The sequence below is a fragment of the Podarcis raffonei genome, chromosome 2 (genome assembly GCF_027172205.1).
Source record: "Podarcis raffonei isolate rPodRaf1 chromosome 2, rPodRaf1.pri, whole genome shotgun sequence".
In the NCBI taxonomy this organism is placed as follows: Eukaryota; Metazoa; Chordata; class Lepidosauria; order Squamata; family Lacertidae; genus Podarcis; species Podarcis raffonei.
In genome coordinates, this window is record NC_070603.1 from 72,506,490 (window position 1) to 72,789,659 (window position 283,170).

The 283,170-nt window shown below is 44.9% G+C and overlaps 14 protein-coding genes, 1 long non-coding RNA gene and 2 pseudogenes across 27 annotated transcripts in view; 4 read left to right on the forward strand and 13 right to left on the reverse strand.

The window, feature by feature from the left end:
- The first annotated feature begins 5,688 nt into the window (after positions 1-5,688).
- Positions 5,689-21,032, forward strand: APEH (acylaminoacyl-peptide hydrolase). The gene is made up of 22 exons (XM_053377421.1): positions 5,689-5,805; positions 8,405-8,534; positions 9,470-9,596; positions 10,508-10,598; positions 10,960-11,035; positions 11,300-11,460; positions 11,869-12,006; positions 12,506-12,597; positions 13,178-13,218; positions 13,319-13,440; positions 14,498-14,558; positions 15,560-15,657; positions 16,036-16,087; positions 17,006-17,094; positions 17,779-17,917; positions 18,291-18,374; positions 18,474-18,554; positions 19,115-19,203; positions 19,328-19,518; positions 20,024-20,126; positions 20,254-20,360; positions 20,570-21,032. The coding sequence occupies exons 1-22, from the start codon at positions 5,794-5,796 to the stop codon at positions 20,670-20,672; spliced, it is 2,187 nt and encodes a 728-aa protein (XP_053233396.1). The 5' UTR covers positions 5,689-5,793; the 3' UTR covers positions 20,673-21,032.
- Positions 21,033-23,926: 2,894 nt separating this feature from the next.
- LOC128408143 (acylamino-acid-releasing enzyme-like) lies at positions 23,927-72,648 on the forward strand. 4 transcript variants are annotated; one of them, XM_053377418.1, is made up of 22 exons: positions 23,927-24,080; positions 24,182-24,314; positions 26,862-26,988; positions 27,867-27,954; positions 28,804-28,882; positions 30,024-30,160; positions 31,059-31,196; positions 32,150-32,241; positions 32,861-32,901; positions 33,959-34,080; positions 34,461-34,521; positions 34,818-34,912; positions 36,406-36,457; positions 37,889-37,977; positions 39,263-39,398; positions 40,177-40,263; positions 40,584-40,664; positions 42,249-42,337; positions 43,118-43,308; positions 43,579-43,681; positions 44,209-44,315; positions 70,920-72,648. In XM_053377418.1, the coding sequence occupies exons 1-22, from the start codon at positions 24,048-24,050 to the stop codon at positions 70,978-70,980; spliced, it is 2,142 nt and encodes a 713-aa protein (XP_053233393.1). In that variant the 5' UTR covers positions 23,927-24,047; the 3' UTR covers positions 70,981-72,648. The 4 variants fall into 4 exon arrangements, with proteins under 4 accessions (XP_053233393.1, XP_053233395.1, XP_053233391.1 ...); XM_053377420.1 differs by lacking the exon at positions 70,920-72,648 and adding an exon at positions 65,347-65,493 and having other exon boundaries at positions 23,928-24,080; positions 44,209-44,302; XM_053377416.1 differs by lacking the exon at positions 70,920-72,648 and adding an exon at positions 65,347-65,641 and having other exon boundaries at positions 23,930-24,080.
- Positions 51,687-52,669, reverse strand: LOC128408156 (taste receptor type 2 member 7-like). Its single transcript, XM_053377443.1, has one exon. The coding sequence runs from the start codon at positions 52,596-52,598 to the stop codon at positions 51,687-51,689; it is 912 nt and encodes a 303-aa protein (XP_053233418.1). The 5' UTR covers positions 52,599-52,669.
- LOC128408157 (taste receptor type 2 member 39-like) lies at positions 62,316-63,215 on the reverse strand. The gene has a single exon (XM_053377444.1). The coding sequence runs from the start codon at positions 63,213-63,215 to the stop codon at positions 62,316-62,318; it is 900 nt and encodes a 299-aa protein (XP_053233419.1).
- On the reverse strand, positions 71,526-72,531 carry LOC128408158 (taste receptor type 2 member 8-like). The gene has a single exon (XM_053377445.1). It carries the CDS (start codon positions 72,483-72,485, stop codon positions 71,589-71,591), a length of 897 nt encoding a protein of 298 aa, XP_053233420.1. The 5' UTR covers positions 72,486-72,531; the 3' UTR covers positions 71,526-71,588.
- A 1,176-nt stretch (positions 72,649-73,824) lies between the features above and the next one.
- On the forward strand, positions 73,825-82,007 carry LOC128408163 (uncharacterized). Its single transcript, XR_008328986.1, has 3 exons — positions 73,825-74,140; positions 76,866-76,980; positions 81,926-82,007. It is a non-coding gene; the product is annotated as an uncharacterized LOC128408163 (long non-coding RNA).
- LOC128408155 (taste receptor type 2 member 1-like) lies at positions 76,987-80,272 on the reverse strand (annotated as a pseudogene).
- On the reverse strand, positions 80,642-102,624 carry MST1 (macrophage stimulating 1). 3 transcript variants are annotated; one of them, XM_053377422.1, is made up of 19 exons: positions 101,029-102,624; positions 99,158-99,290; positions 98,717-98,829; positions 98,133-98,247; positions 97,155-97,291; positions 95,265-95,385; positions 94,444-94,562; positions 92,173-92,335; positions 91,895-92,025; positions 90,876-90,978; positions 89,868-90,004; positions 89,030-89,065; positions 88,736-88,847; positions 88,338-88,415; positions 86,979-87,125; positions 84,415-84,521; positions 82,044-82,183; positions 81,902-81,946; positions 80,642-81,654 (listed from the first exon to the last, which is right to left on the reverse strand). In XM_053377422.1, exons 1-19 carry the CDS (start codon positions 101,078-101,080, stop codon positions 81,493-81,495), a joined length of 2,151 nt encoding a protein of 716 aa, XP_053233397.1. In that variant the 5' UTR covers positions 101,081-102,624; the 3' UTR covers positions 80,642-81,492. The 3 variants fall into 3 exon arrangements, with proteins under 3 accessions (XP_053233397.1, XP_053233399.1, XP_053233398.1); XM_053377424.1 differs by lacking the exon at positions 81,902-81,946 and having other exon boundaries at positions 92,173-92,332; positions 101,029-102,622; XM_053377423.1 differs by lacking the exon at positions 81,902-81,946 and having other exon boundaries at positions 101,029-102,622.
- A 3,302-nt stretch (positions 102,625-105,926) lies between these two features.
- IFRD2 (interferon related developmental regulator 2) lies at positions 105,927-126,839 on the forward strand. Its single transcript, XM_053377436.1, has 12 exons — positions 105,927-106,170; positions 116,790-116,906; positions 117,879-117,963; positions 119,552-119,676; positions 120,733-120,890; positions 121,047-121,097; positions 122,276-122,457; positions 122,656-122,761; positions 123,887-124,024; positions 124,625-124,753; positions 124,881-124,976; positions 125,497-126,839. Exons 1-12 carry the CDS (start codon positions 106,125-106,127, stop codon positions 125,575-125,577), a joined length of 1,314 nt encoding a protein of 437 aa, XP_053233411.1. The 5' UTR covers positions 105,927-106,124; the 3' UTR covers positions 125,578-126,839.
- Positions 126,840-128,389: 1,550 nt separating this feature from the next.
- LSMEM2 (leucine rich single-pass membrane protein 2) lies at positions 128,390-131,406 on the reverse strand. The gene is made up of 3 exons (XM_053377449.1): positions 131,051-131,406; positions 130,237-130,476; positions 128,390-128,925 (listed from the first exon to the last, which is right to left on the reverse strand). The coding sequence occupies exons 1-3, from the start codon at positions 131,175-131,177 to the stop codon at positions 128,792-128,794; spliced, it is 501 nt and encodes a 166-aa protein (XP_053233424.1). The 5' UTR covers positions 131,178-131,406; the 3' UTR covers positions 128,390-128,791.
- A 3,242-nt stretch (positions 131,407-134,648) lies between these two features.
- On the reverse strand, positions 134,649-134,761 carry LOC128409672 (uncharacterized; annotated as a pseudogene).
- A 5,010-nt stretch (positions 134,762-139,771) lies between these two features.
- On the reverse strand, positions 139,772-163,929 carry HYAL3 (hyaluronidase 3). 2 transcript variants are annotated; one of them, XM_053377425.1, is made up of 4 exons: positions 163,843-163,929; positions 143,243-144,226; positions 141,271-141,360; positions 139,772-140,474 (listed from the first exon to the last, which is right to left on the reverse strand). In XM_053377425.1, exons 2-4 carry the CDS (start codon positions 144,161-144,163, stop codon positions 140,046-140,048), a joined length of 1,440 nt encoding a protein of 479 aa, XP_053233400.1. In that variant the 5' UTR covers positions 144,164-144,226; positions 163,843-163,929; the 3' UTR covers positions 139,772-140,045. The 2 variants fall into 2 exon arrangements, with proteins under 2 accessions (XP_053233400.1, XP_053233401.1); XM_053377426.1 differs by lacking the exon at positions 163,843-163,929 and adding an exon at positions 158,183-160,473.
- Positions 151,286-163,948, reverse strand: NAA80 (N-alpha-acetyltransferase 80, NatH catalytic subunit). The gene is made up of 2 exons (XM_053377437.1): positions 163,843-163,948; positions 151,286-152,747 (listed from the first exon to the last, which is right to left on the reverse strand). The coding sequence occupies exon 2, from the start codon at positions 152,680-152,682 to the stop codon at positions 151,666-151,668; it is 1,017 nt and encodes a 338-aa protein (XP_053233412.1). The 5' UTR covers positions 152,683-152,747; positions 163,843-163,948; the 3' UTR covers positions 151,286-151,665.
- Positions 163,949-166,919: 2,971 nt separating this feature from the next.
- On the reverse strand, positions 166,920-182,931 carry HYAL1 (hyaluronidase 1). 3 transcript variants are annotated; one of them, XM_053377435.1, is made up of 4 exons: positions 182,727-182,931; positions 171,309-172,805; positions 168,840-168,929; positions 166,920-167,755 (listed from the first exon to the last, which is right to left on the reverse strand). In XM_053377435.1, the coding sequence occupies exons 2-4, from the start codon at positions 172,230-172,232 to the stop codon at positions 167,441-167,443; spliced, it is 1,329 nt and encodes a 442-aa protein (XP_053233410.1). In that variant the 5' UTR covers positions 172,233-172,805; positions 182,727-182,931; the 3' UTR covers positions 166,920-167,440. The 3 variants fall into 3 exon arrangements, with proteins under 3 accessions (XP_053233410.1, XP_053233409.1, XP_053233408.1); XM_053377434.1 differs by lacking the exon at positions 182,727-182,931 and adding an exon at positions 182,312-182,713; XM_053377433.1 differs by lacking the exon at positions 182,727-182,931 and adding an exon at positions 182,210-182,303.
- A 10,330-nt stretch (positions 182,932-193,261) lies between these two features.
- Positions 193,262-205,254, reverse strand: HYAL2 (hyaluronidase 2). 4 transcript variants are annotated; one of them, XM_053377427.1, is made up of 4 exons: positions 205,116-205,254; positions 202,054-203,035; positions 197,704-197,793; positions 193,262-194,594 (listed from the first exon to the last, which is right to left on the reverse strand). In XM_053377427.1, exons 2-4 carry the CDS (start codon positions 202,978-202,980, stop codon positions 194,190-194,192), a joined length of 1,422 nt encoding a protein of 473 aa, XP_053233402.1. In that variant the 5' UTR covers positions 202,981-203,035; positions 205,116-205,254; the 3' UTR covers positions 193,262-194,189. The 4 variants fall into 4 exon arrangements, with proteins under 4 accessions (XP_053233402.1, XP_053233404.1, XP_053233405.1 ...); XM_053377429.1 differs by having other exon boundaries at positions 204,956-205,254; XM_053377430.1 differs by having other exon boundaries at positions 204,950-205,254.
- Positions 205,255-243,828: 38,574 nt separating this feature from the next.
- On the reverse strand, positions 243,829-252,111 carry TUSC2 (tumor suppressor 2, mitochondrial calcium regulator). The gene is made up of 3 exons (XM_053377450.1): positions 251,824-252,111; positions 249,382-249,502; positions 243,829-245,049 (listed from the first exon to the last, which is right to left on the reverse strand). The coding sequence occupies exons 1-3, from the start codon at positions 251,967-251,969 to the stop codon at positions 244,984-244,986; spliced, it is 333 nt and encodes a 110-aa protein (XP_053233425.1). The 5' UTR covers positions 251,970-252,111; the 3' UTR covers positions 243,829-244,983.
- A 2,770-nt stretch (positions 252,112-254,881) lies between these two features.
- The window catches only part of RASSF1 (Ras association domain family member 1), a 28,392-nt gene continuing 103 nt past the window's right edge, over positions 254,882-283,170 (reverse strand). Inside the window, exons 1-6 of one of the 2 annotated variants that reach the window (XM_053377439.1) lie at positions 282,432-283,170; positions 274,715-274,839; positions 259,165-259,269; positions 258,253-258,550; positions 257,362-257,477; positions 254,882-256,543 (exon numbers count right to left, since the gene is read on the reverse strand). The exon at positions 282,432-283,170 is cut by the window's right edge and continues 103 nt beyond it. In XM_053377439.1, coding sequence (XP_053233414.1) covers positions 256,397-256,543; positions 257,362-257,477; positions 258,253-258,550; positions 259,165-259,269; positions 274,715-274,839; positions 282,432-282,762 — 1,122 coding nt within the window. In that variant the 5' untranslated portion in view covers positions 282,763-283,170 and the 3' untranslated portion in view covers positions 254,882-256,396. Of the gene's footprint in view, positions 256,544-257,361; positions 257,478-258,252; positions 258,551-259,164; positions 259,270-270,159; positions 270,742-274,714; positions 274,840-282,431 lie in introns of those variants that run through there. The other variant, XM_053377440.1, reaches the window with a different exon arrangement.

The window sequence follows — 283,170 nt, forward strand, 5'->3', positions numbered from 1 at the left end:
CTGTATAAAAATTAATTTTAAAAAATACCAACCACCACCCATCAAACAAAAGAAGAAGTTTACAGTTGTAAGTGCAATGACCTAAATCCTTTATCTGAACATTGTAAATGATGTGTGTGTCCTGCTGTGCTCTGTGAGAACTTGTAGTATTTCAGTGTACCATCTCATGTATTGTGATTCCGTATGGGAAGTTGCCCTACAAGGTATTTCTGTGGAAAACAGAATAAAAGGACTTAATATGATTCACAAGGCTGAGTCCCTACCTGCTGGGGGCACATAAAGTTAGGGTGGTCCCCCCCGGGGGGGTTACCTAGATTTGAAAGCGGTGTAAACTTTCCTTGCTTCTCCATACACTTCCTTCTAGAGCCTAGTTTTCAGATTGGTGGTACAGCCAGTGCTATTTTTTCTAGAAAAGGAGGTGCTGGAACTCTCTTACAGTGGTAATGGTGCCCACCTCAGAGGTGCCGGAACAGAGTTCCGCTTAGTTCCGGTTGTGGGAGGGGAAAAGCCCTGGGTACAGCCATATCTGGACAGCACTCCTTCAGACTATGGAAGACAATTCCCGTAGCTGAATGTAACTGAAAATGGCCTGGACACACAGAAAACCACCACTCTGATAACGAAGCCAGAACTGATGAGCATCAGTCGCTGCCTTATAGATTGCAGCTGTCACAGACCTAGTCAGCACATGAAGCTGCCATGGTCAAATTAGTCTGGGTCTTTCCCAATTCTAAAAGGAGAGCTGTACCAGCTGGAAAGGGCCATCTATGCACCAGCCATCCTGACCACAGTGTACCAGAATGGAGGTACTTTTACGTGCCACAGAAAGGTGCACACACACCCATGGCTCCAGGTGTCTCAAGAGTCCTTTCACACACACTCATCCGGCAAGAGATCCAATACACGCAGTAGAGGATTTGCTCCTCACCCTGACTGTATTCAAAGGAACATGTGACACAAGTATTACAATATCAGCCATCTAGCTGTATGTCCACAGGGTCAATTTGTGTGACCAGTCCCCCTCAGGAGGAAAAAAGGGGGAGGGAAGAGCACCCAGAATGGTTCTTTGTGTGTACAATGTGCTTCTCCCTTTGCACTAAATAACATACCTGCATTAATGAAAAATCCCAGAGAGAAGCCAGGCTTTAATTGGGAATGGGGGCTGCGGCTGGTGTCTCTTTCTTTTACTGCATCCATAAGCATAATGTTGCAGTGCCAGGCCAACCCAACAAACAGTATAGATGGATGTGCCTCAAGCATCAGCAGTCAGCTCTAGGGGTGGGCAGGAGTTACACAGAGAGAGATATATCCAGTGGAGTCCTGACTGATGAAAGCAGACAGCTTATACCTGCTGTAGCTGCAGCTGTCACAGATCTAGTCACACCATGAGTGCCCAAAGCCTGCTCCCATAATTCCCAGATTCCCTGCTACATCACTTATTCCCAGGGCCCTGATAAGCATCAATGACTTTCTGAGGATCCTGATTGGACTGACTTGCATCTTCATAACAGGTGAGCTCATGAAGTTGCTTCACACTGTCAGACACTGACCCCTGGTCCCACTAGTCCAATACTGTTTACTCTGGCAGACAGCAGCACCCCCACCTGAGCCTCGGGCAAAGGTTTTTGCCAGCTCTGCTAGCAGAGTTCTCTTAACTGGTGATGCCAGGGATTGAAACTGGGATTTCTGCACTTCCATGGAGTGACAGCCCTTCCCGTAAATCCAGACTTGCTCTGCCTAGATTTGCTACTAATCCATTAATCACATCACCCTGCCGCATTCAATAGACAGAGTTCCAGGTCTTTCAGACAAATCCTTTAGGACAGGTAGCTGAGATCTGTGCTCTGCCAGAAAGGTACCTGGTCTAGCCCCTGCAGATGTCATCTGGGTAGTCATCATTAGCAGACCCAGATAGAACATGTTGCAGTAGTCTAGCCGTGAGGTCACAAAAGCATATTTGCTAGGTTTGGGTAGCATTAAAAAAGGTATCCCAAAATGTAGCCAGATGCATTATAAGGCTATGAACCAGAAAAGCTAGAGGAGTCGCAGTCCCCCTTCCCCAAGATCTGCTTCCTTCATTGCCGTCTTGCCAAGAGCAATCTTCAGCAGTCTCACATGGATGCAGCCCTTCATTGAAGAATCAAAGTTAAGATGTAAAGGGCTATATCCTAGCAGACTGGTGACACACACTGAACACTTCACAATCTCATTTAGTGGCTTCATGTTTATTTTCAAAAGGTGAGATACTTGGTTGGAACCTAATAAGATTCTAGAGCAGGACTTGCCAACACAGTGCCTGCAAAATGTTGGACTATTACTCCCATCAGCCTCAGCGAGCTTGGCCAGTGATCAGGGATGAGGGGAATCGTGATTCAACAACACAGCTATCCTACAGGGGAAATGCCATGAGCAGATAGATCTATGCCCTACAAACCAGCAGTGAGTGAGACCACTCTAAAGGATACAAATGGCGGCAAGGGGCATCATCAAGTCACTCAAACAATATGAATTATTTGAAGAACAATGTGGAAGCCTGCAGAAAGGTTTCATGAGCTCAACAGGTGGAAATGATTTGTTTCCACCTCAAGGTCAAGATCACTAACAAGGACCACAAATGATATGGTCAAGTTTGGGGGAGGAAAAGGGAAACATTTTTAAAGAGTCTAGAAAAATAAATGGTATTGGGAAACACAGAAGAAACAGAATCAAGTAGCCTTCCTTGGGGAAGGTTTAAAACTAATTCATCACTGGTTAGTAGCTAACACACTACCTACCTACAGATGATGTTGGGCTATACAGTTCCCATCTCTAACCACTGGCCATGCTGCCTGGCAGTGTTGGGAGCTCAAAGTTCAACAATTTTCGGAAGGCACCACTTTGGTTCTTGCTAAGGTGGGGAGCCTGGACCCAATACTGATTCTCTCTCTCTTTTAACCAGGGACTGAATTACTGTGGGTTTAAGGCTGTCCAGCACTTTCCCAAAATAATTCCTGTGTTTTTGTTGTTTTAAAAAAAACCACAGCCAAAGGACCCAATTTCTCCCCATTTCTATGTCTTTGTATTATTTTAGGCGGGGTTGTGTTATCAAAAAGAACGGCGTCTTTTACTTCTCAGAATTGCTTCTGCTGCTTTTTCAGCGCGCGCACACAGAGCTCAAATCGACTTCAGGTACAGACATAGTTCATATCACATCCAAGGCTTTAAACAAGCACATTATATGTCAGGAATAGCATGGAAGAGGATGCCCACCTGCTGCTGTCTCCAACCCTGAGGCTGCAAGGGCTTAAAGCATCAAGGCCTTTCAAAGACATTGCTTCTCTCAGAAAGCCAATTACCCTGCCCCCCTCTTCTTCTTTTAACTGTTTATCCCTCTCCCGTCATGTTACCATACCTGGGTCTCTCTCAGCCCACCCACCGCATATGGATGCAGCTCCCACTCAGTGCCTGCAGAGCCATCTGCCACCGAGTGCTTCCTGTTGCAGTTCAGCTGATTAGCAGCACACAGGAAGCGCCAATCTGGAAGGTGTGATTTGTCATTCCACTCCAGTCACCCTGCCGTGGGGGCAGCTTCCCACTCGGCTTTGCAGGGCGAGGTTTTCTCCTGACCCTGAGATATTGGCTGGCTGGATTAGCAGGGAAGCTGCTCCCATAGACCTTAAGCCATTATAAACAAACTGGAAAGGGTTGGTGCCTGCCTCCGACAGACACTGCCTCCTGCTAGGAGCCCCATCCATTCACATTTTCAAGCGGCTGCCTGCAGACCCAGGAGCTGCACAGCTTTCCTGTGGGAGTCACATGGCATGTGCTATTCCCCGTTCAAGTACTGGCGCAGGAACATTTAGTCCCACGCAGCCAGAGTTGGCAAGAGCTTGTGCGAGGCACCCCTTGTTTGCCAAGAGAGGTGTCTGCATTGATTCCATGGAGTCATGAAAGCGACGTGTGTGCCCTTCTGAGATGAAAGTACAGTGCATGAAGTGACAGCCAAAACCAAGCAAATCACTCTTCCTTTCCAAAGCTGCAGGTGCCGGGCACCCAAGCGGGTTAGATGGATGGCTAGATCTGTTGCAAAAGCAAGACGAGAGGAACTGCTCATGACAATCTTCCACAGTTGAATTATAAATACTTAACGAGGGGGGGCTGTGAGGAATTATGGGATGCAGGAGTATCCATAGTTCAAGTGCCATACACACAAGAACCAATGGTCTCACTCTACAAACTTTTGGACCTATTCCATTTTCTATAACCCCTCCTTCCCTCCGCTGACTGCCAGCAGCCTGCTTTTTTCTCAAAGGACACCCCTTCTGTCACCTTCCACTTCATGTGGTAAAATCAGCTTATCATAGCACCACAAATAACACAGTGGACCACAGAGCAGCTAGGGCCTTCCCTCTCCTCCTTGACTGCTGTCTAGCAGCATCACTAAGAACAGGATCCAGATGCTCAGTCCTTGGTAGGGCACTGGAGAACCCAGTGACCTTGCCCTCTTCCCAGTGGCCATGTCCCTTTATGAAAACAGCAGAGCTAAGCAATGCTTCACCATCTGCTAGGCATCACAAGAACAGACACAGCTGAAACAGGCACAACTTTCATTGAGCAACATCAGTGATGGTAAAGGAGCATCCAAGCTGTGTTTTTTAAAAAAAACTCTCTCACAGAAACAATTGGAAATGCTGAAGCAGCCCAGGGATTCATACCAGCACACAGTGCAGAAAACAGTGGTTGCAAGACAAACTGCAGCTCCATAATTGCTAAAACACAACCTAAGGGTGAAGGAATTACAAGTGACTTTCACATGCAATGGACACAAATTGGAAGAGGCTTTGATAATTGGCTTGCCACCCTGCCTGTGGAGCTGCTAAAATTGTAAATAAGATCCAAAAACAGTTACACAGGCAAGAGATTTGGTGTCCAATTCTATTTTTCCTGAATGCCTAGTGTGAGTCCCACACTGAATGGCATGTGGGTCTTTACTCAGCTGGACTTTACTCAAAGATGCCTGAATGTCACTGTGACTGAACTGGAGGTATCAACCACACCAAACCTATGTCACTACTTTTAAAAACAAACCTGTTTTCATTTCCATTAGGGCTGGTGTTTTTTTAAAAAAAGTACATTCACAATTCAAGCTAGTTGCAGCAGAATCGCTGAACTTCATTTGACTTTTGCAAAGATAAAATTCAGATTGGAAGTAGTAGGTGGTTGAACAACCCTCATAAAAACGTAGGCTTTTCGTTCCAAGTTCCTGGCAGCCAGATGATTGCAGAAACGATTTTAAATTTGCTGCCTCTCCCCGCCACCTACACAGAAAATATGAGTCAAATTCATAATAAACACAAGCACGACATTTATTTAGGAAAGTAAAGAAACAATTTAGGATGAGAGGAGAATAAGGAGAAGTATGGGGCTAACGTTGTGGGGTGGCCTATTTTAAGGCACTGTCCTTGAAACCCCCGCCACGAGGATCTTCGCCTGCAACACATTTTTAAGTGATTGCAAATTCACATTAGAGTGGGGGAAAGGGTCGGTTTAGAAAGAAAAGAGCACCAACGGGCCGGGTAGTCAGAGACGTCCATGCCAAACCGAGGCTTTGCCTTGCAACACAGGAAGTCCTGTCTCCAGATAAAAGGACTGACCAGGCTTCCCACTGAGCAGCGCGCGCTGATTTTGACGGGCAGGTCCACAGCCAATGAAAATAGGCGGGATCGAAAAGGCACAGTCCCACCCACCCTGGAGGTACCGAGCGGAAGGTGACCGAACTTCGAACCTCCGGGACTGGGCGCAGCGGCAAAGGAGATGGAACCACCGGTGAGAAACGCGGGGGGGGAGGGGGGTTCCCCGGGTCCGCCTCCCCCAAGAGGATGCGGAGGGTGGGCTTTGCCCGCGTGAAGCAGCTCCTGCTGCTCGTTGGGCAGACCTTCCCACAATGCTCCGCGGGCGGGTGTGTTTGTGTGTTGGGGCTCCCAGCATCCCCTTCGGAGGGGCACGAACGTGTGAATGGACTCCCTTCTACTGCTGCTACGCTAGCTGTCCGCATAGGATTGTTCCTGGGGGCGGGATACGGGCCGCGCTCCAAGGCTGCTGGCTCCCTTTCTCTCCCCCAGCCCCCGCTTTTCAGAGCTGCGAGATGAGCACAACTGCAACATGTGAAACAACTCTTCTCCACAGGCACACCCGGCCAATATGGAGATGTAATTGGGGGTGGGTGGCAACTCTTCTTTATATCTCCAGTCAAAAGAAAAAAAAAGTTCCTTTCGCAGTACTTCAGCATCCCTCTACTCTTCCCCCTCCCAAAAAAAAAATCACGTGCACACAAGGCGGGAACCGTCACAGCTCTGAAACATTTGTTTTTTAGCGTGTTGACCTGGCATGGTTTAAGAACCCTGAGCGCATGGGTGACTGGATGTGACACGAATTTAGGTTGCTACAGGGGGGAGTCTTAAGGTGGTGGTGGAGAGGGGGGTGGTTATCTTTATTCTTTGTCACCACACTGTTGTTCCCATATATCAAGTGGATTATTAGGGTAAGGTTCCTCACTTGCTTCGGAGAAGGGAGGACTGAGTGTATGAAGTAGCTGTTGTAGCAGAGAGAACGGGACTTTGAACTCTTGCACTAAAGGAGACCTGTTGCTTTAGGGCAGGAGTGGCTGACCTTTGGCTCTTGGACACAGTGTGGCAGGTAGATTGGGTGGAGGTGTCCCTCTGCTCAGCTCTGCTGGCCTCCACCTGCACAGTGGCATCATTCTGCCAGTATGGACCCCCCTGTTCTGCCTGCTGAGCCTGCAAGTGTATGCAAGTGCCACTGGCAGGATCCCCGTCAGCAGTGCCCCACACAAAGCCCCAAAATCGGGTGACATGAAGGCAGGGAAGGGCTGAACCAGCCTGAGATCCATTGCATTGCAAGTCAGCCTCACTGCTGATGGTACTGGACCCTGTCTCCATTCTACTGCTGCACCAGCTCCAGGCATCCCCACACCTTTCACCCTGGCCAGCCGAAACAGCATGGGTGTAGCCAAGGGGGGGCAGCTGCCCCCCCAATCAATAAAAACCAGCAAGAATGCATAGCTAACTGAGGTTCTGCCCTCCCTAACAAAAGTCCTGCCCCCCTAACAAAAATCCTGACTGCGCCCATGGCAGCCATGGCAATCTGATAAACAGCACTTCTGTCTGCTCAGGGTTTGAATTTTGCAACCTAAATGATGTTGGACTCTCAACTCCTACCATCTCTGACCACTGGTCATGTTAGCTGAGGTGGAGTCCAACAACATCTGGAGGGCCACAGCTTCCCTATCCTTGCTTTAGAAAAAAAAAACACAAAGGGGAAGGGGGAGCTGGGGGAGCAGGAAGGATATAGGAAGAGTTCTTCCTGGACACCTTTCCAAACAAAATTCTGTAGTTGTCAGTGGCCCAAGGTTATTCCCTGATGGCACAAATGAAATGTTAATGAGCAAGGGAGGCAGGGAATGTTTTTACCCTCCTCCTATTTAGCTTCAATGACAATTGATGTCTCTCTTTTGCATGGAAGTTGCTGATTTGGGATCCTCACATGCTTGTGAACTTTTCAGATAGAAGGAGTGATAACTGGCCTTTAATTACCATGTGATTGCCTGCCCTGCCTTTCCAAAGTAGTGTGCCAAATGTAGCTATTGAAATTTTGTCCTTCCACAAACCATGTTTCAATTGCTGCAGGCCTAGAGTGTCACACATTAACTTGGGCTGCTGGTTGATGAATGTATTGGTAGTTGAAAAAGCACCTTTGCTGCAGCACCTGCAACTTGGTACAGAACAGACTTCCTGGTTTTGTCTGTTTCAAAAACAAGTAGACAAGAAACATCCAGCTCTTGTCTGTTTTGGATTTCAAACTTGGGACAAAACAAGACTTGTGTGTCACCTTAAAGATTAACTAAGGACCCAAAATGTTCCATGAGAAAGGACTTATAAGTAATATAGATTGTGTATTGGTTGTGGTGGGGAATGAAAAAGGAAAACTGAGCAGGAGACGGGGAGAAACATACACCCTGTATCAGTGTGGCAACTTAATTTGCTCAGAAGCAGGTGATGAGCTTCTCTCTCCTATCTACAGCAGTGATGTGATTTTTCCTGTATGCACATCAGTACATCTGCTTAGGTAAGAAAAGAAGTTAGAAGCAGCTGCTACAGCCAATCTTCCTCTAACCTGCAGAAGGCGCAAAGCCAGGACTGCTTTGTCTCCAGCTATCTGTGTGCTCTAACCTTCAACTCACCAAAGTGGCCCCACCTTACATGCTTCCTGCCCTCTGTTCCAGCTTCTCACCCGGAAGCAGTTGTTACTAGCCATGAGCAAAGGGCTAATTGCAAGCATGTTCGTGTTGCTTTTACCTGGAGTTGGTCCCAACTAATTATGCTGCTGCTTTCTTTTTATTGTGCAGTTGTTGAATGACGCAGAGGAGATAGCTGCTTTGTATCGTGAGCTTAGCCAGTTCCCATCTCTTTCCAGTGCCTCTATTGGGCCAGAGGTAACAACTCAGTATGGTGGGAAATACTGCAACGTTTACACAGGTAAACCCTCTCCCTCGTAGTTGCCAACATTAGTTGGGACCCATGTTTATATTGCGATTCACTTTGGGATGCCTCATGAAAAGCAATGAGTACATTTTTCTTTGCCTTGCCTTGAACCATCAGTCCTGACAAGATAAACCAGGAAACTAGCTGTCAGCACCAGGGATTCTGTGGCTTTGACTGGCTGCTTCCTGTGCTTCAGCATCAAACCAACTTTCATCTTCCTCTGATGATCATAAGAAATAAAGCCCAAAGATAGAGCTGTTGGCATTCTTGACCCTGAACCAGGAATGGGCATGTTGGGCCTTTATACATACATTCAATGTATAGGTGACCCTATAGCTGAAGTTCTCTGGGCAGCTTAATGGGATTTAAAACACACACACAGAGACCAAAATTAACAGTAAAACAAACTACAATCCGCATCATTACATAGTCACAAATCACATTAAAACAGGTTCCTGGGTATGGTCTGAATGCACATGAGGTCACTGCTTTGCTGAAGCTAAGCAGGCCTGAGTATGGTCAGTGTCTGGATGGGAGACCACCTGCCAACCACGTTGCGAGCCATGACAGAAGAAGGGTGGGATATAAATGTAGGAAAGTAAATAAAATATTTTTTGCAGCAACAAATCAATGTAAAATGGGGGGGGGGGCAATGGAATAAAATATGTGGAAGTCAAACTAGGATGAAATCATAACTTTAGACATGGGGAAATAAAGTTATTTGACTGGTGTTGGAAATATATTAAGGTAGGTTGACAGGCAAGTCTCTTTTGTGGGGAGACTCTTCTTGTCTGCTCCTGGTCTTGCCTGAAATAGTTGGGGGAAGAGGAGGATGGGACAGTGATGTTGGGATTTTTTTGTGGTAGAGGAAGATTGGTTCTTTCTGTGGTAGGCTGGACAGAAACTGAGTTCTCTCCCTCCCTTTACAGAGTGGTCTCAGCGAGACTTGGAAAGAGCTGAAAATATAAAATTCTGCCATCAGTACCTCATCTTCCATGACAGCCACTCCATCGTGTACTCAAGCCCCTCTGGCAATTGCACGGAAATCAAGGGAGAGTAAGTTTCTTGTTTGTTGTGTTTCACCACGCTTTCTGCAGAAACAGCAGATCACTACCCAAAGCCTTGTGCTGAAGGGGGTCTCCCAGGGATCAGCACAGCCTTGAACCTCCAGTGCCAGGGATACATGTTCTGCACCAAAACAATCCAAACCCTTTAATGAGATCAGACTGCTTTACTTTCAAAATTATTTGAGAGTCCATAATTTTGGACCGAAGGGGCCTCTAAGGCAGCTGACTGAAAATCAGAACACTAAAACAATGGTTAAGTGCCCTAATCTGCAATATCTAGCACTGTCAGAAGCCACAGGGAAAGACAAAACTGCAAACCTGCCCAGCAGCATATACTTACTGAGCAGGAACTTCTGGAAAGTCCCAGTTTTTACTGCTTACTAAAGATAAGCAGGCCTTGGTTGGCAGGGGTGTTCCACAGCTGTGGCACCACACTTAAAAAGGCTCTCTCTTGTGTCATCCTGCCCTGGGGAAACGTGAGGTGAGGTAGTTCTTCTAATACATTATATGTATTGCCATACGTTTACTTTATTGCCAAATGACAATGGAGATGATCCACACGACCCATCCATCCCTTGCAATATCCTAGCTTGGTGTGCTTCCAAAGCCTCTTGTGTGTGGTGTTTGTTTGTTGCCCTTTGCAGCAGAAGGACCCCTTCCTTGGTGTCAGCACTGGCTGTTTCTCCCAGGACAGAGGGGCTGCTCCCCTCAGGCATAGCCAGCATGGACATTGATGGGGAGTGGGGAGCCCAACAACACCTGGAGGGCCACATGTCCCCTGCTTGTCCTAGAAGGATGGGCACAGTCTGAGCTGCCTTCCTTTCTGGTACCTTCTTCGTCCTGGCCTGTGCCTGACCAAAGCCATCTTTCCTAGGCTAACCATGCTGTTTTCCTTCTTAGGCTGCTCAGTCGGGACTCTCCCAGTGGAGCACAGAAAGCCGTTCTACGAAAGACTAGCAACACCAAAGGCGAAGAGAAACAGTTCCTAGAGGTATATATAGCTGGCTTGAAGAAAGCTGAGAGAAGAGACATATACCCTGGCTCTCTAATATGTTTCTCCTGCGTAAGGCAGACCTTCCAGAGATGCTCTGCCCCTTCATTCCCAGAGCAACGTGGCTTCATATTTGGCCTGTTTGCTCAGTGATTCTCAAACTATCCGTCACGCTTCCAACCCGGGAGGCAGTTGTATGGCACTCTGACTTGAGTGGCTTTTGCTTCTTTTTGTTTGAAAGGAAAGGGGTCAGTTTGTGGCTCTTTCATGTGGCTCAGAATAGGTCCAGTCTCTGAGAAGACACTGGGTACATAAGCAAAGGGGTTCAGTGACTAAATCTGCCATGTGTCTGCTCCCACAGGTGTGGGAAAAGAACCGCAAGGTGAAGAGCATCGAATTGACAGCCCTGGAGAAGCATGGCCAAGTGTACGAGGATGGTGAGCTTTCCTTGCAGCTCTGTTTCCATTTGTAAGAGACAAGAGAAGAGGATAGCTAGGCCCCAACATTCATCCTTTCCTTGCAGATCGGGAGTGCTGGTGGTGGTAGGGTGTTCTCCGATATCCCTGATATGCACTGATAAGGGAAGTCATTTTTGTCCTGTTTGAAAAGGGGACTTGGGAAACCTAGGAATGCTTCTGGTCATTGCATTTTTGATTGAGGTCAGTCAGTGAAATCTATTGTCATCTTGTTCCCTGCCCCAGACCAATTTGGCTGCTTGGCCTGGTCACACTCCGAGACGCACCTTCTCTACGTGGCGGAGAAGAAGCGCCCCAAGGCTGAGTCGTTCTTTAAGCCAAAAGCCCCTGAGCTGAGCAGTGAAGAGGAACTGGCCAAGACAGAGCGACGAGATAAAGCCATTAAGGTAGAATGAACTTCTGCTTTGCCTTGTGTCCTGCGAGCCATTATTTCAGTTTCTCTTCATAATCACCATATGCCATTTTTTTTCCATATTCAAAGCAGCTCTGTTCATAAGGCGATGCACTACCAATTACACTTATACCTGAAATGCAGTAAAGCTAATGCTTGCATCTTGAACAGTTGGCTCTGAGGGAGCAGTTGCCTCCAAAGGTGATGTCCCTGTAGTGGGACTGCAGAGTTTGTAAGCAAATGTGTGTGTGGGCTTCTCACTCTTCAGGAAGTGGGAAGCACTTGACTGACGCCAAGTTGAAAACCAGTGATGCAGGCCCTGGCAATCTCCCAGGCAGGTGAGACTCCCTTTGCTGTCACTCGAGCTGCCTCTGCATCAGAGATCTCTCTTTGCTTTTCCTAGGGAGAGCAGTTTGTGTTCTACGAAGACTGGGGGGAGACCCTGGTGGCTAAAAGCACTCCTGTGCTGTGTGTATTGGACATTGAGAGCAACAACGTTTCGGTCCTGGAGAGCGTTCCAGAGCACATCTCCCCTGGGCAGGTCAGTATAGGATAAACTGAGGGAGAAGGTTGGCACCCAGTTAGATAAGGGTATTTTTATTTATTTTAAATACTTGCAATCTTCCTTCTAGCTCCAAGGAGGGTCTCTAAAAGCAACTTACAGAAGATTTCCACATGTTTGGTATCTGGAACAGAAACAATGTGGAGTCATCCTCGGTGTTGCCTGTTACCCCCACCCCCAAAAGTGTTATTTGCCAACTCCAATACTATAATAGCTGTGCCAAAATGGTTAGGATATAGTGGGAAGGACTCTGTGCTTGTCAGCCAAGATGCTGTCTTCCTGGAAAGATAATTTCAAAATTATCTTCCAAGACAAGAGCCAGGGAGTGTTCCCCATCCATTTAATTCCAGGTTTCCATGGTATATATTAGTTGGGTCTGCTCTTGTCTTCCAACCTGTCTTAACCCTGCATGCTGGAGATGTGCTAGAGTCACCCGCCTGCCTCTCCACACCTGACATGGCATTCCCTTCTCCCCCAGGCCTTCTGGGCTCCAGGCGACACTGGGGTGGTGTTCACAGGCTGGTGGCACGAGCCCTTCCGCCTAGGGTTGAGGTACTGCACCAATCGCAGGTAAGTTTCCTACCAGGGCAAGTAAGAATCCAAGTGGGATTGACTATATTAGATAGATGAGGGACCAATTTTTTGGGGGGGGAGAGTGGGCCTACGAACATTCTGGGGTCTTTGGGGTTGGAGGTGCTTTGTATGCCTGCAAACAAAACACACCTGTAGCCAGGGAGGATGTGGTCTTGTGGCTATGGAGGAGCTTGTGTGGCTTCATGCAGGTGAAGTAGGCACCCAGATTGGACTTGGGCCCTTTTAGATTTTGGAACTTGCCCATTTTCTGTTTGGGAACCACCCTGCTGCCTCATCAGGGTTCTTCACCCTGTCCTTTTAAACAGGGGGGGAATTGTTTTTGTTTGTTACTATGTTATATATTTTTGTGATTTTATATTGTAAACCACCCTGTGATCCTCAGATGAAGGTCGGTATAAAAATGTAATTAATAATAATATTCCTGTTATGTTCCTGTCTGGGTGATGAATGAGACACTAGCTTGCAGGGAGAAGAGAGATGTCCCCACCCCCTTAGCCAGTCTCACATGGTGCTCTCCCATGTAAGCCCCACTTCTGTTTTGTGGTTTTCCTTCCAGATCAGCTATCTTCTATGTGGACCTGACAGGTGGTCGTTGTGGTGAGACATGTTTTCCTGTTTTATCATCGTCATCATCATCATCAGCCAGGCAGTGACTTCTCAGTCCTCTTTTAATTCACTGTATCCCTCCCCATTGCAGAGCTGTTATCAGACGACAACAAAGCCATTTGGTCTCCACGCCTGAGCCCAGACCAATGTCGCATTGTGTACCTGGAGAACCCGGCTTCTGGGCCTCACCAACAGTGCAGCCGTCTCTGCATGGTGAGTATTGCTTTTAAGCCTTGAGTCTTTGCATGAGAGACAAATAAGCTCCTGCCCTCTATATAGACTCCGGAGGTGAAGGCACAAGGAATACTTCTGAACTGGGCCCAGAGGTAGCAGGGGACCCAGACTCTTGAGTTTTCATTTTGGAAAATGTAAATATCTAGCCCTTTCCAGAAAGAAGGTTGTTACGAAGCAAAATGCGGAGGCATCAGTCTAACCCACTGCTTTGTAAGAAATGAGCCGGCTCCTGTCTTTCTGTGCTGCAGCTGAAGGAGTACAGTCACAGTTGTGAATGACTGATGAGCGCCGTAGAGAAATATTAGTCACATACACACCAGGGAAAAGCAAATTACAGCTTCACAATGTGTTACAGCTCATGAAAATTGAGGTTTTTGCCTGGTTTGGAGTTGGCACTGGGGGAGAGTAGTGTCAGGTAGAAATTCAACAGGTCACATATTTTCTAGGACAGAAACACAATTATGGGGAAAGTTCCAGCTTTTGGCCTTCTGCCTGCCAGACATCTTATTACTTGCATGTGGCCCCTGATTTATTGTTGGGTCCTCCTCCCTGCCTGTGGAAGAGAATGTAAATTGGTATGTATTTGCATATGGCCCAAATTGTATGCAAATTGGAGGCCTCTTCTGCAGATAGGGAAGTGGGCCCAGTCCCCATGCAGAAAGTCCTGTTGGCAGCTTTGTGAACAAGTCCTTGAGCTCTTTGGCCTTTGCCAAACTGATGTGTGAGAGATCAGGCAAATCTCTGGATGAGCCTGAGTTAATTCTGCCTTGTTGGCAACTATAGTGGGGAATCCATATTTGCTAGCAGGGGTTATGAGGGTTGCTTCTTGGAGAGCTTGGTCAGAGGAATTGAGGCAGAGCTCCTCAGTGAGAGCATAAGGAGAACCAAGGCCTGTCATTGTCCACCCAGAACTATCACATCAGGCCACTTCAGCACCTCCGTGAAGCATGTCTTGATGCTATAAAATATTTGTGGGGCAGGAAGCTGTGCACTGCCACATCCTTTTTTGATGCCTTTTTATCTCTTTTCCCCTCAGTATGACTGGTACACAAAGCTCACTTCCGTCGTGGTGGAGATTGTGCCTCGGCAGAGCCAAGGTGTGTATTACAACCGTGCTGGAGCTCCCAGGGGTGTTTGATGGGGTCTGATGGAACCCTGTGGGTGCACCAAGCATTCCATGTGCAACAACAAGCGAAGCCAAATGTTAGGACCACTGCATATCACACACAGTCACATATCTTGTTCAGAATGGCCAACATTTAACACTGCGTTAACTACAGGAGTGTGGAATGTGAAATCTGCCTATAGGGCTGTGGATGGTTTGGGAGAAACAAGGTGGTGTTAAGGAGGAACGAAAAGAGGAGATTCTGGGGCAGTAGGGAAAAGACCTGAGCATTGGGAAAACATGAAAACCAACCACAGGCTGCTCATGGCACCTTCTCTGTTAGGGTGTCTCTGGAAGCACCCCTTGGAATCTTTCTATATGTGTTGGAAGCCGCCCAGGGTGGCTGGAGCAACCCAGCCAGTGGAGCATAAATAATAAAATTATTATTATTATTATTAGCAGCAGCAGCAGCAGCTTCTTTGCCTGCCTCAAGTTTGGAATCAGCAATGGCAATTAGGTTCTGTGTCTTCAGCAAGTATTTTTCTGTAGAATCTTTTGCCAGTTTTTTTCAGGAATTCAGAATCCACATCCAGTCGGCAGATCCTGGCTGTGGAATATCACGGGGACTGGCTGCAAAGAGGGATTGGGGGGCCTTGGAATATATATGAAGAGAGACAGCATCACGGCTAACCTTCTCATTAGGCAGGGTGAAGTCACTTGTTATAGGTGGCAGATTATTATCATTTTTGTTACCCTGAAAGGGCAGGAAATTGACAAGAATTTAATTTATTTTTTATCATTTTTACCACTCTGGGGAATGCCAGTTGGGGGTTTTTTGTTGTCTTTTTGCCGTGGTGTCAGAATTTCATGGGCTATTTCTGGCTGGCATCCATGAAAGGGGCTTATCATGTGGCTTCCTGGCCCAGGGGCATCCCTGTGTTTTCCACCAGAAGGGCAGCTGTTGTTTCAGTGAAGGCGCTTTGTCTCTTACAGGTGAATTCACTGGGATCTATAGCACAGCACTGTCAGAGCACTGCTGGGCAGCAGACAGCCAGAGGGTTGTGCTGGACACAATTCAACGTAGCAGGCAGGTAAGAACGAAGCGTAGAGTACCTTGAGCTTCAGACTGAAGCCAGGGGTAGTTCGGGCAAACTAAGCACAAAGGGCACCTCCAATCGAAGGCTTTATTTGGCAACGGGCAAATTGAATCAGCACATCTAATATCTTTAAACTTCATGGGGATCTCACATTGATCCATATAACAAAGCAAAGGATTATAGCACTATCTGAACATTTGGCTCTTTCCAAATAGTGCGGTGGAGAAGTGATTGTTGTGCAAATCTTGCAGAACCTTGCTCGTGTGTGTGTGTGTCTCCCCACTGATGAATTGCAGGACAGCTTGTTGTGTGAGAAGGTGCTTTCTGGATGCAACTGAGAGTAGATCTCTCTCATGCTGTCTTTTCCTCTAGGAGCTGATTGTAGTTGATACAGTGTCCGGCAGTGTGTGCTCTCTGACCAAGGGTAAGTAGCAAACTCCATAACTTGGCCCTCCATAATTAGTTCCTTCCAGTAACAGCAGTCTATGCTGTGTCCTGCCACTGCAATCCTCTGATCTTCTGGCAGAAGTGAGTCCTAATTTGTTTAATCCGTTTGGGGCAAAGCTATTCCAAGAGAACAGACAAGCCATCTTGCAGTTCAGGGAGTTCTTCAGACCTTTGTCATCAGCCAGCACAGTTGGAGATAATTGTATCTGGTGTCCTCACTTGCTTATCTTTTGCTTTTTCTCCACCCTTTTTAGTATCGCGCTAAACTGCCTTTGTAAGCATTTGGGTGAAAGATGCATCCCAAGCCAATATATTTATCCTAGTTTCTTAATGCCCACTGATCATCCAATGTGAACACCCCCATTGTTCTACTGACCTTTGCTTCACATGCACTGCCCCCTTCTCCAACCCCCTCCAAATTCTGCCAACGCTGCGTTCTTAATTTTAGTTCAGGTTCCAACCGTCAGCAGTTGGAATTTGGGATGCATCCAACAAAGCCATAACACTCGCAGAATGACTTACGTTTGCACAACAGACCTTTCCCTATCTCCTTACCCCATGACGACAACCCCCTCCCAAATCTATTCTGGGAGTTTCCCCAAGCCCTGGAGCCGATGGGGGGAGGAGAGTGAGGTGAACCTCCATTGCACAAGCAGGAGGACTTCTCTGGATACAACCCATTTTGTTGCATATTCCATCCATTTTTATATATTTTTCCGCATATCAAGTCAGTTTTTCTCTGCCCCAAAGCTTTGCTCGTATCAGGCCAGCTTGCCCAGGCCTTCAGTGATCAAATGCTAACATACCAGGTCAGAAACAAAGCGGTGAGGGCTGCACACTCCACCTGAGCACAGAATATGGGGGAAGAGAAAACTTGATTCTTTTACTAACCTAGGTTCCCGTCTTGGAAGCTGGGCCCTGCTCACTGTCGACCGAGATCTGATGGTGGCCAGATTCTCCACTCCAAACTGCCCTCCCGTGCTTGTAAGTGTCCAGTGGCCAAAGGTTTGGTAGAGGGACCTGGGCTTCACACTCCTCAGAATTGCTTGTTGCAGTAATTCTAAAATAATACTTCCTGTGCTTTCTGTCACTTTACATTTTGCTTAGGACTATCCAAATATTAAATAGACCAAGCCTGTAGACTTTGACTTAGGAACTGGTCTGTATCAAATTAATCATTCGGGGCCCCTTTATCCTCAACTTGGAAAGTTATTTTTTCATCTTATGTCAAAAACTTGTTTGGCTGTGATTGCACAAACTTTGTGGCTGGGATGCAACATCCTGTTAATTATATGCTTAACTGATTCTTTTTTGGGGGAGGGAGGGAATTCTGATGAGGGCAAAATATGAGGCATTGGGCATCATGTTTTGTTGCCCATAGTACAGATTTTTACAGCCAAAGCTGAAACAGCACAGAGGCTGTAGGGTCAAGGATTGTCGGCAGTGCAATGTGTGATGATTAAGAGTCCAGGGACAGAACACAACGTCGACCCCCCCCCCCCCGGTATTTCCATTGGGCTTGCCTCTTCTTCTTTTTTTCAAATATCTGACGTGTGCTGCTATTTAGGGGACATGCTCTGCTCCTTATGTTCTGGGTGACCTGGTGCGGTCCGAGTAAGAGAGATCTGCTCCAGTGGTGGTGGATTTCTCTATGTCCTCTTGCTGCAGATGGTGGCCTTCCTGCCTCCTGCTGGCAAGGAAGCTGAAGTTAACTGGGTGTGCCTGGAAGAAGCCAGCCCAATTCAAGAAATCTCTTGGGATGTCCGTACCCTGCAGCCTCCTCCAGAACAGGACAACCCCCAGTATGGTGAGGGCCCAGAGAAAAAGAATTGGATAGACATTGCCAGAGATCAAGGAATTTAATTCCCTGCTTTGAGCCGGGGAAGAAATTGGGGCATTGAGGTTGTGATATGCAGATTGTGGGAGGAAATTGACACCACTCACTTACGCTAGATCTGCCATTGCAGGGAGATGGAATTATTCTCCTCTCCTTCCCCTGTGTATTGTTCTGGGAAGTTCTCCTGACCCTCCACAGCAGATTGGAGGGAAGCACGGGGGGAAAGGCCTGTTGCTCTAGTGGGAGCCCTTGCGTTGACTTCTGTGAGTGCACTGGGTTAGTTGAATCTAGGCCTTTGTGCCTGACTTTCACCAGATCTGCAAACTGTGGTCTTTCCTCACAGCGGGCCTCAGTTTTGAAGCCATCCTACTCCGGCCCACTCAGGAGCCAAAGAAGGCCAAGTTTCCATTAGTGGTGTCACCCCATGGTAAGTGCTTTGTCTTCATCGCTCCCTTCGCCTCATTCAAGGCACAGGGTGATTCCTTCGCCCTTCATCTCACTGGCACTCCCGTCTTCTCCTTTGCAGGAGGCCCACACTCGGCGTTCACCACCAGCTGGATGCTGTACCCAGCACTGCTCTGCCGGATGGGGTTTGCTGTGCTGCTGGGTAAGTGGTGGCCCAGAGCATTCTCAGTCACCCAGTGGGCTGCCAGGGTCTCAGTTTATCTTTGAATAGGGCATCACAATTAGGAGACTGGACTGTCAATGGATCCTCTCCCATGACAGTGGCAATGACTGCAGCGTGGTCTCTTGGCCTTTCCCTGTCTAGTCCAGTCTGTCTCAGTTGCTCAACAGGTGTGCTAGGGGAGTGACACTGGAGGAGGAATGACAGTAGTCAAGTTCAGGTAGCAGGTAGGGAGAGCTGGAGATTCCTGCCATGGTATCATCCTTCCATTAGAGGAAGCTATGACGATAGACTGCTCTGCCTCCTTTCTTTTAGCAAATGCTTTGTGCCACTGGGGAAGTGGTAATTCTGCATTGATTTGTTTTGGATGTTTGTATGTGATGCCAATAAAAGGTTTGATGATGATGATTAGAGGAAGCATCCTCCTGCCCAGTGATTCTGCAGCCTGGTTGAGCAGAGTGACATCTCCTTGGAGAGCAGGAGGCTCAGCTCTAGCAAAGAACTGGAGATCTCAATGAGCCTGTTTTTCTCCCTTCCCTAAGTGAATTACCGAGGATCACTAGGCTTTGGCCAGGACAGTGTGGACTCCCTTCCAGGGAAAGTGGGCAGTCAGGATGTCAAGGATGTGCAGGTAAGAGGGTTGCAATCCCCCTTTCCAGGGCAAGCGAGGTGGGGGTGGAGCTGTAGATTTTTTCACTGGTGGGAAGATGCTGCAGTTCTGTTTTCCCCCCTTGCACCCACTGCCTTCTTTGCAGTTCTGTGTGGAACAGGTGCTACAGGAGGAACTGACAGATCCACAGAGAGTGGCCGTGTTTGGTGGCTCCCATGGAGGCTTCCTATCCTGCCATCTCATCGGCCAATACCCTGGCACCTACAAGGCTTGCGTGGCCAGGAATCCCGTGGTCAACGTGGCCTCCATGGTCGGAAGCACTGACATCCCTGACTGGTGCGTACCAAAGGCAGCCTGAGCAGCTGCAGTTTCTCCTTCATGCCTGTGGCTGCTGTAATGAGGACACAAGAAGGCCCATACACTCCCACATTCTGTTCTCCCAATGACTGACCAGATGTTGATGGGAAGCCTGCAAGCATGACCCAAGGGCAAGAGCACTCTCCCAACACTTCCCAGCAATTGGTATTCAGAGACGTACCACCTCACGATGAACACACCCATCGTGGCTAGTAGCTATTGATAGTCTTAACACACACATACCATGAATTAATTGAATTGTCCTTTGAAACCATCCAAGTTGGTGACCATCACTATATTCCATAGTTTTAATTTATTTATTTATTTACCCATTTATAATCTGCACTTTCATAAAATGCACTGGTCCCAATGTACAGGGTTTACCCCACTTTCTGCACCTGTCAGCTGGAAGAACTTTCCATTTATTCCTGCTCTCTGCTTCCCGTTCCCTCTGTTTTGATACCTGCTGTGCTGCTACTCCTAGGTGCCTGACGGAGGCTGGCTTACCGTATGACCAGACTGCCCTCCCAGATCCCAAGCAAGGGGCAGAGATGCTTCTTTGTTCACCTATGCAATACGTTGACAAGGTACAATATACACTGACTTTCCCTCTCCACATCCATTGGTCCAAGAACTCCATGATTTCGCTACTTCGTTTTCAGAGCTTTGCTTTTTCCACCTGCCTTGATATCTTTGCCCTTTTTCCCTCCTTAGGTTCGGACACCTGTTCTTTTAATGATAGGAGATGAAGATAGACGTGTACCCCCCAAGCAAGGCTTGGAGTATTACCGTGCTCTCAAGGCCAAGGGTGTCCCAACCCGGTAAGCGTAATAGGCAAACTTGGCAAATAATGCAAAGGAGTTGGCTGAGAGTAGGCTCTATAGGGACAAAGGGGTGGTGGTCAAGAGGCTAGAAATATATGCGACTGGGTCAGGAGGGGAGAATTCTGTGCGGGCAGAAGGTCTGGCAAGAGAGAGTGGTGTGAAAAATAACCGCATTACACCTAATATTTGTGTGTGTCTCTTTCTAGAATGCTGCTTTATCCGGGCAATAACCATTCGCTCTCTGGTGTGGAGGCCGAGGCAGATGGTTTCATGAATATTGCACTCTGGCTGATCCAGCACCTGAAATGATGACTACAGAAGCTGGCCTACTCCTTTTGTAACCCGCTTCCATACTAATAAGCAGCGTGGCCAGCCGACATAATCCAAGGCACTTCAATTCCAAACAGCCACCATAGGGACTGGTTACTCTGGTATTCATGTCGTCCAGAACTTGAATAAGTACATGGCAGAGGTCACCTTCATCTCACGCTTTGTCAGATCTTGCCCTCTGATAAGTAGTTCCACCATAGCAGGTGGCTTATTTGGAGGTGTCAGGTGCTGGGTACTGATTTTTGAATCTCTGTCTTTAGCCTTAGTCTTTGGGGACAACAGGTGAACTACAAAGACTCCTGCTGCAAAAGTAAATAAAACACACCTGATTGTCTAAGACTGCTCGCTCCTGACTTTTGAGAGGCTGACTTGCAAAGTGTAATTCTTTATAGAGATTGGGAACAACTGGGGCTTGTCAACTACTGAGATACAAACTTTATTGGAGAGTACTGGATATTTTTTTGAAGAAGAGATAACAGGACTAGCAATTTTTTGACTCAAAGGAAAAAGAGGTAATTCACAAAGAGGATTTGTGGAATGTAATGCTCAACTATTGCATTTGCTCTTCAGAACTCCTCCCATCCAGCTCATAGCTACAGATAATAATAATAATAATAATAATAATAATAATAATAATAATAATAATAATTTATTATTTATACCCCGCCCATCTGGCTGGGCCTCCCCAGCCACTCTGGGCGGCTTCCATAGAAACCAAAAATACAGTAAAATATCACACGTTAAAAACTTCCCTGAACAGGGCTGCCTTAAGATGTCTTCTGAATGTCAGGTAGTTGTTTATCGCTTTGACATCTGCTGGAAGGGCGTTCCACAAGGCGGGCGCCACTACCGAGAAGGCCCTCTGCCTGGTTCCCTGTAGCTTTGCTTCTCGCAATGAGGGAACCGCCAGAAGGCCCTCGGCGCTGGACCTCAGCGTCCGGGCAGAATGATGGGGGTGGAGACGCTCCTTCAGGTATACTGGACCGAGGCCGTTTAGGGCTTTAAAGGTCAGCACCAACACTTTGAATTGTGCTCGGAAACGTACTGGGAGCCAGGAATGTCAGATGTGCAGATGTCACCAGGAAGTAAATCCCAAACTGATCATAGTGCATATGAACCTCTCATGCTGTGTTGTCTCAGGACAAATTCCTGCTTGACACTCTGGTGTATCATTTTTCTCTTGTATATACAGGCACTTTTTTCTCTGGTGCTTCCTGATACATTATCATGGAAGTAGACTCTACAGTTGGTCTTTCTCTTGAGTAGAGGGGGAATTCAGAGACCCATTGCCCTATCTGCTGCTGGTTTCTGTTGGGAACTGAGAGGTAGACTATCAATAGCCAACTTAACATTCTTGTTATTTTCATTGGCTTTGTCCCATCCCTTGTCAATTTCCCCTATTATTATTATTATTATTAAAATGTCTATACTACCCGTCATCCAAGAAACACAGTGCAGTTTACAGTATAAAAACCCAAAACATAGTAACGAACAAAACACACCCCAGTTTAAAAGGCCATAGAATGTCTAATTAGCCTTGAATTCTTGAAAATACAAGTATTTTTTCTTTATTTATCTATCCATTTAAGAAACCTTAAATGGAACAGGAGGACATCTGATATTAATGTACTTGAGTGTATCACTAATTACCACCATTCTTTTTAAATACATCCCGTTAAAGTTCCTGTTCACCTGTTCCTTCAGTTCTGCTTTACATAATCCCCAAAGTAGCCAAAAGCCTTCAAGACAGATTAGTTGGGTATTGTTAATACTTCCTGGGCTTTGAAGATGCTCAAACTCACGACAAAAGGGAGAAACGTACTAAGAGGAAGGCATGTTTGGCAAACCCTCACCATGATCAACTCCCACCCGGAAACCTATGTCCCTGCTGTGGAAGGACATGTGGATCCAGAATTGGCCTCCACAGTCACGTACGGACTCACTGTTAAACCATGTTTATGGAAGACCATCCTACTTGACTACGAGTGATTGCCAAAGAAGAAGAAGAGCTCCATTTGTAAGACAACCACTTTTGTCATGGGTTGGGAGCCTGTGGCTCTCCCATTGTTGAACTCCAGCTCTCCTCATCCCCATCTATCATGGCCAATAGGTAGGGTGTCCCTGTAGGGGGCAAAGGTTCCTCATTCCTTTGTTAAAATAGCTGCTTTGCATTTGTGCTGGGAGCCAAGTAACCAGATTTTGAATTCCTACTAAATAGAAGATAGTGTAGGATTAATCACGCCACAATTTCCCAGTATTTTTGCCATTTTCATTCCGAGGGCTTGGGTCAGATTAAAATGTATTTTGATTCTCATGCTGTGATCCATTGGTTAAATTGTCCACTTAGGCCAGTGAACAGAGCTACAATTTAACTTGAATCTCCTATATTCACAGTCTGCCTCCTGTATCCCACTGCTTTTTCAGCAGTGCTGCATAAGAGTAATTGGTTGCATCCTTTGCGTTCTCCATAGGCTGTAAATGAAAGTGTTGTAACAAATGAAACGTTGCCAAGAGACCGCTGCTGAAAGCACCACCCTGATCCCATCACCTTCCTTTAGTTCTGCTGCTGCTTCCAGGGGATTGACCTTCCGTTGAGAAAATGTCTTGAGGGAGATGCACACACCAGTATGACTTGTTAAATTGTGCGCAGTTGTGGGTGAGACAGCATGAGCTTATCTGATATATATAACACCAGGTTCACAGCGGGGGACTATAGAATGGAGATTGGGGTCTGAGGCTAGAAGCGAGTTTTATTCACAGTAGCTGGTGTTCGAGCGTCTGTGTAATTGCGTTCTCGTCACCTGTGCGGTTTCCCTTCCTTCATCACATTGTTTTACTCTCGCCCTTCCAAGCTGCTTGCGGCAGGGCAGCGTGCAAGCGTGGTTCTCACGTACCCAGCAACCCTGCAGGTCAGCTGAAGTGAGTGAATGGTTATGAGAAAAAGGAAGAAGCAAAACTTTGTTGTTGTGGTTGCCTTTATTATGGGCAGGGAGGGAGACCCCGATACAGTCAGTTCTCAGTGGGATCCTGCGCGTCTCACAGGGATCAGAAACAGCGCCGTCGATCCCTCAGCTGTGACGAACACAAGCCTCCCCTTCGCGTGTATCTTTAAGTTTAGTTGCCTGCCTGGAAAAAAAAGGAGCGGCAGGATCGGGGGCAAGAAAGGCCGCCACTCCTTCGGCTGGGCCTTCCCAGCAGGGATTTCCAGGGGGAACCGCCTGGCTCTGTCCCCGCCCCCTCTCCCCGCCCGGCCAATGGCTGTCGGCACCGCCCGCTTCCCGCCCGTGCGCTGTGGCCGCCCTGCTGTCCCGGGACAAGCGCCTCTCGGGCTGCTTCGGGGAAACTTCCAGGGCGATGGCTTCTAGAGCGGAGCGGGCGCAAGAGGCGGTGAGGCTGCGGAGCAGGGGAGGAGGGCGCTGGGGAAGCAGGTGCCGCCGGGCAAGCGCCTCCATTTGCCCTGAATAACGCCGCCTCTTCTCTCCTTCTAGTCTCCAGCGGGGTCGGGTCCTCTGGGCGCCCTGTACCGGGAGCTGAGCCGGTTTCCCCGCGTGACTTATGCCAGTGTAGGAGTCGGGTTTGCTGCCTGTGGCGGCGCCGCTGAGTGCCTGCCCCTCTACACGGGTGAGCCAGTTGCGCGGGTTAGGCGCTCTCCTCTCCCGGACCCCGCTTCAGAAAAGCCGAGGTTGTGTGGACAAGCCCAGTGGGAGGTCGGGCTGAGCTGTTGATGGGCGGGCAGTTTCCCTCCCTGTTCTCTTTTCGACGGGCATCAGCACTGCTCCATTAAAAACACTGTCACATGGAATTAAAGTAGTGAATAGCATGTTGCAAGTGACTCAAGCCCACGCTGGGGAATAGACTATGTTTATAAACCCAGAGAGTCTTCTGCTGGTTTCCTCACTTCCAGAAGTGAAGTTACACAGGGACTTTTCTGTAGTGGCTCTGTCCCAGTGGGAACACCTTCCCTTCAGGTGTCAAGGAAACAAACAACTATTTGACTTTTGGTGCTTTTTGAGTCTGGTTATATATATACCTGGTCCTTTGCTGTTAATCAATTGTTTTAAAAGCAAATATTAATATGCAGTGCCGTCCGCTTTGGGCATCTCAGACCCCGAGCCAGTTAAACATGGAGTTGCAGTGGTGTTCCATTTGAACTATGTCACAGAGAGAGGTTGACATAAGACAGCCAGGACACTCTTACTTGGTAGCAGATGAGAAAAATATTGGATCCCCCCCCCCCGTCTCTTGCCTGTTACACCTCTGGGATTAGAAGTATCATGGCATGGAGGTCAGAAAACTAAGTTGCCTTTTCAACAACCTGCCTCCATTGGGGCCTTGTCTTAGGTCCGGAGGAGAGGAGTTGGCCCAGTCTTTTAGAAACTCTCAGGTGTGTTGTAATCATATGCACTGCAAAAAGCTGACTTCACTGTGTAAGAATAACACCATCCCAGCCCATACATCTCAAGTTTGCAGTTACTTCCAAGTTAAAAAATGATGTGTAATTTATAAAAAGGAAAAAAAATTATCACATATGCTGAATGCAAGGGGGGTGGGGAGTGGCTGCCCCCTTTTTATATGGTAAAGTAAGAGACTTGTGTATAATGTCAAATTAGGAGCCAAATATTATAAGTAACATGATTTGAGACTGTGGTTAAAAAAGCTATGTGCTGTCAGGCCTTGCAGCATCTCATGGCAACTGACAGTTTTCCTGCAGTGAAAGAGATGTTTAGGATGGGTTGTCACTGCCCACTTGCTCTACTGGCAGGAAGTAGAATCCTCCAGGAGGGGTTACCTGAGTGGGCTGGGCAACCTCTTTCAATATGCTAATATTCAAGCCTGAATAAACTCTTGAGAACTATGATCAGTAATGTGGCAACCAAGAGCTGTAAGGGAGGAAAGCTTAATGGGCTGGATTGTAACAGTAGGTGAGAAATGAAGATAAGAGAGATGGCCATATAGATAGGGAAATGAGAGAGGGAAACCCCTCTCCAGAGTACAGGATAAGGACCCCTGTTTTAAGTATGCTGACGGTACTCATCTTTATACACCTGGCTATGGCTAATCCTAGTACCTGCAGTAGCAAAATATTACAACAGAGCAGGCCAACACCCCTTCTCATTGCAGAAAAAGAGCTTAACACAAAGTCCAACATTCTCTTTTCCCTCAGTGGAGGAGGGGAGTCTAGGATGAGTTTGGGTGCAAACTATGTCCCTGTGACCTGAAGGAAGCCTTTGCTGACACATATTTGCCCAGAGGCAGCTCTGGTAGAGGTGGCAGCTTTGCAAATCTGCCCTAGGACAGCCTTGGTCCCAAATGTGGCAGGTGCTGCTGCACTTCTGGTGAAGTGTGCTATGATGCTCTGGTGTCCTTGCCTTGAACAGAGCCCTCCAAACCCTCCAAAAATATTGAAAAAGTTGCTATCTTAATATTTCCCATTAGTTTCCTCTGTCACACAGAAAAATAAGTATATTTCCACTTTTGCTGCTCTGCCTGGTGTTGGTGAGAGTGGAAAGCCAGGCAGTTGGGTCTTGAGCATATGTAGAAGTTAGGTCCCAGTCCCACTCAGTGAGGCTGTTAAGATGAAGCTGCAAAGTTGGCCAAGAATCTCACAGCCTAATTTGTATCTAATGCTAATGATTTCCAGCTATCTGTAGAATGTCAAGTGTCTGTTCTCAATTAGAAAAATGTCACTTATGCTGAATTTGCAGCATGAAAGAGGATGATAACTGTATTATGTGTGACCTCTAAACAATGATAAGCAAAAATGTCTCTTGAAATTACCAATTCCAGAAGTCTTTAGTGAGACCCGTTACTCATGCTGTTTACTTGCAATTTCAGTTCTGATGAGCTGCACTTTCCCTAAATGTCTCTAAACACAGTTAACTGTCATCTCTCACAAGATTAATTCTGGTATAACACATTCTCAACTCCTTTATTGCTGGATGAGGTGCTCTTTCTCCCCGTAGCTCTACGATCAGTTCTCCATTTCTGAACTCTAGTTATCTTAATCATGGTGTCTTGGAGCAGAATCGGTGTCTCTGTCTTGCTGGCTTTCTGGACTTTGTGCTTCCCACAGATTTCCACATAGAATTCAGAAACAGCAGTACTACACACTGGGATGGGAGATTCCAAGGCTCAGATACCCGGTCTTACCTTCCTCCTTTCCTGCAGAGTGGTGCCAGCCTGACCTGGGGCGCCGTCAGAAGCTGCATTTCAGCCGTCAGTATATCCTACACCACAATAGCAGAGCAATTGTCTCCGTTACTCCTGTTGGCGTTCCAGCTGAGATCCGGGACCAGTACGTAGAGCATCCAGTTGCCCTTAGCATACCTAACCATGCTTTAGAAATTCAATCCAGACTTGGATTGGGATAACCTGGCACAAGATAAAATATAAACCCGAGTAAGGATAATCAACTTTTCCCAAGGAACCGAGATAGGTTAAAATGGCTTGTTTTCAAGGGGGTGCTTTAAGAGAACATAACTTTTTTTGCCTTGGTGACAAATTGTGCTAACCTATTACTGCCAACTATAACTGGCATCAGTTTCCGCAAGTCATAGGCCAAAATCCTTCTTTGTGCAACCTGAAAGTCTTCTACTGGGAGTGATGGGAATCATAGGACTGCATATAAACTATTTAGCTCCTTTCCAGCTTGGAGGGTTTTCTGTAAAGAAGATGGAAATAAATGGGCTTTAACCAAATGACCTATCTGTTGGTTTACTTGCACAGACTTTATGCTTTGTTTTGGGGAAAGTTATGCAACAATGAGTGCTCACCCTGAGTTGACTTTACTGTATTTTAATATTGTGTTGGAAGCCGCCCAGAATGGCTGGGGAAACCCAGCCAGATGGGCGGGGTATAAATAATAAATTATTATTATTATTATTGACTTTGGGTTGTTTATATATCATCCTGTCAATTTGCTCATCCCATACTTTGTGATGTTAGGAAAGTGACAGGGAAATGAATTTCAAAGTTCTTTAAAAATTTGTTGCACTAAGGTAACAAAGTGCTTTAACCTACTTGAATTGTGCAAACTTAAAGTTTTGGCATGTGCTTGAATCCCTCCTGAAAAACACTGATGGCCTTTGGGGAGGGAGTATGGTGTCCTTTGGTTTAAAATGCCTCTCAGAGCTGGCTCTGCTGCTCATGTTGTCCCTATCTCCTGTGCCACAGACTGCTGATCAGAATGTCACCTACTGGGATGCATAAGGCTGTTTTCACCCATCACTTGGAAATGGGGCAGAAGCAGGAAGTGATAGAGGTAAAATGGTGTGTGTGACAGTAAAGTGCATGCTAGCTAGGCAATACCCGTCACAAATACAGAGCAAGGATGGTGCTGCAAAGACTTATTAAATGCTTTGTGTAGAAATAGTAGGAATAGTGTTGCTGCACCCAGGTATGTGTATTTGGAATTTTGTAGGAATATACTTTTACAATACTGTATACAGCCATCCACTTGTGGCCTGTTATTATCTGCATTATAAAATATTGTGGTTTTAAAATAAAAATAATAATTTTGGTTTGGAGAATTTGGTGGGCTGAGTGGGTTGTTTTATAATTGCTGGTTCACTTGGGGGTGTTTTGTAGAAATAACCTTGTATTTTACATTTTAAAATTGATGCTGTTGTATTATTTATTTATATTTTATAATGTAAACTGCTTTGAAAGAGTTATTCTCAGGAAGGCAATCTATAAATATTTTAAATAGAAATAAATAGTCAAAGCTGGTTACTACAGGCCTCTGGATATAACAGAATAACTTGATAATTGCCTTTTTGTTAACATGAAATCTGAGATTCAGACACGGATGAGAAGGAAGGAAGTCTGCAGTATTGTGTGTGAAACATCTAGGGAATCTGCCTTTATGGGGTTACATAACAGACCAAAGGTGAGGGATTACATACACAGTCCCTTTAGACTGGTATCACAGGGCAAATGTCTCTTAAAATCTGGCACTGCCCTCCCTCACCTCTTCAGCTTTCCCATCTTTTTCAGTCCTAGCAGTAGAGTCAAGGGGAAAAGTGGTTATGGTGCTTGAGGAAATGTAGCAGGCCTGTTGATATTGCATGGTAGTGGTGGGCATTGGCCTGTTCTGATTTCTGTTTCTCAGCAGGTCTGGAACAAGAGTGGAAGGGTGAGAAGCATTAATCTCACAGCACTGGATAAACATGGCAGAGTATACGCAGATGGTAAGGGCAAAAGTAGTGGGCTTGGCTGTATGCTGCTACTCTGCAGGCAAAGCAAGTGATGTTCCCTCAGTCCTGTGTGCCCTGCTCTGTCCCAGCACAACACTTGCTCATGCTTCTTCTATTAACATCCTCTCTCTAACGCCAAAGGAGAATTTGGTTATCCTACGCTATATTCTTTCCTCTTTCACTGCCCTTTCAGGCATCTCTGGGTGGTGTTCTTAAAAGGTCCTCCCTAACTCTCACTGGAACCAGGTTTTCTGATCATAGTGACAAGGCTAGGCTGAACTGCTTTGGTGAATGTCACACTAGCCATGCACCTAGGTCACAAAGCACACATGCCTTTACATGTTTCTGTCTGTGAAAACAGGCTGAGGTAGAATTCTGGTGAGGCCACATTCGTATTTAAATATGCAGCACAATTTGAGACCCAGTCTATGCTACTTGATATTTTACTGTCTGCCCTACTTGCTTTGCTTGGCCTTTAGATAGCAAATCCTGAGCTCTTTGCATCTTAAGCATCAAATGTCCACCCAAAGGGGGAGCTTGCTTTTTAGGCACAGTGAACAATTATAACCCCACAAGTAGAGTAGGACTAGCTTTGGCTGATATTTACCACTGTTTAGTAACTTGTGGCTTTTCTCTGGGACAGACTCAACCAAATAGTTGCATCAGCAATGCAACAAGTCCTACCAATACAATGGGGCTTCCTCCTCCCCATGCCCCCCATCAGCTCTGAGGGGTCAGGATAACCCCAAAATAGTGTGCAAGGGGGAGAGAGGGGTAATTGTTCCATCAGCACAAGCAGAAATGCTTGCTGTGGCAGAGCAAATGCCTTAGCACGATGTTGGATTCCACCCTCAGTCTTCACTAACCATTGATTAGGACCTCAGGAGAACACACTCTCTTTTTTATATAATAGCAGGAGCTGCTGCCTCATACTAGGAGTGCTAATTCCCCTGCAATGGCTTTGGGGAAATATCAGATCAGTCAGTCAACCAACCTGTTACCCATAGTTGTGTGCTCAGCATTATGCGCTGCTTCTTTTCCCACTTGCGTTCTGCTTTAGTGAGCGGGGTCAGCCTTTACCCTTGCCTTTAAGGAAGATCATTGCTTATTTTCCTATCTGACCTTATGCCACCAGAGCAGTTTGGGTGTGTTGCCTGGTCCAGTTCAGAAACACAAATCCTTTATGTTGCTGAGAGAAGACGCCCCAAAAGGCAACCACTTTTCCCTCAAAGCAGGTCCCCCCAAGGAGAGGAGCCAGGTGAAGCAAGAAAGGTATCTACTTTTTATTATTCGGCATTGAGATGCTTATACTATGCCACATGCTTTACCATCTTTATTCTGTCATAGAATCAGAATTGTAGAGCTAGAAGGGGCCCCAAGGGTCATCTTGTCCACCCCCTGCAATGCAGTAATATCAACTACAGCATCCATAACAGATGGCCATCCAACCTCTGCTTAAAAACCTCCAAGGAAGGAGAGTCCAACACCTCTCAATGGAGTTGAAGAGCTCTTACTGTCAGAAAGTTCTTTCTGATGTTTAGTTGGAATCTCCTTTCTTGTGACTTGAGTCCATTGGGCTGGCTGCTACCCTTTGGAGCAGGAGAAAAGAAGCTTGCTCCATGTTCATGTGACAGCCCTTTAGACATTTGAAGTTGGCTATCATATCTCCTGTCAGTCTCCTCTTATTCAGGCTAAGCACACCCAACTCCCTTAACTGTTGAGGCCTATATGTCTTTCTCATGGGAAACTCTATACCTGTATTCCTGAAGGAGCGTCTCCACCCCCAGTGTTCAGCCCAGACACTGAGATCCAGCACCAAGGGCCTTCTGGCTGTTCCCTTACTGTGAGAAGTGAGGCTACAGGGAACCAGGCAGAGGGCCTTCTCGTTAGTGGCACCCACCCTGTGGAATGCCCTCCCATCAAATGTCAAGGAAATAAACAACGATCTGACTTTTAGAGGACATATGTAGGCAGCCCTGTTTAGGGAAGTTTTTAATATTTGATGTTTTTTCACATTATTATTATTATTACTCTGTTGGGAGCCATACAGAGTGGCTGGGGAAACCCAGCCAGATGGGCGGGGTATAAATAATAAATTACTGTTGTTGTTGTTGATTATTATTTGGATCAGGAATCTTCACAAGACCTTCCCCTCTGCTTTTTTTTCTAGGAGGAGCACTTTGTATACTATGACAATTGGGGAGAGGCACTGAGTGATAAAAGCTTCCCTGTCTTGTGCGTGGTGAATGTTGAAACCAGTGAAGTTTCAGTGCTAGAGGGCATCCCAGGGCATATCTCACCTGGACAGGTTAGTGCAATGCAGCATGGGAATTTAATGGGACACTCCTCAAGCCACTATGGATTGCAAGCATTTCAGAATAATGAAGCAAGATTTAAATTAATAAAATGGGAGGAGGAAGTCTCTGACCCATTTGCTTTATTTGGCTTGCAGAAGAATGCATGAAGTGGTCATACTAGGTGTCCTGGGTCATAGAGGTGGTTCTGAGCTCACAAATTGTATTTCTCTTTATGCTTCTTGCACTTTTTGCACCCTTAGCTTTTGAATAGTGTTGAACTGACCAAGGGAATCCGACAGTGGCTTTCCATATCCTCCTAGAAGGTGCTTTTTCAGAGCCAACTTTCCCTCAGCCCAGAAAGAGGCTTCCACGTACAGGCAAAAACAGGCAAACCATCTCCCAACCCATCCTGTTGCCTATTGCATTGCCTGTTGCAGTTGACAATCTGTTTGGTACAGGATGCTGTCACATTCGCTCCCCACTTAAATGTAGAAGTTCACATCTTCTCTGTTTCATGCAAAAAGCACCTTTGCAATGGGTGGAACCATGCATACTGCTAAAATTTTAAAGGTAGAAAGTTGCTGTTTAAATAAATTGGTGCTGGAGTACAGAGGTTTATTCATTTGTGCAACATCAGTTCAAGCACTAGAGGCTGGAGCTCAGCAGAAGCCTGCTGGAGAAAATGCTGCTTTCTCAGATCCATCACCTGACCCTTCATCATATCCAGAGGCAGATACATACCTCCCATGCTTTCTGCTTCCAAACACTTGTAACAGTAAAGTAGTCTGCTGCCTGCAGAGCCCTGGAGATTGGAACATCTCCCAGTAAACAGCCTTGTTGCATTTCAGCCGCTGCAGCAACATTCTGCAAATCTTATGGGGAGACAATGGAGACGTAGCTTGGCCCATGGTGCAGCACACCCAGATGTGAATGGCTAATATTTTGGTTTTGCTTCCCTGACCAGGCCCTGTGGTCCCCGGACGACAAAGGTATACTGTTCGTTGGCTGGTGGCACGAGCCCTTCAGACTGGGTTTGAATGCTTGCTCCAACAGAAGGTAGGCAAGGTCTCAGTCACTCTTAAGTGTGAAACCATGGATTCAGCTCTCCAGTTGGCCTTCCCAGGACCAGCCACTGCCTCAGGGGAAATTATGAGGGCAACATTTTGCTCAGTTTAGAGGGAAAAAATAAAACAAAAGGGGGGGAGGGACCATGACCTGAACAATGATGAGATCTTAGTCAGTGATCTCGGTGATCATTTCTAAAAAAGTAGAATCGGCAGAAGTGATATTCTTGGGTTTGGAAGGAGCCAAATGGGTTATTTGTTAGTCCAGCTGCACCCCTGTCCTTCCTAAAATAGTATAGACTATATCTAAATGATTCCTGATGGGTGCCAGCCCATATTTTCCTTGGTGAAAACCTCCAAGGAAATGCATTCTGCTTCTCTAAAGTAGTCTGTTCCATGAAAAATATATAAACAAATAACCTTGAAGGTTTTCCTAAATCAATGGAAGGTGGAAGGGAAAGCTTCAAGATCCTCAGCTTCACTATATTTTAAGTGCAGAGTGTGAAAATTTAATCCTACAGGGATTAGCATTTAATTCATCATGGGGTGGGTGGGTGAAAAACCTGGTCCCTGTTGGAGACGTCTCACCCATTCCCCTCTCCCTGCCATAGGTCAGCCCTTTTTCTCTTCGATCTCTCTGAAAGTAGCTGTGGTAAGTCATCTTGGAGGCAGCTTATCTCTTGTCTCTCCTTGCAGCATCTTTCCTTCCCATATTTCTCCAACAATGGTGGTGGTGGGGTGTACCTGTAGCTTCTCAGTCACTTGGAGCCCCGGGTGGATTTCCTGACAGTGACAAATGTTTGTACAGTTGGTCAGGGCTATCAAATTCAAATATGTCAAGGATTCTTTGTTGTAACTTCACAAATGGAAGCATTTCAGCAAAAACATTTCCTGCCTTAGTACTGCAAAGAAAGAACAACAGTGACTGCCAAATTTACAATCAGTGTGTATGTGCAAGCCAGAAGAGTCCAGTCTTCCATGGAATTCGGCAGCCCAGCAGAATCTCAGTTTTGCAGCTTAGTTTGCCTTTTGTAAAGGAACTTAAAAATGTCCAGAGATATGGCCTTCTAATGTTTCAGCAATCAGACATGTGGTTTGCATGGCCGGATTTAGGTTTGATGAGGCCCTAAGCTACTGAAGGTAATGGTGCCCTTTATATGTCCAGCTGTCCTTTGTCAACAACAAATTGTCACTGTTTTTTGTGTTGAATATATGCTATATGGTAATTTATGGACCTAATAGGTCCATACACAGCACAAAACACTGTTGCTGTATGTAGGTTTTATTTTATTTGTTTTTTTATCTTATATTTTGGAAATGTACATCCAGATTTTTTTTCTTTAAATTTTTTTTGGGGGGGGGCCCAAGAGAGTGGGGCCCTAAGCTATAGCTTGGTTACCTTATACATAAATCTGGCACTGCCTTTACAGGTTACTAGTTTCAAACTTACTTTGCTTTCCAAAGATGTCTATAGTTTCTTCAGTCACTATTTTTGTCCTTTCTTATATGTTTTATTTTTTTCAAAATGTGAGTAAAGAAGCGTTGTCAGAAGAAACCTCAGAGGTAAATTTACAGGGACTTTTCAGAAAAGGAATTCAGATCGTCCACTGTTAATGTTTTTCTAATTTCATCACCTGGGGACTTCTGGCCAATTGCCTTTATGAGATGGGTCTGTATGTCTTGATACTGCATTGTGTCTGTGGTTGCAGAGTTGCTGTCCTCAGATTCCGAGGCTGTTTCCTCTCCCCAGCTCAGCCCTGACGGAACTCGCCTGCTTTACCTTGAGTGCCCTGTATTTGGGCCTCATCGCCAGTGTCTGAAGCTACAGATGGTAAGTGTGGCACGTCAGGTAGGTAGTTTATTGGAAGAGAAGGGACTGTGGGTGCAGGCAGGTCATAATAGCAAAGGAACTGTGGAATTTGAAATGAGTATGCAACAACAACAAAAAACATTTAGAGAGTAGAAAAGCTGAGTTCAACATAGCCTTCTTATAAAACGTTAAAATAATAGAGTTCTTAAATGCAACTAATTCTGATTGCAGAATTAAAACATTGTAGAATTTAGCATTTATTGAAAGATGCTGAAAGGGAAATTAGCTTGGAATCGACTACTGAAAAGATGCAGAGCAACTGGTCTGTGGGATGCAGTGGAGGAGGAGTGTGAAGTTTGCTGCTTTGTATTCATTACCTGATTTTTTCCCCTCCTGCTTAGCTCAATTGGCAAACTAAGCTCACATCTACAGTGGTGGACGTAGTCAGGACTGCCACATCTGGTAAGTCTCAATTTCAGAGACTGAGCATGCAAAATTAGAGTTGCTTTTTTATCACCTTGCCTCTTTAGTTCATACATGTCCTACCACCCAGCTCCTGCTATCACATATAAAAAGAATGCTAAGGCTTGCTTTTGTTACCCAAAAATGGAGAGTCCTACAGTCAGCCATATATCTCCATATACACAGTATTCCACGCAGTGTCTTTTTATAATATCTGTTTGATGCTGTTCTCCAACATTTCTCCAAAGCTCCAGATTTCAGCCATGTTTTACTTTAACTATTTTCTCCATTTTCAGGGTTTTTTGGGATTTACTCAGGGGCACTGCCTCTGCTTTGTTGGGCTGCTGACAACCATAGAGTCCTGCTTAGCACTCCTCAAAGGAGTAGAAAGGTATGTTGAGACCAGTAGGGAAGACTTTGGGGTGTGAAGATGGTGTGCCAACGAAAGTTTGCAAATCAGTTAATGCTTTCCACCATTCCTGAGAATTTGTAGGATGTATAGGAAGATGTTCAGGTTTATGTAGTGTGAATGCAAAACAATTGGCTTTAGAGAAAGTGTGTGTGTGTGTGTGTGCGCGCGCGTGTGTTTTCATACGTTTGTCTTCCACCAATAACCTCAGAACAGAGCTTTAAGACTCACAACAATCCCTATGATGTAGGTTAGGTTTAAATATTGTCGTGACCTGCTCAGTGAGCTTTGTATTTAAACAGGGATTCGATCTTGGCTTCTCCATGTCCTAATAAAGCACTTTTGCCACTCTGATACACATTTCAGAAATGTAAGAGCCAAGCTTTAATTACAGCTGGGGAACGTGAAGCATGTGTACTGAACCTGAAAAGGCTCACGAGGGTGTAAAAAGTATCTGTTGGAAATCAGAAATGAAGAAACTGTGATTGAGAAGCTGGCTGGCATACAGGAGGCCTCAAGGCAGCAGTGGCTTTAGTTCCCTCACTGCCTTAGACAGACAGGAGCATGGGATCAAACTTGGAACTAATTTGCCAGTTTCTACCCCAGTTTCTTCCCTGCCTTGCCTAGGAACTGAGCCCGTAGTCTTTCTCTAGTCTTGGATTACTTCAGAGGCAGCAAAGGTTGTGTCCTCCAGATGCTGCTGGACTCTCATCATCCCTGAATACAGTCACACCTTGGTTCTCAAATGGCTTAGTTGACGAGCAAATCGGCTCCCAGACGCCGAAAACCCGGAAGTATGTGTTCCGGTTTTTTAACGTTTTTCAGAAGCTGAACGTCCGACGCAAATTCCACTTGAGTGCAGGAAGCTCCTGCAGCCAATCGGAAGCTACGCCTTGGTTTTCAAACGGTTTCAGGAGTCAAATGAACTTCCAGAACGGATTAAGTTCGAGAACCAAGTGTCCACTGTATTGGCCATGCTGGCTGGGGCTGATGGAAGTTGGAGTTAACACTATTTGGAGTGTTACATTTCTTCAAGTGGCTACAGCACATTTCTCCCCGGGATTACACAATAGATTTTGGATATACTGTGGTTCCAATCTGTGTCGTTCCTGCCTCAGAAGGATGTTCTCTGTCTTTCTTGTTCTCTGTGCTTTGACTCTCCATCGGGATACAGAACTGGGGAGGGGCCTCAGGACCTTGCTAGTTAGTGCAAAGTTTGATCACATATCCCTGACTTTGGTGACTGGGTTAACACATTGTTATTTGGGGGGTTCTTGCACACCCACTGACAGGAGCCTGCGTGGTAGGTGACCAGTGTTCCAAAAATGGGGAACACTGTATCTTCTCTCAGATGATGTATGTAGGGGGGAGGAAAGTGAGAAAAAACTTTTCCCGTTATTAAGTTTGCATGGGCTCTTGTAACAGAGCAGTCGCTTTCCCAGCCCTCACTTTCCTTCCTTTATTATCTCTTGCAGGAGCTGCTGGTTGTGGATACTGAGCTGGGGAGTGTGAAGGCTGTTACAGAAGGTACAATCAAATCTTAGCTTGCAAAGTCCAGGGGCCGTATTGTGTTTGCTGAGATCTGTCCCAAAGACCAGGCACATTAATTGAGAAGTCTCCCATATCCTGTGTTTCTGCCCATTTCCGAGATCTCAGGGAAAAGGAAGGGGCTAGAAGGCTACAGCCAAGCTCTTCCACTTCCTGTATGCTGGCTTACATTCTCAACAAGAGGCAGCCACCACTAATCCGTGCCAGATCTAGTTCCCTTGCTTTATAAGGGGTCTTTTTTTTTTTTGAGGCAAATGACGCTAGAATATTGGTGCTAGGCTACTACTTCTGTTCACTATGTACATATTTTCTATATGTGTATAGAACTGGCCTCAGCTACATTTCACATCCTTCCTTGCTGGGGCCAAAAAGCCTCCTGAGTGTTGCTTGCTTGCTTGCTTGTTCTCCTATGAGGCAACCAGCATTGCGTTACATCTGTAGTTGTAACCCATTAATTGTGTGGCACCTAGATGTTTTCCATTGAGATTATGATCCCACTGTGGGGTCCCACTGAGATTGGATACGAATGTGGCCCTGAGATACATCAGTAAAAAGCTCTGGCAGATCCTTCTATGCTGTTCAGAATGAGAAGGAATTCTGTGATCCTATGACTAGGCTTCTTTGCTTATGCTTCAGCTCCCAGGAGACTCTTTCGGAGAGTTGGGCCTTTCATCACTTGTTCCATTCAGAACATGGTTCCTGTTAGATGTTAGTAGCTGCTCCTTGCTCCCCAGTATTACTTGGGTATGCAACTGCTCATCTAATCTCATCAATAAAACCAGTTCTCCTCTTTCCACCTTCCCTATGTGAACATTTGCATTTTAATATCTTAATTTTATTTCATTTTTGAGGATTATGCCCACCCCCTCTCCAGGGAAAGAGCACCGTCCTCCTTTTCTTCTTCTTCTTTGGCGATCACTCGTAGCCGAGTAAGATTGTTTTCAATTAACATTGTTTTAACAGTGAGTCCGTAAGTGATTGTGGAGCCTAATTCTGGATCCACACATCCTACCGCAGTGGGACATAGGTTTCCGGGCAGGAGTTGATCATGGTGAGAGTTTGCCAAACATGCCTTCCTCTTAGCATGTTTCTCCCTTTCGTCCTGAGTTCAAGTGTCTTCAAAGCCCATGACACCTTTGGTAAAGGCTGTTCTTCAAATGGAGCACTCACAGGCCACTGTTCACCAGTTGTCGGTGTTTATACTACAGTTTTTTAGATTTGCCTACCTACCTACCCACTCTATTCTCTTTCTCCCCCTTAAAGAGCAGTGTAGCAGAGAGACGTTTTCTCTCAAAGCCAGGTGCTTTCTTTCCCCCCTCCTTCTCCCCTCCTTCCCAAGTCATAGCTGATCTGTTGAGTCACTGACAGCCCCAATAACTCCTAAGCAGTATTCTCTGTAACCCGTCCCAGGCACTCCAGAAGGTAGCTGGACCCTGCTAGGAATTCAGCAGGACCTCCTGGTGGTGAGCTGCTCATCTCCCAATTGCCCTCCAAGCCTGGTAAGAAACTTACCTTGCAGGTTAAGGTGTGGGTTGCTTCACCCTCCAATCCTCTCCCCATTATTTCTAGGGAAACTGATAAAATTGACAGGGGCCAGAGTGAGCTTTCATGCTGTGCTCTTTTCATAATGCTTGTATGTGAATTTTTAGCAAGGCTGTAGCCAAAAAACCCAATGTGAATGTTTCTTTAGTGTGACTATTTAGCTTTGTTCAAACCACAGATATGCCTCTGTAGCCCTCCAGATCTTGTTGGACTCCAACTCCAGCCAGCATGGCCAGTTATCAGGGATGCTGGGATTTGCACTCCAACAACATATGGAGGGTCATAGGTTTCCCATTCCTGATTTTCACTGGCCTAGTTCACACTGAGCCATGGTTTGTTTGCTAGCAGCAAATCACAATGTGAAACCAAGGTTTATTTCTGGCTTATGAGTAATGGTTTGTTTTATCTGTGGTTGGTGCTATGTCCAAATTCAGCAGCCTTACTTAACTATGGTTTATTTGGCCACTTCACCCATATGCTCAACAGGCTACAGAGGAATTGAGAGAAGAACAGCCGGAAAACAAACCAAGCTTTAAAAAGCTGTGGATTGTTTGCTCGTATGTGAGATGATATGTGAGTTGTTGAACAAATTGTGGCTAATACAAATTATGGTTTAGCATTACATTTTAATGTGGTCACTGTATATAGCAACACAGAAACAGTAAGCAATGTCATCTTGGGAATACCTTCAGAAAGAAATCTCAGCCTAAGCCCTGGAGCCCATCAACCTTGTACTTGGAATAAAAGCTCATCCATGGTTTGTGCTAATTGTAGTTAAGACACCATAGGCAAACCATGGGTTTGAGTTGCTTGTTTGCTTTAGTTTTCCTTTTGCTCAGCACTCATTTCTCCTTGAAACAATTGACTCCAGAGGTACAGTAGAGCAACATCCATAATTGAAGTTTATGAATTCTGACATAACACAGCAAACTACGGTTTGATATCTTGGTTTGGCAGCCTATCACAAACACTGACTTTTGAAATAATATAAGTTCAGCCATAAAGCAAGCCATGATTTGCACTTACAAACCATGGTTTGGCATGCTAGTTGAATACATCCTTAGTGAAACAAACAGTTGTGTAAATTCCCTTGTGGATTGCAACAAATGCATACTCCATCAAAGATAGATATTTGAGGACAAAGCTAGTGCTATATAGGCTACTTGCAACGCTAAGAGATCTTGTGCAGCACACTGTTTGGTCCTTCAGGTAAAGTAATGAACTATTATACCTGCTTCACAGAAGGTGGGAGTGCTTCCCCCTGCAGGACGTGAGCTGGAACTGCAGTGGACGAGTGTGGAGGAAGCCTCTGTACTGCCAGATATGGAATGGAAGATTCTCACAGTACATCCTCCCATGACTGAGGACAACCAGTACAGTAAGGATGCAGGAACAGGGAGCCTCAGGCCAGGCACTTGACTCACTCTCTCACACACTGTTGGTTCTGCTTTACTCTGTACTATGCAGTAAGTTTGTCTTAAGTGGGACTAAGTTTGGCTGTCTGGCATAAGTACAGTTTGTAGGGGGACAGCCTGGCTTATGGGAATGGTCAGGGCTCCTGCATAGGTGAGGTGCATTCTTCATTAATTCATTTGTGTGTGCTTTGTTTTTTGAAAAAATCTAATTAAAGAGGAATCTGAGCTTGGTGTAGAAATGGGGGATAGATTCATCACCTTGCCCTGAGTGCTGGGACAGCCCAAATAGAGTTAAATAGGAAGAATGGAATGAAAGAGTTCAGCATTGGGTAGCCTGGATTCTTCATCGATAATGTCACTGTAATGTTTGAGCTGCAGAGGAAAATTGGGAAGGACATTGCACTGATGGTCCTTCATATCATAAGTTAAAGTCTTAAGGCAAGCACCCCCAAACTCGGCCCTCCAGATGTTTTGGGACTACAGTTCCCATCATCCCTGACCACTGGTCCTGTTAGCTAGGGATGATGGGAGTTGTTGTTCCAAAACATCTGGAGGGCCGAGTTTGGGGATGCCTGTCTTAAGGGCTTCTTTTGCATTTGGGGCCCTGAGCAGGAGGAGGTGCTAGGTGGAGGAGGAGGGGTGCCTGTCAAGCCCTGGGGTTGCAGGTTGACTCCTCCAGGGTAGTGAAGTTTGAAAAATGGCACTCAGCAGCAAACAGCTAACGTGTGACCTTTTTTGCAGCTGGCCAGGCATTTGAAGCCCTGTTGCTGACTCCTCGGGGGAACAAACGAGGAGAAAAGACATTTCCCCTTATTGTTTCTCCACATGGTAAGTCACCACAGCTCTTTTCTGCTGCCTGCCCGGACAGCTGGCCCCATCCTTCTTTGCTTCCTTCTCGTCGTTCTGTTAGGACCCTATCTAAGGTGATCATTTTACATTTTTACCTATGAGAACAGAAATCTTAAGACTGAATTCTGAAATGTAAAGAGGGCATTTCCAACCTGTTGCCTATTTTCTTATTTCCTAAACATAAACTTCTCAGCTGCTGATTGTGAAGGGGGTATAAGACAGATCGGTGGTGCCTTGACTTCTCTGAACTCTTTCCCCAAATTGGGAGATGTCCTTTAAAGCTGACATTCTGTTTCCAGGTGGCCCACATGCTGTCTTTGATGCTTGTTGGCATCCTAAAATGGCAAGTCTCTGCCAGTTGGGTTTTGCTGTGCTCATGGGTGAGTGTCAGAAGACCCCTGTCTCCCAAACCCACATACACTCCTTGCTGCTACTCCTGAGGGCTTGGCGAGAGTCAGCACATGCATTTTACTGTGTGTCTAACAATCCAGTGTACAGTTTTGTATTGGATGGGAGAAGGACGCCTTGCTGAAAAAGAGTAGCCATTGACTTCTTGAAGGATGTCCTCAGATTTCCAATTTCCTCTCAGCCCTCCCACCTGCCCCCCTTGAGAAAAAAAATGCCATGAACAAGCCAGGAAGTTATTTCCAGTTCTGCAGAGCTGGGTTAAACAAGCCCTTTTCTGATTCATTCTTACTCCTTGAGAAATGACTCTGCTGAGAAATACCTCAGCAAGTTTAGTATGCATTGTGACAAAAAGAGGGTGAGATTGTCTTGGTGTGTCCTAGCAGAAGTTGGGAAACAGAACAAGAAATTCCCTGTCAAATGGCCCTGAAGGGGTTTTATGTGTGCGAGAAGACAATGGAGCCTCATTTGACCTAAAGCTAAGGGTATGCAGAGGCAGAAATTTCTGTACTCTGCAACCCAGGCAGTGGCTTGCAGTTCAGTTTCTAGGCAGCACTTAAGCCAGTTTCCTGGTTCAAATTTTGTGGTGAACTGTGATTTGCCTGGAAAACAGGAAATCCGCTCTCAAGCCAGACATGTGCCAGGAGTAGAGAAGCACTCAAGCCGAGTGCTTGTTTCCATTCCAACAAATCAGTTTATTGTAATGGCAACATTATTATTTATTTATTTTTAATATTTTTTATTAAGGATTTTCTTGTTTTACAGAAGTGTAGTGCCTCGTATTTTTTTCTTCTTCTTCCATGTAACATTTTTACAAATCCGTTTCATTTGTTGAGGCATTAGGGGGAGAAGAAAAAAGAAAGAAAAAAGAAAGGGGGGGTGGAGAGAGGGAAGATGGATGGGGGTGGGGTTGGGTGGCGGTGTTTCTATTATGTTTAATGTATGTAGAGTTTGGTGTCAGCGTTGCTTGTGTTGTTCACTTGTGTTCCTTTGGTGGTGAGAGAGGTTGGGGTTGGCCTAGGGTGTGATTGTTTGCTTGTGATTGGCTGTGGTGATCTTTGTTTTCGTGTGTGAGTGAGGTGTGTGTGTGTTTTGGATCAGGTTAGCCATATTGATTTGTATGCTGTTGGTGGATTATTGTCATTGTCCTGTTGGGCTGTGTATGTGATAAAGGGGAGCCATACCGGGGTGAAGGCGTCTTCTTCTGTTTGTCCCCGTGTCAGTTTCAGTTTATTAGTTAATTTTTCTAGTAGGGCTGTTTCCCATACTATTTGGTACCATTGGTCCATGCTTACTCCTGACAGGTCTCTCCAGTGTGTAATGGCAACATTATGTGTAAACTGGACCAACATGACAACAATATCCAGTAAGTGTGCCATAGGAAATTGAAAGCAGGATATTGTCTTGCATGTGGTTTGTAATAGTTTCATGTTCAGACATAATTGTTCCCTGCGCTGCATGTTCACTGTGCCAAGCACACCTCAGGGGAGCAGGAAAGCCCTGAATGTCCCTTGATGCCACAACCACTCACACTTTGCTTTGCCTTTTTTTCTGGGCAGTGAATTACAGGGGTTCCCTGGGCTTTGGGCAAGCCAGCATCGAGTCTCTAATCTCCCATGTGGGAGTGCAAGATGTGGAGGACACACAGGTCAGCCCCTTTCCTTTCTTTCCCCATTCCCTGGGGTAAGGCCAAGCTTTGATGATAGAAGAACAAAGGATGATAATGGCACTGAGTATCAGTTTGCCCTGCTTATAATAGCAGGCAACCCATTTCCGCTTTAGCAGCTGGTGGGGCTGCATGGGTGGGGCTCTGTCCCTGTCCTGGCTTCCCAACACCATGGGCTGCTACAGCTTACTGAAGGCTGAGGGGTAAGGAGTTCAGCGCATAGTGGCAGAGTCATTGAATGGGCTCACAGTGCACCATGCTACGGGGTGGGAAGGAGAGGTAATCACAAAGCCCACCTAAAATTATCTATAGGCTCTGCACACATGAAGACTGTTCTGTTCAACCCCTTTTCATCTCAGCAGCTTGTGAGAGGTCATGGCAAAGCCATACCTGCCAGCTTGACTGATGGCATAGATCTTCTTGGTCAAGTGTGAGATATGTTTTTGAACAGCAGAAAACCCCTGGACCTTGAGCCCAGGGGCGCTAATGGGACAGCTCCATGCAGAGAAATCTGTAGACATTTCTCTGCCAGCATCCCTCAAGAAGACACCCTTTGCCTTGTGCAGTCAGTTGATGTTCACTGAGCTTTGGGGGATGAGGTCAGCTGGGGCCGGGGAATCACATGTGAGAGTAGATATGATAGGCTACAGGCTCAGGATTGAGGGCTGCCTTCCCCACCCCTGTTGGTTGAGCCTTTTTGGAAAGAGGATTGCACCAGTCCCTGCAAACATACCTGACTTTGACTTATTTCGGCTCTGGCAGCTGGCAGTGAAATTGGCATTACGGATGGAACCTCTGGACCCAGATAGAATTGCTTTGCTGGGAGGGTCTCATGGTGGCTTTGTCTGCTGCCATTTGATTGCTCGATACCCAGAGATGTACAAAGCCTGTGTAGTCAGAAGCCCTGTCATCAACATGGCCACTCTACTGGGGACCTCTGACATCCCTGACTGGTAAGGAACTTAACTTCGTCATTTTTTTCTGCCTTGCCCAAGCCATTTTCATTCACCCATCTCTCTGCCATGTCCCCTTCCTGTGTCAGTTTGAGCCAATCTCACTAATCCTCACTATTCAGGTTGCATTCACCCTCTCGTCTTCTCTGACCCCATTGCCCCACTCAGCAAGGCCACTTCTACAGCTAAATGAAAATAGTTTTTTGTTTGGCTCTTTGGTAGAGCTCAGGATTGAGGGCATGATGCTAACGGACTGCATTGTTTCTATAGGAGGTATGCAGTGCTAGGTCTGCCATACTGCTTTGAGAGGATTCCTACTGAGGAAGACCTGACTGCCATGCTGCTCTGCTCCCCTATAATTCATGCTGCAAAGGTAGGAGACAGTTAGTGGAACTGTTCATTGGATGTAGCATGTGTCCCTCTAGGAGGTGCCGTTTTTTGTTGGGTCATCCCCCAGCCCACCCTTTGTGCCATATGTAGGGCTCTGTGTATTGCCCCAGTTTGGCACCAAAACTGTACTGCTGCTTAATTTGCATTTGCAGTATAGAATTCAGCATCCTGAGAACCCTTATGGCTAAAGACAGACTTGCCTGTACGTGAAAAATGCTTCCTGATATTTGAGCAGCCAGAAGAAAAGCGAAATAGGATTTCTGGAGTGTGTCCTTTCATTGTCCTTAATGGCAACAGGGATGCCCTTGACTATATCTATAAATAGCAGAAGCCAAATAGGCATCTAGGTTCCGCTGGCTTCATTTGCATGGTCTATATAGTTGCAGGGTTCTAATTTTCTTGGCACAGCATTTTTATTTTTTACTTTAGTGAAAAGGCAGATTTTGGTACTTGGCTCCAGGCAAGAAGCAGGGCCTTGTTTTTGTTAGTCACACACTCCTTCTCCTACAGGTGCACACGCCATTATTGATGTATGTGGGTGCCAGGGACCGGCGAGTGTCTCCATACCAAGCTCTGGAATATTACCGTGTGCTGCGAGCCAGAGGTATCCCTGTGCAGTGAGTTCTCATCCTTTGCCTTCTACATATTTGGGTTAGCAATCTTCACACTTTTGCTTGAACGGAATCCCATGCCTGGTAGCTGAGCTATTCTCTCTTCCAGAATGTATTGAAACAATCAGTGTTTGTAGAACACAAGTCTCTCGCAAAACTAATCCAAATCTGAGAGCATGCATACTTTGACGAGTGTGTGTGTTCCTTGTGCAATCCTTCTGTTCCCAAAACACGCTAGGACCCTTCTTCCAAGCTTTTCACATTGTATCTGCATAACTGCTCTGGTTTCTCCTCAGTGTTGTTCCTTATTCTCATTTGACCTAAAGCTAAAGGTATACAGAGGCCTTCTCTTAAATATGGAGAGTGAACACACCAGGGAATTAAGGTTTCTCTATATTTGACTACCGTACACTTGGAATCACTGGCTTGGTTGCTGTTGGTGGAATAGCACCCTCAGTCACTTCCACTTGATGTTCATGAAGCTTCCTCGGTTTGCTGCCCCATTCATCTTGAGGTGGTGAGAATGATTACCTTTGCACCCTTCTGGAAAAGTGCATGGAATTGAATGGGGAAGCTAGAAGAGTACAGTGGTACCTCGGGTTAAGTACTTAATTTGTTCCGGAGGTCTGTTCTTAACCTGAAACTGTTCTTAACCTGAAGCACCACTTTAGCTAATGGGGCCTCCTGCTGCTGCCGTGCCGCTGGAACACGATTTCTGTTCTTATCCTGAAGCAAAGTTCTTAACCCGAGGTACTATTTCTGGGTTAGCGGAGTCTGTAACCTGAAGCGTATGTAACCCGAGGTACCACTGTAATGCTTCTCACTTTCTCCTTCAGCTGTATATGCTTAGACTCAGGTCAGTACCTGAGCAGCTGAATGGTAAGCAGAATAACTAAGAGGATAGGAGAGGAAGGAAAGCAATTTGGGAGTCTAGGAGGAGGACAGTGGAGCAACTGGTGGCAGGTGGAGGGAGGAGGCAGAGAGGTGAAAATTGGGTGCTGCAGGAGTCAATAGAGAAAGAGAATTAAGTGCCAGAGAGCAAAGACACACACGTGTATTTGCAAGTTGGATACAGTAAAATTGACCCTCTTGAAATGACATAATTTATTCTTAAGCATCACCAGCATCATTGTGTATGTCTGCATTGACTGAACCATGAAAACGACAGCTCTGGAACTTTCCAGTCCTTCCATGGCACAAAACCATGGATCCAAGGCACAGATCATCCTTGGAATTCTAGAGGATCAGCTTTAATTCTTCTGGATCTGATTTTTACCCGGACCCCATAGGAAAGCGAAGTCTCTGTGTGTGTGTGTCTGCGCATCTGTTGTGAGGGGAAATGATTTGAGAAGGTGACAAAGAGAAAAGAACAACTGGAGGGGGTGGTGCTGATGGCATTCTCTCATAATTCCAAATGTTCCCAGAGGACCAAAAAGGTTGGTGACTCCTGAGCTATGCCATCCTTGCCTCCTTTTGCCCATTGTGTCCTGCCTAAATGAGGTTTCTTATCAGGAGAAGCAGCAAGCTAACCAGTAGATGGTGCTGGTGCTTCAGTATCTACCCTTTCAGTCAAAGGGGAGAAATTCCCTTTATGCAAAGCGTACTAGGTACACTATATTATTGCTGCTTTGATCAGTTTTCACTCAGTTAAGCAACTGTCCACACTTTGGATACTCCTTAAGATCATTTTTTGCATGTCTGTGTGGCATAGTTTCTTTTAAAATTGTAGTATCAGGAAAATGATGCAATATGTAACAGATCTAAAGTTGAACAACTCTGTATCTGGAAAGACTAGCTTCAGCATCTAACTTGCATTACAAAAGAGGCTAAATGGACAGGTACAAGATAATCTGTTAGTGCTAGAAGCACATTATGGAGGACTTCAGCAATAAATATCTGTGGCTGGGTTGCAAGGCATCAATACCAAAGGGGGAAGTAAGGATTGAACTGAGAGAAGATATGGAAGGATAAAAGAAAACATTTCAGGGTTACTTTTCTATGTGGACATTTTGGTCATAAATAACAGTATAAGGCAGGGGTGGGACTTGGATGAAACTACATTTTATAATCTGTTCTGTTTTTGCTAACCTGTAAAAAAGGCCATGTACAGCTAAAGGAATTGATTTCATATAGTGGTGTTGCCAGCCCAATGCCCACAGGAACCATGGTGTCTGCAAAGACTGTAACTGGTGCTTACAACCAAGGTCCCCAGACTCTGAGCTGCTTCTTTTTTAAAAAATGAATGTCTCTAACCCTCCTAGAAAGAAGTTATGGAGCCAGTGTGGTGTAGTGGTTAAGAGCAGTAGTCTCGTAATCTGGGGAACCGGGTTCGCGTCTCCGCTCCTCCACATGCAGCTGCTGGGTGACCTTGGGCCAGTCACACTTCTGTGAAGTCTCTCAGCCCCACTCACCTCACAGAGTGTTTGTTGTGGGGGAGGAAGGGAAAGGAGAATGCTAGCCGCTTTGAGACTCCTTCGAGTAGTGATAAAGCGGGATATCAAATCCAAACCTCCTCCTCCTCCTCCTCCTCCTTCAACTGGGGAGGTACCCTTCTAAATGATTTCTGTAAAATGAGTGAGGCTGGCTTCTCCTGCCTGTCATTGTTTCTAATTATTGAAGTTAGAGCTGTGATTGATAACTGAGTTGTTTGAGCACCAGGCAGCAGGAATTGCTGGGGTTCTAAAGAGCTGTTGTGTCCCTCACCCTTTTAGTGTACCTTTCCTGCTCTGTTTTTCTAGGAGTCCTTGGAGTGCCTGGAATCTCCACTCTTTTTCCCTATCAACCAGGATGCATTTTTCCTGTGTTGATTTTGTCTAAGATCAGGTTATTTTCTGCAAATATTACTACACAGTAGGCGAAGCTAGGTGTTAAAGAATCCCCTCCTCAAATAGCAAATGCAAAACATTGCAATGAACCGTAAGACATTTCTGTAGGTGCGGGAACTGTTGTCCAGGCACTCATTTAGAATTAATTGTATAGTTAGCTTAAAGTGCAATGGTGTACATGTCTTATTCAGAAGTATTTCTCCTTGTGTTTAATGGGGCTAACTCCCAGGTAAGTAGGTGCAGGATGGCAGCCTAGGCTTTGGTTTAGGATTGGCATAGAATAAAACAGGGTTCTTGATCTGTAACTCCACACTGACTTCCCGTTATAAATTTGAGGTATTCTGGTAGACAGGGGAGCAGCAATGGGAGCAGTACACACTAATTTTGTGTTACATTTGTGGCAGCCATTTTGTGACAGGCACCCTCAGCACTCTCAAAATTCAAAATGTGCTCAACTTGTCCAAAGAGGTCGGCAACCCCTGTCTTATATGCTAATTTACTACAAAATCATGGTATGCAAAATATTGGGGAAAGGCTCAGATACCAAACATGACTGAGTGGGAATTGACAATTTATTAATAGGAAGTATTGGGGAAGCTTACAAGTTATATAGGGGTTAATGAAGGGAAGGAAATGATTAAGAGACTTGTTCAGAACTGGAAAAAGATGTATGTTTTTTATTGGTATAATAAGGCACATACTTCAGGAACTTTACATTTTTTTACTTGACATGCTGTAACAAGAAACAGGTAGTGAAGGGCAAAATCAAAGTATGGATGTACTATATAGTGTGGAAGTGTTGCGTAGCCTAGTTATGTTATTAAACTTGAAATGCATATGTATTGCATTCCTAAGTAAATTCCAAATGGCGGCTGCAGTACACAGCGGAAACCATAGTTCGTTTTTGGTTGCACTATTATGCCTACAAAGTAGGTTGCAAACTTTCAAATCTTGTATGTTCTTTCTCAGACATAGCTGTTTAAAGGAAATATTTTTTTAAAGACTGTGTTCCGTTTTATAGCAGAAGAGCCGAAGGGAAACAGAAGGGCGATGGAAAGGGTGGCACAAAGACCACCCCTGTTAGTACAATCAGTTTCCTATATCCACAGGCATCAGAATATAGTACAGTGGTACCTCGGGTTACATATGCTTCAGGGTACAGATGCTTCAGGTTACAGACTCCTCTAAGCCAGCAATAGTACCTCGGGTTAAGAACTTTGCTTCAGGATGAGAACAGAAATCGTGTGGCGGCAGCGGGAGGCCCCATTAGCTAAAGTGGTGCTTCAGGTTAAGAACAGTTTCAGGTTAAGAATGGACCTCCAGAATGAATTAAGTTCTTAACCAGAGGTACCACTGTACATGGTCCACAGATAATATAACTGGTGTCCCAGAATATCTATTAACATCTCATCCTGCAGAGCAATATGGTTCGTTCTTACAAAGCCAAGTAGGTTGTGGAACACCCATGATTTAGCAGACCTATTTTCCCATGCCTAGGCTAGGCTGTAGGATCACCTGGAGTAGCCAGAAGATGAAGTGATGTCTGAGCTTTGCCCCAAAGGGGCAGTTCAGACATCATTAGAATTGCTAACAGAAAGCCACACAAATGCCTTGTGCTTCTACTTTTTCATGTTTTCCAAACATCTCAATATAACAAACCTTTGGCTATCACAGCCTACGACTTACGTCAACCGCAACTAATGGTTTTCTAACTTTCTTTCTGATTTTGCATGTTATTTTAATAATTATTGCTATAAAATCCAAATCCTAAATAAACTCCTTCTTAGTCCTTTTTCGCAATAATTCATATAATTCTCCTTACAAAACTTTTTGCAACCCTACAAGCGATGTCAATTGATTGCAATTGTCTTCCAAATATATCATAAATTTCTTCCAATCTTTCAGGAAAGTCTGGTCTTGCTAGTTCTGAATTTTCCCAGTTAATTTCGCCAACTTGGCATAGTCCATCAGTTTCATCTGCCACCCCTCTTTTGTTGGTAGTTCTTGCTTCCATCGCTGGACTAATAGTATTCTTGCTTCAGTTGTTGCATATAAAAACAATTTTTTATCATGCTTGTAAATCTCTGTACGTCATTTTCATTATATTTTCCCTTAAAGCACTGCTGGCAGTGAAATTTATTCCTCTTTCCATAATTTCCCTTAATCTTCTAATTGTATATTATGACCAATATCTTTAGCCCAGTGTATCATAACTGATTTAACTTCTTCATCTTTCAAATGCCACTCCAGTAATAATTTATACATTTTGGATAATATTTTAACTTTGTTATTTAACAGTTCTAATTCAAATCTCGATTTTGTATATCCAAATCCATTTTTCTTTTTATCATCTTTAAACATTTCATTAATTTGCTGATAAAGCGACCAATTATTCACAAAACCTTCAACTTCCCCATAAGGTTTTAATTTCCATTGGTTATCCATCTCCACTATTTGTTCATAGGTGGCCCAATTTTTACTCATATTTATTTTTTCACACTCATTGCCTCAAAATGCATCTATATTCTTAAAGGTAAAGATAAAGGGACCCCTGACCATTAGGTCCAGTCATGGACGACTCTGGGGTTGTGGCGCTCATTTCACTTTACTGGCCAAGGGAGCCAGCGTACAGCTTCCGGGTTATGTGGCCAGCAAGACTAAGCCGCTTCTGGCAAACCAGAGCAGCGCATGGAAATGCCGTTTACCTTCCCAGAGCGGTACCTATTTATCTACTTGCACTTTGATGTGCTTTTGAATTGCTAGGTTGGCAGGAGCAGGGACCGAGCAATGGGAACTCACCCCATCGCGGGGATTTGAACCACTGACCTTCTGATCGGCAAGTCCTGGTTTAGACCACAGCGCCACCCGCGTACTCTTAAGAGGACTCAATTCCATGGAAGGTCCTGAATGTAGAGCCTGAGAAGAACCAACTTAATCTCTCTCTCTCTCTCTCTCTCTCTCACACACACACACACACACACACACACACTCCAAAAGCAAAAAGTTAGTACTATCTAAAAGGTCCAGTCCCTGCTCAACCATACTGATTGTTCAGAATTGTAGATAACAGCAAAGGCTATCCCCAAGTATACAACATGCTTACATATATGTTGACAGGATTTTTTTAAAGCTGAACATGATGTAGTGTCACATGTAGCAGTATGCCACTGTTGCTGAAATGTAATTGGAGCATGATGGAACAGAAGCGTATTGTCTGAGAACGGGGGGCATTATATGGAGGAGCAACTGCTAGCAGCAGAAGGCAGATAAAAAGTTAAGGACTGTGGCGATCACACAGGGTCCCCGGACGTTTAACGGTCTATTGATCCCTGTGCCACCACTGTGCTCGCTTCCCCACTGCCACCAACCCGTTACTCTCGGGTAAAACACTGAGTCCAGACAGTTGTTAAAATTGAATCAAATAAACAAGTTTATTTTATAAACATTAACAAGTTTATGGTTTCTCAGATAATATTCCTGTCAGTATCTTAACTTTAGTTATCTTTACTGGCCTATACCTTCCTAATACCTTCTGACTGATTATCTCAGCTGTTTGACTGACTCCTCTTAACAAATTCTCTCACTCTCTCACATCAGACTAGCCCAACCCACAGACTTATCCTCTCTGCCTCTTCTAACTCCAGACTGTCTTCTCAACCACCCTAACTCTAACTAACTCACTTCCCTTGTGTTCCCATTGGTTAGTCATTTTACAATTAGTTAACCCTTTCCTTATGAACCCAGTATGATGTCACACACCTGGGAGGGCAAACGCCACAAGGACGCAGTAGGTGGGCACAGCATTTGCTAAAGAAATGATTTTTAAAAGTCCAAAGCAATACATAGAATTATCACGACTGTACAAGCATTTCATTTGTTTCTTCTTTTCATATGTGTCAATTGCTGCAATGCCTATATTTCAAAAACAATTTGTAGATATCCTAATAGTCTGAAAACCTAAAGGTCTACAGTTGTGAGTTTGCATTAACCACAGTTTGAAAACAGTGCCCCAGTGTTGTTACCTATGCATCATTTCAAAGATAGAGTATTATATGTTTAAAATGCCGTTACAAAGTGATCAAGATTCTCAGGATGATGGGGGGGCACTATTGGATTGTTGTTTTTATTTTTATTAGGTACTTTGTGGTTTTATATCTTGATTTTATTCTGTGAACCGCCCTGAGACCCCCAGATATAGGGTGGTATATAAATTCTAATAATAATAATAATAATAATAATAATAATAATAATAATAATAATAATAGAATCATTCAGTCAACCAGTGCTAGGATAAAGTTCTCTTTAAGGTGGATGAGCTGTTGAGGATCAGATTAAATTTGAGGTTTGCTTGCTTGCTGACTGGAAACTGTGGGAAGCAAAAGATTGAAGCCACCATAGTCCCAGTCCAGCTTCCCCATGCCCTTCAGTGTCAGCTCTGTACCTTAAAAACACACACACACACACACACACACACACACACACACACACCAAAAAAAGCAACCTAGGGCAAACTACATCACAATTGTGACATTTAAAATACCTGTGATATTTTTTAAGGCTTTGCTCCTGAAAGAATCTGGGTAGCTGCCTGCTTGAGTTTGGGATTAACAAACACCAGGAGGATACCGTGAGCAGAGGGGCACATTACCTGCACCACTGAACACATTATTGAACCAAATCTCTGTTCTGATTTTTCAAAGTATTGAAATACAATCAATAGGTGTGCAATGTAAAAAGCGACATAAATGATCAGGAAGGAGAGCACTGTCCCAGCTGCCTTGATATGAGCTTCTGTTTGGCGGCTCCTGAAACTGGCTCCTTTACCTGTCATATTGCAGATATGTCTGCAGAGCGAGGCTACAACCATGATGGAGCAAAGTAAAGTCACAAGAAGGGGACAGCTTGAACCAGTAATTAAAAAGAAGAGTTGTAAAGAGCTGCCGGTTTCTATCCATGAGTATCCTTGAGTCATGTTTGTTACATTGGCTGTTGTGGTGTTCTGATGTTGCACTGAAATATTATGAAATGCATAGGCAGAAAAGAGCAAGGAGGCAGCTAGAGATACTGCAAGAAGCCAGGACACCAGGTGTGATATCCTCAGCTTGCACCAAAGGAAGAGGGAGTGGGTGCCGTTCACTATCTTGATGCAATAGAAGACGCAGAACCAGGCAAGGAGCCAGTATCGGAAGAATATGACAGAGCTTGCAAAGACATTAATCATTCTCATCATTATGTGGTTGATCTCCAACTTTAAGTAGTAAGTGGTTAATGCTGGAATCATCAAAACTGTGACACAGATACTGGACGTTCCCATGGACAGAAGAAGTTGTTCCTTGGCATCGAGGGTCCTGCATTTAGCCCATTCAACAACCATCACTGCAGTTATAAAGCTATTGGAGATGAACCCACAGAGGGCCATGTCGATTACAACCACCAGAAAGGCAATGATTTGGGAAGAAGGCATATTTCCGGATTCTTGCAGATTGCTGTATAGGTAGTCGTTTGCCAGCCAAAATTGTTGAGTTCAAATGGAGAGTGCAAATGTGGTAGCAGATCAGCGACATGCTTTTTAATGCATTGGGAACTATGCAAATGAACTGTGTGTCAAACTACCAATTTCCATAATTCTTTTATCTGGGGTAGTGGTGTTGATACTAACTATATAGAAGGGCTTCCTGTCACACAACTTTGTATGTATCAGGATTGCTGCTTCAATTTGGTGTTTATGTGAATAAGAAAGTTAGCCATAGGCAACCCCTTTGTGTCCCAGATTTTACTGCTCACTTAAAGAATAACAGGAGCTGGAAATACCGCTGTTGAAACAAGGAATAATCCGCCTCTGTAAACCACATTTAGAAGATGTTAGCTGGCTTGCTTGCCCTCAGGTCCCCCTCATTTTGGTTTCCAGGAACTTCACAGCCAATTCTTATATTTGCTCCCAGATCATAAGCAAATTCTCAGGCCCCAAACCATAAGCTTGTACAGCCCTTGTCAGTGCACTTTACCTTCCTAGTTCCTAGCTGCTCATCTCCTCACATGCTCCCCCAAAATATTGCTTCTTCTTCATGAAAAGATGCACAATGGACGAGGCAAGCTAGAAACCAGCATGGGACGGTCATAGTAGCAGGGTTAGCTCAGAGGCCGGTGTTAAAACACTCTTTTACTTTTTTAAGCTTTACCAGAAGCATTTCTACTTATTTGGAGTAGTGTATAGTTGAACTACGGAAGCATAAATTTTGGTGACCAGTTCTCAGCTGACTTACTATGCTGAATGCCTATTGATGCTTATCAACCTCAACCCTGCATTGTGTCATAGGACACACAAAATGTGAAACAAGCTTTTAATTCTGTCAGGTACTTTCATTTCTTCTTTTTAGTTTTCCCCAAAGGGCCTCAATACTTGTCATCCTGAGTAAAGAAATTTACAGTGCTCAAGGATGCTGTCCATGCCAAGATCTTATACTTATACTGAGTCAACAGACACAGTCCAACTCAGTTTATTTATTGGCAGTTTTTATCACCCACCATTCACTGAATATGTCTACTTGAAAGTTAGTCCTATTACGTTATATGGGCTTATTCTTAGGTGGGCGTACATAGACATCTAGGTAATTGATGTGTTTATCTTTCAGATTACGATAGGCTTTTTTTATTCTTTTGTGCAGGAAGGAGAAACCTATAGCCTCCAGATGTTTCTGAGCTACAGATCCCATCAACTAGCTTTGCTCAGGGGTGATGGGAGGTGTAATTCAGCAATATCTGGAGGTCCACCACACCTGCTTAAAAAGCACTTAGGTTTGTTTACAACTATTTACCGAAAGTAAAATGTAAATATGGGTCCCTGATGAAGCACAGTGGTATCTATATCCATTCTTTATTTGCATTCCTGTAATTGCCGCTGAGGATTAAGTAGACTTAAGGTGACAGCAGATCATCTATTAACTATGAAAATATTGTTAGGGAAATGTAATGGATATAATATCCCTATTTACAATGGATTCATCTATTTCAAAAAAGAGAGCCTTCAATACAGTCGAAACCTGGGCTATACAGTGGGTGATACAAAACTGCAGATTTGACAGCATATATAACCAGTTATTGCAAGAAAATAGGAAATAAGGCAACAGCAACATATCATCTCCATGTAAAGACCCACCCAGTACCTTTAAAAAGAGGCATAAGGCAAGAAGTTAGCTTTTCACCTAAACTACACTCACCTAAGCTATTTACATTCACCTTGGAAGGTGTATTAAAAGCTGGAGTGGTAAAAAAAAAGGAATATGTGTTAACAGAAGATATTTAAATTTTCTATGATATGCAGGTGTTGTAATAATAAAAAGTCGACAAGAACTACAAGAAATGCTGGAATAACTGAACGAAGAATCAAATGAAAAATAAAAATATTTCTTTAGACTCAAAAGCTAAAGTGTTCAATACAGTGGTACCTCAGATTAAGAATTTAATTCGTTCTGGAGGTCCATTCTTAACGTGAAACTGTTCTTAACCTGAGGTACCACTTTAGCTAATGGGGCCTCCCACTGCCGCCGCGCCACCATGATTTCTGTTCTCATCCTGAAGCAAAGTTCTTAACCTGAGGTACTATTTCTGGGTTAGCGGAGTCTGTAATCTGAAGCGTCTGTAACCCGAGGTACCACTGTATGTGCATATTAGCTGTGATGTGTTATGAAGAATTGGACACACAAAGAAACATGTAAATTTAAAGAATAGTACAACATGCCACGGGACTCACAATGTTAGGAATATCATTAAAAGATAGAAAAACTAATAATTGGGTACAAGAAAGACTGAAAGTTGTGGTTGTAATGGAAAAGGCCATGAAGCTAAAGTGGGCAGGCCATGTGGCCGGAGACGATTCAGGCCAATGGAATAAAGCAGTGTTAGTATGGTGACTCTACAGTTTTAAAAGGCCACCTATGTTCTCTAAGAAACCAGAACTATTTATTTTAGGCATAATGACATCTGATATTACAAACAAAATAAGACCGCAGTTCATGTATGCAGTCACCACCGCCAGGAATCTAATAGCCAGAAATTGGAAAAGGGAAACACCACCAACCAAGATAGAATGGCAAACTAAACTGGTAGAATATCTAATGTTAGCGAAAAAAAATGGAACCAGTGAGAGGAGCCTCAGAAAAGGAGGTAGACAAGGAATGGAAAATGGTGAGAGAATATCTCCAAGGATACTGCAATAGTAGAGGCTTTCTGACGTTAGAAGAATGAGTAACAACATATGGTATTAATACAAAAAAAATAATGACGAAATTAAATAATGGATATAGGCAGGAAGACGATGTTTGGATCTAATGGTTACAGCAGGAAGAGTATTATGGACTTAATCAGAAGTATTCACATTTCTTTTAATTTCTGTTTGTTCCACTGTATATAGGCATGTTAAATTATATGTAGGTAGCTACGATTAATTGAACTGGAACATAGATTTGAGCAGTTTGTAAACTTAAATGCTACCTTTTTCCTTTATGGGAAATCCTTTGCTATTTGTATTTTCTTTCTGATTATTATTTTCTTTGTTTATAAACTCAATAAAGATTTTTTTTTTTTAAAAAAAAAGATCACCTATGTTATGGTTGGACCATCCAAAACTAACAGCACAGCTTATGTGGATGCAGGAAGCAAACAACAGAAAGTGATGGAGAGAACTTGAAGAGGGGTATATCCAAAGATCAGTGGAGGTGAGGAACAGGTTTAAGGATTAAAATTCTACAAGACAGGCTTAAGCAGTATGTGGACTGAGAACACCCAGAAGTGCAAGCTGGATTTCGAAGGGGCAGAGGAACCAGAGACCAAATTGCAAACATGTGCTGGATTATGGAGAAAGCTAGAGAGTTCCAGAAAAACATCTACTTTTGCTTCATTGACTATGCAAAAGCATTTGACTGTGTCAACCACAGCAAACTATGGCAAGTTCTTAAAGAAATGGGAGTGCCTGATCAGCTCATCTGTGTCCTGAGAAATCTCTGTGTGGGACAAAAAGCTACTGGATATGGAATACCGGTAACTGATTGGTTCAAAATTGGGAAAAGAGCACGACAAGGCTGTATTTTGTCTCCCTCCTTATTTAAGTTAAATGCGAAAGGCTGGACTGGATGAATCCCAAGCCGGAATTAAGACTGCCAGAAGAAATATCAACAACCTCAGATATGCTGATGACACAACCTTGATGGCAGAAAGTGAGGAGGAATTAAAGAACCTTTTAATGAGGGTGAAAGAGAAGAGCGCAAAATATGGTCTGAAGCTCAACATCAAAAAAACGAAGATCATGGCCACTGGTCCCATCACCTCCTGGCAAATAGAAGGGGAAGAAATGGAGGCAGTGAGAGATTTTACTTTCTTGGGTTCCATGATCACTGCAGATGGTGACCACAGTCACGAGATTAAAAGATGCCTGCTTTTTGGGAGAAAAGCAATGACAAACCTAGACAGCATCTTAAAAAGCAGAGACATCACCTTGCCAACAAAGGTCTGTATAGTAAAAGCTATGGTTTTCCCAGTAGTGATGTATGGAAGTGAGAGCTGGACCATAAAGAAAGCTGATCACCGAAGAATTGATGCCTTTGAATTATGGTGCTGGAGGAGACTCTTGAGAGTCCCATGGACTGCAAGAAGATCAAACTTCTCCATTCTTAAGGAAATCAGCCCTGAGTGCTCACTGGAAGGACAGATCGTGAAGCTGAGGCTCCAATACTTTGGCCACCTCATGAGAAGAGAAGACTCCCTGGAAGAGACCCTGATGTTGGGAAAGATGGAGGGCACAAGGAGAAGGGGACGACAGAAGACGAGATGGTTGGACAGTGTTCTCGAAGCTACCAACACGAGTCTGACCAAACTCTGGGAGGCAGTGGAAGACAGGAGTGCCTGGCGTGCTCTGGTCCATGGGGTCACGAAGAGTCGGACACGACTAAACAACAACATATTCAAAGATGGATGTGAAATGCTGTAGAAGAAGAAAGAAAGATGGCAGTATCTTTATCTAGATGCCTGAAAAGTCTAATTCTTGCATTACCTCTGTGCTTCAGTTGTCCCTTGGGATTTGGATAACAACTTTCATATAAGGCAGGAGAAAATGCACACTAATGTTGAAGAAAGAATGTGTGATTTGAGCACACAGAAAATGCAATTTTACACAATGTTGAGGGAGAGACATTTGGTGTACAATGAAGGAGAAACAATATGCAAAGAACTGATCATACAGAAACATCAGAGCAGGGGGGAAAACCGTATGCATGTTTACTGAGAAGTAAGCCCTACTGTGGTCATTTTCTTCTGGGTAAGCAGGCATAGGATTGGGCATTGTTCACTTATCTTGATACAACAGAAGATGCAGAGCTAGGCAGAGCCAAAATGGGGAGAATATGACAGGCTGCAAATAGAAAATGCTGTGAATTCTCCAAGTGGTTCCTAAACACTTTATACAGTAGTTAATGAAAACTGCAGTCAGTAAAACTGTCTCGCACATATTGGGTTTGGTTTGGGACAGAAGATGTTAACTAGTTGTGAGGCTCCCATGTTTAGCCCATTCAGTGATTATAACTATAAAGTCATTGCAAAAGAGCCCGCAAAGGACCAAGTCAGCTGCAGTTCTCCAAAAGCCAACGTTGCAAACATTGCCCAAGGAAATACATGGGTTGAACCCTCTTCTTTTCAGTCACTGGTTCTGGCTGTCCCTTTCATGAACCCCCTCCCCCCAAAGCTAAGCACTATTAGTCATATTGGTTAAGTGTCATGCCACGGGGCTGAAGCTCAGCTGTGAGGACATCACCATCCCAGAAATCTCATCCTCACAAGGTGTTTTTGCCTTTGCTGAAAATAGGGATGAGCTTGAAACTCCCATGAAATGCAAGGAGGCACTTGGTTATGCTCCTAGGCCCCAGGCAATAATCAGTGGTACAGTAGTAGTAGTGTAAGCATTGCTTGCATTAGACGTGACACTAGGTTTTTAGAAGATCAGCAACAACAACAAACTACAAGCCTCTGGTTGAAAAGTGCTGAAACCAAGACTGGCTTATACCATAGAGCAGGCATTTCCAACTCCCAAGAGACTGTGATCTACTCCCAGTACAAAAAAAACTGGCAGTGATCTACCCATTGTCATTGGAGGGAGGAGGAGCGTGCGTGGGGTGGGTGGGTGAATTCCCCAGAGTTGTTAAGCTTTTTTTGGAGGGAATTGCTTCCCCCCCCCCGTGACTTTTTGTACACGATAAGGATCCCGCGATCTACCAGGATCAGCCGGGGATCTATCAGTAGATCACTATCTACTGGTTGGACATCCCTGCCATAGAGGTTTTTCCTGACTTACCACAGGGACACCCTCATTCCTCAGAACAAGTTCCAGCTGAACTGAGGTACAGTGGTACCTCAGGTTACATGCGCTTCAGGTTACAGACTCAGCTAACCCAGAAATAGTGCTTCAGGTTAAGAACTTTGCTTCAGGATGAGAACCGAAATCGGGCTCCGGTGGCGCGGTGGCAGCAGGAGGCCCCATTAGCTAAAGGGTAAGAACAGTTTCAGGTTAAGTACGGACCTCTGGAACAAATTAAGTACTTAAACCTGAGGTACCACTGTACTTGGTAACAATAAACTTACGAGTTGTAGAGTTGGAAGGGACCCAGAGGGTTGTTTAATCCAACCCCCTGCAATGCAGGATTGATTGCTGCTTTAATTGATATGTTGTATCTGTCAAATTAGGATAGGTTTTTCTTTCATCAGTATCTTTAAAGACATAAATTTGTTTGCAGCTGTTTACAGAAAGGAAAATGCAAAGATGTGTGCCAGAGATAGCAGAGTGGTAAATATATCCCTTCTGTATTTGCATCCCTGTGATTGCTGGTGAGGATTAAACAGGCTTGAGACAGTGCCTTTGTTTAGATTTATGAAACTTCTAATTCTTTCATTTCCTCTCTGCTTCAGTTGCCCATTGGGATGTAGATAACAACAGAACAGAAGGAAATGCAGACAATTCGTTTGACCAATATGGTTCTACATGTCTATACTTTTGAATAGCTGCTCTTTTTTGTATAGGTGAATATGGAAGGTCAATATCCAATCAAATGGCTCTGAACTAAAGCTCATACATCAGTCATAAGGATAATCCCACTGCCCTGCAGATGAATAGATAGGATTCCTAATTTCTTTCTAGTCATTCATATTACTTACTCATTCCGACTAGGCATAAACATTGCCAGCAAGGTACTCAAAAGGGCTGTTGAGATGCCTATAGCAACAAATCGTTCATTTGAAGTTACCCAGCAGTTCCTAGTTTTTCTGCTGAAATAGACATCTCAGTAGCCCTTCTGTATTTTGTGCAGTGCAATTTTGGGGAAGATAGCTGCGGAGTTGGAAGGTTCTCGTGGTGACTTTGCTACCACTTATTTGGTTGATTCCCAGAGATGCCCAAAGCCTATGCAGAAAGCTGCCCTGTCATCAACATGGCCACTTTACTGGGGAACTCCGCCCGCCCCTAACTGGTAAGGAACTTACCTAGTACAATAGTTGTGCCTTATTAATTGTAGAGTTGGAATGTTTAGTCAGAGTCTTATTTCTTGTTATATGAATCCATTGGTTCAAGTCCTGCCCTCTGGAGCAGGAGTGGGGGGGGGGAGCTTGCTTCATCTTTCATATGACAGCTGTTGAGATATTTGAAGATGGCTAGCATATCACCTCTCAGTCTCCTCTTTTCTAGGCTAAACATACACAGCTCCCTCAACTGTTCCCAAGAAGGCTTAGTTTCCAGACCCCCTAATCATCTTGGTTGCCCTCCTCTGCACACGTTCCAGCTTTTCAACATCAGGTGTGATCTGACCAAATCATAATAGAGCAGTACTCTTGACTTCCCTTGCTCTGGACACCATACTTCTGTTGATGCAGCCTAGAAGAGCATTAGCCTTTTTTGCTGCTGCATCACACTCTTGACTCATGTTACACTTGTGGTCTACTAAGACCCCTGGATCCTTTTCACATGTACTACTGGCAAGCCAGGTGTTCCTCATCTTATATTTGTGCAGCTAGTATTCCTGCCTAATTGCAGAACCTTATATTTGTCCCTACTGAAATTCATTGTGTTAGTTTGAGCCCAGTTCTTCAATGAGTTATGGTCATACTGAATCCCAATTTTGCCTTTTGTGGCATTAGCTATCCCTCCCAGCTTGATGTCACCTGTAAATTTGATGAGCATCCCCTCAATTCCTTCATCCAGATCTTTTATAAAGACATTGAACAACAGCGGACCTAGGACAGAACCTTGTGGCACCCCACTTCTCACTTCTTTTTTGGATGATGAGGTACCATTAGTGAGCATTCTGGGTTCAGTAAGCCTGAGACCTGTGGGTATAGAGTGGTATATAAATCCAATAAATGAAATAAAAATCAACCCAAGAGTTACCTTGTCCAGCCTACATTTTACTGCTTCTATACAGGAAATAATAACCAATAATAGCATAATTGATGCAACTCATCAATGCAGTTATCTATGCTAAATATGGAGATGTGTGATAGTAATGTGTTTGGGTTTGATTCAGCTGTTTTTCAGAAGCAGGGCTAATTTGCACGGTTTACCTTGGAAAAAATGTTGGGCGATATTTCAGAGTACATTTGGTTTGTCAGGAGACAGATCAACCCTAATGGTAGACACACTGCTATGATTAGTACTAGATGATCATTTCTTTCCATGTCTGTTGTGATAACTGTCTTCGTATGCAGGGAAAGTCCCTAACTCACTGAGGGTTTGAGACCCATCAACTTCCCTCACCTGGTTTAGCCAACTATTCGAAGCCATTACCAGGGTGTGGCCACAGTTGCATGCTGACAGCTTCCAGAAGCCACAAGTGAGAGCTGAGTGCAGGGTGGGGCCCAGACATGGACAAACTACACTAGAAGGAGCACAATGTATTCCCCATCAGAGGTACTACCCCTTCCAGCAATTCCTGAAGCCAAGCTGGTGCCAAACGTATTGCTCTGCATTCCTTTAGACTACATCAGCAAGGCTGAGAGAGGGTCTTGTTGTCTGGGCAACCCAGGACCTCCCTACACACTGCTCAGGCTTGCACTTTGGAGAGGTCACTTTGGTGCTGCTAACACAGCGGTTTGTCTTCATCCCAGAGGCATACTCCATTGCCTCTTGGCACTGACGGAATGCCAACAACAATGTCATAGCTGACAACACAGCTACAGATAATGAAAGGTCAGCTTCTATATCTAACTTGTATGACAGGAGATGCAAAATGGCCAGGCACAAGACAACCAGTTAGTGCCTTGGGTATACCAGGAAGGAGCTCATTGTTAGGGTTGAGCAGAAGTGTTAGGAACTTAGGAACATTTAATAGTAGGCAAAGTGGTCTAAACCACTGAGCCTCTTGGGCTTGCCGTTCAGAAGGTCGGTGGTTCGAATCCCCGCGAAGGGGTGAGCTCCCTTTGCTCAGTCCCTGCTCCTGCCAACCTAGCAGTACGAAAGCACATCAAAGTGCAAGTAGATTAATAGGTACCACTCCGGCGGAAAGGTAAACGCCGTTTCCGTGCGCTGCTCTGGTTTCGCCAGAAGCGGCTTAGTCATGCTGGCCACATGACCCGGAAAAACTGCGGACAAACGCCGGCTCCCTCGGCCTGTAAAGCAAGATGAGCGCAGCAACCCCAGAGTCATTCATAACTAGACTTAACTGTCAGGGGTCCCTTTACCTTTACCTAAAGGGGAATTAAGCAAAAGCTTCTGTACTTGAGTAAGGATTAATTTAGAGAAGGAAGGGAAGAGTCAAAGAAAACATTCAAAGTTATGTTCTCATATGGTATCTGTGTAATGAAGCAAAGAGGTTTTGGTCATCGATATAGAATATAACAGACAAAAATGACACTGCGACAATTTGGATTTTAGAATCCATTATATTTATACTAACTTGTACAAATGAGTCCATGGTCTTAATGCCATGTATCATTGTAGCTGCGAGATTGTGTTATGCAGAATAGGTAGGGAAAGGTTTGTGGCAAAGTGGGCGACATAAATGTAGGAATATACTGTAATAAGAAGCTTAGGCATTGCATAAGGGTGAAAGGAGGAGGCAAAAAATTAACAGATTTGTTCAGCATTGGAAAATGTTTCTTGATTAGTAGCCAACCCCCCCCCACCTTCTAGTTTTTCCTTGTGAATTTAAGGCTATGTTTTCAGAAGCATCTGCCTTGCTGCCTGCTTGAGCTTGGGATTAGCCAACAGCAGGATGGCACCCTGTGCAGGGGAGTACATTAGGATCACTGATAGACACACTGAATAAACAGAGGTGATTCTTTCAATATTTTCAAGTACAATTATGGAATGTGCCACGTAAAAAAAAATGTAAACGATCAGGAGGGAGAGCACTGTCCCAGCTGCCCTGACATGAGCTTTTGTTTGGAGGCTTCGAAGACTGGCTCCTTTACCTGTCATCTTGCAGACATGTGTGTAGAGTGAGGCTACAATCACAATGGAGCACAATAAAACCACAAGAAGGGGACAGCCAGAAGCAGTCATTAAAAAAAAGGCTTGCAGAGAACGAGAAAGTTGGGTTGCTTTCTTTCCTTGAGTCACATTTGAAGTGTTGGTTGCTATGTTGCTCTGGAGCTGAAAAGAAATATGTGGGATTGTAATCAAGGAAACAAAAACCGAAAAGACTTGGGATCCCACAAGAAGCCAGGGCAGCAGCTGCGATATCCTCAGCTTGCACCAAAGGAAGAGGGTCTGGGTGCTGTTCACTATCTTGATGCAATAGAAGACGCAGAGCCAGGCAGTGAAACAAAATCGGGTGTATGAGACGAAGGTTGCAAAGAAGTAGAATGTTTGAAACACTAAGCCATTGCTTGAGTTGGTTATTAAGAAATTAGTAATGACTGCAATCTCACAGGCAGTGGCAAAGATATTGGACGTACCCAGAGAGAGAAGTAGTTGTTCACAAGTTGCAAGACTCTTGCTTTGAGCCCATTCAGTGACCATCACTGCAACTATAAAACCGTTGGAGATGAGCCCACCTAGAACCCAGTCACTTGCAGCCACCAGAAATGCAATGATTTTGGAAGAAAGCATATTTCCAGATCCTTGCAGACTGCTGTATAGGTGGACTGACCAAAGTTCTTGAGTTCATGCAGCGCACAGGTGTGATGGTAGCAGATCAGCAGCATACTTTTTAATCCATTGGGAACTATGCAAATGAACTGAGCATCAAACTATGTAAATCAATGTGCTACCAAGTTCCACAAGGCTCTTATTTGGGAGAGTGGTGTTGATACAGACTGTATAGAAGGGCTTCCTGTCACACAACCTTTTGTGAATCAGGGATGTTGCTCCATTTTGGGAGTTATATGAATAAGAAAGCTTGCCACTGGCATCCACTGCAGTGGCCCAGATTTTTCTCTGCAGGGAAAAAGTGTTAGGAGTTGGGGAAATGGCCCTTGAAGCAAGGAAGGAACATCAAGAAATGGCGTTGGAAGATACTCGTCGTTTTGCTTACACTCAGACCCTCTTAGTTTTGGTTCTCATGACTTTTTAGCCTATTATCCCACTTCATAAAAAATATTATTTCCACCACAGGAAGCTATCTCATGCCCCAAGCTTAAAAGCTTCATAAAGTCTTCACCGGTACAGTTTACTATTTTTGGGTGGCTGCTTATTTCTCTGACCCCAATACAGCTGTTGACATCAATCTGTCGTTCCCCCCCCCCTTTATGAACAGATACACAATTGAATGACGCAGTATCAAACTTCAGCAAGTGACAGCAATGGAGTTAGCTCACAGATCATTTTTCCAGTGCACATGCTGCAATTGCTGCTCTGCTTAAATCAGCTCCAGCTCTCCACTGACACACAGTATACTCATAATGTAGAGCCAGTTTTTAATACTGTCAAATGCTACTGTTTCTTCTATTTAGTGTAGCCAAAAGACTTCATTGCCTGTACCATTCAAAGTAATGTTTTTGATTGTACTCAAGGGTGTTGTTGCCATGCTAAACCTCTGAACTTTTAAAGTATATATATGCATTAAGGGACATAAACAGCCCAAGCTATACATCCTTGAAATTTAATCATACTATATTCAATAGGCTTACTCTATGTACAGTGTGCATATGATTACAGCCTTAAATGATAGGTTTATCTGTCAAATAATTATAGGTTTCTGTTTCCTTAGTGTATTAAAAGCACACAGATTTGTTCACTGCTGTTTTCCAGGATGGAAAAAGATTTAGTGTCTTTTACTAAGTCTAGTGGTAACTATTTCTCTTTTCTTGCAACATTATACAGTGGTACCTCAGGTTACAGACGCTTCAGGTTACAGACGCTTCAAGTTACAGACTCCACTAACCCAGAAATAGTACCTCGGGTTAAGAACTTTGCTTCAGGATGAGAACAGAAATTGTGCAGCAGCGTCACGGAGGCAGCAGGAGGCCCCATTAGCTAAAGTGGTACCTCAGGTTAAGAACAGTTTCAGGTTAAGAATTGACCTCCAGAACGAATTAAGTTCTTAACCCGAGGTACCACTGTAATTGCAGCTGAGGATCAAATAGGCATAGGACAGAATCTTTTATTAGAGTCATGATATATCTAATTCTTGCATTTCTTCTTTGCTTCATTTGCCCCTTGGGATGTGGATAACAAAAGGGTAGGTGGGGGAGCAAAAAATGCAAACTAGCATGTAATAAATGTGTTGTGCTTAGAACACACGGGAAATGCAATAGCACCATGTCGTCGTGAGACCTTGTTGTACATAAATCGAACTATTCAAAGTAGATAAGAGCACACTATGATCAGAAATGTCTGACTCCAATAAATAACAACCAACCACATGTTCCTACGAGTCAACAGAGAGCACATAAAAGTGATCGCCTACCCATTCTTTCCACCTGCAGCATGCTGAGTCTGTTTCTTTTCACGTGAAGGCTCCATTTAGCTATTCGGATGAATAGCCATTGATAGACCTGACCTTCATGGTACATCTAATCCTCTCCTAAGATCCAAGGGGGACAGCAGGTGGCTTTGAGGATGGAGCAGCTCATGGCAAGACTTCAGAGGGAGGTGTGGCTGTGATGGAGACAGGCCTCAGTGTCCTTACAAAGAAGGAGATGGGACTGAAGGGAGTACACAGAAGCTATATATGAGAGTCTTTGCTCATCGTAGTCCACAGGAACTTCTAAAATATAATTTTTTGTTGTTCCCTTTGCAGGCTGTTGTGGTACCCAGAAGAGAATCATGCTGTAAGTGGAATGGAGGCTGAAGCAGATGTCTTTATGAACAGTGCACAGTGGATTATGCATTACCTTTCTAAGGAAGCAGACCCTGAAAGTCAGCAGCCAGCTGAGAAATAAAGGATCTCAAATATTAAAAAGCAGCCAGCCTGTGGAGATACACATCATGCCACATGAAGATTGCCAGATAGAATAGATCAGGGGTCAGCAAACTTTTTCAGCAGGGGGCCAGTCCACTGTCCCTTAGACCTTGTGGGGGGGGGGCAGACTATATTTTGAAAAAAAGGCGGGGAAACGAATTCCTATGCCCCACAAATAGCCCAGAGATGCATTTTAAATAAAAGGACACATTCTACTCATGTAAAAACATGCTGATTCCGAGACCATCCGTGGGCCGGATTTAGAAGGCGATTGGGCCGGATCCGGGCCCCGGGCCTTAGCTTGCCTACCCATGGAATAGATCTAGCCTTTGTATCCCTTTCCTCTTTCAGCATATTCTTAAAAGATGTGCTGCTGGTGCCCTGGAAGCAGCCTTGTACAGAGTCAAACCTTTGACCCCTGCAGCCCAGTACTGTCTATGTTGACAGAGAGCTGCTCCCCAGGATGTCAGATTGCGGGCGTTTCTAGCCCTATCTGAAGATGCTGAGGATTCAGGTTGGGACCTTCTGCCTGGGCAGATGTTCCAACACTGTGCCACGATGCAGGTCCTTTTCAGAAAATCTGCAGCAAACAGTCAACTGTCTAATTGAACTTAACTCTCGTAGCAAAGCTGACGTCTTAAGAATTTGTATTGCTGCTTATAACTACAAGGCTTTGTGGATAGTTCTTTCTTATTTATTTACAGGACACCAGATCTTGGAATAATAGGTGCTAAAATAAAATAAAACCTCAACCTTCTTGTTTTTATTGTTATATCTACTAAGCTATACATTACCAAACTGGTCCCTGAGGGAATTAAATGTCATATAAGATTATAGCTTCAAGACTGTGGTATGCAAAATATGTGGGAAACACTGATATACCAACAACAACTATGTCACAGTGAGAACCCTAAATGTAGGAATATACAACAATGGCAAAGCTTATGAGTTTTATAAGGATGAAAGAAGGAAGGGCAAAAATTAACAGGTTTTTCCCCTAAGATTGGAAAATGTTTGTTGATTATTGGCATAATAAAGCACATACTTCAGGAGTTAACACTTTTATTTGCCAAGATAAAAGAACAACAAATAGGTTTAAAAGCTAACACATTTAAGTATGTTATGTTATCCTGAGTGGCAAGTACATATATAAATATTTTGGGTGTGGAGATTGTAAAATGTGAGGTTAGAGGGAAATGAAATGTGCAAAACCTCCGACAATGAGAATTACGTATTCAGCAGGTGTAGTTCACAAAACAGTTTTTGATGTCACAGATATTGTTGCATTGGTAAATAAATACAATGTACTAAGAATTTTATTTTCCTGTTCCGTCAACAAATATAGCAGTGAAAACTCTTGATGTGTATTGTAATTTAGTGGATTCACATTGCAGTGTACAGTATACAGTGTACAAGACAGTTAAAATGCGTATTGCCATTTCTGATGTCCGATTTTTGTCCATTTCTTATTTTGCATAGAGACTGCCCTGTGTAAAATGCAGAAGGGCATAACTGGCAGATGGCATATATCACATGAAGAGGAGAATCAATCCCTTATGTTGCTGATGGCATTATCAGGTCCGGGAAAGGTATTACACTCTAGTTTGGCCCTAAGAATTTTCTTAAATAATCCTTGTTATTGGTATTTTTCAGCACAGGAATAAGAAACCTGTGTGCCTAACAGAACAACACGGGCAGGGGGACCTCAAACCAATAACTTAAACACAAGGCTCTCTGTGTGGCCAATGTCAATGTCCTTAAGAATTGTTAAGTCTCTGTTTTTGGAAACATCCTGGCAGCTGCCTGCTTGAATTTAGTATACTTTCTCAATAGGTTGGGAACTATGGAAATGAACTATGCATCAAACTATGTAAATTCATGGGACTCTTGGCCTGCCCATTTCCATGATGCTTCTAGATAGTATTGTGGTGTTGATGACAAACTATATTGAATGGCTTTGTATAAATTGAGTTGGTGCTTCATCTTGGTGGTTATATGGAACAAGAAATTTTGCCCAAGAGAACCCTGTTGGTGGTCTAGATTTTACTGCTCAGGTAAAGAATAGGAGGAACTGGAAATACTGCTGTTGAAACATGGAAGGACCACCCCTGGTGGTTACAATATGAGGTATCATAGGGCACTATTCTATCCCCATTGCTGGGAGCAGCCATTAGGACTTTGGGGGCCAGGTGTGATTTGTATGCTGATCCTCAGCTCTCTTTGTCCAGAAGTTCTGAATCAGGAGAAGCCATGTGGGCCCTCGGCTGATTCCTTGATACAGACTTTGGATGGATGAGGGGGAATAAGCTTGTTTGTATCCTGGCAAGATGGCTTTGATCTGTGGAACTGTCATGGTTACACAAGCCACATAATATCTGTTCAGTAGCTGTAAGAAATTGATCTTTTAATGTGGTAGCACCTAAACTGGAACTCCCTGCCTATTGATATCAGACATATGCCTTTGCTGTGCTCTTTCTGGTGCCTGCTTAAAACGTTCTGTATGTTCTGTGCAGACATACAGAAGTTACAGTCGTTTACATAACCCCTGGTTACATAAACTTTGGGATGAGCGCGCGGCAAACCTGGAAGTATTTTACCGGGTTTCACTGCATGTGCATGCACAGAAGCGGTCCTCAGGTTGCGGAAACCTCAGGATCTGACCGGACCTCTGGAACAGATCCTGCCCACAACCGGAGGTAACACTGTACATGTGTTTTTCTCTTTTTCGCTACTGTCGATTTTAATTAGTATATTTTGACTGCTTTTAAATACATACAGTCGTACCTTGGTTGTCAAATGTAATCCGTTCTGGAAGTCCATTCGACTTCGAAAAACGTTAGACAACCAAGGCGCGGCTTCCGATTGGCAGCAGGAGCTTCCTGCACTCAATTGGAAGCTGCAGAAGCCGCGTCGGATGTTCAGGTTCCAAAGGACGTTCGCAAACCAGAACAGTCACTTCCGGGTTTGTGGCATTCAGGAGCCAAAACATTTGACTCCAAGGCATTCCAGAACCAAGGTACGACTGTACTTGTTCTTAAACTTTTTATTGAGAATTTTTTTGTTTATATTTTTGTAACCAGTTAGAAGGGCTGTGGGGTTTTTTTACAGTCAAGGGCACATAAATTTTGTTAAATAAAATAAACAGTATCTCCGGCTCTCCACTGACCCACAGTATATTCATAACATAGAAAAAGCTGTAATACTGCAAAATGCTTTAGTTACTTCTGTTAGTTTAGCCAAAAGACCTCATTGCCCGTGTCATTCAAAGTAACATTTATCACTTTGCTCAAGATTGTTGTTAATTTCTGAAGTATGTTTTTAAATTAAGGGACACAGACAGCCCAATCCTATGCAACCATGGAATTTAATCCTACTGTATTTAGTGGACTTACTCTAAAGTAAGCGTGCACAGATTGTAGCCCTAATTGATCAGTTTACCTGTCAAAACATGATAGGTTTGGGTTTCTTCAGTGTCTTAAAAAGCATAGAGATTTGCTTGGTGCTGTTTTCCAGAACAGAAAATGGAAATATATGTATTTTATTAAGCAAAGCAGTAACTAATTCCATTCTATATTTGCATCACTGTATTTGCAACTGAAGATCAAATAGGCAAAGGACAGTACTTTTTATTAGATTTCTGAAACAGCTGGTTCTTGCACTGCCTCTGTGCTTCTGTTGGCCCATGAGATGTGCATAACAACCTTCATAAAGGGCAGGGAGAGAGAGAGAGAGAAATCAAACTAAGGTGTAAGAAATATGTTGTGTTCTGAGCATGCAAGAGCTGCAATCACACAAAATGTCGAGGGGAGACATTTGATGCACAAAAAAGAGCCACAAAAGCTTCTGGTAGTTGGTGTTTAACAACATCTGCAAGTAGTGGGTGGTAGGGTAGCTTTCCAGGCGTCCAAATTGCCTAGCAAAGTTTGAAACGCTTGTGGAAAAAGGAAATTATAAAGGTCTAGCCTTCCTATAGACATGCAATATTCTACTGTTGGTCATCTGTCCCAGATGAGGGCATCGTGGAGAAGGGGCCCAGTTGCCAAGGGGAAATGGGAAGAAATCGGAGAACTCCAGGGAGGGAGAAGCTAAATCCATTTCATAGGACACTCTGGATATAGGGAAGGGAAAGTGTGGGACAGAAGTAGATGAAGAAGAAGACAAGGGGGAATTGAAGGAGGTACAATAGGGCTTCATGATCCACATTAAGCCAATGTATGGATGGTGTGCCTATTGAACTTGATCTTGCTGGCAAGGTTGACGAATAAGAATTTGATTGCAACTTACAATTTCTGCCATTATCTTCAGCCAAAACAGATTAAATAGTGCTTGCTTGATCGCTTGCTTATTTCTTTCTTTCTTTCTTTCTTTCTTTCTTTCTTTCTTTCTTTCTTTCTTTGTTTTTCTTTACAGGGTACCTGATTTTGGTATAACAATTTCTAAAGTCAAAATCTGACCTTTGTCATATTACCCTTGTTATATTTTATTAACATATAAACACACACACACACACGGTCCAAGTATAACAGAGGGAATTTAAATTTTATGTGAGTAGAGTTTCAAGGCTGGTATGCAAAATGTTTGGAAAAGGCAAAAACCATGACATAGTGAGAATTCAAAACGCAGGAATATGCAGTAATGGCAAAACTTATGAGTTTATACAAATGAAACAAGGGAGGCAAAAAGTAAGAGGCTTATTATTCAAGATAAGAAATTGCTTATGGATTGTTGGCATAATAAAGCACATCAGTAAATAATAAGACTTTTATTTGACATGCTGTAACAAACAAGAACAGTGAAAAGCCGTAAGGCAGAAAATAAAAATAGTAATAATAGTAGTAGTAGTAGTAGTAGTAGTAGTAGTAATAATAATAATAATAATAATAATAATAATAATAATAATAATAATTTCTACCCCGCCCATCTGGCTGGGTTTCCCCAGCCACTCTGGGTGGCTTCCAACAAAACCTGAAGATACAATAGTTCATAAAATATTAAAAGCTTCCCTAAACATTTTTCCCTATAGAAAAAATGTATATACAATTATTCTGAGTTGCAAGGGTATGTTGGGGTGGTGACCGTAAAAAGTAAGATCAGAGGAAATAAAATATATAAAACTTTGGACAGTGATAATTACATGGTTAACAGTGGTAATTTCCAAAACAATTTTTTATGAGGCAGATACCATGGCACCATTAAGTACAAGGCAAATGGACAAGAAATTATTTGGCACAAATGATAGCACTGAAACTCTTGATATATTGTGATTCAATGGTTACACGTTGCAGTGTCCCTTTGAAGTTCCTTTGCTGTAGGACGGCAACTTTAAGGTTATAGAAGCATTCTGCCAAAGGCTTTTTGAATATTGCAATCTCTGATGTCAGACTTCTGTCCATTTCTTATTTTGCATATAGGCTGGCGTGTTTGTCCTGTGTAGAATGCAGAAAGGAGTTTCTGATGGTGGATATCATGTAAGAAGATCGCAGATATCACATTGGAAGATGAGGAGGTGAACAAACTCCTGTTGTTGTGAACAGCATTCTAAGGCTGTGTAATAGTATTGCCAGAGTGAATTTGTGGACAGAGATGGCATCTGCGTCTGCCACAGGGGCTGCTGGTATACAGATGCCTGGTGTAGGTATGTTGTTTCTTGGGAAGGGCTGTTCAAGAGCAGGAGGTGCCTGTAAACATCACGTTCCTTTGCTTTTGTTTTGCTGTTTTCTAATCTCGGTCTCTCCTATGGCAATTCTTAGATGTCTTGACCAATGAGCCTGAAGGGATGTTAATGTTTCATTTTAAGAAAGGAAGTAGCTGACTTAGGGGGAGGAAGCAAGGCTGCTTGTGACTGGGGCAAGGTGGGGCAGGAGTCTTTAACCACTCATCACCCCCCCTCCCAATCAGAACCACAATGGGAGGAAATCTGCTGTTGGCATCAATAGGCCCTTTCTTCCCATGGCAAATGGCAGGCATGATAGGAGGGGTCAATTCCAGTTTGTGTGCTGGAGAAAACATGCACACTCTACTCCTGGCCAGGCTTGGGCCCCCTGAGCTAGCTCTTCACAAAAGGCAACACCTAAGAATGGTTAAGGCTTTCTTCTTGGAAGCATCCTGGCAGCTGCCTGCTTCAGCTTGGGATTCACCAACACCAGGAGGGCAGCCTGCACAGGGGAGTACATTAGTATCATTGTTATACACACTGAAATGGCAACTATATCTTTGTTAATACAGCCAGTTATAAATAAGATCTTTGCCACGTAAAAAGAAATGGAAAGCACCAGCAGGAGGAGGACTGTCCCAGCTGCCTTCGTGTGAGCATCTGTTTGAAGGCTCCTAATATTGGATTCTTTCCCAGTCAGTTTGTAGACGTGTCTGTAGAGTGAGGCTACAACCATGATTGAGCAAGGAAAAACTATCAGGAACGGGCAGCCAGCACCAGTAATCAAAAAGAAGATTTTGAAATTAGTAGCAAAATCAACCTCTGTCTGGTCTTGCGTCATGTTTGTAATGCTTCCCTGGGGTTTAATATACGCACTCTGCAGTGCAAAGAAGGAAACAAGCAAGGAGATGGCTTGAGATCCCCCAAGAAGCCAAGGTGTTATCCGTGATATCCTCAGCTTGCACCAAAGAAAAAGGGAGCAGTTGTTGTTAATGATCTTGAGATAATAGAAGAGGCAGAGCCAGGCAGTAAGCCAGAATCGGGAGAATGTGAGAAAGGTTCCAATGAAGTAGCATATTTGTAATATTAAGGGGCTGCTAAAGTCAGAGATTAAGTAGTACTTAATTAAATATGGAGACAGAACACCTGAGAAGCCGATATTGGACATACCTAGAGACAGAAGAAGTTGTTCTCTAGCATCAAGTTTCCTGCTTTTAGCCCACTCAGTGACTATCACTGCAACAATAAAGCCATTGGAGATGAGCCCACCGATAGCCAGGACAGCTAGAGACGCCAGAAAGGCAATAAGTTGAGGAGAAGGCATCTCTCTGTATCCTTGCAGATTACTGTACCAGGTGGCCTCTCACCGATCCAAAGTTGCTGCACTGAGATGCAGTGTGCAAGTGAGACAGAACATCTGCAGCATCCTTATGAATGACCGGGGAACTATGCAAATGAACTATGAACCAAATTATAAATTAATGAGACTCTCCAGCTGCTCATTTCCATAATTTCCATATGCCTCTATCTGGCATAGTAGTGTGGACAGAAACTGTATCATGGGCTGCCTGTCACTCCACTTTGTATAAATGGGGGGGGGGGATTGCTCCATTTTGCTGGCCCCGTGAATAAGAAATCTTGCCACAGGCAACCACTTTGCAGTGGTCCAGAGTTTATGTAAAGAATAGGAGGAGCTGGAAATTCCAGCTGACTTGTTTGTCCTCAGACCCTCCTGCTTCTGGTTCCCAGGCCTCTGCAGCCTTTTCTTTTATTTGATCCCAGATTATAGGCAAATGCTTCTTCCTCAACAGCATGCCCCAAAGTAAAATCTATCTGCAGTTATTTCCAATGAAGTTTTCCTTTCCTTTGCCTGCTGCTAATTTCTTTATTTTTTTTATATATAAATTTTTATTAATTTTTCAACACATATTAAAAGACAATACAAAACAATACATAAACAAACAAACATATAAACACGTATAATTTCTTAACCTTTTTTTCCTTAAACCTTCTTTCAGCGACTTCCCCATACCTCCTTTTTCTGCATCCCTGTTTTAAATCTTTCCAGCAACCCCTAATTTCAATTACTTATAACACTTCCTTTAAATCCTTTTTCTCATATCCAATTGTTTGTCACTGCAATTCTATTTTGCATTACCCAAGACATTTTAACACTCATTAATTTTACAACAGTTCTTAAGATAAACTTTAAATTTCTTCCAGTCTTCTTCCACTGTCTCTTTCCCTTGGTCGCGGATTCTGCCGGTCATCTCAGCCAGTCCCATATAGTCAATCACCTTCGTCTGCCATTCTTCCAGTGTGGGTGGTTCTTGTGTCTTCCAATACTTTGCTAAAAGTACTCTTGCTGCTGTTGTCGCATACATAAAAAACGTCCTGTCTTTCTTTGACACCAATTGGCCTACTATGCCCAGGAGAAAGGCCTCTGGTTTCTTCACAAAAGTGCATTTAAGCACCTTTTTCATTTCATTATAAATCATTTCCCAGAAGACCTTAATCCTTGGGCACGTCCACCAAAGGTGATAGAAAGTACCTTCAGTTTCATTACATTTCCAGCATTTATTATTGGGCAAATGATAAATGCCTGCTGCTAATTTCTTTAACCGCAGTACAGTATTTATTCTTTTAAAAACAGATCAATGCAAGCTCAAATTGCAGTGTGTAACAATCACAATAGCAGACTTAGCTGCACTCATTTTTCTATTGCACATTCTGCACTGCTGCACATTCTCCACTCCAGTTCTGCACGAACCCAGTATATTTATAATGTAGAACCTATTTTTAATACTACCCAGTAGTTTTGTTTCTTCTGCCTAGTTTTTCCAAAAGACCTCACTGTGTGTGTGATTCACTTACCATTTTGACTGCACTGTTGCCATGCCAAAGATCTAAACTTTTGGATCTTTAAACAGAGGGACATGTCCAGCCCAATCCTACTATATTCAGTGGCCTTTCTCTAAGGTTAGTGCACCTGCGATTGCATTCCTGATTGGTAGGTTTACTTGCAAATCATGATAGGCTTGTGGGTTTTTTAGTGTCTTAAAAAGCACAGATTTGCTTGTTGCTGTTTTCCAGAGTGGGATATGCAAAGATGTGTATTTAATTTAGCACACTGGTAACTGGATCTGTTTGCCTATTTGATCCTCAGCTGTAATTATAGCAATGCAAATAGCAAAGGACAGCATCTTTTATTAGGGTCTGTAAAATGTCTAATTCTTGCACTGCATTTGTGCTTCCATCACACTTTGAGCTGTGGATCTCAATCTTCATAAAGGGCAGAGAGAGGAAGAGAAATGCCACGTAACACATTAAGAGAAATGTGGTGCTTTGAGTGATCAAAGTTGGTTCCAGTAATATTTTCAGGCAGGAGCTGACAATATGGCGGGGTAAGACAGCACTGCCTCTCAGGGTCCCTCTAGGTTGCTGCAAGAGAGGGAAGCAAGGTAGCAGAGATCTCAGTGTAGTCCTCCGGGTGGCTTGAGTGCACCAACCTCCTCACCCGAATTGCCTTACTCATATCTCCTCCCTCTCAGTAATAAGCATGGACCTCGGACTTGGGAAGTGAGGAAAGCAAGACTGCCCAATCCCACCAACAGCTGCTGTCTGCAGGACATTAGGTTACCACATGGGTGGCGCTGTGGGTTAAACCACAGAGCCTAGGGCTTGCCGATCAGAAGGTCGGCGGTTTGAAATCCCCACAGTGGGGTGAGCTCCTGTTGCTCAGTTCCTGCTCCTGCCAACCTAGCAGTTCGAAAGCACGTCAAAGTGCAAGTAGATAAATAGGTACCACTCCAGCGGGAAGGTAAACGGTGTTTCCGTGCACTGCTCTGGTTTGCCAGAAGTGGCTTAGTCATGCTGGCCACATGACCCGGAAGCTGTATGCCGGCTCCCTCGGCCAATCAAGCGAGATGAGCGCCGCAACCCCAGAGTCGGCCACGACTGGACCTAATGGTCAGGGGTCCCTTTACCTTTACATTAACTTATTTCATTATTACAGGGATGGGGAACCTGTGGCTGTTCAGATGTTGTTGGACCACAACTCCCATCATCCCTCACTAGGAGGACCAATGGTCAGGGATGATGGGAATTGTAGTTCAAAAACAGTTGGAGACCCAGGTTCGGGAAACTCTGATCAACCCCCTGCCATGCAGGAATCTTTCACCCAATGAGGGGCTTGAACCCATGATCCTGAGATTAAGAGCCTTATGCTCTAAGGAAATTTATGGACCTATGAAATGAACAGGTATAAGAAAACAGGACCTACGTTCTGTCCTGTTTACAGTGTGGGCAGGCAGGCATGATACAAAGGCAAAACAACCCCAAGACAGGCAAGTGGGCTTCAAATCCTATAGAAATGTATGATAAAAGTGACTAACAAATTTAGTAGTAGTAGTAGTAGTAGTAGTAGTAGTAGTAATATCATCCTTGGGAGAAAGTAACTTACAGAGATGATACCTTTGATTTCTGAAACATCTAATTCTGACATTGCCTCTGTGCATCAATTGCCCCTCAAGATCAGGCAATAAGCTTCATAAAGGACAGGGAGGGGGGAAGCAAACTAACGTAATAAATACAGTATGTTGTGTTTCGGGCACACAGGAAACGCTATCATACACAATATTGTGGGGAGACATAGATGCACAGAGGCTGATCCATCCCAAGAATATAAGTGTGCCGTATGATCAAAAATTTCTGACTCCATCAAGTAGCAGCCAAGCAGCTGTTCCTAGCAGCCACAGACAGTGCACAAAAATGATAGCCAACCCATTCTGTCCAGTTAATAGCCATTGGTAGACCTGTCCTTCACTGAAGCATTGATCTCCTTCTGAGATCCAGAGGGAGAGCAGGTGGCTCTGAGGAAGGAGCAGGTCATGGTAGGAACTCAGAGGGAGGTGAAGCTGTGATGGAGACAGACTTTAGTGTCCTTACAAAGAAGAAGATGAGACTGAATGGAGTTCAAGGAAGGAAGGAAGGAAGGAAGGAAGGAAGGAAGGAAGGAAGGAAGGAAGGGTATATGGGAGTCTTAACTCATCATAGTCCACTGGTATTGAAAATGTATGAATATGTTGTTTCATAAGGGTGAAAGAAGGGAGGCAATAAAGTAACAGGGTTTTTTTTCAGGATCAGAAAATGTTTATTGCCTCCTGACATAATAAGGTACATACTACAAGATATAATTAGGCTTTTATTTTACATCATGTAAAAACAAATAAGAATGGTGAAGAGACTCAAGGCTAGCACATTTATGCATGTTGTCCTGGAGTTGCCAGTACAAATATACGTCTGGGTGTGGGCAATCGTAAAAAAAAACAAGGTCAGAGGGAAATGAAAAGTGTAAAACTTCAGCCAGTGATAATTACATAGTTAACAGTGGTAATTTCCAAAACCCTTTTTTAAATGTGGATATCATGGCACCGTTAAGCACATGGAATGTGCAAGGAGTTCTTTGTGTCAGTTCAGTTCACAAATGATATTGGTGAAAACTCCTGATGTATTGAAATTCAGTGGTTTCATGTCTCTTTTGAAGTTCCTTTGCTGCAGGATAGCTATTTTCAGGTTACGGTATTTACACAGTGTCCTAGGACCTAGAAGGTTTCAGTGTTCCACCACTTCCTTTTGAATATTGAGATTTCTGACATCAGATTTTTGTCCATTTTGTATTTTGTGGCTCATTCCTCCTCTATAGAAAGCAAAAGGGCAGTGCTGGCAGATGATGGCAGACATCATGTTGGAAGGTGAGCAGGTGAACAATCCCCTGAGGTTTGGGATGGCATCATTAATCCTGAAACAGTTTTCCCAGAGTAAGTCTGTGGACAGCGTCTGCATTCCCCATCTCCATAGCCCTGTCATGGGCATGTTGTTCCTTGGGAAGAGCTGTTTTGGATCAGGAGGTGTCTGTAAGGATGTATAAGTCAACAGCCAAGGCGTGTGAGAGGGAAGTGTCATTCTCCAGACTTGGGTGTCGATAACTGATGAAATGTGTGAGTGGTTTCATTTGGGGGCTGTAAGTGGCATCTGCTTTGTTTTGCTGTATTAGATGAGCCTTATACTTTGAGGAATGCCTGGTGTGAGTTGTTCAGCAGTGAGTCCTTATCCCGTGATCCTGAAGAGATGTAGCAGGCTTCATTTTAAGAAAGTAGCTGCCCTGCGGAGGGGGTGGGGAGAGAAGGCTGGTTGTGACTGTGGCAAGGAGGGCAAGGGACTTTAACCATTAATCCTTCCTTTTCCCGATCAGAATCGCAGTGGCAGGAGAGCACTGACTGGAACCAAGAGGGGCTTTCCCAGCATTGCAAATAGCAGCCATGATAGGAGCAGGACAATGCTGATTGAAAACATGAGAGCAAACAAAGTGTTACAGTCCTTTCTCCACTTCACACCCTACACTTGACCAGGCTTGGGGCCCCTGAGCCAGCTCTTTTTACAAAATGCAACATCTAAGAATTATGAAGGCTTTGGTCTTGGAAGCATCCTGGCAGCTGCCTGCTTGAGCTTAGGATTCACCAACACCAGGATGGCAGCCTGCACAGGGGAATACGATATTATAACTGTTATACACACTGAAGTAGCAAATATGCTTTTTCCACCTTGTCCAGTTATAAACAAGGTCTCTGCCACATAAAAAAAAATGGAAAGAATCAGGAGGAAGAGCACTGTTCCAGCTGCCTTGACATGGGCTTCTGTTTGAGGGCTCCTAAATTTGGATTCTTTACCTGTCATCTGGCAGACATGCCTACAGAGCGAGGTTACAACCAGGATGGAGCAAAGGAAAAGTATAAGAAAGGGACAGATAGTATGACCAATTAGAAGCAAGCCTTCAAGAAAGCAGTCAAGCTTATTTTCTGTCTTCCCTTGTGTCATGTTTGCATTGTTGACTGTTGCATTGCTCATGAGAGAATTGCATTGCTCATTTTGAATTGCAATGAAGGACGCAAGAAACGTGATGACAAGAGAGCCCCCAAGAAGCCAGGGCACCAGGCGTGATATCCTCAGCTAGCACCACAGGAAGAGGCAGTGTGTGCTGTTCACTATCTTGACGCAATAGAAGACACAGAGCCAGGCAATGACCCAGAGTCGGGAGAATAGGCCAAAGGCTAAAAAGTAGTAATATACGCCAAATATTATGCCGTCGCTGGTTTCAGGCTTTAACCTGTATCTAATTAAAAATGCAGTCAGAGTAAGTGTGAAGAAGATATTGCACGTACCCATGGATAGAAGTAGTTGCTCCCTAGCCGCGAGGGTCTTGCATTTAGCCCATTCAATGACTATCACTGCAACTATAAAGCCATTGGAGACAAGCCCACCGAGGGCCAAGTCAATTAAAGCCACCAGAAAGGTAATGATCTGGGAAGAAGGCATCTCTCCGGATCCTTTCAGACTGCTGTACAGGTAAGACTTTCAGCAACCAAAATTGTTGAGCTAAAGTGGAGAGTGTGAGTGAGTTAGCAGGGCTGCGGCATACTTTTAAATAGGCTGGGGACCATGCAAACGAACCATGTGCCGGACTATGTAAATGAATGGGATTTTCAGGCTCCTCCTTTCCTTACTGCTGCTATCTCACATAGTGGTGTTGATACACTATACCAAAGGGCCTCCTGCCAAAGGTGTCTTGAGTGAGGGTGGTACTCCTTTTGGGTGGTTTTGAGAATAAGAAAGTTAGTGGCCCAGACTCTACTACTCAGGCAGTAAATAGCAGTAGCTGGAAATTCTGCTGTTGGCACCTGGAAGAAACCACCTTGCCTTCAGACTCTCTTCAGCCCCCACTTTTTATTGGTTCCACTTTAAAAGCAAGTTCTATTTCCTTAACAGTAAGTTACCGTAGTTTGCGTCTCCAAACTAAAAGCCTTATGCAGTCCTTTTAGTTGGTCATTCCTTTTGTAGCTGCTCATTTCTCCACCCCAACACACTATTTCTTCTTTAAAAATAGATGCAAGATTCTTAATACAAGACCAAAATCCAGCATGTGACAATCAAAATAGAAGTTAGTTCAGAGATCCACCACCGCTCATTTACTCATTGCACAGGATGCCTTTCTGCTGCTGCTTAAATCCACACCAGCACTACACCCATCCAAAGCTTATTCATAATGGAGTTTCTAATACTGTCAAATATCTTTGTTTTATTTTGCAAAAAGACCTCATTACCTGTGTCATTCAGATTAACATTTTTGACTGTGCTCAAGGTTGTTGCTGCTATGCCAAAGATCTGAACTTTTGAGGAGGTGGAAATCAGTGCTGTTCACAATCTTGATACAATGGAAGACACACAAAGCCAGGCAATTACCCAGAGATGGCAGACATGTATATATATTTGATGAAACACACATGTATACTGCCCAATCCTATTCATGCTTGGAATTTAATCCTAGTATATTCAATGGGCTTTTTCTAAGGCAAGGGCAGATAAGATTGATCAGTTTACCAGTCAAATCATGATAGGGTTTTGTTTCTTTGGTGTATTAAAAAAGCACACAGATTTGCTTGTTGCTATTTTCCAAAACAGGAAATGCAAAGATGTGTCTTTTATTTAGCACAGTGGTAACAATATCTGTTCTCCATCTCCAAAGGTTCCTCATCCTCCTGGGGAAAAAGTGACAAATGAGGTGCCACAGGGTTCTGTCCTGGGCCGATTATTGTTGTTCAATGTCTTTATGAATGACTTGGAGAAAGGCATTGAGGGGGTGCTCATCAAATCTGCAGATGACACCAAACTGGGAGGGGAAACTAAAAGACAGAATTTGGATTCAAAATGACCCTAACGTATTGGAGAACTGAGCCCAAACTAATACAATGAATTTCAATAGGGACAAATGTAAGGTTCTGCCCTTAGGCAAGAAGAGCCAGCTGCACAAATATAAAATGGGGGTTGTGGGCTTGAGCCCTACATTGGACAAAAGATTCCTTCATTGCAGGAGGTTGGACTAGATGACCCACGTAGTCCCTTCCAACTCTACAATTCTATGAATATACAGTATGTGTAAGTAACCATATATCATAAAGACACCACAGTCTCCACTGTGCCTCATTAACAAAAGGAAACATGAATCCTGAGTAAGTGCCTGGAACCCTGGTAATCTCGCATCACTTGGAGATTAGGGTGGCATGCAACAATATTATTACTATAGTATAGTATAGTATAGTATAGTATAGTATAGTATAGTATAGTATAGTATACTTTTCCATTGGAAAAGTAAGTTACTTTGTGAGTTCCCAGGCACTGATAAGGTCAGCCATGCACTGAGCTTCAACAATGTTAGAGCATCATGCTTTGCATTAAGTATTGCCTGTACTCTGTTATTAATAGTTTCAGAGGAACTTTGAACTGTTTGTTCAACTTCGCACTGTTTGTTGCCCTTCGGAATCAGGACTTAAAAAGAGGATTTCATTAATGGTTAAAAAAAATTAGGTTACACAAAGCCTGAATAATGAAGCTTTCTTTCAGCCAATGAATTTTGACAAAAAGGAATGAATTATTACTATTAATTTATTACAAAGTTCTTTTTTAATGACATAATAATAATACCAACAATATGGAAACTTATTTTGTAACAAGAAAGACAGACAGATGGAAGTTCTTAGGAAACCCGGTGTCTTGCTTAGTGGGATGCAGTGACATGGAGCCTGCGGTGTGGCCTCAGCCTATATGACAGTCCCTGGGAGGGAGAGAGGGAACCTTCCTTCAAAGAGATGGGAAAGTGTGTAAAAGAGCTACTGCAATGGGGTTGTTGCTGGAGAGAGCATGACACCAATATTATTTGTTCAAACCTTCTGAAAGTCTGTGTTTCTGTATGGAAGGTACATAACCAATGTAGAAGCCTGACTCGAAATGATTTTTAAATTAAATACACCTGGGATAGCTCAGGTTGTAGAGCATGAGACTCTGAATCTCAGGGTTGTGTGTTTGAGCCCCACATTGGGCAAAAAGATTCCTGCTTTGCAGGGGTTGGACTAGATGATCCTTGTAGTCCCTTCTGACTCTACAATTCTGTGATACATGGGATTGTGCTGCATTCAAACAAATTACTACTGTATAGGTTTGGTGGTGTTTTGTTCTATTGATATACCTGTGATTCCATGATGACAGCTATTCCTGTAGAAGGAGAAGAAAAGTGTGTCTGGGTTATGGCAGCATTTGTTTCAAAAGCATCGCCTGTGTGTTCCAAAAGGGCAGGCTCAGGACAATGTTCCCCCAAAGTTCACAGCCTGGCTTGGAAAATGTCCTCCCATTTGGCAACACTGATCCTTATTAAAGGACCTCAAGGATGGTGATTGTGGAGGAAGGAAGGCTTCATGATGAGTTGGTTCCAGCCACACAGCTCAGCTCAACTTCATTACTTTGTTGATCCAGTCAACGTAAAGGGAGACACGGATGAAGGTGGCAGGCTTCTCTTTGTGAGCACAAACGCGGTTGGGGGTGATCACACCTTCCAACACCCAGCAGTCATGAGTCAAGCAAGCCAAGGGGCCTCCAAAGTCACGCTGCAGGTGTGAAGCGGAGAACAAAAGACAAATTCAGTTCAAACAAAACATGGCTCAGTGCCTGCAGGGCAGAGCAACACCATCAAGGCACAAGAGGTGGTTTTTCTTCTTCCTAGAATTTGTTCAAGTATTTATGTCTCCCCTTTCCCTGTCATGAGTTCCTTTATTTGTGGATCCCCTCATCCACTTCTTCCCTCAGAGGACTGTTTCCTGGTACTGATCTTAACCTTTATAGCCTTTTCCTAACCCTGTCTTCCTTCCCTCTCTGCAGGTCCTTCCTCCTCTTGGGAATCTACATGAGAAGCAGGAGGAGGAGATGTGTCTCACCTCACATATCAGGGCACTCAAAGCAGGTCAGGTCAGCCCCTCACATACCCTGCCTTGCTTACCTCACAGGCCCCCACAGGTACGTTCAAGGGTGCTGTGCACAATTCACTCTCCTTCACACGGCCTCGAAGAGCCACATTGCAGTCTTGGTTGCTCATGATTGGCAGCTTGGCCACATTGAGGACATTTTCATTACCAGTGCCTGCATGGGGAGCAGAATCAGAGGCTTAGCATCAATGGTTGGGGGTCACCCTGAGGGTGAGGGCAGTACCCCCCAAAAAAATTTTTGTTTATGGCTTGAAACCTGGATGGGTGGGGAAGTGTGGAAGGGAAATTAGTGTGGAAGGAAAATTATTGGCTGCCTGTTTGGCTTCAGACCTATGATAATGGTGGGTATAAGGCTCCTGTTGGTGAGAGCTAGTCTAGGAGTGTCTGAACTACCCCAAGTGAGAGATGGGGGTGGGATCCCTAGATGCTTGAAGAGAGTCTCAGAACCACGCTATGGGATGCAGGTATATTATACAATACTTTTTGTTTCTGTGTTTGGCAATAGTCTAATTTTAATGTGTTGGCCTAATTTTAACTTTTGTATTGTTTTATACTGGGACGTGGGTGGCGCTGTGGGTTAAAGAGCCTAGGACTTGCCGATCAGAAGGTTGGCGGTTCAAATCCCCGCAACAGGGTGAGCTCCCTGTTGCTCAGTCCCAGCTCCTGCCAACCTAGCAGTTCGAAAGCACGTCAAAGTGCAAGTAGATAAATAGGTACCGCTCCGGCGGGAAGGTAAACGGCGTTTCCGTGCACTGCTCTGGTTCGCCAGAAGCGGCTTAGTCATGCTGGCCACATGACCCGGAAGCTGTATGCCGGCTCCCTCGGCCAATAAAGTGAGATGAGTGCCGCAACCCCAGAGTCGTTCACAACTGGACCTAATGGTCAGGGGTCCCTTTACCTTTACCTTATTGTTTTATACAATGTTGACTTTTTGTACTTATTTATTGATATTATGGTTGTTTCTAATAATATTCTTAGAACTGTTATCCTTATTGCTCATTTGATATGCTGTGAGCCACTCTGGGCACAATCTCCTGGAAAAATGGCATACAAATCAACAAATGGTGGTGAGGAGGAACTGGCTTAGGCAACCTCCTGTATAGCTGGACCATGTCATAAGGGGCACACACTGTGAGGCAGGGCCAGTGAGTGGGTCCAGCATGCATCAAAGCTTTTTATTCGACTGGGGAACATAAGCTCTGCAGCTGATGTGGCAGAAGGAAGGAAAGTGAGAATAGACTGAAGAGTAGCCACTAAAGAAGTTCCTGGCAAATTGGAAGGGTGAGTGGCTGCCAGACCATGATTCTGTTCAGAGAATTGAAATGTGTGGTGTGTGGGGTTGCCTTTCAGAAAAGTTCAGAAACTGCAGTTGGCCCAATAGTAAAGGTAAAGGTACCCCTGCCCGTACGGGCCAGTCGTGTCCAACTCTAGGGTTGTGCGCCCATCTTACTTAAGAGGCCGGGGGCCAGCGCTGTCTGCAGACACTTCCGGGTCATGTGGCCAGCGTGACGAAGCTGCTCTGGCGAGCCAGCACCAGCACAGCACACGGAAACGCCGTTTACCTTCCCGCTAGAAAGCGGTACCTATTTATCTACTTGCACTTGGACGTGCTTTCGAACTGCTAGGTGGGCAGGAGCTGGGACCGAAAGACGGGAGCTCACCCCGCCGCGGGGATTCGAACCGCCGACCATGCGATCGGCAAGCGCTAGGCGCTGAGGTTTTACCCACAGCACCACCCGCGTCCCTGCTAGTTGGCCCAATACAAGACTACAATATTGCTAACTGGGACTGAGTGATTCAGTCATATTACTCCAGAATTTTATTAGCTGCGCTAGTTCTCAGTCCATTTCCAGTCCCAATTCAAAGTGCCAGTATTAACCTTCAAAGTGCTTAATGTCTTAGGACCAGGTCAGATCAAAGATGGCCTCCTTCCACATTTACATACCTGGACCTTGAATGTTCTTCAGTGGCCTTTCTTCAGGTGCCCCCACCAAGTGAAGCAAGATGGTAGACTGCCTGGGGGAGGGGACTCCACAATGGTAGCACTCGGTTGTGAAGTGCCCTTCTTAAAGAGACTCACCTGGTACCTTTGATACGATAAGTTAAGCACCAGATAAACACTTAAAACAAATTCCCAAATCTGAGGTTTTAGTGTCCTGAACCACTATTTATGTGCTGTGTATTGTAATTATCTGCTTCTATTATTATTTTAATATTGTTATGCTGCACACTCTTGTTTCAATGATACAAAATAAAAAATAAAAATAAAAAACAGAGTCACCCAGATAACAATCTTACTGAGTGGCCTTGTATAAATATAGTAAAAAAATAAAAAAATAATCTACCCACCAATTGTTCCCCAATGCCCTTTTTCTGAGACTGTACCTCTGGTGTCTCCCCATCCTGCAATCTCACATACGGTGTTCGCAGGCACAATGTAACGCTCAGGGGGGAGACAGATCAGTGCCACACGCTGATTCAGAATTGCTGGCCTTCAGAAAGAAAGAAAGAGGCTATAAAACCACCAATATTCAAATAAGAGAGCCAAGATAATACCACTGCAAGTTGCTGGCTGTGCCAGCGTCATTCCTGTGGCCGGCTGCTCATGCAACTGCAACGCTTACTGAACTTTTCCATGTATAAGCTAGGTTTTTTAACTTTAAAATAAGGTTAAAAATCTGGGGGCGTCTTATACACAGATAGTGCATATGCCCATTTTCTAAATTTGGGGTCCCCAAAAGTAGGGGGAGTCTTATACATGGGGGCGTCTTATACACGGAAAAATACGGTCATTCTGTGTGTGTGGTAATAGCTTCTACACATAGCTATGAGCAGGGAGCAGATCCTGTAGGAGATGTCGTTGGGCTCCAGTTCCCATTAGCCACAGCTAGCATGACCAATGGTTCCCAGGGATGCTGGGAACTACAGTCTGACCACTTCTGGAGGGCCATTCCTGGGTCAGGTCCATTCCTGATTTAGGTTGGTTCAGTTTCTGAGATAGGAGGATATTCAAAAGTTATCAGTAGAGGCAAAGTAGGGTTGGCTAGCCTTTCAAGAAGGGTGATGTAAGTAAGATTCCTACTTCTGGCAAGGGCTGTTGATGACCAGTGAAGTTCCTTCTGTTATGCTTCCATTATTCCATGGCATAAGAGCTTTGAGATATGGAGACAACCACACAACTCACTGAAATCCACTACAGGTGAGAATTACAATCCCATTTCCCTGGAACTCCCCAGGGAAGAGGAGTCTCAGAATTTGGCTTCCAGGAGAACGTCACCGTTGCTAGTTCCAGGAAAGGGAGGTGCCTGTCAATCAGGCAGAGGAGAAACAACATCCTCAAAACCTAAAACTGCTGCTGAATTTAGCCTTGTCTTGGATATCCTGTCCCACCTGTTAAACACTCCTGTTGAAATCCATCCATCACATCACATCACTTTATCTTTCTCATCTGCCAACTCCCTCTTGCACATATCACTGCCCTCACAGACTGCTCCCCTGAAAGCTATAGTTCTCCACAGAATGAACCACAGGAGTAGAATTCTAGCTGAAGAACAGAAGATGGTGTCCCAACTTCCAAGGTGGTAGGAGGCACTCTACACTTGAGCCATTGACGGAAATCCAGCCGTCATGAGATGGCTTAGCATAGAAAAATGACACAGAGAGCCAGTTATATTTTCATGATGGATAAGAGCAGCTCCTCTGTCTGCCCTTCTCCGATTTATTCTCCTTTGTTCTCTCCAGCCGCATGGCCGTTTGCCAATGTCTCACGTTACCTCATCCGGTCATGGCTTTTGCTACGCCCATCGCCATATAAGGCCAATACATTCCAATACATTGTAAGGCACAGAGTGTGAGTCAGCGGAGGTCAGGGGGCACCCTACAGTATTACAAGCCTCTGCCATGGCTTTATGACTCCCCCAAGCCATCATTTAGTGTTATGCACCTAGGCCAAGAGGCAAGCCAAACAAAAAAATATATTGGCGTCTACTAGAATAATAATAGTGTGTGTGTATATATCTTTTGATGTAATAATAAAAAATTATCTGTTTTCTGTTAACCTAACACAAAAAGGAGCATAGGAAGCTGCCTTATACTGAACCAGACCTTTGGCCTATGTAGCTCAGTTCTGTCTGCTTCAACTGGCAATGGGGTTCCAGACTGGAGTCATCCCAGCCCTATAGGGAGATGCCTGGGATTGAACCATGCATGCAGAACACATGGCCCATCACTAAGCTATGGCCCTGCCCCTGCCCCTATTTAAAATAAAGGTTAAATGCCAAGGCCCCAAGATAAGAACAACTAGGCTGGCTGGTCCCCCAACTCCAGATTGGGCTGTGGAATTGCACTGGCAGGTATGGAACACCCTCAGTCTTCCATGCACTGCTCAGTCCCACCTCACTGTGCTGAATGTGTGCATTTATGGGGGGTGACGGTCATCATTCCCTTTCCAAGACTTGAAGGTTTCACAGCATCCAGTGTCTCCAATGTCAATGAGGGTGGTCTTCTCAAGAACCAATGTACACATATTCAAGAATGTGCAAGTGCAATGGGTAAATAGGATCCATCCACATCTTCAGACAGATCTGGGGAACCTCAGGCCCTGGAATGATATCTAGGCCTCTCTATCTGGCCTCTCTGCAGTTCACACACACTCATTGGCCCTGCATCACACCACAGGTGTTTTTGCCTGCCTAGAATGTGTCATTGAATTATGAGGGTGCCTTTTGCTTGTTTGGATAGATGTGTGTAGAAAGTAGCCGGCTGTACAAAGATAGAATTTACATTTGTTGCTCTGCCCACTTTTGCCTCTGGAACTGTTTACCATTGGCACATTGCCAGGAAAGGGATGCAGGCTGAAAAACATTCCCCGCCCCTGTTTTAGGATGCAAAACATGGAAGCCACAACCATTCTGTAGTAGACACAGAGCCCATCTCCAAAAGGCACTCACCTCTCCAGTTTCAGCATCACCAGAAGAGACTCGGAGGGGCCACACACAATCTTGGAGATGGGAATGGCCTGTTTGTCAGGGTCGTTGGGACCAGGGTTCCTAAAGAGTGTCCCAAGCCAGACTTGGTAACCAGACAAGTCAGCTTCACTGCCAATAAGAGGAACACAGTTGTCATAGGTGTCCAAAGACTGCAATCCTAAGTGGCAGCTTCCCTACTTGAGCTCCTTTATAAGTGTGTTATGACTGCACAAAGGGGATGGCTTCTTTGGTGTTAGCATCCCAACTCTGGGACATCCTCCTCAGATAGGCTTGAGTGGCTTCGACATTACAGTCGTACTTTGGCTCCCGAACGCCCTAGGAGTCGAACATTCTGGCTCCCGAATGACTGAGAACCAGAAGTGAGTGTTATGGTTTTCGAACTTTTTTTGGAAGCCAAACGTCCGCTGCAGCTTCCACTATTGTTTCCGACATGCCTGAGCAATCAGGAACCAATCGGAAGCCACACCTTAGTTTCCGAACTTTTCAGTAGTTGAATGAACTTGCAGAACAGATGCTCTTGTCTTTCCAGACATTTTACATTTGTTTATAGTTTACTTTTTGGTTTTAGCTGTTGCTAACACAGGTCACAGCAAAAGCATATTAAGACAAGCCATACTTTTTTTAAAAAAATGCAGTTTGCAGCTTCCTCCTTTGAAAGCAAACGTGAAATGGATTTACATTTCCTGAATGCAACTCTGGGACAGGAACTGAAGCTGCTGTTGACTGAGTGTTTAAATGAGCTGTGCTAGCTCAGCTTCTGCAAACCACGTGCCCTTTGGATATTTTGGACTACAACTCCCCTCAGCCCTAGCCAGCATGGCTGACCAGAGTTGTAGTCTGAATCATCATGAGTTGGGGAAAGCTCGGCTAGGGTATTTTTTTACCCATGGCATTCCTCCCACCCCCACCCCCTTTGCAGAGGCTATTTCCATCTAGAATAAATGACTGGCCAACAGTCAATTGTTTCAGCAAGGCAGCCCCTCAGCAGTTTCCTGTGCAGTATCAGGAATTAGGCTCTGCCACAAAACAACAGTACAGTGGTACCTCGGGTTAAGAACTTAATTCGTTCCGGAGGTCCGTTCTGAACCTGAAACTGTTCTTAACCTGAGGTACCACTTTAATGGGGCCTCCCGCCACCGCCGCGTGATTTCTGTTCTCATCCTGAAACAAAGTTCTTAACCTGAGGTACTATTTCTGGGTTAGTGGAGTCTGTAACCTGAAGCGTCTGTAACCTGAGGTACCACTGTATTGCCTTTCCCAAGGGGCACCAGAAGGAGATAGCGCAGGAAACCTCAGAGGAAAGCCAGATAAAATGCTTACCAGGAAGAGAAGCACTGGCGTGTGCTAATGACCCACTGCTCATTCACCAATGATCCTCCACAGAAGTGGACTAATTCCCTGTAAGACATATAATACAAAAAAACCGATCAGCTTGCCAGCCTGTTGCTGAGAACTTTCCCTTTTGCAGTGCTTTCATTGCTTGGAACACACAGTGAGAGCTGAATAACGAAGACGAAGGATAAATGAAATGAGGCGGTATCACAGGGCTGAAATCTCCCCTTGAAGCCATTGGATTACTGAGGTGGCTCTTTTCCCATCAGCGCTTCCTGCTGGACAGATTCACTCTGATTTCTTCCCCATAGCAGAGGTGTCCAGACCATTGAAAACTTTTCATCTTCCTTATGGAACTCCACCACCAGCATTCGTATATTTCTCACCGATTGCGGATGCTGACCGTCCAAGGCGAATTCCCAGGTCGCCCGCCCACAATACGAGCCCGAAGCTGCACTCGTTCGTCCCTCCTGCCACATTGGTCAAAGACCACGTTATCTGCAACCAGGAATGTGAGAGCGAAGTCAGGCACAATGCTCTCGGTGGTGAAAAGCAAAACAAGAGACTTCAGCTTCCAAAGCTTGTTGGCAAACTCCAGGTTCCCCAGCCCAGCTGCACTCCCTTCTCATCAGAACTGCCTCCTTCCCAACTGTCACAGGCATCAGGCACAGGAGACTTACCTGGGTTCAGCAAGTTGGACAGCTTATTGTCACCGGCTAAAAAGAGGAAACATAGGGCTGGTTTACATGTGCAAACACAACACTTGCTTTTTGTACACCATTTGATTACTATATACTTCAGGGCTGGTGAACCTGCAGGCCAAATCTATCCTGCCAAGTCTCTGCAGGTGGCTGCCAGCCCTCAGTAAAACTGGATGCCCCATCTCAACTCTATGCAAGAAAAGGGCAATTTTAATCTCCGCATACTCAGGAACAGACTGAGAGAAGAAGTTTAATTTCTCTTTGCTGCTGTTTGTTGCAATGGGATGATTTGTCCAGCACAGCACTAAGCTGTGGGAAGAGGTTTAATGGTGATCAACTCCATAATGGAGAAATTGTCCTGCTTCAATGCTAAACTGAGAAGAATGGTGTAACTCTCTCCTCTCAGCCCAGTGCTGTTAACAGGGTGATTTTAATCTCCAACCACATGCAATCTTCTATCACATGTGATCATTTTTGCATGTTTTGGAATGCTGAAACAGAGCAACAGTGTGCTTTACAGGCCTTCTTCAAAACAGGTGTAGGGGGTCAAGCTGGGGTTTAAAACCTGAAATACAGAATGTGTGTGTCAAATGTTATTCCAATATCAAAATGCCCAAGGGGGTTGCTGTGTTGCAGACAAACCTACAAACTAACCAATACAGAACAGGCAAGGTAAGCCAAAGGCTTCACTCCATAGAGTGCACAAAACAGCTGGCAGGGGTCGCAAGTTGCCCACTATTGGTAGAACTGACCAGGACAGGGGGGTCATGTTCATCATGACATTGGCCTAACTCTCAACATTGGCTCAGAGACTCACCACATGGCTTAATAGCACAGTAATCAAACTGAGTTTTCTGATCCATGGTGTAGCACCAGGGGCCATGGCTGTCATTGTCAGGGTTGCGGCAATAATTTTCTTCAAGATGCACAGTGGGGAACATGACAGGGAAGACCCTAGGAGAAAGAAAGGACAACCATCCCTTCAGCACATGAACACTTGACTGCCTCTTGTTCCCTAAATCCCCAAGGCCTATCTGAAAGAATTCCTTGTCATGCAACAGATACCCCACTTTCAGTTATTTGTTGTGGTTGATTCAGACATTTGGGAGCACCTGCATTGAGCAGGTATTTGCATTTCCCAGCATACAAATGACAATATTTATATTGTCGGGGGCTGTGCAATTCTTTCCCCACAGCTAGTGATATCATCTCAAATGTAATTGCACAAGCAACATAACATAATGTGCACTAGGCAGAAGGGGATAATTTTTGTATGTTTTCTTCTTTTCTTTAGAATAAAAGCCAAGCTAAGCCACTCATATGTGGAAGCACCGACTCAGGTAGTTATCCGCAATTTTTAAAGTGATAAACACTGGCAAGGCTACAACATCCCGCTCCAATATCCCATTTTGTGGAGCTTCTCATTTTATTTTATTTTTCAAATTTAGTTCTTTGAGGGCTGTGTGCTCCTTTCTCCAGTGCTAGTACAGATTCCCCCCACAATAAGACAATCCCTCTTCCTCACTGTTGCTACACAGGGATGTGGTACGCTGCCGAGTGTACTGATTCTGTACCAATACAGTGCTGGCAGGTTCAGGTAACCTGAAACATTAAAAATGACAAAGAAGTGCACTTTATTTTACTCTATTCTATTCCCCCCCCCCATTTATTTTGGGAATGTACAGCTTTTGGGAAAGGATTTGATGGCTAGGCCCCAAAATCCAGGGGGGGGGCAGGCTATTTACTTTCAGAACTCATATGGATGGGGGCAGAAATTTTCATTAGGATTGCATCCCTGCTGTTAGACAGACCATCAGATACTCACTGTGGTTTGTGAGGTGACTGCTCTTTCCACTTCTGGCAAGTGATTCCCTTCCGGGTTTTACTAACGGTGCCTCGATATTCGACTCCATTTCCATGGTAACAGTCTGTGAGGACAAAGGACCCACCTGAGTGCCATGGCCTACTATACACTTCAATATCAACTCTAACACAGCAGACCATAAGGATATAAAAACAGCCTGGTGGATCAGGGCAATTATCCAACTAGACCAGCCTCCTGTTCTCACAGGAGGCAACCAGATGCCTATCAGGAGCCAAGGAAGCCATCCCTGTTATTGTTGTTGTTGAACCACCCTGAACAATTAATCAGCAAACCTGGCAACCTCACTGTTTACCTGCTAACTCAGTCTAGGTCATTTATGAACAAGATAAAAAGCACAGGTCTGGATACTGATCTTGGAGGGACTCCACTTTCTCCACTGGAAGAACTTTTCAATAATTCCTACTCACTGCTTCCTGTTTCTGAACCAGTTATTGATCCACAAGAAGACATCTAAAAAGGAGACTCAGTGTCACGGGCCCCGGTGCCGTTGCTTTGCGAAAGTCAATTGCTACTGAGAGTCAAGTGTCAGCTGGACCACTTCTATCTGTTTGCTTCTTGGCATTTCCAAAGAACTCGAAAAGGTTCGTGAGACAGGACGTAGCCTTACAGAGGCCGTGTTGGTTTGACTTCAGCAAGACTTGCTCTTTTATATAGTTAAGTGATTCTATGCTTGGTAGCTGTAAACTTGGAAACCTCCATTGCAGCTCTGTCAAACCCTCCAATACCAAATCACATACAAAAGCTTTTTTATGGTGCTATAATATAATATAATATAATATAATATAATATAATATAATAATATAATATAATATAATATAATATAATATAATAATTATAATTATAATATTTTATATTATATTGACACTACCCAGACTTGAATAGAAAGAGAAAAGAAAGAATCGCTGTTGAAAGGATCCCACTCGATCCCAGCTCATCATACCAGTCCATCCAGCTCTCACCTTCTGTCTGCACATCCTCAGCACAGCGTTTGATTTGCAAGCAAAAGGCTGTCCTCATGTTGGGGAGGCTAGTGAAACACCAAGGGGCCTCTGAGCCATCCGGATTCCGGCAATAATTCTCCTTAAGGCCCCTAGAGATTGCAAGACAGAATATCAGCAGCTTCCTCACCTGCCCACAGAAGCACCAAAAGACTCCTATCTGGGCTCAACTTGCACCTGGAACTTCTGGGAACTGGGCAAATTCAAGAATCCCTCCATGTTGCTGAATAAGGACCTACTTGCACTCATATTTCTCAGGCAGGAAATGGTGACGGTGAGGCATCTGAGAGTCCCAGCGTTGGCAGGGGATTCCCGTTGCAGTGATGTTCACTTTGCCTCGATAGTCTTCTCCTTTCATTCTGAAGCAGCTGGTTGTAGACGGGAGGTGTCGGCGCTTCTCTGCTTCCAGGGGTGGAAAAAGGAAATCAAAGCCACAATTATTTCAAAAACCAATTTTACCACACCAATATAGTAGCATACATCATAAATAAGACAGAAAAAAACATAGCTACAAAACTAATTCTAAACACACTTCAAAGGTCTTGTGAGAAAAAATTTCAAGTTACTCATTGGGGGGAGGGTTGCAGCTGAAGGTTCAAAACTGATATTTTATGTATGTGCTTACATTCTGGGTGTTTTTTAAATTAATGATGATCAGTTTCAGAATTGCTTTTTAGACTTTCAAGACAGCATTATACAGACTTCACAGCAAAATGCAGATTTGTGTGCATCACTAGTTTTGGGAGTGGAAGTTTTGGGGTCAGAGGTTGCGTGCATCAGGTAGATGCTGAGGTGAAGATAAATGGGAATTTTTCACCTTGGGCACCTATGCATATTTAACCACCTATAGGTGAGTCCCTGCTAAGTGAATTTAGGATTGTTCAGTGTTGTCAGCGCTGCCCAAGGTCCCAGCTCACACAAGACCAACGCTGCTTCTTCCTCAAGTAAAAAAGTCTTTATTGAAGTTCAGTTTCATTTCCAGACGCGCAGCCCGCAACGCTACGTCTATACCTTAGACCGTCGAAGTTCCATCTGAATCTCCTCCCCCCTGACACCAGTTTAAGATTCTAGCCTTACTCCACCTCTTCCTCTGTTCCTTCCTTCTCTGGGCCCTCCTGCTAGTCGGAGTCTCAGCCCTCCTAGACTCCTCTGACGCTGAGTCCCCTGACTCTTCCCCCTCCCTCCTTCGGGCTTTAGGACCTGGCTCCCAATCCGGGTTTTCTGCTGTCCCGCGCTCCTCCACATTTGAACTTGGCGCGCGCGCGCAGCCTCCCACTTTCCTTCTGACCGTTACACTTGTGTCACTGCTCCCTCTTTCGGGGAGGCTAGCTGGACCTGGCCTTCCCTCCGTTTCCCCACTTCCCGATGGGGGCGTGGTTACCCCTGACTCATCTTCTCTCCCCGCTGGAGGAGAAGCTGGTCCTGACTCATGTGACTCTTTCCCCCCACTGTGCTCTGGTGGGGGAACTGGTCCTGATCCTCCGTTGCTCCCTTGGGAGTCCCCTCTGGTCCCTTGTTTATGGAGCGTCCCCCCTGGGACCCCCCTCGCCCTTACCATAGGCGCCCCCTTCTGGGAATCTTCTGATTCGCTGGAGAAGCTCATGGAATCTCTCGGGTCACTGCCATATTCCCCTACGCTCCCCTCTGATTCCTCTCCTCCGCTCTCTATTTGCTCTTTCCCCTGCTCTTCTGCTCCTGAGCCTCTGACAAGTGTGAACATTTGCACACTCCCCTTGAGAACAAACATATCATTGCCAAAGCTCATTGTCACTGGTTCTTGTGTGGACCTTGGGTTAAAGTGGGGCCAATCTTCTCTATCAAACTGTAAGGGAAAGAGGTGTCTGTTGCTAAATGGCTGCTCTGCCTGTTCCCCCCTTTTCATTCCATAAGAACATGTTGTACTCCCCGTCCTCTCACATCAGCAGGTGAAACAAGCCCAAAATTTCTTGGCTCTCAAGTCACTAATAACAGTAGTGGGCACAATGCCACCTCAAAGGGTGAGCAGAAGAGGGAAACCCAGCAGGCAGGGGTCAACCTGCTGAATTTTTCTTAGGAACAGATTTCACTCAGTAGCATACCCTTCAAGACAATACTCTCCCTATTGTTGCTATCAGGTGGACCCTGAAATCAGAGGTGGAAGAAGGGGGGTACGGTGGGGGCGGGTTGCCCTGGGTGTCACCACTGAGAGGGGTGACAAAATGCCAGGCGGCACTCACCGCTGGGCCTGCAGCGCGCCCGAGCCACGCGTCTCTCCTGGGAATGACAGGGTGGCTTGGGCGCCCACAGGCTCCACGCTACCCCAAGCAGTCCGCCTGCCGCCTCCCCCTCAGCTGTAGGGCGGCTGAGTGGGAGGAGGCAGGCAGACTCCTTGGAGGCCCCACAGAGCATCCTGGCCTGGCTTGCCCTGCCCCGTGGACAGCTGACCCTGCTCCTGGGTGCTGGGCACACGCATCGCCCCAGGCGCCCAATCGGCCTGCTCTGCCACTGCCTGAAATCTCAGGAGGACTTACTGCATTTCCGAATGTGGCAATATTCTCGCTCCTTAGTTGGATCTGTTGTGTAACACCAAGGACGCTCGGAACTGTCAGGATTACGGCAGTAATTGTCATCTAGGTCTTTATCGGGGTATCTTTAAGCAGCAGGAGAGAGAAGAAGGATGTGTGTGAAACCATGTGCACATCGTTTCTATTTTCACTTGCTCCTACAGCAAGCCTCGATTTGCACTTCCTGCATGAAGAGAAGAGGGCAGCTCCTGCTTCTGTCTCAGTCTGTCCTATTTGAATATGTCCCATCCAATATGTGCACATTTCACTGGATGTCAGGACTGGATATCGCCCACTATGAACAAAGGAGAGATGCAAATAGCTTCTCTTTCTCAACAAGCACCACGGAGGCTGGTATAGGCACATTTTTCCATTGTTGGGGCGGGGCATGCCCACACCTTTTCCTCTGCTCTTTTAAATGTGGGAACTATTTTGTGCTATGCAGATACTCTACAAAGCAGCCATTTTGTGACCAACAATATTTTCTCAAAATTCCAAATGTGCCCACTAGCCAATTTCTGTTACGGGCAATAATAGCCTAGTAGTTCACTGTGAGGCACCAACGTAGCTTGGGGCAGATTCATAGCTGTCAACATTTCCCTTTTTTAAAGGGAAATTCCCTTATTCTGAATAGGATTCCTCGCAAGAAAAGGGAAAAGTTGACAGCTATGCGCAGATTCCCACGTCTGCCAAAAAGCTCCATAATGAGGAGCTCCCCAGTCACTTTATGATGTGAAATGTCCCTACCCTGCCCTTTAATATGTTTCCCAAGGACTGGAACTTAGTACTTGTTTGGCTGGTATGGGTGCCTGTGAGGGTGCTGCAGGTCCCAGCGTTGGCACTCTCTGCCAGACTCTGTGTGATCCACGAAGCCACGATAGTCCTCCCCGTTACATGACAGACATGCAGCTGCAATTTAAAGACAGACAGAGAGAGTCACTGCAGAATGAAGCTGCTCAAGCCTCACCTGACACCTCAGCTGGAAAGGTGAGGAGAGGACACATTCTGTAAAAGTTACTGGCATGAGCAAACCCCAAAAGACATGAGCAGATGAGCAAAACCTGAGCAAGCAAAGTTCGCCCCAGGCAGCTGGTTTGAGGTGTTCTGAAAGGGCAGTGAAATATACTCGGAGTCACGTAGTGATTTCAAGCTCCTTATTGCAGCTCGTAAACAGTGAATGAATTTCCACCCAAAACCTCAGGCTTTATATACATTATTTACTCAATGGGTCGCCTGTGATTGGCTGACTCTGCTTCCCTCCTGGAGCCTGATTGGGCTGCTCCTGCAGACCTATCAGTGGTTGCATTCTAGAATCCTACCGAACTAATTGGCTGATTAACTTCCTCCTGAGGCCTGATTGGGCTGCTCCTGCAGGCCAATCAGGTTGTTGCGTTCTAGGGTCCCACCTGCCTATTGTTCTAGGATCCAAGCTCAGTACAAAACAGGCAGCAAAAGTGATTTGTAAGTTCTTTAATTTACTACAGCTGTATTTTTATTTTTAGTTTAGTTTCAGGGAAAGGGAAAAGCACTTGTGGGGTTTTCTGCCTCAAGTGCCACAATCACTTGGCCACCCATGGCTCTTAGGCATGTTGACTTGATCTGTTGCTCCACTTTAGGCAGCAAAATGTCTTGGGCTAGCCTTGTCAGCAAGCACTGATACCAATGCAAGACAATGTGAACGTACACATAGAGAAGACACCAGGCAACTTGAGCAGACGCCAAACAAGCAAGATCAGACGGAGAGAAGAGATGAGACGCCTGAGACCTAAGCAGATATCAGACAACACAAGCAAAGCAAGCTGACAAGAGCCAGCATGCAGTGAGATGAGAGAGGACACCAGACTGGACGTAGGTTGATAACCATCAGCGCCATCTCACATAAATAAACACGCAGAGACACCACGCACTGCCAGACATCAGACAGAAGCAGGTCTCAGTATCATTGCACCATATTTAACCTTGATGCTTCTTGCATGTTGCTTCAAAATCTGTAGCAGATACCGTACAACTGGTAAGACTAAATTTCAAAGAGGGAATTCATGGTCATCTTCAGTTATAGACTATCAAATTAAAATAACTGGGTAGTGTCCAACTAAGGTTTATGCAGAACAGGCCCATTAAAATTAATGGACCTAGCTTAGTCATGATCATTGATTTCAGGAGGTCCACTCTTGAGTAAAATACCACCCATCATTTGCACAATCACAGCAAGCTGGCGCTGGCCCAGAAAATATGTCCTCCTAATCCACGATATTGTGTTCCCATATGGCAATCATGGGGCTCAGAATAAAGGGGGAACAAAAGTCCAGACTAGCTGTTTTCATTACTGACTCTGAGGAATTCTACCTACCGCTGGGTGAGTGCTAGTCAGAGACAAGATATTGGGAATTAATTAAAAATGACGTTGGAAGAGGCATCACTTGATTTGAGAATTCCACTGGCTTCTTTCACCTGAAAGGCTACAATATTGGGTCTATTTTTCCAAAATTATTGAAGCATTGAACCTGGCAATACCAGTGCTTCAAATGACATTTTTGTCCTTAAGATGTTGGAAACTGAAACCTCAGTAGTGCAAATGCATATTTGCCAATAATTGTAACTTTGTGAATAATCATGTGAGATTAGTCAGTGGCTCAGCAAGTGAGTGGTATGCAGGTTTCTCAAGCCAATCTACATACCATTTTCACATTTCTTGATCCCACAGCTTTGGTGCCGGGTTGTAGGGTCAGTTGTGTAGCACCAAGGGCCATGCTCATCATCATCAGGATTCCGGCAAAAGTTTTCTTCCAACCCATTATATCGTGATGGGGAAAACCTTATAGAACAGAGGCAGAACTGTCAGGCTCAGGCAAATGCTCGAAACCAAAAGGATCCTTTCAGCAATGAATCTAGAACTCTCTGCAAAAATCAACTCTCTGTTTTATTCAAACAGAAACCTCAATTTTGAAGCCACAATTAATTAAAACAAAAGTTAAAATACAGTTGAACAAGTAATTAAAATACAGTTTGCCCTGACAACAGTCCAGCAATCAGCACAGTCAATCCATTCACTTTCAAAGGCTTGTTTGAATATGAAGGTCTTAGCCTGCTGACGGAAGGATAACAAACAACTCCCATCATCCTTGATCATCATGCTGGCTAGGACTGATGGGAGATGGAGTCCAACAACATCTGGAGGGCCACAAGTTCCCTACTCCTGCTCCTGGTCCTGCAGTGTTCAACAATGGACATTTCTTTACTCATCTAACGCACACACAAGCCCTGGGAAATAATAATAATAATAATAATAATAATAATAATAATAATAATAATAATGTATTTTTATACCCCACCCATCTGGCTGGATTTCCCCAGCCACTCTGGGTGGCTCCCAACAGAATAATAATAATAATAATAATAATAATAATAATAATAATAATGCGACAAAACATCAAATGTTAAAAACTTCCCTAAACAGGGCTGCCTTCAGATGTCTTCTAAAAGTCAGATAGTTGTTTATTTCCTTGACATTTGATGGGAGGGCATTCCCACAGGGCGGGCACCACTACCAAAGGGTAAAGTGGGACCATGTTCTCACTATTTACACTGCACCTGTATTATGTTGTTGTTTTAGGGATTTATATTTCACTCTTACTTCATCCCTCATAAAGATTTACCTGTGGTCGTGCGGAGTCTTTTTGCCCCAATGTTGACAGGTTTTCCCCTTCTCAGTCACCGACTGGTTCCCTCTGTAGCTTGTCCCATTTCCCATGATGCAGCGCCTTATGTAACCTGTGGAAGGGAGAGATGACAAGTGATGGAGATACTCATAAAGCTCATACACAAAGGCACAGGACATCTGAGCACAGCAGGGCAGTGTAAGTGGACTTCTGTCCTTTGATAAATTCCAAGGTGGCATGACACAAGCGGATTAGCATAGAGCAAACATTGCCCCTCCCTTACTCCACAAAAACAAGTGGGGGGTTCTTAATAGGTATTTTAACTCTCAGCCCCCTCCCTGGCCTGCTCCTTGCTGCCCACAGTTGTCTCCCTCTTGACCTGCTTAAGTCAGTGCTCTCACTTACAGCTCACCCAATCATTGAACAACTTTTATTCTCCAAATTGCAGCAGAGTCATTTCTCTGTCTCAAAATAAATACATCTGTTGACTGAGGGTCCCTCCAGAACATATTCCCATTGCACATTTGTGATGATTCCTCACATTCCCCTTCCTTGCAAAGTTCAAGTCTGCGCCATCCTACCTTTTTTCTGGTAGAGGTCATAGTGGACATTCCTCTGCAACTGAGTGTGGGGTGTATTCTGGGTGAAATTCAGCAGCTGGCATCGATTACTGTGCAAGTTGTAGTGGAAGGCTCTGGAGGAGCAACACAACAGCAGAATATTCATTGGCCCAGAAAAGCAATCAGAGTATCCCATGTCCTATTTTAATTTTGTTACATTTCTATCCTGCCTCCCCACCCCGACCACCATGGAACCTAAGGCAGTCTACCTGTGATTCTCAAGTGGCCTCCCCATGCAGGCACTGACCACCAGACCCAGACCTGCTTAGCTTTAGCAAGGTGATGGCCTTGCGTGCCTTCAGACCATCTCCTGGGACCAAAGGCAGGTCCTTCTGTTCATCCCGGTATGATTCTGTAGCTCCTGTGCCCTTGTGCACCCAGTGTTCTGGCTTTGCCTCTTACCTGCAGTCAAGCCACAAGACACAACCCCGTGCACACTCTTCTAAGGCCTTGGGCTGCTCCGCCCTCTGGTAGGACAAATGGATTAGCTTAGTCGCTTTTAGTTTCTGGAAGTCATTCAGAGGAGAACGCTGGCCTGGAAAGACATTTTTAAAATGCACATTGCTCTGGCTCCTTGAAAAGAATCGAGAATCCAACCAGCTTCAGAAGATGCAGGGCACAATCCAGAGAAACAAGCAAGCAAGCAGGGCTCCTAACACTTAAGATGTGATCTTCTAGCAGTTTGTGAAGCCAAGGAGTAAGGGACAGTTTTGGAGCTGGGGATGGAGAAATCTGTCAGTTTTGGTTTCTTTCCATTTCTCATTTTTTCCCAGTCTTAAATTCTGTTCTCCTCATTTACACATTGCTTTGCAAATTTTTTTTAAAAAAGAAAAATCATCTGCAAATTTCTCATAATATACACAGTTTTGGAAAGCAATTTCTCCTGATGTAATATTAATGTTATTTTTCATTAATATGTGGGGGGTTTTGCACATTTTAGTTGAGTACATTTTTTTTGCATGCATTAGCTATAGAACTGCATTGCCAAATTCAGACCCACTGAATGTTGGTGATGAATCTGTCAAAGGCTCTTGAGCCCTGCCAGGGGAGAGAGGGAGGCAGAGACACTGCCTAGAAGTTGGGCCAGATTCAACTCAGTTGTTGCTCTAGCCGGAACCAGTGCAACAAGTCCCACCAGCACTATGGGGCTGTTCCCCTCTCTCCTCCCTCCATGTGCCTCCACGCCCCCTCCAAATCAGCTCTGGGAGGTGAGGGAGTCTGGAGAAGCCCCAAAGCAGGGCATGGAGGGAGGAGAGGAGAGATTGTTCTATCTAGCAAACAGAAATACCTGCACAGATGAAACAACCACCTTAGCACAATTTTGAGTTCCACCCATTGTGTTTGCTCTTAGCAATTGCTTCTTGCTTGCTTATCTAGAGCTCTGAGGGGACATGAGAGATTGGGATAGCAAGAGTTGGGAGGAAGACAAGCCAGTTCTCTTCCTCACTCTGCTCAGATTGTGTGCTTCAACAGGACTAGAGGCTCTTCCAGACAGCCTGCTTATTGAACATCCATTCCAATTCACATGCACAAAGCTTACACTGTGGTTAATGTTTACTGCGCATTTGTTTTTGATTTGCTCATGGGGAATTATACAACCACACACGCAGAATTCACCATTTGCTTGCAGTGTTTATAAGTCTTCCTGTTAATCAAGTGTTTGTTCCACACTTTTCAGCCTGTTTCCCCATCACTTTCCAAACCACAAGGGATTTGTCACACTAGAGCACTTTAATCCACTGTAATCATAAAAAGGTAAGGTAAAGGTACCCCTGCCCGTACGGGCCAGTCTTGACAGACTCTAGGGTTGTGCACCCATCTCACTCAAGAGGCCGGGGGCCAGCGCTGTCCGGAGACACTTCCGCGTCACGTGGCCAGCGTGACATCGCTGCTCTGGCGAGCCAGAGCCGCACACGGAAACGCTGTTTACCTTCCTGCTAGTAAGCGGTCCCTATTTATCTACTTGCACCTGGGAGTGCTTTCGAACTGCTAGGTTGGCAGGCGCTGGGACCGAACAACGGGAGCGCACCCCGCCGCGGGGATTCAAACCGCCGACCTTTCGATCGGCAAGCCCTAGGCGCTGAGGCTTTTACCCACAGCACCACCCGCGTCCCATATATATAATCATGCAAACCTAAATTTTCAGTATACAACTGAATCTGTCCCATAAAATACTGACAGTTCAGAGGCGGCCCAGAGTGGAAGCCCCTCACCAGGAATTCTTACCCACCTCTAGTCAGCATATACTCAGAAATGGGAGAGAAGTTTCTTACCTGTGCTGAAGGTACAGCCCAACAGAAGGAGCAGAGCACCCACAGCCTGCATGATTCCCACCGGCAGGACCAGCCTTTGCAGCTTGGCTAAATGGATCTGCCAGCTGGGCTGTGCACACAGGAATATCCCAGCAGGAAGCAAAGGCACAGAGCCCCCCTGACCCCACTGGCCAAATATTTACCCAGAGCTCACGTGTCAGGAATAATTCTGGAGGAGGGAGAAGTTTAGAGGGCCTGGGGTACAGTTGCTCATGGGAGACTTATCTGAGTGGACCTCCTTAAGTACCTCTTTCTTTTCCAGCTCCTTCAACTAGTGGGTTGGCCCCTTCCCCAGGTCCCAGCTGACACAAAACACTCAGAATATTTTGTTTTTAAAAAATCAGTATGATGCAATGTCAAGTTAGGAAATTGCTCCCACCCAGTCCGAGCTGGCCCTGACTCAGGAGCCTTCCCCTTCCTGTAAATGGCCTGATGGGTGCTACGCCCCACATTCTCAGAAACCCTCCCCAGTGAACAAGCCCCAAGGGAGGAAAAAGCTAAAAGAAAGAAAGAAGAAACAGCCAGCGCAGAGTGCAAGAGAGCAAGAGCCTATGGAGACTGTTTGCAGGGTTATAACTGGAACTTCAAGCCGAGGTCAGCCACATCCACAAAGGGATAAAAGAAGGCACTTCAGAAGAGCAGAATCCCTAAAGGTGTGGGCAACAGAGCAAAAGAGAGACTTACAAGGAAGTGCACAGCCTGGGGGCACAGAATGAGGATGCACACCTTAAATGGATCAAAGCTCTATGTTCTTTAGGCCGCATCTGAAGAAAAGCAGTACCTGCTGCTTTCTGCCTACTTTGCAGCTTTAAAGGCATGTGGCCAGGAAACCAAGGTCCACTGGGAAACTGCTGTTTACACACCCACATCATGCCAAAGTGGAGACCAACTTGGTCCCGTCCCTTGGCCAGAGAGAGAGCAGCTGCAGGGAGCTTGCTTCAACCTTACGTGCTAGAAGAAAGCTCTTACTCAAACTTATTTGAAATAACACTTATAAGAAATAGTGTCTGAATTTAGTTTTTTTCCTTGTCCTGCCCAATCCCTTTTCCTTTTGGGCTGCGTCTTTTAGACTGAAAGTTCAAGGGTGTGGACTGTCTTCTTATGATTGTTGTAAGCTGCTCTAAGAGCCCTTTAAAAAAGAAGAAGAGCAAAGTAAAAATACTTTTTAAAACAAGCAAGCGAATGGGGGCGCTGCCAAGAAAATGTCTGGCTATTTACACAGTCTAGGAACAGAGAAGTTATTGCTGAGAATATGTTGATTTGGAAAATAGATATCCCAACCAATTTTGTTTCCTTGAATGTATTTGCATACACGTTAATCAAAACAAGGGCAATTCCAAGTTAGATTTAAGCCACCTTTCCTCCTGACAAGAAGAAATTCAATAGGTAACACTTTCTCCAACAGTAACAGGGCATGCACCTGTTCAGTTTCTTTCCATTATGCAGCAGTACAACGTTGAAAGGCACTGTCAATGTCACACCTGAGGTACACCCTGACAGAGTGTTCCTAAGCGTATTTGCTTACAAGTTCTACTGAGTTCAATGAGACACTCTAGTTAGGGTGTAACCCCAAACACATTTACTAACAGCTAGATCTTATCATGCACACATGGGATACTTCCAGAAAGGGCTTTATACAGATTTCTGGGAATATGGGAACACCATTTAGGTTGCCAACTATTTAGTTCATTTTTATATGTTTACCATCATGACAGACACTGGATGCTATGCATCTGGCACTGAACTCTGTTGAATTGTCTAAACAATCAGGCCTGGTTTTTCTCAGTGTGTGATTGGCACACTAGCCTTCATGCACTTCTGACCCCAGGGATGGACACTGCTTGCCATTCATACCAAGGGGCAGAGCTTCACACAGAATGCACATGGGCTGCGGTTTTTGTCTCTCCCCTCCGAAAGCCCTGCCCTTTATTTCTGTATCTTTAAATATGCAATTCACCAGAAATACACAATAGCAAATGTTACCAGCCCTTAGTTATCATGCTTCACAATAGGCTTGTACTTTCAAGGGATGCGGGGGGGGGCAATATCCATTTATTTTTTAAAAAAACAATAACAACACTGAGGTTTTGTGAAAGAGTGGCATTTACCTATATCAATCTGGAATTTGATTTGGTGGAGTTGAAGTTGGAGGTGGAAACGCACAACTGCAATGAAATATTGAAATCATTATCGCACTCACACCATTCATTTAAAGCACATGGCTTCCCCCAAAGAATCTTGAGAATTGTAGTTTATCCCTTGTAGAACTACAATTCCCAGCAACCTTAACAAACCAGAGTTTCCAGGGGGAAGCAGTGTGCTTTAAAAGTTTAAATGTATTGTGGGATTGTGACCTATCATAATGAGGTCTTGTGCAAGATCACTGGATTGTTGTACGTCTGGTGTATGTACTGTGATGACAGACTCCAAGGTAATCTTGCACATTGTGAAGGTCTTGAGAGGATAGCTCCTCCGAACCAGGTTGTTTGAATCAAGCATGCTTTCAGCATGTGGCAATAGGTGGATACAAGCGTCTTTTGTTTGTCATTGGAAACAAACCCTGTACCCAGGTAAGGAGCAAAACAGAAGTGTAGACCACCTGCCAGAAACATCACCATACTTGTGACAAACCACCCACCATGAAACAAAATAAATGGATGACTTTTCACACCAGCGGTGACTGTGGATGTGCAACAGGTGATAAATATTTATTGGATATTCCATGGTAAAGGGAACCCCAGATTTGTTCACATATTTATTGAAGTACAGGCTGCTGTTTTGATGACACCGGACACTGCAAATATGTTCGTGTGCCAGTTCCACAACAAATTCTTGTCTGGAAGCACCCAAACTTTAAAAGACCCACTAAATTCAACAGATCGCCCTTTCATGTAAGATGGCAGCTGAAAAGAAATCCCCCGGGGGTTGTCAGTATGGGCGGAGGAGGGGCAGACTTGAGAATGGTGCTTACCAGTGGTGAATAAAAAGGGAAGAATTCTGCAACAGTTTTAGTCAATCCGGAGGAGAGCTGCTGCTCGACGTGGGGGCATCGGAAGAGAGGCCACGGAGCAGGCTGGAACAGGCACAGAAATATAATTAAGCACAGACATATTCGGAAAGGCTGAAGAGTGCGGTGGACCTGAAATGACAGCAGCCTTCTAGTAGCAACTTTACTAAAAGGTGTGGCAGGAAGGGAAGGTGCTGAAATTTTCAGAAAGGAAACGAAGTGGCGCCACCCACCAGAAGGCGACCACGACGAGAACTACAGTGGTGCCTCGCAAGACGAACGCCTCGCAAAACGAAAAAGAAAGCCCATAGGGAAATCTCCGGGGACCTCTTTTAAATGCTGGCGGTGGGGAGCAAAGCCTTTCGCCCCCCTCCGGCCTTCAGAAGAGGTCCAGGAAGGCCGGCGGGGGCCGAAAGGCTTTGCTCCCCACCGCCAGCATTTTAAAAGCGGTCCGGGATAGCAGGGAGCTTTCCCCCGGAGCTGCGCTTTCCCGCTATCCCGGACCGCTTTTAAAATGCTGGCCGTCGGGAGCAAAGACTTTCGCCCACCGCCGGCCTTCAGAAGAGGTCCTGGACCTCTTCTGAAGGCCGGCGGGGGTCAAAAGTCTTTGCTTCCCCCCTGCCTGCCTTCCCGGGATAGCGGAGAAGCGCAGCGCGTTTCTCCGCTATCCCGGACGGCTTTTGAAGGCAGGCGGGGGGGAGCAAAGACTTTTGCCCACCGCCTGCCTTCAGAAGACCTCCGCTGTCCCGGGCGGGCTTTTAAAATGCTGGCGGTTGGCAGCGAAGGCTTCGCTGCCGACCGCCAGCATTTTAAAATCGCCCCCGGGACAGCGGAGAAGTCTCCGCTGTCCCGGGGGCTTTTAAAATGCTGGCGGTCGGCAGCAAAGCCCTCCTGTCCCCGGAGCTTGCGGGGCGGGAGGTGGGGAGAAGGGCTTTTCTTCCCACCGCCAGCCTTCAGAACAGCCTTCTGAAGGCTGGCGGTGGGAAGAAAAGCCCTTGTCCCCCCCCCCCCCAGCCTTCAGAAGAGGTCGGGGGACAGACTGTCCCCGGACCTGGTCTGAAGGCGGTTTCCATAGGAACGCATTGATTGATTTTCAATGCATTCCTATGGGAAACCGTGCTTCGCAAGACGAAAAACTCGCAAGAAGAAAAAACTTGCGGAACGAATTAATTTCGTATTGCGAGGCACCGCTGTATTGCCATTAATGGGCGCGCGACTCCTGCCGCAGGAAGATCCAAGCGGACATCGCTCTTTCGGGTGGAGCAACGCAAATGCTTGCAGCTCCTCCACGCCGAGGCTGTGCTCCGATTTCTGCAGCCAGCCTGCTCTGTAATGCCACTGCATCCTCCTGCGGGGAGGACAAACGCTCCTCCTTAGCAATGCCGGTCCTTTGAGTTAATGAACTAAAGGTACGGTGACAAAATGGGACTTGAGAGAAATCCACGCCTCGGTCGCCAAGTCGCCGGGTTGGAAAGAAATCCGTCCTGAACTTCTGCATAATAAAGTTGTGGAATTTAATCCGCCTCCGCCCTCGCGCCATTTCCCCGCTAGAGAGCGCGAGCGCCAACACATTCCAGCGCCTAACTCTGCACGAGCCGCGCGGGCGACGCCGAAGCCACAGGTCCAGCCCAGGCGCCGAAACGTAGACCGCAGGCTTCTGGGAGTTGTAGTATGTTTGGGCCCTGCCAAGCGTTGCTAGTGCGCGCCTTGATCCGTGTGACTACGCTTCCCAGCAAGCCCCTGTGGTCAAGCCGCGCAGAGCATCATGGGGCTCGTAGTCCAGCCGTAGCGCTGTCACAAAGCTCGCTGGCTCAGCAAGGCGGGCCTGCCAGGACTCCAGCTCCCAGAGGACACGGCGGCGGCGGCACCGGCACCCGCTTGGAGGGAGGAGGAGGAGCGGGAAGAGGGCGAGTGATCTATCCAGAGAAGGAAGATGGTGGAGCAAGCGGCGTGGTTCCCTCGTCAGGCAGCAACCGGCCCCGTCAACCCGCAGCAGCGCAGAGATTCCTCCGGGCCCCGAGTCGCCTCCTGATAACCGCCCAGCCCGGCCATGCCCCGCTCACGCCGGGGCGACGGAGCCCGCCGGGGCGGCCGAGGTGAGCGCGGGGAGTCGGGGGCTGCTTCTCGCCCTCCCTCCGGCCGGGTTTGGCCGGGAGGTGGGGTGGCGGGCGCCGGAGTCACTCTGCTTAGGAGAAATAGAAATCCGGATCAGGTGCTTGGTCCGCGCGCGCTTCTGCTTCGCCCGGGGATCCCGGACAGCTGTTGCGCCGCGTGTCCGGACGAGGTTGGCGCGCGTTCGCCTGCGGGGCAGATCTCCACCTCCTCCGCCCAGACCAGTCTCTCCGCTGCCCATCTCTCTCTTCCGCAGGGCGGAGGGGCCCGGGTGTTGATGTGGGAACGGGGTACGAGGAGGGCTCAGTAGGCAGCTGCCCAGGCAGCCTCCGCGCCTCGACTAGAGAAGCGGGAGCCGCCCGAGCGGAGCTTCTCCAATGAAGGCATTTCAAAGGGTGCGGGGGGCTCTCGGCCCCACTGAGGAGTACGGGTGGTCTCCGGGCTCGTTGGGAGCACGGCTGTCCCCAACCCCTCACCACGTGGCATTTGAGAGAAGCCGCCCGGCTTCTCTGTTTCCTCGTTCTCCAGTTGCACATCCCGTCCCAAGGCGCCTTTCCCTTTCTCACTTCCTGCTGCCGCGCTTCACTGCAGAGCGGAGTGTCAAAAGGGCTTTAGTCCGACGCGTAAAACCATGGCGGTGTTTCCGAAAGTGACACGTGTATCTCTGTCTCATGTGCATGCATCCCCCTGCGTGCGAGGCGAAGCACATGCGTTCAGGCTTCCTGTTTTGCCCTGCTGTGGAAGTGCTTCTGAAACTCCCGAAGTGGCTTTGGCCTTTGCTGCTGGGCTTCACGGAGGCATCTGGTTGTCCGGTCTGGGTAGCATGAGATTGTCCTTTATGGGACTTTGGTATGATCCAGCAGGGCTGCCTATAACAGTTGAGCAATGGAAAACAATAAGCCACAAATTAAGCCTTCCAGATAAGAGGAAGGTGGAAAGAAACACAACTTGACAGAAGTAATTGCATGTTCCTATAGCATACATTTGTTCTGAAATGCTTATTCCATATCTTCTGGTTGCCACTTTCTAACCCCGGAGCAGTTCCTGGGGCAGATAGGGATGCATCTGATTAATCCATATGATAAACTGATTGCAGTTTGCTGATTTCTTTGGCCAGTTAGTAAGAAAGAATGCCCTTTCTTAGGACTTGTTGCTTTTATATAGCATAGCTTGGCTACTTGTAAGCAATAGTTCAGGCATGTGGGCTCACCCTTCTCTCTATTTGCATGCTCATCTAGCTTGTCTTACAGTTGGATGCTGGGCTTTTCCTGTTTGTTCTGCTGTTGCAGTCTTAGTTCTTACTGAGGTCGTAAACCTGTTTTGTGGTCCATACCACTTCAGGTGGGTGAGATCCCATAATTTACCACCATCCCCATCAGGGGTTGCCAGCATGGTGCCTACCTATCCTGGCAATGGTGCTCTTGAGGTCTTCCCCTGGTGCACCTCTCTCTCATAGCCCCATGGATGGGTCATGAGATGGATGAAGCTGCTGCCAGTGTAGATCAGGCATAGGCAAACTCGGCCCTCCAGATGTTTTGGGACTACAACTCCCACCATCCCTAGCTAACAGGACCAGTGGTCAGGGATGTTGAGAATTGTCGTCTCAAAACATCTGGAGGGCCGAGTTTGCCTATGCCTGGTGTAGATAATATTGAGCTAGATGGATAGCTGGCCTGACGCAGTATATAAGGCAGCTTCCTATGTACCTACTTCCAAGCTTGTGTCTTTTCAAGGCTCAGATTAATTCTACTCAATCTGATATTTATCCTTGTAAAAGCAAAGTGTGTGTTTGCACTCTTTTTGTCTGGGGGGAGGGAAGCAGAGAGGAGGCTGATCTGAAGGAGATCAGAGAAGTGACTTTAGGGGTGGTGCCTATTACATGTGCTCAAAAATCCAAATGTGCCCAAGGGCTTTAAAAAGTTAGTGACCCCAGACATGTAAGACAGTTCTCTGTACATAGAAAATAAGGGAGAAAAAATGTAAATTGCTCTGCATAGAGGGGCCTTCAGTCTGGTGGCAGCATGAAATAGTAGAGTCCTGGCATTGTTTTCGTATCTCGGAAACATCTAGGCTACAGAGAGTGATGGTTAAACTTTCTAGCTTCCAAGTCCATAAAGAAGCTAACCATATGTTATATACCTTGGTGTAAATCTCTTATCAGATGCTTTGCTTTCTTATAACAACCATTTGGTGACTGTGTTCTTTGAAGTGTTTATTTAAAGCAAATAATAGGCTCAAACTCAGGGTCAAATTCTCCCAAAGCAGCTTCCGGCATAAAAAATTCCAATGTGTAGTCAATAATCTGTTACCTAGATGCAATAACATTACCAAATTAGTGTTACTGTTGGTCATTCAAATCACAAACATTTCCAGAAAAATTATAAAATCAGATAAGCAGCTTAAAATTAATTCCTCTGTTTGAGAGATAGAGAGAAGGCAGTTTTAAACAAATGGCTCTTAAGGGCCTCCAGTGATGGAACCTTACATTGCTCAACTAGAAAATAATTTTACAGCTATGGGCCGCCACTGAGTAGTTCCTATTTATTGCTAACACATGAAACTGGAACAACCTTGAGAAGTGAAGCTCTGCTTTAAGCAATCTAAGCTGTTTGTGTCCAGACATCTTCAAGTTATAAGGTGTAATAGAGCAAATACGGGAGAGTGTGCAATTATAGAAGGTAAGCATTACGGTAGCTTTATTATCCTGTGTTTAATTCTTCAAAGTCTGTAGACACCTGGATTGACTGTATCTCACGCTGGTCAACCCCTGTGTAAAATTATAATCCTTGGCTGGAATTACCCGCTGTGTGACTTCTGTGTACCTTCTGGTATAGCTCAGGCCAGGCCAGTGTATGGCTCAGTGGGCCAAGCAGCATTGCTAGCCATCTAGGAAAAAATTCTGTTGTGGATGGCACAATAAAGTGAAATTATCTGGAAGGTTGGAAACAATTACCGTACATTTGTGGAAGGGTGGCTTTGCATTGTGCTTTTTTCTGTGCTGCTTTAAAAATTGCCTACAATGCGGTGGGTGGGTGGGGGAGGGAGAAAGAAACATAGCACTTTGTGACCTTTACAGGTGTACTAAACAAATTTGTTTGCCCCTAAGAACACACAGCTGTAAGTGTCCCAGTCCTTTTATGTTTACTTTTTGACATCAGCAGCGGGAGAAGCACCTGCTTCTTACCTGTGTGCTGTGGAACTCTCTGGGAATCAGCATCTGTCTTTCAGCTTGACTGTGGTGTCATCTGGAAAGTGTGCAATACTCTCTCTACAGATAGAAGCTGATGCTGCTTATGTAACAGTCTGGAAGCATGTGTATCCTGGGTGCTGCAATCCTCAAGTAGGTCTTTTTAGAATGTTATTGTGGAGGCAGTGCTGGAAGCATGTGTTGTGGTTCTAGAAACCTTTTGGAAATTGAAGCCTTTTTGTACTGTGGCAGTCAACAATAGCCTGGCCACAGTTATCCATGCTTGAGTAGCATCTTTGGCTTGGCTACTGCCTTGCATTGTTTGTGGGGTGAAAGGACTCTCAGAAGGCTGATTTGGTTTAAAATACAGCAGATAGGCTGCTGTCTGGCATGGACTACGTGAAACAGATCTCAGGCTTCCTTACGTTTTCAGCCATAATTGAAACTGTTCTTTTCTCCCATTGTTTCTGAGAGGACAGGCCTTTTCTGTGGTGGCTGCCTGCCTGTGGGCTGCCTTTCCTACGTCTGTATGCCCAACACCCAGTGTTGTGTTTTAAGCACCAGGTAAAAACATTTTTATGCACCTAAGTCTTTTAGTTCAGTGTGTGGATAGTGCTCTTTATTTCTTTGAATTACAGTATTTTAGTTGGGCGGGCTGTATGGTGAGATGTACTCTATGCTTTCTATTTAAGAGGTCTGTGACAGTATCCTAAAAAGAAAGCCTTACAGAAATGTCCTTATTTAGAAACCACCATTTTGTCTCTTCTTGCATTTTGTCAAGTACGCCTTTTACACTGGAGCTGCCTCCCAAACTCATCTCAGTAAGTTTCCCTCCCACTCTCCAAATGTTGTTGTGACTTTTCCTCACAGGCTTCCTTGCCGGTTCTAATCCATTTTTTAGCCTCCCTCTCTCTGCCTCTAGAGATGCTGGATTCCCATCAGCTCCATTCTGCATTGCCAGTAGCCAGGAATGGTTGGGAGTTGCAGTCCAGCAATACCTGAAGGCCTTCAGTCCCTCAACCCTGCTCTATCTAACTCCCATGTATTGCTTTACAGAAGACATTTGCTGTAGGCAAGAGCAAGGCACACTGGGTGCTAAGCATTTTTACATCCTGTTGATTTCAGTGGGAGTGTTAAACATATGCTGGATTCTGTTCTGTGAGTCTTAGCCTGTTCTATTTGCATAGTCTATCTTTATCTCCTGAGCTTGTAAGTCTTTGCCACCTAAGAATCCTGGCCTTTTGCTTTCCAATGGGCTGCTCTTGACAGGAATATCAGAGGCCTAGCAAGGCAAATACCACATGCCGAAGAGTGCCGTGAAAGAAAAGAGTGCTAGACATGATCTACACTAGAACCTAACTACACGCCATGTTATGCATGTGATTAGTAACCACGGGGTTTGTGTTTAAAAATTAAATAGTAGGAAGAGGTAGGTACCAGGATCAGCACAAAGCAAAGGGAAATGCAAGCTCTTCTTCCCCAGCCAACAGTCTCTGTGAAATTCCCAACCCCAGTGCAGCAATTAGCATTGGGAAAGCTGAGGCAGCAGTGAAAAATCTGCAAACCAGTAAGAAGACAATTACTTTATTAGGACTCACAAAATAGTGAGGTGGCTTTTAGGTGATGCAGAACTCCTCATCAGGCTGGGTGTTAAGCAAAGCAGATGGGGATGGGTGGAAAGGAGGGAGGGAGGGAGGGAAAGCTGGCTTGATGTCTGAAGCCACAGCTGCCTTTAATCACACTCCTGAAGGCGGAAGTCCTGTGCTGTAGTAGATTTGAGGCATAATTGGATTAGGCTGCACTAGGTGGCATGAAGGTGTTGGTGACATGCCTTCAGGAGCCACCCCAAGCCCCAAATGGTGCAAAGCCACTTTCTCCTTGCAGCTGGGCAGAACTCAATGTACTGTTCTTTTGGCATCTGCGGAGCAAAGCGTTTGCAGTCTCTCTGAATAAACACAACCTCAGCTGGATGAGTATGTTAAAGTTTGCACATGCATCTCTCCCCCACCCTTGGTAGTTTTGCTGGTAAATTATTGTTCTTGCGAGGGACACCGTGTGAGACGAAACCCTTTGCCCTGTTGTCTGTTTTGGGGCTGGAGTGCCTGCGTTCCTTATTGGCAGCTAGCAACCCCTGGAGTTGGCGGTGCAGAATGCTTGCTCCAGCCTCCCTTGCTGGGTGCCACGTGCTGCCCTGTTCATTGTGGGGCCCAGCTGTGTACTCAGCAATCTGCTTTCATCTGGCTGCTGTCACCAGTGCAGCCCTCTCCTTGTATGGGGCTTTGAGCCAGAAGCCTCTTAACCCTTGAGTGGCTTCTCCCTTGATGTCACGCCTGCTCAGCAAGCAACGCCTGCTGCTTTGGGTGATGATTCAGTAGCTTTTAGCATCCCAGCTATTTTGCAGTCTAGCTGGCTCCTAGGGGGGCAGGAATCAAATTCCCTTTCCTCTCCTCTCTCTCTCTCTCTCTCTCTCTCTCTCTCTCTCTCTCTCTCTCTCTCTGCTCCATTCTGCCATAGCCCTAAAACAGGGGTCAGCAAACTTTTTCAGCAGGGGGCCGGTCCATTGTCCCTCAGACCTTGTGAGGGGGCCGGACTATATGTTGCCATGATTATAACCCGCATTTTTGGCAAAAACCCTTATTGGGACCAACCCCAACGTTGCCCAAATGTGACTTTGGGAGGGTTCCCTCATACACCCACGCTGCTTCCTTTGTGTTTTATGCGTTGACAGTTATTATTTCTCTCGTAAGGTGGGGTGGGGAGCTGAGGTAAGCGTGCCATTCCTGTCAGCCCTGGAGAGTGTTTGCGCATGTGTGGGTGAAGGGAAAAGCCGTTTGCCACGCTAAGTCAGGCTGGTGCCACTCAAGCAAAAACGCTCTTTTCCCCACGTGAAGGAAGACGAGGCGGTGACTATTTACCTTTCAATGGCTCGCACCATGTAGCTAATGAGCAGCCTCCCCAGCAGAGTGCAGAACTGCTTTGGAGTGCAGCCGCCCAGGTGCTCCCTGCTTCCTTTGGTGGGGAGCACCGCCACCACAGACTGAGGGTCCTCCGAGCCCCTGCCGCTGCAACGGCCCTTCCTGAGGTCAGTCGTTGGCAGCTCCATGGTGGAAATCCGAACTGTGGCTCCTTTTCCCTCTTCCCCACCCCAGAAGAAAATATTGCTGCGTGCAACGGACGGAGAAGGGGCTTGTCTCAAGCAGCCACCCACCTCACTTTTGACCCCCAAACCTGGCTGCGTTGCAAAAACCATTGTGCACACATGCTGTGCCGGCTGCCTGGATTCCTGGACCGTCCGCGGGCCAGATCTAGAAGGCAGTTGGGCCTGATCTGGCCCGCGGACCTTAGTTTGCCAACCCATGCCCTAAAGCCTCAGTCCTTGTCCTTTTCTAGCCTTGTCTTTTTCAGTCTTTGGCATTTCCACGACTGCTGTTTTTAATAGGAGATAGCAAACAGATTCAGTCTCTTGTGCAACCCAAAAGCCAGGATGTCCTAACACATTTCATCAGGCACAGCAGTGCTTTTCTACAAACGTGACGTCTGAAACAATGCTGTCGAATTGTTCTGAGCTGTTTGACTGAGCCATTGTCTGCCAGTTGTAACAATAGCCTTGCTTTTCTGTACAGTTCTGCTTTGGGTTTGCTTTCTGTGCTTTAAAAATAAATAAATTAAAAGCTTGTCTATGGTAGCTCATTTGACACTATCATGGCAGCATCTTTGTTGTTCCATGCTAATCCCCACCAACACATTTGGGCTGCATTCAGCCTAATGGATCACAGTTTCTGCGAGCGTAGCAGGGGAAGGACGGGTGGCCCAGCGTAGCAGCTTGGCTGCCTTCCAAGGCTGCTTCCTCCTTGGCTTCTGCTTGGGGCTAGTTGAGGTGACAGAGCTCTCTCAGGCGGCTCAGCTGCTCCAGGGTGCCCTGCCTAGGATCCTTTGCACCTGTCCGTCAGGGTAAGGCAACTGCTGCGATCTGTGGGCAGACGCGGCCCTTGAAGTCATTCTACTGCAGCAGGAATGAAATTAACGCAGTTGTTGGTCCAGTCCGGTGTGATTTTGATTAGCTGCTGATACAGTTCAACAGTTGGGAGTGTGAACTTGGACCTGTGAAGCATCTGCTGGAATCCAAGTTTATTCAAGGCCACACTCTGTGGCACTGAGTCGTCATTCCCTATGCCATGAGTGTTGACTGACTGTGATGAAGATGGTGGGTGGACAGGAAGTTTAGAAGCATAATAAAGTAATTTGCACACAAATGATAAATAGCAACGACGATAGTGTAGACCACCTTTCCCCAATCTGGTGCCCTCTTGAGGTTTTGGACTACAACTCCCATCATTCCTAGCCAAGATGGCCTGTGGTCAGAATAATGGGAATTGTAGTTGGCAACAGCTAGAGAGTACCAGGTTGGAAAATGCTGGTGTAGACATTGAGTTTTCAGCATGTTTCCCCTCCCCCTTGGAACTGAGGTGGTTTGATAGTGGATTTTGGCATATGTAACTATCACCTCAAGCATAGGAAGCTATGTATTTCTGTCTGCAAATCTGGAGTCCCCAGTTGGTTACCCAATGCCTTCCCCAATTTAAGACTAGACAGAATCCTAGAGTTGGAAGGAACCACAAGGGTCATCTAGTCCAGCCCCCTGCAATGCAGGAATCATTTGCCTAACGGGGTTCAAACTCATGATCCTGAGATTAAGAGTCTCATGATCTACCGATTGAGCAATCCCAGCTAATAGCTGACTGAGACTATTCTGTGCCATTTCTTTACCTGCCTACTATCGTTGGGGTGGTGGTGGGGAGGGATGTTCCTCCTCCAGTTATTGAAGAATTGAGATCCCTGGTTAAACTTGCAGAAGAGATGAGGATTAATTTTATTTGCAGATTACAAGAAGGTCATGCCAAACCCTGGCTGAAATGAGCCCCCGGTATTAACCCCTCTATGCTTCTAAGTCATTTGGATCAATCTGAATTTAATCATGCATTTTATGAAGTTGTGCTCTGTGTGTATTGATTGTGGCAGTGCTAGGTTGTTTTGGTTTTGCAATTTTATCATAGCCTATGGATGAAACAAATAAACTAACAAACTGAAGCCGTCCTATTATGTTTTTGCCTTCACCACGATACTCCATTTTCTTAACCACTTGCTTCTCAACTTGGCTACTTCTGTTTATATCTCTTTGAAAACAATCATAACTATGAATTTACCTAAGCATCTTTTCCTGGTAGCTTTAAATAGTTCTAGAATGGATCCAACTCACCTTATTTCTTTGGGTGCTGAAAAATCATTTGACAAAATATATTGGCAGTTTTTATTTGTCACTTTGTAAAAATTTGGATTTCCTCAGGAATTTATGAAGTGAATTAGAATTTTATACACCTCTCCTAAATTGTATGAACAAATGGTTCCTACAGATCCAGATTTTAACCATATGGGGATTAATGGCTGAATAACAAAAGTGGACTTTGAGTCCTTATGGTGGCTAAGAAACTTATCCTTTTTTGCTATCCACCATCTATTACACAATGGTTTAGAGACCTTACTTCCTTGGTTACATATTTGATATAGGCGCCAATCTCATGCAGATACCTATCTGGACATGTCGAACGCTTATATTAACTTGCATGTCTATTTTAAAATCCATGTACTGATGGGCATTGTATTTGCAATGGGAACATATGGCAGTTTGTTAATAGTATATTATTATTTTCCTTTTTTTCAGTAGTTTGCTTATTTTTTTCTTCCTCTTTTCTGTTCCTTGTTAAAGCTGCAAGCAAATAAAATAATTTTTTTAAAGCTCTGGTCCCTTAAAGTCAAAAAGGGTTAAAAGGGGGCCCCCTTCATCCCCTTCCATGTGGTTCTGATTATCTCCTGGTCCAGGCCTTGAACATTTATCAGTAGGGTGTGTCGAAGCTGACAGTGCTGACTTTAACCAAAGGCAGTAGCCGGCTAATAGCTATCCAGGGATGTCAAGGGATTGGGCAACTCGTCTTGCTTTAGGTGAGTGGGAAAACAGGGTTGTCCACCCTTCCTTTCCTGACAGGTGACTGCAGTTTTTCTGCAGCAGAACTGCCCTAGCTTACTTTACCATTAAGGCTTATGCAGTATAGTCTTGGACAGTATCATTGTTCACTGGAGCTTGTGAGATTGAGGTTTCATAGAAGCATCTTAGACTTGTTCTTTACAACAAAAAGAAGCATAGTTGGTTAAAATGAAGGTGCCATTTTGGTTGTTGTTTAGAAGGGAAATGCAGACACAGTTAACAAGTCAGGGTGCATACAGATAATCACTTACTAGGCAACAGCACATCACAGTCTTCATGGAACTACTTGATAGGGCATATGAGCCCATATAAACAAACCATTCTGCAGTTGCTTGTTTGTCTGTACAGTCATACCTCGGAAGTCGAACGGAATCCGTTCCAGAAGTCTCTTCGACTTCCGAAACGTTCAGAAATGCAGGCGCGCTGGAAACAATAGCGGAAGCTGTGCCAAACGTTTGGCTTAAAAAAAAAACACGTTTGGAAACCAGAACACTCACTTCTGGTTTTCGATCGTTCGGGAGCTGGAACATTCGACTCCTAAGGCATTGTTCAGGAGCCGAGGTATGACTTTGTTATCCTGGCACATGGTTAGAAAGTTGTTTCTGCACAAGTACAAAGTAAATGAAATGGTTATCTATATGGGTTCCATGGCATTGTCCTGCCAAATGGTGAAGATTAGACAAGGGCCATAACTTAATGGTAAAATATATGTCTCAGGTTCAATCCTTGGCATCTAATCATCATCATCATCATCATCATCATCTGGGCGGCTCACAACAGAACATTAAAAACAATAAAACATCAAACATTAAAAACTTCCATAATCAGGGCTGCCTTCAGGTGTCTTCTAAAAGTCTGTTGTTCCTGGGCATCTGATGGGAGGGCGTTCCACAGGGCAGGCACTACTACTGAGAAGTCCCTCTGCCTGGTTCTCTGTAACCTCACTTCTCACTGTGAGGGAACCTCCAGAAAGCCCTCAGAGCTGGACCTCAGTGTCCAGCTGGGAAAGATTTCTGTCTGAAACCCTGGAGGGCAGCTGCCAATCAGTCCAGACAACACTGAGCTAGATAGGACAATGGTCTGAGTGCTCCTGCTTTCCCAGATTTCTGATTAGGTGCAGAAGTGTGGCAAATATCTCGTCTACTTTGAGTGGGCACTTAGCTTGTTAAGTGGCGGATTTCATACCATGGTAAATTCCTTTTTTGCAAATAGTCATCTGTAATCCCCCTTGGTCACAGGTAGGGAAAAGGAAGACCCTGTCTCATGCTCCACATTCTTCAGGCAGGGTGCATTCTAGGGAAACACAGCATGCATCCTGTAAATCATGCAGGTGAACGTCTCACTTGTTCTGACCCTTTCTCCTCTCTTCCGCTTAGGAGCTCACCGGATTGCAAAGATGGAGTCTCAGGCCAGTGATGATGAGGCAGCCAGTGATGTGCTGAGTCACTATAGCAGCGCCAGTGAGACGACCAGTGTGACTGAAGAAGTGACAGGTGAGGGTGGGCAGAAGTTAGGGACGGAAACCCTGGCCTTCTGTGTATTGAGCAAAACTTTAGATTTTGTAAGCACTACTTTCAAACCTCAGGAAGCTCCGCACAATAGTGTTTTTTCTTCCTGGAATTTTTTTTCACCCATTAGAATTTAGAGGGATGTGTGTGATAATTTTGGGGGTACAGGGTGGGGAGTCATTGAGAAGGAAGACTTGCTGCTCTACAAAAAAGATTGGGGACAGGAGAATACGTGAGCTTTTTAGCAAAACTTCCACCACATGTTCAGGTTTGTTAGAATCTCCTCCAGGTCATAAGACAGGGAAAGGTGACAAAATTTGGTTATTTTGGGTTGCAAATTACATTAGCAGATAACATCTGCAGACTAATTCACAAGCTTGCAAAAAAAAAGAAAAGAGAAGAAAAACCACCTCACACAACAAACTGGTATGTGGAGTGTCTTAGAATAAAAATAAAGAGTTTTAGGATGCTGTAATGGATGTGATATACCCCGCCATGTGACCACATAATAGGCACACTTCCAGAGACACCGCTTTGTAAGCATTGTATGAAATTTTTCCACCGAGTCAGTACTCAAAGTGGCTTTCAACAAAGCAATTAAAAGCATGGATGGCTTAAAAAAATGGTTGTGGGTGGTTTTTTTTTTTTGTTTTTTGTTTTGCTGTTACTAAACCTTCATTAATTACAGTATAATTCCATTTGAGCTGATACAGTTAAATGTCACATCAGTTGCCAGGACAGTTCATAACTCAAGACTGGTCAAAAGCCTGTTGAACAAGCGTCTCGAACATAAAACCTGTTGAAATGCTACGATAAAGAATCCACTGGCATTTCTGCCAGCACTTTCAACCCTTGCTCCCCTTTCTTTAGGGGTACAAGATCTGCAGGCTGTGGGTCTGGGTGTTCCAATCTTTGACGCTTTCCTCCCCTGCTCCCATTTTTTCTCTTTTTCCACAGGAGGTGAAGCAGTGGATGAGCAGGCGCAGCAAGAGGAGGTGGAAGATAAACTGAAGGAGTGCATTGACAATGTGATGGACAAGAGGTGAGGCTCATCGGCTGTTTTTAAGCTAAATTCAGATGTTGTGCCAAACCATGGCTCTGGAAGCTTATTCCATGCCCCCTGAGGATCATAGAATCATAGAGTTGGAAGAGACCACAAGGGCCATCGAGTCCAACCCCCTGCCAAGCAGGAAACACCATCAGAGCACTCCTGACATATGGTTGTCAAGCCTCTGCTTAAAGACCTCCAAAGAAGGAGACTCCACCACACTCCTTGGCAGCAAATTCCACTGTCGAACAGCTCTTACTGTCAGGAAGTTCTTCCTAATGTTTAGGTGGAATCTTCTTTCTTGTAGTTTGGATCCATTGCTCCGTGTCCGCTTCTCTGGAGCAGCAGAAAACAACCTTTCTCCCTCCTCTATGTGACATCCTTTTATATATTTGAACATGGCTATCAAATCACCCCTTAACCTCCTCTTCTCCAGGCTAAACATGCCCAGCTCCCTTAGCCGTTCCTCATAAGGCATCGTTTCCAGGCCTTTGACCATTTTGGTTGCCCTCCTCTGGACACGTTCCAGTTTGTCAGTGTCTTTCTTGAACTGTGGTGCCCAGAACTGGAGTACTGTGTCCAGTTCTGGGCACCACAGTTCAAGAAAGACACTGACAAACTGGAACGTGTCCAGAGGAGGGCAACCAAAATGGTCAAAGGCCTGGAAACGATGCCTTATGAGGAACGGCTAAGGGAGCTGGGCATGTTTAGCCTGGAGAAGAGGAGGTTAAGGGGTGATATGATAGCCATGTTCAAATATATAAAAGGATGTCACATAGACATCCTTTTATGCTCAGTCCTCCCTGGATTGCTGTTGTTTTTTCCTCACTCCTTTAAAGTTTTCCCTCCCAAAAGTTACTTTTAATTCTGGAAAGTAGTTTTGATTCCTCCAAGCCTGCTCTTACGTACAGAAACATAACACTCATCACTTGGGCTGCCTAAGAGGCGGTGGTCAGAGAACTGTGTTCCCTGTTAGCGTATAGACTGCTTCAGTGGTAAACAGCCAACCGGGATAGGCTGGGTGCAGCTCCATTGAGAAGAACTTGGCAGAAGTGCACACAGCGCTTGGCACTTCTCCTCACTACAACGGTATGAATTACTGCTGCCCTTCTGGCCATGCAGCCTTGATTATTCAGAGTGAACGTCTGAACTGGGGTGGTGGTCTGCACAGTCCGCAGAACATCATTGACTTAGCGTATGTTCTGATCTCTGTCACACCATGGAATTATTAGGAGGTACACACTGGTATATATCATGTATACTTCTGGTGTAGTTCCTGATACGCAGAAGCGGTTGGTTCTGAACCTCAGAACTATACACTGCCCTCCCCCAGTCACAAAAGGTATGCTTCTTGTGCAGTTCAGAGCGCATGCCATGTACCCGTTAACTTCACACTGAATCAGTATGGGTTTTGTAGCAGGTGAAGAATTTGCTGAACTGGTCAGAAAGATGAAGTAAACCTGCAGAATCGTTCAGAGTGAGCTGACTTTATTTGGCACTGAACTTGGATTCTTGTGAGGAGGGCTGCACATTCATGGCTCTTGTTATGACTCCCATCCCTCTCTTTCTGACATCTTTCCAGTGCCAAGACACGGCAGGTTGCTCTAGAGAGCCTGCGACTGGCCTTCTCCTCCAAGACGCTCTTTGACTTCCTGTTGGAACGCAGGCTCACCGTCACGGACTCCTTAGAGAAGTGCCTGAAGAAAGGTGGGTCTCTGCAACCTTTAGTACAGCACCATGATGTAATACTGACGGACTTGATCCAGCCTAACCAAAGCACTTCCAAGTCCCATTTGGTTTTAGCAGGAGAAATGAGCACCTGCTTTAATTAAATCTCTCCCACTGAAAACAACTGGGCATGAAAGTGGTGTGGGTGGATTGTGTTGGCAGTTTCATACTTTTCTAAATAAGGTAACTTCTGGTCATTTTTATTGTCCTTTTGTAATTTGGTACTTCTGTTAAGCATAAAGATTGTTAAGTTACCATATCTGATGCATAATAATAATAATAATTTATTATTTATACCCCTCCCATCTGGCTGGATTTCCCCAGCCACTCTGGGCGGCTAATGTAAACATTTCCACATAAGTTGTCATCCATCGTTAACAACCACCATATAAGATAGGCTAGTGCGATTATCCCCTTGTTACAAGTGGGAGCAGAGGGCGACTGCAACTCGCCCCAGGTTTACTGTGAATTTTGAACCAAGGCTTCCTGGCTCTCTCACAAAATGAGGCATGTTAGTGCTGCTGTTCTCCCATCTGTGAAGGACTAGTAGGTTTCTGTGACATCTCCATTGTTATATGGCAAAGGGATAGAGCTTTACTTCTCTATGTTCATTTTAACACCTTGCGTGCTTCTTGCCTGCCCTCTTGATGTTGCCTTTGAAATACCCTCTGCATCAGAGATGGTGAGTCTTTGCAACCCTCCCAGATATTGGGCTACAACTCCCATCAGCCTCAGCCAACATGGCCGATGGTCAGGGATGATGGGAGTTGTAGTCAGACAACATCTGGAGGGCCACAGCATCTTTGTCCCAGTTCTACATCCTGTAGGCAACCTTTTGCCTTTAAAACTGCTTTGGAATATTGTGAGACAGTACTGCGCCAGCGGCTGAAAAGATGCCGCTTTTGGTGCTCTGTGCCCCCACAATTCATAAGTTTCATAACTGTCCCGTGTTCCCTGTTTTCTTGCACATGACTAGCGCTGTTTTGAATATTTTGCATGAGGGGGAAAGACAGCTTATTCTCTTCCTCCTCTCAGGTAAAGGGGAGGAGCAGTCCCTTGCTGCTACTGTCCTTACACTACTGTGCCTTCAGATGGGCTCGGGGCCCGAGGGGGAGGAGGTGTTCCGCAGCCTGAAGCCCCTCCTCACCACCATCCTCACAGACTCCTCGGCCAGCCCAGTTGCTCGGCAAAGTGTGAGTAGCACCTCTTTTCTTCTGCCTCGGAGCAAACCTTGTGGGAGGGAGATGTTACTGGGCACTCTGGGAAATGGTTTCTTAAAATGGCTACTCGGAATGGCTTTGACATTGCCTTATCCTGTCTTCCTTTTTCTCTTCCGTCTCCCCCGGTAGTGTGCCACTGCTCTTGGGATGTGCTGCTACATCGCTGCTGCAGACATGGAGGTAACTTACACTAACGCTTTAACTTGACAGGCGGTAGCTAGTGAAGCAAGAACCTAGATCTCCCTCCCCTCCTGTATGGGGTGGTGTAGTAGTAGGGGTCAGCAAACTTTTTCAGCAGGGGGCCGGTCCACTGTCCCTCAGATCTTGTGGAGGGCCAGACTATATTTTTTTTTGGGGGGTGAACGAATTCCCATGCCCCACAAACCCAGAGATGCATTTTAAATAAAAGGACACATTCTACTCATGTAAAAACATGCTGATTCCCTGACCGTCCACGGGCCAGATTTAGGCGATTGGGCCCGATCCAGCCCCCGGGCCTTTTTGTCTACTCATGACTAGAGTGTCAACACCCTGTCTTTGAATACTAATCCTTGGAGTTTGTCAGGTCTAGATTAGTTGTAAGAGTGCCCGACTCCACCATGCTCTCAAATTGTTTCAGAGAGTATTTGTTACTTTCTGAAAAGTGGTTAGCCAAGTATTGAGCCCCTTAAGTGTTTTAGGGAAGCCATTCATTTTGCATTGAGAAACAGCCCCTTGACTAGAGATTCCTTGCATAACTCAGTCTATTGAGACTCTTCCATAGTCCCTTCTGATTAAATAGCTCCTGGTTTTTCCACCCACAGTTTTTATCCTATGCTGCTTCTCTGGTATACCGCTTAGCTATTGCTTTTGTAGCTACACAGAGGACTGGCTACCTCACTACTGGTAGAGCCAATTCCTTTTGGATCAGCCCAGAGAGGTGGGACTAAGATGAGCTGCTCTCTGCATTAGGTCATGGTCATAGCTGGACTTATCTATTCAGGTTGAAACTGTTTAAGGCTTCATTCACCAAAATGGACTCATTCTTCATGCGCAGGAATACTTAACAGATTTACAAGGGGAAAGCACATACTGTTAAGTGCTTTGGGGTGTGCGTTTCATTTCTAGAATTTAAGAGAACTAGAAAAAGCACTTAGGGTATCATAGAACTTTAGGGGGTGCAGTCTACCCAACTTTCCTGCATTGGCAAACCTGGCTCCCTCAGAGTTGATTGCCAGCAATGAGCCCAGATTGTGTGCCACCCTGAAGCCCCAGCGTAGTTCACCAGAAACTTAGACACTCTTCTGGTTTATTGTATCCTTTTTAGTTTCTCTTATTGTTTCTGTGAGAACTGACTGATCACTTCCCACCCCCTTCAGGACTTGGTTTCCTGTCTTGCCTGCCTAGAAGGCATCTTTGGCAGTTCCTGCAGCACGGATGCCAGCTTGGTGCCCTCTCATCACAGTCCTCTGCTCCAGACCTTGCATTGCAATGCACTCCAGTCATGGTCTCTGCTCCTCACCATCTGCCCAAGCACCCAGATCAAGAAGATCCTGGACAAGTGAGTGTTGAGATTGAGTGTAGGGAAAGAAGTGGGGAAGTAGCTTCCCCACACCGTGGGCTTGATGATCAGAATGGGGAAGGGGCTTCCCATGGGCATCTGGTTGGCCACTAAGACCAGGATGCTGGACTAGATGGGCCACTTGCCTGATTGAGCAGGGCTGTTCTTACATTCTTACCTTGTGCTCTCCTTCTACAGTCACTTACCCAAGTTGCCTCTGATGCTGTCCAGTGATAACGTCAACCTTCGGATTGTGGCAGGGGAAACGATTGCACTGCTCTTTGAACTGGCTCGAGACATGGAGGTAGGATATAGCACTTCCTGATATTTGCACGCACACATGTGAGGTCCCTCTTCTGCTTGTGACCATTCTCTATTGGAGGCAATATTGCACTGAACACCAGCTTCTAGGGAGCAGAAACGTCTGCTGCCTTTGTATCACAGAGCCCTGTGATTGCCCATTGTGAGAAACAGGTTGCCGGACTAGATAGGCCTTTGGTCTGGTGCAGCAAGGCTCATCTTGGCTTCTTGTGGCCCCAAGGCCTTTGCCAATAAGCTGGGGGGGGGGGCGACTTAAGAAGATCCCTTCTGGATCAGGTCAATGGCTGATCTACTCCAGCCTCCTGTTCCCACTGTAACCAACCAGATGCATATGGGAAGCCTGCAAGCTGGTTGGAAGACCCAGTGAAGAAAATAATAATCACAGTAATTCCAAATCTATCAACTTCCAAGTTTCATTCCCTGTGTGCACACGAACACACACACGCTCTCTTAGTGTCTTAGGATATGATAATCATTTGAGGCAAACCCTGCAATCTCCTTTGGCTTTGTGTTGATAAAAGACTGCCTTAGAAAATTTAATCTTGAGTAAAATGCTGTCCCTCTCAAAATTTGTGAGTCTATACGAGGAAGGGGTGGATTGGTCTACTTTTTTGTCTTTGTCCATTTTGTACATATTCATGAGTTGTTTCGTATGCAGCCATCTTTTTATTGCAAAACACTCCTTTTATCCTAAAATATACATTTTCTAAATGTATGTCAGCACATTGTTGCTGTTTTTTTGAACTGAGCATTGAATTGCAAAATTCATAAGTGTGAAATCCAAATGGTAAACTAATTTCCAATCTACACATTAGTCCAGGAGGTTGGGTTGCAGTGGAATTCACATGAATTGAATTCCTCAGATCCCTAGATCGGAGGCATAGGATCCCATTCCTTAAGTGGATGTGGACTGATAAAAGACTGATAAAAGTACATGCCTGGACAGCAGGTGCCGGGAGCCCCATTTCAGGCCACAGAGAGTTTCCCGAAGGAGTTGTGAGATACAGATACAAAAAGTAAAACCTTTGCACCTCTCGCTGCCTTTTGAGTGGCCTGCAAGTTGAAGCTTCTGCTTGACGCCGTTCATCTTTTTTTTTTTTTGTCCTAGGAGGATTTCTTTTATGAAGACACTGACCTGCTCTGCACAAAACTGAAAGCCCTGGCCACAGACAGCAACAAGTACAGAGCCAAGACCGACCGGCGCAAGCAGCGCTCCATCTTCCGCGATGTGCTGCATTTCATTGAGGTGCCTTGCCTGGCTCATGCCGCCCTTGCCTAGTTCAGAAGAGGGCTCCTCCCTCCGCATTGCTTCAACCATTAGATTTCCCAGAAGAACAAGGTGCAGGGACTTGAGGGCCTTTATAGAATTGCACTCCTTTAACTCCAGCTTTGTGATGCACAGACTGCGACTATTCTGAGGAAAAATGCACTCTGTGCATGTTTCAGAGCCATTCTCCTCTTTTTTTGCCCTCATAATGTTTCATGTGTTCCAAGCTTATGACCTGGTCTTCAAAATCTGTCTCACGTGGGCTTACCCTCACGTTCCTGGAAAGGGAGGAAGGGAGCCTGCCAGTAGAGGGTTTTCTCTGTGAGCACTTAGGGCTGCTCTCTTGTCCTGCTTTCCAGGGCATAGTATCCCTGGGGTAGGCACTGAGGTAGTGCTGGTACTTGCATGAAATGCCTGTGAGTAGCTTTCTTCTGCTGTGAGGTAGTGTCCATAAAGCCGCCACTCTTAAGAAGCATTCAGAGAGACAACATGGTGCTGAGCTTTGCTTGTGAGATGTGGGGTGGGATGAACTTCTCTTTCTCTACGGAGTCTCCAGCTGCCTTTTCTTCCCTGCTCCAGAATGGGGAGTGCCATGAGGAGACTATCAAGTTTGGACTGGAGTGTATGTATGTGGACAGCTGGGCAAGGAGGAGAACATACAATGCCTTCAAAGAGGCTCTTGGCTCTGGGGTCAGGCACCACCTTCAGGTAAGGGCAGAAGAGTCCACGTGGCGCTCCTAAGGTTTATTCCTTGCCTTTGTGCTGGTCTACCTGGGCTGCTGTTCCCTCAGCTCCAAGATTTTCCACCTAATGGGTGTTGTCGTCTTGCCCACAGAACAACGAGCTCCTGCGTGAGATATTTGAGCTGGGCCCCCCGCTAGTGCTGGATGCTGCGGCTATTAAAGCCAGCAAGATATCACGTTTTGAGAAGGTACGTCAGCGGTGCTCCTAATATTTCTGCTACCATTAGCTCCCTTGCTTTGCTTTGTTAAGGTTCGATGTTTTTTACTTCTCTACAACACCAGCAAACCTGTGTGCATCTTTCCCCACCAATGGCAGCTTGCCATAGATAGCCTATTTCCTAGTAACAACCTTTAGGTTATGTGACCACTCTGGCCCTCTAGAGAAATGTGCAGTGGCAAAGCCAGATTATGGCTGAAATGCAAGCCTTCAGATGGTGTGGAGGTGACATGTAGAAACAAGTAAATGTGTGTGTTTTAGGCAGGGGGTGAGGGGTGTGTGTGAATGTAATATAATAAAACCAGGTGCTGGGGGGAGAGGAGAGGGGGTTCTTGCCATGCCTGTGAATGCCCCTGAGGCATAGCCAGCAACTTCTGCAGACGCAATGTTGTACTACATGTCTCTTTTGGTCTGATTTGGCAGAATTTTTCTGATGTTCCCTCAGCTAATTTCCTCCTCTGTCTCTCTTTCTCTTTCTGCCTCCCCACCAGCACCTCTACAACTCGGCTGCTTTCAAGGCCCGGACGAAAGCAAGGAGCCGTGTTCGAGATAAGCGAGCCGACGTCCTTTGAGGGAGGCTTGTTTCCTCCTCCTCCTCTTGCTGCTGCTGCTGCCGCCTTCCATTCAAGCCAATGCGCTACAGACCTGGAACACTGTGAACCTTGTGGGTGGAGGGAGAGCCTGTGGCAAAGGAGCCCTCTTGCCTTCGCTCTTTACGAAAGCTGGGCTTGTGCCATGCCCCCCTCTGCTCCCCCACCATTGTCTGGGGGCTTTTATATATGTACAGAATAATATTTAAATGTCTCGAATGTTTGAATCGTGGCGGGGTGGCAATGGGCAGGTGCCATTTTTATTTTTTTAACCAAAAAAAAAAAAATCTAAGCGAGGTTGGGAAGTGGGGAGGCTTGTTTTTCCTCCCCTCTGCTTTTTTAAGCCAGTGATTCTTTTTTTAAAAAGCCCCATCTTTCCCCCTGTCTCTGATGCTGAACACATCCTGCAGTTGCCGTTGCAGTGTGCGCAGTGAAATCAAGCACTAGATCTTCCCACCCCCTTCCGCGGTGAGAACTTCCAGTGAGATACCCAGTGCAGGAGGCTGGCTTAGTTGTAAGGCTAAAGACTGCAGTTGTCCAGGATGGAGGGTGGCGAAAGTACTGGCTTGAGGTTTGGTGCCTTGGGTTCTTCCCCTCCGGTGTTGAAGATACTTTGCCTTTGGGTTGAATGAAATGTACACTAGAAATCAGTGTGGTTGTTTATTAAAGGCTGGGCTGACAGCACCATGAAAGGGGCTGTACCTCTTCTCTGCTCATGCAGCTGCTATTTTCCGCAGCCTCTCTCTGACACCCTGCCCATCACTGTCTTTAACTCTGTTCTCTCACGTGATTATAACGCTCAGTTTTGCTCCGCACTTGCATGGCTGCTGCTTCTCTTTTCTTCTTCTTTGATGGCAGAATGAAAAGCCTCAGGGCAAAGAAAGGGCCCGTCCTCTGGCCATCCTGGCAAAGCTCCTCCTCATAGTGGGGCATGTTCCCCTGTTGTAGGAGAAGGGTCCTGTGGCTTATTTGGCTGGTGTAAAGTTGGTGTGCGGTGCTTTGCTCTGCTCAGTGGGCCCTCCTGTCTTCAGAAAGCTGGATTCTGTAAGCATATATTGCATAATTTATTTTAAGGCTGCTATGTGGTGGTGGTGGTGAGCTATACAGGGGTCCCATTACTTTGACAGCTGCAATTCTTGCTATCCCTCATCATTTTTTGCAAAGCATGGTCTACGTGCTTCCTCTTTTGTGCAGCTGTAAAGACTGATATCCAGATTAATATATAAGAGGAGTGATCTGGACCAGCTAGTTGTATTATGTTTCCATTGATTTCAGCGCGGCTTAGGTGAAACTAACTTAGTTTGGATCAGATCCTGTATAAATATATACTATGCTTGTGCTCTCTCTTTCATTCACATACAACTACATATTCTTAGGAGGTTGGATTCTGTGCCTAAAGTTAGTCTGTGTTTGTGCAGTGCTCACTTGCACAGAAACCTAGCCTTGCACTTGAGTACCAAGAAATCAGTAAATGGAGGAATCTGGCAGTATGAAGAACTGCCGCTCACCATTTTGCTTCCCTCATTTGGCTTCTCTGTAATGTATTTTTGGGGATTTTGTCATCACAAATAGGATAAGGGTGTGTGTGTGTATATATATATATATAAAGCTTCAAACCTTTGCTGTCCAGACTGGAGACATAGCACATCATCGTCACAGAGCAAAGTTAATGGAAAGTACGCTTTTTCTCCTGGTACCTTGCTCTATTGATCTCTGAAACACATTGCCTCACTTTCATAGTGTTGTCAGCAGAAAATGCCCACGTTGGCCTATTTGGCTTTAAATCGAGAGAAAATATTAAACATAAAGTGGTAGGTAAAAAGCCATATTCCTATCGAAATGACCTCATCAGCAGTGGTGTATGGGCATAGAACTTATGTCTGGGGGTTCAAGAGTTGCAAGCTTCATAGATATTTGCAGAATTAATCGGGGTGTCCTGTTGTGCGTCCTGCAGCTCAGGAGCTGTGCCGTGCCTTTCCTTCCCATACACACTCCAACTCCAGCTGAGTTGTGTAGATCTGTACAATGAATGCATGCATTCTTATTATTATTTATTAAGTTTGTTAGTCGCTTGCGATCTTAAGGTCTCCAAGCGACTTACAGTACTTACCATGTGATATGTACCCCCATATCGCAAGACATATTGAGTAGTTGTTCTCAGAAAGCAATTGCTCAAGAGGATTTGCCCTTGCCTAGTGCCAAACTGAAGGGTTGTCCTAACTCTTGTGGTTGGGCCACCTGGGATTCTGCTGCTGGCTTCCTGCCATTCTTTTTACTCCGGGTTCAGTTGTGAACTTTGGGGCTGGTGCATCAAAGCAGGGAGTCTACTTGTCTGCATTGCTATGACTGTAGTTAGAATCAGAGTGTAGAATTCGGATAATTTCAGCTATCCCTTTTTGTTTTGAAATAAAATCTAGCTGCCTTGAAGAACAGATTGGGACCATACACCCGATTTTTCCCTTCAGAAACGGTCTTGAAAAACGAGTATCAGGAATCCTGTGCACTGTCGAGTGGGGGGGGCAGGAATTAGGCGCAAATTAAGGAAAGGACAGGCTCATATGTCACATTTACATGTGATTGTTCAACAAAAGCAAGGTATTGTGGCTGCAGAGAGGTTTGACACAGGTAGTTCGAGCTGCTTCCATTTTAGCAGCCTGAGAGAACACAAGGGTTCCTTCTGCTCTGCTCCAAGCCTAGATTGTAGGCCGATGGTCCCTCTTCACCAGGTAGAGCCAGGGCAGATTTTAGTGCTGATCAGCTGAAGAGAGAAGCACAGCTTGGCCAAGGAATCCTGTGAGTTTCATCGTCATTTATTAAAACATCTCTGCAAAGGTGCCCCATGGGCAACGATTAAAAGGTGGGTATAAAGTAGAGCAACATAGTGCAAATACGGTGCTGAAAATAGTGCTCAAATAAAAGCAAAAGTGTATCTGAGGCGCTGAGGAAAGGCCCTCTGCATCAGTATCTTCCTGTCTGTCCTTCCTCTCTTCAGGCAGATTCCAGTCCTGCAGCCAGTGCTCCCCATAGGGCACATCAACCTCAGCAGCACCCCACCAGTGAGTTGGGGGAGGTTGCTTAAAGGTTTGCATAGTCCAGACCAACACATGTCCGTCTTCAACGTGCCAAGCAGTGAGTCAATTTTCCCATCCGGCTCCCCAAAGAAAATGTTTGCGGGGGGTTGAAAGGTAGGACTCTCTCAGGTTTGAAATCCTGAATCGCTGGCATTTAGCTGCCTCCATAGCTGTAGGCTCACAGCTCTCATTTCTCGGATGGCCTCCTCCTGGGACTCCAGCCACTGGGCAAGGACACGAAGTGACTCACGCTGCAAGACTGCAGAGAGGAGAAGCAGAAACCACGTGACTAAACAGCCTCTCCATTTTATTTTTTGAAGAAATGTATCGTAGGCACTAATTTTCACCATTTTGACACTCATTCTCAAAAGCAGTTTACCACCAGGCACATCAGACTCGTACGTTGCCTTGCTAAGAGCAAACTGAGAAGTTCTTCTGCCAATATAGATCGTCTGAAATATTTTACAGACAGAATGTTGATGAAGCAGCACTATGGGAGCCGTCACCAGAACGGTGAGGGAGCAAACCTGTTCTCTGGTGGAGTTTGAGGGACCCCATTACATAGAGAGGATACCCCCAAATCCAGAGGCCACAGAGGACAATCCTAATGCTGGAGATTAGATACCTTGGCTTATATTATTCTTGGATCTCAATAACTCAATACCATACTTCCCGTTCAGGCGATCTGTAAACGGCCCTAATATCCTCAGATGAAGGGCGGTATATAAATTTAATAATAAATAATTCTGGTGACAGACTCCATCAAAGCAAGGGCCGAACAGCCACTTCATAGGGATGCTGTAGTGGTTTTCCTGTGTAAGCCGAGGGTTGGACTACATGGTCTTTTGAGGTGCCGTTAAGGGACCCCAAGAGTCCTCTCGTCCAACCCCCTGCAAATGCTAAGGCCTACTCGCTGAGGGGCAGCTGTCCTCTGGTAACTAAAGGGTGGTTTGGAAAAACTTCCTATTGCATTGGTCAGGAGTACTTTACATTGGACTTTGGCATAATCCGTTTCAGTCTGGGGATACTGATTTTAGCATGTCCTTAGGTCACGTCTGAGGCAGCTCTTTGCAAAATGTAAGCTGAGGTATAACTTCCTGGAAAACTGGATGTGAGGACAATAAGTTTACAACAGTTGCATCCTTAGAAGTGGATGGGTGGGAATTCAAGTGCTCAAGGGGAACAGGCTGGATTCTGTACCCCACAAAGTAATGGCTCAGGATCTGTGGTGTATATATGCATTTGGAAATTTGACAGAAAGTGCTGTGGATTCCACAGAATGGGGTGCTGTTTGAGCTACTGTTTTAAGCCTATGTTTCTCAGTGGATGCCCAAATAACTTACCTGTTTTATGGTACTTTCTCCTGCATTGCCCAGAAGAACCACTATGGGGCATCAGTTTCCTACCACCCACATTTCATCTTGCATACGGCCTGTTACCTGGGACTGGCCAGATGGAAGTACATGGGTCCCACAGAGCCACCCTCATCCCTGGCCCCCATGGTGGTAGGTACCAATTCCCACCAGGAGCTCCTTCATGTCAAGAACGGCCCACCAGACCCCAAACCTACCACTCAGATACACGGCCAGTGTGGCTAGGCCGAGGCTGGCCACTACGAGGACCCCGAGGAGAGCAAAGAAGCCTGCAGGGCAACATGTTGGACCAAAGCAAGGGCAGCAGGTGAAAGCAGGGAGGAGATGGAGATTCTGGACTGGTAGAAAGGACGTGTCCTCTTCATTTGGGAAAGTGAAATGTTTGGAGGACGTGCTGTGAGGAGTCCATGGGCTGTTGGGCTGAGATGGGCTGCCCCCTGGAAAAGAAGGGGGGAGAGAGAGAGGAATGAGCAGGAGTGGGGAAGCAGCCACTGTTGATTTATATTAGGCTGGGGCGGGGGCTCATGTCCAGGGCCTCAAACTGCCCCCTTAGGCCTCTGCCTGACAATTGGGGCTTTCCCTAGGCCACAGACCTCATGGGTTCCTCCAGTTCTTTTATCTTGTGTCCTTGAACTGTTGTCAATGCCTTGCTTACCTGGATCAAAGGACTGAGGTGTGTGTGAGAGAGGAGGTGTCAAAACCTCTGACTTCTGCAAGACTGGAATATAGCCTGCTTTACACAGGTAAGAGTTGCATCCACTGCTCTGCCTCTGCCACTCTCACGCCTGCTGGTGGCCCATGAGGAAATGTGGCCTTTGGGCTGAAAAAGTTTTCCCACCCATGTTAGCCCATGTAATAGCCCAGCGCCAGCTCAGCTCACAGTGTCCTGTTTTCATGGGGAAAGCTCATTACTGGTCTGGGGTCTTCTTCCTACTGCTGAACTCCTGTTTAGTTACTCTGGGCACTCATGAGGTTGCTTGAGTTCAACTCAGGGTGCTGGGTACTACATACCTTCTGAGACCCTGGCGCTCTCACGTCCGCCGGATGCATAATGCAGGTCACTGATGGACTCTACCGCGTGCAAGTTTATTTCTGCCATGCCATTTTCAATGAGTTCCCTATCAGAGGAAGCAGGCATCCTTCACCATGGTGTCTGCACAGGAAAGAGTGGTTTGGCGTATGAGAGGTGGAAGTGCGTCACTGCTATTTTCTTCAGTAAGGAAGAAGGCTTTCCTAGAAGAGACCTGATGCTCTGCTAGTGCAGGAGGATAAGAGCCTCCCTTCCCTCAGTCTCCATTCACTCTCTCCACCATCCCACCAAGTCTTTTGGTAGATACCAAAGAAGCCCCTGCCCGTAATCTGTTCTCTTAACAATTGTCATTTTTCTAGAGCTGCTCCAGTCATTTTTCTAGAGCTGCTCTAGTCATTTTTCTAGAGCTGCTCTAGTCATTTTTCTAGAGCTCCCGTGTGCCTTCTGTTGTTACACTTGCTGGTATGTTTGATGCGACGGCTCTGCCTTTACCCATTTTGTGTGAGATGAGGCCCTCAGAGACAGTAACTAGCAAAGATTTACATCCCCCAGCCACTCGGGTTCTTGTGAACCTGAGACCATCTTCCATTACCAATTGGCTGAGGCAGCTGAAGCCCCCCGACTTTAATACTTCAGATTCTGCCACTTAAGAGAATATGCACCACTTACCCTTGCTGTGTTTCTGCCCTTTCCCCATTTAAACTGCTTAGCAGCACATCCAGGGACAGGATTTCCAGTGCCTCTTTAGCAGGGATGGAATCCTGGACAGTCTCCGCTGTCCTGTGTAATAAGCCCCTGTACCTTAATATAACCACTGGCCTCTTCCCATGGCCTGATTGTACACATACCATATGACCCAGAGGCTCATTTGTCAAGCTGCAGAAACTGCAAGCCTGAGCTGTATACGTTGATGCTACTGCTACCTGGCTGTCATTCCTTGCCTTTTGAACAGCAGATTTATGCTTTTGCATATAGATCTTCCAAGTTACTGACTTTTTATTTATTTGCTTGTGTTTCTTTCTTTGTGCTTTCCCAAACTCTTTAATGGTGACACAGGTAAACATTCAGCAGGTGAAGCCTATCAGAGAATTGTAGACTTGGAAGGGACTATAAAGATAATCTTTCGTCCAGCCCATTGCAACAGCAGAAACCTTTTGCCCAACGTGGGGCTTGAATCCACAACCTTGAGATTAAGAGTCTCCTGCTCTACCAACTGGAGATATAGACAACTTTGCCTGGGGAACAACTGCCTGTTAAATAGTAGCTGAAAGAACAACACCCTGCCAGGGTGGGGAGAGGACTAAGCTGGCAACCTTATCCTTAGCAGGAATGCTTCCCTGATTACAGAAGTGTTGCCAGCTAGGTCTTGGCTCAAATTTACAGGCACTTTGGGATCTATCTTTCAAGGACACAAAGGACATGACGACCTAATTACACTTAGCACAGCAGTGTCACCTTTTCCCAGACAGGGAAAATACCTTTAATTACAGGATAAGACAGAAACTCAACATGTGACGTTCTCTCTAATTCTCTGCTGGAATAAAAAGGCCACAGTTGTGGAATTTCTGTTTGCTGACCATCTGTTAAAGGCACAGTAGCAGCACTGGAAAAGTTCTTACACTTCCACATGTTTACCCAAAATTAGTTGTGCTGAGATTACATGTCTGAAATTAGTTTTGTGGGGTTTTTTTTGCCATTTTTAAGCACGTTTTATAGGTGAAATAGGTGGGCTGTACACTACACAAGTGCCTAGACAAAGAAAATGCCATATCAATTAATCAAAATAAAAGGTTAATTGTAGAATTGTAAAAGGCTACCATAAAAATGCTTTGGTTGAGTGGAGAAGAATGGTCCTTGAAATAAAAACATTGTGTGTGGGCCAAATTGCTACTGTGATAGGAATTTTATGGTCTTAGATCAGGGGTGTCAAACTCAAATTCATCGGGGGCCGCATCAGCAGTTTGGTCACCCTCAAAGGGCCGGTTGTATCTGCATGCGCTCAATATAAAAACAAGTGGAGGTTTCCTGAATGCATGTAAAGTGGAGGTTTCCTGTGTAGAACGGCCGGCGCCGCTAGAGGGCAGATGTTCTCTGGCTTGTAGGGTGCCGCGCATGCGCTCAAGAGGCGGCTTTCTTGTGTCAAAAAAAAAAAGCGAGAATAAAAGGTGAAGGCTGGCGGCCGGCGGCGGCTACACGGGCCACATGATGAGGTCTGGTGGGCCGGATTCGGCCCGCGGGCCTTGTGTTTGACACCCGTGTCTTAGATATATGGTAATGTTCATAACTGCACATACATAGATCAACACAGGAAGACCAACCTGGAACCATTTTGATTCCTAAACTGACCAAATGTTTTCTCTGCAAAGTCAAACTGGAAAAGTCTCCCCATTGTCTCTTTCCTCACAAATCCTGTCTTAAGGACACATTTAAGATATGAATAAGGTGTGAGCCTGTGACCTGGCCCAGGAAATAAGTATTTTACCACTACAAAAGAATGGCCAGGCTCCCCAGGAAATCCAATCAAGTAACTTGCCAGACAGGAGATAAACTGTGACAGGAGAAAAACAACATTTAAATTTCTGTGATGTAGGTGGGATGTATCTGAGGGGTGGTCTTAGGTTACACCCCTTCTGTGATGTATGTGTAATGTTTCTGGGGGTGGTCTTGATCTAGAGGATGGGAATTTCAAAACTCTTTATAAGCCCTTGCACAGCATTTTTGTGGGTCCTCTTCCTCTCCTGCGTGTGAGGGGAGTACCCTGTTGCAACAGATCAATAAAGATCAAGCTTACTAGCTGCTTTGCTTCTCAATATTCTCTGGTTGGCCTCTGTTATTTTCTCCTACCAATAGGGAACCTATGTAAGGACTCTATATGGGCTCTTGGATACCCCATAAGGGAAAAGGGCATATTTTTATTTACAACACTACATGATGTTAATTGCTATAACACGGCCCTTAGATTGTGTTAGGGAGCAAACAACCATGTTAATTGATAATATGAATACGGTTGTAAAATGGAGTGGTTATTATAATCAGGGTGAATGACTATAAGAACTGAACTGAGGATTGAAATGGGAGGCATTCCTATGAAAGTTGGAAGCCTATTACACGTAGACATAATTGCATGGCAGGAGAAGCCTGGCTACATTGCCTGATCTTGCCTGTAATATCTCACATCCCACCAACCCAGATCCCTATGTCCATGAGTTGAAAGCAGACATCTGCAGAGGGATGCCTAGTCACACACAGTTGAACATTTATTTATTTAATAGCATTTATGTACTACTTGGCTGTAAACAGAGCCTCTAGTCTAAGTGGTTTACAAAAAATAGAATTCTAAGGTTGTCAATAAAAGACAAGTTAAAAACTGGTATTTTGAAAATTCAAAATGTAATTTTGGACTACAACTCCCATCATTCCTAGTTAGCAGGACCAGTAGTCAGAGTTGGGTGTGTGATGGCAAGAGGGACAGTTCATCCCTATATGTGGAGATTTTCTGAATAGTGCTTTGGTTGTGTCAGAATCAAAGAGTATTAAGCATTTAGCTGTGGATTATACCTCAATGTGACTTGGATTGTGATATATATTTTCCAAGTTGTCATGACAGGGTTTTGGGAAAAGTTGGCAATAATTAGCAATAATCGTGCCTCGGATTAACCTCATTGGCTACGATACTGCCACTGTGCAAAGCTAATGGGACTTGGATTTACCTCAGCAATAAAAAACTAGTGCCTATGTCTGGGCTGTACCACTTCTGAATGCAAGGGGCATAGAATCATAGAACCGTAGAGATGGAAGGTACCCTGAGGGTCATCTAGCCCAACCCCTTGCAATGCAGGAATCTCAGCAAAAGCATTTGTGATATGATGCACATCCTCAGTGTGTGCATGTATGCATCATATGTGTGCTTGTTCCCTTCCATACAGAAAGACTCCCTGAAAAAGGTAAAACTAGATGTGAGGGAGGAGGGCTCCTTTTCACTGACATAGCTAGCTTTCTGTGTGGAGGAAGGCTTGCCCCCTCCCCACCACAGATGTGTCTTCTGCCGTGTGAGCTGAAACGGTAACAGTCCAGGCAGTGCTCTTTGAGTTAAAACTGGGCCCACTTGCTGCTATATTTGCTAGACTGTGCAGAAAGATTCTGGTGGGATGTTGCAAATTCCTCTTTTTATGCAGTTAACTTACATCTCAGCCTCCGGAAGTATTTTTCTCTTTGAACATCAATTCCTTTGCTTGTAAAAGTAGTTTGTAACAAGTTTATTTGACTGATGTTCAAATGTTCATCTGGTTCCCATTGAACTTAGAGGATGTTTCTGATTCCGACAAGGAGACACATCCACATCTGAGAGCGATGTTCTCATACAATCAAGCTCAGCTAGAGCTGGATGGGGTCCATTAACTATCCAGCGACATTTTGAGGGCCCATCATATTTCCTGCAGCAATCGAGTTAAATAGGATCTTAAAATGTAACTTTGGCCTTTCTCCAATGTTCCCTTCAGTTGCCAGTTCCATATTACCCATGTATCATTTTCACAGCGCGGAATGCAAGGAATACCAAGAAGCAGAACAAAGCTTTTGTTCCTAACTACAGTTTAGGGCAGTCTTGCTTTCAACATTTCAATCATCATGCAACAATGTGTTTGAATAGGCACGCAAAGAACTATTTTAGGGCGACATCTGTCTTCCCTGTAGCTGAGTGAGCAGGAAGCAACTTTTAATTGCTTTAATTTGCATTGCATTGAGAATGAATTGTCTGTGTGAATCAGGTCCTATTGTCCTCTATTGGCAACTCAAGGGCAGGTCGTCTTGTAAAACACCACAATTGTATTATTTTGAAACCCTATGTGGTCTGTATATTCTGCTGCGTGGGCAGAGTTCTACAACTGAAGCAGATTTTATTGCTGTAGCAACAGAGGCAACATGCCACAAGGGTGACTCCTACCCCTAGGTTATAGTAGTAAATAGGCCCACATGGTTGGGTAAAAGTGGAATCTTTCCTGAAGCAGCAAATGGGACTGCGGTGAGTAAATGGTGTGAGGGAGGCTTAGTGTTGGGGCTTGCACCGGGCTCTTCAATAAGCAGCCACTGCCTCTGAGTCAGGGGCCGGTCACTCTGACTGGACGGCACATGACAGGCTTCCATGACTTGGACCGAAGGCAGCAGGAGTGACTCAGCCATGTCTGAAGAAGTGTGCATGCACACAAAAACTCATACCAGTAACAAATTTAGTTGGTCTCTAAGGTGCTACTGGAAGGATTTTTTTTAAATTTTGTTTCAGCCATGTCTGAGAGAGTTAGCAAGTGTGGGGAGAGCTGTAGCTTAAATCTCAACCAAATAGGCTTGCACCTAGATAATTTTCGTCCCTCTTGCCTGCGCCAGGATCAGGCTCTTATGGACAATATGTTTCATTATTTTGAACCTGTTCAGCTACAGCAATATGCTCTCAAACCTCTGCTTTGAATTTCTCAGACTTGCACCTACTACAGCCACCAGCCAGGATAAGCTCAGGTCCTTTGACAAGAATTCCCCCACAACCCCTACATAAAGTTGAGAGCAGCCAGAATTCTCTCTCATTTCCAGCTGCCACCCTCATTGCTCACTGGGCCGGCGGCAGTGACAGACAAGCTGTCCTCTGTCCTTTGAACATCACGACATGGCTTGAGACCCAGGCCTCCTGTCGCCAGGAAGGCAAGCGAATCAGATCTCCTGGTCGAGTTTTGCAGCCTGGCCCTCCAAAGAGGTGCTAGAGTCACGTCTCAATGACTAGAAGATTAACCCTACTTCAACACGCTCTCTACAACTCTCTCCCCCCCTCCCCAAAACCCCCAGACCATACCTTCTCCAGTGTCACTGGACATCCCTAGAACCAGAGTCCTCTGTGTGTGGCTGTTGCAGAAGCTGTGAGGGGCCTGTGTGCAGATCCCCCTGGGACCTGATGGGGAAGTAAACACAGGCTTCTGCCTGTCATATCAGCTGCTCAAGCTTAAAATAGGAATAAGTGGAGCCCAAGGAGGAGCTATAGATAGAGACCAAACAGAGGGGCTGGAGAGGATACAGTGGGGGCTTATGTTAAGTGAGTGCTGGGAAAAGAAAGAGCAGGCTGGCAGAATGCAGAAAGGCTACTGTGTTGGGGAGAGAGAGACAACTGTGGCAGGAAGGCAACAGTTTCCTAAGAACAGCAAAGGTAGGATGAAGGAGTCAGTATGGAGGAAGGGGAAAGCACGGAACCCTTATTTTATTTATTTAGTTACTGGCTCTCCCTGTCTCCATATTATTAGATCAGGCTGAGAGTGAGTGACTGGCCCAAGGTCACTCACTCAGCTTCATGGCCAAGTGAGGATTTGAACTCGGGTCCTAGCCCAATATTCCAACCACGGCTCTTAGGTTAGCAAAATGGAAAATCAGTTTATTCTCCTTCCTGAACAGAGATTCCTCCTCCCCCCAAATTGGTAACAGAAAGCAACTAAGCGGCATCATTGCAAATGTTTTATCCAATTTTAAAACGCCTGAACTAATACACTTCAGTTTGAGTCAGTGAACGGTGCAAGACTGAGATTTTTGCCCAGGGAGCCAAACTTGTATATTTCCATATGTAATTTTGTATAGATTCTACCTACTTAGAACCAGAAGAAACATCTTCAGGTAACTTTTCTCCTTGTTTAAAAAAAAAAAAAGTGTGAAAACAAATGTACCCAACAAATATATCAAAAACCCCACTGTCATGCATTCACAGTTTGCCCTTTGATATTTGAATCCGTATTTGTTGTCTCGCCATTTATCTGATACTTAAAATTTGCTGGCTGACACTATATAGTGGATGATATTCAATAATTATGCAAAACACTACAAAAGCCTTGAACAATTCCAGTTCTGAAAAGGAGAACACCCAGTCCTAGAGCAAAAACAAGAAGAGTGGTATGACTTGATCTCGCTGTACAGTAGCCAGCCATTTTCCCAGTTAATGATTAACCCTACACCATCCAGATAAGCCCATTCAGTCATATGGAAACATATTGTGTAGCCTTTCAGGCACAACCAACCAGAAAATGCTCTTTTAAACTAATGACTGTTCCTATCAAGTTGGGCTTGCCCCCAAAACAAGCACGGTTGAATGCTGATATCATTTAACATTTCACAGACAGAATTTAGATTTAAAAATACAAAGCTCCTAAACTAAGAATCCTGGAAGGAGATAAAGCAGAAAACGAAACTTACATTGCTTTTATGGTTATTTAAAGAACCACAAAGAATTGCTTTGAAGATGGTTTTATTGAAGTTATGTTTAATCCATTTTTAGCCCATTAAATCTTCATACCATTATTCTAACACCATCCTTTACTTTCTCCTTTAGCTACTTGAAGATTAGAAGGGAAGGGACAACAATCAGTGTGGCCTGTCTTGTGAAGAAATGCATTAATGGAGATGGGATGCTGGTATCTATAATTATTCTTGGAAGCTGTTGGATGTATTGTTTTGGACGAAGCACTGAAACCCTTCTCTCTTGATGCAATGCCAGCCTGGGCTGAGATGTGATCTTACTGGGTTCTTTTTAACTCGTGGAATTAGCCATAATAGCTGAATTGAACTCAGCATTGAAACCTACCATGTTCCGGGGTAGTGTGCTTGTGAATATCTCATGATAGCAAAAGTACAAGCAACTGGGTTGGTGGGTTGATGTCTTGCTCTGTTTGTGGGATTATTGGAAGGATGTTTGGCAAAGGATGCTGGACTCCACTGAGTCTTCTAACCTTCATTTTTTATGAACTTAAGATTTAGTGACACCAATACTTGGAATTGCTGAGACAGAAAAAAAGAAACATGTGGTTTATTTAAGGAGCCAAAAACCCAGCACAGATGCATTCAAAAGCTAGGCAACTGGACCAGAGCCTCCCAGGAAATTCTGGGAGAATTCACAAAGTCAAGGGGAAGAATTCAACATAGTACCATGGCAATCATTCTACCAGTGCAAGCATTGCAGCTTGGCCAACACAGCAATTTCCCTCTCCTCCCCCACTCCCTGCATGGTTCTGGGTTCTCATCACCCCCCAAAGCCAATTGGGGGAGGGGAGGGGAGGGGAGTGGGGTAAGCCCCAAAGCACCTGCTAGCAGGTCTCATTAGGTGAATCTGGTGCAGGATGTTTTGGTCTCACGTAGGGTAGACTAACATACCGGCAGACACACACTTCAGCATATAAACATATGTAGCTGCCTTATATTGGTCCATCTTGCCCCACACTTTAATTGGCAGTAGCTCCCCTTGGTCTCTGGCAGATGTCATTTCCAGCCCTGATAGCACCTTAAAAGGCAGTTAGCTCACCCAAGTATTGCAGTTTCATCTGGGAAAGCACAATATCCTTGTAGCAGTAGCACAGGTGAGAGGAAATGAACCCAAATCTTGCATAATAGTTCTTCAGCTAAGTGTGCTAAAAAAACAGACTGAGGGAGAAAAGTGAATGAGAGAAGCCTTCTAACTCACTTGCTTTCTCATAGCTTTTACTGAAAGAGACAGAGTGGTTACGAAAAGGTAGTTATGACACCAAATTCCAGACATCTGTCTCCTTTAAGTTGTAGTGCTAACAAGTGTAGGAAGGGTGTGCAAGGATGACTTTCATGGTGGTAGTGAATGCTTCCATTTCCCAGGATTCCACCTGCCAGATCACATACGAACTCGGAAGGTGTAAGGTGCTCTCATGCTACAGCTCTTTAGGGTTTCCAAGTGTGTCTTTATTTTACTAGATGTGTTTGGCTACAGTTTCAAAACCCAACAATGCCTAAGCACTTACTTTAGGCTTACACCTGAGATCATTTTTAAATTATAGTGCACCATCAAAGAAGGAAAAAGTGTGTGTCTGCTATTTGTCTACATCCAGACCCTGCTCTGTTTGAAAAACGGAAGAGTCACCCATTCGAGAAATGTCTAGAACAGATATCATCAAAACTGCCCTTGGAGTAAAGTGCTGGATCTGCAAAGATGTGTTATTGGAATTCTGTCTTTTCATTGTAAATGGAAGGAGGACAGATGTTTGACTTCACAACAACATTGCTGACATACCCTGCATGAAATATATTGTAATACTGTTGAGCTCGACTACAATCCGGTCCTAGGACAGGCTCCAGCCACAGCGGTGTCTCACACGAGGCTCCAGTCCACTGTGGATAGCAGTGACACTGAAATTGTTCCCATGCGAACATGTCTTGATCTGGAAAATCTGTCATTGAGGACTCCTCTTCCCACTGTTGTGGGTCCAGGTGGAGGAAGGCTTCCAGTTCGCCAGGGTCCTGTCTCACGCAACGTCCATGCCCGTGGCACAGCTCACGGCTGCACATGCGCGCTGCCGTGGTTACGTTGACGATGTATGGGCCCAGCGTCGTGGTGATGTAATGCTTGAGGCTCCTGCAGCTCTCCTAGAAGATGGAAAGCTAGGATTACAGCTCAGTACATTCTAGGGATTGGACCCATCGGCACTGAGGATGGGAGCTTCTAGACATTTCTGTTTAGGCAGAACCAACCACATGGGCAGGTGAGCATGGTCATTAGTCAAGGTATCAAGAAAATTGGGAGAGGAATGGGAGAAACAAGTTATCCTATCCCCACCAAAGCTGGAAAGTAAGGGAATAGCTGCTGGGCTACCGATGAGGTGGGCAAAGAGGGTATCTGTTTTCTCTCTCAGGCTGATTCTCAACTTAGGAAGTACAGTGGTACCTCGGGTTAAGAACTTAATTCGTTCTGGAGGTCCATTCTTAACCTGAAACTGTTCTTAACCTGAAGCACCACTTTAGCTAATGGGGCCTCCTGCTGCCGCTGCGCCGCCGGAGCACGATTTCTGCCCTCATCCTGAAGCAAAGTTCTTAACCTGAGGTACTATTTCTGGGTTAGCGGAGTCTGTAACCTGAAGCGTATGTAACCTGAGGTACCACTGTATATCCTAGGAAGAGGGCCTTCTTGGCCATGGCATCCCACCGATCAAATGCTTTCCCCATGGATGCTGGCACCTGTTTTGGTGCCAGGTAAATAGCTTTTTATTTCCGTTAAATAGTAAAAGTTTTAATATAATTGTTTAAATCTGCTGCATGATTGTTTCACGGTATGGCTGTATTTGAATACATTATAGGTATTCTCAGGAAATGTTGTAATTGCGAAGCATATAAAGGTGGTTCATGAATTAATAGATGGATAGGACATTGTTTCAGAGATACTCACCGGTGACTGGGAATAGGAGAGGTCACCCCAGAGCACAACCCCAGCGGCCCCAAGTGCTGCACTCTCTCCAATTGTATACACCAGGTCAGCCTGAATGGAGAAAAGGAGAGAACTGTTAGCACTGGGCAGCTTTCTACATGAGAAGTGCAACGTATCACTTTGGTGATATTAGCACATTGCATTAGGCAGGTTTTCTGGCTAGTTACAATGGATAGATTTTCACTGAATTTTTCTGGCCCAATTAAGTTCTCAGGTCAAACATGAGTTGTAGTTTCTGTAATGCTTCAAAAGTCTGACCAATTTGCTTAACCAGACACCACAGGAATGTGGATTGTGAACCCCTTTTTGTACATCATTTTATTCTATGTTTATGCAGCATTTTCCTCTAGCTATTGCTCACCCACACTTTCTCCTCCCTAAATCCAGAAATTCCAGTTAATCAGCAGCTTCTAGCCCATTGGCCAAATTTGGTCCAGGATGGATGGACCCCCATTTGGCCTGCAAGGCTAATTCCCCCACACCTGACATGGGGCTGGATAACCTGTGTGACTGAGTGCCTTACAGGGTTTGTGATCATACAGCCAATTCCTGTGGAAAGCAAGGTTGAAGTCATCACCCATCAGTGATGGGCAGTGAGCTCAGGCCTACCAGACTGTCTGTTACCAAGTTCCCCATGAGGAACATAGTTATGAGATGATTGACAAATGGGTTGCTCCACCCACCTATCAAAGTTGGCGCACAGAATTGTGGAAAGATGAGGGTGTCGCCAGCCGGGCCAAAAGGATTCCCCATCCCTGACAACACCTTTCTATTAAAGCAGTTAATTAGTTGCTTCCTGTTCACGCCTAGCTGGCTGCAGCATTAATGAAGTGCCTCAATTAATTAGTTACTGTGACTGTGAGTGTGCGTGTGTGCACACACACATACACACACACACACACACATATATATAAGTGAGAGCTGGACCATAAAGAAGGCTGATCACTGAAGAATTGATGCTTTTGAATTATGGTGCTGGAGGAGACTCTTGAGAGTCCCATGGACTGCAAGAAGATCAAACCTATCCATTCTTAAGGAAATCAGCCCTGAGTACTCACTGGAAGGACAGATCGTGAAGCTGAGGCTCCAATACTTTGGCCACCTCATGAGAAGAGAAGACTCCCTGGAAAAGACCCTAATGTTGGGAAAGATGGAGGGCACAAGGAGGAGGGGACGACAGAGGACAAGATGGTTGGATAGTGTTCTCAAAGCTAACAGCATGAATTTGACTAAACTGCGGGAAGCAGTGGAAGACAGAAGTGCCTGGCGTGCTCTGGTCCATGGGGTCACGAAGAGTCGGACACGACTAAACAACAATAACAACAACAACAAATATATATATATATATATATATATATATATATATATATATATATGGTGCAACATTCCATCTGAAGCATTAAATTGACTGAATGGCCTTGGGCCAATAATTTTCTCTCTGCCTAACTAGCCTACCTCACAGGGTTGTTATGACAACAGTGTAATGAAATACCCCTTCTGTGACACTCCAGGCTCCTTGGAAGGACAGGATAAAAATATAATAAATGAATAATGTACAGTGAGGGTGGAAAGTATTTGATCCCCTGCTAAATTTGGCCGTTTGCCCTTTGATGAAGAAATGACCAGTCCATAATTTTAATGGTAGGTTTATTGCAGCTGTGAGAGACAAAACAACAACAGGGGATCAAATACTTTCCCCCCTCACTGTATGGTGGCAGCTAATATTCCCCACAGAAGGAAGTTTCCAGCTAGGTAAGAGATCTGCACCTCAGTCCTGGCTGTGTTTACTCAGAGGTAAGTCCTACTGAATTCAGTGGGGCTTACTCCCAGGTTAAGTGGGTTTAGGATTGCAGCCTTAACCTTTATTCACTTGCTACCATTGATGAAAAGTGCCTGGGCCTATCGTACGCAGTTGGCACCTCTCAATTCTTACCTCAGTCAGATACCGTGGAGAATGTCTGTAGGAGACTCTGGAATATGCGATTACAGGGAGAGGCTGCTTCACGCCAAACTGTGCCACGCGAAATGCTTCTTTGAGGCGGTGGTGAACATAACTCTGGTGGTAAGATGTTGGGAGTTTTGGTGGGAGGTAGATACTGGGATAGAGGGCAGATGAAACCTTCCAGAGCCACATGAGATGATCATTCCACTGGACCTCTGTGGGGTTGCAATGACCGGTGTAGTTCTCTTCGTTCTCCCAGTTGTAATTGAAACAGTCAGGGAACCCATAGAAGCCCCAGAACCCCTGTGGCCTCAGAGACTTCCCCATTTCTAGAGTTCTCTCCATGAAGGCCCGAGCTGCCTGTTCAAACTCTATCTCCGCAACATAGGATTGTTCCGTGAGGGGTTCATCAGGCCTTCTGTTCCTTGCCCATTTTTCAGAGGCCACCCTATACACGATCTTGGGACCCCAGTTCCGCCTCCAGAGAGGCCGCCACTCCTCCCAGTCCACCACGGCCAGTCCCTGGAAATCAGGCTTCAGGCTTTCCAAAACATCTCTTGAGACAGTCTCCAGGTGCTTCTTCAGATCGACCTTCTGAGGTATCCCTCCATTGTGCCATTTGCCATCTGGGGAGATGTAGGGATAGAGCCCAAACTTGTTCTTGTAAAAAATGGTTATGTTCTGGCCACGAAAAGCATTGTCCTTGTTCTCCACAATGCCATAGGCTTCCAGAGGCAGGGTGATCCCAAATTGCTCTCGACACTTAGCTGTGGGCAAGTTCCACACCACCACAAATGGCTCCTGCTGGAAAACAGAGCTGGCTGTTGTCTGCTCCCAGCTATACCCTCTCAGGCACTGGATGACCCCAAGGAGGAAGATGATGCGGACTGAAATGGTTCTGTCCAGGATCATGGTGGGTGTAAGAAGCCAATGTCTCTTCTGGGGCCCCTCCTGCTTTGTTTACAAATGTGCACCCTGGCAGGGAGAGGGGAAAGACAGAGTAAGATCTTCCCCCGAATTTCAATATCTGACACACAGGGCCAGGGTAGTGTAGCAGTTAGGCTCAGATTATGGCTAGGGACAGCCAGGTTCAAATCGGCTTACCAAGGTGACATGATGTGCCAAGGTAAGCAAGGCAGTTTTGAATCCATGCTCCCCATAAATCACTGGGTGGCTTTGGAAATCATTCTTCCCCTGCCCAGGGAGGTGGGGTAGGCGGGTCTGGCCCCCTCAGGTTGGATCCAGAACTGGCCCACCCTCCATAGGCCGCTCTGACAGGTGTACAAGAATGCTATTCAGCAATTACCTGGAACCATATTATGTGAAGTGATTAAAATTTAAACCTGCAGCTGCAAACTTAAGATTGCGCTCTTCATTTTTCCTTCTGAATTGGGCCCTGGGGCTGCACCTGCTATCATGTGACAGGTGACCATGGTTTGGCCCAAACCACCATACAAGGAGGCCTAACAAGGTCTCATGGATTTTACAGGGAAGAGGCAACCATGCCAGTCACCTGGAGCTCCTTCAGAAAATGCGGAACATAAATATAATTAATTCAACTAGCCTCACAATATTTAAAATTGTATTTTAAACCTGGATATCTGGGCTTGACATGGATTCCAAATGGGATTGCTTACCTTGAATATCAAGGTATCTTGGGGTAAGTGTCTTATGTGTCTAAGTTTTAAGGAAGATAAATTCATGAGGTAAACCCAAGGAGAGGGAAAGGCTGAACACCAGGAAGCGGAGAGCTGGCTGTACTGGCTGATGTGTAAACTTACCTAAAGTCACCTTACTTGGGAACAGAAGCTGTTTGGATTACACAGGCATCTATGCTGCCAGGTATTTTTCCACAATGGAGAAGCCCAAAACACCAACTGGGCTGCTTCCACTTGTTGGTTCTGTTTTGTTTGCTCTGTGTCATCCCCTCTGGCTTCATTTCCCACTCTAACACTGCACTACGGAGGATTAGAATAATACCTAAGAAACTGCATGCAAGGATCCTTCCCTAGTTGAACTACTGACTAGCTAGCTAGCCTCTGAACTAGAGACAAGCTAATGAATTAATAGGGCATATTGTCTGAGCCAGCCTGTCCATTGAATCAGGTGTGGCTTAGGATCAGAACCACATGGCCACTCTGAAGCCAACAGGTCATCATACACAAACCCCCAGGCCACCCCATCCCTGCAAAGGAACACCAGGGTTCAAACTCAAACTTTATTAGACAGGCCAATTCATTGACTGGTTTTGCAATCATCTTGGGACTAGATAAGCTTACTGCCATGCCATCATCTTGGGATCATTCTGCTTCCTGAGCCAGCATGGAAAACCCCAGCCATCATCTCTCTGCATTGCAATATTTCCTTTTAGTGGAACAGGTGTGACAAAATGTCCTTTCTCTTAGCCTCTTTCCTGCTATGATGTGCACTCTGATCTTCATGTTTATGGTAATGCATAGAAATCATAGCATTATTTTCCTTTCTCCATCTTTTCTTCTAACCACAGTTTGGTGTAAAGCTACTGCTAGATGTCTCAAGAGTTTTGAATTTACTAAGGATATTTGGCTTCACTTAAGTGTGTAAAGTGTTCCTTATTGCAGAAAAGATCTATGCAAATCTACTCACAAATTGAAGTGCCCAGTGCACAGAAGGGGTGAAACAAAAAAGGGTCTCTTGCGCCCTTGGCAAGGAGCTGTATTGATGCACTCCCCCTGAAAAACCCACTTTACCGCAATAGCCGCATTATTTGTCTAAAATCACCCCCTCTACTCCAGTATCTCAATTTTTTCTGAGGTGATTCTGTCATCCAGGCAATCTGCCTCTTGCGACTTTTGACCCACACAACTAACTCTCTTGGTCAGAGCAATCTGGGGAGATTTTTGCAGGGGCCAGTTTCACCATCCCATAGGTGCACCCCTGGGCATACAAGCTAAGAATTATCGTATTAAGTGAGCTGTTAGAAATAGCCTCACATGCTCAGAGATGGGACTTGACAACCAGGAATTGGACATTGCTGTACAGCAAAATCACACTCCCAGGCTTGAAAAAGCCTCTTTGCATAATTAAAACATTAATATGTAAAATGGGAAGTGCTGGAGTCGAATCCTTACCCTTACAACTCTTAAATCACTAAGGTATAGATGCTGGTTTTGGTTACTCAGTACTGTAATGTGAGAACAAGACTCTCACATGCTTATTTCATGTTATTTCAAAGCTCAGCTCTCATGCTGAAAACAGATTTTTGGGCTTTGTGTAGTTCAAAAGAACTCATTTGTCATTTCCACCATTTCCTTCTCAGAAGGCATGCTGATTTGCATAATTCACCAGCTTTTATAACCTCGACTCAGGAGTGATGTATTAATGAACCAGGTGTGTACAGCAATATGGATTAATGAATATATGAAGGTAATGTTAGCCTAGGAGTAGAAGCAAGAGTCGCCATTCATGGGGAAGAAGATTTGAAGATTAGTATGTTACAACTGCAACAATTTGATCAAGGCTAGGGCGTGCATTATTCTGGTTTTTTAAAATTACATATTGGTGAATTTGGTGAATATAAAAGCACCAATCATAGCCCAGCCAACTTCCCACCAGAAAAATCTGTTTATCGAGGAATTTTGTATGGGAGAGTTGGATAGGAAAAGTAGAAATGAACCAAATTATAGTCTCACCATCCCTAACAATACCGAAACATTTTGATGTGCTAATCTACATGCAGGAAAACATCCTGCTTCCCTCTACTATGAAGTCTTAAGAGCAGACAGCTGGCAACAGGGATCACTTTATTGAATCCTCCCTCCCATTATTTGTAGGCTGAGTTTCCTGCACACTGAAAAGTGGAATAAATTGCAACAATGGACTTACAAATAGCACAAATAACATAAGAATAATATTTGTCACCTTGAGCTCCTTCAGGCGGAAGAGAGGGAAGTAAATTGAATAAATAATTGCGCTTACTCCACAAGCTTGCAGTCCGCTCTTCTCATTCCACAGGACATCTGAGCCAGAAGTGCTGATGTGACCAGCCCAGCTGCATTGTTAGTACCCAAATTGATGACATCATCACCTACTGCACCCCATTTCTATGTGGGGCGGCTATATCATGGCAGAACGAGTTACTCAGTAGAACTGAGCCAGACTCAAAACAATTGCTACCTGTATGGTTGCCTCAGGGCAGCCACCTCATGGCAGCATGGTCAGAAAGCTGATTCTGCTCTTATGGTAAAAGATCCCTAATCAAGTGTCATGGTTAACTAAATCATGTTTTGTTGACTTACGTTGCACCAGAAAGTAAAAAAAAAATATATATATATATAACAAAAATTCATTTTTCCTTGCCTGATTGTTCAGACAACTTGGTAGGTTTAAATCTACAGGTTTTTGTAGAAGTAAACAAGAACTCAAAATGGTTTGCAGTTTGCCAAGTTCATTGTGGAAGGCAGCAAGTGTGGGAGGAAGAAGAACATGTAATAGCTGCTAATGTGTAGTTACACAGGCCAATTCACATGCTTCAGAGTCTGATGACTTGGACTGACCTTTTAAAATGCAGCTTGTTGTGTTGTGACTTATTTAACTTGTTTTTCACCTGAAACCAATCGGTCCCAACAATAATAAAACAATAAACTGAAATAATTCAGAAGCATAACACACACAACCCCCAAACCAATCCCTAAAAAGAAAACAATAATAACATTATTTACAACTAAAAAGCAACCCCAAACATATAAGCCTAATTATATTCCATCAAATATTTCTCATATTCTGGGATGTAGGCGATGGTTTTAACCTGGCACCAAAGACGTGAGTTAGTACCAGGAGGGTTTCAATGGGGAGAGCATTACATAGATAGGCGTGCCCTCTCCCTAATTGCCACCTTCTCAACCTGTCTTTAGGGGACACTCAGAGAAGAGCCTCAGATGATGCTCGCAGGGTCTGGATATGTTAGTTTTTGGAGCAATCTCCTTATCAGTCTTCTGTGTATGGTGCTTAAAGCATGAGGCTTTCCCAGCTACATCAGTGATGTGTACTTTTGCAGGAGATGGGTTCGAAAGAGCAAAGGTGTGAAGCCAAGAAAGACTCTGGTCTGTAATCTGGACTGACCTTTTTAAAATGCAGCTTGTTGTGTTGTGACTTTTTAAAAAATCCCACACTTATTTAACTTGTTAAAGCTATATAGTCCATGTTGCTATATAGTCCATGTTGCTATTTCAGCCTGTGCTCAAGTCTCATACAATCAGATCAGCACACACAAACTGGACTGAATTCAGACAGATCAACCATGTTTTGGCCAGATGTGAACTGAACTAGCTGAACTAGCTACGTGGCCAATTCTGTGCATGTGCAACAGCCATCATAGTGAACGGTTCATGTGAACAGGCCCAGCAAAGGGTTTAAGAAGCAGAGCTGAAGCTGCTCTGTCTGTCAGGCAATCAAGGGTATCCCTTCCCCTTAGGAATGTAAGAAGCTGCTTTAAATTAGAATCAGACAATTGGTCTATGAAGCTCAGTGTTGTCCATCTCTAGACTGGCAGTGGCTCTCCTGGATCTGCATGCAAATAATGAACCCTACTATTGACTTGCTGTCCATTTCCATTGCTTCATGCCACATAAATCACCTATAATGTGCAGAGAAGGATGAAACATTGAAGGCGTAATACTTGTGGCATGGTCAATTTCTTTGGCAGAAAGTGTCAGATTCCACAACACCTTCACAGAAGAGGAACAATCCCTACATACAAAAGAGAGGTGTCCAGAGCATACATTCGTGATTTTATTTGTATGATCAGAGGAACTTTGTATAAGGGGTTTTTTTTGGGGGGGGGACTTCATTTTCCTTTGAGGAACTAGAACTCTGAACTGCCCTGAGACCTGCAGGTATAGGGCAGTATATAAATTCAATTAGTAGTAGTAGTAGTAGTAGTAGTAGTAGTAGTAGTAGTAGGTACAGAGGAAAACAACCCAAGGTGACCAGACTTTTGGAAATAAAATGTGGGAATCCTGCAAACCACACAGATCTATTGTCTCTTCCAAGAAACAAGGGACAAAGCTACTGGTGTGGTTTCAAGCATTATTACTGGAAAAATATAAGCAGGCTTCTTCACATGTACTTAACATGGCTTCTTCACATGTACTTAAATGAAAATGCTTCATAGGAAAATGTATTGAACAATGTAGATGGTAATACACAAGCTGGCAGCTGTGTTGCATTGTACCTGCAATGCCATTTGTACAGTTTCGGGTGAGGGATTGCAAGAGTCAATACTTGGTATGAGTTGGAGATTTTTTTCAGTTAATGGAAACCTCAGCACACAATGCACAATGCAGAAATGAAAGCATCTGTGATCAAGCACCCAATAGCCTGCATGTGGAATTGTTGTTTGATAACGGACACATAAAAGTTGCACTCTCTCCTACAGCAGCCTTTTCTCAGCTGCATCCACAGGACTGCTGTTCCAAGGCTGGAAAGGAGGAAATTCCAAATGGGCTTGGGCTCTGCATTCTTAAGAAGGAATTGTCAAGATTTTGAAGTCGTAAATGTAATGATATAATAATAATAATAATAATAATAATAATAATAATAATAATAATAATTGTTTATATATAGAAGTTCGAAGTTGCACCAGACTGAGACTTATTAAATTTCTGTGATAAAATAGTTTCATGGTTGTACAAAGTCTTTAATTACTCTTACTGTATTATGCTATTGTGACTATAGGACATGGGATGTAATTCTCCACAAAATTGTGGCATTTATTTTCTAGCTTTGGGCTCCATGGAACAGACGTCAAACTTTTGACTGTCCCCCTCAATGGAGAATGTATTTTATAATAGCAAGAGCTGAGCCAGCCTAGTTTAGAAAAAACAGCAAGTATGCTTCCTACAAGCACACTGAAGGCGAAAGAGTATTAGGGCCATCGCACGCACTACAGTTTTAACATGTGTCTGCAAATGATTTCAACCTTACCTGCAAAAAATGTGGCATCTGCACATGACCAACACGTGTCTGCAAAGGCACACAATTAATATATAGAGGGATGTTCCTAACATGTAAAGCGTGAAACTGCCTTAGAAGTGGGATACTGCCTTGAGCAAAATTTAACTATGGCAAGATGGCATACAAATAATTGATGATGATAAATTACTGAAATGAAATGAAACCACAGGCTTAAGAACAAATAGTCACAGAAGGAACAGTGAGCACCTTCACTTAAACACACACAATTGGGTGGCGGGGTGGAGAGAGACTTGACTTTCCTAGAAGTTTTTAACACGTGTCCTTCACTGTAGGAACCCGATCCTGTAATTCCAAATTGTTGGGCCTCATAGTGGTTGCTCAAGAGTGAAAGTACTACACATTGATTGGCATTCAATGTATTGCTAAAGAAATTGTTCCATCAGGCAAACATAAATGCCCTGACAGAGCAATCTCCCTTCTCCCCCCGCCCCTGTATGCTGTGCTGTGGTTATCCTGCCCCCCCCATTGATTTAAGAACATGGCTTAAGGAAGGAGAACCCCATTATGCTAGCAGGTCTAATTGAGCTGGCTTCCAATAGCACAGCTATTTAGCAGAATCCAGCCCACCATCAGGGACACTCATTTCACCGGGCTCCTTTTAACTGTGATCATTACCTCATCTATTAAGAGGATAGCATCACGACAGTTAAATTAGGCTATGAAGTTGATCTCTGCCTCAGACCATGTCATTAACCTGACCATTAAAAAACACCTTTGCAATCAAGCAAGCATTCTATTACAAACATATTTCTGGAATGCAGGCTTCCCAGAACAGACCAAGAGGCCAAAGAATGATACAGGTTTCAAATTAGAATCGTGTGCGTTTGTGAAGGTCCAGCCTGTTCTGACATTATCCTACCAAAATACGTCTTTCTCTCGGTTTTATCTAATCATTGTGCGGACACTGTTGCCTCCAACAGGTGCCTAGTCCTACTGCACTGACTTCTGTTAGCATTAATTCCATGGGCTCTGAAATACACCTATCTGTGCATCCGCTGCAGAGTCAGAGGAGACGGTTCAGATATTTCAGAGGTGCTTTATTGATAAAATGACATCAAACTTGAAGGCAAGGCAGCCTCAGCACAGGCCCACCCACTCAGCTATGGCAACCACCACTGGAAGACAATGGGGGACAGTGGATGGCCTTGAAAGTATATCCAAAATAGATCATTGTCTAAGCGAATTTCACATTTTTATGGCATGAAAATGGGCTCTTGTCTGAAAAGAATTCTGGGGAAAACAACCATGGAAGATAGAATCTATTGGCTTTGTTTGTGTTAGAATAGTTCTCTCACAGCCCATCTCACTGGATCCGAAGCTGAGCTTTTCTTCTCAGCATCTCTGCTCCTTCAGCCGTCATTTCATCTTCATCACACTCACACAGGCACATGGTGAAAGGGTCAGATGTCCTTCTCCATCCAGAATATGGGCCGCCCTTTCAGGTCACGATATGGCGTTTCTAGAAACAGCTGGTTCTGGGCTTTGTCCCCCGATGGCTCAGAAGAGGCAGATTTGCAGGAATCGGGATGGCCTGCCGAAAGGGCCATGGGCAGAGGTGGAGGAAGAGGAGGCGGGGGAGGGGGAGGAAGGTTTGCAGCAAAAAGAGGCACGGTGGCTGATTGCGAGGGCAGAACAGAAGCATTCATGGCCTGGGAAGAGGAACTGTGGGAAGCTACAGAAGCTGGCAGGCGGGGAGGGGGAGAAATGGTGGCGGCTGCTGGCAGATAAGAATGAACAGGAAGCAATGGGGGTGGTGGGGGAGGAGAAGCCGCTGAGCAAACCGTGAATGTGGAAAGGTGTGCTGAAGGTGGCAATGGAGGAAGGCTTGCTCCGCATCTCCTGCTGCAAGATGCACTTGGCTCACGCTTCCCAGGCCCTGTGGGAAGTTCCTTGTCCTGCTGAAGGGGAGAGAAGCTCTCCAGAAACTCCATAGGTACAAGGGAACTCGCGAATCCCGCACACTGAACTGGCTTGGACAAGCTGTAACCCAGGTGGGCGTAGAATTGCTGCTTGTCGTGGGTGGTGAGGTGCAGGCGCCTATAGCTGCGGGACTTGGCGTACTGCTCAACAGCTTCCATCAGCTTCCTGCCATAGCCCTTTCCCCGGAGGGCCTTGGCAACAACCACCGTCTCCACAAACAAGCTCTTGGGCTGGCCAACCACACGGGACAGCCTGGCATGCCCCAGGAGTTGGCACTGACTCTTGGCCGTCTTCCCTTCCGCGGTGTCTTCCACTGACCTCTGGGTCCTAATCAGCACCAGGCACATGGGGAAGCTGTTGCTGGATCTCTGCAGGGAGTGGATGCGGGAGGTCCTGCTCCTTTTCCACTCTTCATTGATGAGGTCGGCACAGGCCTCTAGGAGATCGGGCCTCTGGTGAAGGGGCACCGCTGTGAGTATCTCTGAAACAGACCCCATTCTTCTCACCACCAGAGGACCAAGCGGCGAAACGTTACATGGGACACAGGGAGCTTGACTCACTCCTGAAAGCACAAACACAATGAAGTGTGTTTGCAGTGCACAATCAGTTCCAAGAGACCTACTAACCCTTTCGCAGGGAAACCTCACCTTGCCAGGATCAAACCCAAGCGGAAGGATGATTACATCCTCTGTAATCATCCCATAAAGCAAAGGGCTGCAGATGCCAAGACAGCCTTAGCTCTTGGTCTTACAAAGGCACAGATAGCCAAGGCAGTGTGATTCTAATGTTGTAGCCCATGACTCCCAACATCCCTATTGGCTATGCTGGCTGCAGCTGATGAAAAGTTGTAGTCCAACAACATTAGGAGGGCATTGCATTGGCTATCCTTCCACTTGGTCTTTTACCAAGTGCCGGTTTGGGGTATGCGTAACAAGACATCTAGTCTGCATCCTCTGCTACAGTGCTGGAGAAACTGTGGCTCTCCAACTCCCACAGTTCCTGAAGACTGGCCATGCTGGCTTTGGCTGATCAGAGTTGGGAGTCCAGCAACATTTGGAAGGCCACAAGTTTCCCAATCCAGTTCTACTATAAAAACATCTGGGAATCAGTGTAGACTATAAGCCAATTCCTATAAATGCTTGTTTGAAACTCGGCTTTTATTTTTCCCTTGGGGACTGAAAAGGATTCAGTCATACAGAAATATGGTGTACACCCTCCCAAGGAACAGAAGTACATAACATGGTTCACTTACTATATTCATGTAAGTGCAGTCTGGCTGAATGCAACTCATCCCTTGTCCATTGGAAGGCCCACTCAAGCTCTAGGAGTTTCTAAACTGCCAACATGTTCCCACATTTAATTCACAATTATGGGAGTATGTTCTGTACTCTATGAGATGACGATGGCCATGGAGATTCCTGGGCAGCCAGACTGCAGACAGATACGACTATGTGCGAAGCTATGTGTGAAGAGCAATCCACCTTAGAAGAAAACTCAGGTTCTGTTTGGCTTCTTTACCCTTCTTACAACAGTCTAGTTGGGACCTTGATTCAAGAGTGGTTTAAAATTGAAGGTACTCTGATATAGCTTAGGTACTAGGTGGCTTCTTTCAGGACAGTCACGCCTCCTCTCAAGAGATGGCACCTAAATATGCAACATAGGTTGTCTTCTTTTTGCATCTGCCTACACTGCAGATCATTCAAGTGAATATTTGCATAGAATGTGCATCGACCAATAACATGCCCAAACTGTGAAAGGCTGTTTACTTTTTTTTTAAAAAAATCCAGCAGAATCTTCCACACAAAATGGAAGCAATGATTCCAAGGACCACCTTACATCACCACTTTTGTCTCATCTGGAGCACGTGGGAACTGGCCAAGCAAGTGTTTCCACATGTCTCCATAATGCAATGTGCCACTTCCTCCAAAATCTCCCAGAAGGGGACTCAGCTATAGGTTTGGCAAATTGCAAGCAGGTGGTATGTTGAAACGTTCCCCTAACCAGTCCAGAATGTCACAGATGAGCCTCAAATGGTTTAAAGAATCAGCCCACAGTGAGAGTTCAAACACTGTATGAATCTCATTGTCCTTTGGTTGGCTCATGAATTTGCAGAGAGGCAGCTGTGTTGAGCAGGACCCCGACCCCCAGTGAATGTTAGCAAGTCTAGCCACAACTCTATCCTTCTCTATATATTTTTGGAGGTGGTGGTGGGGTATATACAAGTGCAAGGGGTATAGTAAGTCAGTGACAGAGCACACACTTTGCATAAAATAGTTCCCAAGTTCAACTCAGGAATCTTCATAGATGGGGCTGGTAAAGACCATTGCCTGAAACCCTGGAAAGTTGAGAATATAGAAAATACTGAGTCAGACAGCAATGATATGAAGGTATCTTCGTGTGTTCATGTGACAGAGGGAAGGTGGGCTTCCATTTACACAGTTTTGTCCCCTTAACTCTTCATCTCTCCGATGTTTCAGACAGCACAGAGAATTCTCTCCAGACTGCCTGGGAGGAAATGGAGGAGACTGCGGAGAGAAAAATGTTCTCATTCATTCTTTTCCCCCTCGCTCTTTCTTCTTTGGCTCTCCATACTTTCCATATGGTGAGACTCAACGTTATCATATAGACTCTCACTAAACCCGTGAGGCAGCCTCCAAATGGAAGCCACACTGGAAGGTGAAAAAAACACCCAAGAGACAACAATAAAATTCATCCTTTCACAACCCTTTATGAAGTAGCTTATGAAACTACACTCAGGTTGTGAAATAGGAACAGAACATGCCCTCCGAAAGGTGGGCTGAGGAGATTCTCATGACGGGGACATTAGCTGAGGGCAAATCCTAGAGCCACGTAAACAGAGGGAACTCTAGGGTATTGCTTTAGAGCCTTAGCATCATCCAGTTACTGCAGCATTGAGTTTAGAGAATGCTATTTTGACAATACTGCGTTGCATCTGCAGACATGCACAGTTAAGTCCTCACGATTGCTTATGTCTGCTCTCATTTACCCACAAACAGCAGATGACTCAGTCCCATCTCAGAGGCTAGATGTAGCCCCCTCACACAAGTTTTCAACACAGCCCGTGCTACCTTTAATGCAAAGGTGCTCTGTGACATTACTGGAAAAGCCGTATGTTTGGGGAAGGAAGTGTCTCGTACCAAGAGTTTTCTCAATAAAGGCTAAGAACACCACAACTTGTGCCTCCAGTTACCGGCAAGGACTGCTCCTCAAGACAAAATTTGGTTGTGCACCAAAAAGAATTAATGTACATCTTTCCAAAGTTGTTGCATTAGCAGCCCACTCAAGTCACAGGAGTACATTCCCACCAGGGCAGAGAATCAGTCCAACGGTCTAAAACTATTTTGATCAACTCTCACAAACATCAATTACTCATGCTTATTACTAATTATGCATACTAAGTACGTAGGCACTTTTCCAGGTGCTTCACATGAATTCCACTGAAGTAACCCTTACAACAGCCTTGTAAGGTAGACCAGTTTTATTAACCCAGCATCACAGATTGGGGGCGTATGGGGGGCGGCTGAGGCTGAGAAAGCAATGGCCTGCCTAAGGCCACCAAACAAGTACATGATTGACATAAAGATGGATGTAAAATTACTGCTGAACTCTTTTGATAGGCTGATACTAACATTTTGCTATGCACCGCTGTCTTCATTATTTTCTTCTGTATCTTAAGCCATTTGGGGAAGCTCTTGAGAGAAAGGGACATACAAATAAACTGACAGAGGTGATGATTGGTAAGGCGAGGTTTTCACTGGTTTGCCAACCACAGCTCGTTCTCTAACCATGCACTATGCCAGCTTCCACCGCCTTTGCCATCCTGTTGACCTCCAGATGTTTTAGGCTGTGATTCCCATCAGCCCCACGCAGCATGGCCCCATTGGCTGGAGCTAGCAGGTGTTGCGATCAAAAACATCTGCAGGGCACTAGGTTAGTGAAGGCAGCGGTGGAGCATATGCCTGCGCTGCCTAGGGCGGGCCCGCTCCCAAGGGGGGCGGGAGTGCCCTTCCAGGCATGGGATAGCTGCTTGGGTGCAGGGAGTGACGTGTGCGCCCTGCAGTCGGGGTCGGAGCGAGCCACTCGGAGGGGTGGAGCAAGCTGCCCATGGCAGACATTCAGCACGCTGCCCACCCACGACTCCCAAGCCTCCCCCAAGCTGTCAGAACAAAGGGGGAAGGGGGGAATACCACCAGCAAAGTGGCACAGCTCCCCCCCCCCCCGCTGATGGCTCGGGGTAGGCTTAGGCGTTGCAGGTTTGTGGAGCACCAAATGTCACCCCCCTCAGCGAAGACACCCGGGGCGGTCCACCCCCACCACATCCCCCTTCCTCCGCCCCTGGGTGAAGGCTGCCTTCAAGCAACAGATATGCACACACAAAAACTAAGTTTGCTCTGGACTACCTTTGTCACCTGTGAGCATTGCCAACGTGGGGATAGACTGCTAAAGGGAACCTGAATTTACATTCTCGGCCATGTAGGTTCTGCATCCACATTACAAAATGATTTAAGCACCAGGTGTTCAACTGCTTTGGGAGCTTGCTCAGCATCAGGTGTCCAAGAATACACAGAAAAGGCACTTGTCATAAGCCCCCCTGGAGGGAAGAGCCCCGAGGTATGGCGTGAAGGCACATGAGCCTATCACCTTGCTGGAGCTAAACAGGCTGCCACGTTGCCTGGATGAGTGACTGCCTGTGAACCATGCACATACAGTGGTACCTCAGGTTAAGTACTTAATTCGTTCCGGAGGTCTGTTCTTAACCTGAAACTATTCTTAACCTGAAGCACCACTTTTGCTAATGGGGCGTCCTGCTACTGCCTCGCCGCCGGAGAACGATTTCTGTTCTCATCCTGAAGCAAAGTTCTTAACCCGAGGTACTATTTCTGGGTTAGCGGAGTCTGTAACCTGAAGCGTATGTAACCCGAGGTACCACTGTACTGCCTTGAATTCCATGACTAAATTAATGACACAGAGGTCAGAATATAAATAAAAATCATACAACCTCCCTTGTGTGCACTATACAAGACTCCCTTGAAGAAGAGATGAGAAAATTAACGCACCATACGTGAATGACCTCTGTTGCATCACTCACAGACCGTTTTGGAAAGCACTCTAGCAGAGAACAGGGCAATCAGAAAATAGAATACCCCTAGGTAGACTGAGAAGCCCTACTTGCACTAAATTCCAAGTTACCAGGCAGGCCTGCAAGTTCTGGTCCAAGTAGCTTTTCTGACAAAAACCTCTATATCCAAGGCATGCACTGCTACAGGGGATTTCTTGTTTTCAAGGATCCTGGCTCTGGAAATGAGCCGGCAGTGTCATCACAACACTTCACTAGCAATACCACCCAAAAATGTCACACAGTGTTTCCTTTTTCCATTTCTAAGCATCCTGCTGCCAACTTGGGCACTAGGATTCCCTACCCCTCCTGCTAAAATCAACAACACACTCTACACATACTGGAGGAAGAGAAGAAGAGGCTGAACTAATTCCATTCATCCACACCTACTAGAGAAGCACTAGATGAGAATCGCTCCTTGTGTGAGGTGAAGATTCTATCCATCTTAACAACAGCCAGCAGAGCATCCCTCATTCCTCAATTTCTACCATTGCCTCTCAGAACCAGGCCCACATGACAGCCTGACCCATATGATACCCTGGTCCCAAACTTTCAAAATTCTGAACAGGCACCAAACCTACACACTTTATATCCCGTCCATCCCAGTTTTATATTGCCTGTTCCTCTAGTACAGCTGTCTGAGCACAGTATACATGTTTGCTACAGGATCCCTTCATAACAGGATGAGAAACCCATGGCTCTCCAGGCATTGTTCGACTTCATCTCCCATCAGCCCCAGCCCGCATTGCCAGTGGTTAGGATTGATGGGAGCTGTAGTCCAGCTAGACTTGAAGAGTCACAGGCTCCCCTCCCCTGCTCCACAATAAGACCACCGGCAGAAGAAAAGAAGTGTCAAATACCTGTGGCAAATGGGAGCTGCCTGAAGTGCCGCTTCCCTCCTTTGGAGATTCTGCTTGCAATGCTAAGGCTCAAGGGAAACCGTCTACTTTCGCAAGAGCACGACAGGAAGCTACACATGCGCCTACAGCTCATTTCTTCTTTTAAAGAGTGAGCTGTCTGTTTACTTGACACCCAGGTTTTGGAATGTAAATTGTGTGCTGAGTAGCCCAGCCCAGCCCTGACAGGAGCCAAAGGCTGGCACCCATCCAAACAACAACAACAAAGCAGCAGACACAGACTTCGTCTATGGGGTTCCCAAACAGATGCCTTCAACCACTACAGCTCCTAGGTCCAAGTGTAGGCTGAAGTATCAAAGAACTCTATTTTTGGGTGGTGGTGGTGGGGAGAAATGAACCCATTTAGATTCTGAGAATCCAGCCCCGAATAAGCATCCAGCCAACTCACTTTGGTAACAGAATTCTATCATGAGTAGAAAGGAAAGGGAGCAGGGCTAGCAACCACCCAACAGCAAATAAAGCAGGTGGGCAAGGAAAGCAAACTAGACTTGCTGCTTGCCATGCCTTAACTCCTCCCCAATACTTCCATCTCCACACATCACAAAATGAGGCTGCTGAAGCAAAAGGCTGGTAGTAACCCAGACTAGCCTTTGCACAGTAGTACCTCGGGTTACAGATGCTTCAGGTTACAGACTCCGCTAACCCAGAAATAGTACCTCGGGTTAAGAACTTTGCTTCAGGATGAGAACAGAAATTGTGTTCCGGCAGCGCGGCGGCAGCAGGAGGCCCCATTAGCTAAAGTGGTGCTTCAGGTTAAGAACAGTTTCAGGTTAAGAATGGACCTCCGGAATGAATTAAGTTCTTAACCTGAGGTACCACTGTATTAGTCTACAACAGGGGTGGAGTGGGAGGGGCTTGAGGCCCTCCAGATGTTGGACTCCAACTCCCATCAGCCCTTGCCAGTATGGCCAATGGTCAGGGATGAAGGGAGTCGGAGTCCAGCAATATCTAGAGGACCACAAATTCCCCACCTCTGATTTTCAGTTCTCTATGCCTTCTTGCCACAGCACAAAACCCCTTTTGCTAGTACAGGTACTTTACCTTCTTGATTAGAGGCATGTTTCCAAGCTGTTATACCTACACACCAGTTCTATGAACATATAAATTTTGGCTTATTCAATGTCAACAGTGGATTGATCTACAGAGCCAAACAGAGCTTATGTTACTAGAGTAATAGATGGAAACCAGGCCTACTGGGGTGGGGTGAGGAGGCCAGGGAATCCACTGGGCAGAACTAGGACATTGCCATGAAGACATTCATCCTGCCCGGTCTCCAGAAAGGACAGGAAGGATGTTGTTTACAAGGTCTCAAAGCACAGAGCCTTGTTCTCCTGTGCTGTCTTCCAGTGTCAACACATAGTGCAACACAAGGAGGAAACAAACCTGCTCTGTGTCTCAGGTAATTTTGGGACGCACCTGCTACCAACAAACACTCCTTGGTAAAAGGTCACAAAACTCATGAAACTGGGGACAAGACAAGGTGGTTAGACTGTCCACAGGCAATGCGGTGGTCTGTTTCCTACCACTATTAATGTACCCAACACAGCTTTTCCTGCAATGGAATTAAAAATACCAATTAAGTTTCAATTCCCTTCCAGATCCTGACTTCTGGGAAACAGTCATATTCCTTTTGGGGACACAGAAAACATTCATATATTCATAGAGCTCTGAATAACTGGAACTGCTGTTTACCCATTGTCGGACGGGAAACATAACCAAGCAAAAGGGAATCGTGACTATGCCTCAATGGACAAAAGGCACTGACAGCACAATCCTATACATGCCTACTCAGAAGTAAATTCATTGAGCAACGGGGTTTACTCCCAAGAAATTGGGTACAAGAATGTAGTCTTAAAGTCAGTCATAATGAAGCCCCCTTTCAGTGCTTTCTATGGGGCTGAGTTACAACGAACTTCTGCCATCCAAGTTGGTGGCTATCACTATATCTAGGGGGCTCAAATTCCATAGTTTAAAGATGCGTGTCCAGTGTTCAAAATTCACATGCGACCAAGTGAAGATGTCCAGCCCCCAGGATGGCGCCTGATGTCTCCACCATCTGGAGGTGCATGCCTGGGGATCTTTGGGTCTTGCCTGTTTTCACACAATAGCAACACATCCTATAGAATTATACCCATTATATTTTATCTGCACAATCAGAATGAATTTCAGGAACCAAAAAGTCATGGTGAAAGATATGTCTTTCAAGCCAATGTGGCCCAAAAATGGCAACTAGGCATTCCGTTTTGGCAACTGTAACCCTGGTTTTTACATTTGGCACATAGCTTTTTATATCTGATTTTCTAATACAGTACTGGAGCATGTGTTATGTGAAGAAGTACTTTCTTTTATCTGCCCTAAACCTTCCAGTATTAAACTTCATTGACAGTCCCAAGTTCTAGTATTACGAAAGAGAGAAGAGCTTCTCTTAGTTTACCTCTACCCCATACATAATTTTATACACTTCTATCACATCTGTCCTTTACTCTATGCTAAAAAAAAAAGCCCCACATGTTATACCTTTTCCTTGTAGAGCAGTTTTGGCTTCCATTTTCTTAACTTTTTCCAGCTCTACAATACTCTTTTTGAGGTGAAGGAACTGTACATGGTATTATTTAAACTGTAGCTGCACCACAGATTTGTATAACAACATTACAATATTGGCAGTTTTATTTCCCTTTCCTAACCCAGCATGCAATTCACCTTTTTCATAGCTGCTGCAGGCTGGCTCAACATCTTAGCTGAGCTAACAGCAATGACCCCAAAATCTTGCTTCTGCTCAGTCAACCCCACTTCAGATCCCATGAGCATGTATGTGAAGTTAAGATTTATTTACAGTGATACCTTGGTTTACAACCATAATCCCTTCCGGAGGTCCGGTTGTAAACCAAAACAGGTTGTAACCCAAGACGTGCTTTCGCCAATGGGGCCTCAAAAAAAATAAAAAATGGTTGTAATAAAAAAGGAGGGAAAAAAGGTTGTAATCCAAAAAAAGGGACACACACTTCAGGGTTTGACGTGGTTGTAATCCAAAACGGTTGCAAACCAAGGTACCACTGTATTTGCCCCACTTTACATTTGCTTTCACTGAACTGCAATTACCCTTTTTTTGCAAGGGAGAATCTTACAAAAGCATAAAATGAAATGTTCATCCTATTTTGGAGCACTCACAAACCCCTTTTCAAATGGACCTCAATTTGTGTGCCTGCAACCCACTCACTAGGATACAGCCCACTAAGGATGTGGGGGATAGTGGCTGTGTAGCTTCAACAGACAGGCTATTTGGCCATACCTTCCCTAGTTAGTGTCCATTGGCCTCACTGGTATCACAGTAGGCTACCCTCTTCTACAAGAGAGGCTCGCCTGGCGCCTTCATTACATAGGCAAAAAAGTTTCTCTTCAACCAGGCATTCAGCTGATTAACATTCTATGGCTTTTTATAAGTGTTGTGGAAGGTGAGGAGTTCATTGGTTTGTTATGATTTGGTATTTTCATTTTGTCTTTTATTGTTGTGAACCACCCTTGGATCTTTAGATGGAAGGGTGGTATACAAATTTAATACATAATAATCATACAATCATATAAATGTAGTGTTGGAAGGGACCTAATAAAACAAAGCTTTAGTACTGGTGCACTTATGAGTCCCTTTCACATATTATTATTTTTTCCTGATTATGCAAGCAGTTCACATGCACTTCATCCAAAGCACTGGGCAGTGGAGAATCAGAACTAGGTCTCCGCAAGAGAGAAACAGTTCAAGTCCTGGATGCCTGTACCTGTGGCTGGGTTAGTCTCAAGAGATGGCTTGGCCCTCTTTAGTAAAATTGGGATCTGCCAGCCAACAACACATCCTTTCCCATGGGTGAACGGATGTATCAGTGTTCTTTATGGGATTTCCATCCCCAACCCTCTCTACTAGTTATTCTGCCCAAGAGTCATGCTGCAAAAACCACTGTCTAGACCCAAAAGAGAGGACAGTCAATAGATCACAGTTAAAATTACCAAAGCGCAGGGAAACCCTAATAAAACATTTTCAGCCACAGGAAGAGTCGAGACCAAAGGTCACTTCTATAAACAAATTAATGCTGAGGAAAGGTGAGTTCATGCCAGTGCTTCTCACATCCCACTTATTTCCAAATGAATGCCTGGTCCTCCTCAAGGCCTTAGCATGCACTGCCTTTAAATTTTTTTTAAAATGAACTACATGAACTAAACCCAGATTCATTCACACATGCACTTGAATCCTATGCATGCTTAGTCAGAATATTGCCGAGTAAGTATATAGGATTGCTGCCTCTCAGGTGTACATCTATAAAGAGAACTGAATTGCACACTGGTTCTCAATCTCCTCCTAGTGAAAGGAACACAAAAACTCCAATAAAAAGCCACCTACACATTGCAGGGTTTAGGGATGGGTTCACTGCTGAGAGGCAGAGGTACTGGTTAATAAACGGCTGATGCCCAAAGCAATATCCTCCAGCCCTGCCTAAGGCAAATCCAAGGATGATAGAGGAGGCAGTGTGCCTTGCACTGGCAACACACATGGTACTCCTCTCTCCTGAGACTCATTATTATAATTCAAGGATGCTACAGCCCCTCTGGCGCAATATGGATAGATTACAAGAGCGACCCATTTCAGTAATGGGGTGGGTGGGTTAGATATTAGGGAGGAAGCACTTCAGTTGCCTTGTCCCGTGTGCACCTGCGGGAATATTCTGTTTCAGTTCCCTGGGGAATCCACCTTTGAACTCTGAGCGGATGTTAGTCATTGTGCAGTGGCTCAGCTGAGGTCGATGGTCAGCCCTGCTGCATCCCTTCCCTTTCGCTCTTTCTGCTCCAAGCAACTGCCAGCAGCCCCTTCTCTGGCTCCTAGACCGGTGGATTGGCGTCCCTCGTCCGCCTCCCCTAGGGCAGAATCGCAGCTCGAAAGAGCTTTCCACGAAGCGACGCGAGGTGTCAGCAAAGCTCCTGCCAGCGCGCTAGAAACCCGCCGCCTCCACCGATCTAAGGGGCGGCCAGCCGGGGAAGGCGCTCCCTTCCTTAACGGCAGGCCTTTCCTCTCCGGGGGCCGCTCTCCAGGAGGCACCCCCTAAGGAGAAGCGGGCATCTAATATTATTTCCCCCTTTCCTTTCTTTTTCGCTCACTCGTGCCTGCGCGCAAATACAGTACTGGACTAAGAAACTCTTGCAAGTCTTTAACTTGAGTCACTAAGCTGGATCCCAGGAGGGAGGGAGGGACGGGTGTCCTCGCCCGCTTCCCGCAGAAGCCTCTCCTCCTTGCCAGAAGAGGTCCAAGCCCTTTTATGGACACAGCCTCCTGCTTCCTCCGAGATGCCACAGGACAGACGCCGCCGGGCCGGTCCCCCACCCCCCGCTCGTAGGGGCCACCCTAAAATCGGGCACGCGATTCTGCCCCCCCCACGCCCCGAGAGAATGGGGGGTGTCGCCCCGTGGAGAGCCCTGCTTCCCGCTGGAGGGGATTTCAACTAGGCGTAACCTCCCCGGCACCACCTCTTCCGACCCGGGCGCATCCCCGGCTGTGCAATGATGGTGAGCCCGGCTCCGCGAGCGCTTTAAGCGGGGACGGGGCGGGAAGAGATACTGACATGCTAGCGAACGGCAGGGGCTCTCAGCCGCGCGCTCAGCTCTCCCCGCTTCCTCCGGCTGCGCAGAGCAGAACTACCCCGCTTTCGCCCTCGCTCCTCCCTTTACGCACAAGTCGAGGAGAGGCGGGAAAGAAAGACGCCCAGCTTCTTCTTCTGGAGGCCACAGCGCCGTGTAGCGGCTAGGAAATTTCTTCCTCAGGAGAGCCTCCCGCTCCCCCCCCCCCCCCCATCGCGTCTTGGCTTTTTCAACCGCGCGTCTAGAAGCATGTGTGCACTCGGAAGACGCGCGTGCTTCGTGAAGGGGAGATTAATGCATATTGTGCGCGTTGAATCCCCAGAAGAGATGAAATTCGACTGTCCGCTATGCAGTTGGAGACACCCTTTGAAACCCTTGTTTTGCTTGGAAGAGGCATCTGTTCAATTTAACATGGACATAATAGATTTAGTAAGCATACGTTAGTAAAATTAGGTACAACATAAATATTATTACTTAGTTTTTAGTTTTTCTTACAGAATAAGAAAACCCTGGCAGGATGTGAAGAACATTTCCTGAAGGATCAGTTACACCATTTCTGTTTTCCTTCATGATACAGGCTTCAATCCTATGCAAACTCACCTGGTAGTAAGCCCCACTTAACTCAAGAGAGCAGACATTTACAGCATTGCATTGTTTTTCAGCTACATACTGGAAGTACTCATATTAGCATATGATTTTATGTGGCAGACAGTAGGTAGTTTAGTTTATTATATGTCCTTTCCCAAACTCAGTTCTTAAGAAGGATGGAAAGAACTGTTGTCATTGGTTCCCGGGGTAGTGTAGACGTGCATGCTTTTACTCAGATCTCCAGGATTTCAGAAGAATTTCAGAAGAATTTGCACTTCCACAGTAGGACATCCGGGAAGGGCCTGCTGTCACTCTACCTCCAGTAATGAATGCCTGGTACTTCACTTCGTACAAGAGGTACATTTTCAGAAGAACAAACACTTCCGGGAACTTTCCCATCACAAGTCATTTGAGAATGGGCTGCCCATATAAGTAATGCAAGAATGGCTAATCCTAGTTTGGGGGCCTGATCTACTTCTACAAGCAAATGTTTCTGACTCCCCATGACCATACTGATTTTTGGCATAGCAGCAAAAATAGACACAACACTGGGATGGGGAAAACCAATAGCATAACCTTGATGGGAGTGCAGGTTGCTCCTTCCCAGGTAATTAGATCTTTCGATGAGCAGAGAGGGGGCCATTACCCCTCCTCTCAGCTGATCTGCATGGATTAGCTAAGGAGGGGAGGCTGCTGGTGTGTCTTGTGGGTGCACGCATGCAAGAGTGGCCACACTCACCACTGGTATGTGGCCTGTGGAAGGTTGGCCAAGGGTGAATGTGGCCCTCGTATCCAAAAAGTGTTGGGAGGGGTGAGGAAGGTCCAGCATGGAACAGAAGTGCCCATTTGCAGGTGTATTTATGTACAACAGGTTCTAATAGATAATGTCAGATGCAAACAGAGACAGTAGTTTAGACATGTAGTATACCACTTTTAATAAAGATCTAGCCTCTACCTCTACATGCAGGGAAGCATGAAGAGTGGCTTCTTCTGACTAATGGCCTAAGAATTACTACCCAAAACCCCCAGTTAGAGTCATATACTACTGTGCCTGCTCAGTTTCATAAATATGATATTGCTACATCTAACAATATCATAGAGGCTCTAGCTGAAGTTCCTCTCAACTTGGGGAGGAAGCAGGATCATACATCAAAAACTATATGCTGGGATACCACATTCAATCTGCTGTCCTAATTCGGCCTTCCCCAACCTGATGCCCCCTAGATGTTTTGAACTACAACTCCCATCATCCCCAGCCAGCCCATGAATCTAAAACATCTGGAGAGCACCAGCTTGAGGAAGGTTGTCCTTATTCAATTGCAACACAACAGCCTTGCTGTGTTGCCAGTGGGTCTTATTCTCTGGTAGCTGCCTGCCACCCCCCCTCCCACTTACTCTTGTAGCCCAAATGGGTAGTAACCTGAGATGCACCAAAGCAATTGCTTTTCAAAAGGTCCCGAGCCACTGCACCTGGCATTCCTTGGTTCACAAACTGCTAGGGAAATCAGGACTAGCTTCCAGCTGCCTTACCCTGGTCCAAGCTCAAAGCAACTTGATTGTTTCCCTGGCAAACCACCCCTAACTTCCTCAAACCCAAGAACTCTGAGACCAAGGGCACTGTGCATATCCCAGACAGTTCCCTTGTAAGTTACTCAGAGTGTAAAGACAGCCCACACTCCCTGAGCCCTTCCCAGATCTCGGAAGAGCATGCTGGTCTCTTATACACTGATCTTAAACTTTCAGTAGCATAAATTCCAAGCATCTCTAGGCACATGGTTACGGTGGAACCCAGGTAGGCAAAATAACCTTCCACCTCCACTCCTTCATGGTCTCCTGAGAAAGTCAGATGCCAATATAAGACACGTGGGGATTCTAAAACTCTGAGGCTGGGAATAACACACACTTCAGTGGTCAGCTTAGGAAACTTTATTAAATCTTTATAAAAGGTAAAGGAAAAGCAGGCAGAAGGTCAAAACAGAAAACAAAATAAACCAGGACACTGTGGCTCTAAAACTGGTCTAGCCATTACAATATGATTCTAATTTACTTATGAATAGACAACAAAGATGATCAGCTTTGCATAAAGTCCAGTCTGAATCCCGGATGGTGGGAGGGAACGCAGAGGCAGCTAAGCTTTCTTAAAGGTTCTCTCTCCCTTGTCTTCTTGAGGGAGTGACTTCTGACAACTGCTGACCAAGGGGGCCAGTGTTGAGGCTGCTGTAGTCTCTCAGGTAGGCGTCTTAGGTACCCTCCTTAAAACTGAAGAGAATTGGCAGGAGATACTTGACAACCTGGCTTAGAGAAATGGTGGGGCAAATCAGGGCCTTTCTCCACAGTCCTAACAACTAACAAGTCTGAGAATAATTTCAGATCTCCTGCTTGAAACACAAAGTCTACTCCTGAAGACAGCCAGGAGGCCTCTTGGAGAGCAGAAGTCATATGTGAGATAGAACAGAGTGTTGTGAAATATATTTCAGGAGAAAGCCAAGTATGTGCTTCTGGGGAAAGTATGTATAAGCACATGTTGACCAGAAGGTACATGTGGAGATCCTCTCATAAGTGTGTAGTGGTGAGGGAAGAGAGAGAGAGAGAAGAGATTTTTATATCCCTAAGGAGTACAGGCTGGTGCAATGTGCCTTTCCTGCAGCTTTCCTTGCCAATTACCATATTTTTCGCTCCATAAGACGCACTTTTTTCCTCCTAAAAAGTAAGGGGAGTGAATGCCTATGGACGGCGGCGGGATCCCGCTGCAGTTGCGAGCGGAGGATCCATGGCTCTCCTTCCTTCCCTCCTCTGAGGCTCGCTTTAAAGCAGCAAAGCGGACAGGAGCTGCCCGCTTTGCTGCTTTAAATAGTTTAGTACAACATTTGATTCAGAATATTTTTCTCCGTGTTTTCCTCCTCTAAAAACTAGGTGCGTCTTATGGTCAGGTGCATCTTATGGAGCGAAAAATACGGTAAGTGCCTGTGCAAACAGATAAGGTGCCTCTCTCTCTTAAGTTGACTTTTTCTCACACTGCGAGCCTTCCCAGCCACTGTAACATTGGCATGCAAATTCTTTGGCCATCTGGACTTGCTCCTTGGCTGACATCTGACCCCTGACAACAAAGTGTGGCTCTTCTGAATGCCTCTGAATAGAGAAGCTGGCAGGAGTGAGGTGCAGAAAAGCATCGAGGTGCCCGTCCTGCCGCACACAGCGGCCGTTCTTTGAACACAAAATCTGGCTACACAGCCTGGTGCTGCTGGTCACGTTTACAATGTACGGACCAAGGACAGTGTCCACGTACTTCTTCACATCGAGGCAGGCTTCCTGAAAGGGGCAAAACCAAGTCCAGGGGAAGAAAGTTAGCATTTTCCCATTCCAAGTGGGCAACAGCCAAGTTCCTTCAACACATCCTTGCTGTTGTAGGACCAAACCTTTAAGAGCATGAATGGGAGGATTCCTCCTGCCACTGCCTGATCTCCAAGCCCCATATTTAGTCCCCCATGAGTTACTCACAAAGTGAGACCAACATCAACACACACCTAATCGCAGAACTAACAAAATTAGCCATTCGCCTTCATGACCTTAATCTGTATTTTCATTTTTTAACGGTGTCTTATGTTTTTAACCTTGTATACCACCCTGATAATTTGTGATGTGGCAGTGCAGACTTTTATAAATATAAATAAAGAAGCCTGGCTGGCTAGCTGACTTGATGATGCAAAAGGACTACCACTAACCCCATCCAAGCTAATAACGGCATCCTATCCCAGAGGTTCTCCTTCAACCTATACATTTGTGAATATAAAAAGTTTTGCTAAGAGGCAATAAGGTTCCAAGGCACATTCAGGACTGTCCCCTTCAACGTAGACTCGCCAGTCTAAACTGGGGCTTCCCATCATTTGGTAAAGGAGGAGAAAAGCAAGTCAAAAAATAAGGATGCTTCACCTCTCTCTTAAGGGACTTGCAAATCTGAGCACCTCATAGTCACAGATTTATTCACAACCACAAGGCTGCTACCGTAACACACAGGTTAATGTACAAAAGCAGAGAGAAATTTATGTACTGCTTGGTTGTAAGAAAACAAAACTAAACAAAACTGTGCTCCATAGCTACAGGATCCTGCTGCTGTCCCCTGACTGGTTCACTTTTTTGGCCTCATTTTTATCCCACGCTTCCTCAAGGAGCCCAGAGTAACACATAAAGTTCTTCCGCCCTCCCCCAATTTATCCTCACAAGAACCCTGCAAGGTACGTTGGGCCAAGATACTGTGACTGGCTCCAAGACCCCCCAGCAACTTCCATGGCTGAATGAGGATCTGAACCTGGGACTCAACAGTCAGGCTCCCGACACTCCAACCACTGAACCACACTGGCTCCCACTCCCAATCCTGCTCCTCTGCGTCACTCACCTCAGAGTTACTGTCATTTGTGCTCCCCCACAAGATGACCCCAGCAGCACCTTGAGAAGCACTCTCACCAATGGTGTGGACCAGGTCCTCCTGCAGAACAAGCAGAGCAAAAACAGTGAGTTCACCAGTAGTCTCTTCTCTGACATCTGGATTTGCATGCCCATCATTGGGTCCTTCTTGGTCCATTAAAACCAGAGGTGATGAACCAGTGACTTCTTGAACTCTAGCTCCCATTAGCCCTGGCCAGCATGGCAATGGCCAGGGGTGATGGGGAGCTATAGTTGAGCAACATCTGGATGGCCACATGTTCCCCACCCCTCCTTAAGACACTATGGGTTATGGACAGAAGCAGCAACACTCTGGGTATCTTGGCCATACTTAGGATTATGTATTAGGAAAGGAATCAGGAAATGATCAGTGATTAAACATTTAGCCTGTTGCCTTTAACAAAGTGTTTAAAAAATAAACCTTTTTTTTGGAGATCTAACTCCTTCTCCTCAGTGGCTCCTTTGTTAATTCACCTTTGTGTGGATGACCTTCAAATCTATCTGCTTCTATCGAATCACTTGTCTCAAGATATCTTTCTGATCTGACACTTCCTTGTGGACATGCCAGCATTATTATTACATGCCCCTGTCTCCCAGGCATGCAATGCTTTTCTGAGTCATCTTCAAATTCCTCCACAGTCAAGTCATCGCCCAGTGCTGATGCTCCTTCCTCTTCAACATTCTTAGAAACCACCTGATTCCTCCTCTCATCCATGCTCTGGTCACATCCTGCCTTCGCTGCTACAAATCCTGCTGCTCATCACTCTCTTGTCCTCTCTCCATTTCAGCAAATTCAGAAAGCCTCAGCTAAAACGATCCCTCTGTCTAAAGATCCTGTAGTAAAATTATTTGGATATGTAAAGTATAGTGTACTAGAAAATGATTTAGAGATAGTGATTACTTTGCTAACAGCAGCCAGGCTTACAATATGACAGAGCCATCCACTGGCACATTGAGTTAATTGGATAGGCAACGAGAACACAAATTCATTGAGAAGGGAAGTTTGTTCGTCTCTTATCAGAACAACAAAATTCAGGATTCAGCAAAAACCTATATTTGCCACTAGTTTAATCTCTTGGAATATGTTATTTATTATTATTTATTTAATAAATGTAAACACCTCTTGATTATTAAAAAAAACCTCAAAGCACTTTACAAAATTGGAAGTACAGATCAGGAAATTTAAATACGAGAAGCATTGTACAGCAATATGCTTAGTATGCTCAGCAGGAAGAGGGAATCATATGTTTTTAATTACGTGAATATTTCTTAGTATACGATATTTATACTGGCCTGTTTTCACACTGACTTTGTTCTGTGCAGCCATGGGGAGGGGGAGCAGAAGTGTTTTTCAGAGCCTGCTTGCGAGGAGATGCTCGCTATGTGGAAATAGCGTGAGAGGAGCCTGGGTTTTGCAGTCACCACCCACCCCAAACCTTCCCTATGAAAGGGGCACAAGGTGAGAAAAGGGTAGAAGAAGCAGTGGGAGGGGGAGGAATGGTGTCTTGAAAAAGCCTGATCTGAAATAAAGCTCTGGCTCATTTCCCTGCTGCTCCCTACTAAGTATATGGAAGAACCTCTCCCCCTCTCTTGTGTCACCATGGCAGTGTTTCATCTCTTCCTTTAAATTCATTCTTAAAATAGCTTCCCTCTGCAAAGGCTCTCCTGGGCTCCCCTAGATTCACTTGTTCCATGCCTATCACTAGCTAACTCCTCTACAGCCTTCCTTCCAAAACATCCTCACCCCACCTCCCTACACCCCAAATCAAAGCTTATCTTCTCCTTAGTCCTGCCCATTACTGACAAACTAAAGTCTGCTGGGCAGGGACTGTGCTAGTTTGAGGTTTTGCAGTACATTTTCATTACTGACACAACATCAACATTTATAATTTTTTTTTAAAAAACCCGATTTTCTTAAAAGAAATCTGAAATAGGAATAGTTTGATATTTTTCTTTCATAATATTTACTTATAAAATGGGGGGAAATTAAAATACATAACAACATTCGAAAACACAAGAATTTTCAACATTGGCTTATTGAAAAACAAGAGCCTTCATAATACTTCTCACCAAAAATAAAAGTGTGACATATACCAGAAACAGTTGCAAAAGGGAGAACAACAACAGCTTTTTTGCTTAACCAGGAGAAATGTTATGAACATCTACATGTTGGGGTAAGTGTTTTTCTCAAAATGAAATATTAGAATATTAATATTAATATTAGAAATATTTGACATGGCTACCGCTCATTCCCAGGAAAATCACTGTAGCAGATTCTTAATGGCAGCTGCACACACTGAAGCCAAGATTCTCCAAGCATCCCGACAGAGAAGTATCTCCCACTTCCATGTTGTGTTTTCAGGTTAAGTACTTATTGGCAAAGATTGATCGTATTCTCATTGGGACATCTGGGAAAGCTTACCTGTGACAGGAAGCTCTGTGTCTGTGTGGGCTGATATTCAATGGAAGCATAAGGCAAGACTGGGATGCTTCCATTCCCCGTCTGGTTCACTATCCTGAATGCCTCTTGGACTCGATGACGGACAAACTCAAGAGTCTTGTTGAGGAATCTGAGCTCTTTGGGAAGATAAATGCTGGGATAGAGAACTCGGCTTTGGTTCCACAGCCACTGCAATTCGTCATTCCTCTGCTTCTCAATCTCTGGACATTCTCCGGTGTAATCGGTGCTTTTGTATTCATTGTTATAGCAGTCAGGGAAGCCATAGAAGCCCCAGAAACCCTCTGGCCTCAGGCTTCGGCCAAGCGCCAAAGTCAGCTCCATGAACGCCCGACTCATTTGCTCGAATTCTCGCTTAGCTTCCCTAGCCACCTTATCAGCAGGCCAGTCGGGGTGCTGCTCCTTCACCAGCTCTATGGATTTATTCCGGTAGATCTGCATGGAGTTCCAGTTGCGAACCCACAAGGGACGCCAGCTCTCCCAGTCCACGACCGCCAGACCTTTGAAACCTGCCTCCGAAATTGTTTTTTCAATATCTTGCCAAGTCTTCCAAAGATGACTATTGAGGCTGGCATTTTGGGGGGTGCCCCCATTGACTGCTGTGCCGTTCTCAGTGTAGTATGGATAATATCCTAACCTGTGGCTGTAGAAAAGGGTAATGTCGCTCCCTGTGAATGATTCGTTCTGGTTGGCAACCACATCAAAAATCCCCAAGTCCAGGGATACTCTGTATTTCTCTTCACATTCTCGACTGGGAGCATTCCAGACAGTGATGAATGGGTGATCCAGTATTACAGGGCCTCCACCAGCCATTCGACGGCTCCAAGCCACTGAGAAAACATCCAGCAAGCAGACCCACAGTGTCAAGTATGCTGTAATAACTGCCATTTTGAAGCCGATTTCCTAAGATACCTTTGGAAATTGCTCTAGGCTTTCACCTCCTTTTCAGCACCACCTGCTTCTGGCAGAATAATGTCCCTTCCAGCAAATGGGGAAGTAACCTCAGCAGAGAGGCAGCAGGGAGAGAATTTATCAGAGTCAGCAGTTTGCTCTTCTTACCCCATCTCTCAAGAGGAAGAAGCTATAACAGAGGAGAGCTTGTTGGTCTTCATAATTTTCCTCCTCTGTTTCCAGATTCTTCCAGAAGCAAACCAAGCAGAAAATACATGTCAGAGCCCTACAATGGAAATGTTGCTGGGACTGACCTTTGGTCTTTGCTTATCCAGTGACTTTGACAAACATTTTGATAGTGTCGGCCGAGTGGGCAAAGGGATCCTTATCCCTTGGACTGCCAGTCCTTTGGTTAACAGGTTTGGCTAATGTCTCTGTTTCCATCCTCAAGCAGAATCACGTTCTTCCTCTTCTGGATCATTGCAGGGTCATTCTACAGAGGCGGCCCTCACAATGAGGAGGCTGGATGTGTGCAAATAGACAGGACCCTCTGAATGCAGGTTAAATCTCCTATGGTGAAAAAGGGAAGCATCAAGGCAAAACAGGGATCAAATAATAGTACTGATGTAGCACATTTCAAGTGTTCAGAGCATTTCAACAAAACATTACCTCAGAAATCCTTACAGCAGCCCTGAAAGGTACCAGTATTACTTTCTCAGTTCCCTTAACAAATTAGTTTCCAGGATCTTTTGTGGGAAACCATTAATGTTTGAAGTGGCATGAGAGTGCTTTAAATGTATGGAGCGAGAGATCGTGGTCTTGTTTCAGTATCAGCAATGGGAGAGCTTCCTCCAGCACACCTGGGGACAGCAGCATAGTTACAGGAATGCAAAACAAGTCACATGGCATAGGTCAGGGGTGCCCAAAATTTTTTCAAAGAGGGCCAGATTTGATGAAGTGAACATGCGGTGTGAGGGCCGACCAAAGTTGTTGAGCTTTTCAAAGGATTTGACCCCAAGAAATAAACTGCCACAGGGGCCGAATTAGGCCCCCAAAACAGACTTTGGACATGTCTAGCATAGGTAACTGTCCCCCAGCGGAAGGGCACAGCCAGAGGGCATGAGAGAAAGGGCTGTGGACCTGTCACCATTGTCCCCTCTTCCTTGCATGTGTCTAAGAAAGCCGACTTCATAAAACTTAGGGAAGTGCTGGGTGAGATCCCATGGACAGTAATACTAAAAGGAAAGGGAGTTCATGATGGCTGGGAGTTTGTTAAGAGGGAGATAGTAAAAGCACAACTTCAGGCAATACCAATGAGACGGAAACATGGAAGGTACCTAAAGAAGCCAGGGTGGCTATCTAAAGAACTTTTAACTGAGTTAAGATTAAAAAAGGATGTGTACAAAAAATGGAAAAGGGGGGAAACCACCAAAGAGGAATTCAAACAAATAGCCAGCACGTGTAGACACAAAGTCAGAAAAGCTAAAGCACAGATTGAACTCAGGCTTGCTAGAGAGGTTAAAAGCAACAAAAAAGGCTTTTATGGGTATGTTCGTAGCAAAAGGAAGAACAAAGAAACAGTGGGGTCACTCAGAGGAGAAGATGGTGAAATGCAAACAGGGGACACAGAAAGGGCTGAACTCCTCAATGCCTTCTTTGCCTCAGTCTTCTCCGATAAAGAAAACAATGCCCGACCTGAAGAATTTGGAGCAAATGATTCAGCAGAGGAAACACAGCCCAGAATAACTAAGGAGATAGTACAAGAATACTTGGCTAGTTTAGATGTATTCAAGTCTCCAGGGCCAGATGAACTGCATCCAAGAGTATTAAAAGAACTGGCAGATGTGATCTCAGAACCACTGGCAGTCATCTTTGAGAATTCCTGGAGAACAGGCGAAGTCCCGGCAGACTGGAGGAGGGCAAATGTTGTCCCTATTTTCAAAAAGGGGAAAAGAGAGGACCCAAATAATTACCGCCCAGTGAGTCTGACATCAATACCAGGGAAGATTCTGGAGCAGATCATTAAGCAAACAGTCTGTGAGCACCTAGAAAGGAATGCTGTGATCACCAATAGTCAGCATGGATTTCTGAAAAATAAGTCATGTCAGACTAACCTGATCTCGTTTTTTGACAGAATTACAAGCCTGGTAGATGAAGGCAACGCAGTGGATGTAGCCTACCTTGATTTCAGCAAGGCATTTGACAAGGTGCCCCATGATATTCTTGTAAAGAAGCTGGTAAAATGCGGTCTTGACTATGCTACCACTCAGTGGATTTGTAACTGGCTGACTGACCGAACCCAAAGGGTGCTCATCAGTGGTTCCTCTTCATCCTGGAGAAGAGTGACTAGTGGGGTGCCACAGGGTTCTGTCTTGGGCCCGGTCTTATTCAACATCTTTATCAATGACTTGGATGATGGACTCAAGGGCATCCTGATCAAATTTGCAGATGACACCAAACTGGGAGGGGTGGCTAACACCCCAGAGGACAGGATCACACTTCAAAACGACCTTGACAGATTAGAGAACTGGGCCAAAACAAACAAGATGAATTTTAACAGGGAGAAATGTAAAGTATTGCACTTGGGCAAAAAAAATGAGAGGCACAAATACAAGATGGGTGACACCTGGCTTGAGAGCACTACATGTGAAAAGGATCTAGGAGTCTTGGTTGACCACAAACTTGACATGAGCCAACAGTGTGACGCGGCAGCTAAAAAAGCCAATGCAATTCTGGGCTGCATCAATAGGAGTATAGCATCTAGATCAAGGGAAGTAATAGTGCCACTGTATTCTGCTCTGGTCAGACCTCACCTGGAGTACTGTGTCCAGTTCTGGGCACCACAGTTCAAGAAGGACATTGACAAACTGGAACGTGTCCAGAGGAGGGCAACCAAAATGGTCAAAGGCCTGGAAACGATGCGGGTCCCGTAGCTCACGGCGGAGCAAGGACCCTCAAAAGTCACAGGCGCGTAGCCTGTGAACCGGAGACTCGGCGGGCACCTTTGCCCCCCCCCCCGACGTTGTGAAATAGCCTTTTTAAAGGCTATAGATCAGCGGAGGGTGCGTGGAGCGGTGCTGAGAGTCGCTTTCACCCAGCCTGCGAAGCGAAGCCGCGTCGCCATTAGCGGAGAGCGCTGACTTCTTCCGAAGATTTTGGATTAAAAAAGAGCAACTTTCCGTGAGTAGGATTGAGCTTGCATTAAAAATTGGACACTAAAATTAAGGAATTTGGGCACCGAGACGGATAAGCATTAAAAAGGAAGTCTGCTTTCCGTCCTGCAGCAAGATTAAAGCGAAAGACAGCTAAGCTGTAACTTTTGACAGGAGAGTTTATGAGCCAAGAAACCCAACACCAAGTAAAGAACTCCCCCCCCAGAAGGCAGGAGAGGGGGGGAAGAAGATTTTAAAGGGATTCCCTGCCTGTTTTAAAGGAGATTGAACTGTTTACCGCTGCTTATCTACCTGGGGGTCGGACTGCCGGAGGAAAGGAACCGGCTAAGGACGGTCGTTACAAAAAAGGTTAGAAAGTAACTGATATATAGACTTTGGTTACTCTCAACTTGAAACATCGTATTTGGCTACATAGTAAGTTACTTGCAGGACACTATTGATTTGGATCTTTTACAAAGAAAGGGACTTGGAGGGCTTTTGCTTTTTGGAAGTGTGGGAACAATTTAAAGTTTAGGAACTGACTTTACGCCCTCTAGAGGATTTGGACAGTTTCAGCAACCAAGTGGAATTTAAAACCTGAGAACTTTTCTCTATTGACAGCTTTAGAGTGTGGGAATGACCTTGAACGAAAGACTTTGTTATGGCAGATGGTAAACAGAAAGAAGATTCACAAGAAACAACTTTGAGATCTGGTAGACAATACAAAGTGGACTCTTCTATGCAAAGAAGGGCCTCTGTATCAGGGGCCTCGGGAACTGCAGCTGTCACAAAGGCAAGAGTGAAAACAATGTCTTCGGAAGAAGCGTTTACAAAGGCCTTGGGAAAAATAAGTGATTCTTTAGAGGAATTAAAGAAGCAAGGTGCTGAAACAAATAAGAAAATTGAAGAAATTTCTGGGAAAATTGATTTAAATACTAAAAGTATAACTGACCTCGGGAATAAAGTGAACTCTAACGCAGAAGCAATTGGGAAACTACTGGAAGATTCATCTACAACGCGAAAGATAGCTGAAGAAGCCAAGGAAATTGCTACTGCTGTTGAAGGGAAACTTCCACCGGTGTACAGGAAACTGGATGAGTATGAACTGACACTTTCTATGCAGGATATGCAACGCAAGGAGAAAAACCTAAGGATTAGACTTGTGCCGGAAAAGGAAGGAGACAACTTGGTGGATTATTTGACAAAAGAGTTTTCTGACTTTTGGAAGCAAGATTTGAAAGAAGAAGAGTTCAAAATAGAGAGTGCATTCAGGTTGGGAATAAGGCAGAGGAAGAATAGACCCAGAGATTGCTTGATAACTCTAAGATCCAAAGAAGAGAGAGATAAAATATTGAACCTGCACTACCAAACAACCCTTCGAATTGAGGATTTCCATATTGAGATCTTTAAAGATATCCCTAAAAGTATCTTGGATGCAAGAGGTCCTTACAAGGATCTGGTGACACTACTGAAGAGGAACTACATACTATTCAGGTGGGAGTTTCCCCAAGGCCTGTCTTTTAAATACAAGGGGAAGAAAAGAAGAATAAAAACAGTGAGTGATAAAGACAAGTTCCTGGGAGAACACGAAGAAGACCTACAGAAAGAGACCTATCCAGGAGAAGGACATCCTTCAAGACTAGATACGGACACAGAACCACCGACAAAGGACGAACAACAATTGGGAGCTGTAGGAGGAACTAAATAACCCCATCATGGCTTTGCAACTTCTAACTTGGAATTGTAATGGTCTAAACAATCCCCGAAAAAGGAAAAATATATTTCATGCTTTAAAGAAAGACCAATTGGACTTGATTTGTTTACAAGAGACCCACGTGACAAGAGCACATAGAAAACTGTTAATAAATAAGAGATTGGGACAAGAATTTATATCTTCAGACAAAGTAAAAAAAAGAGGAGTGGTGATCTACGTAAAGGAAAATTTGCAGCCGAAACAAATTTTTAAAGATGACCAAGGAAGATATCTGGCAATTGAAATTCAATCTCAAGGAGAAAAATTTTTGATAATGGGGATATATGCACCAAATGAAGGGAAAGCAGAATTTTTTAAGAAGTTGCATGAGACTTTAATGGACTATATGGATTATAAACTGATTATGATGGGAGACATGAATGGAGTAGTTTCAACAAATATGGATAAAGCACAAAGACAGGTAGTTACAAAAGATGGAAGACTACCAAAAACTTTTTTTGAAATGACTGACAATATGGATTTGATAGACATCTGGAGAACAAAACACCCATTAGAGAGAGAGGGAACCTTCTTTTCTGAAGCCAAAATGACATGGACTCGGATTGACCAAATTTGGGTGACTAGCAACATGGCGTCGAACATAAGGAAAGTGGAAATCTGCCCCAAAACTCTCTCCGACCATAATGCAGTAAAGATGGTGATGAAGCAAACAACAACTGGTTCCTTCAGGGAAATAGAAGATGCCATTCAAAACATGACGTTGGGCAAATCACCTGGACCGGATGGATTGACTTCCAAATACTACAAAGTTTTGAAGGAAGGGCTTATACAACCTTTGAAGGAAGTCTGCAACGAGATCATGGAGGGGAGAAGGGCACCAGATACGTGGAGAGAGGCCTACATTACACTTATACCAAAGACAGAGACTGAAAAGACCCAACTTAAGAACTACCGACCCATCTCCTTACTAAATGTGGATTACAAAATCTTTGCTGATGTTTTAGCAAAGAGACTGAAAAGAGTTTTGATGGAGGAGATCCATGGAGACCAGGCGGGCTTTCTCCCGAAAAGGCATTTGTCGGACAATGTAAGGAATATAATTGACATTTTGGAGAAGTTGGAAGTGAACATAAACACTAAGGCTGTTTTGATATTTGTGGACGCCGAGAAAGCCTTTGACAATATTTCTTGGAGCTTCATGTTGAAGAACCTCCGGGGGATGGGGGTAGGCCAAGGGTTTGAAAATGGTATAGGTGCAATATATTCTGAACAGAAAGCAAAATTAATTGTAAATAATGTGGTAACAGAAGAGTTTAAGATTGAAAAAGGGACACGACAGGGGTGCCCTATCTCCCCATTACTTTTTATATCGGTCCTGGAGGTTTTGCTTAATATGATCAGGAGGGACCAGTTGGTTAAAGGGATTCAGGTCGGAGCTAAACAATACAAACTGAGAGCATTTGCAGATGACCTAGTACTTACATTGCAAGAGCCAGAAGCTAGCACGAAAAGAGTTTTGGAAATAATTCAAGAGTTTGGTCAATTGGCAGGATTTAAATTGAATAAGTTAAAGACTAAGGTATTGGAGAAAAATTTAACACAGATTGAAAAAGAAAGGTTTCAGAATGAGACGGGGTTGACTGTGGTTAAAAAAGTGAAATATCTGGGTGTGAATATGACAGCTAAGAATGTGAACCTATTCAAAGATAATTATGAAAAAACTTGGACAGAAGTGAATAAAGATCTGGAGATCTGGTCAAATCTGAAGCTTTCCTTATTAGGTCGAATTGCAGTTATAAAAATGAATGTATTGCCAAGAATGTTGTTTCTGTTTCAAGCATTACAAATTATGGACAAAATGGATTGTTTCAAGAAGTGGCAGAAAGATATATCTAAATTTGTCTGGCAGGGCAAGAAGCCCAGAATAAAATTTAAGATATTAACGGATTCAAAGGAAAGAGGGGGGTTTGCCCTGCCAGACTTTAAATTGTACTATGAAGCGGCAGCTTTCTGCTGGCTAAAAGAATGGCTGCTTCTTGAAAACACAGACATTTTGGATTTGGAAGGATTTAACAATATTTTTGGGTGGCATGCATATTTGTGGTATGACAAGGTTAAAGCGCATAAAAGTTTCAAAAATCATATTGTCAGGAAAGCACTATTAAATGTCTGGGTTAGATATAAGGACTTGCTGGAAAATAAGACTCCAAGATGGCTATCACCAATGGAAGCTAAGGCAGTTAAAAAGCTAAATATGGAGTCGAAATGGCCAAGATATTGGGAAATCTTGGAAAAGGAAGGGGACAAATTGAGATTGCAGAGTTTTGAAAAACTAAAAGGGAAGGTGAGAGATTGGTTACATTATCATCAAATAAATGAAGTGTTTAAATTAGACAGTAAAATAGGCTTCCAGGTGGAAAAATCAAAATTAGAGACTGAACTGTTAGAATCCAGTACTAAGAATTTGTCAAAAATGTATGATCTGCTGCTGAAATGGAATACACAAGATGAAATGGTAAAATCAAGTATGATTAAATGGGCTCAGGACATTGGTCATAACATCATGTTTGCTGATTGGGAAAAGTTGTGGACCACCGGGTTGAAGTTTACGGCGTGTAACGCCTTAAGAGAAAACATAATGAAAATGATTTATAGGTGGTACATAACCCCAGTCAAGCTTGCAAAGATCTACCACTTGCCTGATAATAAATGTTGGAAATGTAAAGAAAAGGAAGGTACATTCTTTCACCTCTGGTGGACGTGCCCGAAGATTAAGGCATTCTGGGAAATGATTTACAATGAACTGAAAAAGGTATTTAAATATACTTTCCCCAAGAAACCAGAGGCCTTTCTCTTGGGTATTGTCGGCCAGGGGGTGTTAAAGACAGATACAATTTTTTTTATGTATGCTACAACAGCAGCTAGAATACTTATTGCAAAGTACTGGAAGACACAGGATCTACCCACACTGGAAGAATGGCAGATGAAGGTGATGGACTACATGGGTTTGGCAGAAATGACGAGCAGAATCCGAAACCAGGGAAGAGAAGCGGCGGAAGAGGAATGGAAGAAGTTTAAGGACTACTTAAAGAAATACTATAAAATTAATGACAACTAGAATGATGTTGGGTTTAAAATAAATGGTTACTATTAGTAATGGTTAAGACAAAGAGAATAAGGATGATTAACATAAATTTATAGTAAAATAAGGGAAGATTCGCTGAATAATTGTAAGAACTTGGAATACAGAAACGGGAAGCAAGAGGAAGTCGAGGAAGTAAGGTCTAAGAAATTAGGACATGAAATGGTACTTGTTTTTTGTTCTGTTATTGTTTGTTGCTTGTTTATGTATGTTTTGTTTGTGTTAATATAAAAATTGTTTAATAAAAAATATTATAAAAAAAAAAAAGGCCTGGAAACGATGCCTTATGAGGAACGGCTAAGGGAGCTGGGCATGTTTAGCCTGGAGAAGAGGAGGTTAAGGGGTGATATGATAGCCATGTTCAAATATATAAAAGGATGTCACATAGAGGAGGGAGAAAGGTTGTTTTCTGCTGCTCCAGAGAAGCGGACACGGAGCAATGGATCCAAACTACAAGAAAGAAGATTCCACCTAAACATTAGGAAGAACTTCCTGACAGTAAGAGCTGTTCGACAGTGGAATTTGCTGCCAAGGAGTGTGGTGGAGTCTCCTTCTTTGGAGGTCTTTAAGCAGAGGCTTGACAACCATATGTCAGGAGTGCTCTGATGGTGTTTCCTGCTTGGCAGGGGGTTGGACTCGATGGCCCTTGTGGTCTCTTCCAACTCTATGATTCTATGATTCTATGATTCTATTGAGGCAATCAGCTCTCTCTGCCTAAAAATACAGTCAGCTCTGTAGTGAAGCTTTGAGCCGTTAGTTGCATTGTAAGAGTCAATAATGTTGCCACAGACTCTATAATCAAACAGTTCTGAAACCCACCCTCCCGCTCCCAACAGCAATCTGAGATAAACATGGGGGGTGGAAAATCACATCATTTTCTACAGATGCTAGGTGGACATCTTGCTGCTTGTTTGCATAAAGTACAGCACTGACAGGAAAAGTAAGTACAGGTGACTGAGAAAGAATAGGTTATGTAGGAATGGATAATTAAGAATGTATTTCACCTTAATATTGCACCCCCAGCTGCCATTCTTTGAAAACATTTTCCCTCCTTGGTACTTAGGAGGCTGTTCAAGCACTTAATCCCATTCACTATAGCAAGACCAAGTCATGTGAGCCTGCCAGTCATTAGCAATCACTGACCACCAGTGACAGAGCTGGATCACAGGGGGAAGAGAGTAGGAAGGAAGAAAACAAGCTCCCAGGACAATACCACTACAATATGAAGACACTCACAGGCATAAGAGCAGGGAGATAGTCTACGAACTGTTGGTCCTGGCGATCATGACAATGAAACATTCATAGAGTAATAAATTCTGGAAGAGCTGCAGCAAAAATGAGTGTCTTGTGGAACTTTATGAGATGTAATCAAGCAAAGCATTGACACTCCCTCCACTCCCTGCCCATATCACTGCAGACAGATGGTATGGTGGCCTTTTTCTATGCACTCTAATTCTGAGCTTAAGGAATCTAATTTAGATGCCAATTAGATCAAAGTGATGCATCAGCAATTTCCTTATTTTTATTTATAGATGTGCAGGGGGGCTTTGCAAAGTATTTCAGGCTTTCAGCAACAAGGCTCAAATGTAAACTTTGACAGAGAATAAAGGCTGAGGAATGGAAACTCATTTATGTTGCATAACTCTTAAAATCTAAGTACCATGAATAATCTAGCCCTGAACTGTGTAATCAGACAGTTATTCCCAAGTTTGATCAGAAATCTTTCCCACCCTTGTTAGCTGAAGAAACTGGTGACTGAAGCCAGAATTAAAAGTGCGGTTTTTTAAATTAAAAAAAAATTAAAGCAGATTTTTAAAAATGATTGCTAAACCATTCCCATCTTGAATTATGAAACAACTCATATTGTTTCATGCAGTGCAGGACAAGAGGTCTTGCAGAATTCAGAATTCGCTGGCAGACGCTTGGAGCAACCGGCCAGAAATTTTGGGTGGGAGTGTTTCATTACCGTGAAGGCGGTCGGCTCCCGCGAAGAAGAGGGGATGGGAATTAATCGCCAGGAAACGTGCGAGGAAAAAATACCGCACATTAAAAAAAGAGAGAGACTTACCGGCTCCTGGGGAAGCGGAATATTCCCCAACCCCGCCCCTTTCCCAAACTTTCGGCCAATGGGGATGGAGAGGGGGGACGTCACTTCCAATACAGGACGGAGGGGGCGCGTGGGTGCTCACTAGCTTCATACGCGTTCATGGGTGGGATTTAAAGGCGCGTTTTTGCGGGAGGGGAAGGGAAAGTTGGCGGGGACAGGCGGGGTGGATGAGGAAGAAAGGGTAGGAGACCCGGCGTAGGGCGGGGGTGTTGCTCCAAGCGTTTCTCGTGATGCCCTTGTTGTAAATCTAGCAGGCAGATCCGACTATTATGCTGCACCCCCATGGAGACCGGAGCTCTGCCGCCTTCACCGTGAAAGTGAAGGATTCAGAATTCCGACGCAACCACTGTACACGTGTAAAGTTATATTGCCGTACGAGTCTTCCGCGCCGCCCGTTTCTGTTTTCCAGGAAGAGGGTCGAGAGGGAAATCGTTCTCTTTCTCTCCCGGGTGCGCTGTTTTGGAGGTCGGGGCCATGTGGGGGGCGCTGATCGGCAGAGGGCAGCAGCGATCCCACGCCTGCAACCCGGGAGGGCGAGGCGCAAGGCGGGGGAACAAATCCCTCTTTCCTTCGGAGTCTGGTTTCTATTATGCAGCCTGTCCCGCTTGCTTGGGCTCCGAGGAGGGGGCGGAAGGGGTTTCGGCGAAAGGAAACAATTAAGCTCTGCAGCTTCTGGAGGCAAAAGTCCGGGCTGTGCAGCTGTGGATCGTGGAGGCTTAACTCTTCCCTCTCCAGGACGGGCGACGCAGCAGCAGAAGAATGGCCGGCTGGGGTTTAGCCTCGCCAAACTAGGTCTTTAGGAAAAAATACTACGCACAGGAGCATCACGGGGTATTCAAAAGATCCAAGCCCAGATATTTATTTTTTTTAAAAAATCCGTGTGTTAATTTATAAGCAATTACTGTATATGCAAACCTAGAAATTACTAGAATTTTAAATTTCACAAAGGCAAGCCAATGACTTTCCCGTTCAGATCTCTCACCTGCACCGATAGCTGCTCGACGGGAGCTTGGATGGGGCAGAGCAATCGAAAGTGAGCAATTCAAAGAGGCAGCATTTTAAAAGTGATAAAAGACGCAGGCAATCAATGGGGAGAGTGACCTGATGGGTACTGTGCTGTGTTTGAAGCCACAAATATTAGACTGACTTCAGTTCACACACCTAGGGTTAACTATATATATTTTCTAATCCCCGAGAAACTTCTGCTCTACTCTAAAAAGCTGTATGATAGGCAGGAGTTCAACAGGCACAGCTTCATCCTGCATTGTGATAAATGATGGGAGTTGGGGGAAAGCGGCACCTGTTCTTTTCCTTTTTCTAATGTAGCTGTTAGTTACAAGAGCGTGGGGTGGAGAAGTAGCAACTTGAGTCTAAGCTTTGAGATGGTCTTTCCTGCCACTGGAGGCTTAATTTGAGGCAGACTCTGCCCTGGAAATTTTTCAACAGCTGGACTCAGCCTTCAATTACACAAAATGAATGCAGTACCTTTCGACATATACAGAACGTTCCCTTGTTGCTACAATCCACCAATTTCATCTGGGCTATCAAAGGACAGGTCCTCCCAAAGCAATAATTTAGGTACAGTCTCTCGCAGCTTTTAAACAAAAGGGTTGTTCTGTGCACAACTGAAAGGCACTCTGCATATGCTCAGAGCCACTTTGCCATAATCCTTTAAAAGAGTGTTCCCAAAAGAAAGACAAGAGTTTTTGAACACTAAATATAGTAAAGGTAAAGGGACCCCTGACTATTAGGTCCAGTCATGACTGACTCATCTCGCTTTATTGGCCGAGGGAGCCGGTGTACAGTTTCCGGCTCATGTGGCCAGCATGACTAAGCCGCTTCTGGCGAACCAGAGCAGTGCACGGAAACGCTGTTTACCTTCCCGCAGGAGTGGTACCTATATCTACTTGCACTTTGATGTGCTTTCGAACTGCTAGGTTGGCAGGAGCAGGGACTGAACAACGGGAGCTCACCCCAACGCGGGGATTTGAACCGCCAACCTTCTGATCGGCTAGTCCTAGGCTCTGTGGTTTAACCCACATCACCACCCGCATCCCTCACTAATTCAACCTTCCTCAGCCTGGCACCCTCCAAATATTTTGGACGCCAGTTGCCCATCACCCCTGACCATTTACCATATTGGGTGGCATGGATGAGAGTTGGAGGCCACTGAGTTCCCCACCCCGGCTTTAGACACTGCCTGTTTCTCAGCATCAGCTTCTAATTATTAGCAAAGTGGAACAACTGATTCAATCCAGCTAATTATTGTCCAGTTGGCTCAGTTATGCTGTGAAGAGCTGACCTCAATTACCAGAACTAATTCAGTCTTGCAAAGTGGCTTTCTTTCCTTTGTCCAGCTCCCTAAAACATGTCAGTTTAAATTAGAATATGCCATCCTAACTGGAAGATGAAGCAGTCCTGTAAACAACTACTCACCCCAGTAAAATGTGACACAAGTTATACAATAGAGAAAGATAGCTTCCCCAAAGCCTCCTGGTAACCTACTCTGGGAACTGTAGTTCTGTGGGGGAAATCACAACCCCCTGAACAAGCTACCCTTCTTCTCAGGAAGATTTGGGCAAAAGTCCTGGGAACTGTAGGTTGCTCAGGGCACCTGATCATCACTCTCCTTTCAGGGCACTGGAATAGACTGGCACCGCATCACACAGATCACCGCATCGCACAGATACTATCTGTTCCACCTTGTGCGATGGGCGGGACTGAAAAATCATTTGGACAAAAATAGGAATAGGAGCCCGGTCACCCCCAGCCACCTCAGGCCCCAGGCTAAAGTGAAGCAAGCAATAAGCTGTTTGATTTCCTTTTGGCCTAAGTCCCAGCTGCAGCCACCTGAGTACCAACATCTGGGTGCTGCTCTGTTACCAACATTCCCTGGCAGCATGATGGCACTTTCCATGCACAGTCTTGAGTCTCTGATGAGTTGTGGGGTGGGTGAGGGGGGCATTTAAAACTTCCAATATTTTTATGTAAAGGGTCATAGCATTTTCATCTGATCCATTTGGGCTTGCAGTACATGTGTCCGTGGCATAACTGTGGTAATAGAAGGGACTGAACAATCATAACAGAATTCGGTGGGGGAAACGTGTCCACACAACAGCAGTGTATCTTTGCAGCAAATGATAAATGAATATGCATTTATTCTACCACCCCACCCCACCCCACCCAAAACCCCAACTGAGTATGTGGGAAAGATCGGTAGACTGTGGCAACAGGAGTCACCAGTAGATGTCTCCCTCATTCTTGTCCTAGATTGTGCAATTCAGAACTGTTCTAGTGAGAATGATGAAACTGAGCTTTGGGAAAGGCGATAGTTGTTGGATTTATGAGAACAACTTTCTGTAAATTTTTTGTCCAAACAAACCCCACAAATTAGGCAGAATGGTGACCCTATTGTGTTTCCACAGCTGGCCTACACAGATTCTTCTGGTGGGGAACTGACTGAAAAATGAACTGCAGGGATCGGTTCCTGACATTTTTCAAGTTACAGTGGTACCTCGGGTTACAAACACCTCGGCTTGCAGACTCCGCTAACTTGGAAGTAGTACCTCGGGTTAAGATCTTTACCTCAGGATGAGAACAGAAATCGCAGCGGGAGGCCCCGTTAGCTAAAGTGGTACCTCAGGTTAAGAACGGTTTCAGGTTAAGAATGGACCTCTGGAACGAGTTAAGTTTGTAACCAGAGGTACCACTGTACCTAGGTATGGGGTTCGGTGGGTAGAGTAGACTCTCTTCTACAGCTCGCTGCAAACATTCCAGTCAGCCCCTGCAATAAAACAATGGGGCTTGGAATCCTTGCCTTTCTGAAATGATAAACGTTATGGTGGGTGAAGAGCAATCTCCCTTGATGAGACAGAGCTTGAAAATGGAGGTGGGTGGAAGGAGGGGAGCGGCGAACATTCTTGGCAAGCGCATCAGAGGAAAAAAGAAAGCAAACACTCTACGTGAGGTTCAGTTTCTCTCCAGGCCTCCTACTCTGTTGGTCTCTGCGCTTTCCAGACAAATTTTAATAAACACACTTTCACTGCTAAACTCACAGTAGTGCCAGTCCAATGTCAACAATAGTATAGTATTCTGTTCCCATTAAATAGGGAGAGAGGGTCATGGTAGCTTTCTTACCAGTATTTAGGGATGGGAAGAACAGCCTCTCTCCTGCCTGACACTTTAAAAAGAAAACAGGAAGGATGTGTGCTGGAGTTCACACCCTGTACTAAGTTAAGTTTCCACTTCTTAATAACTGAGAATAACTGAGAACCTACAAAGGACAAATGGGATTGGTGGCATTTTACCACTTTTAAAGAAATACATGTTTCAGTGGTGTGGTTGCATGCAATGCAGCTTCTGCATCAAATTGCAAGATGGGATGGACTGAGCAGGAAAGGGTATTACTTTTCTCAGTGGCAGAGTAACATGTCCCTGCAGTAGGCATAGAGGAAAGACATCTGGATCTCACATAAAAAATGAGAAACCACTATAGTTACACTTCTCCCTAGGCCTAAATAGGCTCCAGGACTTCTGTTTTCTAAGGCAGCCCATAAACTCTCTGCATAATCTAATTCAACCAACATTTTAAACAACTCTTACAGCCTGATCCTAGGCATCTTTAATCCAAAGGAAATTCCACTAAGTTCAGAGGGGTTTACTGCAAAGTAAGTTTATACAGGGTTGCAGCCTTGTATATTGGATTGCAGCTGCAATCGAGGGAGGCATATCTGTAGAAAACTAACCCACTCACCCCCAATCTGCCCCCAAGAAGTTTAAAACCATGTAGGTAGTGCTTCTACCTTCAAGTGTAATTTGGAATCAGTTTTACAACCTGCTAAAGAAGACAGACTGTATGTTGTCCGGAACTAGATATGAGGGAGGGAGGTGGCTGTTGTGCACATTACCTACTAACCCAGTGATGTGGTCTCTCTGTGTCTATCTCCCACACATTGCACCCCAACCCCCAGACACCACTACCTTTCTCCCCAGTTTGCACTCAGAAAGACTCCCTCCAGCACCCATTCTGCCACTTACCCAGTATTGCCTCATGTATGACAATTTAGGGGTCTTCCATCGGGGCACGAGGAGACCTTTTGCACCTTCATATGAACAACTGGATCCCTAATAACATGAACTGCAAGACTGCTCAACTATCTATAAGGATCAAGCACACTTAGTAACACACTAAACATTGATTTGGAGGTGCACTCTTAGAAGGCCCTTCACACCTGTTTCTTTTTAAGAAAGGCGGGGGGAGAAATCTCCAGATATACAACTTCACGTAATGCCCCCCTACCCAGTGCAGCCCTAATGTGGGAGCATACCCCCCAACATTTCTCCGATGGAAATAGGGATGTCCCATTCCATAATGATAGTTTTACTATTTATACCCCACACATCTTATTGGGTTGCCTCAACCACTCTGGGCAGCTTCCAACATACATAAAAACATACTAAAACATTAAACATTTTTTAAAAACCTTCCCTATACAGGATTGCCTTCAGACAGCTCGGGGGTTGGATAACTCCATACCCTCCAACATTTATCTGGTTGCTCACTGTGAGAACAGGGTGCTGGACCAGATAGATGGACCTTCAGCCTGATCCAGCAGGGATCATATTATGTTCCTAAACAAGGATGTGAGTGGGGTAGTGGGTGAGAAGGAAAGATTTCTTTGCTTTACTGCTGGGTGATCTGCTTTGCTCTGCATAAAGAGTCCTGGTTGGGTTTCCCATCCCCCTGCCCAGTAGCAATGCCTATGCAAGAGGCCCCCTCTTCCCCTCGCTTCCTTCTCTGTTGTTCTGTGGTTAGGATTAGCCACACAAAGCCCTTTTTCAGTACCAGACTCGAGGCTGTGAGTGGCCACAGCAGCGAAGGCTGATGATTATTTAGTGGCATTAGCATGATGAAAGCGGAGAGGGCGATTCCAATGGCCCACAGAGAAAGCATTTCATTCACCTCCCATAGCTATTGACATCAGCATGAGAACAAGGGGGTGAAATTTGCCATTGTGCTATCAGGGGCACCAGTGGTTTGATCTCTAGCTCTCAGAAAACTCAAGGCAGCGGATGGGAACCATCAGCTCTCACTCGTCTTCAAGGACCTCTAAACCAGGGATGGATGAGCCGTGGCCTTTCAGGTATTGCCACAACATCCCCGTCCATTGGCCAGGGTTAACAAGTGTTTAGGTCCAAGAATATCTGGAAGGCCACAAATTTCCTAACCATGCTATAACTTCTTCCCACCTCACAGGATGATGGTGATGCTGCCATGTATGCCTTTCTCTCAAACACCCCCCCCCCCAAAAGAGGCTGCTACTTCTGCTCCCTCCTCCCAAGGCAGCACTGCCATACCTCATGGTGGGTAACTGAAGTATCTCTGAGGAAACTGAATCAAAGCGCCTTTTGAAAATTGCCACCACCTGAAGTTCTTTGTCATGCACTGAGCAAAACTAAGAGACAGATCTCTTAATGACCAGGCCAGGAAGCTTTTAAACAAGAATTACAGTGGTACCTCAGGTTACAGACGCTTCAGGTTACAGACACTTCAGGTTACAGACTCCGCTAACCCAGAAATAGTACCTCGGGTTAAGAACTTTGCTTCAGGATGAGAACAGAAATCGCGTGGCGGCAGCGGGAGGCCCCATTAGCTAAAGTGGTACCTCAGGTTAAGAACAGTTTCAGGTTAAGAACGGACCTCCGAAACGAATTAAGTTCTTAACTCGAGGTATCACTGTAATTAACCCACACACACCCCAGCAAGAGAGCTTTGGGGATGGGGTAGGAGGTCTTCTGGCTCACACTTAAAAATACCCAGGATTGTATCCACGCTGGGTTTGAGAAACTGTTTTGAAGTACAGGGATTGGAATTTATTTTAAATGATTGTGTTATACAGAGGATTGGCCACAGAACAAATCTTCAGGAATCGGCACATTGCGGATTTCGTAAAAGTGCACTGAACACATTTGTTTTGTGTTAGTCCTTTGAAACAGAATGACACATCTTCTAGCTATATAACTGTGACCTATAATTTTGTAATTCATGATATATATATCTATATCTGTCATGCTTAGCCACTGTTCTCTTTCAAAGAGTGACGGTTAAAATGACTAGTTAAAGAATGATAAAAGCTGGGAGTTTTCTGCTTTTTCAATACATACCTATGGGCAAAGTGCGGGTGGCAATTCACGTTTAAGTGACTATGAGTACCGAATCAGGGGTAATCATTAAGAATTCTAGATCCATAAATCCAGAGTAAGAATTAGGAATTTATGTAGGTGCATAGACTGGCTGGTTCCCTACAAAGTGTTAAAACAGTAAGCATTCGCACACCACATCCCCAAGCATTTCACATGGCTTTTAGTAACCTTTCTCCAAGTATCTCTGCTCAAGAATTTGGCATGGCCTTAAACAAAAGACAACTAGTTTCTGCCTGACTACGACAAGTAGAGGTGGAACTTGACAGCACAAAGCATATTCCAGGCTCAGAGAGGGAACCGTGCAATCAATGTGACAAAAGAGAGAATAAAACGGGGGAAATGCTTTCTGTTCCAGTGTCTTGAATATATGGAAATGTGTGTGGGGAAAGCCATGAAAGGCTGAGAAAGGGAGCACATCAAAAAGTAAGAAGAGGAAGGGAGAAAACATGTCCGATCCTGGGAAAAAGATTTAGAGAAGGGAAATAAATGGCAGCCTGCCATCAGATCAGCCGTGGGCTGGTATATACTCTGGGGAAATCAAACACAAGGACCTGCCAAGGCTTGCATTGGTTGTGGCTTCCGAAAGAAACTACAGATAACTGCCCACATAAGCAGCACTGGCAATTGTTGTGCAACACTCTGCCCTCCTAGGGAGATAGGAACTGAGCTTTGATTTGTTGGCGCCCTTTGTGGCACTAGGGGGCGCTCTCCTACAGAACGGAAAGCAGGAGAACGTTCAGCACTGACCCTCGCACAGTAGATGTTTTGACAGGGACCCCCAAGGGAGCGATATTCCTTGTTTTTCCAAAGCTATGTTGGAGAAATTGTGCACTCCTGGTTTTCAGGCAAAGGGTATGGAACAGACCAACCTCCCTCATCCCCCAGCTCACACATTTGTCTAAAGAAACAAGTGGACTAGATTTGCCTCTGGACAAAGCGTCCTCATGCATAACCTCACAAATATTATCACTCACTTTGATTTTTTTTAAAAAATAAAAGTTTCTGGCATTAATAGGACATGAGATGAGACAAAGTGTACAGACACTATTCTCATTTGGGGGGGGGAATGAATTAACTTGCTCCCCCATTTCAGCATTTTACTTTGTGCCCACCCCCAGAAAAATTCCTGTGCTACTGTTATAGGTCCTGTTTTCCCTTTCCCAAATAGCAGTCTAATCAGATGCTTAATTGCTCCAGTTATCTGAACCGTATCCAGGGAGATTAATCTTATGCAGGGGTCAGCAAACTTTTTCAGCAGGAGGCTGGTCCACTGTCCCTCAGACCAAACTATTTTTTTTGGGGAGGGGGAATGAACGAATTCCTATGCCCCACAAATAACCCAGAGATGCATTTTAAATAAAAGGATACATTCTACTCATGTAAAAACGCCTGACTGTCCGCGGGCCGGACTGAGAAGGCGATTGGGCCAGGTCCGGCCCCTGGCCCTTAGTTTGGCTACCCATGATCTTATGCCTTTTTTCAAGCACCTACTTGCCCTTTATGCTCTTAGGTATATGGCATCACATTTTATGAGGCTCCTGGGGGCAATGAAATAAAGACCTCAATGGACAAAAAAACAAACAAATGAAGAGCCGTGTACCTTCTTGCTCCCCCAGATTGTCTCTAATCAAAGTGTGTGTGCAGTGAACAGCAGCACCCCTGGCTGAACTCAGCTAGCAGAGGAATGCTCATATTTATAGCACTGGACATGTACACGCCTCTTAATCCTATGATTTAAAGCTGGCCTGTGCCTCTTCTCACAATTAAAAAAAACATTCTCCAAGGAAATGCAAGAACCACAGCTCACCCCAGAGTCATCTTGCATTCTTCTGTGCCCAGGGACTGTTCAGTTTTTTGGACAAGATGTCATTATTTCTGGAAGTCTTAAGGTGGGAGTTTTAGGTAGGGTTGCAAGTCCAGAGCACTTTCCAGTTCACCTAGAAGAGCACGTGGACAACACACACTATGTTTCTATAACAGGGATGGTGAACCTATGCCCTTCCAGATTTTGCTGGATCCCAACAATCAGCCTGAGGCAACATGGCCAGTGGCCAGGCATAAGGCTGACTTACAGTAGGCAGAAAAACTAGCCCACCAAGAGCCATCCCAGAGGAGAGCATGCAGCCACAGGGAGATGCCTGCTCTCAAGAGACCCATCTTAGGCACCGTAGCAAGAGGCATTTTATGTGCAAGAGGATTCGTGAAGTTTTTCCTTCACTGTGAAACAAATAATATCCACTCACATCAGGAATTTCATTTCAATAAACCCCATGCCCTTGGCAGAAGATGACCTGCAGCCCAACCCCTGGGTAGAAAACAGGGAGGAGTTGTAGCTCAGAGTTACAAAACAGGCGCTGGAGGCTCCAGGGTCAGATTGTAGCATTTCTCAGCTCGATCACTTAACTGGATGTATTGCTGGAAAACATTTTGGTAAACAGAACAAAGAGGTTGGCTGCTGCCAACTGCTTGACAATACGAGCTGGGGTTAATAGTACTGGGCAAAATAACCCACTGACCTGGTTCAGTGCGAGGCAGCTCCGTGTTCTCAACACCAATTTGATCACAGGCAGCTGAAGGGCAGATAAGAAAACGGGCTGCAAGTTTGACGCAGCTCTACCTGCCTGTTCCCCAAGTCAGCCCAAGGTGCCTCTTAGCTGCCTTCCAAACCAGCAGCAATCCCCCCTCGCAGAAGACAACCCCATGAAGCACCACAATTTGGTTTGATATTTCCAAGCTTGTTTTCTACAGATGCCCAGCCTCTTCCATTGCTTTTAGAGATGAACAAGTCAGGATCAGCCAAGAAACAAGCAGCCAAAGAAAACTAGATACACTCCTAAAATCAGGGGTGGGAGAGCTCAACCAGCCCAAAGACCAGGTTGCTCTGTCTTCCATCCAGTGAAGCAAGAGGTATCATCAGAGTTCAAAGAAAAGGCAGGCGAAAACAACAGAGGGTGCAGAGCACAACCAGTGGGAGAGGAAGGCCTAGGGGGGAGGGGGTGTGGCTTGGGGGTGAGCCCTGTATGGCAAACAGAGAAGGTCCTCTGTCGACTGTAAGAGAAGCAAGGAGAAACACGGCTGTTTGGGGAGAAAAGGATCACAATGGCAGTCAGGCCCCGCCCCTGCCTGCAGCATTTCGCTCTCCTGTGCAGGGCACATGACCCTGACAGAGACACCCAGTGTTCCTTCCACTTTGGCAACTGCTTGGCTTTGCCAGCCAAAACTCGTTGACTTAATTACAAGGAGCAGGAAGTCCGGACAAGGAGAGGCAGCCCCTTCCTGCTCCAGTAGAGACAAAGCGCAACACTGGGAAGGGGAGCTGAAGGCCAGGCTGGCAGATGGCCTCTGTACAAACAGCAGAAGGTGAGGGGGGTGCAGCCACAGGCCTCTTTCATTGGGGGTCTCCAGACTCTCTGGCCGCACCCGAAACGGGAAGAGCTGAGGGAATTGTTAAGACAAGTAAGAATGATCTGGTTTAGGCGCAGCTACTCAGGGATGGTCACAGGAGGGTGACCAGCACTAGCCAGAGCCACAGTTCTGTGATGAGAAGGACAAAGCCACACACGATGGGGGGAGGTGTTAATGAAAAGCCGGCCAACGTTTTATTGGGGTCTGAAGGCAAATACCACTCACAGCTGGAGCCTCCTTATTGGCATGAAGGGCCCCTCGGGGCAACGAAGCAAGCTCCCAACACACAATGCAGAACGCCAATTACGTTTTCTCGGTGTGTCTTTAATTCTGAGGTAAAACTTTTTTGGTTTTCCTGTAACGGATGCAGGGCACCAACTCAGCACCGGCCACACACGGATCGGGGGCATGGCACTCCCGCACCCCACGGCTGCCCTTCTCAGAGCAATACAAATGTTGTTTGCCCACCCACCCAGTCGGTCAGCAAAGGGCATTTTCGCCACCAGAGCCTTTTCTACTCTCTAGGTTAAACCCCACTGGCTGGGCAATGCTTCCTCTCCTTCTCTATCGGCTATCCTAAAGAGGCATGTTTTAAACAGCAGCAATTTTCTCCTCACTACAGCAGCTCCACCAAACCCATCACACCTCTCTTGAGGCCTAAGCAGGCTCCAGGACTCCCATTTTCTAACCGTGCCCCCCTCCCTCCTTACAACAGAAGAGCCAAGCACCCCTCTCCCTAATCCTCTCCCAAAAGAATGCCGAATGTGGGCACCTATTCCTCCCTCCTCCCCACCCCCAGGTTACCCTTCGACAACTTTCCCCACCCTCAAATTCCTGCTTCTGTTTGGGTAGCTAACCCAAGGCACCAAATCGACTCCTGTGTTGGAGATACTTCTGGACAGCAAGGGAAAGGCAGGAGAGGCGAGGCCTCATAGCAGCCTCCCTACCTTTGCCAGTCCTCACCTCCAGTCACCCATCTGCCTGTGCACAGAAATACTGTCAGTGGGGGGGAAGGTCCTTTTTCACTTTTTTGCCCCTTAAAGGGCCAGTGGCACAGATGGGAGAGGTAGGACAGTCTCTTAAATAGTAGGTCTGCTACATCACTGCTAAAGAAATATATATATATAAAAACGAGAGGCTGGCGGCTCTTATTTCTCCCTTTCCGCCTATCACCACTGCCTGCTGCACCAGGAACTAGTTTGCGGCCGCAGAGATTCCAGTTGGAGGCAGCCTAGTGCAAGCAGGCCAGCAGACAGAGAGTTATCAGCAACTGGAGTCCCAGGTTACTGCGAAGATAGGGGCCGCCCCCAGGAGGGTTCAGCTGCTCCTTGCATCCTTTCCCGTGCCATCCCTGGTAACAGTGGCACTGGAAGTGGGCCTTGAGGAAGGCAGTGTCATCCTGAGAGAAGTTCCCCGTGGCCTCAAACAGCTGCTTGCCCTGCCCAGGAGCGTTGCGGTGGATCTCGAAGCTGGCTGGGTTGAGATGCAAGAAGACGTCGGTGTTGCTGAAAATGCGCCGGCAGCGCCCGTGGCCGCTGCACAGAGCGTGGCTGCAGAGTTCGGCAGCTGTGGTCACGTTGACGATGTAACGGCCAAGGCCTTCCTCTATGTAGTTTTTAATCAGCTGGCATGTTTCCTGCAGAGGAGAGGATTCAAAATTAGCAACAGGAACTGGGAGACTAGCAGCTATAGCCAGGTGGTGAGATTTCACTCTTATTGAATCCCTGATGCAAGAAGGTCCAATGGAAGCATCTCTCCATCCATCCCGCAATCCAGCAGTTTAGATTTCTGAGCCAAAATACATATCTGAGACATTAATGACAGTTAGAATGATGTTGGGTTTAAAATAAATGGTTACTATTAGTAATGGTTAAGACAAAGAGAATAAGGATGATTAACATAAATTTATAGTAAAATAAGGGAAGATTCGCTGAATAATTATAAGAACTTGGAATACAGAAACGGGAGGCAAGAGGAAGTCGAGGAAGGTTTAAGAAATTAGGATATGAAGTGGTACTTGTTTTTTGTTCTGTTATTGTTTGTTGCTTGTTTATGTATGTTTTGTTTGTATTAATATAAAAATTGTTTAATAAAAATATTATAAAAAATAATAATATTGTGGCTAAAAGCAAAAAAACAAAAACCAAAAAAAACCAAAATACATATCTGAGAGTAAATTCCATTTATTTCCATGGAGCTTACTTCTTGGTAAGCATACATAGGGTTTCTGCCTTGGTCAGTATTTTTCCCTTTCCTAAACCCTAATAATACATTACTTATGCGTGGAGCATTTCTGTGCGGACCCATGCTTCCAAGTCCTGAACCCAGGTCTGCAGCCCCCTCAGCTTGCACCCGACTTCGTCTGCAGAGAAAATTCAGAGCATGACCACCTGCTTGTGCAAAGGGGCTGCATGCAATCAGGACACCCAGTTATGGAGGAAGAAGGTCTGATGGAGGAGGCGGGGCCAAAAGCCCAGCCCCCTCTGCTGACATGCCCTACATGTGAATAATGCATGAACAGATGGGACTCTATTTGGTAATGGGAATTTATCACTTCCCTTTTAAGAGGATACACTGAAAAGACTTAAGACATCAGATCCGGATGACACAATCCCAATACTAGTCAGTACGGTTGCTTCACATCCTTGCAGGAAACTTGGAAGAACTGTTCCCAGAGCAGCTTTGCTAAACATGGTGCTTGAAGGCCAGTATAAAGGCAGTGTTTTCAGCTCAATATGGCTACCCACAGCTGTTAGGGTGTAGGCTAGGACTTTCACAGCACAAGGAGGCCTTCCTCAAGACCGAAAGGCTCGACTTGTGTACAGCCTCAGTCTCTACTATTTACACTGAAAGCAGTTATTGCCCATTATGTACTCTGGACACCAAAGGGGGTATCTCTCTATGGTTCCATCTCTTTAGGAAATGATGCATATGCTTGGTATCAACACTGGAATGGCAACTAGTTGAATTCAATACAAGGAAGTGCTATGGAGGCCTTTGGTGGGGACCATGCCCCCTTGGACAAAGCAGCAAAGCTCCAAGGAAGAGTGTCTTTGTACCCCTCAAAGCCAAAAGCCATTAGTAGTCAAAAGCCACCCTTCTCCCTCTAGTACCAGGTGGTCATTGCATTGACAGTACAGTGGTGCCTCGCAAGACGAACGCCTCGCAAAACGAAAAACTCGCAAGACGAAAGAGTTTTCCGTTTTTGAGTCGTTCCGCAAGACGAATTTCCCTATGGGCTTGCTTCGCAAGAAGAAAGCCCATAGGGAAATCTCCGGGGACCTCTTTTAAATGCTGGCGGTGGGGAGCAAAGCCTTTCGCCCCCCTCCGGCCTTCAGAAGAGGTCCAGGAAGGCCGGTGGGGGCGGAAAGGCTTTGCTCCCCACCGCCAGCATTTTAAAAGCGGTCCGGGACAGTGGAGAAGTCTCCGCTGTCCCGGGGGCTTTTAAAATGCTGGCGGTCGGGAGGAAAGCCCTCCTGTCGCCGGAGCTTGCGGGGCGGGAGGTGGGGAGCAGGGCTTTTCTTCCCACCGCCTGCCTTCAGAACAGCCTTCTGAAGGCTGGCGGTGGGAAGAAAAGCCCTTGTCCGCCCCCCCAGCCTTCAGAAGAGGTCGGGGGACAGACTGTCCCCAGACCTGGTCTGAAGGCGGTTTCCATAGGAACGCATTGATTGATTTTCAATGCATTCCTATGGGAAACCGTGCTTCGCAAGACGAAAAACTCGCAAGAAGAAAAAACTTACGGAACGAATTAATTTCGTCTTGCGAGGCACCACTGTATCTATCATCTATCTATCTATATCTATATCTATCTATCTATCTATCTATCTATCTATCTAGTGTGTATGTGTATGTATTGCTTAAAACAATAAACAGTGCAGCATGTAAGAGGCAACACGGGATCTGGGATTGAAAATAAAGCAATGGCAGTAAAGAGAAACAATACCAGCCATAATACAATACAAGCTAGATCTTTTCAGGGATACATGAAATAGCCACTCCCTTGGGAGTCATCAGTTGCCAGGGGACCACAATTTGTGCTTGACCTATTAATAAAACTTACAGAGGGAAACAAAGTTCTGTCAAATTTATCATGTCTTGTCATGCCTCTTATTACTCTGTGGTGGTATGTTAGATGTCCAGAAAGCCCATTTGTCCCACACCTGAGACCACCAGCATTCCCTAGATGGCCTTTCTGGGGTCTTCTGACATTCAGCAACTTCCAGGCGTTGCCAGTACCTTTGTCAACACATGCCTCTTCCCATACTTCTCCTGACAGAGAGAAGTGTGAGAGCCAGTGTGGTGTAGTGGTTAAGAGCGGTAGTCTCGTAATCTGTGGAACCGGGTTCGATTCTCCGCTCCTCCACATGCAGCTGCTGGGTGACCTTGGGCTAGTCACACTTCTCTGAAGTCTCTCAGCCCCACTCACCTCACAGAGTGTTTGTTGTGGGGGAGGAAGGGAAAGGAGAATGTTAGCCGCTTTGAGACTCCTTAAAGGGAGTGAAAGGCGGGATATCAAATCCAAACTCTTCGTCTTCTTCTTCTGACAGCCCACCAAAAAGAGGCTGTGCTGATGCTGAGCTGCTAAACCAAACAAATTGCAGAAGTAGCTCCACTAAGAGGGCTGCCTGCTGAATTAAGACAGGACCCGACATGCTGTTGGCAGAAGTGAGATCGAAGAGCCATTTTATTTGAAAGAAGCTCCCTCTTGGCTTGTCTCTCTGTGGCTGGTGCCGAAACATACATACCCGACTTCTAGTGTTCTCTGCATCTCCCCAGAAGATCGCACCAGCTACCCCCAGAGCAGCACTCTCCCCGATGGTGGAGATCAAATCTTTCTGGAAAGAAACATCCAGGTAGTTCCACAGTTAGTACAGATACAGAATATTAGGAGATTAGTAGGATACTCTCTAGCTCAAGAATGGATAGGTTGCTGTATTATGACTGTTCCTTATTATATAGTAAAAGGGGGTGCCTTTTAACACCAGTTTCAGCCTTATGGTGGAGAGAAAGGATAATTCACCTTTCAAAATACGCACTGTCAGATAAAAGCAACATTTCAGACTGACGAAGAGAAACAGGTGAAAGCCTTGCCTGGCCAACATGTGTGAGGGAGTTTCTTGTTGGTGCTGTGGAGGAAATGGATGAGGGACTGCCTGCCCCCCAGCCCCCCTGCCCTTGAAGGCTTCATTCCCATGGAAGTAAGGTAAAGGTAAAAAGGTAAAGAACCCCTGGACGGTTAAGTTCAGTCAAAGGCAACTATGGGGTTGTGACGCTCATCTCACTTTTGGGCCGAGGGAGCCGACGTTTGTCCACAGACAGCTTTCCGTGTCATATGGCCAGCAGGACTAAACCGCTTCTGGTGCAACGGAACACTAACGAAAACCAGAGTGCACGGAAACGCCGCTTACCTTCCTGCTGCAGCAGTACCTATTTATCTACTCACACTGGTGTGCTTTCAAACAGCTAGGTTGGCAGGAGCTGGGACATTGCACCGGGAGCTCACCCCGTTGCAGGGATTTGAACCACCAACCTTCTGACTGGCAAGCCCAAGAGGCTCAGTGGTTTAGACCACAGTGCCACCCGTGTTCCATGGAAGTAATCTGTTAGGGCCACACACTTGCAGTGGGCAGGGCCACAACCTCTCTACATGCAATCTCTCAAGAATCTGAAGAAACAGAAAGAGTGTAGGGTGGTAGATTATCTTAAGTTAAAATCATCGCCACCTCTTACATTTTCCATCCGTCAATGCACATGCACCACACAACAAAGTAGGTGTCACCTGGTGTTGGTAGGCCAGAAAATTCCACGAAGGATTGGGAATGTCCCACCACCCGAAAATCTGGAGAGTGGCTGCCAGTTCATGAAGGTAGTACTGAGCCAGACTGAACAATGGTCTGATAGTAGACAGAGCAATGGTAAGGCACAGCCCCAATTACATGGAGGATTTACCTTCATTCAGTGAGCACTCCCGAATGCAACATGGGCAAGTTCAGGGACACAGTGAGACATGCACAAGGTCCTTGGAGGAAGGCTTGTCCCCATCCTCACTTTCAGCATCTACATTTTCAGGCAGATGTGTGAACATGCCTCTGGTAGAGTACAGACAACCAGGACAAATCATGCTACACCAAATGCAGAGATCATCCCCAGACCTCAAAGGGGGAGTGGAACTGCAAATTGTATTCTATGGATGAATAGGCCTTTAGGCATGTGTGGTTAAAGCTGCCATTTTATTATCAATGACTGTTGCCGAGCAAGAAGGAGCAACAACTCCTTTTTTTAAAATACAAAACTTGGGCGTTACTACCCCTTGCCTAAACATGTCTGAAGTTTGTCATTTTAATTAGCGTTTCACTTACACTGCTTACTTTCAGAGCACCCTCTAGTTAATCTGAATGATTCCTAAGTAGCAGGGATAAAAACCTCCATTCACTAACTTCCACTCTATCCATGGGCAAAGTCAGCCACATAACGAGCAAGGGTTGCATTTTTGAGGCTCTAGAACTCACCACTGGCCACAGATTATTATTTTTTTCCAAAATGCTCAGCTGTAAAGTTGCTCTTGCCTTTGGTTAGAGGTAGAGCATGAAACCAAGTTAAGATCTCAAAGAGAGAAAGACCCAAGGTGTGTGCAGGTATCATGCCCAGCTCTGCTTCTCCAAACAGCGGATCTGCAAGGTGCAAACTTATTAAAATAACTTACAAGGTAATTGCAACTGCTGACATAGGTGCCAACTCTCTGGGGCCCTGGGTGCCCGAGTACCCACAAAATTCCCCTTGAAGGGGCCGGGCATCGACAAATTTCAATGCCAGGGCCATGCACACTGCATGGCACCCATGGCCCCGGGCACCCACGGTTGCGGGGCCAAGCTGGCACTCCTGATTGCTGAAGTCCAGTTGTGTAAGGGCAGCTGAAAATTCTGTTTTGGAAACTTTCCCCACCCCAGCCAAGGCAAGATAGAAGTGGTCCAGTCTTAAAACTCATCACAGAGCCCAGTGATGTGCAAGGTCAGAAACTCTGGAAGGAAATCCCTCACCCTGAAGCTTAAGTGCATTTCCTATTGTAAGTAGCAAACTCAGAAGTGATGGGTCCCTTTATGATAGTCCCAGCCACACACCTTCTAAGATTATACAACAATCTTATAATGATAAAATAGCAATAACTGGGGATGTGTTGCAATAAAACGCTTTCCACCTAAATCTACTGTTTTCTGCACACATACTTGGGAAATGATTTGGAGTGCTCCAATATCTTTCAGAGTAAATTATGTTGTGTTTTTCATAATGTCTCATTACATGTAACATAACTTGTACACCATGGGTAGACAAACTAAGGCCTGGGGGCCGGATCCGGCCCAATTGCCTTCTAAATATAGCCCAGGGATGGCCGGGAATCAGCATGTTTTTACATGAGTAGAATGCGTCCTTTTATTTAAAATGCATCTCTGGGTTATTCGTGGGGCATAGGAATTCGTTCATTATTTCCCCCCCAAAAAATATAGTCCAGCCCCCCACAAGGTCTGAGGGACAGTGGACCGGCCCCCTGCTGAAAAACTTTGCTGGCCCCTGTTGTACACCATTCTCTTGAAACTCAGGCACCTTGTGTTTTTGGTGTTCCAAAATGCTTAGCTTTGGAGCATAGTGGCTAAAAAAGCTTCCCTTTCATGCTGATCATGTGGCTTAAGGTCACTGGAGACTCTGCTGCAGAAATAGTAATGAGCCTTTGATTCCCCCCACCCCAAGGCCCCACATCACTAACACTACATTGCTGCCTGCTGCTTTCTGTAAGTCCAGCTAGGATAGGGAAGTTTTTTCCTATATGAGGGAAACAGAAATCATACTGCAATAGATTACCGATTACGATACAGTTACAGGGACCAACTATCTCAGAAAGCTTTCGCTCCCAAGTTGTGTGGGCCAAGGCAGAAGACAGAAGATAGTACATTTTTGCCTATGGACTAGCCAGTCACATCAATCCTGACACTAGCCTCAGTGGTGCTCAGACCTTGGGGGCACCTGCATGATCCTGCTGCATCTTACAGTGCCTGGTAGCCTCAGAAGTTACCTTGGGAAACTGCAGGAAGCAGAAGCAATGCAGCTTGGCTTTCAGCACAGATCTACACTCCAAAGGCCGTGGCACCATGGCAAAGGACTACTCTGAAGCTGGCATGCCTGGATGCTCTTCAAGCCAACAGAACTTGGGTCAATAGACTACATCCCCTTACCAACCCTGTGTGCTTCAGTGCTCCAGAACTAAGCCCACCCACAGGAACAATTTGGAGTGTAACTTCCGTCTTCTCCAGCTCAGTGGTCCCCAATGGGCTGGACATGTATCCAGCCCAATGGCTCCCTATTCTTTAGAAAAGCCCTTGGCAAAATGCCAGACTAATGATTCTTTCTAGGAGAATTAAATGCCCATAAAGAACAGCACTTTCTTGCAGCAGTGCTGCCACAGCCATACAACTGATGAGGGAGACAGACAGAAGCAGCTGCCTCCTTCCCTCCTCAGCCCCACCCTAGACTTCTTAAGTTTCCATTCCACATCAAGTCAATTTGCTTAGGACCAAGATAAAGGAGAAGTCCTTTCCCACCTCCCATTGTACAGCAAATCCACAGGAACCACAGCTCACAGATGCTTCCTGGGAGCAGTCCCAGCCCACAAAACTTTGGTTGGAGACCTAATTAAAGCTTCTGATAAGCAGCCTTTATCTGATCATGCTTATCAGTTATTACCACAAACTAATGCATCTCAGTTATTGCTATAACAGGTCTGAACGTTTGACCCAGGAAGGCAAAAGCAGCTCACCAGCTAGGTATTGGTGGCCAGCTAAGTGCCAAGTAGCCTCCCACCCTAGCCCCATTGTTTCAGTCTCAGGTAGACAGCACACCAGAAAGTTTATTACACCCCTGGAGAGTGCCATACATTGCTGGTGGATTACCTTTTGGGAGGGTGGATCACAAGCTGGGTTGACCTGTCCTTCAGACTGCTCCTCTACATGGGACAGAAATCCAACCCCAATGGCCCTGGATTCTTGGCTATTTCCCAATTCCAACAGAGTAACATTTACCAGATCCAATAGGAAAGGCTTTCTTACCTCGCTTAGGACATTCTGTGTGCGTATATAGGTGGGCCTGGTGTAGACAAAGACCGGTAGGCTATAGTTATCATGGTGCTGCTGGGAGATGCGAAGGGCCTCTCCTACCCGAGACCTCACAAACTTGCGGCCATTTGTGTGGTTGGCCAGCACCTGCTCCAGGTAGATGGAAGGGTAAAGGGCAGTGCTCTCCTTCCAAAGCCAGAAAAGATGGTCGTTGCGTGACTTCTCCACATCTGGGCAGCACCCTGTGTAGCTGTCCTGGTTCTTACTGTAGTCGTGGTTGTAGCAGTCGGGGAAGAGGTAGAAGCCCCACAGCTGCCGGGGGCGATAGTACTTGGCGTATCTCAAGGTCTCGCTCATAAACTCACGGGCATACGACTCAAATTCATACTGAGCCTCCTTCTTCACCTGGTCCTCCAGCAGGTGAGGCTGCCGAGCCTTCACAAGTAAACGGGAGACATTGCGGTAGATGTCTTTCGACTGCCAGTTCCGGACCCAGATGGGTCTCCACTCTTCCCAGTCGATCACAGCCAACCCCTCCTTTGTCTCAGTGCGGATGTATTTCCTAATACTAGATTCCAGTTGGTTCCGATGCTGCTGTAAATTGCTGTTTTGGGGGACACCCCCATTCACAGCCTTCCCCCCATCATAGTAGGGATAGAGGCCCAGGCGCTCTTTATAGAAAATGGTCAAGTTCTGGTCCACAAAAAGTTCATTGGTCGAGGCATGAACGTCAAAGATGCTGAGATCTGGCTGAACACCATAGCGAGGCTTGCATTCCTCGGTTGGCGCATTCCAAGCAACAATGAAAGGCCTGCGGGTGAGAATGGGGGTGAAGGCGGGCTTCTCTTCATCCTGCCCAGGGGCGCCAGCCACAACCAGGAACACAAACCAAGTCACTTCCAGCACAGAGCTTCCCTGCATCCTCTCCAAGTGGTTTGGGGACAAGGTGGTGGAAGGTTGCAGGCAGAGCAAAGGCCTGCAAAAGAAGACACAAGAAGAGCAGAGAAATGTGTGGTTATGCTAAAGTAAGGAAAAAGAATCACACTTTTTGACCAGGCGCAAGCTCCTTGGTATAACAGTATAAGCTAAAGGCGGCCATTTGAAATGCTTCTTTGGAAACAAAGGAAAAAAGAATTCCTCAACCAGAACTTTTATCTCTATCAGTAAAACTCCTCCCTCCACTAGTCTTTATCGTACTCAGAAGGTGGGAGCTAATTGGGAATTGAAACACACACACACCAGAGAGCTGGCCTAGTCTGGTATACAATGACTGTGGCAGTGTTCAGAATTTAGCTATTATTGTTATGATCCCAACCCCCTTTAAAAAAACACCTGTGGCATCTCAACAGGCAACATGCTTTTATTTTCCAACTTTCATACCCGTTCCCAGAGCTCCGTCTGCAATCTGGTGTAACCCACCATCTGCTACAGGCCTGAGAGTTGGAAAAGTCTACAGAGTCTAGCAAAAGCATGGCAGGCACAATCAAATAAACAGCAGCGGAGAGCAGAGCAAAACCTGGCAGAGAGGTTCTCAGAGCCTCAAGAATCAGCATGCAGGGACACATGTGTCCAGAAAACCAGCCGCCTGTTTATTTAGTGGCTTCAGGCCTGCCAGCACTGCAGAGATACTTCCTAGACAGGGCAGTTCTTAAGGAGAACTTTCCTGCTTTCTTTTCCCTGAAGGCCCGTCATCAGCATAACCCTAGACTAACTGGTGGACCTAGAGGGAGAAAGGGCCATTATACAAGCATACAGATTGTACAAAAGCACCATTGGCCTCAGGAGGAAAATGGGGCAAGTAAACAGAGAAGTTAGCCCATCACAACCCTGGCAGCAGAAGCCTTTCACTAAGGAAGCCAAGCGAGACCTCAGCTTTGAGGACCCTTATCACTTCCGCTGAAAGAAAGTCCAAGAGCTACTTTGAAAGAACTGCATTTAAAGCCTTCCCCAGCAAAGGATGGTCCTCCAATATCAGAACACTTTCTTAAATTTATACCAAAATGCCTACCTTCCTAACATGAAATTCAGTATTGTCAAAATCAACACCATTTTAATATTTAATATTTTAAAATCAACACCATTTTAATATTTTTGTAAAAAGAAAGTCATCCTCTGTTTGTAAAATTTTGCTTCCCCATTATACACTCTTAACATCTTGCTGATGAGGAACAACATAGCTTCTAAAGTTTTGGGGTCCCCCCCCACAGAAAAGTTCACAAGGTGAACTATTTGGTGGAAAGAAAAACCCCCTATCAAATAGCATTTGAGAGGAAAGAGTTGTGGGGAAATGTGGATGTCAGCAACTGAACTAACAGAGTCACTTTTGAAAAAAAGAAGAAATCGCTTTAAAGACTGTTACTGCAGCGATCGGACAACACTAGAAGAACAGGCAGCAGGAAAAAGTGGGAAAACTTAGCTAGAAAAGAAAAGAAAATCAAGACCCAAGTAGTTACTGAAGCCGGGTCAGCAGAACAGATGGAAGAGCACTTCCACGTGCTAACGCAAACACCAAGTCAAATATTCCGAGTTCCGAGCGAGCGTGATCTTTCCAGCAAAAAAATCTGCCCACTAAAAAGCAAGTAGCTTGAAACCGGGATGTTCAGCCAAAATGCAAACCAGAATCACTCGCCGCAAAATATTCAAGCGGTGCACATAGGAAGGGGCCGGAAGAAATAAGTTCAAGCGAGAGAGAAAAAGATATTTTCCATTCACTGGCTCGGCTTCCTCAAAAGGGCATTTCATCAACTAGGAGGCTTGCCAAACCAAGCAGGGAAAGCGATCTGCAGTCTTGCAGAAAAACTTGCCCCTGCACAGATGCGCTAGGGGACCCGAGAGAGGAACAGCTAAGCAGAAAGAAAGTACTTTAGGAAAAACCACACTAAACACACACACACACCTCCTTCTCCTCCTCTCCGATTCCCTGCTCAACTTCAGACACTCCTTGCCAGCCAACTCTAAACCAGCCCTGAGGGCTCCTCGAGCCGCATCTCCATTGTCCTACAGTCCTGGGGCTGGGGGCGGGGAAGCTCTCTGGGTCCCCCGCTGTGCGAGCTCACCTGAGTACTTAACTTATCACCCCCCTTGCCAGCTTAAGCAATATATCCTCCTGGGCGCAGAGCAGCCTCTACTTAAAGGGCACATGAGCCCAGTACCACCCACCCGCTTCTCCGGCAAGTCCGCTTCTCCCTTAAAAGATCAGAGCGAGGGACAGCCCATTACCGATTTGAGGAAAGGGGGAGAAGGGGCACACCATGGAACAAGCCTTCTGCGGACTTTTGCGCGAGCAGCAAGAACCGAGAAAGACGTTTGAGAGCTGATATCCTTGCACACTTTGATTTTGCAACGCTCGGGTGCAAATGGCGTTGTTTCCGCCGCCCCCTCAGTACTGTCCGATGTGAGTGCTCCCCCGCCTAGCGGAGCCACTTGGTACAATCCAGCTGCTTTCCGTATGCCAAGTGTGGCTTTGCGTCTTAAAGGGAAGCGAACATCTCAGCAGTCGGGTGGAATGTAATATGGTAGTAGGCGAGGTGCCAGGAAGTTCGCAGACCCCGGTGAGCGAAGGCGGTTGCAGTCACCCCCCCACCCCGGCCACCCCCAGCCTCTACAGGAAAAGGCGATGGGTTTATGGAGGAGTGGGGCTTGAGTTGCCAGCCACTCAGAGCTCTTCTTCGCAAGGGGATGCTCACTCGGGATCAGGAAGGCCAACTTGGCTCCGCGACTGAGGGTGCCCAGGGCCATGGGTGCCATGTAGTGTGCATGGCCCTGGCACTGAAATTTGTGGGTGCCCAGCCCCTTCATGGGAAATTTTGTGGGTACTCAGGCACCCACCCAGCCCCCTTGGGAGTTGGCACCTATGCTCGGGACTTTATTCAAAGTAGAAATTGCCAGGGCTCAGCCCTGGAACTCATTTCCAGCACAGTACCAGAAACCTGGGAGGAGTGCCCCTTGGCATGTGCAGAGTGCCCTTCCTTCAAAACTCAACACACAGCAACCCCACACCGTGCATATCATTAGAGAATAAAGCTCCTCAATCAAAGGCTGCAACAATTTATATGAAGCTCAGCCAGCATAGTGCCCTTGATATGTTGTTGGACTACAACTCCCATCAGATTCGGCAAGTTCGTGCGGCCAATGATCAGGTATGGCAGGAGTTGTAGTCCAACGTCGGGAGAGCCCCATGTTGGTTGCCCCGGTTCTTATCATTTATGTACATTTACATGAAAGGTTTAGAGTGCAGCAAACTTTACATACATCGTGTGTACAGCAGCCCGGCAAGGTACCTCTGTTATACAGTATTATCCTCATTTTTGCATATCACAGAGTAAAGAGACTGAGAGGTGGTCATATAGTGAGTTCTTGGAGAGGAGAGATTTGATTTGGGGACTTTTCTGATTCTGAGCTTGGTTGCAGGAATTGTGCCACACTAATTCTAGGCAGGACTGAACCCCATCACCCCTCTTTTTAGCAATTAAGTGCTGGGAATGTTGTAGGCAACCAGTGCTCTCTTCATTTTATCTATGTGCCCACCAATACCTTCTGAAGCTGCCCCGTTTATTCCATCCCATCGGAGTCCCTGTTCATTTCTGCCTTACTTTCTCTGCTGAATAAAGTGTTTTTCTTTCTTTCTATGTAGTTTCAGAACAATGACAAGGGACAGTATTTTATATGATCAAAATTGTTTGTTTGTTTTAAACCATCTTTCCTGTTTGCATGGCTTGGCATAGACAATTAAGCCTCAGCCCTTCCCCAAAACTGCCGTGATAATGAAATGGTGGTGGGGTAGGACTGGAGTTCATGAGAAAACTTCCTGAGAAGGAGGATCTGTAAAGGAGGGTAATGGAGACTCCTGGCTGGCTATTTCTGAGCTTCATTAATACAAAATTCTGGGGTTCATAGTTGATGAAGTTCTATTTCTAGCCTCCCAAGGAGCCTTGAGCGAGAACTGTTCTATAAGAGCTTTTGCCCCAAACAAGAATTTCTGAAGGCCAAACAGCTTGTGGGCACCCCCCTTCCCACACCATCCCTCTCAGTGGCAATTGGTATAAGGATTGACTTGGGAGCACTGGCTCTATTATCAAGACCACAAAGCGGTTGTTATGTCCAGAGCTTGGAATCCCTCAGAGCAGTCATTTGATTATAGACTGCAGATAAGCATCTGCCGCAGGAGCAATCTGCCTTTCACTGAACAGCCATTGTCTTGTGAAGGAGAGTCTTCTTCCCAGGAATGTGCCTGTCAGCCTCGCTGGGTGGCTCCCAGTATCCTGGCAACAGGGGGCATCATGCCAATGCAGGATGCTGCCATTGCAAACAATTAGCACATCCCTACTGGCCAGTGCTCTGGAGCTTTACCAAAGTGCCACTAGAAATTGGGAGAAAATGCAGCTCTTGAGAGCCAAGATGCCAAATAGTTGGGTTTTGTTCAACAATGAAGTTTGGCTCCTTTCCCCCCATGCTGTCACCAGAACACACACTTCACCAGAAAGCATACCCAGGAGTCAATGGAGAGAGTCTCATTTTGGAAGTCCAGGAAAAATGCTGCAAGTGCCACCAGCCTGATCAGGCCCAAGAGCATTCTGTGCTCCCAGTGTGTTGACTGGTTTTTTACTGGCACAAATATTAACATCTGGGAGTGTGGACCAGAGAAGGGCTGAGCAGCCTGGTGGCTGGCGCCATCCTGTGCCTTATCTACTCTTCTCTTCCTGGCCATTAAGACTGTTCATTATCTGACTGCTTCAATTTGATAGTATGACTAGGTGTGTATGGGTTTTGTTTTTGTTTTTCTTTTAATCTGCTTGCAGGATGAGTATTTTTGTGGAACCCACTATGTTGATTGAGTGATTACAGCTGGGAGCGTGATGGTGGACCCAGAACTTATCTCAGGTTTGACTCATAAGTAGTGACGAGGCTGTGTGTGGTGGGGTTAATCCTGAAGTAACGACATAAAGCGAGATTGCTCCCTTGGGAAGTGATAAAGGACACTGTTAGTTAGGAACAGGATTTATTGGCCAGTGGCCAGGTCCTGTGGGAGAAACAGGCCTGTGGCCTGAGTGAAGATAAGCCTGGTTCTGTTGGGGTTCCCCTGAGTGGGTATGGAAAACAGATTCTGGCTTGCAGTGTGGGTCATGTTTGTTACTACTGGTCCTTCATTTGCTATCTTTGACCCTAATCCCTGTGCTGCACACACTTTAATTGGGTGATGGTGTGGAGATATGTCTTGGGTGGGTATGTGGCAGGGAGCTACTATGATACTACCTCAGTTTTGGTGGTTGTGAGCAGGGTGAGCTACAGTTTAAGTGGAGAGGCTGATGATCATCTGGGGAAATGGCTGGTCTCTATGCCCTTTTTCTGACACCTCCACTGCTTTTGGTTGCTTATCTGCTGAGTGTCCTGGTCTTGTGCAGCTTCTGCTGCTGTGTCAATCATCTTGCTTCCTAACAGGCTTCCTGAGCAAACTGGCAGAGGAGGCCTCTACCATGGCCAATAGTTCTGGGTGACTTTAACATCTACACAAAGGTTGCTCTTGGGCCAGTTTGTGACTTTGTGACCTCTGTGGCAACCATGGGCTTCTCTTGAATGGTTGTTGATCTGAAAGATCAAGCAGGACACATCCTGATTCCCGATGTAGTCTTTGCTCAGTGGTGTGAGGGATGGACTGTAAGGGTATGTGCGAAATGCATTCCTTTGTCATGGATGGGCCACCATCTAGTGAAGTTGGATTGGTGGGGACAATTCCTCCCTGCAGCTATGGTGGGTCTGCTCAAATGGTCTGTCCTCAAAGACTGAGGAGAGTCACTTTACTATGGAGAGACTTTGACTCCACAATAGTTTCAGTTTCAGTGGAAGTGTCCAATGACACAACCTTCGATGCGTTGTAGAATCACTTTCAGACGATGTGGACACATGGCTTGCAGCTTTCCTTTATATCTGACTATGTGCCTTCTTGCCCTCTGTTCCTCTTGGCTTATTAAATCTAGCAGAATAAATTTAACTGGTTGGGTTTAGAGTGTGGTAAGCTCTTCTTGGGGATTTTTCTTTTTTGATTATGAAGTCTATGTGTTTTGTTGGATAATATTGTCTCCCGAGACAGAGGGATGCCAACCAATTGCTTGGGACGTCCTAGAGTCAAAATGTATGTATGTATGTGTGGGGTGTGTGTGTGTGCTTTTAAAAATAATTATTCCAGCTCAGTTTCCATCTGAAATAAAAAAGTTCCCTAAATCAACAGAAATCTCTACGAGAAACATTTAGGGCTTTTTAGTTTAGAGAAAAGGGAAGTAATAGCAGCGCATAAGGCCGGGCATGCTGTGGACAAACTGGATTGCAAAAAGCTTTTCTCCTCTTTCGTAACACTGGAACTCATGAGCATTCTGTGAAGCTGGGAGTGGAAGATTCAGGACAGAAAAATGTACTTCTTCACAGAGCACCTAATCATACTATGGAATTTACTCCCACAGGAGGCAGAGATGACCACCAACTTAGATTATTTTAAAAGAGGATTAGACAAATTTATGGAGGGTAAGGCTATCAATGGCTGCTGGGCACAATAGTTACGTTCTACCATCACTGTTGGGGAACAGTAAGCCTCTGAATGACAATTGCTGGGAATCACAAATAGGGAGCGCTTGGGTCCTACTTTGGGGATTCCCATAGGCATTTGGTTGGCCAGGATGCTGAACTAGATGGGCCGCCACCGACCTGAACCAACAGGCTCTTCTTATGTTCAGGCACTGGATGCTGCTGAAGAGAGGAAGTATGTGAGATTTGCGGCAAGCAATCCTAAGCATAGCAGTGATTGTGAGGGGGACTTCTCTGTGCTAATTAACCTCTGAGATTCTTTGTGGCATTTGACTTGTTCACAATTGCCACCTTCCACGGGAGGAACAGGACTGTTACACAGTTCAAGAACATCTCTCTCTCTCTCTTTCTCTCTCTCTCTCTCTCTCTCTCTCTGTGTGTGTGTGTGTGTGTGTGTGAGTGAGTGAGAGAGAGAGAGACTGGAGACATAGTATAGCCAGCCTGTCAGAAAAGCAGCCTTTTTGTTGCTAGATTTCACACCACTGCAGGAAAATCCAGCTTTTTATTTGGAGCAGCCAGATAACGCCAGGGAACATCCGTTTCCTTCCTGCACAGGAAGTTGCTCCACCCAGGCATCATGTTAGAGGAAACCCCTGAGGGGGTTTGCCTCTGACAGGCTCAATTTTGTACGTCAAAGCTATACTTTGACCACACACGAAAAAAACAAACTGCATCACCAGGTGTGGCCAAGAAAACAGTGTGATGTCCAGAATGATGACAATGCTAATAAGGTTTCCAGATTCCTAGATCCCAACAGGATACAGAGACATTTCTGCAAAGAGGCACAGCATATCCAAATAACTGGAAATTTCTACCACCTGTTCCTCTGGCAGTGCTTCTGCACCTGTAACAGTGCGCTGGTACTTAGCGATAATGCCTTCAATTTTGAGGTTCCCCAATGTGGTGCTCATGGCATCCATGGTCCCTGAGCAGCATTCCTTTGATGCCCACAAAACCTCTGAGACTCCCCACCCACAGTCCTGTTGGTCAAGAGGCAGTGAGCGTGGTTAACTTTTTTTTCCTTTGAAAAGTAGATACATCTGAAGGAGGAGGTTTGGAGAAGTGACTTTCTTTCCCACTGCTGCATTAAACCTTATGCTTTTCGAAATTCTGTTGAATTAATTTGACTTTTTCACAGATTCCTTGGAAAAGCAGAGCGGGCATGTGCACAATTTCATTCTCCCTGTGTGTGTTTTGACTGATCCAGGGGAGAGAAGCGATCCGAGGGGTGGCATCCACAGCACACACTCAAAAATCCTAATGTGCCCATGGGCTTTTAAAAAAGTTGGCAACTCCTGCCTTAAAATTCAGTAGTAGAAATTCTGTTTTTTAAAAAGCATACTGGGAAATGTGTGTGTTGCAGGTACACACTCATGGTTGTAAGTGGGACGGTAAACCAAACACAAACAGGAAGAACTGCTGAATGGTAAAAATAAAGGAAAACTCAGACCTGGAACCTCACATAAACTAGTGTTTGAATTCTTCTGTGTTTCCTTTCCTTCTGATTTTTCTGTTTACAATCATCCCCACCATCCCATCCTGTGTGTGTGTGTGTGTGTGTGTGTGTGATGGTTAATTCTGGTCCACAAAAGCTTATGCCATAATAAATATGTTGAACCCACAAGACCCATTGCTATTTTTGCTGTTAACAGGGTAAGATGGCGACCCCTCTAGAAATCTTTGTAAGAATCCCTAAGCTGAGAGGTCTTGCAAAGTGTGCTTGCTGGTTGAGAGGCCTCAGTTGGACACCACAGGCTTCCTAACCAGTGTTGCTGTCCCACCCACCCCCCAGCCACCTGTTCAGTCCAACCCCCAGTTCCTCTGCCTTGTTCCAAAGCGGATCCGGGATGGGGGAGGGCAGGCCATCTGCAATCTGATCACAGCTCCCCCTCCCCCCTCTCTCCTCTAGGAGTGGGGGCCCTGGCTAGATGGCTCCTCAAAGGACTGAGTCCTTTCCACTTCTTCAGAGGATAAAATTCCCAGTGGGAGGGAGAGGCTGGATGAATGCACTTGGGCAAGGCTGCAAATCTCTCCAGATAAAGGAGTTGCCACAGCCTGCCCTCACAATGGGGCTCTCAAAGGGGGTGGCTAGACTGGGAAGGAGCACAGAAGTTCGTCCCCACACAAAAGAGCTGGACGGCTCAAAGTCCTGGCTGATAAGCACTGAGGAAAGAGGTGGAAGAGGAGATTTTTGTTATCCGACTGGACCTCTGCAGATCTGGGATTTAGAAATGCCACATCAACTTGGAAAGGCTGTTTTCACATGTAACACTTACCAATCTTTCTTTTCTTTTTGCATTTCCCATGCGTAAAATTTGAATGTAAAAACTGGCTGTCTGCTGTTTTCATTAACATGCAAGGCAACACATCTCTGTGCCCTCAGTTTAAGTGATATTTGGATACTCTCTCTTACACACAATACCCAAGGAAGCTGTTCTTCTCCACCTCTTAAGGTCTCTGGAGAAGAAAATCTAGTGTTCTGTTTACAGTGGTACCTCAGGTTAAGTACTTAATTTGTTCCGTAGGTCCATACTTAACCTGAAACTGTTCTTAACCTGAAGCACCACTTTAGCTAATGGGGCCTCCTGCTGCTGTTGCGCCGCCAGAGCATGATTTCTGTTCTCATCCTGAAGCAAAGTTCTTAACCTGAAGCACTATTTCTGGATTAGCGGAGTCTGTAACCTGAAGCGTATGTAACCTGAGGTACCACTGTAATTAGTTTTATTTAAACATATACCTAGAAAAAGGGCTGACCATGTATTACTCTTCAGTGACACCCAAAGCTCGTTATATCATTTAATATGACATTTGCATTTACTACACATGTTTGTTTTTAAATGCAAGTAGCATCAGTTGGGGAGAGCTGATAATTATCAGAATCACAGTGGCAAGGGAGGGGAGGAGCTTAACCCTTTCTTCCCCTATTGTGGTCCTGAAGTGAACCCCTCTGGCTTCTCTGAGGCTGCAAGCCTATCTGCATATGCCAGGGAATAAACCCTATTGAACTTTTTGATGCATAGGATTGCATTGTGAAAGTGTTATTTGTATGGAGAGACAGTGTGCTGTCATAGAGTGTTGAACTATTACATAGGCGACCAGAGTTCAAATCCCCACTAAGCCATGAGGCTTACCAAGTGATCTTGGGTCAGTCACTATCTAACCCACCTCACAAGGTTGTTGTGTGGATAAAATGGGGAGTGAAGAACCATGTACACCACCTTGAGGAAAAGTTGGTATATAAATGTAATAAAATAAATAATAAATTTGTATGGAGAGGACCCCCCTCCCCATCAGATGGAAAGTTCTTCCCATGCAAATAGCACTTTCAGAGGAAGGTTTTCCCCCACAACCACATCACAGAGTGAAAGTATTTAAGTTCTCTCTCTATATCTGCTGCAACCCCAACATTTATCATCTTCCCACAAGCTGATATTTGCATTAAAAAAAACACCAACCTGCATCTTAAATGCAAATAAAATTTTAACTTGATATCTAGTTTTTTCCTCCCTTTGTCTCATAGTAGGGCTGGCCATGCCTTTAAGAGAGAGCCTTTCTGTACAAATAAAAGGTCTCATTGAGGGTATGCACCATTCCTGGCTGTAGGCAGAGGCTTACATGGCTGGATTTCTCAACATACACCTTACATGTAGAAGACTGGGCAAGACCACACCAGCCTGATAGCTCATTATCTATAGCTAGGTTTGTTGTAGTTTTTAAATTGTTTGGACAGAGCCGTAGCTAGTGGGGGTGTGAAATGTAGCCAGGTTTTTTGCCCCGGGTGAAGCCTCTAGAGGGGTGCTATTGATGCTCCTAGCCTGTGTGCATGTGTATGCAAATGTGCATGTGAGGGGGGCCAAACTGGTTTTTTGACCCAGGTGAAATCCTGGTTTGGAGGAGCAATTAATCATCTGAGTCAGCACATACAGATGGAAGAGTTTCATCCCACATGTTTACTAGCTCAGGGAGAACTAAACCCAAGTATACCCTAGGCCCAGCTTTTGCCTCGGACACCTAAAACTTCTTTTTTTAAAGTCTCTGTTGTGATATCTTCTTGCAATATGTGGAAGGAGGATACATACTCAGGCTGCAAAATGCTGACAATGCTTCTGTTCATTCTTCCCTTTCTTAACAAATAATGATAATCTGGGCAGAGAAACATTCCTGCTCAGGAAAGTTAGGAAGCTTACACAGCCCCCAAAGCATTAAAACAAAACGAAGCCTCAACAAAAGGGTCACGGAATAGCAAGACACTGCTGTGTTTGTGTGTGCGTGGCGTAGAATAGTCTTACTGACCACATGAGCTCTCTGTTCCCACAGAGCAGTTGTTCAACAGGGACACCAAAGGATTGAAAATAGAAAATGGGATGCCCCAAATGGTGTGTGCATTGAAGTGTGGTGGGGCCTAGAATTTGTCTCTGTCATGAGTGCCATAGGGGTGTCATGGAGGCATCTGCAGAGGAATGGGAGTTGGAGCTGGAGGACCCTGGTGAGGGTCCTAGCAACACGTGGGTGGTGGAATCAGGACCTGTCCGAGCCCAGGGAGGGCTCTAGCTGAAATCTGGATCCAGGGAAGAGGCTGTGAGCTCATCCACACTTCTGCTTGGCCTGTATTTTGCCCTGTGAAAATCCTGCTGAGCCTTCTAACCTGTACCAATGTACCTATCTGAGTTGAGCATGATAGTCTTTGTCAGAACTGGGAGTTTGAGTTCTTCATCTGGCAATGAGGGCCAGGACAGTCTCACATACATCAAACATTTAAAGCACATTTCCCCTCTCAACTGTAGTTTGTTAAAGGTGCTGGGAATTGTAACTCTGTGGAGGGTAAACTACAGTTCCCATGATTCTTTTATTGCGGCAGCGGGTTTGTGTGTGTGTGTGTGTGTGTGTGAGAGAGAGAGAGAGAGAGAGCGCATTATTTAAATGTGCGGTGTACATGTAGCCACAGCCCACAGGGAAACCTGAATGGAGATAATAAATACATTATCTGAGGGAAATACTACATTTCCTCTTGAGAAAACATTGTGGCCTGTATGATAAAGCAGTATCTCTGAAACAGAAAAACAGCCTTTGGAGGGTGTATGAACTATGTGAAACAAAAGAGAAATGTGCAGTGATTGCACAGGGAAGTTGAAGGACCCTTAAGCACATCCTTTCGGCCCAATCTTTTGAGATCACTGATTCCAAGAGGTCGGCCCAAGACATTTTTTGCTGCCTGAGGTGAAGGACAAGTTCTCCATCTCCCCCATTCCAGAAGCTGATCACATGGCCAGTTGAATCTTCCTTCAGCACTCGCAACTGGGCAACATTATTCACAGCATCCAATGACAGCAGGATAGCTCTGGGGTATGTGCGTGCAGAGCAGGTTCTGTCCTCCAACACCTCACCACCTCTCCCTGACCACGGACATCTGCTCCCTAAGGTGGCTGTGTCTCCCTCACTTTCCTCTTGCCACTTGATCCTTCAAAAAACTCCCAACAACCTCAGTTTTCCTCCCATCTATAGTCTGAGTAACTTGCACTAGGTACACCAGGATTAATCACCAGAACTTGTTTTCTTTTTCTTTTTTTAATAATATTTATTACTTTTAAACCTTACAATAAAGAAGAAAAAAAAGAAGAAGAAGCAAAAGAAAGAAAATACAATACAATACAATATATAAACAATACACAACGCAACATTAACACATTAGACTAAACAAAACAAAACAAAAACAATTTAAAAACATACATCATACCATTTCAATGCCCGATCTTTCATTCCCTCGTTTCATTGACCTCCTCTCCCTCCCTTTTTGTATTCCACTTCTATTGTTTCAGCAATTCCTTTCCATCTTTCTCTATTTTCTGTCATATAATTTTCTTAACTTATTTTAACCTTATTTTCCATTAATACTATAATACTTATTTGTGCTTAACTCCTTATAACATTTCTACTAAAGCCATATAGTTTAATTCCAACATTTTTCTAACACTCATTAATTTTACAGTATTTCTATAAATAAACTTTAAACTTTTCCCAATCTTCTTCCACCGTCTCTTCTCCCTGGTCTCGGATTCTGCCAGTCCTTTCCGTCAATTCCATATGGTTCATCAACCTGGTGATCTTCTGTCCGAGGCTCTTAACTCTTTTCCAAGTCCCTTCTGCAGATCTTCTTCATATTTATACATGCACTTTACTTTGTCTTCTGCTGATCTTGTTCTTAATTTCCTTCCTTTGATGCTGAAGAGTAGATCTCGGGGAAGCTCCGACTTAGCAATGTTTTTATTCCTTCTCGACAGGTCAGCCAAATCTCCGTAATTAAAACTAAAATCCAAAAGATATTTCAGGACGTGTTTCAAAATCCCTCCAAATCTGAAGGCCCCCACAACTCCAATCTCCTCCTGACCCAAGTCCAGGTCCCAAAGGTCAGTACATCCCTGCATGGGGGGATCTATCCAACTTTCCTTCTCCAGTCCAAGCAGGGCTCCAATCCTCAAAATCTGACTTTCTCTAAATTCAGTCATAGAAGGCAACAACTTATATTCATCAAATTGCCTCTGTAAGGCTGGGGCTCTCTCCCTCTCCACTTGTATTACTTTAGATTCAACAACAAGAACTTTGTGCCTCGCCTTCTCCACAATTTGCCAGGTCAGAGTAGATTCCTGTATCGATTCCTGAGTAGTTTCTGTATAGATGTTCATTTTTTGTCCCAAATTGGTCACTTTTTGTCCCAAATTATCAATTTTGATAGTCATCACATCCGTCTTCTTATGGAGCTGTTCCAATGAATCACTTATCTTGCATAATGCAATCACTAAGGCTTCTTCTGTCGACATTCTTACTGATCCAAGGTCAATCCCTGGTTCTCACGGATTTTTATCTTGCAGCTGGAGATTCCCCCAGCTCAACTCTTGTAACAGTTTCAAAGGCTCCCTCTAGGGGGAAACATTTTCTATTTGTATCAATCCTTTTAAGCACGGTTCAAGCGATAAAATTTGTTTCAATTTTCCGTTACTTTTACTCATTTTTAAACGCAGAAGGAAACAATGGAAACAATGTATTTCTCTTATTTAACTATCTGTCAACAAACGTTTTATTCACAGTCAATGAACTTTCACAAAACGTCAGACTTACTAGTAGCCCGTTTCCAGGTTCAGAGCGGTGGCAATTTAACTTTCTTCACTCTCTCTCCTGCAGGCTTACGCGGTCCAAAATTTCCCCCCTCTTCTCCTGCCTCCAAGGGGGGTTTAATGATTTTAGCCGATGGAAGTTTAACCCTTTACAGAGGACTTTCCAAGACTTTAGCTTGCAGCCTCTTTGCTTCAGTCTATTTACAAAAGGGGAAGGCGGACTTCCTGTTTGAAACCTCCCCGTTTCGGTGCCAAATTAAGACGTTTAAAAATCCAATTTTCCATTCTACTCACGGGTAGTTGTTTTAAGATCAAATTGTCCAAAGGAAAAAGTCAGCGCTCTCCAGCAACAGCAATGCGGCTTCACTCCGTGAAAGAAGCAGTCGATTCAAAGCACCGCGCCACTCACCCCACGTCGCTCCGGATCCCCGAAACCGGGTTTCCCCACGAGTAGGGGAGGCACAAAAGGTGCCAGCTGAATCCCACGTTCACAGGCTTCTCCCGCTTGTGATTTTTAGTGGGTCCCCGCCTTTGCTGTGATTTCCTGATTTCCACGAAGCAAATTCCTCCCGATCAGAGGAATTCAGTCATTGCTGGAGGCGTCAACCCGGAAGTCCACCAGAACTTGTTTTCAGTACTACATCTGAATCCTGGAACATGTAAAATAAGGAAGAGCTTCTGGGTTTCTGCAGGACTCACTCTCCTAATCCTTGAGTGGCTACAGCTGTGCCCCTTCTGGTATTTGGGAGAAGCTGTGTGTGTTTCCTGATCATGGGTCAGGGAGAAGGCTTGGTTTACCTTCTCATTGAAATCTATTCTTTCTACGACTCCAGGCAGGCCTCAGCCCCAGGATCTCTCATTTCTGAGATATGTGCTGCCTGCAGCAGTTGATCATGCTGTCAGTGTTTCCTCTCATCTCAATGTAAATGGTGAGTTCCCTACTGTGCCCTCACCCGACTGTAGGAAGACAGGAAGCTGCCTTATACTGAATCAGGCTATTGGTTCATCTAGGTCAATATTGTCTACACTGACAGGCAGCAGCTCTCCAGGGCTTCATGTAGGGGGTCTCTCCCTGCCATATCTGGAAATGCCGGGAATGGAGTCTGGGATGTTTCGTATGCCAAGCCGATGACCTAAGGCTCAGTTCCTCAAGGGAAGGAGGCTTGTAGGGACATTGTAACTTCCCCCGACCCCTCAGATGTGTGGTCTCTGCTGCCTGTGACTGGTGGCAGCCCCTGTGGCTGAGTTACACAATAAAACTGCCCTTCGCCTCTCTCTGCTTCGAACAAACAAGCCTCAGCATGTTGAGGAGATAACACACAGTTCCATCTGACTTCTTGACAGCACAGGAAACCCACATGCGCCCAAGCCGAAGGAAAATCCCAAAGAAACGCAGGAAGCCAGGCTCATAACAGGCAGGAAATACAAGAACACTTGCTGACATTCCAGAACAGGGAGTGAAACAGTGCCTGTTAATCCCCGAAGCCAGCACTCTGGGCCCCCTGAGCTGTTCCTTAATTCACACAACAACCCCCGCATTGACTCCTGCTGGAAACGTAATTCTGTTTAGCACGTTTTGTACATTTCTCTGATCGCTTTCAGGCATTTCATGGTGGGTGTAAATGAGGCTGATAACAGTCTCTGGGCCTAGAGGTATCTCAGATAGGAGAAGCCATGTTTTTTAAGTGAAAACCATCTCACCACCTGCGTGTCTGTTGTATTCTTTATATCATCTTCTACTATGGGTTACACTGATGGTCTCTAAACAGCTACTCTTCAACCATGGGCCCACAGATGCAGCTGGACTACAACTTCCATAATCCCTGACTATTGACTAAGATGGCAGGGGATGGTGGGGGCTGTAGTCCAAAAGCATCTGGGAACCCATGGTTGAAGAACAAAGCTCTGCACCTTATGTATGCACCAGACCCTTGGCATGTTGGAGACCCAGTTCTCATTGAGGTGGTAAATCTCTTACTGGACCTTACCACTTCAGATAAGAGGTAATAACTGGCATTATTTAATGCTATTTGATGCAACCCCCCTTTTAAGGCCCACCCCCCACTAGCTGTCAGACATAAGGGTTTAAAACTAGTGTTCTGACAGGCATGGAGAACTATGACTCTCCAGATGTTGTTGGACTCCAACTTCCAACCAACTTAGCCAAAAGTCAGAGATGATGTGTGTTGTTGTCCAACATCTGGAGGGCCACAGGTTCTCCATCCCTGGTTTAAATGGTAGGAGAGATGATTTACATTAGAGGCTAGAACAAATGGCCCGGATAAGGCATTGAAATATTTTCACTGGCCATTAGAAAGAATCTGGACAAGTATACAGTCATCTCGCAGACATGTTTTAGGTCTGCTTCATATGCTAATGTGAAGAGTGGGATTCAAGTATTATTAACAAATAACTAAATTAAAAGTAAATGTAGATCCTAGATGTGTGTCAAACATATATGCAATATAAGGGAACCAAAATTGGCTGTGGTAGGAATATTTCACAGCAAAATGTTTCTGTAATCATTCGTTGTATGTAATATGTGGGGTGTACCTTATCTGTATGGAAGAGCTGGAGAATCCCAGGCCTGGGAAGCTATCTTTTTCATTTTCTTCAGATCAATTTTGTTTATAGGCTGTCACAATGAAGTGGGAGAAAGGCAGGAAAGCTGCTCACTAGTTGGAGTTTATAGGCCACTTGGACTAGAAGCTACCTGGATTAGTAATGTGGCCGTTTCAGACCAGCTAAAGTCTCCTAGTTGTATTTAACGGCTGACACACATTGAACACTTTGCAATAATCATAGTGCACTAGTTATATTTTCTTCACTACAGTCTTTCCCAATTCTTTTCTAAATATTCAAGGTGTTCTGTTGTCTGGGGCCTAACAAACAGGTGAAGACTTTGTGCAAGAACAGGAAATTCAGAGAAGCAAGAGCACCAGATAATACATAGCAGACATAAAAGACCATGATGTAAGAACCAAGGCCATGCAGAAGAACACTTTGGAAATAAAAAAATTCCTTCCAGTAGCACCTTAGAGACCAAATAAGTTTGTTATTGATATGAGCTTTCGTGTGCATGCACACTTCTTCAGATACGAAAGCTCATACCAATAACAAACTTAGTTGGTCTAAGGTGCTACTGGAAGGAATTTTTTTATTTTGTTTCGACTACAGCAGACCAACACGGCTACCTGCCTGTAACTAGAACTTTGGAAATAGGCCTAGAACACTTTTTTTTTTTAGATGGCAGGAAGCTGAGATGGTGGGCCCAAGGTGCCACCCATTTAGCTCATGTCTTCATCCAGCTTTGAATCAAGCATTGCTCCTGCTTATACTGAGTAGAAGAAAAAACAACTCAGGACAGAAGTTCCTTAAGCCAACTCAGGACACCACACTGCAGTTTCTCCATATCCTGAATATGCATTTAACAGCCTCTTAATAATAATAAATTGCCTTGTAGACATTTTTTTCATTGCTTCAGTGTTGCATCATCAAGAACTTGTTTCCATGCAAAAGGCGGAAAATATATTTATATAATTAGCTTTCTTTATTAGGTTTAGCCACTGGATAAGTCTTACAACCAAAACTTAACATCTGATGGCAGACTGCCTAAAACCTTTTTCGAACTGACTGACAATCTGGATTTGATCGACATATGGAGGACAAAGAACCCCCTAGGTAAAGAAGGAACTTTTTTCTCTGAGGCCCACCTGTCTTGGTCAAGGATCGACCAAATCTGGACCTCCAGGGGGCTGGCACCCAAGACTAAAAAGGTGGAAATCTGCCCAAAAACATGCTCCGACCACAATGCCTTGAAAATAGAACTTAGATTAACTCAACCCGGTTCCTTCAGATGGAGAATGAATGACACACTACTAAGAGATCAAGAGATTGTGAAAAAGGCCCAAAAAACATTAAAGGACTATTTTGAGATAAATCTGAATACTACAGTTGAAAAAAGAACGATCTGGGACGCAAGTAAAGCTGTTATGAGAGGGTTTCTGATACAACAGAATTCAATCAAGAAAAAACTCTGGAACGGAAAGAAGGACAAAATATTGGAGAAAATACACCAAGGAGAAAAAAAACTGAGAACCAAACCAAAGTCTAAGGAGGTGCTGAGAGAAATTAAATTCCACCAAGCAGAATATTCAAAATTGATCAATCAGGAGATTGAATGGAAAATAAAACAGATGAAGCAAAGATCTTTTGAATCAGCAAATAAATGTGGAAAGCTGCTAGCTTGGCAGCTGAAAAAAAGACAAAAGCTAAACACGATAACAAATCTAGAGATTGATGGAAGGACCGTACAGAAACCAGAAGAAATTAGGAGGTGCTTCCACAGATACTTCAAAGAACTGTATGCACAGGGGCCCCAGAAAGAATCAGAGATAGATCAATTTTTAAAGATAAATGGACTATCAAAAATAACTCAAGATAAAAGATCAATCTTGAACTCTATAATAACCACACAGGAAATTGAAGGTGCCATTCAGAATATGCAACTAGGCAAATCTCCAGGCCCGGATGGACTTACCTCCAAATATTACAAGGTTCTGAAGGACTATTTGATACAACCTTTGTTGGAGGTATGTAACCAGATTATGGATGGGAAGAGGGCACCAGAAACGTGGAAAGAAGCCTTCATCACATTGATACCTAAGTCAGAATCTGAAAAGACTCAGCTTAAAAACTACCGTCCCATTTCACTCCTAAATGTGGATTACAAAATATTTGCAGACATTTTGGCAAATAGACTTAAAAAAGTCTTAAATGAAGTAATTCATAAAGACCAAGCTGGCTTTCTCCCTGGTAGACATTTATATGAGAACACTAGAAACATCATTGACATTTTAGAACTTTTGCAGACTAACAGGAACACAAGGGCGGTGTTAATCTTTATTGATGCGGAGAAAGCATTTGACAATATATCTTGGATGTTTATGAAGAAGAACTTGGAGGGGATGGGAGTGGGACGGGGGTTTGAGAATGGATTATATGCAATCTATTCAGAACAAAAAGCTAAATTAATAGTGAACAATGTGGTGACGGAGGAATTTAAAATTGAAAAAGGGACACGACAAGGGTGCCCTCTATCCCCTCTGTTATTTATTTCAGTCCTGGAGGTGCTATTGAATATGATCAGAGAGGACCGGTTGGTACAAGGGATAGAGGTCGGAGTGAAACAATATAAACTGAAAGCTTTTGCAGATGATCTAGTTTTGACACTGCAGGAGCCAGAATCCAGTACAAAAAGAGTTCTCGAACTTATATCTGAATTTGGTCGGGTGGCGGGATTTAGGTTGAATAAACAAAAAACTAAGGTTCTGACCAAAAATTTAACAATTACAGAAACAGAGGGGTTTCAGAGAGAAACAGAACTGAATGTGGTTAAAAAAGTGAAATACCTTGGGATCTATTTGTCCTCGAAGAATTTGAATTTATTTAAGGATAATTATGAGAAATGTTGGTTGGAAGTTAAAAAGGATTTAGAAATTTGGTCAAGATTGAAACTTTCCTTGTTGGGAAGAATTGCAGCTATAAAAATGAATGTGTTGCCGAAAATGTTATTTTTGTTTCAAACCTTACAGATCGTGGACAGAGTGGATTGCTTTGGAAAATGGCAGAAGGATATATCTAGATTTATCTGGCAGGGCAAAAAGCCCCGAATAAAGTTTAAAATATTAACAGATTCGAAAGAAAGAGGGGGGTTTGCCCTGCCGGACTTGAGGTTGTATTATGAAGCTGCAGCCTTCTGCTGGCTGAAAGATTGGTTTTTGTTGGAAAACACCGATGTCCTAGATCTGGAAGGTTTTAATAATGCTTTTGGATGGCACGCATACCTATGGTACGACAAGGTTAAAGCACATAAATTGTTTAAAAGCCACATTGTCAGAAAAGCAATTTTTGCAGTCTGGATGAAATATAAAGACTTACTAGAGAGTAAAACTCCGAGGTGGCTATCACCAGTGGAGGCCAAGGCCCGAAAAAGACCCAATATGGAGGCCTATTGGCCGAAATATTGGGAATTGACTGAAAAAATTGGAGACAATTGGAAGTTGCAGAGCCAGGATAAACTAAAAAATAAGGTGCGAGATTGGCTACATTATGCTCAAATTCAAGAGGTTTTCAAAATGGACAAAAAAGTTGGTTTCCAGGTGGAGAAGTCGAAACTAGAGACAGAATTGTTAGAACCAAAGACAAAGCTGTTATCTAGAATGTATAACTTGCTGCTTATGTGGAATTTACAGGATGAGACAGTTAAATCTGCTATGATTAAATGGGCACAGGATGTTGGACACAACATTATGTTTGAAGACTGGGAAAGGTTATGGAACACCGGAATGAAATTCACGGCCAGTACGGCCTTGAAGGAAAACATTATGAAAATGATATACCGGTGGTACATGACCCCAGTCAAGTTAGCTAAGATACATCACCTGTCTGACAATAAATGTTGGAAGTGTAAGGAAGCAGAGGGGACTTTCTTTCACCTCTGGTGGACATGCCCAAAGGTTAAGGCTTTCTGGGAAATGATTTACAATGAGTTGAAAAAGGTATTTAGGTATACCTTTCCCAAGAAACCAGAGGCCTTCCTGTTGGGCATGGTAGACCAGAAAGTGTTAAAGAAGGACAGAACTTTGTTTATGTATGCCAGTACAGCAGCAAGAATACTCATCGCAAAGAACTGGAAGACACAAGATTTACCCACGCTGGAGGAATGGCAGATGCAGTTGATGGACTACATGGAGATAGCTGAACTGACCGGCAGAATCCGAGATTTGGATGTAGAAACAATTGAGGTGGACTGGAAAAAGTTTAAAGACTACTTGCAAAAGTATTACAAACTGTATGAATCTTAAGACGGTGCATGATTTGGAAATGATACGCTTTAGCAATTATGATTAAGTAAATAGTAAACTAAGTGATAAAAGAGAAAAGGAGATAATATGAAATTGAACATGTTACGTTTATTTTAAAGGTATAAAAATTGTGACATAATACATTGAATATAGATACATAACATGTAAAAGTTACAATAAGGTATGACATAAGGTAACAAATTGCTGACATTGTTAATATAAAGAACGCAGAATCGGAAGGGGTGGGGAAGTCCAAGTTGGGATTTTTGTTAAAAAAAAAAAAAAATGGTTTCTTGTAAACTCCTTATTTGTTTGTAATGTATAAAATTTGGAAAGAAACGTAATAAAAAAATATTATAAAAAAAAAAAAATATTAGGTTTAGCCACTGGAAAAAGAACCCAAGCCAGAGTAATAGGGACGTTCTTGCCAGGTCTCCACAGAACACCAAAACTGCTCCAAGAACAAGTCTGAGAGCCTCTGTTTGAGCTGCTCAGCCTCAACCTCAAAGGGACAATGGATTTCTCAGCAGATACCCTAGACATTCTCTTGCAAACCTCTAACTTAGCCATTTCTTGCAGCTCATGCATCACTCTACACCAATGATGACAGACCCCTGCTACCGTTTAAATAAGCATTTTTCTGTCATTAAAGAGAGATGAGTCAAAGGCCTGGAATATGCTTTTGCCAGAGGTTAGTGATTCTCCTTCAACTTCCTTCTGCCTCTCATTCACCCATGGGAGTGCAAACAAGTCAGAAGCTGAAGTGAATCAAGGTACTGTTATTTTAAAATAACTCCTGGCACAAAATGGATCCTATTGGTGCATCTATATCCCCACCATCGCTGCCAATCTCCCACGTCCTGTTCACCGCATCAGGAAACCAGTGCAGTTGCAATACTTCTGCAGCGCTTGGAAATATCTGGTCAGTACTTACAATTGACCTTGCAATTCCAGCGATCTCAGTTTGAAGGTAAGGACACATCTCAGTATCCTGAGAGCAGGATTTCCTCTGCTTGTCAAAATGCTGATGGCGATGCCAGAAGAACTGAGTCAGCATTTGAGCCTCGGTTCCTTCCTGCCCCAAAGATGCAACTCTGCAGTGTTTTTCAGGATCACGAGGAGATTAAAAGGAAATGAAGTCTTCCAGAGTGTTCCTGACTATAGTTACCTACTTGGCTATAGACTCACACAAGGAATCTCAGCAGTACAGGAGCAGTGAATCCTCACTGCAGCTGGAAGGGGGGAATGGGGAATAGTCCAGGAGAAGAAAATCACAGAATCACTCATGCAGAAAAGTTGGAGAATGGATTTATTTATTTTTTGAAGAGAGTGGGATGGGCAGGTTCAGTATTCTTCAAGATACGGCAGCACCACTTGCAGCAGGTTACTCCGCTCTGTTGCAAGGTGATCTGCAATCCTGTAAGACCCTATTCTTAATCTTGAAGGGAAATATTCCATCTCAAATCTAAGTGTATGAATTTGCCTATGTGGGCATTCAGGCATCAAGAGCCTATTCTGTTCACTCTTGGAAATCAAAGAGTAATGTGGGAGAGACTGGGTCTTTCATTTTTAATCCAGGAAGGTGGGTTTGGGATATGGAGCCTAGTCCTAGATATCCAGGGATGCGGGTGGCGCTGTGGGTTAAACCACAGAGCCTAGGACTTGCCGATCAGAAGGTCGCCGGTTCAAATCCCCACAACAGGGTGAGCTCCCGTTGCTCGGTCCCTGCTTCTGCCAACCTAGCAGTTCGAAAGCACGTCAAAGTGCAAGTAGATAAATAGGTACCGCTCCAACGGGAAGGTAAACGGCGTTTCTGTGCGCTGCTCTGGTTTGCCAGAAGCGGCTTAGTCATGCTGGCCACATGACCCGGAAACTGTACGCCGGCTCCCTCGGCCGGTTAAGCGAGATGAGCGCCGCAACCCCAGAGTCAGTCACGACTGGACCTAATGGTCAGGGGTCCCTTTACCTTTACCTTACCTCGATATCCAACAAGGAATGAGGCATGGAATATGGTTTACATCTCTCGTTAAACTGGGATCCTACAGAGGATGTCATGCTGGGTTGCACTGAGTATGGGAAACATTGGGTTAAGGCCAACTAAAGTTTTACTACCTGAGGTGGTCCTGTTCATTAATTTTGATGGCTCTGCTCTATGACTAACACTGGCTACGACTCATGATTTACAGCAGCACATCCCATTCTCTGGAGGGCTCAGAAAAAAACAAACACAGATGAGAACATTCCAGAATTTGTGCTGACATAAAGATCCTTCTGACGCACAACAGGATGCCCAACTAGTACACTGCTGAGCACCAGCAGGTCGTGCTGCTTTATACTGAGAGGATTAAAGGCTCTAAGTCCGGTGTGGGGAACCTTTGGCCCTCCAGATATTGCTGAACTACAACTCCCTGGCGGAGGCTGATGGAAACTGCAGCTCGGCAACATACAGAGGGCCAGAGATTTCCCATTACACTTAAAAGAAACTTAAAATACAACCCTATGCCTGTTTACTCTGAAGTAAGTCACACTGGGATTCCCTAGTGAATATATTGTTCCATGCCACCCCCAATCTCCAAGAGCGGTGGAAGAGACTCCAGAGATTCCAGGCACTTAGCCAGGGTTCACGTTTCCTTTTGGAAACAAGGCACAGCAGAGACTGTGGTGTCTTTATGGTATATGGTTCATTTATACACCTATATAACCTGAGCCTGTGGTGGAAGGGCTCACAGCATTAACACTCTTCTAGGGTTTTGTTTCTCCCATGGCTGTGGCCTTGGATCCAAACAGAAATCTGCTTGGCTCTCTGAGGCTCTGCTCCAGTTTGCTGCGTTTTATAGACTGGCACTATTTTCTGCCACATCCCAGCCAACTGCAATCCTAAACTCAACCCTGCTTCGTGTATCTTTCTGTGAAAGGAGGGGCTCACACCCACCTGGCACAGATTGTTTGCTTTGTTAATCGCCCATTACCTTCCTTTTGTTATCCATAATGGCTCTTCTCCCATGTAATTTCCTGAATGGGAAACTGGTTTGGCCTGCATTTTAACACTTTGCTAAATCCAGCATCTGGAAGTTAAGCCTCAATTAAACTCCAGTACCCACCAGAACAAGGAATTTAGGGGAGTTGAGGCATCCACAAACACAACAATATTTAGGGATGCAGCATCAACATATCATTTTTGGATCCAAAATATTAGAATTTTGTGTAGACATGGTGACATGGTGTCTCTACAGGGAAAGGAAAGAAAAAGCCTCAGGCATGGTACTGGGCATACCTTACACTGAAGATCTTGACTCCATTGGCTTGTATAGGAAGTGCTGCTGTGAAGAGCAAGACCCGGGCTGGCGTCTCAAGAACCTGGATCAGCAGAAGAGGGAACTGCCAGCAAAGCACAGCTATCTGGAGCAGTACTGGGGTTTTGCTGCATGGTTCAAAGGCAGGTTTGTCTTCTGGGTTTGGCAGGGCAGGGGAAGGGACTGTTCCAGGAAGGGCTGAGTTAGGGATTTTCCACTAGGAGCTGGAGAAAGATTTCCTTCATATATCTCTTTTGTACATGATTTACCAGGATCCAAAGAACCACACAACTCGTCCTGCACACTTGTGAGAGGCTTTCTCAAACTGCAGTGGCAGGCTACAAAGCAGCCTGAGATATGGCAGGAGGGTCTGCAGTTCAAAGAAAGACAGGCAAAGGTCAAAAGAATTTGAGAAGAGGCCTGCTGCACCAGCCCAAAGTCTTTTATCTAGACCCTCTTCCTGTTTCTCACAGCAGACAATGGGGAGCCCGCAAGTAGATTGTGAGGGCAAGAAAACTCTTCCACGGCTATTTCCTTGCAATTGGCGTTTAGAGGCATGCTGTCATTGATCCTGGAGGTATCATATAACCATCATGACTATTAGCCATTGATCATCCATGTATTTATCTAATCCAGTGCTTGAATTACGGGGGGGGGGGGGAATTCCAGCCCCCTTGCCCTTCTTTGACAGCTATTGTTTTTGGAACTTGACCTGTGGGGGAGGGAGCATAATGAGGCCAAAAAAGAGGTGCATGGCTAGGTAAAAACCTGTGGATTTCATTCAGAGCTCCATACCTCCATACCCACTATATATCAAACATATGAGTGCTGATGGGAGCCAGTTATTCCTTTACACCTTTTAAGTTTCAAGGGTTTCAGCTGGGCTCTTTGGCAGGCCAGGCCTTTGGATGGCACAGCAGGCGAAGGAAGAACAGGGAGGCGGGAGGATGCAGCGCTGCAGAAAGAACATCTAGAGTGCAAGGGCAACTGCCCTACATTTGGACCGAGCTCGATGCCAGAGTATCTGAATGGCAGGGCGGTTATGGGGACGGGAGTTGTATTCAGGAAAGGAAACAGCCAGTGAGTCACCCCTCCAGAAGGTTCAAGGAGGAATAGAAGGAACAGCTGTTCAAACTCAGCTCCATGCCAGCTCTGTGGGTAATGCGGAGAGACAACACTGGACAACATATACTCAAACAAGGCATGGAGCCAAAGAGTCAAAGATCTGCTGGGACAGTATCACAACACATTTATTAGGACCTACTAAATTTTAAAATGTGAAATGTAAGCTTTAGAGTTACACAAAACTTTCCCTTAATTTTAATAAAATTCCTGAATTTTATTTTATTATTTTTTTTAAAAAAACTTTTTTTTACAGGAAGACAGAAAACATGTTGTTAAGCCCTGGCTTTTGATTTTTTTTTGTCTGTCTTGTTTATTTTGGAGTATTTAGACTGTACCAAAAAAAATCAAAAGTTATCAGGGCAGCTTCCAATGCAGTAAAATAGACAATTCTATAGACAGCACTAGAGCGGGGCAAAGGCATATAAAAATTTCTCGTCTTAGTTCTCTGATGTTCCAGCAAGTGCCAGTCTGTAGCAGTTGAATCCAGAGGCAGAGCTAGCTGCTGCGGCACCCAGAGCAGTGCACATGCTGTGCACCTGGGGGGCAGGGCTAGTTGGGGGCGGTGCAACAATGTCACCCCCCCCCCAGGGATGACACCTGGAGCAGACCGCACCCCCTTCCTCCACCAATGGTTGAATCTCCTGCCCAGAAACTGACTTGAAGCAGCCAGGTGTGTGTTAGTCCCTTGCAGGTCAGGGCTTCCTCACTGTTTTCTGTTGTCTCTTATAGACCAGCCCCTGGGCTCTGGAAGCAGGTGTTGGAGGAGCAAAGGTGTTAGATGCCTCCTCTCAGTCCTCAGAGGTTCCAACTGCTGCTGGGACAGTTGAAGGTTATGGAGGAACTTATTGAACTGTGTTGTTCTCATATGACATTCTTCTTTTATCAGCAGAATCTCACCTGTGTGTGTCATCCAAGGCAAGCAATCGTAGACAATGACTGTGAGGACATTGTAAGGGTTGATAATTCCCTGACATTGTGGTTGGAGCAGGCAAGGCTCCCAAGAGATAATGCCCCTTTCTTTGGGAACCTATTATGCAGGTCTTCTAAGTTTCCTACTTTCCTCTGCTGCTGAAAGATTGATTCCGGCACGTAGTCAGGAAGTGACATTTTTGCCTTCCCATCCACACAGGACAGGACAGGACAGAACAAAACAGAACACAAAGAAGACAAGGAAACACCCACAACTCACTGCGCCCCCAACATCCCACCCCTCAAAACGGGTCAACAGGAAATTTTCCTATGACACTGCCTGCAAAATGCTTCTCAGCTCAAAGCAAATCTCTGATCTGCCCCTAAAATGGTTTGATTTTTATTCCTTTCATCATGGTGACCTCAACTATGCTGAATGTCCCACTGCCACCCAAGAAACCCTACTTTATTTTCAAATAATTTCTTCATATAAGCAGGGATGTTTAAGTCATATGATGCTGCCTTTTAAGAGGTAAATGTGTCTTTTTATCTACCTCTTTGTAGATACCAGTCTGAATCTGAAATGCAATTGACATCTTCCAGATATTGTTTTCCTTGTTTGTTTAATTTGCAGATCGCTTCCTGCAAATTACCCTTTTTTTTGAAGCTTGGCTCTTACAAGTAGGTTGTTCAGGAAACAGTTATTAAAGAAAGACAAACCACTATATAGTACTTGGAATGGATAGATTGGGATAGAAGAAAACTGGGCGCTCGCAGGTAATTTGCAGAAGCTATCAGTATATGCCAGAGCTTACTTGGTGGCGGCGAAGGCATGCTGTGCTGCCTCCATTGCATCCTCACTATGGCATTCAATAGAGGTTTTCCGGGTAGTACTGAGCCAATTGCATTCTGGCCCAAAGGAGGTGGTAGAACCAACAATAGCTCATTGTGACCTGTTTGCAAAACATTTTGAGGCTAAAATCACTTGTCTCTGCCGGGACCTTGATTCCACTGTTACAGCAGATGAGTCTCAAGAGGTGTCCAGAACAATGGCTGGTGCTGTTGTGTTGGATGAGTTCATGTTAGTAAGGCATGGACCAAGTGCTTGGCTTGGTCCGAATACCTGTGCTCTTGCCCCTCATGGCTGATAAAAACTTGCAAGGAAGATACTGCTGTGGCAGGGAGGTGGTTAATGCCTCCTTGTGATCCCTGGGGTGGTCCCTGCCTGCTTAAAGGAGGTAGTGTTTACAACCACTTCTTAAGAAACCCTCCCTGGACTCAGAAAATATAAATAACTACCAACCAGTCACTAATCTCCCCTTCTTGGGCAAGGTCCTCAGGTGGGTGGTGACGGGCCAGATCCAGACATGCTTGGATGAAACCGATTCTCTAGATCCATATTAATCTGAGTTAATGCCCTGTTTTGGCACAGAAACTGCCTTGATCACCCTGCATGATTACCTCTTTCAGGAGAGAGACAAGGGAATATATCTCGATTAATTCTCCATGATTTCTCTGTTGCTTTCGATGCAGGTTTTTCAATCCCTTTACAGTCTGCTTTGCAACTCGTATGGCAACAGCTTTAAGCATATCCATCTTATTTATGACCTTTGAATCCTCGTCCTCCCCCCTCATTTTATTCTCTGAACAGCTATATGAGGCAACATAGGTTGAGAGGTAGTGACAGGATTTGAACATAGGCCTCCCTGATCCAAGAGCATCATTCTAGCCACTAAATACCAGTCGTGCCTTCAACAAGGGGCAGCGGTGGACACAGGTTGAGGCCTTGGATTTGCTAGTAGCTATTGACGTAGGTGTGATATTATACATATCCAATGAGCAAGTGCAACTTTTAGAAGTTTAAAAAACTTAGATGGTGAAGTAAAGATAGCCTGAACAGAAGCATCAGGGAGAGTCGGGGAAGGAAGGAAATGAGCAGATGGGGAGCAGGACTGCTGCCAGGGGAACCCTGGCTTGACTTTTATTGTTCAGGGGTCATCACAGATGGAATAACCAGAAAGGGGAAAATAATGTAAGTTGAACAAATTGGAGATTGGTTGGGAAAACAGATCTTTGCCTGGCATGTTCCAGCACTGCCCCTGCCCACCCTTCCCCTCCTGATCATGGATGTTCCACTTCTCATTTCTTCCACTACTCTTCCTTTACAGGGTCCTGGGTTAGCTTCCAAATGCTCAATCCACATAGAGAAGTGCAGGGGAGGGGGAGGGAAGCAAAAATTAATAACCCGAGCAAGGAACTCTAGCAAGTGTGCAAACTAGGAATAGGGGCAAACTGAGCTTTTATAGTCACATGTGTGACTATGCTTGGCAAGGTATAGTCACTTCAAAACAAGATATCTGCATTAGGCAGCACAAATTACAGTTGTACCTTTGATTTTGAACAGCTTAGTTCTCAAACGTTTTGGCTCCCGAGCGTCGCAAACCCGGAAGTGACTGTTCTGGTTTGCGAACTATTTTTGGAAGCCAAATGTCCGACGGGGCTTCTGTGGCTTCCGATTGGCTGCAGGAGCTTCCTGCAGCCAATCAGAAACCACGTTTTGGTTTCCGAACATTTTGGAAGTCGAGCAGACTTCCAGAACAGATTCCATTCAGCTTCCAAGGTGCGACTGTACTGACTCAGGCTGCCAGGCTCCTCTTGGTATTCATACAGCTTCAAACACTCCTGCAGGAACAGGCTCCATGGTCTTTAAATAAACAGTGGGATCCTCAGAGTAAAAGCAAATCCCACTTTTGCAAAGTGATCTTCCTATCAGTGTCTTCAGGGTGGACTTTGGTCTTTCAAATTTCAGTGGTGCCCTGTGTAAGGCCAAAACCCAGCGCCCCCTGCCCTTCACCTTCCGTTCTGCTCCATTCACTACATGATAGCTGTGATGCCCTCCTGCTCTCCTTAGGCTCGGCATCCAGAGTGGCAGAACCAGTCGCGCTGCCCTGAATCCACTCCCGGTGTCTTGTCAGCATGCATTAAAACATATTCCTGGATTCTTAGAATCACTGACTCAAAGAATTGTAGAGTTGGATGGGATCACAAGCGTAATCTAGTCCAACCCCCTGTGAAGCAGGAATTTTTTTGCCCAACATGGGTCTTGAACTCACAATCCTCATGCTCTACCAATTGAGCTATCTGTGTGATGAAGAAACAGCACCTACACAGTTCGGCTTTCAATCACTCTAACTGATTTTTATGGACAAAATTGGCTTGCCATTTCAGACAGTTAGAAGTGCAAAAGCTGCATTGGAGTGTTGAGGGACACTCAACCAGTATAGCTCACACTTCATTTGTGTCCTAAAACGCTCTCTTCCTGCATGGGGGGGAGTGTTTCAGTTGGAGGCAATCCAGTGATAGTTAACCTGCTTACCAACCATCCTTGACACAGGGACTCCACACTCTGTGTGTGTGTGTGTGTGTGTGTGTGTGTGTGTGTGTGTGTGTCCATGCACACACTGTGACTTTGTGAGCAAGAGCATATGCTGCACTTCCCTAAGGGTCTTTCCCATAAACAGGCTCTCCCTCTAAATACATGCCCAACACATTCATTGCTCCATTAATACCACTCAAACAGGCTAGTCCCTGTGTGAGAGCATGGTCCAAAATATTGGCTTAATATATGCTTAGAAAAGTCTCTCTGCAAAGATAATATCTATACAACTAGCGATGAGACCATTTCCCTGAGCCATCCTTGGAAAACCAGAATAGTATACACAAAAGGGGAGCAAAATCTCGGGAGAGTTTGTAAAGGAAACAGGTGTGTGGCCCTCAAAAGGAGTCTGGAAATGTATTTGAGAAAAGACAGGAGGAGGGGAGACTTCCTGGGTTATGAGAGGTTTTTACAGTTGCTACTGAGACAGAGCGGTGGCGAGAATAAGGGATTCAGCACTGGCCGCTGCAGTAGCCAGACATTTTGGATGGGTTCCAAGAAAAAAGGATCAGAAGCACGCAGGGGCTTGGCGGGACTGACTTAAAAGGCAAGAATGGGAACAATGCATCTGGAACAATGGCTGAAGGGCCGAAAGGTTGCGTGGGTTGGGGGAGGGTGGCTGGATGCAAGCGCCTTCTGGGTGTAAATGCCACAGAAGCAGGGGAAGTGCAGAAGGGAGAGGCTTGGGCTGGATATGACACGGAGAGGAAAAATAGAAGCTCAGTCACAGGAAGACCTAGCTGAACAATGAAACCCAGGAGGCAGCGGAGGCAACGCCACCCCACAGGAAAGGCAGGGTGGGGTGGGGAGTGACAGCACCCCTCCAGCGCAAGGAATGTTAAACATGATTGTTGCAGAACACTGGCCCAAGACTGAAGCCTCATTATACCAAATTCGTAATAAATAGAGCCTCTCTGTCCAAAGAACCAAGACAAAGGGTAACAAAGTACACTCTCCAATCAGCCCAAGGGACCAGGGGCCACTGGGAGTCTGCACCCCTTGCCTCCCACAAAGAACAGAACAGCAATGGGGTGTGTTAAAGAGCAATAAAGCTTGGGGTACCCCTGCAAAAGGGGTTTACATAAACCCCACGTTTCCCAGAATACATTCCCAAAGGCATCATAAAAACATCGTGTCAGGGAAAGAAGTGTTGGTGGCAGGTAGAAATCTGAGCCTCAGACATACCGCTGTCACTCAAGGCAGTGATTAAGCATCTGTCTTTAATCTCCCAAAGAAAGCATTTTTATTTGTTATTTTTAATCAGCACCCTATATTCAATATCTATGATTTTAGGTAGCAGAGCAGGAAAAGAGCCTTCTCTGCCGAAAACCTTGAAGAGTCACAGCCAACCCAAGTAGACAAAACTGGCCTAGATGGACCATTCAACAACATAAGGCAGCTTCACTCATTCAGCACTGGGGACACCAGAAAATTTCAGCTCTCTGTGACTTCTCTAACCACATTTTATTCCTCTCCAGCTCTGCCGTTATTCTATGAAACAGTTTAACTGTCCATAAGAACATGCTTTTTTGTGCTCGTTTCCTAATAATCTTTGCATCAATATTATAACACTATAACAACCACCACCAAACCTAAAACAATATAACAGCCACCATCATAGTATTATTGTCCTTTCAATATAAACTCCTTTCTGGTAGCCACACAAGATCTTGTGCTAGAATCTCTGGAGCAACTTGGCCTTGATTTACCATTATCCTGAGCTATTCTATTCTCTCTTGGGTGTAGACATCCTCTCTTTTGTGATTCCACATACATGCCACCCACTCTGAAGCTTGATAGAAATGATAAGGCTCTGATGTTGACAAGTCTTTCTTTTATACCAAGCAGGGTCTACGCTAAGGGATGGCACACAGCCAGGTGAAATCCATCACGCTACTTTCAGAGTTTATCTCTGAATAGCATATGCATACTTGATTGGAGCCAACTTGGTAAGAAGAGTAATTAAGTAGCTTTTCACATTACCAGGGCAGTGGTGTGTTTTTTGGGTACAATCCATAGTTATTTGTTTTTTCATTTGCTGCACAGACTCTTCTCAAGGCTGTAAACTAGTTGTACGGTTACAGGCAACTCCCCATTTATGTGGTGGTGATATTCCAAGGCACCGCGAGTTTAAGTGAAATTGTGTATATTAGGGTTGCCATATTTTAAACAGCTGGCATGGGCTGCCATATGTGGCTGATTTCCGCCTGGACACTGCTAGAGACAGCTGTATTCTGGATATGTCTGGGAAATCCTGTACACATGACAACCGTAAGGCCTGCAAACACCACAATCACTCTTCCAAACCTCCTTGCTCAAACCTCAACTCTCCACAGGCCTCAAAGGTCAGTGCAAGGGCTCCTGGGATTGCTAGGAGCAGTTTCTGCACCATTATTTCCCGTGTTCACCCTCTTTTAGGACCATTTTTGTCCCTTTTCATGTCACTTCCGGGTTTGCGGTGATGCGTGTGTGTGCAGTCGCACGTGCCTCAAACGCGTATGAATGTGGAGTTGTTTGCACTGCATTTTCACTCAAACCGATAATATCTTTACTTGGGAAAGCATCATACTTCTTCCGAAAGAAAATCTGGTCCTCTGGTTATGTAGCACGTGATTGCTTGACCCATCACAATTATGTAACATTTGCTGCGCTGCTGAAAATTTTAAAAAATTATGCTCACAGAGATAGGAGGGCAAGGCAAAGAATAGTTTAACAATAACAAGTCCATTTGTCTAGAGTGTTCCCCTGAACCACTCCCTCTGTACAACAACTCCGTTTACACTTAGGTTCCTGTCATATATCATAATTACAAAACCATGTCATCTATTGTTTGGTTTTTGGAAGGAACAACACTGCTCAAGCACATTATTGTACGATTTTGTGAGTGTGTTTTGGTGTCTTTTTATTTTAAGTGTTGTGACTCATTGAGGGCAGAAGGACCATTCTCCCTCCTCTCTTTCTGTCCCATCAGAGCCTGTTACAACCAGAAGCAGGATTATAATTGGAAAGCATTCTCTACTGGGGGTGGGGGTGGCTAGACGCCAAATGAAGACTGACACAATCCAGGTTCCAATTCCCACCCATTCCTGAAGCTTAGTAGATGACCTAGTGCCAGCTGCTTTTTCCCAGCCTAACCAACGACACAGTGTTGTTGCCATGCCCTCAAACACATTGGGGCAAAAAACCAAGATGCTGTCTTCCAAGACCATGCTCCCGTGCGAGATCCTCCCCCCTAATAATAATAATAATAATAATAATAATAATAATAATTTATTTATACCCCGCCCATCTGGCTGGGTTTCCCCAGTGGCAAGATTGCAGTACCTCAAATGGCTGCTGTGCTCTTGCATGAAAAGAAAACAGGATGTCCTGGTTTTCCCGGGACAGTAGATGGGTATTTTGTTGGAAGGATAAAATAGGTAGAGGGTGAAACCAGACACGGAGGAGGAAACTTGCAAGCCACCTTCAGCCCCTAATGGAAGAGTGGGATTAAAAATGTAATAAAATAAATACATGGACGGCGTGGAGCTCTACCCCAATATGTTTCTGTTGATGGGATTTACTTTTATTCAGGATTACTGCACATTTTGTGTCAAAAAATATTTTCCCTTTAATTCAAATTGGATAGCGGAGTATGTGTACATGCAAACACTGCACTCAGTTGCTGGAGTAATCTGGAGTTACTGCTTTGCAAGCATATTAATGCAGTGCAGTCCTAATCCTGTGGCCTACGGAGGCCAGAAGATGGGGCTATGCAGCATGTGGGTGGATGGGTCAGCTTAACTTCAAGGAAGCAGAGTAAATGGACTTCTGCTCCCTTTTAACCCTGTCCTAACTACTATCCCTTTAGCCATGATTCCCAAATTATATCTAATGCTGCTACATAATATCTCAGCGGTAAGCGCCCCATACATTATACTCAAAACACAGGGCAATCAAATTCTAGGGAACATTGAGAGTGGCAAGGGCTGAGAGATGTCATTGGGGCAATAGGTTTCACAGCAATGAATTATTTTTCTGACACCCCCCCCAGCAGCTTCAGATTTGTCTCCAAGTGACCCTTTCATCAGTGCCATTTATCTGATCCAGTGATGACTCTACACCAGCTGGTCTCAGTTCAGAGCAAATCATCTGCCCTTCTTTGTTACTCTCCAGGCTCAAAATATGACCTTGCACTGCAGAGGCAACATATTTCAGAGCCCAATTAGCCACTTCCTCTGATCTCACAGCATAGCATGTGCCCTTTGGGACTGAATAACCTTTTGTCACCAGGAAAGACCAAAAGTGCATCATCGCTGAAGTGAGGGTTGGGGGATAGGCAGGAAGGGAGAGAAGGGAGGTTTTCACTCTTCAAAGCAGGAGACCTGCCAAATCTTTCCCATCTCTCTAGACCCCAGCTAAGGGGGAGAGATTTTGAAATTTATTTAATGGTTCCTGGAATACCTTGCCCTTTCACCTTGGCAAGCCCTGCAGCGGCCTTTTAAGTGTTTAAAAGGCCTTGGGGGTAAAGACAGCTACAAACTTCAGGAGTCTAATGCCAATAAGCCTTTGTTTAATTACTGAAGCAAAGAAAGCATTTTGGGATGAGTGTGAAGAATTCCTTCCATATCCAAACTGATATATGTCACATTATTTATGCTGGGCTAATGATAGAACTGTCATGACTAAAAATAAAATCTATTCGACTTTGCATTGTGTCATTATGTCTTAAGGAAGAGGTTCCCAATTAGGGGAACCACTAATTGCGGGGTGCTCGGCCCCATCCCGTGCCTCCCTGCCAACTAAATTTTTGCCATTTTTGGCATATTAGGGGCTACCCCACATTTTGTTCTAAAAACTGCTTTGCAGAGGTTTAACCAGAGAGTTATCAACATTTTCAAAAGTAGGGGGCCGGGGCTTAGGTTTTGAAAACAGGGGGGTCCTCAGTAATTAGCTAACTGGGAACCACTGTCTTAAAGGAAATGAGCCAAGCACGTTGCAAGTCAGTGTTTTACCTGAGCTTCTGCCTCTGAAACCCTAGGATGGATAGGACCTATCCAGCCAACCTATATACAGTATAGGAAATGAATCATATCCCTAAGGCTCATAAGAGTGAAAGCACCTTCATTGCCAGGCAGTGCATTGTGGAGAACTACTTACCGAGGAGATTAACACAATGAATCTGAAATTTTACACACTAAAGGTATCAGTCTGATCCTATAGTTGTAACTGAAATGTACTGGTGCTGACCTGGCTTGGGAAATAGGTTGGTTTGGGCTAAATAGCAACAGGCTTCTACTTACACAGCTGCATGAACATCAAGTATACATAATCTGGAGAGATGAGCATCTTCAAAGAAAATGTATATAATTCAAACATTATCAGCTACAAGAACACAAAAGGAATAGAGCTGTCACTTGATTAAAGAAATCTTATTCAAGCAGGAGTTTTAACCCCTCAATTAAATCTGCATATACATATAAATAGTTCTGAAGAAAGAAGCACCCTTTGTTTTTAGATAATGCATTTATATGTCCCAGCAGGCACGTGAAAGGAATTCCTCTTAAAAGTGTTTTGTCACCCATGGACTTGTAAATGGTGCATTAAGTTATATACTTTTAAATAACAACCAGGGTCACCTTTTCAACTGATCAAAAGAAATTAAGATAAACATTGCATCTCTATAGAGAAGGGATGTCCAACCAGCCATCTACAGGTTGGTTGAGGGATGTCCCTGGTCACCTCCTCCCCCAAAAGCTCAACAACTCTGGTCAATCCAATGGGTAGATCACTGCCAGTTTCTTTATATTCAGGTAGGTAGCTGTGTTGGTCTGATGCAGTCGAAATATATAAAAAAATTGTCCAGTAGCACCTTAGAGATCAACTAAGTTTATTCTTGGTATAAGCTTTTGTGTGCATGCACACTTCTTCAGATAGTTTTTTTTATAGTGGGAGTAGATTGCAGTCTCTTGGAAATTGGACGTGCCTGCTATAGAGGAAACCCATTTGGTGCAGTGGCTATTGTGGTGGACTGGGACATGAGAGACCAGGGTTCAAACCCCCTCTCAGCCATGAAGCTCCCTGGTTTACTTTGGACCAGTCACTGTCTTTCAGCCTAACCTACCTTACAGGGTCATTGTGATGATATAATAGGAAGGGGGGATGGACGGATAATAAATGCCACTTTGAACAGCTTGGAGGAAAGATGAGTCACTAATGTATTAGTAATGGTGCTGATAGAGGAGTGCTGTTAAGCTTACTCATAGTAAATCATAGCAAATGTTTTGAAGTTAGACTGTCCTCTTAAACTGACTTTGCCCAAACACTGCTTTCTATATTGTCAAGAAACAAGTGCTGTCTGCTTGAAGAAGAATCCTCTTTAAATGTAAACGCTTGCACAAAAATATTTAAGTAATGATAATAAAAAGGAGTTCTGACTCTTGTCTCTTTGGCTCACACCAAAATAAGGAACATTTTGCTGGGCTACTGAAACCTAAATAGGCCTCTGGCTAATGATTAATGACACAGCAGAATGGAAGCAACCTCAACAAACCAAGTCGAGGTGCCGGGCAAAAAGCTTTCCATCACCATTGCAGTAACTTAGAAGGCACTTCAGTTTTTTTTACAAGAGCTCTCTCCTGATCATCACCGCGTTTTGCTCTTGAGAAGAGAGCCCACAACTTGATTATAGAGCTGCCATGGCCACAGTAGCCAGAAACTGATGGGTTTGGTTAGTAGAAGCTGGTCATATTACACAATTCCAAGGAAACCTCTCAGCAGAGGGTGAAATACCACAGGACACAGCAAAGTTGGAACAAATCGCTCATTGTCTAGGCTAAATGGGGGCCAAGCCACAATCCCCTCACTCCTTCCCATAACCCAGAAATTAAACTAAAAATCCTAACAGCGGCCAGGGCTGTTTGAAGTGGGAAGGGGACACTCAAAGCAGCTGAAGACTGCCCCCTTATGGGCAGCAGCAGCATTTGAGCATAACACGCTGCCATTTCAAATGTTTCATTTTTCATGCTTGCAGACGCTTTCACAAATCATCTCCCCGAAGGGATTTATTAAAAGCACAGACATCCCATAAGCATGGAAACTGCACAAATCTTTGTGCAGTTGATGGGTGACAAATGAATACGCAGCTGCTTTTCTGTATGTACTTGGAATAGGCAAGTGCATTTGCCACACATGATGAACTATATGGAAGATTCGGTTTCCTATACGGAGTTCACATTCCCAGAGGAAGTGTCTCATAAAACAGATTGGCATACTAGCTTGTAAGTGTATCCATCTGTCAGACTGACATTACGAAGATGAACCATAGGGAACAACACACAATACTGGAAGGAGTTCTAAGTTAGCATGCTGCTTACGGTCATAATGTGATACCAAGTCTAAGGAACCCTTACTGGAATAGGTCGGATGCTGCTCTAGGAACCCTAATGATTAAGGTGTGAGATACAATAGAAAGAGAGTTTGGAATTACATTCCTATTTGTCAAGATCCAGGAGTATGTGTGGTTTCATTGTGTGAAAGCAACTTGTGGCTGGAAATTTACCATATGAATGGCCAAAGGGCACCCTGGTCCACAGGCTTGCATTTAATGTAGCTTTCAAGTCACAATTTATTACTTCCGGCCTTTCAGAATTTTAGTTAATCATTAGCACCGGCTTGGTTAGTTTCAAGATATCGAACTGCTACCCTCCGGTTCATTTATAGGAGCAGCTTTGACAGACAGATGCTCTGTAGGTGTCTCCAGATTTAGCATAGTAGGTTTTTTTATCTTCTGTGATGTGATCAGTCATAGGAATTAAATAATTCAGCATAAATACTTATCAGTGCAAAAACAAAAGAAGTGGCAGAGTCTACACTGCTGCAGCTTATCTGATATATTATGCTTCCTGGCCTGAGAACACAGCAGTTCCAATTACCCACTACCCTCACAGCTAAAAACATGAACATCTGATGAATTGCAGGTCTTAACTTTCATTGTCAATGTTAACTTCTACCCCTATCTCTTAGGCTCTTAGTAGGTACCTAAAATATTTGTGTGTGTATCAAACAACCATTCCTCATAGTTTTAACATGACTCATTATTTTTCCCTTCCCATTTCAAAACCACAATTTCAGAGTACATAGTTGAAACCCTTATTTAAAATTGTTAAGGCCTTTTGTTTAAGTACTGATGAATTTCTATCTAGCTGTATTTCAGCATTTCATGGTTTTCAATTTCAGTATGTCTACAGAGATATTTAGTGCCATTTTATGGATGTTATGGGCCCATCATTGATATAATAGTATTTATTGATTTTCACCATACCTACTCTAATTCAGATTCTAATGGTACAAACTATTGTACACTACCATGAATAAAGTTTTGAATTTGTCCACATATTACAATTCCAAGCAATTACCTTCTACAGCAGTAGATTGAAAGACCTTGAAACCAGATAATCTCTTTGAATTCCATCAAAAATAAGATTGCCTCCATATTTCAACAGATCATATTGATTATATTGCATATACTGTGTGCCTAAGAACTTTCAGAAGGGCATTTGCCTGTTGCAACAGACACAAAGAATCCTGTGGCATCTTAAAGACTAACAAATTTATTGCGACATAAGCTTTTGTAGACTACTAGACTCTAATCTACATACTTGTCACATAACTCTTTTTACTGTATGCCTACCATTACATCCTACAGACAAGTTTGGATCAAATAGACAGATATATCTATGAACTGTTTAGGTTGACAAGTTTATTTTGTTTATTTTGGGTGGTGGGACTCAATTTTCTGCAAACCACTGAGAGCAACTGCAGACTGCAGCAATCAACAAGTGATAGCCAAGGTTTGTGAATGGACTTCAATTAATCAATGTTTTGGTATAATCAATTGATAATAATTACTTATGCAATGGCAGCACAGTTGTGTAAAGCTTGATAAGGAGATAAGCTTAAATTTGCAGAGATGCTGTAGGAGGACTAAGCTACAGCTGGCTGCTCTATTTACAAACTGAGTTCTAAGCATAACTCAATGGCTTGAACTTAACCTCCCAAACAGTCAAGAGGCAATGTTAGAAAAATCAGTTCATAGTCTGAAATGCATTTAGGCCACAAGCCACAAACCTAACCATTTAAGAATGCTGGTTTTCAGAAAAATAAGGTCAAGCATTAGGCAAGATTAGCAGGGTGCCTTAAGGTAGCTTGCTTAGCAGAGCAGCACAAAGACAGAAGAGATTTACTTTCATTTAGAATCAACAGGGCCTACCAGTCCCTTCATTTTAACGGGTGATGATCCGCTTACCAATTGACAATCAGAAACAGAAAGTAAAGTTCTGGGACTTACAAATAATTTTATTGAAATTTAACAAAATTCAACAAATGCACTTCAAGGCAGAGAAACAAACCATAAATATTTTACACATTTGCCTTCAGGGTTCCTATCCGTATGCTATAGGAGCAGGAAGTGTAGTGCTAGTGGGTTTGGGTCTTCTACACAACCACATATGCACAGAAGAGTAATAAAAAAGGAAATAGAACTTTTTGCTTGTTCCAACAATAGTGATAATATATATATTTTATTTACACCAACTTTCACATTATCAGCATCCTGTATAAAGCCGTCTTCCCCGAGCCTGACAACAGCTGCCACTCTCAAGAGAAATGGGGCTGCCAGAAAGCACAATGAGAGGGACAGTATCGGTAGGATTATAAAATCCAGGAAGTCTTAACTGCACAGCTACAGTCTCAGTGGGCAAGCCAGCCTTTTAGAGAAATGGATTGAAAGCAGCTGCCGGTAGCTCCAGGGAGTCTGCTACATCTTAGGAGAGATTTCAAGCTAGGCAGAAAGGAAGCTTTCTCTGGGGACGGGCTCCATTTAGGTTCCAGTAGGAGGGAGGTCCCCAGCAGGATGGATATAAGCACTAGAAGTGGCGGGGGAAATGAAAGCCAACATTGCACAGTTCTTTTCTGACCACAGGGTATTTGCTTGCTCAAAACCAAGACAGCTAATGAAATAACATAAATTGGGTATTTTAGGAAATTGCAAAGGGTGTCACCACCGAGCCTTTCACTCCCAGTATCTCTCATGACTATCAAGTCCCATGTAACAGAGAACAATCTCTATGTAACAGAGAAAACTCTCTAGTGTGAAGATGCAACAAACAATGCTCACATACAGCAAAGTGCTTCTTCTGAACTAGCTGTGGGGCAAAACTTCTAAACGGGAGGCTTGATATCTGTTGTCAACTATACTGTTCAAGAATAAGGAAGTCTCCTCCCACTGATTTCAGCCTGCAACTCGTTAAGCACAATAATGCAGAGACAGAGCTTTGCTTTCCAATGAGTGTTGCAAACACACCTCCACCCCCGGGATGCTCTTGTTTTGGTAGTGGACACTCCCTTCCCCAATGAAGGATAAAGATGCCAGCTTCCCATCATTACCCAAACGAGATTCAACAGAAAGATAAGTGACACATGAAGATGGAGGATGGAAATATGACACGGGGCCAATGCCAACAGTTTATGCTCTTACCCTTTTATGGTTAACTGTATAGTTCTACACCTGTATCGTAATACACAAGTTCTGCATGGAAGAGCAGCTGCAACTCAGGAAGCCACCATGCACTAAGGAACAATCCTAACATACAACCCTCGACATACAGTTGAAAGGGTGACAGCGAGGCAAATGTGACAGTCACTGAATAGAGAGCTCAGTCAACATTGCCACTTAAACTCCACCCTGCTTCTAACCTGGTTCGTAGTGCTTAAAAAGGATTCCCATGTAGGTGCAGAGATGACACAAACTTATTGATGCTGCTGGCAGGCACAGCTTTGCACCAGCAAATTTAAACTAAACATTGAGGTAGCAAATGCCTGAAGTGCTCAGAAAGGCAATGACATGCTCTGGGAAGGAAAATATGCTGTGCAATGAACCAACTCGTACAGCTAACTCGCCCACAATTCGGTTTTAAAGCTTTATATAAATTCTGAGAGTTGGCAGAAAAGGCAGGCAGGCAGGCATTGCATATGAAACTGTCTTCAAAAGATAAAGAGTGCCTCTGACAGGGTTTTGCCTGTTCAGTTTTCAGCAGCAGGTAGCTCTAAATCTTAGAAGCAAAAACTTGGGAAGGAGAGGCAGGTGTACCACTTCAAGTCAAGTTTGGGAAGTGGCCCTACAAACCAAACATTTCACATTCATACATTGGGGAAAAGGGTAGAGCCCTCCCAACACACGTAGCCTTCCTTTACAGTGTGCTGCATTCTCCCATATCAGGCAATACCTGGCCAAATCCAAAGAGTCAAGGAGACTGTCAAAGGAAGATCACAGTACATTATTGTTTTGTTTTGTTTTGCTTTGGAGGAAAGGGGCAGGGGAAGCATACAATCAGGTTGGTAAACATTTTGATCAAAGCAACATAAGTTGCTTTAGTGCCAACAGCAAAACCTAAGGATTAAAAGGACAGTGTTACCTATTTCTGTTTTAAGAGAGAGAGAGAGAGAGAGAGAGAGAGAGAGAGAGAGAGAGAGAGAGAGAGATGTCAGTAGTAAGAATGGAGTGGGGAGGGAAATGGCAATCTGCCTTGCACTCTCCACTTTTTACTCAGAGTAAACCCACTGAAATTAATTACCATGACCAATTCACCATGGTCTATTAATTTTAATGGGAATACTCCCATGTAAAAGCCAGTTGAATACAACCCAGTCACAAGATGCAGATTCAGAAGAAGGAAGTCTACTTTGGAATGAAACCAGAACCTGTCGAGAAACGCCTTCTAAGAGGTGGCCTGTTTGGTAAGGCTCCACAGGAAAACTGCAAGCTCAGATGCTGCTGCCACTGCCAACAGCCTCTACTGATGTGCCACAGCATAGGAAGAAGTCAGTGGAATTTTCCAAGCAGTGAAGTTGAAAAAGACACTGCCTGCAAAGGAAATAGTGCAACTCACTAGGAAGATATTAGAGAGAGGGGGAGCAAGGCTTGCACATCAGTCTGTTTCAATAGGGAACCCTGCCTTAGACAACTCTGTTAGGTACAGCTCTGTTATCATCCTCCACCCCTCCAAGTACAGTACAGCATTAGGTTATTCAGTTATGTTGCGTTGAGGAAAGGGGTGGAGAAGCACAAGCCGCTTACTGCTCACCTTTACTCTCATATACAGCATATAAACAGAAACTTCGTTGTCAGCATTTAAAGAATACTGATGGAGAACTCAGAAAGCAGGCCACCTGGTCAGAAAAAGGTGCAGGTCGGTTCTCCGTGGTCTCAAGACACTTGGAATCTGTTGCCACCTAAGGCTGATAAAGGGATTTTACTCAATTCAGCAAGGGGGATTTTTTTTGAGCAGGTCACTAAACAAGGCCAAACATCTCACGTGACACAGGTCCTACCAACACACATCCCTAGCCAATGCTATTCCTGATTATAAGATCCCATGATGCCGTCAGTGCCGTAGCCGTTGCCGCCTCATCCTAGCAGACAAGCTTCAAAGCTAACCATGCGTCTGTGCTCTTGATCCATCACTCTGAAGGGAGACGTGGCTGCCTAGCTTGGTTTACGTGAGGTACAGTAAAACTGGGCAAGTAAGGTGCCTTGATCGCACACACTGACAGTTCACACTGCCCTCCATGGCTCAGACCTCACAGATGATAACAGGGAAGTCCACATGTATCCGAGGGTGCTCCAGTTTCACTATGCCCTGTAAAGAGAAAGATGCAACAAGGATGAGATAATGCCACTTGGAAATCAGGCTAAAAATGATGTGGAGTAAAGGGACATGGTGCCAGTCGAGTTAATACAGTTCCTTGCTTAATGACTTCTGGCCCAAAAGCCATACCAAAGCAACTGGGCTATTTGTGTTAGGTCATGGGTATGAACTCTATCTAGAAACTAGACAGGAACAAATTGAGATAAAGGATCAGAAAACTGCATGAGCTGGAACTGTACGGCCAGTTACTTCAATACCTCAAGGACCGTCTCCCTCCATATGAACTGACCTGGACCCTGCAATCATCACCTGAGGTTTTCTTTGTGTGCTCCCTCCACAAGGGGCTCAGAGGGCAGCAACGTGAGAATGCAGCCTTTTCTGCAGTGGCTCCCCATTTTTGGAATGCTCTCCCTGGGAAGGTTCGCCTGGCACCTTCAATACATATCTTCAGTCGCCAGGCAAAAACATTTCTCTTTAAGCAGGCCTTTGGCCAATTAAACATTCTATGGCCTTTTAAATGTGTTTGTGAGAAGGATGTTAATGTTTTTTGCTTTATTAGGTATTTATATTCAACTCTTGCCCACCATGCCATTTTCCAATGGAACCTCCTTTCCACTGCAAAGTTATTAGGTCCCTAATATAGGTTTTGTCCTGTAGGTTAAATAGCAGCTGGGGATGGGGGAAGAGGAGAGATTTGAACAGAAAAGCATTCAGGGGAGATTTTTTTAATAATCCCCCCTTCTCAGAATCATGGCATTTACTCAATTTAACCTGCTACCAATCATCTTTCATGCTGCCATCTACTTTGGCCTTAAGTAATTCAGATGTTTTCCATTCTTGCTGAATGCTAATGGAATGGAGAAAGTCGCCAAGCTTCCAATGGACTAGAAAGTAAACTCATCTGATTAAAGCAAGGCTAATAAGTGAGTTTATATGAATTTGGCCAAGTGAAAAAACTTGGATAATCACATCTTGGATTAACAAATGGAGATGCTAACAAGCTTCATATATCTGCCTTGTCCCTCTATATGCACAAGCAGACAAACAAGCCAAGAAGCTGCAGTAAACCATAGCTTACAGATAGGTCAGGAGATGAAGGTTTAAAGTTGGCTTCACTGGAAACCATTAATCAACACTTCCCAGTTTGGACATTTAACAGGAAGCTATGTTTAACAATGGCCTGCTGGCTTGTTTGCCTCCTTGCATGAAGGAGGAACAAAGCAGATTTGTGCAAACATGCAAACGCTTGTTCATATCTCAGTTTATTAAGTCAATATGTGGTAATCTAGGACACGCTGGCTGCATTCAGATTCTTCCAACAATAAATTGATTGGAAGGTATGCTACCTCCAAGTACTGCCTCATAAAACTAACTGGTCATGCATTAGTGGTATTTGACAAACTTGGTCCAGCACTTCTCAAGAGAATTATACGCCACAAGCAATATTGAGAGCCACAGCGCAGAAGTGAAAATATTTCATCACTACTTTTACTTAAAAAATGGCAAATGCAAGATGTTATGGAAGCCTCTAGAAGTCCATAATATAAAAGCATTAGCAAAGAACACCCCCCCCAAGATGCTTATAGAAACAGTAGCCACAGGAAGGTTTTTATAGTTAATGGCTATAAATAGCACCAGATAACCAGACTTGTATTTTCAATTGAACTATATGCATTCCCTGGTGTGCTAGCTACAAGACAGAATCAAGCTGCTCAATAGGTCCACAATCAGGATGGATAGAAGAGTAACCTTTTGTCAAGGCAAAATCAAACCCAGGTTATGACAGCCATAACTGACCCTCCACACTTCCCATACTTAGGTACATCTACAGTGAAGATTTTACACTTGCTGCTTTACAAACAGTTACCTTTTTCCTTATCTTCAGGATTGTAGTGCTCAACAAAAGGTGTCAGAAGCTCTTGAGATAGGCACAGAATCATAGAACTGAAGAGTTGGAAGGGACCCCGAGGGTCATCTAGTCCAACCCCCTGCAATGCAGGAATCTCAACTAAAGCATCCAAGACAGATGACCATCCAATTTCTGCTTAAAAACCTCCAAGGAAGCAGTGTCCACATACAGGACAGACAACAGAAGAACAAGCCTTCTTTATCCTTCTCTTCTCAAGTGCTGGATCATCATTAAGAGTTTCATTCAAGTGAGCCCAGAACCAACAGAACTTTACACATCATGTTTCCAGCATGAAATTCTACCATATACCAACCAGTGGCATCTACAATTTTACCAAGTCATCACAAGCCATATTACTTTCTGACTAAAATTTGAGGCAGCGCTGCCTTGCCTTCTCTATAATGATAGGGAACCTTGTGACTCCCAATAATCTGAATTTTTGTTGTTGATGCAAAACACTGTCCATTACAACTGCAGCTTTCTTATCCACTAGTAGCTGTTAATTTCTCCTCTGCTCATTTACACAGCTATAGTCACCAGTATTTTGCACTGATTTTAACCAGAAGCAGTTCCACAAGCCTCCCAAGACATCAGTTCATGTTCAGTAAGGCTTGCCTTTTTAGCCTCCTCTCATTCTCACTGTAAACTGATCGGGCAAACTCTACCCATGATTTCAGCAGGGGCTGAGACTTAATGAGCTACTTTAGACATACCCAATGAAATGTTTGATTTTTCCTCTTCCAACAGCAGATACTCCCTCAAGCCATTTGAAACACAAATTCAAACTCTTGGGACCACAGTGCACAGTTCCATGGATCTAGGCCATGGGTGCTTACTACTATGAAGGGATCTTACAAGAACAACATTCGTACCTAACAGCAGTATTAATATCTATTTGGGCCACCTACACAGGTTTGGATGTACAGTAATTCATCCTAAGAATTAGTGCCCCAAGGTTGTGGAACTGCTTCCCTAAGGAAGCATGGAGCTGCTCTCTCTTCTCCTAAATCCAGACAGGGTACAAATTTCACCTACGTTGCAAATCATATGCCTGCTAATTTATGCCATGATATGTAATTTTATTATTAAAAACTTGGATTGCTTTGTCTTAAATTACTTTGGTTCAATATGACTAATGTATTTGATCTAAGCTGACATGAGGTTGCAAAACAGCAGGATAAAATCATTTCAAACAATAATGAAATATTTATTATGTTCCCATCATTCATTACGAAATCCTCAATAACCCAATATAGAATGTTATGAAAGTGCTCATATTTACTACAATCCAGTTCCAGAAATGAGGCATCTGGGTCTTTTATCACTAGCTCAAAAGACAGAAATTCAAAGTGGCTGATGTTCTTTCAAGAATGTGACAGTTGCTGCATACAGGAACTTGAACAAGCATTTTAAAATTAGGTTGTTTTGTCACCATTAAAAAAAAAATCCCAGGGAAGGTTGACAAAGACTCCTAGAACTGCATCTGTAGTGATTTCAAGATGGCCGATACAGACACAACCATTGTTGCTGGACACGATGAAGGCTGGTACTGGTGTCCCCACAAACAATCAAATCCAGTATTTCAGAAGACAATACAGTGGTACCTTGGGTTAAGAACTTAATTCATTCTGGAGGTCCGTTCTCAACCTGAAACTATTCTTAACCTGAGGTACCACTTTAGCTAATGGGGCCTCCCGCTGCCGCTGTGCAATTTCTGTTCTCATCCTGAAGCAAAGTTCTTAACCTGAGGTACTATTTCTGGGTTAGCGGAGTCTGTAACCTGAAGCGTCTGTAACCCGAGGTACTACAGTACTATAAAGCTGGCATTGGCCACACTGGCAGGGGCTGATGGGAGTTGGAGTCCAACATCTGGAGGGCCTAAAGCCCCCCCCCACTCCACCCCTGCTGTAGTCTAATGCAGTGGTACCTCGGGCTAAGGATTCGTTCTGGAGGTCCGTTCTTAACCTGAAACTGTTCTTAACCTGAAGCACCACTTTAGCTAATGGGGCCTCCTGCTGCCGCCGCGCTGCCAGAGCACGATTTCTGTTCTCATCCTGAAGCAAAGTTCTTAACCCAAGGTACTATTTCTGGGTTAGCGGAGTCTGTAACCTGAAGTGTCTGTAACCCGAGGTACTACTGTACTATAAAGCTGGCAATGTAGAAAACCACTTCTATGAAAATTCAAAGGAATCACATGGGAATGACCAACGTGTGGGCCTCCAGATTTCTACGGCTCCCATCATGCCTGACCAGTGGTTACACTGGCTGGGGTTGATGGGAATCCAGAAATAGCTGGAAGACAGCAGGTTAGCTAACCTTGGTATAAACTCAGAGACTCTCTTGTTGCTCAGTATCCTCAAGTGTTAGCTTGAAACCACTTTGCAACAGCTCCCTTTTACTTCTGATTGTGTTACCTGAGGTATCAGGTTCTTGTGGATTCTTTTCAGCTTGGCACGCTTTCTCCCATTTTTGGTGACTATTGTCTCCTCATAAAACTCATGGGCAAGGTCACCATCCTCATCGTAATACATAGAGCTGCGAAGAAATGAAAAACATTTAGAAAAAGCTTCAGACAGAAGAAGCAAAAGCAGCTGCTTTTCAAATCTGCGACTAAGAGCTAGTAGCAAGCCAGCTAGCTGGCAGCTGTTGCTGCCACCCATTTGCTAGCTCCTCATCCCTTGCACTACAGTAAGGAGAAGGTTAATTGTCAGGGGAAATTCTGCACGGCGGTTGCCTAAAATGAGCAGAAACCATACTACTACTAATCAACCTACTCTCCCAACCAGTATTACCGCAGGTCGCCCACCCTTGCACTAATAGTTTACACAGAACAAATTAACTTTTCCACAAAACTCATAGTAAATGTTGTCCCATCAAACAGATGGCGATTCTTGAGATCATATTCCATCCCAGTAATAACATAAAAAGCTGTGTTCTATCAAGTCGGACCATCTAGCTCAATATTATCTACAATGACGGGCATCAACTTTCCAAGGCTTCTGGTAGAGATCTTTCCCAGCCCTACTTGGAGATCTTAGGAATTGACTCTGGGCCCTTCTGTATGCAAAACAGATGCTCTAACACGGTAACATTTCAAGGTATGTGCAGACACATATTGAAGACTACCTTACAAACCTGACTAATTTTTGCCAAGAGTAAAAAGAAAAACACTTGGTGGAACTATTGAAGTGACAAGATGTCAGATTCTCCTCAGGGAGAGAGCATTTGATTTAAAACAAGTTTATAGCATGGCAAAACCAAAGCGTAGAAAAGTGTCATGGTTGCACTGAAGCAGAATGGGCATTTAACTAGAATTAATCATAATTAACCATAATGATTGATTTCTTAACATATTTATTGGAGGTAAGATGCTAACAGAAATGGATAACCACTTCTGCTACATAAATGCCAACAGCTCCTGACCAGCAACAGAATGGTTAAAACGGTATTTCTGCCACTTTTAAACAACTGCCCAAAGCTTACGAAACTGGAATTCTGTCAAGTCTAAATTTGAACATTCCTCACTAACATACTCAACTGCTTCAGCAAAGCAGTGTTCAGAATTCAGTAACTTTTTTCATTTCTTTGCTGTATTGCCACATTCATAGCAGACTGTACGAAAATCCACAGGAATTCTCAGGATACATGGGGGGGGGGGGGAGGAATGAGAAAATAGAAAATAGCAAAAATGTGCAACTCAAAATGAAAAATGACACCTTTGTTTCCGTGATATAGAAATTTTGCAGCCAGTCTGCCAACAAAGGCATTTGATTCAACATCTGGCCAGTTGCCTAGCTAGAATGGAAATACAGATGCCAGTCATTACTTTGGAAGAAGGCAGGCATTCTGGCACAGCTGAAAATTTACTAATTTAAGAGCTGGCAAGGGAACAACAGTGCAAAAGGACCTAATGGAGGCACTATTTCCCAGCCACTAGAATATGCTTGTCACATTTCTTGCTATGCTAGTGACTTTACAAGCTCTGAATAAATCTAGGCTTATCCCCACAAACTGGTCCCAAAAACTTTCTCAATTTCTCAAAAAACAACCTAGGTGGTTTTACAGAATGGTCTGTTGTTGCCAAATACTTCAGGTCGCAATTCAACATCTACATAAAAACAGTATCAGCTGAGCTTTGGAGCAAAGAGGTACTATAAACCACTATACCCAAATGTCAGGCAACAAGGAAAACAGAGCGTTAGACGTTCTTATCTAAATCCAGGAGGCATGCACAAGGAGGTACTATTACCTAGAAGCCAATATTCAGTAGCTGAACATTGCCCCTACCTCCACGAAACCTCTTTGCACCATGATGGCGCGCAGAAAACAAAATCTCACCCTTTGCCCGGCAAACTCTTCGGGCACCACAACCCTAGAGAGACCAGCAGAGCCCTTTAACTACCGAACTTGCAACATGCGCCCACGAGGCTTTCTGCAAGGGGGAGAGCGAGGAGGAAGACTCCGGGCACCGCTGCGGGTGGGGGGAGCTGCAAGCGGCACATGTCAGGGACCCATGGGCGCAAGGGAGGCTTCAGAAAGCGGTCCCAGAAGCGCCAGGCGGAGCCTCTCCCGCGGGAAAGAAAAGCCTGCTTCCTCTGGCATAAGGTCAGCGCCGCATCTCCGTCCACTGGATGAGGCAGAGACTCGGATGGGGCGGACGCAAGGGGAAGGAACCAGCCTGGCCAGTCCCTGCGTCGCACCGGGGTCAGGGGTTAGGAAAGCGGACGAGCACCGGGGAGGGTTGAGATGGAGCCCCGCCGCCGCCTCTGCAAGGTCTACGGGCAGGTCAGGGCGGTCTCCCTCCCTCGCTTTCCCGCGGCTCCCTCGGCGGCAGCAGCAGTCGGCTTTGCTCTTACCCGCGGCGGGTGAAGACGAAGGGGGTGGCCGAGCAGAGTCCCCGCGCCCGGGCCAGAGCCTGGTCTCCGCCCGGCCCCTCGGAGCCGCCCGGCCCGCCCGAGCCGAAGGGCCAGAGGCCCCGGGACTTGGAGCCGCTGGCGCCCATGGCTCAGAGCGGCCGCATGGCCGGGAAAGGGGAGCGGAGGGAGGGAGAGGAGCCTGCCGGTGCCTCCCGGGGAGGCTGCTGGCAACGGCACCTTCCTCGCACCGGAAAGCTCCGCCCCTCTCCCGGCGACGCAACTTCCAGGTCCGCCGCCTCCGGAAGTCCGCTTCCAAAAGAAGGTCGAAAGCGCCGCTCTGTAGCGGGGCCGCGACGTGACGCAACTTCCGCTCCCCTGTGGAGGTGAGAGGGGGGCTGCATGTATAGGGCGAGAGTGGGTGGGGGAAGCAGGATCCGTGTTCTCAATAGGACGATTGAGACCGACAGCTATAATACTTCCATCAGTCCAGTGCTCAGAACTACAGTTCCAACACACCTCTAAGCAAGCGGCGATAGGATGACTGGCCTCCATTAATGCAAATGCTGCTACAAGCAGACTGATGCAAGTAGCGAGATCAGTATGTGAGCTGGTTTCCAAACAAATTACCTTTCTGGTAAAAAAAAACTGTCATTCAAGAAATTCAGATTACCTATATTAAATTATTTTAACAAAGAAATACCCAAATTTGCAGTCCTACTTATTTGTAGCTTCAATGGCCTCACTGGTACGCTTCCAATTTCTGTTATGTATGCTTTTATGCTGCAAAAACTTAAGTCAACGGGACTTATTCCTAACTAACATGTTTATGAACAGGTGCAGTGTGATGCAACGTTTGGGGAAGGTGAAGCCAAAAATGACTTAAAAGTCCATAGCATTTGCATATCCAAGCCAATTTCTATTTCCAGAACAATACAAACTGCATCCATGAAAATATATTTAAGGCCGAGATGTAAACAAAATTGTCTTCCTCTCTCTCCTCAGTTACTAGGGCTGCACTGAAAATTCACCTCTTTTGATCTTCAGGCTGAAAGTGTATTTCAGAGGCCGAATGTATCTCTCATACCTGAAGTTATGCAAAAAATCCTATTCACTGGCATTTTCCCCTTGATCTTTTACATCTCCCCCTCTTACACTGGGTTGTCAGCTTGATAATATGAACCACACAGGGAAACCAACCTAAAATGGGAACCACATAATGAATTGGATGTCATTTTGGAAGCAGTAATGCTTTTGAATACCAACTAGTTGCTGGAAACCACAAGAGGGGAGAGTACTCTTGAGCACAAATCCTGCTTGTGGGTTTCTCAGTGATCTGATTGGCCACTGTCAGAAGATGCTGGACTAGATGGGCCATAGGCCTCATCCAGCAGGCTCCTATGACGTTCATACGACACTATATAGCCTGATTTGGCTATGACATCACTAGTAAGGACAAACAAATCCAGTTCAGAATTGTTCTTGAATTGGGTAACTCTTAAGTCCTTTCACAGCATACATTTTCCTGTTGTTGAAAATGGAGATATATTTAAGTGCTCTGTGAGAATCACATGCACAATGACCCATGCTTTGGCTATAAAAATCTAGTTCACAAGTTATTGGGACTGAAAAATAATTTTGCCAGCAGGATGGCGTGCAACCCACAAGCTTGACAAAGAGCAACCCATTAAGTACAGAGGAACTATATGGCCACAATTTGACAAGGAGAAAAAACATATGTCTTTGCAGCACTGAGGTATGGATGACACTGTCTGGTCCTTAGAGAGTCTCTGTGATATTCTGGGGTTTATGTGCAATCTGCTGTGACTTCAGCAGACCACTTTGGTAGCCAGCAGCCACACAAGATTTTTGTTTTGCAGATGATATTTCTTAAGTACAGTACACTATCGTGCCTAGGCCTGGACTGCAAAGTATGAAATAGTTTTATTGTTTTTCGAATGTGTCTTTTTATATTTTATCTTATTGTACCTTTGGCTATGAAGTGTTTATAAATCTGCAAAATGAAATAAATAATATGAAATGGCTTGTGGATCCCAATGTACCTGACAACATTATTGGAAGCAGGCACCAAGGTAGCTGTGGGAGATATAATAGGCTTATTTATTAACAAATAAATACACGGATTTACAGAACTGCATCAACATCTTCTGCATGTGATGTCCTGTGGGGTCTTGAGGGCTCAACAACTCTCTGTTCTAAGGAAGGCATTCTGTTTAGGGGTCACCTATTCTGCTTCAATTCCAGAGTTAATAGTCACCTTAATACAAACTAGGGACGCGGGTGGTGCTGTGGTCTAAACCACTGAGCCTAGGGCTTGCGGATCAGAAGGTCAGCGGTTTGAATCCCCACGATGGGGTGAGCTCCCGTTGCTCAGTTCTACCGCCTGCCAACCTAACAGTTCGAAGCATGTCAAAGTGCAGGAGGATAAAAAAGGTACTGCTCCGGCAGGAAGGTAAACGGCGTTTCTGTGCGCTGCTCTGGTTTCGCCAGAAGCGGCTTAGTCATGCTGGCCACATGACTCGGAAAAACTGTCTGTGGACAAACATCGGCTCCCTCAGCCAGTAAAGCGAGATGAGCGCCGCAACCCCAAGAGTCGTTCGCGACTGGACATAACTGTCAGGGGGTCCTTTACCTTTTAATACAAACTGCTTCTTGCTTTTAAATATAGTTTGGGTATCAGAAGGGGCAATCAGCAACAGAAAATGTTTTGAAAAATAAGGATTGCATTTTAGAGATTCTCTCATTGGCATCTACACCAAACTGAAACCATCCTAGGATGCTGTAATTCAAAGTTGTGGTGGACCCTGACTTGACCCTAATCTATCATATATCTACATTTTTATTTCATACCAACTGTTGGATGTCCTTGTTGAAATCTGAGAGATGGGTGGCAAAGGGCCAGAGTTAGGAGCACAGAACAGGAGTACAGTCTTAGTGGGAGAACTGCATTTTCCACTTATACTTCTCTAGTTTATTGACTGTGGAATGACCTTATTGTCCCAACATAGTAGTAGTTCTCAAGCACATATTACACCACACATTTCTCACCCCTGAATTTTTTATTGAATTGTATACAAGCAGCGCCATTCATAACTTGAGCCTCCAAGGTTTTTAATCCATTGGAATCTCAAGACAGATAACAAGACAGTCCTGATTTGAAAAACTACTCTCCAGAAGGGTCAGCCAAGACTAGGAGGTCCATTTTCCTTTGGATACCTGGTCTGGAGAGTGTTTCAGAGTGTTTCAGACTTTAAAAAGAACAAAACACTTATTGTAATACAAATACCCCCTCCACCAATGAAGTTCAACTACTACACAGAGACAGTTTTATTTCCTGCCAGGTCGTGCCCAAGTCAAGGTTGCCTTTCAAAACATACACCAATGCCTCTCATGCATGTCTATGAGAGATTGCAACATATAAAGGAGGGTGGCCAAAGCTATGGTTGCCTTCAGCAGAAGAGAAACCTGAATCCTGATGATGTTACATCCCTGGTTTTCAGATTTTTAATAACTAGAGACAAATAAATTCTGTCTGGGCAATAAAAAGTGTCTCTCTGTTCCTTCTTCCATGGGTTATTTGGGGGTCCTTGATCACTGCTCTTACCATACTATTCTATATTATATTGTTTTTTATAGTCCTTTTTTCTGCGGAATCAACCATAGTCCAAATATCATTTCTAGATACTATTTTTATTGCAATTATGGTGCATTTTGGTCTGCATGTCCTTTCCTATGTATCAGAAAAATAATCAGGAACTCTGCCTTTTCTTTGGGTTCTGCTAATCAGAGTTTCCTTTGGCATTTTTTGATTCTGGTTCAATTACTCTTGAATCCCATTCAGATCCATCTGAGATGGGAGTCAACAGACTTTTTCATCATTGTTTTGTATGACCATAGTCTGAGCAAAGTCTATATAGGCAGGTAGTTCCATTCTGCTAGCAGTCTTACTGTTATATGAATCAGTATCAATCTCGACAAATAAAGACATGATTGAACATATTAGATCAATCCATGGGCCTTCAAAGTTTGATTCTGATAGAAATACAAAAATGGTATTGTGAAGGAAGGTGCTTGCTAAGGCCACCTCCCTTCTTGGGAATACATCAGAGTTTGAGGCCACTTTGATTTATTTTGCTTATGTTAAATCTCAAGTGATCTTTACACCAAGCCCACATAAACCTCATTTGGACACACTGTAGGTATAAAAGTGGCATTAGCATCCTGGCACTTTGAAAGTAGCTGCTGTAGCAAGGCTACTCAAATTCTCATCTTCAAACACATCCCACAGGCACTTCCTTACTTCCCCAACTGATCCCATTGCATCATGCATGCAACATCTCTATTAACCACTCACTCCATGGAGAGCACACACACATGCACCAGTCACGGGCTCACAAACCCCTGTTGTCCCTTTCCCACCCTACGCCCCTCCAGAGATACATTCAACCCACACAATCGCAGGATCGCTTCACTCGTAGTCTTCTTGGCTTCACCACTTCTCTGCATCTGGCATCTTATATTTACTGGAGTGCTGGGTCTGGGATGGAGCACCTCGTCAACCTGGTGTGCGGGTGGCCAGAGCCTCTTGCATCTTTTGGCGGCAATGGGAATATTTCTGCAGGATCTGTCGAATATGCTCTTCCTCTTCACGCTGCAAGATACGCAGGAAGTTCTGTAGCTCAGGCATACTAAAGGCATCCCACTGCAGAAAAATGTGAAAAAGCAAGTAGTGACCACAGTGCTAATGGCACTTGTATTAGTATTACAGTCATGAGCTCAGTGGTACTCCAGGTAGAAGCACAGCTTTACTGGTAAGGAAGGAACCTAGACTTGTAACAAGAGGTGCAAGGGGTCAATGATGTATGCATGTAGAACAAGGCAGAAAAATAGCCAGAGTGTGTATAAGGGTGGTATATCTGGAATTCACAACGCTCCAATTGGCATCCAGTTCAGCATGTTTGACTTCAGGTTTTTCCAACCATAAAACTCAACTATTTGATTGGGGGAAAGGCTAGAACAATTTAATTCAGTTTAAATGCTATGTTTGAACCAAAGCTTTACTCAAAAGGGCTTTTTTTTTACTGGAACACATGTAAATATTTTAAGAGATGACAAATAGCACATATTGCATCTCTACACACCCCAATTTTTTTAAAAAGAAAAATAACGTAGCACTGGCAGCTGTTACTAATTTCTGCAAACCCACAGAGCTGTGCACCATGTATGTTCAAGGTACAACTTCCTGACAGAGTACCAATTTGTATTCACTGATTATGTTAAACAATACATTTTTAGAAATTTCTGCAAGAAAGGTGCAAGAAAAATAATTGTGGTGAAAAAGTTTCTACTCTGCATCACTAGTTAAAGCCAACCACGCAACTGGAACTAGGAGCATGAGTGCCCTTCTTTTATCTACTGAGATAAAGATAAAAGTAAACTTGATAGCAAATATTATAGGCTTTGTCAGTTCCACATAACTTGACATGGAACCTCAGACAAACCATAAACACAAATACTCACATTGACTTCTCCAGTTTCATTTTCCTTCAGGACAAAGCTCAGTGCTTTTTCACTAGGGCCAGCTAGTAGCCGGAGACGCAGGGGCTGCTCCTCATCAGAAAGCTTGCGGAGATATACTGACACACAAGAACATTAGAAGTGGAATTAAATGAAGAACTCAATCACCCTGGCTCTGTATAACAGTCACCTGGACAAATCAGATTGGCCCTTGTTTACTTTAAGCAGTCTATTTTTTGCCAGCAGAGGGTGCTGTTAATCTACTAGTTTTCCATTTCCATTTCTTTTAGTAAGCAGTGCTGCAGGGAACAGGTCAGGAAAAGAGGATGTAAGGAAGATTCAGCTTTTCTTCCTTCCAGCCTGCCTTAGTCAGCAGCAACATAAAATGATGAGACACACTTTAATACAGACCTATAATTAACAATAATGATAATACAGTCTTATATAAAGCTTCTCTGCTACATCAGCAGAAACTTCAAAAATGAAGTCAGAACTATATTTAGAATCTTCAGTAGAAAGTGAACAAACTTGCTCTGTATGATTTACGGACTACTTTCTCTCAACCTCTTCTTATTCTAGGACTAATTGCCAAGATTACATCACTTGGCTTCAGACAATGTATTAATAAATCAGCTTCACAAGTAAGTGCAAAAATTAAGGGCCCACAAAATTTTACTAGCCTCTTTGCTCATTAACACTTATATTAGTTGTTCACTGCACTCTAACAACCCAAGCAAAGAAATGAACTTCTTCCCATTTGATAAAACCTTCCTTTCCTGGCCAACTGGAACCAATTTTTATTTGCTGCAGATTACTAGGCAGGCTGCTGTTTAGAAGTCTGCAATATGTTACATGTTGGCTTCTCAAAAAACTGGGAAGGGGGAGATCCGGTACCTTGGTCATCCTTTTCTGTTCTCTCAAAGAGGGCAAACTTGCGGGGATTGTCAACTACCATGAATTTCTTCAGCAGAGCTTCAATGACCTCACTGGCACGGGTACAAGAAATTAAATGCAGGTGCTTGATTGTGTCCTTGGGTAGGTAGAATGAGGTGCGCCGCTTTACTGCTTGGCTGCGTGAGGAGCACTTCCTGGTGTCCTGGATAGAGGGCGCCTTCTTATTGGCAGGTACTGAGACAGGCCGTATCAGCTTTAATTGCACCTTGATGAAACCAGTGTAGGAACCATCTTTGTTCTGTAGGAGCAAAAGTACAGTAAGCATTGCATGAGGGTCACATGGTTGTAAAAGTTAGTAAGAATAAAAACAGGCTACGAGTCAGTGTCTCTGAGGGTCAAAGAAGCCAAAGTTAATTCTCACAAACCTTGGAATGAACAGGGTTTTTCTACAAATACAGGATGCCATCAAAACAGGGATGGAATATGCTTGCAATGATTGCTATACAGTAGTTTTCATTTTAACGATTACAATGATGGGACAGCAAATGCAGACATAGGCCTCCGAAGCTCAGCTACCAAGTTATACAGGTAAAACTGCCAACCTAGCAGTTCAAAAGTATACCAGTGCAAGTAAATAAATAGGTACTGCTGCGGCTGGAAGGTAAATGATGTTTCCATGCACTCTGGCTTCCATCACTGTGTCCCATTGTGCCAGAAGTGGTTTAGTCATGCTGGCCACATGACTTGAAAAAACTGCCTGCAGACAAATGTCAGCTCCCTTGGCCTAAAAGTGGAGATGAGCACTGCACCCCATAGTCGAATTCAACTGGACTTAACCACCCAAGGATCCTTTACCTTTTAACCTTACTAAGTTATACAAGGGCTAAGAATTATATCTCTCCTGAAACTTACCAAGCTCATGAAGAGGTTGCTGTTGATCTGACTGTTGTATTCTTTTATCCTTTGCTCAATCTCAGTTTGGGACAGAACTGGCTTGTCCCAGTCGATCTGTTCATCCTGCAGAAGAGCAGGTAACCTGGAATTAGTTTTCAATGCAATCCCACAAATATAGTTCATTTCCCTTCATGGCAAGTTAAACCAACATTTGTTTAGATACAAGTGATCAAGTAGTGCAGTGGATCAGACCTTGTATAAATTATGGAGGTGGTGTCAAGAGAAACTACAGGTTTCAGGTGAAGCTTTCTATATGCCAGTCCTCACCACTCCTTAGCTTGCTTTGGGGTTGAATGAACTCATTATACCAAGAAACAAAAACTTCCTGATTTCCATTCTCAGCTTTGAATGGTAGATTACAAAATCCTTATGTGCAAACAAATCATATGTGGGTGTGAGAAGAGGCTGATAATCACATCATGCCTGCTTGGTGTTACACCACCCCAGAAACATGACTGTACATTGGCCCCATGATTAATATGCAACACCCAAGGATCAGAATTCTCTTACCATTAAAAAGGCTACAAAGTAGACTTATGCTGTACCTGCAAACTGTAGCATCTAACCACACCCTGAATTCCCAGAAGCTGCAAGAACAGGTATTCAGAACAATAGGGGTTACCAGTGTGGCACACATGTGCCTGCAAGGGCCTTTCTTACCACTGGGTCCCCTCCTGCACTGAAATGAAGGCATGAAAGAAGTATTCTTACAGACAATGAAACCCCCCTCCTTTGAATAATAGAATGCCGTATCCACTGGCTTTCACAGTATTGCAAAAATAATTTTTGATTTTTGGTAGGACACATAGAGGGTCCTCTGTCATGAAGAGAAGCCACCATACAAAAAATCTGCTTCAGTACACCAAAAAGGCAACCACCCTTCTTGTGAAGTACTTGCTTTACTAATGCAGAGACCAGGGTTCTCTATTTAGAGCCAAACATCTACTCTCAAACATGCAGAAACGGAAGCAACACTTTTCCAAACATTTACTTCAAACTGAATTATGGAGAATTACATTGAGATACAGTTTCACCTCAAGGATCTAGCTCTACCTCAAATAGGTACTTTGGGCATTATGCACCATGGTGGTAATTCCAAATGGTTTCCACGTAAAGTAAACTCATATAGTTTACGTTGCTAATACATGAAACAGGAATCCGACTGAGATTAAAAGGTAATGGGGCTCTCAGAACCAAAAGGATCAACAGAGCCAGCTTCTTAAAAGACATTCACTCCCGACATTAGTAACTTAATACAGTATAGCCCTCAACCCGCTGAAAGCCAGGAATCTGTGCAATAAAAAGTTTGCTTTAATATGTACATTGTAGCTCCTCTACAGAAGAGAAACTTCCTTCTACAGTACCTCTAGAATTACATGCACAAAATGAGCACCCTTCTACATACACACCCACAACCAGTTTCTCTTTCAGATTTTCAGAAGAAGTGAATTGCTCATGGTTGCATCAGCCTCTTTTCCTGTTGACATCACTCTTTTTGGTGGGGGGAGGGAGATTGTAGGGAATTCCAGATGAGCTCACCAAAAACCAATCAGAAATCTCCAGGGATTACTGGGAACCACTTCCTTTCCCACTGCGTGAGTAACCACATGAGCAAAAGGAAATGGGAGAGATCAGCTCCTATTCTCCCAGGGTCTCCTTCACAGAGGAGACCTATGAATAAAGCAATATGCAATCCTCTACACAGTATAAATATAATACAAATCATTTTAGCTGGAGACATGGGAGCCAAGCAATAATAATGCATTTGTGAGTCACTGACAATGTTTGTTATATGACCTTATATACTACTTCTAAAAAAATAAACCAGGACATCTTTTATTGATAAAGATGTATATTCATAAAAATACTGTCAATTAGAAAATGAACACAAACATCAATCACAATAACAAGAAAAGGAAGCATGAAGATAAAATTATCAAAAGCAGTTCTAAGATTTCATCATATCTTAACAGCCTGAGAAAAGTCTGGTGCTTCAAAAATAATTAAGTTAAGGCACCAGGTAAGAGGCTCTCATTACTACTAGTCTTACCTCATTTGGTGGTGTGACCCTAAGGAAGGTGTCCAAGATAAGATCACAGCACACAGGCAGATTGGTGGGGTCATATAGTGTTGGCAACCTGTGCCCATGTTGTGTGGAGTTTTGGAAGAAAAGCACCATCTCTTTGAATCATGTACAGAAATTAACCATGAGCCAGTGCTGGTCTTTAAGCAACAGCATGCCCTTCACATGGCCCGTTAGCAACCTTGTGGCTCTATTTTGCAATAGCTTGATAATACTTAATCCACAGGAGTAACTCCCAGGAATTAGTTCTCCCTTTGAAATTTAAGTGGCTTGAGGGACGTGGGTGGCGCTGTGGGTTAAACCTAGGACTTGCCGATCAGAAGGTTGGCGGTTCGAATCCCCGCAACGGGGTGAGCTCCCGTTGCTTGGTCCCTGCTCCTGCCAACCTAGCAGTTTGAAAGCACATCAAAGTGCAAGTAGTAAATAGGTACCGCTCTGGTGGGAAGGTAAACGGCGTTTCCGTGCGCTGCTCTGGTTCACCAGAAGCGGCTTAGTCATGCTAGCCACATGACCCGGAAGCTGTATGCCGGCTCCCTCAGCCAATAAAGCGAGATGAGCGCCGCAACCCCAGTCGGTCACGACTGGACCTAATGGTCAGGGGTCCCTTTACCTTTACTTGAAATTTAAGTGGCTTGAGAGATTGTTTGCAAAGGAAAATAGACTGGCATTTTTTGGGCACACCTCATGTGAATATGTGCCAAATTCAGCATTACAATTTAGAGTTGTACAGTTAATACTTGCAGAAGAATGGTACTTGGCCTAGAAAACCTGGCTGCGCGATAGCTCAAGACATTACAACTTGCCTGCCTACTGGCAGGTCAATCTAGAGACAACTTATTTTACCATTTAGCTGAAATGGAAAAATCCTTCTGATTTCCAATGTTTAAAACAGAGGTGAGGAACCTCTAGCCCATGAGCCAAATTTGGCCTGGCAGAGGTCCCAATTTCATTTTCCCAAACCATGGCCACTTGCCCCACATCTGACATCCTATGTGATGTCAAGTGTGGGGCAGGTAGAGATGCAGCTGATCCCTGCAGAACAGCTGCATTGATTGAGTGACTAAGTTCCCATGGGAAACTTGACTGCACAGCAAATTCCTGCAGAAAGCAGCTTTGCCAGGTGTATGTTTGGCACTGGCAAGCGCAGGGCTGGCAAAACCCTTGCACTGCAGTTCCCAATGCCTGACATCCCAACATTTTAAAAACAATGTGTGATGGACTTTGGCAGGTGGGTGGGACCTCCTGCAAACCAATCATTTGGTGCTATAATGACTTCAAGTGATTTACAGATGGGTTGTTCTGCCCAGGGGAGTAGGGAGTGATAGGAATCTGGGCCAAAAAGGTTTCCCACCCCTGGATTTAAACCATGAACTTTCAGCTCCAAGCATCCCATTCTCTGTAGGCAGGTAGTTGTAGCCCAGGCACTTTTAGCTGGCTCTTTCCATTAATTTTCTTACTCCTAAAGCAATGTCACATACCACTAAGCCATATTCACAGGTGTGGTGAAACAAAGTCCATTTCTGTGCCATATAAAACTAGTGAGCACTGTGAATTACAGAATAATGTATTGCCACTTGGTTCACACAATGCATGGCTTGCAAAACAACAATGTACCCTCTAAATCTAGATGTGTTCAAAGTACAGGGCAGATATTCCACGTGCTAGAATCATCGGCACTATAAATTTTTTCTGTCAATTTAATTTTGCTTTGTTTTGTTTTTATCCATGCCTTTTATATGGCTTCCATAGCTATTATAGGTAGTAAATTACAGAGTAGTAGAGGAGAAGTGCTTGCAGTCTTCTCTGTTTCAACTGCTCTTCTTTGCCTGCCAAGGCAAACTACCAACTGCCTTTGGAAAGGATACCAGGAAAGTGAGTAAGAAAGGTGAAATGAAGTCTGCCCCTTCTTCAGCTGGAGTCATCCACTACTAGGTGCCCTGTGGGAAGGATCCTTATGGCTTGGTATTTGTTAATTTTGATTACTGTGTGCGAGTGTTAATATGCATTGATGGTACTTGTAAATAATTTTGGAAGGATTTGTATCCTGAAAAGTGTAATATAAATAATTGTAACAAGTAAGAGATGGGGTGCCTCCTTTCCCAAGCAGAATCAAGAACAGAATCGGCGCCATGCTACAAGTGTGCCTTCACAACACAATCTGTATGAATTACTTCTTCAAGAGAGTCCTGGGGAGATACTCTACTTACATGGTTGAAATCATCTGCCTAGTCAGCACACTCATTTATGTAGTATTCATATTTTACAAGCATTTTAAAAGCTTCTAACCCATCCCCACAATCCACTTTATGGCTGGAGAACCAAGGTCAAGAGTTACTTTCTTCAGAGTTTTCCAAGACCAGAGCTTTCCAAACTATGTGTCACGCAAATGCTCTCCATGCTCCTCCCAGGGTTGGTACCCTTTATCTTTACCTTGCTAGTAAAACTGAATTACAGTGTCACGAAATTATGCATGTCTAAAAAGTGTGTTACCATCATGAAAGGTTTGAAAAGCTCTGCTATAGATGAATCCTTCAGAGCTAAATTGCTTATCATATCCCTTCAACAAGGAGTTGCCATACTAGCTATATAGAAAGATTTGCAGCATATTCAGCTTAAGGGCAACATGCTATTCCCTCTGTTATTGTGATCCTGCTTAACAGACCCTAGAAAACTTCCATATTAGCTTTTTCTGACATAAAAAAGGTAAAGGACCCCTGACAGTTAAGTCCAGCCACAGACGACTCTGGGGTTGGGGCGCTCATCTCGCTTTACAGGCTGAGGGAGTCAGCGTTTGTCCGGAGACAGTTTTTCCGGGTCATGTGGCCAGCATGACTAAGCCGCTTCTGGCGAACCAGAGCAGCGCACGAAAATGCCGTTTACCTTCCTGCTGGAGCAGTACCTATTTATCTACTTGCACTTTTGGCGTGCTTTAGAACTGCTAGGTTGACAAAAGGTGGCATCAAGAGGATAGAACAGATTAAATAGAACTACTAATTATCCTAAGCCCTCTACATGTTCTTGCATTCTCCAAATCAACTCTTCCGCTGTCTTATACCAACTGCTACATCCCACAGCAGCAGGAAAAACATTTACATTCACACTAAGTCCCAAGGAATAAAATTGGGATTTTATTTATTTTATATTTACCAGGGAATGGGACATAGCCAGCAAATTATTTAATCTAGTTGCCTCTCCAACAAGTAGATGTTTCGTAGGAAGTAAACAATGCCACCCTCTTCTTGCTGCTCATCAGTTAACTAGGCACAAGATTACAGTAGCAGTGAGTTCTACAGAAAAAAAATCTGTTTAAACCTGCCATGCACCACTCTACAGGAGCTTACATACAAACTGACAAATCCAGCAAAGCCTGGATTGTGGGAAGCTGGGTGTATTGGGGTGGGGAACATTTCCTATGGATAAAGTTTTGACCCAAGGAACAAAATGGGAAGTTGCTGTATCCTGTGGAAAAGAGCAAGAGGAAATCTGCAAGGGTGGAACAAACAAAGGGGAAGATGGCTCTAGATAGGATGGGAAGGGCAGCTCCTGCTCCCCCAACACACACACACAAGGTAAACAAGTCAAGTTTGGGACACAGGCATCCTGTTTACAAGACAAAGAGCCATCTCTAGGACTCAATCGTATTATACAATTTAGAGTATACAATTTTTTGATGTCTCCTGCCAACCTAGCAGTTTGAAAGCACGTCAAAGTGCAACTAGATAAATAGGTACCGCTCTGGCGGGAAGGTAAACAGTGTTTTCGTGCACTGCTCTGGTTCGCCAGAAGCGGCTTGGTCATGCTGGCCACATGACCCGGAAGCTGTACACCGGCTCCCTCGGCTAATAAAGCGAGATGAGCGCCGCAATCCCAGAGTCGGCCACAACTGGACCTAATGGTCAGGGGTCCCTTTACCCTTTACCTTACTAATGATGTGCAAATGCCATAAATCACAGCTGGGATACTGTAACTGAAGCAATCCAGAATTAACTACCTCAGAGTTGCTTAACAATCATTATATTATATATAAACATGAGCCAACACTGTCTAATGGGCAGTGTTACCTCAGACCTAGTGTGCTCAGGCACAGATACCAAGAACAGACAAACTAAGGCCCGGGGGCCGGATCTGGCCCAATCGCCTTCTAAATCTGACCCACGGACAGTCCGGGAATCAGTGTGTTTTTACAAGAGTAGAATGTGCCCTTTTATTTAAAATGCATCTCTGGGTTATTTGTGGGGCATAGAAATTCATTCACCCCCCCCCCAAAATATAGTTCGCCCCCCCAAGGTCTGAGGGACAGTGGACTGGCCCCCTGCTGAAAAAGTTTGCTGACCCCTGCACTATATGGTTTGTGACCTGTGGGCACCTTAAATACCACTTTATATTAAAATGTGCCCATGCACTGAAGTCTTTGCCACAGGATATTATACAGGTGCTCTTCTCTCTAAAGTTAAGGGAGATGCTAACCAAAGAGAAGGTATTCTCAGCTATTGCACCATTATCTTTGGAATGTTATCCCCAGAGAAGCTGTCCCACATATTCTTGTGAGAATAAATTAAGTAAGGATTATAAAATTTAAAAGCACCAAAGATATAATAGGATGATCCTATCACAAGGAAATTGGGCCCTTTGTATAGCCTAACTGCAATTGTATTTTCAAAAACATATGCTCTTGCTGCAGTAAGTGGTGAGCAATGCTGAAATTAAAGTCGTAATTTAAAATTAATTTCAAGTCTGTAGCCATTAACGGTACTTGTGAGCCTACTGACAATGCGATTTTTTTAAATCCTAGAAGCCTCAGAAGTCTATTGTCTAGAATTTTTCTGGAACTAATTATTAACTTTTATGAATATAAAAGATATATAAGTATTGAGAGTTCTCCTGCTGCACTCTGCTTGGTATTATGACTCATTAGATAAGATGATTGCTACCACCTGCATACTTCCGTTTAAGATTAGACCCTTTCCAAAACACATGATTTAGAAAGACACTAATTCATGGACTTGATTGTGCCATATGTTAAAGCAGCTGAATAGCTTACTTTATGAAGAATGAAGAAAGGCAGACTTTGCTATCATCATTATCAGTTCTGACCTCAGGAGTGCTCTCATATGAGTAAAGAAAAAACCATAACCTCAGAAGTTAATTAACAGAACATAAACCCCCAAGCGTGAGTGATGCAGGACTGCTAGGTTGTGCCATTCTTTGCTGAAACAGGGGGCACAGCATGAAGACGAAATGCCCTGCAAAGACTGAACCCTCTGAGTCCCTACACACTAACACTAGAAACGTTATCTCAGGATAGCTGCTGGATTCCAGTCCAATATGGACTTTTAGCTGCATTGCTGTGGCCAGGGTTGTTTTGTTTTTGCTGTGCTTTTCTTAGAGCAGTTTTGTGGTATATGTGGCTTTTATGTAAAGAAAAACCAACAGCGAAGATGGCCTGTGCACTCAGTGACTCAGTCCACATGTGAACAGGAAAGGAAGGGAGCCAGAGAGAAGAGACAAAACCTCAAGTAAAAGAAAAGGGGGGGGGGGGACTTGTATTGGTCAAGGGATTTAAGGTTTAGAACTAAAGGATGACTGCTATTCTCAACACTTCTCTAGTGTCCTCATGGTTCAACAGATTTCCATAAAAAGTGCCAGCAACATAAAACCCATGCCAATTCCAGGGTTCTGCCCCTGTTGATACCAGTGTTGAGCAAAGAATCATGGGGCTTAATTCCTACTGAAATAAGCAGCATAAGAAGACGCCTGTTGGGTCATACCAAATGTCTATCTAGAAGACTAGCATAAGCTACAGTCAACATGCCACTTTTTATTTGTCCAGCTCCCTGGTAGTCTCTCCTCCCTTCCCCACATATATAAATGAACATGGGCATTCCCTGGTGTCCCAGGAGAACATGAAGACAGACACAGCATAAGCCATCAGCAGACCAGTTGGGAACAAGAAAAAAAATAGTTTACTCTTTCACTGGATTGGGGGGGGAGAGAGGGGGCGAGAGAGAGAATGAATTGTTTACATACATACATCTTTAAAGTTATTGGAGCTCAGTAAAAGTTAACTCTGTATTAGTCACAACCCTTGGCTAAAGAACATTTCCAGTTGTGCATTCATCCCATGTCAAGCTGCACTTTTGGGACTCACTGCAGGGTTTCTAAACTCATCTTGTCTATCCTGTGGAGGTCAGAAAGATACATATATTCCCCCTGGACCTGAGTGGAAATTCACTGGTGGAACTTTACAATACTGTACCAAACTTCACACCAAGGCTATGGAAGGGTAAAGGGCCTTCAGTCCCCATTAGACCTTGCAAACCACATCATGCTTAACACATATTAATGGGTTTGTAGTTGCTAATTTCACATCACAGGTCTGAGGGGTTGTTAGATCAGTATCTTGGATCATTTGCCAACTCCCACATGCCTTTCCATTCCTCCCTCCTACCATTCTCTTCACATGATGCAGACTAACTGTATTTCAACCCTGCTTTATCATACTTAATCAGAGGTGACTAACATTTTCTAATCAACAATGCATCCCAAGATGCCTACTGCTTCTACTTTGTCTTCATCATCTGTTGGTCATGCTCATGAAAACCTCAAGAAGAAGAGCTTATTTAACTGTTGATCTCACTGACTCCTTTCTCACCGTCCAAGTAAATTAAGAAAATTCCACTCAGACCTAAGACAGAATGAAAACAGCACCTCATCTACAAAAGAACACTTTATATTTGGGCTCTACAACCCTCTATGTAAGGCTCAGTAGTTGTCACCCTGCAGACAACAAGCCCAGACTCTTTGGATGCAACTTGCACCTAGGTGTCCACCCCCACACTTGCTTTGAACCCTCAGGCAGGCTCAGCTGCTCCTGGTTACACAATAATAACTAGGCTGCCTTTTTTCTTGGCATACTGGCAACTGGGAAGGAGCATCTGGTAGCATGAAGGCAAGGCTAGAAAGAGAAAATGCTTTGAAGGAACTGCTTTTTCTGCAACACCCCTCCTCCATACTAATCAAAGAGAGCCACTCTTAATATGGTGCCAGTCTGCATCTTCATAGTGCTAGTGTCTTTAAGGGAAATTTAACAGGAGCACTCACTTCTTTGTTAGGCAGTCATATGTATACACTTCATCCTATCAGAGACTTGTCTAAAGGCTAAGTGCATTTCAACATCACAAAATTGCTTGTATCTTTTTATAAAAAGCAAGATATCAGGCTACTAGAATTAGCTTTAAGGAATTAAGGACTGGTTCTTCTGGTTCTGGGATCTCTCTTATTTAGATCTCTGGACAATGCTCTTTGCCAGATGAAACAAGCAGGTTCCCATTTCAGATATTGTCCCAAACAACTTATTGGCATTGATTTGATAAAAGCTACATTTCAGTTCCCCACATGCACTGCCAGTACCAAGGTCAAGGTTTTTTGCATGATTCCTTGCTTAAGCTGGGATGCTTAGTCTAAAATGTATGAGACACCACATATTTTGATCCAAACACTCAAGAGAATAAGAAAGCAGCTCCAAAAGCGGCTCCCTGATAGACCAAAGTTAGAGGAATCATTTTTGTTACTTTCATTTGGTGGCAGCACATAAAGGATATCATCATCGCAAGCAAAGCTCATCATACTTAAACCCACATGAGTGAAAAGTTTATGACCAATTGGCTATGTTGGTCTTTGCAGTGATACACACACTAGGGCTTGGCCAATGTAAAATTAAAATGGATGATAGTTATTTCCGCTGTCTTGTCATCGCATTGTAGCACCATGTGGTAATCTCATCTTGTCCCCAAGTGACCATTCATGCATTATTCTCAAACAAAGCTTGTTAAACTGCCATGATGCCGGATGTAGACCCCTTTTAAGACATAATCCCACACCTGTCATTACTATTAGTCCTCCTCCCAAAAGGACTCTTTTCCCATGATATCTGGAGCAACCACATGAAAGAGAAGAACAATTTTGCTAGCATGGAATGGCAAAAAACCCAAACTCATCCCTTTTCAATTTATTGTCATACACATGCTAATATGGTGGAAAATACAAGTAGTCAGAAAAAGAGAGAAACAATACACTCATCCAGGCAGGACAAACTGCATAGTACCATCAAAGGCAGTGCCAACCTACACCTCTGTGTATTCATGTTGCTCTCATCCCATACTGTACTTAAGAGAGCCAGTGCCCTCTCAGTGAAGCTCTGCCTACATCAACACTCTACATAAGCACTTTCTCCTTTCCTTGCTCAAAAGTAAGTTTGTGCTCAGGTTTGGAGCCCCACCCTACAAATAACACAATTGTGCTCCCTGCTGTTCACCGCAATCCCTGGACCCATAAACCAGCTACCTACCCAAATGCTACTGCATGCAACCTAAATCGTCCCCCCCTCCCCCAACTGTCCTGTACTCTCGACTATGTCTTTGGCTCCTAAACAGTGAACAGACATAACTGGTTCCGTTTTCGAGCTAACTTCAGGGAGACAGAAAAATGAAGGGATTTCTCCTGCTCGGTTCCTCCCAACCCTCCAGCCTGCTCTCCAGGGAAGTTCCAAACAGAAACTCATTCTCACTGTTATTAACCGCAGCTGGTTTCGCGTTTGACCGAAGGTACCTTCCACCCGCTTTCGGTTTATGGAAAACGTAATGTGTGGTTTTTTTGGGGGGGGGGGCGCGTGACAGAGACAGAAGTGGGCTGGTCGGAAATACTATGCCTTCCTTCCTTCCTCTCACCGCGCCAACCCCTATGGATTTGGGAGCTTGGGAAGGAGATTCTAACACCGCGTGGGATTCCATCCCATCCACACAGCGAGATGTAAGCGCCGCGCATTTTGCATTAGAGCCGCCTGGAGACTGAGGGGGGGGGGCTTGCCTCACCTTCTTCTCCTTGTGGGGCTTTCGGATGAAGGAGGTTCGGGCTGTGAAGTACTGCTCTAGCTCGGAGTCCGAGTCCTCTTGGCTGCAGTAGCCGCTGCTAGTGGTGCTGCTCCAGGTCATCTCGAAGGACGGGGTGGTGGCCGCCGCGTCACCCTCGCCCATGCCCAGCTTAGGCTTCTCCTCCACTTCCTCTCGCTCCCTTTGCTTCTTCACGAGAAGACCCGAAGATCCCCGCCCCGCCGCCGCCACCACACACCAGCGGACCAAACAAACCCAAGCCGTCTGCGTGCCCAGAAACCCGGCAGCGCTGGGAAGGAGCTGCGCGGCTTCTCTCCGTACAAACTGCCTCCTGACGTGAGGAGGGAACGATAATAAACACCTAAACAGCGCCTAGAAGGAGCAGCCCGCGTCCGTTGGTCGCCTGCGAACCCCTCTTTCAAGCACTGAAGCCACGCCGGCCGAGAGCCGCCTCATGGAAGTTCCCCGCCTTCTGCCGGGCGAGGGCTGCTCGAGTGGCAACAGACTCCCGAGCTCCCTTTGGAGGCGGAGACGCCTCCTCTCCCTCCCTCTCCTGGCAGCCGTTGGGATTGAAACGTATACAGCCCCCGCACGCGCGCGCCTCATTGGACGGAGGCAGGGGAGGCTGACGTGGGAGAAGCCCCCCTTCCCGTCGCGGGCGAAAAGCTCGGCCCCGCCCTTTCCCTCTTCTGCGGGAGCGGCCCGCGCAGTGATTTCATCCCCAAGCCAGCCACGCGGGAAGTGGAGTCACCCTTACTGGCTTTCCTCTCCCCGCGCCTTTCAAGTCCTCCCGGAATAGCAACACCCTAGAGCCGCCCTCAACTTAACCTTACGCAGCCCCCCCCCAAAAAAAAGCCAAAAAAAGAAAAGTTTCAAGGGCTGCGGTATGCATTCCCGGCAATTCCTTCCAAGTATACTGGATATATTGTTTAGGATAGGCAGGTTTGGTCGGCTGTATTTGTAAACCTACTCGGACGTAGGTCTCGCAGAAACATTTTAATAATTGGGTGGTTCATTTAAAAGGCAAAAACGCAGTTTCCCGTTTGGTTGGGTTGCTCCACTTTTCTGGGGGGCGGGGCGCAGGGGCAGGGATGTGCAGCTGCCAGAAATTCTGCATGTAAGCCTCACACAGATCTCTAGACTTGGAAGAATAAAACTTACTGGATTTCTGCCTTGTGGGTACAGAAATTTGCCACAGTAAGAGATGACTGTCACAAAGACTTTGGAGTGAAGTGTTCCTATTAGTTCTAGACAGGACTAGAACTAAAACGACAATTATAAAGACTACAGTGACTACCTCTAGACAGGACTAGAACTAAAACGACAATTATAAAGACTACAGTGACTACCTATTTTATTTCAAAGGCATGGGCAAATAAAAAGGTCTTCAAATTCCACCGGAAAATGGCCAGGGAAGAGGACTGTCTGATCTCCCCCAGCAGGGAGTCCCAGAGATAGGGTGCTTTACAGAGAAAGTCCTCTCTGACATTGGACTTCCATGCTACCTTCACAGCATATGAGAATGACCTCTCCTCTGATTGTAAACTGCACGTTGCATTATCTAAAGAAAGGTATTCCTTCAAGGATTTATGACGGGTACAACAATATTAGAAATATTCTAAATTTCCCAGAGCCACGTGTGCAAACATCACTACAGTCACATGTAGAGAACATATCTGTTATGTACTGAGTTTAGCAGAATTCTAAAAAACAAAGTACAAGCCTATGGCCTCAACCTAGGAACTTTTCTCAGATCATTTTCACTACTGAAGAGCTCTCAGGTTGATGGGGCACTGCCTCATAACATTTAGTACATGAGTTAATCTAGTCTTGTTTAACTTTATTTTTGATCCTTTAATCTTTGTTGCTTAAAGTATTTAGTTCTGTAAGTGGTAATCTCTCACCACCCCTTTGCTGCTCTAGACCTAAGCAGATAGCATGAATAGCACACCTCCAGGCATTTCTGGTTATAACAGATAAGTGAGGGAGGGAAATCTCATAACAATATATGTTAAGACACCTTTACCAAATTACAAGAAAGAAGATTCTGACTAAACATCAGGGAGAACTTTCTGATGCTAAGAGCTGTTCAACAGTGGAAGATGGTGGATTCTCCTTCATTGGAGGTTATTAAGCAGAGGCTGGATTGCCATCTGTCATGGATGCTTTAGTTGAGATTCATGCATTGCAAGGAGTTGGACTAGATGAATCTCAAGGTCCTTTCCAACTCTATGTTTGTATTAAGAGGTCAACAAGATGGAAGAACATTGAAGAGATGACACTTTGAGCCAAAAATCAGGGATTCCTCCCCCACCCAATTCCCTTGTACGTGCATGTCTGTCTGTTTCTGTCTGTCCTGGGAATAGCTTGCAAAAGCTGTTGCTAAGCAATGTAGTTCCATGGCAGAAGTGTTTAGTCCAGCACGTGGCAAAATGTTAATTGGCAACGAGCAATGCCAGCTGGGCTGATGGCCTTGCACCTCTAAGTACCTGCCCTTTCAGCCCTCCCTGCCCCTGGGACATGATAGCAGCGTCTAGCCCCAGCTGCAGCAAGCAGCTCTGCCAATAACAGGATGGAATTGGATCTGTCAGAACCATGATGAAATCTGTGGACCCCTCCCTTCTTCTGCTAAATTCTTGTCTTGGTTTGAAAATGCAAGCTGATTGCTGCATTTATCGAGAGGTACCAGAGGCTTCCCACATATGGCAGCAGCAAAATTCTCTTAAGCAGATAAGACAGCCAGGGATAAGCCCTCCATAATTTATAATATACCTCGTGCTATGCTAAATATGAGTGAAGATAAGAGAAAACCTAGCCATGTGAAGGAACAGAAGTGATTAGTGTAGGTAGCTCCTGAACATTTTAGGATTTTCACACTTGTATACTGCATCAAAAATCCACTGTGTGTTTGTCTCTTCCTGCCTCATTACAGGCAGCTGCAATCTGAAGGGTAATCTGTAACATGTTTAGTTACCAGTTGAAAACCATCAAAAAGGACCCCTGATTTTAATAAGCTTGTCTGCAAACACTATCCTTTCAGACATATTCCTATATACATTTTGGGGAGCACCAGACAAATATGGCACCAAGTCTGGCAAATCTATGAGTCCCAAGAACAAAAGGTATTAATAGAACACAGGTGGGGAACTTCAGGCCCAGGGGCCAAATACAGGACCCTTGGAAATCTCACTTGGCTACATACCGGCCATAGACCACGCCCTTCACTGGCACTGCTCTGCATCCTCCTTGAGTGCTTTTGCTAGGCTGGAATGTGTCCTTGCAGTGTGATAATGCATCTTGCTTGTCTGGATGGAGAGGGATGTGCCCGTGCCTGAATTTTGCATGGCTGGAATGTAACCTACTGTACAATGGAGAAGTCCCATTTCTTGCCCCACCTACTTCTTGCTGCTAAGCCCTGTCTACCAGCGGTGCACAGCCCCTGGAAAGCTGCACAGGAGGGAATGCAGCCCTTGAGCCAAAAGAAGTTCCTTACCCACTATAAAAAGAAAGGAAGTATAGATTGTAGTTCTGGCTATTCCAGCCTCAAAATGACATCTAGCATGTTAATTTGGTACAAAAGTTACAAATGAACATAAAAATCGCCTTGCCAAGTCAGCAAATAGTGTCTTCCCTACCCCAAAGCCATGGTTCATAGTACCAAGGCCAGCCAAGTTATTCTTGAACTTCTCCATCATACATACATACATACATACATACATGTTTGCTGCTCTTTCATGACACCCCATATCAGCTGCCTATGACAGTCACCTAATAATAATAATAATAATAATAATAATAATAATAATAATAATAATAATATTTTTATTTATACCCCGCCCTCCCCAGCCAAGGCCGGGCTGGGCTGGCACAATTTGTGTGCAATTTGTGCTATTCCAGATGTATTTTCTTCAGTGCAAAGAAGCTCTTAATCCGGATCCCCCACCACATTAAGAGGACCCCAGCACCATCCCGCATCTCCATCGCTCACCCCCTCCCCGCTGCTGACCCCTTCTTTGCCCCTCTGCTCGCCCCCTCCTTCCATCCCCTCTCGCACCTTCACTGTCTTCGGCCTCCTGCTCTCTTTTCACCTGGGCACTCCTCCTGGAAAGCCAGGCCGGCCTTCCCCAGGCTGCGGTTGGCCTTTGCCACCTCTGGAAAAGCAGTACAGGCCGGCCTTCCCCAGGCTGTGGCTGGCCTCCACTGCCTCTGGAGAAGTGGTGTAGGCCAGGTGCATCAGTGGCTCTGTGGCCGTGGGGCCTGCAGGGGCTCCAGCCTGGAGGCTGCTGAGGGGAGGAGGAGAGACGTACACATGGCCGCCAGAAGTAACAGCACCATGGCTGCCCCTTCCTTTTGTGACAGCACTGCTGCTCAGCCAGTGCCCTCAGCGTACCAAAAACAAAAAACACAACCCCAGACTTTAAAAAAAAAAATTTAAAAAACCTCCTGGACAGTGCTCTCACCCTTGAAATCCCAGGCATGTCCTGGAAATTCCAGACGTATGGCAACCCTAGTATATGACTCAGAGCTATTTTCTTACCACGTTGGTGTCTTTTTCTACTGTCTGCTCATTGCCTTCATTCTGTTCACTGTCTTCATATCTGGGGCCACTGCAGTCTAGCCGGATAAGGGTGCGGCATCGGTAATGACAGATGAACTTACAGTCTAAGGAAAATAAAAAGAAGAGAGTCAATAAGGCAAGGGGGACAAAGCTCAGGAAGAAAAGGAACCGACAGGTTTAGTCTGCACAAGGAAACGCACCACATGTCAGATCTCTGGGGGAGAGCAAATAGGCTGTTGCTGCACATCACACAACTTTGCAGGTATGATTAAGCAGGAAGGGGTGGGAGGAGATGGTACTCAAATCACAGTAGCAATATGTCAATTAGGTTTCAAACTGCTCAGGACCTCCTTTTTCCTAATTCTCAATAAAAGGCTTACTCTAAGCACTGAAATATATTGTGAGATAGGCTAGTACAGTCATACCTCATGTTATGTTTGCTTCAGGTTGAGCGTTTTCAGGTTGCATCTTGCAACGACCTGGAAGTACCAGAAAGGGTTACTTCCGGGTTTCACCGCTCGCGCATGCACAAAATGACGTCACACACATGCACAGAAGCAGTGAATCGCAACCCGCACACGTGCAGACACGGGTTGCGTTCTGCTCATGTTGCGAACAGGCCTCTGGAACGGATCCCATTCGCAACCAGAGGTACCACTGTACAGTGGTACCTTAGGTTACAGGCGCTTCAGGTTACAGACGTTTCAGGTTACAGACTCCGCTAACCCATAAATAGTACCTCAGGTTAAGAACTTTGCTTCAGGATGAGAACAGAAATCGTGCAGTGGCAGCAGGAGGCCCCATTAGCTAAAGTGGTACCTCAGGTTAAGAATGGTTTCAGGTTAAGAACAGACCTCCAGAACGAATTAAGTTCTTAACCCGAGGTACCACTGTACGTCATATGCCAAAAGTAATCCGTTCTGGAAGACCGTTCGATTTCCGAAACATTCGACAACCGAAGAGCAAAGAGTGCTCTGCAAAGTCAATGGAGAAAATTGGGAAAAAAAACTCAGCAGAAGCTGTTCGACTTCTGAGGCGCATTCAAAAACTGAAATGTTTGGCTTCCGAGACGCTCGAAAACCGAGGTACCACTGTATTTAAGGCAGGCTTCTTTCTTCCCTTTCTTCTCCCCTCACCCCACAAAAGGAAAGCTTATCTAACCTTTGCCTGATCACACCAGAATCATGGTCAACACTTCGTTTTTACTATCTCTAGAATCTTCATTTTAAACTTCTCTGTCTTTTGCGCTTAATATGCAATGCTGGCCTCTCATCTCCAGCGCATTGCTTTAATGCATAGCCATTGTAGCCTCTTGGCAGAAAGACAGACCAGAAAATTACCCCTCCCCTCCCCACTCTCTTCAAAGGAAGAGGCATGAAAGAGCCTCTGTCCCAAGGCATCACCTTTCCCTGGCAGCCACTCTGCCGCCTGCCAGGATAAAGGCCTCATTTTAAGAGGCAGCCTGCACTGATTATTTTCTGCTTGGATGGACTGAATCTGCTGCATAGGATATGTGCTCACGTGAGAGGAATGCTTAATGCCACTCACATAGTGTTGAGGCACAATGTCGCCCTCAGCATAGGGAATGCCCTGCTCCCCTAGGCCTCAGACAATCTGGATGGCCTTGTACTGGGCAAAACAGAAAGATAACAGAACATCCACACAAATGGCCTTCTCCAAGTTCCCCTTTTTTCTTGTGGCCTCATCAGGCAACACTAGTAAAAAATGGTAGAAGGATTAGGGGTTTTAAATATGCTTTCTAAGTATGCTGCCTTTAAAAAAAAAAGGAAGTAAAAAAGATGCCAGCACACACATTTGCAAGATGTCTTCAGTTATAACATGGAAAGACCAACACACTTTTCAGAGAAGATACATGTTCAGCAACACTATGGAAACAGACTAGGAAAAAATATGGCAGAAATTTCTGGCAATCAAACAAAGCATGCTCATATATTTATTGCGAGAATGCATGTCCTCAGAAATATTTCCAGTCTCTGCCTGGGGACTTAAAAAAAAACCTGATTTCTCTATGCTGTAATAAGAGACAGCATTGTAAATGCAAAACCTTTCTGTATCTGCAATTTAAGCAGGACTTGATTAATCATTATGCTATGTGTAGATTGGAGCCTTTTGTCTGCTGCAATTATCAGATTTCGTTTCCATGCAGAAACAGCACAGCTTTTACTAAACAGCTGAGCACCATCCAGATTTCATTCCTGCAGCAAGCACCTTTTGTTACAGAGGAACTGTGCTTTCCAAGCATTCAAACACTCAATCAAGTTGCTGGAGAAATGCAATTATTTCTCTAGAAAGAAACAGAACACCTCTACAGTCCAGACAACTGGTTTATTGAGCAATCTTCCTGATTTTCTTATTACACAAAGCTCACATGAAGGTCAGATTAGTAGGTATATCTGGTCTTTACCGAACATTCATTCAGATTTGTTTGCAGGGCAGTTGTACAACAAGCATTCATCCTCCATTCATCCTGATCTGCTTGTGGGTGTTTATACATCTTCTCATTAATTAACCCATCCCACACTTTAAAATCCCATCACTTTCCAAACTGCAAAAAGCCATTCTTTTTCCAACTGGATTTGCTCTAATAGGGCAGGGCTGGGGAATTATTGGCCCTCCAGAAGTTGCTGAACTACAACCCCCAAGAGCCCTAACAAGCATGACTAAGGGCCAGGGATGATGGCAATTGTGGAATTTAGTACTGTATTTAGGCAAATCGCTCTGGAGTCCATTACTCTCTCCAGAGTCTATAACCAACCACCATGCACTCATTTTTAGACTGACTCTGTCTGTCAGCTGTTGAATACATATGCCTGTTTAACTACCTCAGTATATCTAATGCTGCTTTTATCTGTGGAGCAGTAACTGGGCAGATTTATTCTTTGATGAATCACTAAAATGGCAGAGATCAAGAGCAGGAAAATAACTGGCTCCACCTAAAAATCATAAAGATTAGTGAATGAATATCTTTCTCACCTACATATTTTGCAAAACCCATCTTTATTTTCCACAATTTATAGCAGCACATATTCTTACTGCACAACAGTAAACTCTTAGGTTTTATACATTCTGCCCACTGAAAATAAAATGGTGGTTATGTTTTGCCTCTAAGATAGTGAAGAAAATAATGAAAAGTGAAAGCAGTCTGTGTCTTCAAGTCTCTTAGGCCAGAAGGCAAATATAATTTAATGAGTTTAGACTTTAGGGCCTTGACCCAAAGTATCAGCATCAAGCAGCGGGCCTGCCACTAGCCACAAACATCGCAGGGCTGAGGACAAAGAAGAATCATACTGAACAACACGAAACCACAGAGAAATGGTACCGTATTTTTCGCCCCATAGGACGCACTTTCCCCCCTCCAAAAATGAAGGGGAAATGTGTGTGCATCCTATGGGGCGAATGCAGGCTTTTGCCGAAGCCTGGAGAGCGAGAGGCATCGGTGCGCACCGACCCCTCTCACTCTCCAGGCTTCAGGAAGCTATCCGCAAGCCTTGCAAGCCCAGCGGGAGGTCCCGCCGGGTGCGCGAGACGTGGGGTGGCAGTCTGCAGCCCGAAGCACGGGGAGCCCTCCGGAGGGCGTCCCGTGCTTCGGGCAGGTGTGTGCAAGGCTTGGGATGGCAGCCGCGGCTGGGGGGGGGGATAATTTTTTTTTTATTCATTTCCCCTCCCCCAAAAATGAGGTGCGTCCTATGGGCCGGTGCGCCCTATAGGACGAAAAATACGGTAATTCTATCTCAGGGTTCTAGCAGTTGCCAATTGTCTTGCACCAGCGCAAGTACTGAGCAGCAGAAAGCAGTCCTTTTACAGGCAAGTATAAGAGGTGCCACCATGATTTTTCAGATAATTTTTTTTTAAAAAATGAAGCTCCTCAGGCAGAATAAATCCGTTAGCAATTTCATTATTTTAAGACAGTGAAGCCCAATTCCACACTGCAAACTGTTAGATTTATTTCTGATTTGTCTCTTTGCCTGTTCTTTTCCAGGGAAAAAAACTTTTAAACACTCTGACACCCTCTAGTGACATCTGCTCTGCTTTACAGGCATTAGGAGAATGCACTTCCGTTATCCTACTTGTATCCCATTCATTAAGGTGCACAATTTTATTCTGGATTAATTACTCTGGAATAATTTCTCTCAATAATGTAAATATCTTTAATTGTAATCAGTAACAGATTAGACTTAAAATGAAACACTAACACCAGAGTTCTAGCCCTCTGTATCTCAAATCAATTGTTTTTAACAAAAGCAATAAAGGTTAGCAAAGGTGCAAGAAAAAATTAAGCGCTCAAAGTGTAACAATTCTGTTTTTAGGTCCAATTAAATGACATTTTGTAGGATGCGACAAGTTTGTTACAGGAGTTTTTCTTGCTAAGTCTACTAAACATTATTCAGCATTAACAGTGTGCTAGACGTTATACAAAACTGTTAGTCAACAGACAATCTTGCAGGATTAGTGTAAATTATGAGAGGACCAAACTTAAGGACACAAGGCAGAGGACATGGTAGCAATTTGAGAAAGTGGCTGGAACAAACAGGGTAAAACAAATGAAGTTCTCAGAGTGTATGGCAGCCAGAGACAAAGATACAGACAAAGGTAGGCTCAGGGATACAAAGCCTGCTATGAGGCACAGTTAAGGAGCTCTTCGCAAATCACACCCACTGAGTTTAGAGCAGCCACATCCTTTCAGCTACAGTTGCTGAAAGGGTGGGAACACTGAGGGTAGGCCAATCAAATTACTCTCAGCCATTCTTTGTGCTTGGTACAGACTAAGTTTGGAAGCAAGTCCAAGTCCTAAGAAGACTGCACATATGATACTGTTCCTGCTCAGAAGACTTACTATGTACAATAGATTAACAAGACAGAAGCTATGCCATCTTTTTTTCCCCTGGAACGAGCCTATCAGGTAGAGATTCAACAGGGGCAGCCTTCCCAGCCCTTGATGCTCCACAAACATGCACAAACTTTGGGCAGGAAGGGCTGAGTTTTTCACATATTCACACAGGCTGTCATTAAAATAAGCAGCCACAAATCAGGATCATCTGGGTCCTGGCCTATCAGAACAATAATAATAATAATAATAATAAATTTTATTTAAGAGAAATAAAACAGCTGTTGTCCAGCATCCTGCAAGCACACACACAAACACAATATCTGTGTGCATGCCCCAGTGAAAGGTGTAACAGAGCTTTCCTTGGCTATCACACATGCAACTTTGGTGCACAATTCAGCACTGTTATCACACAATTATCCTTTTGGAAAATGGAGTTGGCAGGAATTCCAATCCATTGGAATAAAGGAAGCTGGTGAACCCAGCTGATTTCAAAGACCCAGTTTTCTTTTTGACATGGAGCATCCTTTTACATGGAGCATCAGTAGTCACCGCTTAGCAATAAATCAACTCTGGCACTATAAGCCAGCAGAGGAATGGAATACACATGTAATTGACAAGAACACCAAAGGTCTCCCAAGCACCCTGTAGCCTTCTCTCAGAATCCAACCCAACCAAACCAAACAGGACTTCACTGCTGGCCTTAAAAATAGGGGATTTAAGTGAATAATATTGGATATGGCCATGCCACACCTGCTTTCATGAACATACACATACTCCCACATGCATTTTCTCAACATGGAATGATTCAGTGGCAGAGAGGAAGGAGAAACAGATACTGAGTCATCTGTGGCCCAAGCAAACCTCATTCAGTTAACCTAGTTTCCCTACATGTCCTCTGATAAACAATATGCAATAGCTTTAAGGAGATCCCCCAGGGTACTACTTGCTGATTGCCTAGGGCTAGGCCCTAGGCCATTGGAAAAGTTTTTAAATTCATAGTTTCAATTATGCCACAAGATCTGATGGCTTTCCTTGGCTGGATGCTATCCTTAACCGTCATAATTTGGGACCGTAACCCCTTCGGTCTTCTTCAGCCCCCCAACTGGGAACAACTGTGACAGCATGTTCATTCACATATTTATGTTCGTTATCACCCATGGTAATGCTTATAGTTAAACATCCACAATATTTTCAATGTGGGAGTTATTGTGTTTAGGTGCAAATAATCAGATGATGGTGATACACGCACACACACACACACACACACACACACACGAACCAGCTTCAAGTCCATGTAGAACAATGTTTCAGAAACAAGTGAAAGAATTGTGGAAGCCCTTTTCATGCATGGGAAAATGCAAGCTGCTGGTGTCTGAGACCTCTAATCATTCCCACCCTCTTACTCTTTTTTTTAGTCCATCTTGTGCCCCTTTAAAGAAGAATTCTTAGAGTCTTAAAAACTACTCCTGCTCTTCAGAGTACATGTGAGAATTTATATAGCCGGAGCTTAGATGGTACCACCACAATATGATGATTGTGGGCTGCTGAATAGACTGTAGCAAACATTCATTTGGGATGTTCTGAGCTGCTCTTAAACAGAGGTAGTTCTGGCCTGTGTTAATCAGTAACAAATGAAGAAAGAGAAGGGGACTCCAATTTCTCCTACGGTCTGCACATACCTACTCCTAAATCAAAATATGATCCAGGTAATCAAAATGGTAGAAAAGAATGAGGATGTTGCTTGGCATTACTGAATCAGATTTTGATTCATTCAGTTACTGTTAAGCAAGTATTGTTGCAGTATAACAGACATTGAGAGAGCCATCACTCATGATGGCATGCACAGTTAACACACTGTAAATCTGCATAGGACTTCACATGCTCAAATGGTATGGGAATACAATATGTGAGAACATTCACTGGCATAGAACACTGTCTATAAGATCATATCCAAACCATATATTTAAAGCACATGGCTTTCCCAAAGAATATTGGGAACTGTAGTTCACCCTTCACAGAGCTACAATTCCCAACACCCTCAAAAAACTATAGATCCCAGTTTTATTTGGGGAAGCCATATACTTCAGTCTACTTTAAGCTCCACCATTTGCTTAAAGCTGCAACTCTGTGCATACTATACTCTGTGCATACTGCAACTCTGTGCATACTTTCACCCAAATCCAAACAAGCTACCAGAATAATTATGTATGTTTCTTTAGCCCCAAACCCCAAATTCCTCCAAAACTGAAAAACTTTCCAAAGCAAATTGTTCTCAAGCAGCCCTTGGGCCAATACAAAATACGTCCTTTACTTATCCTTTCTCTCTGTGTGCCATAGGCTTGTCGCCTTTCTTATTAAAGAGCTCTTCTGACTTTTAATAGCTGCAGGACAAGCAGTATACAGCTTCTTTCAGCAGTGAGAGAAGTGATGGGGAAGCTATCCCAGTTGAATTTCTACCTGTAACGGAAGCCAGATAGGGCTACATCATCCTGGACTACTTAGTTTACTTTTTCCTTCCAATAGCACCTTAAAGACCAACTAAGTTAGTTCTTGGTATGAGCTTTCGTGTGCATGCACACGAAAGCTCATACCAAGAACTAACTTAGTTGGTCTTTAAGGTGCTACTGGAAGGAAAAAAAATTTTTGTTTTGACTATGGCAGACCAACACGGCTACCTTTCTGTAACTTAGTTTACTTTTATTACTCTTATTTCTCTTCCATTTCTTTTCAAATCTATGCTCCCTGAACCGAACGCTACCTTGCCCTCTTGCTTCTCCCAGAAGCTCCTGCGAGGATGCAAAGCGGCCTGGCAAATGCCGCCACGTGCGGCTGGAGGCCGGTACTCACGGATGCACTGCAGACGCTTCTTGTACACGCCCCAGATGAATTCCCCGCACAGATCACACCAGGTCGACTGGCTTTGCGCGCAGGGCTTGAAGACATGCCCCTCGCCCAGCTCCTCAGTCAGTTTGGGGTCGCTCTGGCCGCCCAGGAGTCGGATCTGGCGCACGCGGCTCAAGATCTCGGGCACTTTCCCCGGAGAAATCCTCAGGGCGTTGGCCCGCTCCAGCCGGACGGGACGTTCAGACGTGCCTCGCGGGCCCCGCGTCAGGTCGAGCTGCTTCTCCAGCCCCAAATTCTTCAGCTCGATCATCTCCTGGTCCATCGGCCGATTCATGGCCACTACATAGGCTGAGGATGCAAAGCGGGAAAGCGGGCCTGCAAACACATCTCACAAGGGGCCCAGAAACATCCCCATCTCGCCCGCGCTCCTCGGGGGTCCCTGTGCTGTTCGGAGCAACCCGCACTCCTCTCTCGACCCCTTTCCCAGTCTGTCAAAAGTTCACTTCTTGTCTGTTTTCTCTTCCTCTCCGCCTGTCTTCTCCGCCGCCCCTTTACACCCCTTAGCTTTAAAGCAGCAGCCAGAAAAAGTCACAGGCGATCTTTGTTGGGAAAATTAGAGCTCAGTAAGAGCTTCCCGCCCCCACGAGCGGGCGGGCAGCTTTCTTGGCTCCACAGCATCAGCCTCCTTTGGTTCTACAATCGTGCTCCATAAGAGAGGAAGCTGGGGAGAGTTGCGTTAGTT

Excerpts from the sequence above, each read along its gene's own strand:
- LOC128408156 (XM_053377443.1), bottom strand. The coding sequence starts at position 52,598 with ATGCCTTCTTCCCAAATCATTGCCTTTCTGGTGGTTGTAATCGACATG.
- LOC128408158 (XM_053377445.1), bottom strand. The coding sequence starts at position 72,485 with ATGCCTTCTCCTCAACTTATTGCCTTTCTGGCGTCTCTAGCTGTCCTG.
- HYAL1 (XM_053377435.1), bottom strand. The coding sequence starts at position 172,232 with ATGGCAGTTATTACAGCATACTTGACACTGTGGGTCTGCTTGCTGGAT. Across the intron at positions 168,930-171,308 it reads CACAGAGCTTCCTGTCACAG|GAGGACCTGGTCCACACCAT; the intron begins GTAAGCTTTCCC and ends CTTGTTCTGCAG. Across the intron at positions 167,756-168,839 it reads CAAATGACAGTAACTCTGAG|GAAGCCTGCCTCGATGTGAA; the intron begins GTGAGTGACGCA and ends TGCCCCTTTCAG.
- TUSC2 (XM_053377450.1), bottom strand. The coding sequence starts at position 251,969 with ATGGGCGCCAGCGGCTCCAAGTCCCGGGGCCTCTGGCCCTTCGGCTCG. Across the intron at positions 249,503-251,823 it reads TTCGTCTTCACCCGCCGCGG|CTCTATGTATTACGATGAGG; the intron begins GTAAGAGCAAAG and ends ATTTCTTCGCAG. Across the intron at positions 245,050-249,381 it reads ACAAGAACCTGATACCTCAG|GGCATAGTGAAACTGGAGCA; the intron begins GTAACACAATCA and ends TTCTCTTTACAG.
- APEH (XM_053377421.1), top strand. Across the intron at positions 8,535-9,469 it reads ATACTGCAACGTTTACACAG|AGTGGTCTCAGCGAGACTTG; the intron begins GTAAACCCTCTC and ends CTCCCTTTACAG. Across the intron at positions 12,598-13,177 it reads AGGTACTGCACCAATCGCAG|ATCAGCTATCTTCTATGTGG; the intron begins GTAAGTTTCCTA and ends TTTTCCTTCCAG.
- LOC128408143 (XM_053377416.1), top strand. The coding sequence starts at position 24,048 with ATGGCTTCTAGAGCGGAGCGGGCGCAAGAGGCG. Across the intron at positions 37,978-39,262 it reads CCAATTGCCCTCCAAGCCTG|AAGGTGGGAGTGCTTCCCCC; the intron begins GTAAGAAACTTA and ends CCTGCTTCACAG. Across the intron at positions 43,309-43,578 it reads ACCTCTGACATCCCTGACTG|GAGGTATGCAGTGCTAGGTC; the intron begins GTAAGGAACTTA and ends TTGTTTCTATAG.
- HYAL3 (XM_053377425.1), bottom strand. The coding sequence starts at position 144,163 with ATGATCCTGGACAGAACCATTTCAGTCCGCATCATCTTCCTCCTTGGG. Across the intron at positions 141,361-143,242 it reads CTCCACGGTATCTGACTGAG|GCTGACCTGGTGTATACAAT; the intron begins GTAAGAATTGAG and ends TTCTCCATTCAG. Across the intron at positions 140,475-141,270 it reads TCTCCTATTCCCAGTCACCG|GAGAGCTGCAGGAGCCTCAA; the intron begins GTGAGTATCTCT and ends TCCATCTTCTAG.
- IFRD2 (XM_053377436.1), top strand. The coding sequence starts at position 106,125 with ATGCCCCGCTCACGCCGGGGCGACGGAGCCCGCCGGGGCGGCCGAG. Across the intron at positions 124,754-124,880 it reads GGGTCAGGCACCACCTTCAG|AACAACGAGCTCCTGCGTGA; the intron begins GTAAGGGCAGAA and ends TCTTGCCCACAG. Across the intron at positions 124,977-125,496 it reads AGATATCACGTTTTGAGAAG|CACCTCTACAACTCGGCTGC; the intron begins GTACGTCAGCGG and ends CCTCCCCACCAG.
- HYAL2 (XM_053377427.1), bottom strand. The coding sequence starts at position 202,980 with ATGCAGGGAAGCTCTGTGCTGGAAGTGACTTGGTTTGTGTTCCTGGTT. Across the intron at positions 197,794-202,053 it reads CACAGAATGTCCTAAGCGAG|AAAGATTTGATCTCCACCAT; the intron begins GTAAGAAAGCCT and ends GTTTCTTTCCAG. Across the intron at positions 194,595-197,703 it reads CAGAGAACACTAGAAGTCGG|GAAACATGCCAGCTGATTAA; the intron begins GTATGTATGTTT and ends TCTCCTCTGCAG.
- NAA80 (XM_053377437.1), bottom strand. The coding sequence starts at position 152,682 with ATGGGGTCTGTTTCAGAGATACTCACAGCGGTGCCCCTTCACCAGAGG.
- LSMEM2 (XM_053377449.1), bottom strand. The coding sequence starts at position 131,177 with ATGCCTGCTTCCTCTGATAGGGAACTCATTGAAAATGGCATGGCAGAA. Across the intron at positions 130,477-131,050 it reads GAGCGCCAGGGTCTCAGAAG|GGGGCAGCCCATCTCAGCCC; the intron begins GTATGTAGTACC and ends CTTCTTTTCCAG. Across the intron at positions 128,926-130,236 it reads ACTGGCCGTGTATCTGAGTG|TCTTGCAGCGTGAGTCACTT; the intron begins GTAGGTTTGGGG and ends TCCTCTCTGCAG.
- MST1 (XM_053377422.1), bottom strand. The coding sequence starts at position 101,080 with ATGCAGGCTGTGGGTGCTCTGCTCCTTCTGTTGGGCTGTACCTTCAGC. Across the intron at positions 88,848-89,029 it reads GTCCAACTTGCTGAACCCAG|ATAACGTGGTCTTTGACCAA; the intron begins GTAAGTCTCCTG and ends TCCTGGTTGCAG. Across the intron at positions 82,184-84,414 it reads AGGATGGGGAGACACCAGAG|GCACTGGTAATGAAAATGTC; the intron begins GTACAGTCTCAG and ends CTCCCCATGCAG.
- LOC128408157 (XM_053377444.1), bottom strand. The coding sequence starts at position 63,215 with ATGCTTTCTTCCAAAATCATTGCATTTCTGGTGGCTGCAAGTGACTGG.